A 288,358-nucleotide genomic window follows, 5' to 3' on the forward strand; every position below is an offset into this window, starting at 1 on the left:
GAAGAGAGACAGAGGTCCAGTGGCCTCCCTACCCAAGGCCATCCTCTTCAGTTCTCCAAGGGTAGGTAAGGCATGAGCTGTCCTAACTAAGCAGTCCTGTCCACATGACATCCCACTGTCACCAACCTGTAGGCTCAGGCCTGCTGGCAAAAGCGGATGACAGGGTGTACATTTTCCAGGAGACAAGTTCCTCCTCTGGCTGGCCCTGTGTCCCCTGCCTTTCCTTCTCCCAGCATGAGATTCCTGGGGATATTTCTGTTCCTTGAGCTCCATTGTTTCAATGGTCTGATAGTTCAGGGAGAGGCGCACGTATCTCTTTAAGCTGTTTTCCTTCCTGCCCATGTGGCTACATTTCCACACTAAGAAGTTTAAGAAGCATCATGAGAAGTGAATTGAAGAAGTGAGACGGAGCTGGAAATACTGCTCGGGAGCTTTGTGTTATTTCAGCCCCAGAATGAGTGAGGCATAAACCACACTGGCAGGAAATGGATGGAGGTGAGAGGTACAGAAGACCTGTGGACCGCACAGGCTTGGTAGACTAGGTGTCTGAAGGTTAGAATCAAGGTTTAAACAGGAGGTGTGATGGTGTTGTCATCTCCCTAGATGGAATCTTGTACAAGTAGCTGTTTGGTTCATGTGTTCATTTCTAGGTGCGTTTTCCATTCAAGAGGAACAGTTGGCTCTAGGCTGTGCCTTACTCTAAGTTACTCCATATTGTGTAAAACGGTGGTTTCCCAGGGTTTGTTTTGCCCTCAGAAAATCCATCTTACATATAGTTTTGAGGGGAAAAGACAACCATAGGCCTTGGGTGGATCCGCAGACCTCACCATCTGTCTGGCACTACCCATGGCACTAATAAATGACTTATTCCCAGGAGCAGAAAGGGTGAATCGAGAATGGATGGGTGAGGGAGTACTTGAGTGTATTAAAATCATATTGGGGGAATCAGGCCAGAGATCTAATCAGTCACACCAGACCAAGGAGAAGCTATGACTTCCTGTTGCCATCATAATGTGGTGGGTGCCTAGCACTGTGAGGGCCTAGTGCCACAGACCTGACACCCATACTATGTCAAGGACAGAAAGGCAGAGAGCTCTCAACTGTCCCTGTATTTCAGCTTGGTTAGGTCCTATCTGCACCTAAACCAGGTGTTTTTTACTTCACATCTGGACTCCACACTGGATCCTTTCTTTCAGCCCAGACTGTCCTTAGGCCACCACAGCAACTGGTCTCAGGATGCCATCTTAGTTGTACAAAACCCATTAACATTTACATCAACCCACTTGTGAAACCTTTTGAACTCTGCTATAGCCTCTTTAAGTCATGTTCATTTGTAAAACACATATATTGGGTATGTAAAGAGATGTGTTTACTGAGTGATGTGTGCTATAAGAGTTACTATCAGTCATCAAGATTGGAATGAAAGAACCCATTTTTGCCTCAGCCAGATTACCAACATAGGTGAGATTGTCTGGCAAATGCTGTCCTTGAAGACACTGGACCTTGTGAACTTACTGTTAGTCCATAAACTTGGTTGTGGAAAGACACAATCATGTTCATTTATGCTTCTGGGATGGTGCACTCAGGACAGGAATCATTCTAATAGGAGGGGTTGGCTCAGTGGTTAAGAGTACCTGCCGTTCTTGCAGAAGACCTGGGTTCGATTCCCAGTACCCACATGGCAGCTCATCACATTCTGACTCCTGAATCTGCCACCTTCTTCTGGTCTCCATTAGCACCAAGCACGCATGTGTGAATGGACATTGATGCAGATAAAACACCCATACACATAAAAATAAAATGAAGGAGGAGGAGAAGAAAGAATGGAAGGAAGGATGCCGGGCGGTGGCGGTGTATGTCTCTAATTCCAGCACTCGGGAGGCAGGGGTAGGAGGATCTCTGTGAGTTTGAGGCCAGCCTGGTCTATAGAGTCAGTTCCAGGATAGCCAGAGCTGTTACACAGAGACAACCTGTTTAGAAAAACAAAAACAAAGAAGGAAGGAAGGGAGTTGTTAGTTCTAATAGGGGCTGGAGAGACGGCTGGGTGTTAAGTTCATGTACTTTCTCCCTGGCTAGATGCTGCAGTGGGAATGAGAACAGTGGAAGGTGAAGCAGGTGGGGGTGGCGAGAGTACTGTGGAATTGCAGACCCGGATGGCCCTCTTTTCTCTAGGTTCCTACCTCTGACAAAAGCAGCCTGTTCTGTCCAGGAGCTTGAGCCTGGTTTCAGCTAGGCAGGAAAAGTCCCCTTTTCTGCTTGGGGCTGTCCAGCTGTGCCTGTGGGTTGTCAAATAACCTCAGGCTGCAGTCCCAAGGACGGACTGCAGTTGCACTCAAGGCTCTTCATTCTTGGCTGCAGCTGCAGAGCTCAGGGGCTGCTGTGGGGGCCTTCGGGCAGCTGCGACCAGTTGGGGAGGGTACTCTTGCCATTATCAGTTGATTAGACACAGGTATAAAATGTGTCACCTTTTGCATTTTGGTTCCAGTAGGTGGGTGACACTGATGAAGAATATAAAGATGTGGAGGAGGTAGCAACACAGTGTGGAGGTTTGCTACCCACAGTCTGAGGGTTGTGCCGGGGAAGATGGTGTCACTTCCATGTATGGAAGCATAATTCCTGCTGGTCTCTTCTCCTAGCTGGCCATTGTGCATCCAGCCCTTCAGGCACAGAGGTCACCACGCTTTCCTGACCATTATTGCCAGATTGAGTGACACTGGCTTGTCCTCTCAGACGCATCCCTCCTGAGGACCTGCGTCAGCCCACACCAGCCCATAGCTTCCTTTAGCAGCTCGTGTAAACAGCAGCAAAAAACTTTTGTTCCTGTGTTTTCTTGTAATCTTTTGACCCTTCTTTGTTTTGAAGCCAGACTGTGGGCATCTATTGACTCAAAAGAATAAACATGTGTCTCTCCGAGTCAAGTTCAAACGTATCAAACCTACAGGGAATAAAGTGTTCTCAAGCAAAGTTAATGGTTTCAGGAAACACACCATTATTCAGGGACAAGAGTTCCCACCTCAAAGGGTCAGTTGATGGATCAAGAGCCATAGGCTCTGCTGACTGTTAAAGAGGAAATCAAGAACATCAGATGCCAGTTTGTTTCGGATGAGGACAACAGAAACCCTGGTGACTAGGGTGACTGTCCTTGGTTATAGGTAGAGCCCAGGGTTTCAAGATGCCAGAAGTATCTAGAGACTATGGCTCTGGAGTCTGCCCTGATTCAGGAGGGCTGAGGCTGCCCCCAATGAGTGCCCCCTCCTGCTCGGTGTGAATGGGAGAATGTTTCCTGTGTCTTCATCAACAGCACAGAGTTTCTGAATCGCTCTGCACAGCCCCCAGCCTCACTCCAGGCCCCTGACATGCAGGCACCTGGATAGCAGGAACAGGCAATAGCCCTTCAGGAGCCCATTAGAGATGTCCATCCAATCAGCCCTTTAGGTTGCTGGACCTCCAAAGACCAGAAGAGGCAATAAATCTATTTCCCCTGCCCGGTATCTTCCTCCTTTCAAACTTAGCGCTCATATAAAGTGAGTCTCGCTGGGCATTGGTGGCGCATGCCTTTAATCCCATCACTCAGGAGGCAGAGGCAGGTGGATCTCTGTGAGTTCGAGACCAGCCTGGTCTACAGAGTGAGTGCCAGGACAGGCTTCAAACCAATACAGGGAAACCCTGTCTCGAGAAAAAAAAAAAAAAAAAAAAAAAAAAGTGAGTCTCAGAATTGTGTCTGCCACTCAGAAAGCTTAAATACGATATTGAGTGTAGATACTTTTTGCATTAATGTACCCTTGTTATTGAGAAATAAAACATGGTTTGCACAATTGAGTATATGAGTGGAGATTTGTATTATATACATGTGTGGTAGTTACCCATCCCTGCATGAACATCTGTTGTCCATTGCACATAACAAGACTCCCTTCATGATTAGGAAGCCCTATAGCATAGAGCTCATTTCCACATTAGGCCAGGGCATCCAGTCTTCAGCTCTGACTCCATTTGGAATGTGCATTGCTTCCTCAAGTATTCAATTTTCACATTAAGTGATGAAAACATTTGTTCAGTACCTGTCTGTCTTAGTCACTGCTTTATTTCTGTGACAAGACACCATAACCAAGACATCTCTTACAAAGAAAAGCATTTAATTGGAACTGGCTTACAGTTCAGAGGTTTAGTCCATTATTGTCATGGTTGGGAGCATGGTGGCATGCAGGCAGGCACTGGAGTAGTAGCTGAGAGCTACATCCTAATTGGTAGGCAGAGAAAAGGGGAGGGGGAAAGGAGGAGGGAGAGAAACCCAGCCTGGTATGGGCTTTTGAAACCTTAAAGCCCATGCCCAGTGACACACTCCTCCTAATCCTTGTAATCCTTTCAAACAGTTCTTCTCTCCAATGACCAAGCATTCATGTAAATGAGCCTGCAGAGCCCATTCTTTTTCAAACCACTACACTGTTATAGCTAAGGTCATACTTCCACATCTGTCTGGGTCCAAAGTCCATCAAGGGACTTCTTATTGAAAATAGAGACACATTGTAGCTCAGTACTTTGAACATGCATTGACTTTAAGCTCCCACATGGGGACATTGCCTCCTGATTTTAACACATATATAATCTGATTGTAGGAGTGATAAAGGTTGAGTTCAGGAAACATGCAAAATATATAGAAACAAACAAATTGCATCCAGAAACTCAAAACCTGTAAAACTAGAAATAATCCATGTTAACATTTTGGTACATAGCTCTATTTAAGCTTTGCAAAAATGTATCATGATCTTTTGGAATTTTTTATTTTAAGAAATCTATGACACAAAAGGGCTTACAAGGTCCCACTGCTCCCTGACTATTGGCACTTAGTGTTGGCTTGGCAGATGGGGGGGGGCGTGCCACTTTCTTCAGTGGCATAGCCACCTATAAGTCATACTACTGCAGCAAATAATGTCTCACCGATGATCATGCAGGCAACCCCAATTAAACTCAGTGGGAAACATACACTAACAACATGCAAAAAGGAAAGGCACTTGTTGGGAAAAAAAAAGAAGGTTTTAATGGAAGAAGGTAGTTCATGGAAGGTGATTGATCTGTATGTGTTTGCTGGAAGAGAAACTAGTCATGAAAAGCGCCACATCAAGTGTCTTTCTACCACAGTCCTTTACCAAGCCTGGGTGATTTAGCGCAAACTCTAACTGTAAAACATGCTGGGGATTGAAGCCAGGTGTCACTTGCCAGACCAGAACTTCATCACAGAGCTACATCCCCACATCCAAGCCTTCAAGTCTTCCAAGCAACATCACAGGGCTATTTCTACTTTCAACCAAAGTTAACTCCTTTTAGTGAGCAGTTTTCATGCATCAGCTTTTGCTCCAGAATTTTACATGTTATTTACATGACTTGGTGGATTAGATCCTGTTTAACAGATGAGGGAGACCTAGAGACAATGCTATGGGCTCTGGGATTTCTGAGGTTTTCTTAAGGTCCCAGAGTAAATTCGTAGACCTTCATCCTTCTGTTTAACTGCCTGGATGGGAAGTGAAGAAGGGAGACAACCATGTGTTTTCTTTCTTTTTAGTTTTGAATTCTTTTTTGCTTGTTTGTTTTTTGAGAAATGGTTTATCTTTGTAGCCCTGGCTGTCGTGGAACTCACTTTGTAGAACAGGCTGGCCTCAAACTCAGAATTCTGGGATTAAAGGCATGTGCTACCATGCCCGGTTTAGAGTAGAATTCTTTTCAAGGAATCTTTCTTTTCTCTTATAGAATAATAAGAAAGAGAGGTTCTTGCTTCTTTAATGATTTTACTCCTGCTGAGGGTTCCAAACCAGGTTGTTGGAAGAATTTTACCCTATAGAGCCTGTCCGTAGAAGCCAATGAACACCAGTCCTCTGCTGAGAGTTCCATGCCATAATTATTGATATTGAAATAGCTTTTCAATACAGTAAATTAGAATTTCAAATTATACCTTTGAAAAAATTGAAACCACCTATAAGGCCAATAAAATTGAGACAGAAAAATACTCAGAATAAAAATGAACTGACTCCATAAGAGACTATTTCATCCCAGGTGAGATCTGCACTGCAACTTTAATGTTGTTTGTCAACTGTTTGCCTGCCTTTCCTACAGGAGAAAAAGGTGTGTTTTAAAAATAGGAAAAGTTGAAGCTGGTGGTGGCACATGTGTGTAATCCCAGAACTCAGGAGGCAGAGGGGGATGGATCTCTGTGAGTTCAAGGCCAGCCTGGTCTAGTTCCAGGACAGCCAGAGCTATTACACACAGAAACTCTGTCTCAAAAAGTCAAAAAAAAAACAAAAAAAACAGATAACTGCTAATAAAAATAAGGAAAGTCATGGAATTCTATTACTCCCAGATGCCACACTTGCTCCTTTAGACCTTTGACTTGGGAAAATGTTTCATGTCCCTCCTATTTCCCAAATGTTCTAAAAGACCTGTATCAAGATGGGAAACATGTTCTGAGTCCCAGAGGTGTTCTCCTTGGCTTGGAAGAGCTAGCTGGAGCATGTGCTCCGAGGCGTCCTGAGGAGGTTGCCGTTTCTAAACATTCTATGCATACTTTCTTCTTGTGTAACAGTGTGATAGACAACACATAATCCTAGAGAGCACTGTATTTTTTTTCACATTTCCTATAAAAGATAACAAAACTCTCAGCTTCCAGAGAACAACTGCATGGTGCCCCCTGAATTTATTTCAAGGGTTTCTTAGAGTTTATTCCAAAATAGGAAGAGTGGAGGCTGCTATATTAGCTTGAGAAAAAGTGTTATTCTGCTGTGAGGAAATAAGTTACTTATAAGGAAAGGGGAAGGTCCACATCCTTGAATTATAAAATTTCTCTTATGTCTTAGTTAGTGTTTCTATTGCTGTGAAGAGACCCCATGACCACGGCAACTCTTGTAAAGAAAACATTTAATTGTGGTGGCTTGCTTACAGTTTCAGAGCTATCAGGGTGGGGAGCACGGTGGTGTGCAGGCAAATGTTGGCTGGAGCTGAGAGCCCTACATCTTGACAAAGAGGCAACAGGAAGTCGACTGACTGTCACACTAAGGAAACCTTGAGAAAAAGACCTCAATGCCCACCCCCACAGTGACACACTTCCAACAGAAGGTGTGGCCCAGATTAAAGGTGTGCCTTCCAGCCTCCAGGTCTGGATTAAAGGTGTGTATCATCCAGCCTCCTCCAACAAGACCATACTTCCTCCAACAAGGCCACACCTCCTAATGGTGCCACTCCCTATGAGCTTGTGAGGGCCAAATACATTCAAACGACCACACCTTATTCTCCCCAAGATTCTTTTTTTTTTTTTTTTTTTTCTTTTTTTTTTTTTTTTTTGGTTTTTCAAGACAGGATTTCTCTTATTGCTTTGGAGGCTGTCCTGGAACTTGCTCTGTAGACCAGGCTGGCCTCGAACTCACAGAGACCCACCTGCCTCTGCCTCCCGAGTGCTGGGACTAAAGGCGTGCACCACCAACGCCCAGCATCCCCAAGATTCTTGTACTCATATCTAAACACATCATGCAAGAATATTTTTTCTTCTACTGGGATCATCTTCTGATTTACCAATAAGAATTTGCATATAAACTATGAAGTAGACTTAAACAATTTAATCATAGAGATAGGCAGTGCCTACTCGGAAGAACTTTCTAGATTAAAACACAGAACCTTTTCATGGAAAAAGTACTTTGAAAACTCTCCTCTTTGTGGAACTTTCTGCTGAACTTGAGATTAGGATTGCTTCTGTGTTCAGCTTTTGAAGGAGAAAAGTGTCTGTATGGATGAAATAGAAGTGTGATGTATGTTGTAATTTATTTTAAAATGCCAAGAAGAAAAGTCACACCATACAACAAGGCTCACATAGGAGGTTTATTTGAAGAGGAGAGAGAAGGGGTAAGGGGGTAAAGACGGGTCTCTGGGGACAAAAGTGGTGGAAAAGAGAGACAGATGGGGGAAAGAGGGAGAGAGAAAAAGACGGGAGGTGGGCAAGGCCCACCTTTTAAAAGGGAACATAGTGAATGTGCACAGGTGGTGCTCTTCGTGGCTGCAGCTGAGGCTATATCTTGTCAGGACTCTAAGGGCAGGCCAGTACAGATGCCTGAATACTAACACTCTACTCAGAGTGGCATGCGATACCCTCATCTCATGTGCTTAGTAGGTGTTTGTTAACTGATAATGTTGGAGAATGGGGCTAGCTGTTTGGGGTCATCTAGGCTTTGTTTAGAGCCACCTGGAACACTCCAGAAACAAGTCTCATTTAATTCCATTGTACATTCGCATTTCTCCCCTTTCCCTTCTTTCAGTGAGTACTGTGCCATATTTCAGGGTCAGTATATGGGAATGCAGCTTCAAATGTCACAGTCATCAGCCCTTATGAAGATGACACTCTACAAGATGAAGAGAAAATGCAAAACCAAATGAGAGGCCAGTCAATGTCCTCTCAGAGTGAGTCCCTGAACTCTGCTTCTGGATAGAACGTGTTAGGACACATCTAATGTGAGATGCAGGGAAGAGCCTTCTGGGCGCTGATTGGCTCAACCTTTCTCAGCTGAAGACCTCAGTTTTGTTTTTTTTTGTTTAAAAAAAAAAAAAAAAAACCGGAACCAGATGAGGGCCATTGCATTGCTGTGGAGGAAAAGGCTGTCAGGATAGTAAATCAATCTCCTGTGCCTCCTGCTGGAAAATCCTCACTGAGACAGACTCGGCTTTAACTGTACTTGGCTGCATGTGCTATCCACATTATACGCTCACTTAAAGTGACTAGATTGCCTTGAGAACAGAGCTTAGGGTTGGTTCTGTAGGACAGTGATGATTATCTGGTTCTCCTTTCTTGCCTCCCTATACCCTCCCTTATCAGCAACCTGTGCAAAGTTTTGCTTCATAAAGTTGAGTTAAGGGACACCGTGTAGTATGCCTTCCAATATGTATTTCTTACCTTGTTATCTAATACCAGACATTTCCCTCTTCATTTGTGGCTCTGTGATAGGGAGTTGTGGCCTTCTGGCTTTTTGTGTTGACACAGTACTGGCTCAACACAGTCATCACTTTACATAGCAGTGATAACTTTGTTTTGGTGAATGAGGGAGGAGGTGGGAGACCAGCTCTATCTATTGTTATTGGTCCTGTTTCAGATCTGCCCTTTGAGTGTTATATATGTGAGGAAAAGTCCCAGGCCAAGGGACTATAGCCATCACACATCAGATTTTAAATATCTAGATTGCTGGATTCAAACTCACACTTAAGACTCTAATACTCTGATGTTACTGCATAGGAACTCACTTTTCAAATGTGTCCACTGGTGTTGTGCAATCCATTACCTTTCTCATTCACCACTAAGACTGGATCCTGCAGAACAAGGGCATTGCACAGAGCTAGTCATATCTCTCATGGCTCCTCTAATCAGCTGTAGATGGATGTTTCTCTCCTGCCCTCCAGTTTCCAAATAACCAACTCTGAGGCCAAATATGAATTATAAATGCTTGGTCAATAGCTCAGACTTATTACTAACTAGCTCTTACAACTTAACACATTTTTCTATTAATTCATGTACTGCCTCAAGGCTTATGGCCTTTACCTCTATCCCATTTTGTATGTCTGTAGAGGGAAATGCTGGCCACGCCCACTTGGGGGCTGGCACAGGTGATGGAGACCACACACACTTGGGCGTGGTCAGAGTGTTGTAGCAAGACTTTAAATATGAGGGTCACACACGTGCAGCTCTCTCTGTTCCCTCACCCTCCTGGTTTTACAGGACTGAGTATGTTGCATGAGTACTTTCCTAATAAACATCTGCTCATCAAACTAGGTCTTACTTCATTGTGATCCACATTAATTGCGTTTCACTTTACATGTGCAACTTGTTCTCTATCTGGCTGGTGACTCCTCTGTTTTGCCCTTTTTCATCCCATCATTGTCAGTTTGGTTTTTCCCATCTAACCAAACTGTTCAGCTATTGGCCAGTCAGCTTGTTTATTAAACCAATCACAGCGACAAATCTTCACAGTGTATAGAAGGATTTTCCACAGCAGCCAGGCCCATGCAGAGCTGGGTGACAACAGCAAAATCAAATAGCCACTGGGGAGCAACCCCAGATGGCCTCATTCCATGCTGTGCAGGAAGAATAGACATGGCTGTAAGATCTTGTACTGCAACTCTAGGCCATGTGACAGAGGTATGAAGTGACTGGAAACAGGAGCAACAGACTGCTCAGTTAGAAGGGAGGCAGCTTTTGTGGGAGGAGGGTGTCTGGGAGTCTTTGAATTAAGAATCAGATACAGTGTCAAAAGCCATGACCTAATTAAAAGAAGGCCCTGGTACAATGAATGGAAGGAGATAAGCTCTCTTCCTCATGGAGGAGTGTCCCTACAGTGTCCCATAGATGAAATGCCTAGATGGTCAGAAAAGCCTTAACCAAATCAGATTAATATTGTACCAAACATTGTAGAATATTCTTGTCTTTTAATTGAATACTCTTACATATCTTAGTTTCTAGAGTTATATATGAATTATCCATTATTACGTAAGATAGATTACCCTAACTCAAAACAACAAACTTATCCCACAGATTTTGAATATGAGTAATTAAGTAGTTTGTCTAGATGGTTCTCTCTGGAGGTCTTTGAGAAGGGAAGGCCCAGGGGCAGAGTCTGGGCCAGTCAATGTTTTCAACATTTGACTCAGTGCTTGAGATGGCTTATTTATTGGCTGCTGGCAGGAGGCTTCAGTTCCTTACCCCATCGACTGACGGTTGCACATGTTGCCCAAGTGTCTTCATGCCATGGTATCTGCCTTTCCCTAGAGCAAGTGACCCAATGGCAAGGCAGAAGCTTCAATGCTTCTTCATAGGACTCTTAAAGGCACGCCCTTTCTTCTACCAGACCCCATTCATTAGAAGGTGTGACTGAGTCAAATGTGGGTGGAAATCAGTGTTGTCTTTTGAAAGAGCTGTTGGAGAATGTGTGGACATAGTTGAAACCCTTCATATGCAGTATCTACCCAGGATGTTAGGAAATGTAGTATAGTCAAGGCTGGCTATGGAATTTGCAAAACTCCTATGCAGGCATTGTTAAACATTTCAAGATAATGACAGAATATTAAAATGAATGTTGCATGAAATCAGTGCTAGGTATAGTGACCAAGAGAGAAGCCAGACCCACCGTTTAATAACTGGTAATTCCTGGGAACAGGTTTTGGTATCTCTGAACTTTAACTTTTTCTCTAAAATGGACATGATAAGTTTCCTATCAATGGAAATGCTTCACTGTGGAGCAATAAATGAAGTCATTCCTGTGTGTGTGGTTTACTGTGGGCACTTGGTGACACTGATATCATAATGATCCCCTTTCAAAGATCTCTGGTGTTAGTGAGGAGCCCAGCACAACATGTAACCTATAGTTGGTTATTTAGCTACTGATCGTAAACACCCTGAAATAGAAATAGCATCTATGGTCTCAGCAGTACCAATATTGCTGTTCATCCAGCATGGACTCATCTATTCACAAGTATGAAACATGTGTCCTGTAAGTTACAGAAATAACAGCTAAGAAGATGTATTTCCAAAACGGCAGGTTTTAAAGTGCTCTACCAGGCAGGAGAAGGGGCTGTGATTTAGGAAAATCCCTATAGGAAGATTACGTTTTCATTGGTTGCTTTAAGGAGAGGCACTCATTAGCGCCCATAGAAATTGTTGCCACGAACTAGTTTCTATTAATAACTTAGTAGATGAGACTGAATATTAAGCAGAAACTTTCTCACAGCAATATGCTCTTTGGGCAGCTAAGAATAGTCTTGCATGAAGCCTTCATTTTAATAATTGCAAAATAATTTTATAAAACACTGTAGTGCCAAACTGATTTTTCATCTTCTTTCTTTTGTTTTTATTAAAAGAGTTTGTGTCTTTGTGTATGTATGTGCATCTGAGAAGTCCAGAAGAGGGGGTTGGATCCCCTGGAACTGGAGTTAGACAGTTTCCAGCCTTCATGTGGGTGCTGGGGATCCCAGCCCTGTGGAGCAGCATTGGACCCACCTGCCCCGCCCCCTTTCAATCTTCTTAGGCAGCTGAGCAGGGCCCTGGGAGGCAAACAAGCAAGCCAACTGAGTATGTGCAAAGCTCCAGCTACTTCTCAGGAGCTCGGTGGCTGGTGTCCCAGAGATCCAGTCTGGAGGGTCTAATTTGTGCAGAGTGGTCTTCCAAAGTGAGCCTAGGTGCTGCTCATTCTTGGAGATGGATGTCTTAATTTAGGAAGTGCTAGGAAGGCAGACTATGCTCTTTTTACAAAGGAGTCAAGGCAGGCACAGGGCAGCCAGGAGACACTACCATCAGCGTTGCCCCTTACCTGTACACCGGCTCTCCTTACTTCTAGACAGGGCTCCTGAGCAATAATCTACTTGTCAGGAAACTTCCTTCTTTATTCCTAATCCAAAATTAGCACCTTAATTTGAAACAGCTATCAACAAATATCACAGATGAAATCCCAGGACTGGGCTTTCTTCTCCACCACACACACAGACACACACAGACACACACAGACACAGACACACAGACACAGACACAGACACACACACACACACACACACACACACACACACACACACACACACACTCACACAGACACATTTTCTCCCTGCTGTTTTTTTGTTTGTTTGGTTGGTTGGTTGGTTGGTTTTTTTTGTTTGTTTGTTTGTTTTTTGTTTTTTTTTTTTTTTGCTCTCAAATTCACATTAAGTTCAATTAATTACTTCTTACATCTAAACAAACTTCAGTGACATCAAAGCACAGACTGGAGTTCTCCATGGGCTTTTGAGTCCACCTGTCATCTGATCCTTGGCCTTTCTAGTCCAGCACAGCACAGGAAGCCCTTCTTCTAGCCCACCTGGAGCCATGTCTCCTCTTTTTTTCTCCTCTTCCGGTCTGTGCCACTTCTCTCTCCTTTCCTGTCTTCTCAACTTACCCCCTTTCTCAGTGCATATGAGCAGACCCCCACAGCCTTTGCTTTCTTCCACCTCATCCTAACTTCTTAAAAGGGAGGTGGCTCGGTTTGCCTGGTTTCCTGATCTTCCAGGCTCTGTTCTCTAACTCCACAGGGGACTTCAGTTTCCCATTCCCTTGTTTTCTGGCTTTCCACAGGCTGAGCCAATGGGAGGCAAAGGAGAATGCAAGTTGGGAAAACGCAGACATGTCACTTCCTCTTTGAAGGGCCTTTCCTGCAGTCAGCAGCTGCTTTTCTCACTCCAGCTGATCTCAAACAGCACCTTCCTTGTCTCAGCATTAACCAAGAGTTCCCACACTGTGTTTCTGTTTTCTAGGCTCTGTTAACATCTTCTGTGTGGGTTTGGTGGCACAGGTCCTTAGGAAGCAGAGGCAGGGGATTGCCATTAAGTTCTAGGGTAGCCTGGGCTTCACAGCAAATACAAAGCCAGTCAAGAATACATAGAAAAAACAACCAACTGAAGAGATGGTTGAGCAGTTAAGAGCACTTGCTCCTCTTCCAGAAGACCTGGATTCAGTTCCCAGCACCCACATTAGGCAGCTCACAACTGTCTAACACTGTCTTCTGGCCTCCTCAGGTACAGTAAACAAAACCAAAACACAACTTTAAATACAAAAACAACAAGCCCAACTAACCAAACACACAAACAGGGCCTTCTTTACATCAGTTCTGGGAACTTCTTGGCTTTTCAATGTTGCCCCATCCTACTTTAGTTCTTGGTTCTGGTCCTTCATCACACATACAACAAGTTCTGGTATTCCCTCTGAAACATCTGTAATGCATCTTTTTCCTAATTGGATCCTGAATGAAATAGGGGTCCAGGTTATAACAATGATCAGAATAAATAATATCTCAGATTAAAGGCTTTCAGGAGTGGACTGTTGCCCTGCACTGCCTTATTCTATGTTTACTTTGGTTTTTATACATGTGGTAAATCAGACAAAACACAGCCCATGAAGCTTAATGTTAGTGGTAAGTCTGGGGTGTGAAATAGAAGCGGTATGATGTCTTAGAAAGAGTGCTGCTCCTGTGTTCACCTGGAGTGTCTGTTGTCCGGATCTTCCCAAGTGTGAAAAAGAGGCATCTCTGCCCTGCTCTCACTGTTCCGTGCTTTCCAATTAACTCTGAGACTGTGAGGGATTTCCTCCTTCATTCCCATCAGTACACAGTCACATCAGCTTGGCGACATTGTCTCAGAACTCCACTCTTGTAACCTTGGTTGTCACAGCTTTAGCACTCTTGACTATCAGCTAATGGCAACACATCCTGTTTAATATCGCCTAATGGCAACACCTCCTTGTTCATGAATCTGAAAGTTGTTTGCTAGCGCAGTGATTTTTAACACTTTGTGTCCAAGCCTTTAGCGATAACCCAGGCACTGGCCAGAATCCTATCAAAGGGATATGCACATGTACCATGATTTTGAGTGAGTATGGGGGGGAGGAAGGGAGAGAGGGAGAGAGAGTGGGATGCTCCCAGATATACCCTCCATATAAATCGTAGCTGGCTTGTCCACCTTCAACCAATAATTCCACATGTTCCCACTATGGCCTGTGGTCGCATATGATGTTTTCTGTTCATAACCAGGATGCCCTGGGTGATACCTACGCACGTAGCCAGGCAGTTTTGTCAGTAACTTTCTTCCCATTCATGACCTTTTAGGTGATAAGTTTAACTTCACAGAGTCTTACACTATTTGTCTGTCAGCTATTGAACTCATCCTCCCGCAGGTAGTCTTAGTTTTTTTTTTTTTTTTTTTTTTTTTTTGCTTGTGTTACAGGGTTCTTCCACTGTGACACTCAAGGCATCTGCATAGGAAGCAGCAGTTTCCTTTGACATACTTTTCTTTCTTATTGGCACCACGTGAGTTAAGGTTCTGGGCCTGGGGTGGAGATTTATGGGATATTGTTGTCACACGATGTGTATGTTACTTTCCTGTGGTGAAAGGCCCATGGCCTTGGACTTCCACTTTAGGATTGATTTGGGCCTGAGAGTAACATGGTTACTGGAATAAGTCCCAGCACACACTCCCTGTTCACCTGCACACACTAGAGCATGCAGCCAGGGTGAATAGTATTGCTCATTCATTTAGCCTTTGCCATAGCTTGTCAGGAACTGGACTTGTGCTCATTATTCTGAAAAGTGTTCAGCTGTGAAATAAATACTAAAAAGATGAAATATAACTGATCCCGTGCCTCTGGGAGCTTTTAGTCCTATGTAAGCAATAAGTAAGTATTTAGTGATCCAATAAATCTTTTTTGAGCTTGAAATTTCACTGATTAAAAGTGTGTGTGTGGTATGGGGCCTAGGCCTGGCCCAGGATGATGTGGTAGACTTTGGGGAGCCCCTTTTGAGGGCCTTACCCTGCCTGGGGAGTAGAAGGGGGATGGCTAGGGGCAGGTGGGATATTGGGAGGGGGAGGGCGGGAGAGGGAAAAGGAATTGACATCTGAAGCAAGGTTGTTCCTAATTTGAACTAATAAAAAAAAATGTGTATGTGTGTGTGTGTGTGTGTGTGTGTGTGTGTGTGTGTGTGTGTGTGTGTGTGGATTGCCTTGGGCAAGAAGACTAGGAAAATCTATTCATTGGCTCCAAAGTGAAGAGAAAAGCTATCATGGAATGTTTATAGAACATTAGTGGAAAACTGATTGGGATCATCTGAGCAGAGCTGTTTCTGCAAAATATGAGATTTTTCTATTATCAAGGTATGAGAAGGTATACCCAAAGTATAGGATTATCAATTCAAAGTTTTTTTTTAATAGTAATAATAAAAAAAAACAGGCCTTATTCTAAACATTCTAGCACTTTGTTGTGTGTTTGGTTTTGGGAATAAGATATTACACAAGAAACTCTTGGGGCTTCCTGTAAAAAGATATACTCTTTCAGGCTGTGTGATAAAAGCTACGTAGGAAGTGTGAGGGACGATCCTAGAGACACCTGACATTCACTTACTCACTCACCCATGTGTTTAGCAAGCATTATTAATTACTGTCTTGATTAGGTTTTCAGTGATGAACACCATGACCAGAAGCAACTTGGGGAGTGTCATAGAGATACCATGATCACAGCAGCTCTCGAAAGGAAAACATTTAATTGGTGTGGCTAGCTTACAGTTTCAGAGGTTCAGTCCATTATCATGAGGAGGAGCGTGTTGGTGTGCCGACAGACCCGGTGCAGGAACTGAGAGTGCTACATCTTACAGAAAGTTCACTGACAGTCACACTGGGTGGTATCCTGAGGATAGGAAGCCTCAAAGCCCGCCTCCACAGTGACACACTTCCTCCAACAAGGCCACACTTCCTAATAGCGCCACCCCCTTTGGTGCCTACTTTCTTTCAAACCACCACTGGTAGGAAAAGGTTTATTTGCTCACATTTTCAGGTAAGTCCATCACTGAAGGAAGTCAGGGCAGGGACTCAAACAGGACAGGAACCTGGAGGCAGGAGCTGATGCAAAGGCCATGGAGGGGTGCTGCTTACTGGCTTGCTCCCCATGGCTTGCTCAGCCTGCTTTCTTATATGACTCATGACCACAATATCGGGTGCCCCCACCCAAAACAGGCAGCCCTCCCCCATCAACCACTAAATTAAGAAAATGCCCTACAGGCTTGCTACTGCCCAGTTTTGTAGAGGCATTTTTCTCAGTTGAGGTTACCTCCTCTCAGATGACTTTAGCTTATGTGGAGTTGACATAAACTAGCCAGGACACCGATTATAATCCAGGAATTATGTTAGACACAGAAATTAGGAAGTGAAAAACGTGGTTTTGCCCTGGATTGTCTCAGAATTGTGAAGCTGATGATTGATTGTGTAGTATTTTTTAAATATGTTATTAGCTCTTTGATAATCTTGCAAATTTGTTTTGATTATATTCTCCCTCTCCCCAACTATTCCCATATCTGTCCCTCAACTCTATTCTCCCATCTTTGGGTCCTTTTAGTTTTCTAAATCTGTCATGACCAATTTGTTCTGCCTAAATTTTCTTGGGCATGTAGCCTTCCATTGATCATGGATGACTGACCAGGGGCTACACTTAGAGAAGAACTACCTTTCCCTCTTATAACAGCTACCATCTGCCAATAGCTCTTCAGCTATCAGTGGGACTTCCTGCCCAATTCCTCTTTCAATGCTAGGATTTTGTCTGGTTTAGGCTTACACAGGTCTATGAATGCTGTCACAAGTTCTGTGAGTGGTATGTGCCGTGCCCTGCTGTGTCCAGAGGACATTGCTTCCTCATAGTCAGTCATCCACTGTATGTGGCTCCTACACTAGCTCTACCCCTCTTCCGCCATCATCCCAGAGCCTCAGGAAGAGATAATCGACTGTGGTATGATACTCTCTGAGATAGCAGCACAGGGTGCTATTGGAACACAGAAGAAGCATTCCTTTTTTTATCTTTGGAAGTGGGAGTGTCAGGAAGTAATGTTTTCCAGAATGAAAGAGTTAGCCACAGGACAAGGGAGGGACAAGAATCTCACGCAGCAAAAATAGCACATGAAAAGGCAAGGGTAGAGAGTCCCCATCGATCAGGGAGCTGGGATAACTGAGGAAAATCCCTGGGGACTGATGAAGGGCACTTGGCACATGTGTGCATGGCCAGCAGTGGAATACCCTGAGGCTTTATAGTAAGAAAATGTAGCAATATAGAGTAGTGAGCTGGGCTGCGGCATCTGGGAAACAGAATGGCAATGGAACTCTCAGAGGGATGCGTTCAGAAGATGACTCACAGAGGGCAGAAATGACATTTGCTTCAGCTCTGATGACTGGGTTTAATGATGGTGTGGTTCATCTTGAGGAGGAGGAATGAAAGACTCAGGCTGTGGCTGTGGTTGGGCAGTGACAGTGATTTCTCTTCACATGTGTGTCTTAGATACCTGTGAGTTTCTACAGGCGATGCTGAGTTTGGGACAGAAGCTCAGTAAAAGCTTGAACACAGAGACAAAGAAATGACAGAGAGAAAGCAGTGAGGACAACAAGAGAGAGGAGAGTGGCACGCCGGTGGCAGCGAAGCAGAGGACACTGCTATATGGAAAGTGGAGTGAAATGATGCCTGGGTCCAAACTGCCTCCAAATATGGCAATTGAAAGGTCTGTGAGGACACTGGGAAGTTCATTTTTACTGTAGTCCTGGGCGCAAAGGGCTGGAGGACAGGAACTGAGGATGTAGGTAGAAACCAGAAACCAAACTTTTAAACACTTCACTGGAAGGAGAGACCTCCCTTCTCACTGAACATAAGAACTCTTTTGTTAGCCCTTTCTCCTGGAAAACCACAGCTCCAACTTCCCTAACACTTCCACTCACCCAGAAGATGTGGCTTTCTAACTTTAGTTATATTTTAAAAGCAAAGTTTCCTCCAAACATAATGATAATAATATAATATCTACTCCCCAAGATTTTGACAAGCCCTATCACTCATCTGTACAGCGTTCACCTGGACACTAGGAACCTGACAGGGATTGGGGGTGTAGTCTTTTGATTTCAAAAGCAAGGGATCATGGAAGAGCTATGAAATGGAAAACAAGCAGATGCCATCTTCACAACCACACTTAAGCTTAGAAAGCGGCTGTTTGATGCGGTCGGTGACATGGCTCAAAGTACAAATCCCTTGTTTCAAGAGCACAGTGACCCGAGTTCACTCCCTGGACCTCACATGAAAGTGAAAGGAGAGAGCTGACTCTACAAAATTGTCCATTGGCCTCCATGCGTGTGCTGCAGCACGTGTGTGCACACACATACAGACAGTAATAATATAGAGGAAAATAGAGAGCGTATGAAGATGCCATACAAATTAGTTTGGACTAAGGAGATGAAAATAATGAAGACTGGGGACTTAAACAGCTAACCCTTATTTCTTGTGGTTTTGGAGTCTGGGAAGCATGGGCAGACTCAGAGTCTGATAGGGCCTTGCCCAGCACATGGGCCTGATAACTGTATCCTCACACATGACACATGTGACACATGGGGACACGTCCTCTCTCGGTCTTCCTCTCTTATAAATGCATTAATCTCACCATTAGAGTTCCATTCTCATGACCTCATTTAAACTTAGTGACCTCTCCAAACCTTTAGTCCTTGCCACTGGGGTTAGAGTCCCAACATACTTGTCTTGTGGAACAGAGGAATGAAGGCCATAGTACTGTATGCAGACTTCATATGTAAGCGATGGGCTATCTTTGAGAAGTACACACCCCTCCACCCATCTCTACTGTTATACCCAAAATCTTGACCTGATGGGTTATTTTGCTCTAGATTCTGTCTGTCAAACTGGCCCTTGGTAAATAGTCTTGCCTTGTAATATTCCTTCACAGCCGCCCACCAGGCATGCAATAGAGACTTCACTCAGCACTCCTCACCACTCAAGCCTCTCTCCCTCTGCTCGACACAAGTGAGCACAGAGTTTCAGGAAACAAAGAACTGCACATGTTTCTATTATGCAAGCACATGCTGGCTGCACTGCACTGAAGCCCAGTAGAGAAGCTCTTGCACTCAGGCAAGAGCTCTATCCAGGTCCTCAGAGAGCCCTCGAGCACCATGAGTTGGTTTACACTGTGTTCTATCAATGAAGGTCAGGAAGAACTGGGACTTTCAGAGGACAACGGTTTAGAAAAGGACAATTCAGAAAACAGTGACAAAGACCATGCCCAGGATATATATTTTGTTGTGTTTGGAGAGTGCTTTAGTATTTTCCATGATAAAATGAATTCATGTTTATCACTATAAAACTTAAAACATTATTTGAATGAAAAAGCATTAACTCTGTCTTGACATCCCCAAGCCCATGGTGTGTGGAGGGTACCATTAAAAGATAACACAAGTGTTTGCTGGGATAGGTTACTTTACTGACTAGAAAAATGCTAAGGACAAAAAATTTGAGACCAAAAATCTTTTTGGTCAATCATTTTTCAGTATATGAAATTTTATATTTACATGTTGGGATTCTCTGTGTAGCTTTGGAGGTTGTCCTGGAACTCGCTTTGTAGATCAGATTGGCCTTTGACACCCAGACCTGCTTCTGCCTCCTGAGTGCTGGGATTAAAGGCCTGTACCACCACCACCCAGCTCTTTAAATGTTTTGGGGGAGGCTCATAAACACAACTTCCTCTCCACCCCATCCCTCACTGCTGCCATTGAAATCCTAGTCTCCCAAAGTGCATGTGTCTGGCCTAAAGTGTTTGGCACAGCATATTAGGGTTTGTGTTTGTAGGGAGAGGTCTGGAGAAACTTTGGAGAAGAATCTGCCCTCACTGGTGGAAGCTGGCAGAATAGTGCAAAGGAAGGAAGTTATACCCAAAGTTCCCAAGGTCTGAAGTGGGGCTTTCACCCTGTGGTCCTGGATCCTGACTGCCATGTTCATCATCCCAGGACCAGATAAATACAGTTGGCCCTCCATAGCTAACTGCGGGTTCTCTCATTTTTGATTAAAACAACGAGGACAGGATATATTTAGGGAAAATTGTATTTGTTCTGGAAATGTGAAGATTCTACTTCCTCATTGTTATTTGCTAAGCAAGATAGTATAGTGCTCATTTGCATACCATGGATAATTGAGTACATTGTCTGGAGATGAAGTACATAGGAAGATATGTGCACAGTTTATGTGTAAATACTATGTCACTTTTATTTTTTAATTTTTAATTTTTTTTCTCGAGACAGGGTGTCTCTGTATAGCCTTGGCTGTCCTGGAACTCACTCTGGAGAGCAAGATGGACTCTGTGTCACTTTTATATAAGGAAATTCTGGTATCTCTGGTGGGTACCTGGATTTCCTGGAACCAATCCTCCAGGATTTTGAAAGATAACCCGGCTTTGTGACGTAGTACAAATGTCATTTACTTTACTATCTTGTCCTGAGGCAATAGTGACTAGAGTGGAAGGAATCCTCAGAGTTGAGACTGATAATTTAGAACATTATGCTTCCAATCAAAGTGACACAATAGGACAAAGAACATTTTGGACACTAAGAAAATAAATTGTTTTTCCTGTTAGGCTAAGTCTGCATGGTGACAGTTGCTCTTGGCAGATAAGGACTCACAAAGAAAACTGTAATGTTATAGAATATGATTTCCAATTTAACAAAATAGACTTTTAGAGCCCAGAGGACCCCGAAGTACCCCAGGGAGTAGATAGATAAGAGTAATGAGAACACTTAGAGAGAGCAGAACCTTTGGAAGCCACCTAATATTCCAGAGTGGGAAGCACTGGAGCCTGTGAGCTGCATCTCCATGGTCATTTCAGGTCCATACTAAGGATCTTCAGATCCTTATAAGGTTCGTGCTCACTGATGTGGAAGCTGAGCCTGGCCAGAAGCCTTTGAGGAGCTAGCACACAGTTCTCTGCTCCCTTCTCTTATCTCTACTGACATTAACTGGTTTCTGGAGACTGCCTTTCGTCATGTATCTTGCGGGAAAGGAGGAAATTGGCGAAAGCCCTCCTTGTTTTGGGAGTTGGGTTTCTGGTCAGCGCTCTGGCCTTTCTGGGCTAGTTCTTCCATGGTATAAGGTGTGTTTTGCCATGTACTAATCTTCTCTAAAGTCCTCCTCCCCCAACTTTACTTCAAGCTTTAATGATCACTGCTATGAATCCGTCAGCAAAACTTGTTTTTGGTTTACCTCATTCCCTCAAGTTAAAAAAAAAAAATGATTAGAGGTCTGTCTGAAAATCTTAGGGTTGGGATTATGGAGTGTCCACTACTTAAAATAATGATAACTATGAAATTAATTCTTTATTCAGCAATACAGATTGAGTTCCTAGTATGCCCAAAGGCTCTGGATTAAGAGTGAATAGACACAAATCCCACCCTAAAACCTAAAACCTCTTGTGTAGAGATCAAGATAGAGAATGCAGCTGGACCGATTAGCAAGCTTGTTAACCCTCAACCAATGAGCAAGCTTGTTAGCCTTCGACCAATGAGCAAGCTTGTTGTTAGCCCTTAACCAATGAGCAAGCTTGCTATTAAACCTCATTTCATAGCCAGGGTAAACTTTGGCTGGCTTTTTGGTCATGGTGTTTCAATTTAGCATTAAAAACCCTAACTAAGACAGAATTTCTGGGGGTGGTGGTGAAATGTTCTTACTTCCATGGTGTTTTCATTTTTTTAAAAAAAGATTTTATTTATTTTTATTATGTATACAACATTCTTCTTCCATGTATATCTGCACACCAGAAGAGGGCACCAGATCTTGTAACGGATGGTTGTGAGCCACCATGTGGTTGCTGGGAATTGAACTCAGGACCTCTGGAAGAGCAGTCGGTGCTCTTACCCACTGAGCCATCTCTCCAGCCCCCCCCCCAATGGTGTTTTAGGAGTGATTGACTGGTTTAATATGCAAGCTGATATTACTGTTAGAGAAGTCACCATTTACATGAATGTAAGCAGATAGATTTCCTAACCTGCAGATTGCAAACGCAGCATCACGATATTCCCATGACAGACAGCAGGGTTCACCTTGGCACTGTGCTCAGAACAGATGAGTCTGAGTTTGGTCTCAAATAACAAGTAAAGTGGGTGTTAACTAAAGTTACCTGCTAGTTATAAAATACTTTGGCAGTGTCTTAGTTATGGTTTCTAGCACTGTGATAAAACACTAGGACCAAATGCAACTTGGGCGGACAGGATTTATTCAGCTTACACTTCTACATCACACACAGTCCATCACTGAAGGAAGAGCAGAAGCCTGGAGGCAGGAACCGAGGCAAAAGTAAAAATGCATTTGTAGGCATTTTTTTTATCATGCTTTAACAACTTTTGACAACCTTAAAACAATCTCATCTTTTCTTAAAAGTTCTTGGTTGATTGGCTTTTTAAAAAATACAGTCAGGAAGGCGAAGGGATTTCAAACCATGTAGAGGCTGTGGAGGGGTGCTGCTGACTGGTGCAAACCCAGTGGCTTGCTTGGCTTGCTATGTGATAGCACCTAATACCACAGCCGGGTAGTAGCACCACCCACAGTGAGCTGGACTCTCTCATGTCAATCATCAATCAAGAAAATGACCCGATAGCCTCTGTCAACCTGGTGGGGAAATTTCTCAACTGAGGTTCCCTCTTCCCAAATGACTCTAGATGTGCCAAGTTGACATAAAACTAGCCATCAGAGGCTGGGATGTGAGTCTTCCAGCCCAAATTACAAACTCAGCTCAGTCAGGAACACTGAAGAAATCTGACATCTATCCCGCTCTTGTGCTTGCTAACACCAAAATAAGACAGGAGCAGGTTTTGTGGCTCTGCCATTGTTCCTTTGTACCAACGCTGAACTCCTTAAAGAACATTTTATGCCATTTAAAAATAAATTATTCACTATTGTTATTGGGGGATGCTTGGTGTGTGTGTGTGTGTGTGGCATACTTGAGGAGGCTGGGGACAGTTTTGTGGGGTCAGCTCTGTCCTTCACTCTATACATGCTCCAGGGATCAAGCTTAGGCTACCTGGCTTGCCAGAGTGCTTTGCCCTCTGAGTCGGATGGCTCAAAATGCTTTGAAAGAGCCTAAGTAGAGACAGCTGAGACAAGAACTCCTACAGGATCGCAGCATTTCACTTCTGAGCTTGCCACAGAGGGGCAAGACTCCACTGTTAGAGTGTGAGCCTCCACACAGGTCTCCACTGTTACAGTGGGAACCTCCATACAGGTCTGGGGCTCCACTGTGAGAGTGTGAACCTCCACACAGGTCTGGGGCTCCACTGTTACATTGGGAGCCTCTGCACGGGTCTGCTGGATGAAGCCCCATCCTTTGCTCTTGCGACTTGATAATTTATGTTTTCCACCTCTAACTCTTCATATAATAGTCTTTATTTCCTCCAGAAAGACTGAGGAGAAAGTAAAAATGCCTTTGTAGTTGGCAGGTTTATCAACTTTTGACAACCATTAAAACAACTTTCATCTTTTCCTAAAAGTTCTTGGTTGATTGGCTTTTTAAAAGTACAGCCAGGAAGGCAAAGGGATTTGAAACCCTGTGGTGCATCCTCAGAAGCTCTGGGGGTTATGAAAACTAGGCTAATGGTGTTTTAAAAAATAATTGTGACATGCTCTCGGGCTGTTTTTCGCTTGGTTTTCTGATAGTTTCTTGGTTAATTTTCTCAGTGTTTATTAGATAGAGCAGCAGTTCCCAGCACTTTTTTGGAACCACTTAACAGCAGGAAGAAAGCCTCAATGTCTCCCACTATGAAAGACTGAAGGCAGAACTACACATCCTCAAGACTTCTTAGCACTCATCCAAATAATCCCACCAAGAAGTATCTTGTCCGAGACTCTACTAAAACCCGGCCAACATCTATGATCAAAAATTCTAGGTCTGGGAATGTAGCTGAGTTGGCAGAGTGCCTCACGAGCATGTATGAAGCCCTGGGTTCATCCTCCACACGGCACAAAACAAGCGGGTAGCTGAGTGTGTCTGCATGTAATCCCAGGGATCCAGGAGGTGAACACAGGGAGATCAGTCACCCTTGGCTACACAGTGGGTTTGAAGCCAATCTATGATACACAGACTCCTGTCTCTAGAAATTGTTGGCGTTTGCCTTCTGTTCAAACCATTGACTTACAGTTTGTGAACCTGTCATTGGTATTTCTGCTATTTTTAAAAAGGTAGATTGGCCAGCGGGGTTCAGAGGTTCCTTTTCGGTTGCTATAAACATATGGAACCAAAGATCAGGGGCAAATTAGAGATGTGCATATAAAACATGTTGCCAGGTGCAGGTCTGTATGTTGTTTCTCTGGAAGCTGAGAGCTGTTGTCTTTGCCATACTAGGTTGTCAAGGCCTGGGGTAGTTTTCTTGATAACCTGTCCTGGAGACCATCATATTGCCACTATGGCAAGTATGTATTGCTTTATTAACAACCATTTCAATGACAAATTCTCTTTAAGGTTTGTGTTTCTGGGGGACTGACTTAAACTTAGCTGGGCTTTCTCTCTAGGTCTTATCCCATGTGATGTATGGTGACTGTGGCTAGAGTCATCTTAAAGGCTCACTCATTCCGGTGTCGGGAGCAGCTGACACTGGCACTCTCAGCCTGGGATACCTGGCGGGGGTGGTGTGTGTGTGTGTGTGTGTGTGTGTGTGTGTGTGTGTGTGTGTGAAATGATGCATCTCCTTTATGAGCTGGGTTGGCCACATCCTTCTGCTGTATCCCATTTGTTAGAATTCAGTTGTAAGTTCAGCCTGCATTCAAGAGGGCAATCAAACAGCTGTCCTCAATGAGAGATGTACCAAAGAATTTGTGGAGGTTTCTTCACAGCTGTGCCACTTATTAGCCGGAAGGAAGATCTGTCGTTGGTTGTCCCAGTCTCTAAAACAAAACTAAGTAACTCACCTCACAGGTTTTTGTGAATAGTAAATAAAATTGTACCCAATACTAAAAATGTGTTAGCTCAGACCATTATCGTGTCCACTGAAGATCTAACTGATGCTGATGTGGCATTGAGGATGGTAGAATTCCAAGCAGTTCGTAGAGGTCCTGGTGGCATTTGATAAGTTCCAATGCTGTTTGGACAAGTGACTATATAAGGTTTGAAATCTTTGGTTCACCTCATTTTAGCGACAGTTTCCAGATATAGGTCAGTGCATTTAAACCTGGCCCCATTTATGGCAATTTATTTCATTATAGGATAAAGTAGTTAGACTCATGAGTAATAATTACTGTGTCTGCAGTGCTTTTAACACCTCAGCAAGTAATCCTCACCTCACCCCATGAGTAAGTTTGATGAACACTCTTCCCTCTTCCAGGATGAAGCCAAACCCAGGGTCATGTGGTTTGTGTGGTGAGGAGGAGCTGGGGGTCTTGATTCTCTAGCCCCTCTACCAAGTGACGGCCAGTCATTGCCCAATACCTAACGCTATATTCAATATGTATGTGAGTGACAGAGACAATAAAAGATGTTATTTTCTCTTTCAGTAAACTAGCATTTTGTGATATTCTTTGGCACCCAAACTTTGACCTAGGAGAGGAGACAATATGGAGAAGGAATGTTCTCTAGAGTGCCGGTGTTCGCGCCCAGGCTCTTTCAGCTGTCGGGCTCTGCATTTCTGGTCTGCAGTACGCAGATCTTGCAGAGACCAAGGTGAAGGGTCAGCGCGCGTCCCTTGGTGTCCCCGCCCCTCCGGGTGCTCACCGGGGGGCGCTGTGAGTCTTGCGCCTTGGTGAGCCGCGGCCAGGGAGCGAGGGGCGCGTCCGGGCGAGGTCGCCGCCCCCGCCGGGAGAGGGGAGTGGCCGCGCCGCCGCCGCGCCTGAAACCAGCGCACTCGGAGCCGGGCCGGCGGACGGGGTGTAGGTACGCGGGGCGCAAGGTCGGTTGAGCGGCGCGGGACCCTCGGCAGCAGTTGTGGCACGAGCCCCGCATCGGGTCGGACCCGCGTTCCCCAGGCGGCGGCCAGCGAGCAGCACGCGGAGGCGGAGCGGCAGAGCGGGCGCCGGGCGAGGTACGCTGCGCTCGCCCGTGCCGGGTCCCTTCCCGCCCGTGCCTTTGTGCGCGCGGCCCCGGGCTCAGCCGCAGCCTGCGATCGCGGGTCACCGGCTCCCGAGGCGCTCCTGTGGGACGCGGCAGCGCTCGAGCGTGAACCCACGCGCGCTCGAGGTCATCGAGGGTGATCGCTGCTCCGTGTGGCTGCGGGGGGCGGCAGTTGCGGGGGGCGGGGGGCTGGAAACTAAGTTGCTCTCACTCTGTGATATCCGCTTCGACCGATGGGCACTGGGGGACCCCGCTTTCCGCGGGCCCACCCGCACCCCTCTTCCATCCCTCTGGCCGGCTGGAGTTTCTTGGCCCCGGGCTCTGTGGAAGGACAAGCTATGGCTTCCTCTGGGAAGGAGAAGCGGAGGTAGAACAATGGGGCGTCAGGGGGAGTGGGGTTCAGGTGCGGTGTGCCGGGGCCGCGGCGCAGCAGGAGGGTCGCAGGACCCAGTGGATCTCCGTGCGCGTGCAGCTGCGCTCCACTCCTTTGTTCCGCCACAGCGGAGGGGGCTGCCCCGGGTCCCGTTTCCTGCCCGGGATGGGATTGATTCACAGTCCCAGAGAGGCTTGGGGAAGGGGGCGGGGCTCGAATGGAAACCAGATTGAGAACGGGAGCCCTGGAGGGTGCTGGGCAGGGTGGAGCGCTGGGGAGGGGGTGATGAGAGTGCGTTGGAGTTAATTACAAACACAACCTTCTGTCTGAAGGCCTGTGGAGTTTATTTGCGGTGCTTTGTTCATGCTACGGCCTAGCACTAATTGTTGCAACAAGTTCTGTTCTTCCTTGAAGTTGTAGGCTCTGGCTATGGGAGTTTGCTGAAAGCAGATCTGTTAGTTATAATGAATGAAGAACTTTTTTTCTTTTTTCTTTTTTTGAAAGATTTTGTAGTGAATCAGGATATTTGTGTGCATGTATATCTGTGGATTTCACTGTGGATCGAATAGTCAGACCAAAACAACAACAACAACAAAACCCAAAAACCCAAACAAAAAACTGTTTTTTTGACACATGGTTTATTCCCTGGCTGACCTGGAACTCAGAGACCCATCTGTCTTTGCCTGAGTGCTGGGACTAAAGGTGTGCACCACCACACCCGGTTAGGGCGTGTATAACATCATTTTGGCAAAATAGTTTTCTCCATGGTCATACAGTATAGTATACTTTTCCAAGAATGTTTGGGGCTTGGGAACTACCAGAAAATCAGACGTTGCTAAATAAATGAATCAGATGATGTAATACTGAGTTGAGAATTCTTTTGTCATTGGTCCCAGAAAAAAAACACCCCACACTCTTTTGGGGTTTGGGTTTTGAGACTGGAGCCATCATTTCAAGTGCTCTGTGCTTTCCCACTCCCTCTGGACCAGAAAGAGAGAGGAGAGAGAGAGAGAGAGAGAGAGGGAGAGAGAGAGAGAGAGAGAGAGAGAGAGAGAGAGAGAGAGAGAGAGAGAGAGGAGAGAGGGAGAGAGAGAAGGAGAGAGAGAGGGAGAGGGAGAGAGAGAGGGAGAGAGAGAGAGAACACTGCAGTGAGTATTTCTCTTTTTTAGGAGGGGTAGAATTGAATGTAGTATGTCAGGCATTAGTTAAAATAACCCAGTCCTAGATTACAATCAAGAATCTCAGAAAGATCGGCTGAGCTTGGGACTGGGAGTGAGCCTTGGGGATTGAGTGACAGTGCTTTTGAACAGGGCATTCCAAGCAAAACTGTTTGGGGGAGGAGGCTGACATTTCCAGGCATTGATGGTTATGCCTGTGGGACGCCTGTTGAAGAGACCCAAAGTCCAGTGCAGGTTAGAATTACTGTGGTGATAATCTAACAGCCTTCTGGCTGGGGCCAGCATTGCCTGTTGGACAAGTTGAGAGGCCACCATGAAACCACCACTTTGGCCATTGGTTGTTAAGAGGAGCTGAAGCTGAAAGCCTTTTAACCTTAGAAGGCAAATTGGGAGCTTACTCTGGGGGAAAAAATGTTTTGTGCCCACTAAGTGGTAATGGGAAAGAGCTGTGCAAAGTTCCTGCTTGTCTTTTTGGAGGGGGATGTGGTCAGGCTTTCAGGCCAGGCTGTAAAGCTGTGGAACATGTCCTCAAAAGCCATTGTGACGTGACGTTGGAGTGGGACAGTGTCCAAGTGTCAAGTTGTTTGTCATTACAGCTGACACACTGCCTGGCAAAACACCATGCCATAGACAGCTTACAGGGGGACTCTTTTTTATTATTATCCTGACATTCTAGACTTTTCATTCATGTGAGTGATTTTGTTAAGTCAGTCCATTTGGATTCCTCCCAAGTACTCTTTGGTCCATACATTAACCAAATGTAAAGCGTAAGGACATTAGTGCTGCTGGAGACATGAATGGCAGACTCCTTAAATAGCTAGTTTCTGGCCTTTGGCTGTCCCAATGGATGCAGGATTGTGTGATAAGTCTGGCAACAGGCTGCACCTCCTTCTGGGATGAATCATCACTTTGTCAAGTCTGGAGTTTAGGACTGGCTTTCCCTGGATGTTGCACAGCTATGCAAAGCAACGGGGATGGACTGACATCACTGGGGAGGAGTGTGGGCTAGGAGTGGGATGGGCATTTGTCTCAGAGGAGAACTGTAGTGTTGTCCTTGGTATCTATTGTTCATCCATGCTTGTACCACTTAACCTCCTTTTGGGTGAGGTTTGTCTCTCTTCCATCTCTCTCCCATTGTTTTCAATAGCTAGACATTTAGATTTTAATTGAATTATAGTTACCACTTAGTAGGTTTATTATGAGCAGAATTTTACAGGCATTACCACTATATTAATATTTAAAATAACTTGGCCAAAGGTCTGTCTCACTTAGCCCAGGCTGGCCTAGAATTCACTATGTAGCTCGAGGTTGGCTGTAAACTCCAGCCTCTTCTACCACCCTGAAGCTAGCTTTACAGGCACACTTTGTGTCCCAGATTGTCTTGGAAATCACTATATGACCTGTACTGGTTGTTAACTCATGGTAGTCATTTTGCTTTAGCCTCCCATGTGCTGAGATTTTAGGTGTGAGCCAAAGCTTCCTGCTTAGTGATTGACTCTTGTTCTCTTATAGTTGTGCAGGTCTCTAGTATGGGGCAGAAGTGAGGTTTGATTGCTCGATTCTAACTAAACACTATATAATTGCTGGGCATGGTGCTGTATGCCATTAATCCCAGTAATATGGAGGCAGAGGCAGACAGTGAGTTCAAGGCCAGCCTGCACAGCTGAGTCCCAGGGTATTTAGAGCTATGTGGAGAGACCCTGTCTGAAAAAACAAACAACCAAATAAGCAAAATAGTATGAATAGATATAATTTGACCATTTACTTGATTAGCTGTTTGTAGATTCCAAATCACTTTCATGTGTATTATAGTTGATCCTTCCTAAGTTCACTGTGAGATAAGTTTGGAAGGCCAGATCAGGAATATTACTAGTTTTAAAATATCATTGTTTGAAAGGTGTATATGAATGCTTAAAAAATACCTCACCCCACCAGGGTCTTATGAAGGCCAGGCTGGCCCAGAACTCACTATGTAGCTGAGGATGACCCTGGCTATCTGTTTCTCTTGCTTCCCCTCCAGAGTTCTAGATTTCAGACTTGTGCCCCCTAGCATGGGGCTTCCTGCATGCTAGTCAAGCGCCCTCCCAAGGGAACTATATCTCCAGCTCTCTTTATTGCTGTGTAGTGGTAGCTGGCCTGTAATTTGCCATCCTCACACCCCGTGAACACTGGGATTGAATGCGTGTGCCACCACACCCAGTTTACATAAACAACTTTATTTATAAAACATCGAAACGTTATTTATAATAAGGTAGTCTACTAGCATTTAAAAATAAGTTCTTTTTGAAAAAAAAAACATTTCAAACTGGCAGAGTAGAAGCTGACTTTATATAGAATTATATGTTTTTTGTTTCTTGAAATCCATTTTAGCTCCTTTTATCTTAAAGCCTTTAAGACACTGCGCTTTGCTCCTCAGCTGAGCCCCAGAAAGAATGTGATGCAGAGAGGAAGTGGACATCGGAATTGGAAACACACAAGCCGCAGGCTGAGGATTTTCCCAGCACACGCCTTCCGTCCTGGCGGGAGCCCTTTACAGAGGACATTCTTCCGTAGGGAAGTGTCAAGGGTCTTCCTTCGCTGGCTCCTCTGAGATCATCCCATTTCTGAGCTCTGTGGGAACACACATTCCACATGATTTGTGTGCTTAGTCCTTCCCCACTGGGAAGTGAACTAGTTTAGACATCAATGTAGAAGGGGAACAGAGATGACCTGTGCCCTTGGGCAGGGGCAGAGTGCTTCTGGGCAGAGACCAACCCTTGGAACAGAGTGACCACCAAGTGCAGGAGCAGGATGGAGCTTTGTATTGACACACATGAGCTGTTTATGGCGTTCTCAGAATGCTCTTGGAAAGATTAACACACTCTCTCTCTCTCTCTCTCTCTCTCTCTCTCTCTCTCTCTCTCTCTCTCTCTCTCTCTCTCTCCCTCCCTCCCACTGACTCACACACTACATACATGTATGCACACATATACTTACTATTTCCTGAGATAAGACTTTAGAGACTGTAAATTGTGCCTTTACTTGTCTGAGTATTCCAGCCAAGGATACTAGTGGGGTCTCCAGGGTCAACAGCACGGCAGTGATGTTATCTCTTCATGCCATTTACTTCTCCAAGAGAGTAAATGTCTTGCAGACTAGTACTGAGGCAGTGCTTGGGAGGGGGCGGGTGGAGGGAGAAAGGTGCTCAGCACACTTCTCTTACAGCTTTTTGTGGGCCTTGACAGTTTTGGGGGTCTTCTTTATCAGTTGGTATTATACTAAGCACCCAGTTGATGTGAGGTCCTGTATTCGACCCCCTTCAAAAGCCGTACAGGAAGCCCGTTGTGCCTCCAAGGACAGTGTGGCAGGGCGGATGGACGTGCCTAGAGAGTGGTTGTTGCTGAGATGAAGAAAATGGCTGTGACAGCTGTGGCGATCAAGGCCAAGGCAGCACACGCTGCCCAGACAAAAAGCTGAAAATAAACTGAAGCAGGAGAGAGGAAGGAAACGCAACACAGGTGCCAACTCCATCCTTGGCTTTGTTTCCTTCGATTTACGACGATGGGAGAAGATTCAGGCCCTGCGTGCACCCTGAGGTCCAAACCTGGAGAATTACGTTTCATTTTGTGTTAGAAGGAGCAAACAACACATGTATACCTGGCAAGTGCTTACTTAGCTCCAGCATCCTTTTGTCCTATATTCACTGTGACTGCAGTCACCACCTCAGGTGTATTGAGTTTTAAAGGCTGTGGTGGAGCAAGAAATGCCAAGGCTGTAAAGGAGGTCTCTTGTCTTTGTCTCTTTTCCTGTTGCTATGTTAGAATGTCTTGACAAAGGAACTTAAAGAAGAGAGAGTCCATTTTGGCTCACTCTTCAAGGTACAGTGAGTCCTGGCTGGGTAGTCATGCAACAGTCCTAGCTGGGGGGCGGTGTCATGCAGCAGTCCTGGCTGAGCAGTCATGCAGCAGGAGCTTGAAGTAGCTGGAGGTACTCTTCCCACAGTCCCTCTGCTGATGGGTCTTTTCACCCCAACACAGTCAAGGTAATCCCCATCCCTTCCAGGGGCACATCTTCCTGGCAGCTCTAGATTCGGTCAAGTTGCCACTAACCATCACCTTCCTAGTTGGCGCTATGCTGTGGGCTGCTCATGATGTCAGTGAGTACTTGATTTATTGTTGTTTTTAGTGCCTGCACATGCACGTTGTGTGGCGTAAGTCTTTTTCCTTTCATCTTGACAAGAGGTCCAGGGATCGAACTTATGTCCCAGGACTTGTGTGACAAGCACTTTTACCAGCGGAACTATATCACTGGCCTTGGGCCACTTTCAAGGAGTGCGTTTTAAGGGTTTAGGGGGAGCACCCACTTTGGAGAGAGACTCCCTCCTCCCTCGTTCATCTGGCATCAGGCTTCCTGTGTGTGCCCTTGGCTGGCCCATAGCTGGGGAAATGGGTTGGCTTCTCTCACTTCATCTTCCTTTTCTGAAGCTGGTGCTTGGCAACTCAGGCCTGCCTCTTATCTCCATGAGACTTGGGTTCTGAGAAGCCAGGCCCTGGCTGGGGATCTTTCTTGTTGGTCCCTCCAAACCTCCAAACTCACATCTCTTTCTGCAGGAGTTAGGTGCTTTTGAGGAGAGGCTGCCTGGGCTAGTCTTCAGTGTACCCTGGGGGAAGTGTGCTGTAATGGGAGTGTAAAATGGTGTGGTGACGGTGGCCTGTGGGAGGACTGGGAGAAAAGCTGGAGAGAGGGAGTTAGTAGAATTTTTAGTCTTCCAAGATAGGCAGTTTAGAAATCGGCATCCACACAAAAGAGAAAATGGACGTTCTTCCTTAGCTTACTGAGTTTCTGACAGAAAGATTGGGTGTCTGACTGTTCTACATCAGAGATGCCTAAGAGGACACCAAAGCCGTGTCTTCAAGGATGCATAGATACTGAAGAGGGCACCAAAAGCTGTGTCTTCAGGGGTGCAGAAACGCCTAAGACAACACTGAAGCTGTGTCCTCAGGGGCTCCAGGCACCCTGACATTTCGGAGATGGCTTACTTTTGCCATTAACATGAAAATACAATTCCTTTTTTAAAATTCTTAAGCTTATTTCAAAAGTGAATCTGGGTGATTAGATTTTATCCTTCAGTCTGGATGCACATATACAGCTATCCCAAAGATTTCCCATTAATATGTAGTAAAAGTATCTGGGGCTGGTGGTATAGGTAGAGTCCTTGCCTGGTATAAAGGAACTCCTCTGAGTTTAAGCTGAAGCACTGGGTGGGGAGCAAACCAAATCACTCCAGTCTCTCTCTTTTACATGAGACAGAGTCTGCCCACTGTGTAGCCCAGGCTGGTCTTGAGCTTCCTTTGGCTGTCTCCCGAGACATGGGCTTACCCAGCCTGAGAATTCAGTATCTTTAGATAACTCTTAGAAAACTGAATTAAAAAACCATGGAAGAGACTACTAGCTGTTGGTCTTATGCATATGTGTCATGGACTTATTACTCTCCTTCCCTGTTTTTTTTTTTTGGGGGGGGGGCAGCGGGTTTCAAGACAGGGTTTCTCTGTGGCTTTGGAGGCTGTCCTGGAACTAGCTCTTGTAGACCAGGCTGGTCTCCAACTCACAGAGATCTGCCTGCCTCTGCCTCCGGAGTGCTGGGATTAAAGGCGACACCACCGCCACCACTGCCTGGCCCTTCCCTGGTTTTATGAAGAATTTTCAAGCTGAGACCTAAAAAAACACATATACCACCCCCCCAGCACACGCGCGTGTGCGCGCACACACATACACACACACACACACACACACACACACACAACACACACACACACACACACGCACACACACGGGGGGGGGGGTGACTGATTACAAGATTCCTGCTGCCCCACTTACAGTCTCCAGTGTATAACCTTTCTCTTCCCTCTGCTCTTTCCCTGTAAGTTCTGTACCATTAGCCCCCGCAGAGCTGTTTGCAGTGTTCAGATAGGAAACATGCTTGCTTCCTAGCTGACCAGTTTTTTCCCCTTGAAAATGCTTCCAAAGCATTGCCAATGTTCATTCATTTTGGAGCCAGAGCCTAGCTGCCTTGAGGAATAGCTTAATTTTCATAAACATTGGGTTTATGCCAGTTTGCATTTCTAGCTGTGTTTTTCTGTCCTCATGTAATCTACTTACATTTGAAGTAGGGGAACCATAGTTTTGGATGAGCACTGACATGATGAGCCACGTAGGAAAAAGTTTTCATTTGCCTGAAATTTCCAGAGTGTGGAGGTGTATTCATAGAAGTCTGTGAACTGCTACATTGGGTTGGACTTAGGGTTTACTCCTTTAGTGGTCTGTGACATTTGGGGAAGGAAATACAGTGCAGCTTCAGACTCCATTTTTATAAGGGTCCAGGGGTGTGTTGAACATTTGTAGTATTGTAGTTTCTTAAAAATTTCTAAGACTTCTTACCTTCTTTAAAGATACAACTTGTGAGGTTGGTATTTGATTTTGAATCCCCAGGTTCTGGAATGACATGGTTGAGAGGATGCTGGGAACCTAAAGTCATGACGATCACTCCTTTACTGTACTCATCAAGTGTCATAAAAATCAAGGGCGACAGATCAAGGAACTTGACCCCAAGCCTTTGACTGGTGACTTCCTGGCTGTGGAGATGGCTCACTGTCCCCAGACCCCTCTAAATCTGTGCCTGGCTTGGCTGGTTTTGCTAAAAAGCATTCTGACTGTCCATGTCTCCATTTTCCACAACCCTTTACCCACCTATTTCATTCCTGCATTCAGCTGGCTCTCTCTGTTCAAATCCTTAAGCCCTTATTCTGGTTTAGACCTTTAAAAGCATTTGCCTAAAATAGGTTGTTCCACAAAAAAAGTAGTAGAGTGGAAAAAATAAAGCTCATAAATTAATTAAAAAGGGTTCCTGGGCTAGTGTTGGAACTGCTTCATTTGAAGTAAGTTCCTTGCAGGAAGACCTCCTGGCCCTTGTGTACAGTGAAGTCTGGAGAAGGAGCTGTGACTGTCACACATCCTCACTGATGCCTCCAGGACCCTCTTGAGCACTCTCGTTTCTACGTAGTCTGCTGGTGTCCCTTCATAATGCATCTAGATCCATGGCTCTCTGACCTGCTGGGAATGTATGTGCTGCATAAGCCGCCTTTGACTCTCTTTTTTCAACTTTATAATGATTTTCCTTTTTTCCCCCCCTTTTTAAAAAATTATTTTTTACTTTTAAACACAGGGTCTCTCTAGGTAGCCCTGGCTAGCTTTGAACTCACAGAGATCTATCAGCTATCTGCCTTTGGGATGAAAGGCCTGCGCTATGCCTAGCCCTTTTTTATTTTATTTTATTATTATTATCATCATTATTATTATTTTGCCTAGCCCTTTTTTAAAACAACAAATCACTTGTTTGTCTTTTGCAAGCCCCCATCCGCCAACCACATTTAAAAGTATCTAACTCTTTTCCCGTTTTCTTTACCAGTTTTTTTTTTTTATATTTTTTTCATGATCATGGCATTTTTCTTTTGGGTTTGCTTCCTGTTTGACAACAGAAGAGAAAATATTTGAAGCAATGATATGCAGAAAATAGCGCTGTGTATCCAGCACAGTGAATGGCTGGGATTCGCACCATTTTCCACACTTATCAGTTGGTGTGTCATACGCAGCCACCCCATTGTGTCTCCTCTGGAGTTAACTTGTGCGTGCATGTGTTCTCCTGAGTCAGTGTGAACATCCCACTCCACCTTCGCTCCACCCTCAATTCTGTGTTGCATTCGAGTAGAAATTCAGGAGAATGGACAGCTTCATCTCCATGGCTGACTGCCTCAACCCTGCTTGACCTCTGCATTTACTTAGGTTTTTACATCCCTGAAGTGAAATTTAATATGCAGTTTACGTGTGGAAGTCTTTCCCATCCTTTAGATTTTCCTGGGTGTTTATGGCTCTCAGTGTCATTGCAATGGCTGTGTCTGGTATATCAAGAAGGAATTGCTTTGTATTTGTTCATAGATGGTTCTTGGTTGAGTAATCCCACGTCTCACCTGCACTTGCTATGGGAACAGAAATCAGATGGCTTTCAGTAGAACAGGAAGTAAGTTAAGCATTATTGGAAATGTCACATTTCATTTTAATTTAAAATCTATATACTTTGAAAAGAAACTATATACTTTTAGAAGTAAGAGAAGGTGAGTCTTAGTTATTTAAATACATTCATCAGATATTTGGATGCCTGCCACAGAGTCATAACAGTGAATAGAGATGACATGGTATTCTTTTGTGGGTGAGTGAGCACAGGAGAGAGCCTGCATGAGAGATTTGGTTGTAGAGATGAACACGGGTCACTCCTACTTTCTTCCTCTTCCTCTAGTCCAGACTGACATAGAACTCATGCTCCTTCATCCCCCAGTACTGGGAGTAGCCAGTGCCACAGTCCTGGCACAGAGCCATCCATCCGTGTGAAGGAGGTATAGGTGCTCAGAAGGGTTGGAGAAGAGGCTGGTGGTGAGAAGGGAGTTAGACTGGGGTATGGAGGGGCCTGTTTGAGGAAGCGAACATTCACCGAGCTACCTGAAGGATGATTTAATATTAGGGGAGGAAAAGGATTGAATAAAGACAGTGGAAAAGAGGTGCCCGCTGGAGAGAGGGCTTGGCAGGAAGCTCACTGTTGTTCCAGAGGGTCAGTCGGTTTACAGATGCCTATAATTCAGCTTCAAGGCCCCCAATCCTTTTGCAGTCCCTCAGCAAGCAGCATCTGAGCAAAGGCTAGCTGGGCCTCTCCTTTTTCCAATAGCTGGGTTACATTCTCAAAAAGACTATGCGGTAGGAACTAATACCAAGTACTTGCTTTGGGCTGACAAAGCAAGTTGTCAGTGTGGGGGGGTGGACCCCCCACCTCCAATCCGTGCATCCTTACACATGTGGCATATACCCAGAGACACACACAAAATGAAAAGTAAAATAGAAGAACTAGTGAGACTGCTGAGCCCTGGAGTGCTGTGTTCTGCATGGGGGACCTAGGGGGACTTCAGTCATAACCAGCTAAATCGGGTTGTTAGTAATCTGTGGGACTAGTGGCTTGCAGTAAACCAAGGTGGAGGTCCTCATTTGGGGTCCCTTCTCCGCAAACAAATCTGCCTGATTAAGGAGAGGACTGCCTCTATGGTATAGCTAGACACCCCACTTCCAGGTTCCTTGCCACCAGCGCTTTGAGTTCAGAAAGGCCCCCTTGGCTTGCCTCACGGGCTGTTTGACTTTATGATGGTGTGAAAGTGATACAAATTCAGTGGAAACTGTACTTTGAATTTTGATTTTTCCCAGGCTAGCAATACATAGCTTGTTACTCTGTCCAGATGAAGTGACAGGAGGGTAGCTGTGAGTCCCCTCAGCCGCATGGACCGCAGGGTAGAGAGTTAAAACCAGAGGTAACTGCAGTGTCCTGTGTTGCTATGCTGGGAGCTTCTGGAGGCTGCGTACAGTAAATGCAGTTTCAGCTCAGAATAGTTTTAACGTCTGATGGTGTTTTGGGGACTTAACTCCATCATTAGTAGAATAACTATACTAATACCACCATTGCCACTGACTTCCCCCTCTGTTGGGCGTCTGAGATCCTGTGAAGCAGTTGTCTTTGCTTGGAGGTCAGGTCTGCTCCTTTGGGAGGCTCTCAGCAGACCCAAGGGTAGGTGGAGGGTGGAGGGTGATCTGGATTCCCCCGAGGTCCTCACACCTTGTTTACTTGGCAGGGCAGTGATGTGGCAGTGTCTAAACCAAGTGGCCCTTTATTTAATCACACCTAGAAACAGTGGGTGAAGTTGTGAGTGACACCTAAAGTCCCAAGAACACCCAGCATCTTGGAGGGTTGGACCCTGAAGGGAGGGGTGGGCAAGTGGATGCTGGACTTGGATTTTTCTCTTTGCCTATTTACTTGGGAGTGAGTCTGCATTGCCACCATTGTATGTGTGTCAGAAAATTTGAACTTTTCCATACTGGTAGAATAGAATTCTGGAAAATTACCCAGTGCATTTTCACAGAGCAACTGTGCCAGATCTGATAAGTCCTCTCAAAACCTCATCACTTTGCATTTCTTTCATGGAGCGTCCATCAAGCTTCTCAGCCTCTTGTGTTCCTCTCTTTTCTGTAATTGTGCGTGGAGAACTGCTCTTTTCTGTGAAGCTTATCTACAGGAACTGATTGTTAAGTAGTATCTCAAAGCAATCCCGTCAGGCTTCAGAGGTATGTGGGGGTGGCTGAGGAGCCTGGCATCAGGGGAAGAGTTGCTTACTTGAGAAATCTACTACTGATTTCAGGGAGATTGCAGTTGAGTTGGGTATTTAAATAAAAACAAGTAAGGTCTGCTTTTGAAACTTGGTTCTGTAATATGTTGCTTATCTGGAATTTGAATGTAACAAATATATTTGCATTAGTTCTGTGTTGGAAGTATGTTGCAACCACAGCAGGATTAATATGATCAATAGTGTGATCATAACTAGTATTTATTGCTTTTCAAGTCTTCATCATAATGGTTCTTCTCTTTCTTTGGTTTTTTGAGACAGGGTTTCTCTCTGTATTGTTTTGGAGCCTGTCCTGGAACTCGCTCTGTAGATCAGGCTGGCCTCGAACTCACAGAGATCTGCCTGCCTCTGCCTCCTGAGTGCTGGGATTAAAGGCGTGCACCACTAACTCCCGGCAATAACGGTTCTTTAAATCTGTTTGAACATGGCAACAGGTGAGGGCTGTCTGTCTGTTCTGCTTGGTGGGTTTTATCATAGAGCCACATGCAGATGGCATAGTCTTGCAGGGTGATTTCCTGAACTCTTGATTCTGTGGCATGGAGTTCAGTCTGAACATGGCAAGGCTAAGGCATGAGCCTCGATGAAATCACAGTGACATTGTGAGTTCTTCTTAATGCTTGACCTTCCTTGGCAGTTTGAAAACAAAACCCAGGTGTAGGAGAAGAGCTTGTTCCCAAACCATTCATAGAGTATGAGATTATTAGAATTCTCTTGGATATTTTATATTAGAGAATAGTTTTTTAAAGAGCATTACAAAGAGTTTGCAAAGTAGAGTTGAAAAAGATGCTTATGAGAGACTGTGACAGCACATACTGACCTGCCCAGGCTCAAGCCATACAAAATCCCAGCACTTTTGAGAGAATGAGGTGACTGAAAAGATTTCCATGAAGATCTCCATCATGGGTTGGGTGCTGCAAATGAATTCAAGGGGCAGGGGGAGTTGAAATAGTCAAACACCTGTTTCTGGCTTGAGTGATGTTAGCATAGACAAGGCTGTAGGAGAAGGGTTCGTTTTGGTGTGTGTAACTCATCCAGGAAGTGAGGGAGTTTCAGCGCAGCATTGTTGAATTGCCAGGCTGGAGCTCAGGGAGGAGTCAGGGCCTGGGGTCCAGATAAAGGACTCTTGATGTCTTGGTGTGCCTCAGGCAGTAGATAAGATTAAACCTTGGGTACGCAACCAGAGCCTGGAATGAGAAGAGAAGGTAGGCCATAGAACTCTGGGGAACATTGTTTTGTGGGTAGAGGAAGGAGTAGCTAGTAGGTCAGGGTAGTAGGCATGGTCACATGGTTGTAGGTGGCCCCTCTAACAAGGGGGTGTAGTGGTGGGCCACAGAGACATGGGAACACTTTTATTTAAGTGGTTTCAAGGCTTGTGTGGAGAGATAGTTTCTAGGAGGGTGGTGCTTGTCCAAGGTAGACAGAGACCTTAGATGTGGATAAAGAGACAGGCAGTTGCTAGAAGGGGCTGGAAGATGCTGTCAGTTTGTCAAGGCTTCCATAACTAAACACCACAGGGCCACCAAAATAACAGACCTATTCCCTCATAATCTAGAGGCTAGAAGTTCAAGACCAAAATGTCAGCAGGCTTTCCAAGATCTCTTCTAAGGCCTTTTGAATGGCTTACAGATGGCTGCCTTGCATTCCTACTAGGTTAGGTCATCCCTTGATCTGTCACCTCTTCCTTCTAAAAAATATTTTATTTTATGTGTGTGGATGTTTGTGTGCATGTATGTCTGTGTACCACCTCTGGACCTGGTGCCCCAAGAGGCCAGAAGAGGCATTGGATCCCCTGGAACTTTAGTTTCAGATGATTGTGAGTCACTCCCTAGGTTCTGGGAATCAGACTCAGGTCCTCCAGAAGAGCAGCCAGTGCTCTTAACTGTTGAGCCAATTCTCCAGTGCCCTGTTCCTTCTTATTAAGGGTCTACTTGAATCCCCCGCTTTAACATGAAAGTCCTCTCTCCAAAGACAGTCACATTTTTTGGTATTGGAACTGACGGCTTCATCTCGTGAACTTTGAGAAAGCAAATCTAGCCAACATATATGGTCTATGAGCCCAGTGACCCACCTGTCTCTCCCCTTGCCTACACCTCCATACTGGTGACTGTCTTGCTCTTCTTGGCCACGCTGGTCCTTCTGGAAGCTCTTGTTCTTGCTCATCTTTTTCCTGGTTCTGTAGATTTGCATCTTTGTTGTGGAATATTATTTTAACATGTGTTACATTTGTTTATACTGTGGAACATTTGATTATGATGCAAAGATACGCTGTATTCCTTTATGTGGCATTTGTTTAACTCTGTGAAGCTGTGATAGTTTCCCTGTCTAAAACATCTGATTGGTCTAATAAGGAGCTGAATGGCCAATAGCAAGACAGGAGAAAGAATAGGTGGGGCTGGCAGACAGAGAGAATAAATAGGAAGAGAAATCTTGGAAAGGAGATGAAGGAGCGAGAAAAGAAGGGGCGCCACCCAGCTGCACAGACAGATTTAGAATAAGAAGGGAAGAAAAGATAAACAGACATAGAGAAAGGTAAAAGCCCAGAAGCAAAAAGTAGATGGGATAATTTAAGTTAAGAAAAGCTGGCCAGGAACAAGCCAAGCCAAGGCCGGACATTTATAAGTAATAGTAAGTCTCCGTGTGTGTTTATTTGGAAGCTAGATGGCAGATCCGAAAAGAGCAAAAGAGTAAAGAGTGAAAACAACCAACTACACATCTTGGTCCTTTTCATGAACTCAAGTTCAGCTGCCTGTCTTCAACTCTTCTTTAGTCACAACTCCATCTCTTGTGGCAAAATACTCAGTGTCCTAGTAATAAAATTTACATCAGGTGAACTGTAAATTGTATTTGACGGTAGCATGGAGCATCATGGGACCCTGGGCTCATGGCTTCTCTTACTGTGTTCCTCAGTTTGTGGTTGGAAAAAAAAACACAGTGGGGATACCAGTTTAGGTCCGAGGTTCAGTAAAAATTTGCATTTTAGTTTGCCTTATATTTTACAAATTATTTTTGTCCTCCAGAGTTCAGTTTTGACTTCCTTTTCTTTTCAGGAGGTCACTTAAGTTAGGCTGATTGGGGGTGCAATCCCAGCAGAGTCTGGGGGCTGAATTATTTCACTGTGTACATTATAGCTGACACACACACTCTTTCTTTGTGGATATGCACACACAAACACACACGCAGAGACACAAATACACAGACATATACAGGCACATAGGCACACACAGAGAGAGACACACACAGACATACATAGACACATACACACAGACACACACACACACAGACACATACACAGAGACACACATACATAGACATGCACAGAAATACACACAGACACACACAGATGTACACACACAAACACACATATACAGACACATATACACAGAGACAAACATATACAGGCACATAGGCACACACAGACGTACACACAGATACATACACATACACAGACATGCACACACACACACACACACAGAGATGTACATACACAAACACACACATACAGACACATACACAGAGACACACACATAGACAGGCACATAGGCAGCACACACAGACGTACACAAACACATATACACAGATACATATACAGACACACACAGACATACGAACACAGACACACACATATACACAGAGATATAGACCTTGTGTGAGTGTGCGCGCACACACGCACGCACACATGCTCGAACACACACACACACACACACACACACACACACACACACACACACACACAGCATAAGTTGTGTAGGTATTAAGATCCTGTCTGATGCTGAGCTGGATACCCAGACATGCATATTAATAAAGGAACCAGAGTAGCCATAGGAGTAAACGCTAAGCGTTTGGTTGTTCCAGGTTTCTAATGTGTATGTGTTCTCGTAGAAATGAAGGATTTCTGATATGTGTGTGTATATGAGTCTTAGACAGTTTTCTGTTACTGTAACAGAATAGTTGAGGCTGGGTAATTTATTTAAAAAATTTACTTCAGCTCATCATTTGGGGATCTGAGAGCATGCACCAGCATCTCCTTGATTCAGGGCAGAAAGAGGAAGGTGTGTGAGCCCACATGGAGGAGAGGGGCAACAGGGGAGTGATCCTGCTGCGTAACGGCCTGCCCTTTACAGGACTAACCCATCTCGGGGAAAGCACATTGATCCCATTATTGATCTAATCGCTTCCCAGCAGCCCAGCACTTCTCAACATTGCTACATTGGGCAATGGAACCTCAATGTGTATTTTGACAGGGACAAGCCATATTCAAACTATAGCAATGAGTGTAGATGGTTTTCTTCACCTAGAAGTCTGTTGAAATATATTAATATTATTCCTACATGAAAGTCATAGCCTTTTAAAAATGTGCCTGGGTCTCATATCATCTGAACTGAGCACCCCCTCCCCCACCAAACCCACCTGAGTATTAGGAATTAAACCTAAGGCTTTCACATATGTTAGACACATGCTCTACTATGAGCTAGAGATCATATTGTTTTCAAGACATTGACTATCAGATTTGCGAGTGTGGAGAACTCATAAATGGATCTACTATTTGGCTACTTAGAGCAGGGACACCCACATTTTCCCAGGTTTCTATAAAAGACTATAGCCTAGTCTTCTGTGGCATGTGAAATTCTCTTTACGTGCAATGTTTATCTCTGTTGGCAGTTTTAAAGGTGTAAAGTTTTGAAGTATGAGACTCAAATTTGTTTTTAAATAGCAATGCATGTGTTTATTCTTTGAATCTTTTAGAGCTCTGCCGTGGCATGATATGTGACCTTGCTGTCTTGACCCCATGCTCGGCTGTGGATTTGAAGTGTTATTTTTGTGCTTAAGTGACTTGAGCACTTGTGACTATACATTTGGAACTGAGTAAATATGGAAGGATATAGTTTTGAAAGGCCAGTTCCACTTTTAGCGAATAGCATGCTGGCACTCTATTCCTTAATTGTCTAGGCCACAGGCACATGCCTGGCAGGACATGTGCCAGGCATGGTGACACAATCTGAGGCCCCAGCACTTGGAGGTTGAGGTCAGCTTGGGCTTCATAGTGGGTTTCAGGCCCAGTGGGGCCACATGAAAACCTGTCTTAGGGTGGAGACTTGGGAGGGGAGAGGAGGTCTTCCTGTGTAGGCCAGGCTTGCCCCCTCCCATCGGTAAGTTTCCTGGGTTTTAATTGTCTAATTTCTTCATTTCATCTCATTAGAACCACTCCAGTTCTCTTATTCCCAAACTGCTAGATGGAGCCCCAGCTGGAGTCCCTGCTGCTAGCTTGTGCTGTGCCTTTTTTTACGATTAGTGCCTGTTCCCCCTTGGTGTGTCTGCTCTTGTGCAGTGTGTAATCTGAACAACTACACAAAGCAGCCTGTTAGTCATTGTCCCAACAAACTCAGATTCTGAGTTAAATATTATTTTCCACTGCTTATGCTGTAGTTTAAATCTGAAATGTCTTTCTAAAGCCCATGTGTTAAAGGCTTGTTTGCCCAAATAAACCTTTCCTTCTTCTAAGTGGATTACCTTGGGTATTTTGTTACAACAACAGAAGGCTGGCTAACCTACCTCTGTTCGGAGGTGCTTAGGTGGCTCTCCATCATCTGGATGTAGGCTGGCTGACCCACCTCTGCATCTGTTCAGAGGTGCTTAGGTGAGTCTCCATCATCTGGAATAGCAGCTGTCATCATTTCATTTCCTCAGGCAGACCAGTGACTCTCTGCTTGTGGTCTTGATGAATTGTCACCAGTAACACTGAAATGTGGACACCTTAGCTGAGGCTGTGTGGTAGTCCTCTCAGCTCTCACTTGTTCCCACCACTCTGACAGCTAAAGTTCTTCAGTTGGACTCCCAGCCTAGCTTCAGGATCCCCTTTATTCTCGTCTCCATTGCCCAGAAGGGCTGTACTTGGCTGTCCTCTGCTGCCATTTTTACATAGTGTTTATTAAGTGTGTTTTACGCTTAGTGCTTTAAAGATTCTTTCTCTGTCATCCATGTCATCCTTTGTCATCCAGGTCATTGAGGTCCACTTTTACCCTGAGCCATCTTTCTGTGATCTGCTTGTGCCTTGTCAACCACTCTACTGCTAATTGGAAATGTAAATCTAATCTCCATCTTCCACATCTTGAGGTGAAGAGGTTGCGTGGCATGCACACTGTTGATTGACTGACCCGATTTGATTGCAAATGCCTGGGAAGCAGACATAAGTCTCTTGCTCTGTTGTGCTCTGAGCAGGAGTAGGCTAGGTGTTGGGTTAGAGCAGCGGGTGAAAGACAATAGACAGTCCACTGCAGTTATCATGCAGGTCCTCCCTGGGTGGATACTCTGGCCGCTGCTGCCAGCATGGTATTGACCTACTTTCCCCTTCTTATCTGTGTGCAAAGCATTTGTTGTACTTAGTGTGTTCTCCTGTCACAATGAATGTTTGTCTCTCCCTCTCATATGAACTGGGTGCTAAAGTGCTGGTTAACTCAGTGAAAAAACAGTGGAGGAGAAAAGTTGGTAAGCTGTTTAGCTTCTAAACTGGGGGACCTTATACTTATGTCATTTAAAAATGACTGTAGTCTATCCATTTGACATGTAAAAGGTAGAGTTGTACATTTTAAGGTTTTAGCCTTTTAATTTCGTGGTTCGCAATTTCATGCATTTTGAAAATGCTTTTTGATCAAGTGCTTGTAGAGGAAGTGAACTTTTTCCCATCTGGATTTTAGGGTACAGTTTGCTCTTGGGAACACAGGTTTCGTGGCTCCTTGCGTAGGCAAGCTGATTAACTTTAACAGTCGGATTTTGTATAATGTAATAGGTATGTGTGTTCAAGGAAAAAAGTGAACACGCAGCACTTTTGAGTGAATGCCTACACTCACAGGAAGTAACTGCTGTTACCTGGAGGTTGGAAGTTTAGCAGAATTGTCATTCAAATTTGGTTAACATCTGTAAGTGGATATTTTGTAAACATAGGTTTTAGGAAACATGTTTGGCATCATTTAAAAATTATTACGGCATGCTGTAACGGTTGGTTTGTTCTCTTGGTTCTTGATAAATACTGCAGAGTGCAAGAGTAAGAATCATGATAGCTTTGATTCATGAATTTTGTTACACTTCTAACATTACAAAGAAAAAAAAAGACCTGGAAATTGACGCAGAAAATGCTTCCAAATTTTTTTTTTTAAATTCTTTTTAAATTACAAAGTTGCTTTGCCTTCTGAATTTATATTACCAGGGTCTTTGGGGGGGAACATCGTAGCTATTTTTATTTGATCGCTTTTCAACTAATAAACATTCATGAAATCCTAATGTAAATGTATAAACATCTCTCCCTTTGTTTACATAGTTTATTAGACTTTATTTTGGTAGCTAAGTGCTCAGGGAGTTTCTGAATTTCTTTCCTAAGGCCTTTTCTTACCACCTCCACAGAGCCGTTGCTGAAGCGGTACTAGGAAGGAATGAACTTCCCTGCTTTTGTTACTTTGTAGATTTATTAATTTGTAATTTGATCTCATAACTAGATGGATTTCTAAAGTTGGAGGATGTCCTTTGTACAGCTGTCTTGTGGATAGCTGGGAACACCCAGAATCTGGCTGCGACCCTATGCCTGGATAGCTGTGCGTTGGACCTTCCTGTTTGTTCTGTGTGTGTCTCTCCATGCTGTCTATAGTTAGACTTTTAATACATTTTTTTTTCCACGATGAGTTCAAAATAGACAGATGCTTTCCTTTGCTTCTGAGAAAATGTCATTGAGATTTTTGTGGACTGGCATTTGCTGACTTTTTGTTTTTTTAAACATTCTTTAGAATTCCCCAAATGAAGGAACTGGAAACCAGGCTTTCCAGAACTGATGGCATCAGCATTGGTGGAAACTGGGAGACTAGAGGAGCAAACTTGGGAGACAATGTGTTACATACTTTTGAGGCTTTGTGCCTAAGGTATCCCTGTCACACTGAGTTGGATTTGCAGTTTGGATCTTTTGGGCTTGAATGATCTGATGAAGCTGTAAAGGGAACAGAGGGCTGGGATGTAGTTTGGTGGTAGAGCACTCTCCCGTCATGAGTGGTCCAGACTTTGAACAGACAGGTGGTGTAAGCAGAGGGTGAGGAGGGTGCTGGAGGACTTTGGTGGGATTTTTAGCCCATGGAACAGAACGAGCTTGGGACCTTTTGATTAATTCGTTTGGAAGGGAAGTTGGTTTCCCTGGAGGCTGCGCTCAGTTTAATAATTACTTGGTGCTTGTGGCATCTGCGGATTCATCAGGGCCAATGAGAGCTGACAGCTTGCCAGTTATATTTGAGCAGTTTTACATTCATACCGGGGTTCCAGGCTCTCAGGTTCGCCAATCTAAACATTTGACTTCTTGGAATCTTTTTATCCGCCTTGAGGGAACGGATTGAGAAGTCTATGGGTTATAATTAGCACGCTCCCCTGTACAGCTGAGTTTGTGTTTCTGGATGGAACTGTGGTTTATAGTGTTTGGCTACCTTGTCCCGCAGGGATCATAGCCCTTCAGACGTTAGCTCATTGATTCTTGTAGCGTTTCGTGTGAGTTGTATAGCATGATTACAGGTTCCCTCTTAAAACTAGCTTTCCGGACCTTCTGGGCTTGTGGAAGGTGAGGGCTGCTTCTGTGGGGTGTGGGAAAGCAAAGATGGGAGGAGGGGGGCTGGATGTTGCTGTTTGGTGAGCCTTGGAGAGATGTCCCTTGGTGATGTTACTAACATTACTCAGCAGACCTACCTTTGGGAAATGATAGGGGGAGGGGACGACAGGGGGCCAGGGGGCCCGGCAGGATGACAACAGGACTGTGGTGCTGGCTGCACTTCCTCCTGGGGTATATGTATTAGTTCATTTCCTGCTGTCACAAAATAACTGGCCAGGGCAACTTTGGGAAGGCTCACAGTCCAAGTGTGCATTCTGTCGTGGAGAAGTCATGACCTAGATGCTGGGGCATACCTCACTCACAGTCAGGAAGCCGAGAGCGATGGATGCTGGTGCTCAGCTCACTTACATCTTGAACCCCAGGTCTTGAATGGTGCCGCTCACATGTAGAGTGTGGCTCTCCATCTGATAAAACCAATCTAGAAGCTCCTCTCAGACATGTCAAGAAGTTACCCGGACATTCTTGTCCAAAGACAGGGTGGGAGAGCATGTGAAGTCTAGGAATCAAACTCGGAAAAGCATATTGGGAAGCCAGGAGCCACATCTAGTGAGTTTCATCTCTGCCAAGCTGTTGTGTTTGCCTAGCTCTCATCCTGAGTTTGGGGATCCACAATTGGAATGAATTCCCCAGTCCTCCAGGCGGAGTCTGTGATCGAAAAGCCTGGAGTAGATGCACTGTTGTGGCTCTGGGGTCCTTCTCTGTCCCAGCTGTGTCTAACCCACAGCCTGTGGGCCACCTGTGGCCCAAAACAAAATTGTAAACTCATTTAAACGTTACTTGTTTTTTATTTTTCACAATTTCTTTTTGGTAACTTAATTGTACTGTTCCCAAGCATGAACCTTGTAAATGACATCCTGTTGTAATGTCAACAGGTCATGTGCCAGGTACAAGACTTGTGTATGGCACAGTGAGACTTCTTACCTCTGGGTTGCTGTGAAGAGCTTGGCAGTTTAGGTCTTAGATCAAAGCGCCTATGCCTGAAGCAGCAAGTGCAGGATTCTAGGATCTAATGTTTTTTTCTGGTGGAAGGTTTTGCCTGGGACCCGAGGCCTGACTTCTTCCTCTTTATATGCTGAGTTTTTTGTTTTGATCAGAAGATGTGGTGGTTAGTAATCTAAAACCTTCACTGTTAGCAGCCACTTTTTTTTTAAGCCTCAAAAATCCTTCTAATTAGTCTAGATGATATGTTTGTCATATTCACTTTCCACAGCTGGAAACAGCCCTCCAGACCTCTGTCTCTTTGTGAATTGCAAAGTCTAGGTGCTGTTTTCCAGTCCTGTATATCCTGTCTGGGATTGAGTGGAAGCTTTTGTTGATAAAGCCAGTTTCCATGCTCACGTAGAAACCAACCTTGACATTGGTCTGCAGTGATTCTCCTCCCATTTCTGGCTTTGCAGAAACACTGGGGGAAAGGGTGTTAACCCTTAGGTAACCATAGTTTCACAGCCCTTACTCTTTTTTATATAAATTTTATTTAAACTAGAAACAATGTTATTTTATATATCAATCCCAGTTCCTTCTCCCTCCCATCCACCCATGCCTCCCACTGACCGCCCCCATCTCATCCCTGTCCACTCCCCAGGGAGGGTGAGGCCTTCCATGAGGTATCATTAAAATCAGTCAAGTCATTTGGAGCAGAGCCTAGGCCCTCCTCTCTGTATCTAGGCTAAGAAAGTGTCCTCCATGGGAAATGGGCTCCTGAAGTCTGTTTGTGTAGTAGGGATACATCCTGGTTCCACTGCCAAAGGCCCCATAGACTGCCCAGTGATCCTAACTGATACCCACGTTCAGGAGACCTGGTTTGGTCCTATGTTGGTTCCCCAGCTGTCAGACTGGGGTCCATGAGTTCCCACTTGCTCAGGTCAGGTGTTCTGTGGGTTTTCCCAACATGGTCTTGACCCCTTTGTTTGTCACTCCTCCCTCTCTGAAACTTGATTCCAGGAGTTTGGCTCAGTGCTTGTCACAGCCCTTACTCTTACACAGACAGGGCTTTCGGGTTGGTGGCATATGGGCTCACATTTGTAGTTATCTGTTTACTTTCATTTCTTGTTCATATCTCTTTGATCTTCACTGCCTGTTAATTTAATGTCCTTTGTGTTATCCAGAGCTAGAACACACAAGACAAACAGCTTTACTTTGTGGAAATTGCCCCAAGGCCCTGCCTGTTTCTTCCCTAGCCCAGGATTCTAACGAAAGCCCTCCAACCAGCAACCCATTAGTCTTAGCAGAAGGCTTTAGAGAAAGGCTGGGGGTGGGGACACCTTCCCATGGATTGGCGTTAACAATGAAATAAAAGACTGGAAAGTCAACTAACTGTAATTTGTGATGTAAATGCGGTGGATTCACACGACTCATATAAATTTCTCTTAGCAAGTGTGGTGGTAGGAGTGAAAATTAGCACCGTCTGAACCTTGTCTCAAATGCATGCCAGCCCACTTTCTCACACACATTGTACAACAGAAATCACCCTGCAGTGTATGGCCAACTAAACCCTGCCCTTTGGAGAACCATGCTGCCTGAGTAAATTGCCCTAAAGAATTCAGTTTCCATTCTGTTTGCCCCTTAGATGTCAAACCCTGAGCAAGTGTCATGTGTTTTGGGTACTACTTCAAGATGTTCTTGTGTATCGTTGGATGTTCTCAGGTGGTCCTTAGCCAATGTGATCTGGGCGAGGAGGGCAAGGTGATGAACGTTGTGTTTGGGGTAGAAAAATGAATGTGCTTCACCACTCTGACTTACTGTCCACACCACAACCTGTGTGCCAGTTGCCTGGCCATGTCATTGGACCTTTCTCTCTCTCTCTCTCTCTCTCTCTCTCTCTCTCTCTCTCTCTCTCTCTGTGTGTGTGTGTGTGTGTGTGTGTGTCCTTTTCTCTCAACAGGCTTTCTCTGTGTAGCCCTGGCTGTCCTGAAACTCACTCTTTAGACAGGTTAGCCTCAAACTCAAGGATCCGCCTGCCTCTGCCTCCTGAGTGCTGGAACTAAAGGTGTGTGCCACCACCACCCGGCTACTTGGACCTTTCTGCATGGAGAATGCTGTCTGCCTTCTTCAGGAGAGGAGCAGGGAAGCTCCCTAATAGCGGTGAGGGAGGAAGGTATGTTAGTGTGTCACAGTGCCTGGCCTGCTGTGATATGCTATAGAGCTATAGACACAGTGGCTTAAGCGATGGGTGTTTATTTCTTATAGCTCTGGAAGCTAGGAAGGTCAAAATTTGGTTACTGCTGAGTCTCCTTTTGCTGGCTTCTTGATGCCTCCTCACTTTATATCTCTTTCAAAGACTTGAATCCCATCATGCTCTTCCCAGTGGCTTCTAAAGCTGTTGTTTTCCAAAGGCCTCACCTCCAGTACTGCAGAGTTGGGGGACAGAGCTTCAGATGGGAGAACACAAGCTTTTTGTTCCTAACAGCTGGCTTGCTGAGAGCATGCTACCCAGGGCTACTGACTTCTCAGACCAGGTTAAATTTAAGTCAAGAAGCCCAGCTCACCTCTTGGAGCTCATAACTGGCGCTGGCACCTTAAGCTTTTCTCTCTGTCCCACGTGATCTGTCATCAGACTTCATTGTCCCTTCAGAAGTATAGCTTTTGCAAGGCTCCCCCTAAATGAAAACTTGTTCTCAGCATCTCCACAAATTTCCACCTTGTGTGTTCTGGTCCCAGGACTGTGGAAGCTGGTATTGTTTGGGCCAGTGTGTAGCATGGCCCAGTTAGCTGTGGCCTGGTTGAAGGTGTTGTTGGAGGCTGTGGCCTGGTTGGAGGTGCTGTTGGAGGCCGTTTGAAGCCTTGGCGTGTTATGTATATGTGGGGTTTGGCCTAGAGTGGAGGTTCCTCCAGAGAGTATGGAGGAAGGCAAAAGTTGTGAGGTCCTGGGTCCTCTGCCAAGAAATCTTTTCTTTTAGAAGTAAAATATATTTAAATGAAATTTATGAGTTTAGCTTTTTGTAAAAATTCTAATGAATTAAGGATTTAGGCCAAAACAAGCAGCTTTATTTGTTTTTTCTTTTTGTTCCTCTGCATTTTCTATTTTTTTTTTTCTAAGGGGGGAACACACTTCTCTTAATCATTGAAGAGGTCATTTGAAATGTCAAAAGGGATGTTTTAGGTTGGTTGGTAAGATTGCTCTGTGGGTAGGAGGAGCATTTGCCACTGAATGTGACCTGAGTTCCATTCCTGGGACCCACACGGTCGAACGAGAAAGCAGACTCCCACAAGTTATCCTCTGACCTCTGCACGTGTGCTCTGGTGTGTGTACACGAACACTAAGTAAATGTAATTACAAGCTTTAAAATGGGGTATTCTGTTGTTCCTCTTGCTGGGCCCTGTCTCCTGGTGTGACGGAAGGGTGGAGAGATACTATGATTGCTGCTGTGTCCCTAACTGATCGATCACACCATGTCAGTATCTCAGCAGGTCCCAGTCCTGGACATGTTGCTTGAACTGGACTAAAGGAGCACTTAACACACCCCCACCCCCTACATTTGGTGCTGTTGAAAAAGACCAAGAAAGGGAATTCCAGTTGTTCTCAGTGCATGGCTTTTATTAGGGTCTGAGCCATCTGAACCATGGGGCAGAGTTTTGGGTTTGTCTTTTGCCTTTGTTTTGCCATGAGGATTTGCTGAGTTATTTTGTTCATGAAATTTTGTCATGTTGGCCCACTTTCCTTACTTAAATGTGTTTTGCATGTCATTCTCAAAAGCATTGGTGACTTCATTGGCACTATGTGCTGGATTGTGTTTCCTGTCCTATTGTTGGTATTGTGTTTTTGTTTTTGGAGAAATCCTCAAAGTGGCTTGAAGCTCTTACTATTCTTCTGCCACCTAATTGTGACCGAACTTACACACTTGTGATAGTGGCAGCTGTGAGAATGCCCATTGCTGTGTGACTCAGCTGTCAATCGTCCTTTGCATTCGTGTTTTCTGTTTGTATTTTACTGAATGCCTGCCACATGAAAGGGAGAGTGCTATAGACTTTGGGGGAATACCAAGGAATGAGACATGATTGTTAGACTGAGGAGATGGTTTTCTAGAAAAGGCACTATCTGTAAACAGGACCACTGTATGTGGAGGCTAATGAGTGGAACCAGAGCCAGTTAAAGGAGTTGGTACTGTTGCAAGTCCTCCTGTAGCCCTTGCCTCTGGAGAGCACCCTTCTAATGACGCTACAACAGTCACATCTTAATGTCCTTCTCTTTCGGTTAGGGAGATAACTTCAATGTTTTCCTACTCATAACATGGTTTTGCCTTCACTTATAGTGGCTGTTTCAGATTTAAAATAATGTGACTTAATATTCTTGTCACTCATTGAGATGTCAGCTCTGATTTGTTCACGCTTTCCCAGATGCAGTCGTGTTTTGGCTTAAAGCGTTAATTGTTGCTGGTCTGTGCTGCTCTAAGAACTTCAATTCATTGTGGGGGCAGTAAGATGTGTATTATTTCTGCTTAGCCTCCATTTCTTGTTAATTGCTACTATTGATTATTAATTTGAAATAGCTTTCCCTGTCATTGTTTTGATATTGAATGGTGGAATGTGCGTGTACTTCACACGTTCTTTTGTTACCACTTATGTGTGCGGCTGACAGCCGGATGAATGGCTGTCTTCGTATTTTCAGGGTTCACAGTTACAGTGTGTCTGGTGGTAAGTAGCTTGTAGTGTAAGGTAAGCCATGGGGTAGACGAGTTTGTTGACCTCCTAGGTTACAGTGGTTGTGAGATGTTTGGGATAGTTTATGCTGCATTATCTTTCTTACTATGAACAGTTTGAAATGACGCTTTCAATGTTTTTAACTGTGTTTTGCTGGCTCAATCACCCTGAGATCCAGGGGCCCTGCTTCCTGTGGCCCCTCAGATGACTCCCCATCATTGTGTTTTACAGATGGCTTTCATCAAGTTAGGAAGGAAAGTTAGATTTCATAAGACAATACAATGCTTTGGTACTGTGCATCAGGTATGGGCAGTTGATGTCAGCTCAGGATTTGGTCTGAAGGCTACACACATTTAGAATTGCAGAGAGGTCAAGGGATTGACAAGGATGCAGTGGACAAAGAAGCAAGGACAGGCCAGAGCTGGGCCGCAGGAGCCATGCTGCAGGGGCTACATGGTCTTCATACTGCTGTGTGTGCTGAGTGTATCCCTGGCCCTGGCCATCTACTGTCCTTACTCCCAGGACAGTTAGATTGCTGTGCACAAGATGTGGTCCCACCTCCTGCTATGTTGGCATAGGAGGATGTAGATCTGCCAAACTGTAACTCCCCACAACAGTCTGTAGTTGGGAACTCCCTAAATGGTAGATCAGGGATGAATGGGAACAGACAGAATGCCCAATAGTGCCTGCAAAAGCAGTGTCTACTATGGACCTCGATTGTCCCCACACATACACTTCATTTTGGATCAGTTTTTGATTGTTGTTGAGATAGGGCCTTGCTGTGTGGTCAGACTTTAAATCGTCCTGCCTGAGTCTTGCTAGGGCAGGAAATACTCAGTTTCACATACATGTGTAGGAAAATAAAATGCTCCAGATAAAAGTATGTATCTCTGGCTAAAAAGCATGGCCACCCACTGTTTTCTGAGAAGGTTCTTTTGTGCATCTGTCTTAAACGGCCTCCTCTGGGTGAGCACTGTGGAGGAGACTTTGTGGGCCTTGCATACTTATGCAGTTCTTGTGAGTTCGAAGTCTTTGAGTTGTCACTAAGGTTCAAACAGTCACACATCACTATCAGCAAGAGTTTGGCACTATTGTTCCTTAAACATGTAGCTGTTTTTTAAGGTTGACTTGCTTCCATGAATTAGTAACACACATTGAAAATACTGCAAAGCCTTAGGAACCTGACCTGAGAATATGTCTCTTGGTCTTGGTTCCTCCCCTGCAGAGAGCTGTCAGTCTTGGTTGATGATTAGAGAGCTGTCATCTTGGTTAATGGTTAGAGAGCTGTCAGTCTTGATTGATGGTTGGAGACCTGTCAGTCTTGGTTGATGGTTGGGAAGCTGTCATCTTGGTTGATGGTTGGAGAGCTGTCAGTTTTGATTGATGGTTGGAGAGCTGTCAGTCTTGGTTGATGGTTGGAGAGCTGTCAGTCTTAGTTAATGGTTGAAGAGCTGTCAGTCTTGGTTGATGGTAGAAGAAACAGAGTGTGGTGGTACCTTCTGGATTCCACCTCTTTGCAGTGGGAGGCCATAGCCCTTTCTCAGGCACTAGAAGCCAAATAGTTAGTCTCGGCTAGACTCCTATGGGTACAATGACCCTCTGAAAATTCTTCCCTTGCTGTCCCTTCAGACAGGCCAGTGTCAATGGACACATGGCTCTGGTAGTCTGAATTTCCTGAATTCAAATTCTCTAGTGTTAGAGGTATGAGGTCTGAGTCCCAAGGGCATGCATGGCTCAGCCCTTGGTTCCTGTAATAAATATCAAATATGACCTTGCTGCTCTGAGATGTGCAGTTCCTGTGCCCTACATCTCACACTGCATGCCCTAGCTCAGCCAGGTCAAGCCTTTGCTTCTGGCACCAGTTTCTTGGATTCAATATAAGATACTTTATGGGCAAATAGAAGATTCAACTCCACGCACTTCAACTAGAAAGAGAACTAAGAGCTCACATCACAGAAACCGTGAGGAATGAGGTGCCAGGGACCTTAAGTGCAAGTTGATCCAGAGGTTTGTGGTGTCATTAGGATTCCATTGCTATTAATTTTCACTAATTTTCCTTCCTTGCCTCCTCCATTTCCTTCTGGGATTAGCCTCTTTGATGAGAGCAGGGGTTGTTGAGCTATTCCAAATGTCACAACTGCAAGTCAGTCCACCAGAGGTGGACCGAACAGCAGTGCTGATATTCCAGCCAGCATCAGATGCAGACTTGGCCTTGAATGAGTTACAGCAGCTAAGAGACTATGGACTAGTGTTGTGTTGGTTGGCTCAATGTACATATGACAGGTGCTAATACCTGGAGGTAAGGAAGAGCAATGTAGACTCCTGTGAGAGCTTTTGGGGAATTGAGAACACGCGAGCGTGCATGCATGCGCGCTCTCCGCCCCCCCTTTTTTGTTTGACATGCCCACACATATTTGTGAATCACACAAAAAGTATTCCTGGTGCCCAACATACATTCTCATTTTGCTGTATAAAACCATGGAAATTCTTTTTATGGTTTAAGGAAACATTGAGTTAGCAAATGCTTCTGAAATTTGTTTCCATGGTTAGTGATAGCTCTGTCAGAGAAGAAAAAAAAAAACAGATTTTTTTCTTGGTGGAGCAAATATACCAGATGTTTTTATTTAGATCTCAAAGTGAGCCCAACCTATGCTAGAGGTCATGGTTCTAATGTCCTCGAGTTAATACAGGAAGCAGTTCATTTGTAAGGAGGCCTGGAAGTACTCCCACCATATTCCCTGTGTCTTCTTTGTACCTTTAATGATGGACACCATCATAATGGCATTGAAAAGTTTGTACACCCGGATAAGCCTCTCCACTGATCCAGTAATCCAAATCAGACCAAATCAAACTGAATTAGAAAAAGCCCACGTTTAATGGATATAGCACTTCCGGATGGCCTTCTGGCCCCCCAGAGAGGCGAGGGGAAAGGGAGACCAGAAAACCCATGAGTCTGGTTTCTGGAGGGCAGTTTAAATAGCCTGTGGGAGTGGTCTTGAGCATCTCTGGGAGAGGGGTGATCATTTGGCGGACTTTCTGAGATGCAGCAGGGTTTGGAGAGAGATGGGGGGCCTTGGGTGGAATTTCCACCATAACATCCCAGACTTTTTGGGTATATGAATTCCAGGGACTGGGGTGAAGCTTCTGCTTTAGCAGGCATGCTCTCAAATCCCAGATGCTAAAAAGACAAACTGTGCTCATAACTAAATGAATCTTATATTGACTTTTCAGTTTGGATTCTTTTATTGGTATATTATATTTTTAAAAAAATTGTATTTTCAATGTTTGTCAGTGTTCTGAATTGATTTGTACCAGCATCAGATTATGAAGTGAGGATAGCTTGTTTAAGCTGGATGATGGAACTTCCTTGAACCATGTGGCTGTAGAGGGGTGTGGCTGGTTTAGTTATGGCACAGGTTGGCTGCCTAATTACTGTTACCTGCATCGAGCAGCCAGCGGTGTTGTCTTTCCAGCTGCTTCTATAAATAGACTCCATCCAGAAATTTACCCGAGGCAGAGTTCCCATTCAGCCACTTCCCTTGTTTAAATTGCTGGTTCGAGGTGGTTATTTTTGAAACCCTTCTCAAATCGACATCTCCCTTAGTCCCTAATCCCTCTTCTCTCATCTGCCAAATTAGATGTAATATGTTTACAAACCCAGAGTGCTTTTGGCACTACACGAGTCTGAGGACTTGAAATTTGACTTAAATGTTGATTTATTTTGACAGAGTTGGGTGCTCGCAGTTCCCCCCAATGGACTGTCTCCTGGCTGCTGTTCAATCCATAGAAGTGACAGGCACCTCATACCCATACCAGTTCTGTTCTGAAATGGAGCCTGACCTACCTCAGTGCAGGAACCATTCCTTGTTCTGTGGTTGTTGGGTTTAGGTGGTGCTTAGGACTGGTTATTCCAGGGCTGGCTGCCATGAAACTAAAGCATATGTTAGTAAAAGAAAAAGTAATTTATAAATACTTACTCAGATTCGTATGTGTTGAAGAAAGTCTTGGTTCTTTTCTTAGTCCCTTTTTTTGACTTTACAGGGCCTTCCTTCTTTCCTTCCTTCCTTCCTTCCTTCCTTCCTTCCTTCCTTCCTTCCTTCCTTCCTTCCTTCCTGTCTTTTCTGTGTCTTGACATCATTTAAACATCTGTACTGGAAACACTTAGTAGAAATGGTGCCGTGAGTTTATCTGATAAGGAAAGAGGTGACAAAACTTGTGCACGTAGATCATAGACGGTCCACACCCTTTCCTTTGTTAAGACATTTGAAAGGATTCTTGACACACAGCAGTTGGGGCCTTGGTTGACTTAGCTCTCCTCTGTGGGCGGCACCCTACATACAGGGTGTATCGTGCTGCTGGTGCAGGGTGCCTCTGTTTCCTCAGAGAAGCATACCCCTCTGAGCCAAGGAGAAGTAGTACGTGGGTCTAGTCATTGTGAGTTGAATTGGTTTGGCTAGTCAAGAAGAAAATTGAGACTATGGAGATTAGCCCTGGCTGGTTACATTGGATAGGCAGCCTCCGTTTCCTTGTCAGTTGTGCTCTTTGTGAACAAGCTCCCGGTACCTGGGACGAAACCTCTCCCCATAGCTACGGTGTCTGAGTAGCCATGGCATTCCTTTTTCGTTTGTTTGTTTATGAAACTGAGTCTCTCTATGTAGTTCTGGCTGCCTTGGAACTCATCCTATAACCCAGGCTGGTGTCAAACTCACAGAGATATGCCTGCCTCTGGGATTTCAAAGACATACACTACTTTGCTGGGCGGGCTATGGGATTCTTTACCACCACATACAAAACACTTGCAAGTAATCACAGCAAGTTGAGCTCTGATTTTTCTTCTCATTAAAAAAAACCAAAAACAAAACAACACCACATTTATCTTTGTGTATGTGTGGGTGACCTGATAAACATGTTCTGTGGTGTGGAGATTAGATGGCAACTTTTTTCTCCTTAGATCCTGGGAATTGAACTCAGATCGTCAGCCTTGGTGGCACATTCCTTTACCCACTGAGCTGTCTTGCTGGTCCAATTTCCTCATACAAATTTTTAAAATTAGTATGTTTGGGGTGGGTACATACATATCATGGTATATATGCATAGAAGTCAGAGGAGAAGTTACAAGAGTTGGTTCTGTTCTTCCACTGTGTGAGTTCTGGGGATTGAACCCAGGTCAGCAGGCTTGGAGACAAGTGCCCTTACCCACTCAATCATCTCAGCAGCCCCAGATAGCCCTATTAATGAGGAGTCTTTGTGAGGATTAAGTTCATTACTGCATGTAAGGTTCTTTGGTGTGGTGACCAGTACGTGTTTCCGGCACCATTTCAAACATAGTTTCTTGGGACAATGCATTGTAAATTCATCTTGGAGAGCCAAAGCCTGTTGTCTGAGAGGAAGCAGCAGGTTCATGTATCTGACATGTTATGCAAGGGCTGGGGCAGGGTGGCTTGCAGTTTTGGAAAGGGATTCTGCTGGAGTTGTGCAAGTGTTGGTTGGTGATAGAGATGACACAGGGCAACAGTGACTTTGGCTTGCTGTCGGCACTCTCTGTTGATGGCCTTTGCCTGGGAGGATGGGCTGGGGAGAAGGTTCATGTGGCAGCAGGTTGGCAGCAGGGCAACTTCAGCAAGTGGGAAGGCAGATGATGGCATTTTGTATAGCAAGTGGAAGTCATTTCTCCTGCTACACAGAGAACCCATCTGAAAGAGTCTTGCTCATTGACTTGACACTTTCCCTTCTTTCTTCCAGCTGGAGACCATGGCCAAAATGGAGGTGAAATCGTCACTTCTGGACAATATGATTGGTGTTGGAGATATGGTTCTTCTAGAACCTCTCAATGAGGAGACATTCATTGACAACCTCAAGAAGCGCTTTGATCACAATGAGATATATGTGAGTGTGTGGAGGCCCCTGTGGCTTTTAGATTCTGGGTTTTGTAGCAGAGCTGACTTTTCTACATCACACATTCTTTGCCTTTTGTTCCTGAGTGGTCAGAGGTATTTGTTTTATAGCCTCAGAGAGTTTTGAGTGTTTGGTAGGTTGGCGTAGGCGTCACACCGATGAATCAAGTATTTCCCAATGGCGTTTAACATCAGCTATGTGCAGGGTATTGAAGGTGAGTGTGGTGTTTTATTCCCTTCCTCTGAGGATATCTGTTCAGACAGTGTTGAGCTCCATTGGCATCTTGAATGCCTTCAGAAGATTTAAAAATTCTAATCACTTAGAAGCTGTCCACCAAAGCATGACAGTGAGTTAACTATCAGGAAAGACACAGCCTTCCTGATCCTTGTCCTAGATGACTGGATCAGCACATGTTCCCCAGAGGCTTGAATTATCATGATTGCTGTAAGTATAATGTCCTGTATGAAAATGCAGCCATCTGAGCACATCCACCTGTAGACAAACCACATGTTTTGAAGATTCCTTAAAAAGGATTTCACAGTGTTACTGTGTTAAGTTCTTCAGATGGATTTAAAACATGAGTTAAAAAATAGGTATATCCCAGAAAGACAAATATAGTATGTACTCACTCATAAGTGGGTACCAGGCATAAAGCAAAAGATATTCCAGAGAAGCTAGAACCCTCTTCCAGAAACAGATGGAAGCAGATGCAGAAATCCACAACTAACCATTGGGCCAAGCTCCTGGAGTACAATCAAAGTGAGGGAGGAGTGATAATATGAACAAAGGAGTCGAGATCATGGGGAAACTCACAGAATCAGCTCATCCGAGCTAGTGAGAGAGATCACTGAGTCAGGTCTGATAAAGGGGGAACCTGCATAAGACTGAACTAGACTCCCTTAATATAGGTGACAATGGTATGACTGGGATAATATATGAGGCCACTGGCAGTGGTTCCAAGATCTAACTCTAATGCACAAACTGACTTAGTGGAACTCATTCTATATGGAGAGATACCTTGCTCAGCCTAGACACAGGGATGTTGGGGGTGGAGAGGTGCCTTGGTCCTATCTAACTAGATGATGGGACAGACCTAGTAGATTTCCTAAGGGATGTCTTACCCTCTCCAAGGAGCAGATAGGAGGTGGGGGGTGAGGTGGAGGGAGCAGGTGGAAAGTAGAGAGAGGGGGAACTGGGATTGGAATGTAAAAAATAAATTAATAAGATATGAATTTAAAAAATCGGTTTATCTTCAGCCCATGCATACATAAAGGTATGGTGTGAATTCAACCAATGGAATGGAGTATTGATTTTCTATGCCAGGTCTGAGAAGCAAAATAGAATAGATTTCACAGAAATGGTGTTGATAGATTTTTGCCTTGCTTCTGAGCTCTTTGTTTTAAAAAATGTGATCCATGCATCAAAATGAGCCGTATTAATGGGACATGTACCATTTTGTTTATCAGTGTGGGAGAAAATAGAAATAAAAAGAGAGACATAAATGTGAGGACTAGAAAAGCTGTGACTTTCCTAGAACAAACTAAACTTTATTATTTTCTGTCACGTATAGCTTTCCTTTCTATGTAGTCAATTCTCCTAGTCCATTTGGCCCCTGTAATATATAGTATTGTGTAGATGACAGGAGTTTATTTCTCGTAACTCTAGAGAGTCCAGGAGGAAAGGGCCAGCAGAGTTCAGAACCTGCTTTCAGGTTGATTGCTGCTGCTGCTGCTGCTGCTGCATCCTTTAGGAGGAAGTGGGAAGCTCCATAGGGCCTGTGGACTAACTGCATTCTTATGGATTCAGCACAGTGGCCTGTCATCTCCCAGAGGCTCCACCTCCACACCATCTCAAGCCCTCAAACCAGAGCACTAAGTGTAGCTCAAGGGCAACACTGAGTGATTAATTTCTTCATGAAATAGTCATCATCCGGAAGGTGGATGACTTGTCTTCCTTGATTGGTGCTGTAGGAATTTGGGGGAGGTTTCACAGTAATGGGAGACTCTTGAGTCCCGCTTTTACAACTTTGATATCGCTTTGATAACTGGATGTGAATCTGAGGAGTAGTTCCAGTTCAGAGTTTACCTAAAATGGTGATCAAGATGGGAAAAGCTGCTGTAGGGCAGGGAAATGGCATTGTTTGGCTTGGTGTCACCTCCTCCCCCAGGGAGCAGGTACTGCTTTCAGGTGGAGCAGCTTGGCCATTCTAAGGCTCTAATTGGAGGTATGGTCTGATAGCAAATGAAAGATGGCCTTTAACCTGGTCCCTGAGATAGCGATAAGAGGAATCAATTATTTCCTACTAAGATTGCGGTTACTTTTCTTTTTGTCTCTAAGCAGCACAATTCACTTTTAGATGAATTGAAAACAGGAGGGCATCATGTGTATTTGAATACCTGATGTGTTATGGCCACTAAAAATAAAGCCATCCCCCTTAACAAAATGCCCAGTGTTTACATTCATGAGGCTTTAGCAGACACAATGTCTGGGTTTCAGCTCTACCTAATTTGATTTTTTAAACTATTTCTGGGATGCCCTTTCTGGTTATAAGACAAAAGTAGAAAATTGACTTTAGCTTGACTTTAGCTTGTAGATATTGACGTCAATTAATGTCTTCCGTGGTACTCGATGGCTACTCTTCTCTTGAGATGTGTGCCTTCCTGCTGCACCTTTAAACGCACATCAAGTTGGATGACAAAGCAGTCTCCACTTTCAATGGAAACTAGCAGGTTCTAGAGTAATGTGTGTAGCACATTCCTGCTGTTTAAAATGCAGTGGTTAATGAGTGTGTCTGTGTTGCATTAATATGTACATAGAGGAAGGCTTGCTCACTGAGTGCTGTGGTGGAGTACAGGGGAGAATTACTGTTAGATTTCTACTTTGTAGTGTTTAAGTTAAGCATATGTTGCTTTTGTAATAAAAAAAACACAGGGACTGCATGATAGGTGGGGTCACGACTCCCAGTCTCGAATACGAATGCCATGTATCCAACTTATTGCTGGTTCTTATTTTAATAACATTCTTGCTTTTCTTTTCTTCATGGGTTACTATAAAATTGTTTGGCCTGCACAAAGCATCATGCTCTTGTGTTTCACGCTGCTGAGTTTTCGATTCTTTGTCAGAATAGAAGATGCTGTTGAAATCTGTTGTGTCCTTGGGCAGCCATCTGGGATGATCTGTCCTGTAAGCATGCTAACATTGTATTGACAAGGGGCAGTGGCCAGAACATTGGTCTAGACTTGGAAACTCTTGGTGTGGCCATAGTGTGAACAGTTTGCTGTGTGGTCTAGTCCTTCCCCATCCTGCTGCCCCTCTCCCTTTCAACACCCCACCACCACCCCAAATAAAAAGGTAAGAGGGAGCATCTACTCTGACAGAGCTGCCTGAGAGGAGGCTTTGCTGTGCATGGGAGTCGCTCCAAAGTGGTCACCCTAGCATTCTCTGGATCTTCAGCCAGCTGACTCTACACAGCCAAACACGGGTCAGCAACTTAGCAAGAGTAAAAGAGATGGTGCTGAGAAAGCCCTAAAGGACGGAGCGGCCATGTTGATGAAGCTGCCATGTTAAGAGATGTGCCCCATGGGAGGCGTTTGTCATGAGCCTTAGGTGCCCGTGTCTCCCAAAGACCTGCTGCCCAGACTGAATGTCTGATGCCAGAAAAGGGTGAATAGATTTTTTTGGAGCATCCAGGGCAGAATTAAGTCTAATCATTCACCGACATCTTGCTTCCCAAGTAACTCACGGTTTTGTTCTGAAATGTGGGTTTATTTTGATGTAACACACTCCTTGTAACCCTTTAAGTAAAATGAATGCTCTAATAATATCCTCTGAAGAAGGGGCTTATCATGCTTGTTTAAGTAGCAACATACTGGCTCATGTCTGTGGCCCTAGTAGCATCAGTGTGTGGGACTGCTTCAGCTGTCCTTCCCAGCGATGACGGCTTTGGGCTTGTTTGATGGGAGATAGGGGAGGACCAGGTGAGGGGAGATAGAGGGAAGAAGCATGCGGGGTCAAGAGGCTGTTTGCTGTTATCCCTCCCTCTTGGCAGAGTGCAGTTCAAGCTGGGACCAGCTGCAGGCCATGCCTTTTAGTCTCTGGGGCTCAGTATGGGGTCAGTGGCTGGGAAATGCTAGTCGTGACATTCCCAAGCTCTGCTGTTCTGTGTTCTTTCTGCCCTTTGTCAGCCCTTCCGGCCTTCCCACCCCCACCATTGGGCCAGCTTGCGGCAGGGGCAGGTTTCACGTGGACTTAATTGTGATGGACGAAGAGGCAGACCTGAGGTCAGACGGCTCTGTTTTTAGGGTGACTGGTCAGGACTGTGGTTCTGTCCAGGAAGAGGGAGAGCTGCAATTTAGGTAAGAACTAGGAGGACAGATTTGGAAAGTAAAGAACCAAGGTGTCTGTCTGCTAACAGAAGTATTTCTGGTGTCCAGCAATAAATTTAGTTTGTTTCCTGTCTGAATTGTCAGGTTGGGGGTCATCTACATGTAGAGGTCTGAATTAGCCCAGTTTCAAGATCTTATGTTAAACTAATTGCACTAGTGAAAGTAACAGCCTCAAAAATTCAGCACACAAAGCCTTAATTTTCAGAAATGCTGGGGACAGGAGAATGGGATCCCATACTTTTGTAACACTCAAATATAAAGTACTAGATATTTGATTAGTTTACAAAAATACTGCAAAAATTATACTGGTTTACATTTGTGCATCTTGAAATTTCCCAAGCACTTTTCATTTATACGCAGGATGGTTTATACCATGTGGATCTATGGATCTAACTTATGTTTCTTGGGGATACTTATGTTTGCCATAAATGATTTGTCTCCCTTTGTTATAAAACAACTTAAGTTTCTCGTCGTCCCACTGTGTATGCATCAGGAGTGCTCACTGTGTGTGTATATCAGGAGTGCTCACTGTGTATCAGGAGTGCTCTGTGTGTGTGTGTGTGTGTGTATCAGGAGTGCTCACTCTGTGTGTGTGTATCAGGAGTGCTCACTCTGTGTGTATATCAGGAGTGCTCACTGTGTATCAGGAGTGCTCTCTCTCTCTCTCTCTCTCTCTCTCTCTCTCTCTGTGTGTGTGTGTGTGTATCAAGAGTGCTCACTCTGTGTGTGTGTGTGTGTATCAGGAGTGCTCACTCTGTGTGTGTATCAGGAGTGCTCACTATGTGTGTATATCAGGAGTGCTCACTGTGTGTGTATATCAGGAGTGCTCACTGTGTATCAGGAGTTCTCTCTCTCTCTCTCTCTCTCTCTGTGTGTGTGTGTGTGTGTGTGTGTATGTGTGTGTATCAGGAGTGCTCACTCTGTGTGTATATCAGGAGTGCTCACTATGTGTGTATATCAGGAGTGCTCACTGTGTGTGTATATGAGGAGTGCTCACTGTGTATCAGGAGTGCTCTCTCTCTCTCTCTCTCTCTCTCTCTCTCTCTCTCTGTGTGTGTGTGTGTGTGTGTGTGTGTGTATGTGTGTGTATCAGGAGTGCTCACTCTGTGTGTATATCAGGAGTGCTCACTGTGTGTGTATATCAGGAGTGCTCACTGTGTATCAGGAGTGCTCTGTGTGTGTGTGTGTGTATCAGGAGTGCTCACTCTGTGTGTGTGTATCAGGAGTGCTCACTCTGTGTGTGTGTATCAGGAGTGCTCACTCTGTGTGTATATCAGGAGTGCTCACTGTGTATCAGGAGTGCTCTCTCTCTCTCTCTCTCTCTCTCTCTCTCTCTGTGTGTGTGTGTGTGTATCAAGAGTGCTCACTCTGTGTGTGTGTGTGTATCAGGAGTGCTCACTCTGTGTGTGTATCAGGAGTGCTCACTATGTGTGTATATCAGGAGTGCTCACTGTGTGTGTATATCAGGAGTGCTCACTGTGTATCAGGAGTTCTCTCTCTCTCTCTCTCTGTGTGTGTGTGTGTGTGTGTGTGTGTGTGTATGTGTGTGTATCAGGAGTGCTCACTCTGTGTGTATATCAGGAGTGCTCACTATGTGTGTATATCAGGAGTGCTCACTGTGTGTGTATATGAGGAGTGCTCACTGTGTATCAGGAGTGCTCTCTCTCTCTCTCTCTCTCTCTCTCTCTCTCTGTGTGTGTGTGTGCGTGTGTGTGTGTGTGTGTGTGTGTGTGTGTGTGTGTGTGTGTGTGTGTGTGTATCAGGAGTGCTCACTCTGTGTGTATATCAGGAGTGCTCACTATGTGTGTATATCAGGAGTGCTCACTGTGTGTGTATATTAGCAGTGCTAACTATGTGTGTATATCAGGAATGCTCGCTGTGTGAGTGACTTAACTCATGGTTTTTCCAGGCTGGACTGAGTGACAATCTGAAATTTGGACCTTTCATTTATTAGCAGAGCTCAGAGCTGGCACTCAAAGTCCAGCTCAATGTTATTCTTATTACCTAACTATCCTCTTGTTTTTTATAATTTCAAAATTTCTTTTTAAAAGTCTTAAAAATTTTTTTCATAACAAAAGCAATATGCTTTTGAAAAACATTTCAAGGAGCATAGGGCTGTATAACATGAAAATGTAGTTGCCCTGTGCTGGGTTTCCAGAAGCGATGCTGGTTGCTCTGGTTCAGTCTTCCAGACTATTCGTTTTAAGGAAGGTGCTTTTTCTGTTCTAGAGTTGGAAACATGAGGTTCTCTCTCCTCAGAGATCCGAGACCCAGCAGGTTTGAGTAGGACAGGATTAGTCTTCAATGCCACTTCTACCTCTGCCTAGACCAAGCCGGTCAGGAGGAGACCCCAGATCTGGTCACATGAAATGCCTGGACTACAGTATGTGGGAGTGGCTGGCTCCTAGAAAAGGTGTCGAGCAAATGTGTGTGCTTTTGGGAGTTGGGAATGGAGACACAACATCAGAAGAGTAGATAAAGCTGTGGATGGACTGTGGTGAGGCATAGAGGAATGTTGTGTCTCATTTGTGAGGCCAGTCTGTCTCTTGCGGACTCTAGGAAGACAGTCAGTTTTGATAATAATGTGTTAGTGTTTAACTTGTGCAAACTTTCATAAAACCTTTGGTAACTGGAAAATCTCTCCCATGTAGATGCAATTTGTCTGTCCAGTCTTAGACAGTTATTTCAAGTTCCAGGTCCTATGTTGTTCTTGAAATATCTGTGTAATATTTATGATCATTTAACTTAAGTATTCCAGTCAGAGTGACACCTGGGGTTAGATTTGGAGGACATGAGGCCATCAAAAGAAAAGTCCTCTCTGTTAGAAGGAGTTTGATGGGCACCCAGGTGCAAAGACCTGAGCCTGAGGCCTGGCCCTGCTACTTTTCTCTTGAAAAAGTCCGTCAACTCCTTGAATACTTTAAGCCATTTATGTTTAGTTCATTTAGTTCTCATAGAGTCTTGTGTGCTGTAACATTTTCATAGTACATGTGAGAAAACAGGCTCAGTCTGTTCCATGGTCACACAGTGGTATGAGATGGAAATCTAATGCCACGGTTCAGGTGCTAACTTTACATGAACATCCAATGATCCTGCTGATAGGAATGCCTGTTTAGTTTGCAAAGTAGTTGCATATGATATTGAAGTTTGCATAGGTTTGAGGATTAGGTGGTGTCAAAGTGACCTAGAAAAATGGAAGTGATAATCGGTGCTCTGGCCATGTGTTGAGTGAGCACTCAATGGTACAGTGACATGAACTTATTGAACGTGGAACAGCTACATTGGGTTCTCAAGTCATAGTTTATCATGTCATGGCCCTCTTGAGCCAGAGCGAAGTGAATCAACCAAGAAGATAACCAAGTTGTCCCTGCTCCCATCGCCCCTGTAGCCAAAAAAGCAAGTATAGAAGATCTTGAGGAATGAGTGTTGTTCATCATATTAAGTGGACAGCAAGTGATTGACAGCTCCTCGAGTTCCTCCTTTATGAGCACAAGGTAGAAGAAGCCATTTGGCTCTGGGCACATGGAACCAGTTCAGTTACACACAAATCTCCTTTTTCTGCAGAGCAGATGGATTTTGATGGCATTCTGATTTTTAAGGAGAAGTTATTTTGTTTTTTGAACCCTGCCCTGAAATGGGTGGAAGGTGAGATACAACATGGCATCTTGGAAAAGATCTGGGCCTTGAACAGGCAGAACAAACTTTGAAATCTTTTTTTTCTCTGGTTGTAGCTTTGGAGCCTGTCCTGGAACTTGCTCTGTAGACCAGGCTGGCTTTGAACTCACAGAGATCCACCTGCCTCTGCCTCCCAAGTGCTGGGATTAAAGGCGTGTGCCACCACCACCTGGCACAAACTTTGAAATTTCAGCAATTCACAACCATCAGTGCCATTGTCAGAAATTGAGTTCTTTCATCCATAAAGTGTCCATTTTGGTACTTATCTGACTGAGTCTGAAGACTGACACATAGGAGGGGTGGAGTATATTGTAGGTGGTGTGGCTGTATTGAGGACTGGGAAGCCCAGCATGATTTTTCTTCAGTGTTTTACAATTGGGATTTTTTTCTTAAAAAAATAAGATTTCCATTTTCTTCTGCTGTAACTGAGTGCTGTGTTGTTGTTTTGTTTTTTGCCTTTTTTGTTTGTTTGCTGTTTTTGTTTTGACTAAGATATAGTTACCAAATGATTCTGGTGGCTGGTGGTTCAGACAGCATGGCAGTGTTGTCAGCTGAGGGGTCCTGACTCTGTCACAACAAGGTGGAGAAACAGAACAGAAAGGTGTAAAGGCAAATGCAGAATTGATCACATGGTGGGACAGGAAGGAGCAGGGACTCCAGGGCCAGGTGGCACTTTTTGTAACAACCCTTTCCAGGGAGTTGCATCCTGTGGGGGCTACATTCATCCCTTCTGAGGGTGGTATCCAACCCCTTAAATGTTTCTCAGACCTGACCTCCACATTTGGGGTGAAGCTTCCAGCATGTAGATTTGGGGAATACTCTCCAGCCAAGCAAAGTAGGCTTCTCTTTCCCACTCTGTCCTTCCTCTCACTTTTGTCTTCATTGTAGAGATTTCATTTTTGTTGTATTTCTGTTTCCAGTTAGCCACATAATATTATCTTCAGGACTTGTGGCAAGTAGGGAACCCAACAACACTGGGCCACACTGTACCCTAGCGAAGGATTTTATTGGGCTGGAGAACAGTATATATTTGGAAAATTCCTGCCTCCTTTCAGAATCTGTCTCAGCGATGATATGGCAGTGTCTCGTTGTCCTGCTCTAAATTAAAGGCAGCCTGAGGTGGTATTTTTAGCTGGTATTTAAGCGTGGCAGGGAACTCATATAGTTCTTTAATTTATAGTCTGAAATGACTGACAGCCCAGGACTGAAAGATTGTAATATGATGTTAGGATAGGAGTGTCTTAGGCTAGACCAGCAGGCCTGGATGTCATCTGCAGCCACAGTTTGCGGACCTCTGTTTATTTGTGGATGTCTGCTCTGAGGCCAGGGATTTAAAGCACTAGGCAAAATATAATCTGCAGAGATGGGTTCTGTTTTCAAATTGAGAAATAGTGGAAAAATAAAAACAACAAGCAAGATGTGGTGTGACGCTGTCATGAGAGACGGTGAGCGCCCCGTGGAAGCAGGCTTTGTGGAAGACTTTGAAGCTTACTGGCTGCTATGAGTAGAAAGAACAGCTTAGAAGAAGCAAGAATGGGTGGCGAACTGGGCACATGACCAGTCTCCTATGTCCTAATTTTCTTCTAGCATTGTAACAGGTGCTTTATGGGGCTGTGGTATACTGGGTGCGTGGGGACCGATTCATGTGTCTACCACTGATGTGAGACTTGGATACGGTATTTCAGCCTGTGCTTCCGGTTTCTTCACTTGTAAAACTAGGGTATTATTAGTGTGGTGTGTGTGTGTGTGTGTGTGTGTGTGATACCTAATGCATATAAGCAGCACACACAGACACACATATGTTTTTCTGAGAGTGGAGGTGCCAGATACATACACTGGATTGCATTTTTGTTGTAAGTACCAGAAAAGTATTGAAGTCTGTTCTTGACCTCACATTTAGAATTTTGACTTACACCATTTTATGCACTTTTGAATGGTGAAAAAAACAATCAAAACATTTGCTAGACCATGGTGTGTCTTTTAATAAAACCCCAAAGACAAAGAATCTCTTCAAGAGAATTGAGGAAGTCATACAGATGTCCATTTAATTCTAGCGTTATGCATAATAGTTTGTGTCTTGTGATAAAATTCCCAGGACCCAAGACCTAAGAGGAGAGTGGGTTTCTTGCGAAGTGAATGGCTCTTGTTCTGAGGGTTCCAAGGACTTGTTTTATGGTGTCATCTTAGTATTTGCTTCATTAGAGCTATCTCACGTGCTGTCTGCTAACTCATTTCCCGTATACAAAGGAGAGTGGGTTTCTTGCGAAGTGAATGGCTCTTGTTCTGAGGGTTCCAAGGACTTGTTTTATGGTGTCATCTTAGTATTTGCTTCATTAGAGCTATCTCACGTGCTGTCTGCACTCATTTTATACAAAGACCAGTTTTGTACAAGTCTTCACTTTGGCATTGTAGGATAGGGTGAATTTAGCTGAGGTCTAGGGAAGGGAGTCCTGGCTTGGCTGTTATGCAGTGGTCAGTAGATTCCAGTAGAGCCCAGTGGAATTTATACCATCATAAGGGGTACTGTTTATGGAATGCTTGCTGTGGGCTTAGTGCTTTGATATGTAATCTCATTTAGCACTCAGATCTTCCAGGGGAATTAGTAATCGTCCCTCTGTGTATACACATGAGGAAACTGGGGCAGGGAGAAGCTAAAAATGTGCCTAGCTTTACACAAAACTGGAGATTTACCAGAAAACTTGGAGCCACAGTTTATAGAACATTCCAAATAGATTTAAAGCACAGCCAGCAGGGTATGGTGGGGAGTCTGAGCTGAGAGCTCACACACTGCAGGTGTGGCTCCACACATAAGCACTTGCATCATCTAATCCCCTTGTCACACAGCAGCCTTGATTTCAGAGCTGCTCTTGCACTGCCTGCCTTGAACTCATGACTCTACAGTCTGGTCCTCCCTCCCCCCTTCCTCATCTCCCCACCCCTCCTCCCTTCTCCCTTTCCCATCTCTCCTCCCTACTTCTTCCCTCTTCTTGCCCTCCTCCTCCCTCCTCCCACTTTCCTCCTCCTCCATCCACACTGTTTCTCCTGCCCTCCTGTGCTAAGGCCATGAGTCTTAGTTACTGGCAGAGTAGCTTTGCTGTAGAGAAGCCCTTCTGGCTGAAGCCTCTTGTAAGATTCTAACACAATAACGAACATTGCTGGGAAAGTTGCCAAGATAAAGACTTTTTACTGTTATGTGTGTGCACATCTCAGTGTATTTAAATGCTTCCCTCAGAGGCCAGAAGACATTGTCAGGTCCTCTGCAAATTCTAACAGCTGAGCCCCCCCCCATATTCCCTCTTTTATACAGATACTTTATCTTAAAATGGCAATATATCAGTCTTTAAGACCTGAATGCATATAACTTTGGGTAGATTCTCATTGCTCTCTGGATATTTTCCAGAATCTTACAAACAAAACTATTTGTCTACAGTGGGATATCCTACAGTCCTGCGTATCCATGATCTAGACATTCATCAACAATGGAACCCTAGCAGGTGCCTCTCAGGAACCCTGTGGTCTTTGAATTCGGCTTCCTCGGCACCCTTTTAAAGACAACACCTTCAAAACACAGTAGAGCACTGTTTCTCAACCTGTGGGTCACGACCCCTTTGGAGGTTGAATGACCTTTTCACAAGGGGGCACCTAAAACCACTGAAAAACACAGATATCTACATTATGATTCATAACAGTAGCAAAATTGCAGTTATGAAGTAGTAATTTTATGGTTGGGGTCACCACAACATGAGAAACTGTATTAAAGGGTCACAGTGTTAGGAAGGTTGTGAACCACCGCACTATAGTATATCTGACTGTTGTAAAGCAGTGAAATTGAAAAGTACATATCTATGCTCTCAGGTGTCTTTCTGTCTCTGTCTCTCTGTCTCTGTCTCTGTCTCTCTCTCTTTCTCTGTCTGTCTGTCTGTCTGTCTGTCTGTCTGTCTGTCTGTCTGTCTCTCTGGTTTTTCAAGACAGGATTTCTCTATGTGCATTCCTAGCTGTCCTGGGAGTCGCTTTGTGGACCAGGCTGGCTTTGAATTCACAGACATCCATCTGCTGAGTGCTGGGGTTAAAGGTGTGCACCACCACTGCCTGACTGTCTAAGCTGTCTAACTTTCTTCTTGAGAACCTCTCTTTCTCTTCAGATCCCTTTGTCAATAGATTCTAACTCTGCTCCCTACTAGCTCATCCTGAAATTCTCTTGTGGGGTGAAGCCAAGAATCCTGGGTTTGTGTAAGTGGAGATGTCTGAAAAGAATCCCTCCAGCAGCTGCAAGGAAAAACACAGAGTTGTGCCCCTGTCCCTATTGCTACTTATCAGTTTCAATTAGTTTTTACATGTCTATGGATATCCATTAGAGTGTTGGCAAATAATGTGCACTTAAGTGCTTTTCAACTTAGCTGCCAGTGAGCCCACATGACATGGCCAGATCTTAGCATAATGGTCACAAGAATGGAGGACAGTGACATGGCCACATTAGTCAACAGAAACATATTCTGATGAGGAGCCACGAATCATCTGTCTCCCTTAGATTATACAGTCAAACAACTCTAACCCCAGGGGCTCTGGATTAAATCTTCGACCATTGTACCAGGAAGCCCTCCTCTCATGGGCAGAAGTCTCCTTCCTAGTGGGCCATCTAGGTGATGGATGCTTAAGGCTTTATATTGCCAGAAATGAACAAAAGGAAGAAAGAAAAGGGGCCTTCAAGTTACAAAAAAAAAAAATAACCTAACAACACCCCCCCAAAAAAAACCCATTTTCATCTCAACAGAAAAAAATTAACCATAGTAATCATCTCAACATCAGAGATCATCAGAGATGTATTCATCAGGAAACTGTCGATTGACAGACACAAGTTACATATCTGGTATGTTATTTAATCTACAGTGGCTTTAAAAGCTGCAGGGCAGCACTCAGGAGGCAGAGGCAGACAAATCTCTGTGAGTTCGAGGCCAGCCTGGTCTACAGAGCGAGTGCCAGGACAAGCTCCAAAACTACACAGGGAAACCCTATCTTGAAAAACCAAAAACCAATAAGAAAAAAAAAAAAGAAAAATCTGCCAAGGAGGATGTGGGAGCCCTCTGAGTACAAGTCTCCAAGCCATGTTACCTTCTGAAGCAGGAATGGTTCAAAGCTACAATGGGCCAGGACTCAAGCAAAAGCAGCCCATCACAGAACTGCATAAGCAAACTGATTTAATTGACTGTCAATAAATGAGCAACACATTTATTAAGGACCAATTTTATTTGAGACATCATATAAATATAAAACCCCACAGTCTATACATTGAGACTTTCATAATATAGCTGAGATGAGTCTTCTGTATAGAAAAACAAAGTTTCAGAGCTAACTACTCTTGTGGTACAAGCCTAAATCCAAGCCTTGGGGGGTCTAAGGCAGATTGAAAGTCATGAGTTTAAGACAAACCTGGACTGATGTGTGTGTGTATAAAGAACTGGAGTTCAAGGCTAGCTGGGCTACACAACAACGCTAACTAGACACTAAAGTAGATGACAGGATGTTATGTTACTGAGTGTGTGAGGTCTGGGTGAAGGGAAGTCCCTGTGAACTGTAGTAGGTCCAGGCAGGTCTGTGGAAGCAGAGATCACAGCAGGTCCACAAGAAGAAGTTGACTTTGGAAAAGCAGAACCAAGAAACGGCATTTGAGATTTTGGTTTTAGGTGGAAGTTACCCCTGCCCTTCTCATCAGCTAAGTTCGGGGTCCCCTAACTTCTAAAGCATACAGTGATGGGGAACACCTATTTGCACCTTGTTCACGGCAGCATTAGGCAGGGAAGTAACCCAAGAGTGCATTGACAGTAAACAGATTGTAGCACAGCCATGCAAGGGAACACTGTTCAGATTGGAGCATAAGAGACCTTTGGAGGACATGGAAGAGCATGGCTTCACCCCAGCCAAGCTACCCAACCAATAATTAAGTCAAGGATCACAACCTTAGCAGGGGAGGACAGGGAAAGGAAAAGGGAGGAGAGGAGGAAGGAGGGGGAGAAGGAGAGAGGAGGGATGGGGAAGGGAGGAGGAAAGAAGGAAGGGGAGGGGAGGAGGAAGAAGAGAGGAGGAGGGGGAGGAGGAGGGGAGAGAGGATGGAAGGGGAAGGGAGGAAAGAGAAGAGATAGGGACGGGAGGAGGGAAGGAAAATGGAGAAGGAATGGGAACAAAGGAGGGAGGAGGGAAAGGAGGAATCATGAGTTCAAGGCAGACAGAGCAAGAGCAGCTCTGAAATCAAGGCTGCTGTGTGACCAGGGGATTAGATAATGCAAGTGCTTATGTGTGGAGCCACACCTGCAGTGTGTGAGCTCTCAGCTCAGACTCCCCACCATACCCTGCTGGCTGTGCTTTAAATCTATTTGGAATGTTCTATAAACTGTGGCTCCAAGTTTTCTGGTAAATCTCCAGTTTTGTGTAAAGCTAGGCACATTTTTAGCTTCTCCCTGCCCCAGTTTCCTCATGTGTATATACAGAGGGACGATTACTAATTCCCCTGGAAGATCTGAGGATTAAATGAGATTATCCACCCAAGCACCAAGCCCACAGCAGGCACATATGCACTCTGTAGACCATATGTACTATGCTGTTGTAAATGCTGTGAAGCTCAACTGGAATCTTCTTACCACTGTATAACGGTGGCGTTAGGACTACTAGCCCCTGGACCTCAGCTGAATTCATCCATGCCTATAGAGCCAGAGTGCACCTGGGATGTCTTTAAAAGCAGTGGATGATTGGTGTCTCCTCCAGGTCACTGAGAGCGAGCTTTGACAAGACTCTCCATGGAATAGCATGCATGACCTTTCACAGGCTCTGACCACAGGGGCTCTTCTCCCAGGCTCTGAACTGGAGTCTGGAGAGGGAAGGCTGCTAGACGGACTGTCCTCCAGAAAAGAGGTCAGTTTCGCTGCAGGCACAAGAGGAACCCTCAGGTTGTGTTTGCTCTTTGCAAGGCATCTGTTTGGAGTGCCAGAAGTGCTTAAACCATGCAGCTGGAGATGGTTTTGACTTAGGAATGTTTGCACATTCTTGACTTAATGTCTGCCCTGGAGAAGCAAAAGGGGAATCTGTTAATTGAATGTGCCTTTTATACAGGGTCCAGCCTGCCCTGTCACTTTTTTTTTTTCTTGTTCCTGTCTTTCCTCTCCTCTTTTTCTTCACCTGCCCTAGATGTTGGCTGGTTGGTCACACAGGGCAGTGACAGACAGGAGAGGAGCTTTCCATTGCCTTGTTTGTGGGAGATTGACACCAATGGCTGATGGTGCCGAGGTTGGCAGGATGGGGGTGATGAGCAAGGAAATGGGAGTGGCTACTTGGTAATGAGCTTCTTTTGAGGGTTAGATGCAGTAAGAAAATGGCAGCGATAACATTTAGGTTCAGATGCTCAGTGCTATAGAAATGAACTGCCCTGTCACTCCTCTCCTCCCCGAAGAAAGCTTTATTCTGCATTTCCATGAGTACACAATGGGCAGCCTAAAACCAGAGTTGAATGCCAGTCCCACCCCACCAATCATGTTCTTCCAGGGCTACTTTCTGTGTTTCCAAAGGAGGAGGGCTGTGACTGAATATTTAATTATTCTCACTGCTACCATGGGTGTTTTTAAGTCTTTGCTTATTGAACCTTCAAGGAAGAAGCCCCATCTGCAGCAAGGACAGCTGCCCTGGTAGAAGGCAAACCTCTCAGGGGTTCAAGGCTTAGGATGCAGACAGGAAGTAAAATGGATGTAAGCAGTCGGGCAGGGATGAGGTTGTTCTAAAGAGACACATGTCAGCTTCCCTTTGACTATTAAAACAATTGTCTCCAAGAAATTGAAATTTCCCCAGGAGTTCCCTGCTGGGAGGAGAGGGCTGAAGCTTGATTTCAAAGGGAAGAACTTGTCTCCTGGAAAGAGACTTCACACTCTCCTAAGAGCCTGTCAGACAGCTCTGCAGGAGAGATGCAGCCCAAACAACGGTGTGGGCTGGGCTGCTCCCTCACCTGGGCTGTCTTCTATTTAAATAATACCCACATATCCAGACCCCTGCGTGCGGGTGCACATGGATGTGTGTACATTTGTGCGCATGTGCATGGGTGTGTACAAGTGAGGGTGTTTGTCACTGCACTTCTTTGTTCTTCCTGTAAGTCTCCTTTTCCTGCTTTTCACCAATGCTTGCTTGTTTAATTGGTCTGTTGGGGCACAGGCTTGGATCCTACCATGTCTGGTAACATGGGGAGTATGGCCACTTCAATGCTTGCTTAAATGAATGTGTCTTGTCCTGCTTGGCCCCTTTTCTGGTTTGTTCGAGAATGTTGGTGTATCGGCTATTGGTGCATTGTGGCAAACTGTTTTCAGAAATTAATGACTAAGTGACAATCTTCTTTGCACACAGCTCTCTTGGATAGAAGTTTAGTGTGACTTAAGCTTTGGTTATCTTCTGCTGACCTCACCTGGGATTACTCCAGTGACTTCAAGTATCTGGTGGTTTCAGTGGCGATGGCTCATTCATGTCCTACAGTAGAGGCTATAGGGCAGAACACACACACCCCCCATTGATAACTCAAGCTCATTATTATAAAAAATGCAGGATAGCTGGAAAGACCCGGGCACATCCCAGTCCACACATGGTTTTCAGATAGCTGCCTGGGTCACATTTGCTAATGTCTCTTTGATCAAACAAAGTCCAGATTCGGAGACTTGGAAAATAAACACTACCCTTTGAAACACTCCCCTGGCTTCACAGTGGTATGATTACAGGTGGAAGAAGTTTTTCTGGTCATATTTGTCCCACAGTAGGCAGGCAGCTGAAGAGAAAGCTATCATTTACAGCTTTGTCCACGGGCAACACATGACCTACAGGCATAATAAAATAGTCACCAAATGTAGTGAATTTGGTATTGCATGTCAACAGAAGAATAATATACAGTACCACCCACTTTGGTGCTTATTGGAGCTGGTGTGAGCCAGTCATTCAGTAAGAGATAGTTACTGAGCAACCTGAGTGGGCAGGTTCTGTTCTGCATGGTAGTGACACCGCTGGGGGCAGAATCTCAGCTAATTTAGTGTTGCTGCACGAAACTTACAAATAAGAAAAAACTCACTTGTCTTTAGCTGGGGTTTTGACGTTGAATTTGTTCTCTGTGCAAGAATGCCAGAGTGGCAGATGTTTATCACAGCTTAGCCATCGAAAAGAGCCAGCCAAGTGGTTGGTTTCTCTGCTGACAGAGTCTGTACACAACTTTTATTTTTATTTTACAAACAGAGAAAGGTACAAGTACCTCCCCCTGCAAAGAAGGCCCATCATTTACTCAGTAAATACTAAAGCCATGGCCAGTGGCCATGCTTTCACGTCGGTGGTGTAACTATAAATGTGTTAGTCAGACAGTTTTCCTTTTTCAACACCTGCCATTCACCTGTTCAGGACAGCCCTAGTGTGAGGAACATGAAAAGCTTTGGGAAAGCTTCGCCTGATTGGGACATTGGGGAACCTGTAGTCATCTTGTCAGGTCAATTTAATTGGGTTCTGACAACAGAATTTAGGAGCACAACCTGTGTGGAGGTGCAGTTTTGTCATACCACGGCAGGTTTTCCACTTTTTTTTTTTTTTTTTTTTTTTTACATTAGAGTCAATGTGGCTCATATAAAAATATTGCAGAACATTTCTTCTGTTTTTTTTTTTTAAGATTTATTTATTTATTTACCTTGTATACAGTGCGTGCCAGAAGAGGGCACATTACATTACCAGATCACATTACAGATGGTTGTGAGCCACCATGTGGTTGCTGGGAATTGAACTCAGAACCTCCGGAAGAACAGTTGGTGCTCTTAACCCCTGAGCCATCTCTCCAGCCCCTTCTCCTGTTTCTTTGCCTTCTATTTTGTTTAATTTTCATTTCCATGGGTCTCAGTGGTGGCAGTTCTGGAAAACCTTGTCCCAGAAATGCTAACTGTTGATGACGATGTTGGAAAAGTGAGCATGCTGGATGGGCCATTCCTGTACTGTCATTTTAAGCAATGTTTTTCCTTTCAATTTTTTTTCAAAATTACATTTTATTTATCTCTGTGTGTGTGTGTGTGTGTGTGTGTGTGTGTGTGTGTGTGTGTGTGTGTGTGCGCGTGCGTGCGCACGCGCGCACCCCTGTGCATACAGTGGGGAATGTGCAGAGGACAGAGGGCAACCTGTAAGAGTCAGTGTTCTTCCATGATGTATGTGGGTACCAAGGATAGAATTCAGGTCTTGAAGGCAGACCCTGGCTGGGCTTTCTCCTTGGTCCCTTTTCAAGATTTTAATCGCATATATAGTTTGTTGGCATTTTTTCTTCTGTCTTTTTGATGTTGACCAGAGCTGCCAAAATGAGCTTACCATTAAACAGCTGTTGCCTGTGGTGTTGTGCTAGGCATTGCACAAGAGGGACCAAGCCAGTCTTCCTGGAGCTGCCAGCAATGGAAGGTTGAAGCACAAAGGAAGACAGTTCTATTTTGCAGCTAGGAGTTAGTTAGCATCTGTTAAAATACAGCATCAACCCCTCAGGAAGTACATTTAAATTTACTGATAAATGTAAATTCAACATTAAATGTATGTTCTATCAGAAAGTACATGTAAATCCTACTACCGAAGTATATCGTAGTATGAAATTCTGTTATTTGTATATTTCCAAGGACTAGCTAACTGGATCTAATACTGAATTGCATGTGGTCTGTACTGGTATTCAATGGCAGGCTGTAGGGGGCGGTGCCAGAGTGAAGCCTTACCCTAGGTGTGGGCGTGGCCTGGGGAGGTGGGCTGCTGATGCTCAGGCTCACTTTGAAGCTGAAAGACAAAGGTAAGTGGAGGCACTAGTTAGCTGTAAGCTACTCCTGAGAGTGTGCTGTGTGGCTCCTGCTTACAGTGAGCAGCAGTTAGGAGAACTTAGCAAGTACGACAGGGCTCTGGAGACCTTGTGTCCAGAGTCAGAAAGCTGTGTCAAGGTTTATCCTGAGACATATTTTCAATTAGAAATTTATGCTTTCCATTTAGGAGCAAAATGAACATTCACTATCTTCAGAGAGGCACCATGCTCTTGAAGTGTGTAAGATTGTGGTGAGGCAGTAGGACAAGTGTTGGTATCAAAGGGGTGAAACCATATCACACTGAACTTTGAGATGATCAGCTGTGTCCCATGTATCGTTAGTGTATGACTTCTTTCTCCTTTTTTTTTTTTTTTTTTTACAGACATACATTGGAAGTGTGGTTATATCTATGAACCCTTACCGGTCTTTGCCCATTTATTCGCCTGAGAAAGTGGAAGATTACAGAAATAGAAACTTTTACGAACTGAGCCCTCACATGTAAGTATGGCTTGAAAACTCTTTAAGCTTGCCTTCTACTCCAGTGCATAATTGACAGATGTGTGCAGCTGTCTCCTTCAATCACAGGAAAGTGCTTCTCCCCCCTTCCGGTTTTTAGCTCACTGAAAAAAAATGTGGAAGTTAGTAGTTAATGCCTTAAAAAATAAGGCAAAATACTTAAGTGTAAAATATTTCTCCCGCAAAGTCTGTAAGCAGCAGCTGCTGATTAGTTTTGTACATGAAACAGGAGTTCACATTCTTTGTAAGAGTCCAGCAGCCAGGCATAGTGTCACACGCCTTTAATCCCAGCGCTTGTGAGGCAGGAACAGGTAGGTTTGGGTAGAAGGACCAACAGCACTGCCACCATCTAACTAAGGACATTGCTCACCGACTGACTTATTTTCCTGATTGTTGTTACCTGTTGGTTTTTCTGAAGAAGGTGGTTGGTAATGCCCATAGTCCCTCTAAAGTCTCAGTGGGACACACAGAGAGGGACTGGAATTGGTTTGCTAACGAATACCACCCCTAGAATCTTGTTTCCTAGTCTGAATGATTGATGTGACCCAACGGAAGTTTGCTGAGGTTGAATGGATTAACAGCAGACTTGCATTACTAGATTCTTAATGTCCCATGGGAAAAAATGGTCGAAGAAACAAAAATAAATAAATAAATAAATAAATAAATAAATAAATAAATAAATAATAAGGTGAATTCAGGAAAATCTTAAGCAATGCTAAAACCTCTTTATTTCTTTAGTTATGTTCTACTAACTTAAACCTGAAAGGAATCTGATCACCTTTTACATTCTCACATCCACTGTTGAGTTAAAAGGAAAAGAGAAGCATTCTGTTTGGGCCAAGTTGTGTAATGAGTCGAGAGCCTCCGGCTTCTCTAGCTTTTGCCTGAGCAGAAACATTTCCTGCCCCTCCTCATGGGTATGAGGGCTTTACCAGAATTCTTACTGTTTTCAATTGTAGTAACTCGTGATGACTTGCAAAGGGGTGTTGTTAGATGCAGCAGAATGCTTTTGTGTGATAAACCGCTGCATATGGATTGAAGTCATCTGAGAACTGTTGCTGGATGCTGGGCTAGGACTGGTGTGTGCAAAGGTGCCTGGAAAAGTGTCAAGGGCTCTGCAGGGCTGTGCCGTGATTGCTCCCTCATTACTGTTAGCCTCCTACAGCAGCCTTATCCTCTCATCAAAAACAAATGCTTTGTTGAAAACAACCCCCATGAGATGTCTGTGAGCAGAAATACCTGTGGGAAAATATTTAGAAAATGTCTTGGCCGAGGAAAAGATTAATTTGTCATTGGGATATTGTGGCGGTGGTGGCGATGGTGGTGGCAGTGGCAGCAGTGACGGTATGGCTTTTGAAATGGTTACACTAGAATCCTGTGGCTCAGATGCTCAGCGGTGTCTTCAGCCGGAGCTGGGATGGGTGATTGAGCAACTGAGGATGTCCCAAGACAGTTTTGATTATCATACTCATAGGTAGGAGGGCTCTGCTGGTCAAGATGCCCACTGTATGTCCTACAGTGGTATCACACAGCAGTCCCAGGACAACAAGACAGTAGCACTGAGGCCAAGAAGCTCAGCACTTAAGTGGAGGAACCATAGCTAAAGCCTTAGCTGTGCTCTCTGTGGTTGAGGATCAGCTATCGCTTCTTGAAAGATGAGCTCTCATAATTAAGGAATATATTATGAATATGTATGTATGTTTTTGTCTAGTGTCTACCTGACTATCTACATGTATATATTTTTATTTCTCAGTGATGTAGCTCCCAGGGACATGAGGGGCTGTTTGGAAGTAAATATTTAAATATGTGAAAATAGTTATTAAAAACTGAGCACTCTATATTTTGCCAATCAAATAGATTTTGATTATCCTGTTTTCTTCTAAAAGTCAGTTTTGCCAGTGGTTTAGTCTCGCTGTGCCTTAAGAAAAATAAAAATCTGAAATTGCTTTTTTAGAACCATCCCTCTGTTTCCCTTGCAGTGAAATGTTTTATTTGATGCCTGAATATTTATTTTAAGTCTTAGGTATTGAAGTCATGCTCAGTGTATGGTGTTTGGAGTCATTGCCAGTCTCCCATGGGCTTTATTCAGAAAACATATTTGGAAAAGGCTGACTTCAGGAGTCCCACTTCCCATGGTTGTCTGGGCTGTTCTTAGACACATTGAAATTTAGCTCACACTGTGATGGATGCGTACTTGGAAATGGTTTTCATTCCTTCTTCAACTTTGTACTGCAGAGACTGTCCTTTGCTTTAGTGGCAATGACCCCGACTATACCAGCTGGTACTTGAGATCTTCTGTGTGCTGGCACTGCCCTAAAGACTTTACCTGTATTATAACTCACTTCCTTCTCAGAATAACCCTTTGAGGTAGGAGCTGTTACTAGTGGGGAAATTGTTACATCTTGTGGTGGCAGGGCCCTGGTATCTGCCCCTCATCTGTAAATGAGTTCCACACTGTTCTCAGCGGGGCTTTTTGCTATGTGTATTTCTGCTGGGCTGCCTGTGTTTTTGTGCTCACACCCTCCATAGTAGCTATAACCATGCCTCAGCTTATACCCACTGCCTACCCCACAAAGCCATATTTCCATTTTTAGTTTTAAATCTCTACTTTGGAAATGTTTTGATGTGGTAGGGACATGCCTTGGGCTGTCTGTCCTTAGTCCTGCCTCAAACCCATTCTTGTAGGAGACAGGTCCTGCCACCCTGGTGGAGAGCAGTACCACCAGCAATAAAGAATTCCCACTGCTGAAGAAAAGCGGAACTGTTTGGTGGCCCTTGAAGGCCTGCATGCACTGCAGCATGGTGGATTTCAACAGTGAATGCATATTTGCCAGCCCTTGCCCTGCCTCTCACATCTGGCTGCCTCTCAGTCCTTACCCTCACCATGCTTATCCCATAGCTTCTCTGCAATGACAGTTCTCCCTCTGCCCCAAAGCAGCCCCAGTGCCTTCTTCAAATCTCAGCTGACAGATGACCTTAGACCTCTCACCTCTTCTCCGCCCAGGTTGGGTCTGTTGCTCTGGTCACAGTTAACGGTTTAGCTTTTGACCAGGGATTATATACCAGGTCAGGTATCCCTTATAAACTGTTAGTTGCATCTGGACTGTGGGAGGGGAACAGTGAAGAAACATTGCATAGAGCTTACATTCAAGTCTCAGCTCATTTACAGTCTGAAGCAAATTGCTAGAAGAGACTGTAACTGAGAAACAAAGTAATTTTCTCTGTTCATTGGGAAGGCATTTTTTAGCTTAGGGCTTTGTGAGGGAGCAATATCTAGTTGTTACTCGGATAATCTTGTGTCTATAGAGAGAGCTTGACATGGGCATTCCACAGCTCTGTAGGAAATGACTGTTGCTGCTACTATCAATGAGAATTAGAATACTAAGATGGGAAACATTCTTCAAACCATGTCCTGTGCTCTTTTCTAAATGCTGTCTCCTTCTCCATGGCGTCTCCCACTTCCTTTGGTGTGTGCATCTTCTTACATTATTTCTTGTCAATGTCAGGGTTTGACAGTATCTTGAAACAGGCTTGGTGCTACAACCCAGGGCAACATTATCAGATCAAAGTTTTGTGACACAGGGTGATAATAAGACTTTAGACTTGGATACACTTTAATTATAATCCTTTCAAGAATTTTGTTTGGGCCAGTGGGATGGCTTAGCATCACGCTAGTCTGAGGTCAATACCCACAATCCACATAAGATGGAAGGAGAAAATGGACTCCTTAGAGTTGTCCTCTGACCTTCACACATGAGCCCCGGCATGTATGCCTGCCCCCATCATAAACACACATATAATCTTAATAAAGTTAAAAGAGAAATGAAAACAATGAGCTCACTTATAGTCTGTAAAAGTGTTTCTTATAATTCTTGTGTTTGAAAGTCTCTCAGGTTTATCTTTTCTTTACATTTCAGTCAGCTAAAATGTTTACATTCCACATAAGTGTATGATTTACAACTAATGGAAATATATACGTAGATAAAATAGGATATTTTCTTACCTAAAGTCCTTCCACAAACAGTTTGCTGATACACTTATGGAATGTTTGGTCCCCTCAACATTCAACTCCCTCGAAGGGAAGTGCCGTCAGCACTTTGGAACCTGGGGCCCTAGGGTGACATCTTCAGGAAGATGTGGTTCCTTTCTGATACGATCTCAAAATTTTTTGATAATAGAGTTTTTAAAAGGAATCCCAAGTAGGACTTGGTACATTTCAGAGAACCACCTCAGATCACAAACATCAACAATGGGAAAGAATGAGGAAGATGAGAAGAGGGAAAGAATTGGACTTCTTGGCTCCTCCCTCTCGGCTGGAGCAGTGCTGGGATGGACCAGTGCTGGGGTGGACCGCCTACAGGGATTTAGTTACCAGACCACTGGACTTTTGTCAGTTGATGTTTGATCTTGCTACAGTTGACGCTGTTTGTCAGCCACCATCAGGAGATCTGCCATAATCAGGCCATGCTGTCTTCCCTCCAGGCAGCCTGCATGAGCTCCAGAATACCTTTTGACAGAACAGGGTCTTTGGCCTACTCTTCAAGGTTGTCTGTTGTCCTGCTTCAGCTCTCTTCTCTAATCTCAAATCCTGCTCTTCCTCATGGAACCAACCATTGAAGGCCATTCCTGTCTCTTCTCTACATCTCTACCTGTGCCCTATGTTGATTGTTAAACTCTACTTTGTGGTCAGATCCTGCCTTTGAGTTATCAGAATTGCCCACGGGACCTTACATGTGCCTTTCCTCTCTGTGGTTAATTGTGGTCAGTCTCATCCCCCCTTTTTACATTTGTTTATTTTCTTTTACATATTTGAGTCTCATCTACATGTATGTGTGTATATCATGTGCATGCCTGGTGCCCAGAGAGTTCAGAAGATTGTGTTGGATCCTCCAGTACTGGATGTAGAGACAGTTGTGAGCTGCCATGTGGTGCTGGGAATCGAGCCCAGGTCCTCTGGAAGAGAAGTCAGTGCTCGTAACTGCTGAGCCATCTCTCCAGCCCCCAGTGCCAACGTATTGAATTAGAGGGTTCTGTAAATTAGGACATTCATCCTGCTTACCTCTTTGGTTCACATTGCCCTTCCTTTAAGAGCTCAATAACTGGAAAGCAAAAGGGATTTTAAATATTTTTTTTCTTTTGTTTTATCTCATAATGTAGACATAATTGAAAACAAGTTCTCCATAAGATATTGAGGTATTTATTCAGATGTCATGTACTATGATGGAGAACTTTTCATTTTTATCAAACTATGAGGGTATGTATTTTTATAATGTCCTTTGAACCTAAGTGTTTTTAGTTGGTTCTCTTCATTCATGCTGTCAGTGGAGGGAACTCACCACTTCTGCCAGAACCCTCTTTGGTGGGCAGCCCAGGGCAGAGCAGAAACATGTCCTCCATATTTGTTTATTTGTGGCTTTGGAGCCTGTCCGGAACTCCTCTGTAGACCAGGCTGGCCTCGAACTTACAGGATCTACCTGCCTCTGCCTCCAGAGTGCTGGGATTAAAGGCATGTGCCACCACTGCCCAGCCACATGTACTTCTTGAACTGGGATAAAGTATGTTCACCCCACAGTAAGATTTATGAGCACTATTTGAAGTAAGCAATCTTTCCACTATAGTAAATGGAAATTTTGAATATTGAGAAAAGGGACTTAAGGCTTTGAAGATTTTCGTACTCTCATCTAAAAATGCAGCAGTTGGGGGAGTGTGGACTAGGCTGTTGTCAGTCATACAGACATGTCTCTGGAACCTTTGACCCCGTGTTTGCACCAAGCTGAGTTTTTAGGACTGCATGCCTGTAGAATGACGTAGGTGCCTGTGTGTCCCGAGCCCTTGGTTGACCTGTTTTTTCATTGCACTCCAGGTGAGCCAGGTAAATGTGATAAAGAACATTCTGATTTTATCTCAGACTGGAAATGCCGAAGCTGGGCACACAGAGTTTAGCTTAAGGGTCCTCTGCAGGAGATGGGGCGATGTCCCTTTTATATGGCGCAAATAATCTTTATAGTGAGAACTCTGACTGTTGGCCCTATATTCTTGTAACGGTTGGATAAGTGCGTGTGGAAACAGACATCTTTTCCTAGGGAGTGCTTGTGTGTTTGTATGGGAGGGGAAATTACTAGTTACTGCATTGCTTCTCTCATTTAGTTGCTCTAGTACTTTCTAACACTGTACGCAGGAAGATGTTTGTCCTTTCCTGTCTATCATGCTGTCTACTTACTGCTTTAGAAATGTTATTCATTCACCGAGTAAATATTTAATGAGCACTTACTGTGCTCCGGGCTCTCATTTAGGCAGTGGGATGCAGCAGTGAACAAAACACAATTCTCATTTTCATCGGGGAGATAACATTTTGACTTAATGTACTCAGAGGCTGAAATCTCATACACCATCAGTTAGGAGGAGGAAAGGGAAGAAGAAATAAGACTTTAGTGAAGGGAGAACATTTTGACTTTCAGTCGTAGTCTTACCGTATATCTGAGGAGTGGTGGTGGTCACATTCTCTTGGCTGGGGCATTGCCTCTGTTTCTGACACACGTGCATAACTTACGCAGGAAGGAAGCAGAGTGCCCACCCACCCACCCACATTTCAGACCCTTCAGATTTAAGTCTCACCATAACAATACCATCTTGAAATGGCTAAAACCATCCTTTTACATTTACACGTGACTGCCATGGGTCATAGTAAGCAGTAGGCAGACACCATGTTTGCCTTCCATCTTTGAAGATATTTGTTTGGTTTTGAACAATCAAAGAGCAGGAAAGTTCTCCTCAGAGAGACCAGTGTTATTTTTGCAGTACAGTGGCCATGGGTCATCTGCTGCCTTAACAACAGGCCGCTGTGTCTATAGCTTGTGTCCTGGCCTGTGGCATACTTCTCTTCTAAGAATGTTCCACATATTACACTCTCCTCTCTCTTGAATCTCAAACCTTTCCCCGGGTGTCTGCTACTTTCCAGAGGCTACTTATCTTTTAAAATGACAATTATTTTATTTGAGGGTGTCCATGGCGGCCAGACAACAGCTTTCGGGCAGTCAGTTCTCTCCTTCCACCATGTGGGTCCCAGGGATTGAACTTGGGTCATCAAGGTTGCTGGCAAGTGCTGCAGAGCCATATCTCTGTCCTGCCTGGAGCTGCTTTTAAAGCAGTTCCTTTCTGAGTCTGTCCTGTGGGTAGGGGGAGCTAATTATTATTCTTTTAGATTTTGAAGCTTCTTAAGCTGAAAGTGGGAAAGTAAGTGGGATGCCCGCCAAATGTTTTTGTCATAAAAATTGTGGTGATGTAAGAACATGTTTGTTGGTCACTAGGTCAGACGCCTGCCCATTTCGGCAGCCATGACAGTCTAACATGTGCTTGCCTGACCTTGCCTTGGTTACTAAGAGGTCAGATGCCTACCTTGTGTCGAGGAACCAATCAGAAGTTAGCTGATGGTGCTATGCTTTACGGCTCTGGGTGTGCTTTACAGACAAGTGCACAGCAATGACGAGCAGAGCACAGCAATTGCCCTGGGAGGGCCTATGGGCCATAACAACCAGTTGACCAATCAACACAGGGCAAGCCTGGAGGCACACCAATCCTGAGCCTGTGCGTACCCCTAGACACTCCACTTACACTGCCCTATAAGTTCTCTATGTTGTGGCTTCGAGCCGTCTTTCCTAGCCATCCGCCACAGTGGATAGATGAAAGACCCGAGCTAACATGGGGTTAGCTCATTAAACAACTACAATAAAGCCTTGTGCTGTTTGCATTAAAAAAAAAAAAAAAGAACATGTTTGTTAGTAGAAACTGTTTCTAATGTGCCAAGGAAGTCTCAGAATCCTAATCTGTACCACAAATCATAAAAGACCCAGAGACTGGATAAGAGCTAGTGGCCAGGTGCTTTGCTTATCTGACCCTTAGCTTGAACCCTGATATCGGTCTCTGGGTCTTTTATTATTCATGTTACACTAATTCTAATTGTAGACGTCCATTGAAGTTTTATTGTTTCTTGTCAAATGCTCATCTGGGATTTGAAAGACTTTATATATCTAGAAGACTATTTGTAAAGCTGAGCATACATTCAGATGGTCACACCAGCCTAGAGGTAGTTTCAGTGATACAATCTCAAAGGAAAATTTGGTTCCCAGCCAAGTCAACTATTTCCTGCCAATGTGCTGGTCTCTGATGGACTCTGTGAAGTCCTTCAACAGGCTGGGAAAAAGCTCTTCTCATTAGATGAGTGGCCCAGGCAGGGTCCGCCTTGAAAAGGGTTAGCTCAGTACTCTGTCTTTGACACCCAGGCCTTTCCTTAAAGGTGTGTGCTTAGGAGGCTGTGAGGATGGCACACCTACGCCTTTGTTTAAGAAGAATTCTTGCTGGGACTCCCGGCTGGGGCTTTGTTGGAATTTGTCAGGATGGTGGCTGGCCCATCTGTTTTGGAGAGATGAGAAAAGTGAGTTTGGGGTGTGCACTTAGGAGACTGGGGCCTAAGAATTGAAACTGGCTGAGCCTAAAAGCAACTCTCAGGGGCTTGAACCCATGTGAAGGGGAGAGGGAGCAGGTTCCAGTATGCCAGCCCAAGAATGGGGCTTGTTGCTGCTCTGAGGTTCAGAGTATGTCTCCTGCCAGTTCTAACCAGTAAGGAATCCAAAGTCATCCAGTGGAAGAACTTGAACATTCTTCTTCCAATAACCATGACTCAGCATCCCTAGTGTGTGCAAGAATCCTTCCAGTAACCATGACTCAGTATCCCTAGTATGTACAAGGTTCTGTGGATGAGTTTGTTTTGAAAGCTACACAGCATGGTGCAGGAGACTCCAACAAATCAATAATAACTTCAGAAGGCAAAGAAAGGCCACAGAAAGAGAGAGGGGCATCCAGGTTCTTACTGTTTTATTAGTGTCCTCAAATGTTTGAGTGTAACAGTAATGGCATGACCCTGTGGAGAAGATTTTAGAAGATAGGACAGAGGACTCTTGAAGAATGAGCTTGTTACATGTACACAGAATAGAGTTCCAGGGTCAGAGAGGCAGTCTCCAGCCGGAGAGAACAGGGTAGACTCTGTCGTTCAGCATGTCATTTGAATGCCTGCTAGGTACCTTGTACCATATGCAGATGGAATCTTCTAGTCCCAATCCTGGACTCCTTCAATTCATAGCCGCACAGCATTTACAGAGGTGCAGATCTACTTGTGAAAGGTCTTAAGAGATGTTAGAATCCCTTTGTGGTGTGTGGGTTTTCCATGGAGCTGTTTTATTCCTAGGCTTCACACCCCCCAGCCCCCCTGTGGTGTTTAGTTGTCATGGGTAGGAACCTGTCAGCCCTTTGGGTATTTACTGTTTAGGAAGCAAGAGGGTGGTTGTGTGCCCCCTCCCTTTCATTTAAGACTGTTGGTTAAGAAAGTACAGAGTGTGTTGTCTCGTTCTTTTATTGCACTTCACGTGCAATGTTGAGGTGGTTACTGTCATTGGTCCCAGTGAATTCCCTTATCTAACCATGGATGTAGAGTGAGTGCCATTTCTGATGCCAGAGTGTGTGATTTCCCCCAACACTATTAGGTTCTCTAATGCTGTGTGTAACGATCCAGTCAGTCTGACACTCAGCTACTTAGAAATGGCGCAGAGTTCCCCACTTCTGGTGCCATCTGGAAATGGGGTGTCCTGCTGGGTCATGCTTCTTTTTCAGTAGCCACAAATTTAGGGATTTCCACAGCTACCTTGCCCTTTCTTTTTGGAGAGTTTTTCTGGAGCCTTTCACAGAACTAAGGGAAACACAGCATTTACTGATTTACTAAAAAAGAGTGCGTGTAAGAGCACTGACGGGAAGACCACATGGGAAGTGGTGCTCTAGGTCAGAGCCTATGCCCTCCCAGCACACTGCTGTCCCTGCACCTCAGTGTCTTGCCAGCTAGAGTCCCCTCTGTGCCCCTGGACATCTCACTGTTAGGTTCTTATGACCTGATCTCTAGAACTGCCCTTTTCTTGGAGGTGGGGAGATGAACCAAAGTTCTCACTGTCAACTGCAGACTGGGTCTTTCTGCTGAACACTCCTATCCTGGAATTACTAGGGGACCCACTGTGAGTCATGTCCTAGCACCAGGTAAGGGTGAAAGAGACCCACTGTACTAGCAAAATCCCAGGTAAGGGCGAAAGAGGCCTTTATATGAATAATAAGAAACTCTCATCACTCAGGAAATTACAAAGGTTTCAGGAGGCACCTGAGACAAGGACTACATCTACACCTACATGTGTCCTTCACAAGAAGCCTGCGGAAGCTGTTCTGAATACTGGGAAGCATAGCTTCAGAGGGTCTGGAGATAGTGTTCTAGAAACTGAACGAGCAGGCTTCCTCTTTAAAGTGGTTCAACAGTTCTGTCCCCAGAAGCATTTGAGTCTCCCGGCTCCCTCCTTAGGTGGCACCTTATGTGTTCCCAGTCAAGTCCTTAGAGACTTCTCTCTAGCACCCCTCTCTCTGATGCATGACCCCCCCCACCACTGCCAGCATGGGTGTCAGACTGCTTTCGTTGGCCACACCTCCCAGTTATCACTCCATTTCTTTGCTTTTGTTTATTATAAGACTGAGAAAATTGTCCCTAGGCTTCTCTCTTATTTTGAGTGAATTCACTCTGAATTTTTTCCTGTTTATCTAAAATAGGCATTTTTTAATTTATAAAAATTATTACATGTATTTGTTTATACATGCAACACACACAGAGAGGACATGGCACACATGTAGAAGTCAGAGGACAACTTGGAAACACTCCTTGGGGACACTCCTTTCCCTCTCCTACTTAGGCAGGTTCTGAGGATTGAACTCTGGTCATCAGACTTGACAGCACTCTTCTCTACCCACTGAACCTTCTTGTCAGCACTATAGTTTTTCAAAGATCACCTGCCATCTCCATGTTGTCAGATCTAGTGACCAGTCCCCCATTGTCTTTGGCAGTGAGACCAGCTCCTTCATGCAGACCTTTTAAGTTTGGTCTTCTGGCACTCTTCTCCTGTTTTCCTACCTTCTGGCTGTCACCTTGAAGACTCCTTGGGATGTAGTATTCTTTCCAGGCTTGTCTTAGTGGACTTGGCTCTGGGACTTCTCTCAGACCACCACTTAGATAAGCCACAGGATGCCTGCCCGCTGTGCGCTCCCTGGTGCTGCTCTCTGGACTCCATGTCCAACTGGACCTCAGCTGCAGACTGCTGGACTACACTCAGCTTTTAGTGTCTCCCCAAGTCTCAAAGGCATTGCACACTTGAGCATCTTTTAGCCCAGACTTGGGATGGCCCTGCTCCCTTTCCTCTTTGGTTTTGGGTGGTGCCAGCACCACCCTTGGTTACTCACGGCACAAACCTTTCTTGTCCGTTTTCTCCCTCCACGCCCAGTTTATCATCAGGTCTTCCCAATCCATCTACCACCTCACCACCAGTTTCCTACTGGCCTTCTGCTGCAGCTCTCGTGTCTCCCCATCACCTTGTCTTTATGTGTTAGGGCAAAGGACTAGAGCAATGCATTCCAAAGGTGCTCATCAGCTGTTTCTGTTTGCTGCTGAAACCTCTGCATGGTTTCCCAGGTGCTGGCTGGCCTACTGTCTGACTGCAGTTCTTATTTCTCAGTCCCTTCTGTGTTGCACTGGCTTCCTGTTGCCATTGGATCGTGCCCTGTGTTTGTCACATTGCCCTTCCCCACTGCAGTGACTGACTTGCTCTCGTTTTAGCCAAGGCACATTTCAGGTGTCAGTCGCCTCTGCGTGTACTAGCTAAGATAGCAGTCCTCCCCCCCCCCATTCTCATTGTTCAGCAACCTCCTTTTCTTCAGTTTGTCATCCCCTGTCATGTCACTGTGTGTTCATGTGCTTGTTTCTTTACTGCTTTTCTTCTCTGCTAGGGTGCCATTTCCACAAGAGCTAGGGAGATTTGTTTCACATATCCGTGTGTCCATAGCAACTACAACAATGCCCGACATGGTTTAACTGCCCCATAAAACTTACAGCATAAATTTGTTCTTTGCTATATCCATGGGATCTTGGTTCCAGAACTCTCTGGAGATACTCAGATCTGCCAAGGCTCGGGTCCACTTTGAAAAGGACATGTAGCATAGACTCATCACCCCACCTACCTCCACTTTAAATCATCTCTTGATTATTTATAGAACAACATGAATGTGATACAAGCCATTGTTACCTTGTATGACTTAGAGAATAATGGCAAGAAAGGTTGTTCCCATTCAGTAGTTTTTCTTCCAAACCCTTTCCATTTTGATTGGTTAAATTCATACATGGGGGAACTCGTGGCCACAGACAGCCAATTGCAAGTGTTTAGAGATAAGGAATGAGCTGTGAGCCCCCAAAAGTACCGTGTTTAGAGACTCGGAAATGCTACCTGCATTCTCAAAACAGGGGCAGTTGTAGCTTAATAATTAGCTGTATGGAATGTAAATGGAAAACACCACTTTTTGGCTCTGGTACAATTAGCCAGAGTATTAGGAAAAGATACTTGGGTTGAGTTGATAGCTCTATATAGAACTAGTTTTAAGTTTTATTAAAACATTCAAAATACCAATCTGCTTGAGTCATTGGGAGAACTGAAGGGTTGTAAAGGTTACTCAAGAGTAATAGGAGTAGGGTTTGGATACTAGCAGAACTTGAAATTATAAGCTTGATACTAGCAGAACTTGAAATTATAAGCTTTTGCGTCTGGAAAGAATTGCCACCTTTCACCTCAATCCCCAACTGGAAAAAGGTTTTCAGACTTGTTGAATATGCTCAAATGTGTATGTATGTAATATTTTAATGAACAAATGACTTACTGTGGAAATAACTTCTAAGTATAAACAGATGTTAATTCATTTATGTTTTATGGCAAAACCTCTAGTTGCTATTGGTGATGGATCAAAATATCATTCAGGAAGGGCAACATTTGGTGCACATTATACCAACTGACTTCTTCAAAGATTATACCTGCTTTGCATATGAAGTCCTTCTCTTTGGATATTAGTGCCCAACACCTGGACACATGAGGCGGTCAGCTTCAAGACTAAAAAGAGCATTCTCAGCCTTACAAATGGCTTAGCCTGACTTCACAAAAATTAGCACTAGAGGACCAAAGCAGAAGATATATCCTTTTTCCTTAGCATCTCCCCACCTTAACAGTGTGGAGTAGGAAGGATCTGGAGTTGGAGGAGCCTGCTGCCCTCCAGGATGGACTTTGTTGTTGTAAGTGTAGGCCTCAACAACTGTTCTGGTGTCTCACGATGCTCTCATGTCCATGTGTCCTCGCTCACCTTTAGCCAGGTAGCGTTGCTGATGCGACAGTGTGTGCAGTTGTCTTGGCTACCAGGGTCTTTGCATATTTTGCTTATAGAAATAGATCAGTGGATAAAAACAGACATTTCAAATAGAACAGTCTCACCCAAGGCCATACAGGTTTATTAAAGAACAATAATACCAAACATTTTTATAAAGGTGGTAAAGATATAATTTGTAAGCTGAGCACATGTAGCTGTTAGAGATGACGTGATATGAGTGAGTCATGCCTCCGGTTACTCATTACCTGGAACCTTGAGTAGAAGGAAGAAGGAAGTGTGGAAATATGTGTGTGTACTTTCTGGGCATTGTTCCTAAGCCCCATAGAAAATGATATCTACTGCTTTGAACATTGCTTCCTTTTCCTAATACAGCTTTCATCTAAATAGCATTGTGTCTAAGGTGGGGAAATGCAGGTTTTGTCCTGCAGGCGTACTTGTACCCTAATCTTTACAACTTGAAGAATCTTTATTATCGTCTTCACGTAGGGACATTTTTCTTTGATGATTCCACATAGGTGGCATTGATTACGAGTATCACTTTGATAATTAAAATGTCCTAGGTAAAGAACCTGGCTTTGGAAATGGTTGTTTGATAAATGTGTGGTCTATTTCAGCACTCAGCCTCTTCATGCCTACAGTTCCTTTCACAGTGGCTCTGAGGTCTCTTTGCAAAAGTCTAACATGCTGTCTTTACTGTGCATGGTGTCATGATCTCACAGTTCTTTTTTGTACATTGTCTGATATGTCTCAGTATTTTCTGTTTATGTACTGGGCTTTTACAAAAATAAACATCTCCAAGCAAGGATAAAATGTTATCCTTCCATGTTACTTCAAGATCAGTGGTCTTAATATCTACCTGGTATATTTGCTATGAGGTCCAGTACTAGTTTCCTAATGTATTGTGTACCTTGTGAGATACACATGCAAATATAAATTCAGACTTTTAAGTCATTTTAGTGGTTTGAAAAAAAAATGGCCCCAAAGGGAGTGGTACTAGTGGGAGGTATGGCTTTGTTGGAGTAGTTGAGGACTTATTGGAGAAAGTGTGTCAGCCACACCCAATGAGACAGTTCACTTCCTGTTGCCTGCAATATATAGAACTCTCAGCTACCTCTCTAGCACCGTGTCTGCCCGTATGCTACCATGTCCCACCATGATAATGGGCTGAACCTCTGAACTGTAAGCCACCCCAGTGAAATGGTTTCCTGTGTAAGAGTTGATGTGGTCATGGTGTCTCTTCATAGCAGTAGAAACCCTAACTAAGACAGTTATGAATATTAGAAAATCTAATACTTTGTGTTGGTACTCATGTGACTCAAAGTATCCTGTGGTATACATGTGCTTTACTTTGTAGGCCTAGTAGTAGATGTGTGGTACTGTATCCAGGAAATACTTGTTTTTAATGTTCAGCTATTCTGTTCTGACTGCTGACGAATTCCTATTTTTGCAGTCAAAACTCAAGGCTATAATGTGCTTGAGACCTTGTAATGGAGTATAAGGAAGGGGTGTGCTAAAGGGTTAGGACAGAGTAGTGTTAGGCTTGGTGAATAAGGCATGCCATGACACAAGTGTGTTTTCAGATGCTGACCCAGTCTGATGCATGTCACATAGCTTTTCTCAAGCTTTCTTCTACACATTAACCCAGATATCCAGCCTGCATAGATAGATAGATGATAGATAGATAGATAGATAGATAGATAGATAGATAGATAGATGTGATAACATCTGGAGTACCTACCTGGCTTAAAAGGAGAAGAGAAGGAGGGGAGGGGAGAGAGGAGGAGGAGAGGAGAGGAGAGGAGAGGAGAGAAGAGAAGAGAAGAGAAGAGAAGAGAAGAGAAGAGAAGAGAAGAGAAGAGAGAAGAGAAAAGAGCTTGTTTGGGCCTTCCTCTTTAGCCTGTACATAGTCATGTGGGCTCACTAGCCACAGAGGAAGCTGAGAACTAATCCCTCCTTTGTGCCAGGAAGGGGAACTGGACCAGGTGGGATGTAGTGAGTACCTCATACCCTCTCCTGTATCTTGCATCACTTCAATAGAGTTGGTAGAGCTTGGAATTCAGCTCAGGAGCCATATAAGAGCTTTTGCATGGATGGAAAGCGTGAGTGGGATGGTATATTTTAGTAAGATCTGTTCTCAAATCTTTTCAAATCTTTTTTTCTTATAACTGTAATCACAGTGTATTTTCATAGTTCCATTTGAAACTTATTTGAATACATTCTTACAAAAATAAACCATTGGCTCCACTTCCATGTTTCTGCTGTGACCTTTTTTGTCTCCCTTTACTCTCCTACACAGATACTGGTAACTTTGCTTTATTATGAGCAAAGTTTTTAGCAATGTCACAGTTACTATTTGCAGAATGATTCAAAACATTATGTGATTATTTGAAGATGTGACTAAATGCTTGATACTTTACTGCAGTAGATCTGTTTTGGGCAGTTCCTGTATTGATTTTTCTTGGAACTGGTATATCCATTGGGAATTTTAGATGATTAGGTGCTGATTTCTTTTGGGATTTTGGCACAATGGTTTTAACCAGCTTTTGTGAAGCCAGTACAATGTTAATGTTTTTGGGTCCCACTCTTACCACCCACTTCTATTGGGTGGTGAATAAATAAAAATCAATTTCCTTTACACTTAGGAGTTTAAAGTTGTGTTTAAGGGCAGCGTAAATTAAATTTTCTTTTCCAAATATGGCTGTAGTCAAAGACAGATGATGGAGAAGTAAAACTGTTAGAAAGGACCACAGACGAATTTTGTTTGTTTGTTTTTTGCTCAAGAAAGACGAAAAAGAATGCTTACCCAGAAGAACCAATACTGTGATCATGAAAGTGGTTTTCCCTGGGTGAGGCTTGTCTGTCTGACTTCAGATATGCCCCCCCCTGCAGTTCCCTGAATGTGGGACTGGAAAACAAACAAAGAACAACTAACACAAGAAAAACACTGGAGATTGTAGGAAAGGTGGTGTTAAAGTGTGTGGGTGACAGATGGAAGACAAGAGAGCCCATCTCAGTAGACTTGCCTTGAGTCTTTTGGTTTTCAGGCGGCAGTCGAACAGTAGGCTCCTAAAGTTGTTTACTTAGAGATGGGCTAAATTCTGAGTTGTGGTCTTTATTTGGTAAACCTGTGTGTGCATGTGCATGTAGATGTTTGTGCTTGCCTGTGTGTGTGGGTGTGTGGGGATATGTGCGCGCGCGTGTGTGTGCGTGCACACATGAGTCTGTGTGTGAATCCATCTAGCCATCCTCCACCATCCCCCTTCACCTCTAAAGAAAACCTCTGCATGTAGACATGTAGTCCCTTTTGTTTTGACTAATTTTTCAATTATCTCATTCATAGTTGACTAAAGACAGCTTACTATTTTACAGTCGGCATAATAAGTTAAATAACCTTTAAAAGCCAGAGCAGTGGTGATGTAAAATGTAGTTGAGATCCAAGAGAAAGCTGGTGCCATGATGTCCTCTGTGGTAACTGAACTCACCTTTTTCATTTCCTGGTAGTGGAAGCAGAAAGGGAAATGTGATCAGTTGTAAAGTTAGTTTTGTATATGGGAGCAAAGTGTCTTGTTTGCTCAAGAGAATAAAAGTTTTCCTTGTAGGTTAGAATGAGATTTCTCTTAGGGGACTTAGGGCATGCAAGACGTCATCATGAATATCTCCCATAAACATAGTGTCTTAGCATAGGAACGTAACACCCAAGTTTTCACACACGATTTAGAAAAAGTGAGTCTGTAAGAAGTTTAACTGAGCTTCTTGTTTCCAGCTATCCTTTATGTAGTCCTTATAAGAGACCTCTGGGCATAAAGATGCTCTAGAGCACTTTAGACATGGCAGGACCAGAGTGCTCCAGCTGTGGCAAAGGCCTCCACTTGCACCGCATTGTGGATGGTGAAGTGTCTAAGAGGCTCATTCAGATGCCCCTGAACTGCTCAGTTGAACCACCACCGCAAATTCCACTGAATCTGTAGGGCCTAGGAGAAGGGAAGCAAAGAATAGGGCTCCAGGAGATGCTCACGTGTCCATGGATGAGTTCCAGTGGCATTCGGATGGTGTCAGTTTAAAGAATGCAAGGAGTACACAGTGCCTCCTAATCTGTGACTGTGTTCTGTTTCTGCTTATTTTCTTCTTGGGATTTAGGGAACTGCAGATCACTGGAGGGTGTCTTCTATGGTCTGTTGTCAGTAAAAGACAGCCACTTGTTTTTGTTTGTTTTCATTCATTTAGTGATGGCCCTTGCTATGTCAGTCAAGACAGGCTTCAAACTCCTGGGTTCAAGCACTCCTCCTACTCCAGTTTTCTGAGTAGCTGGGACTACAGGTGTACAACACCATAGCCAGCTTAAATCTAAGTCACACTGAATAATAGTGATATTTTATGACCGCTAATGAAGCAGATGAACACTTGCCTGAAATAGACGGCTCCTATTTTCTGTAGGGATGTAAGTCCTAAAGTATACTGTAGTTTCGCTTTCTCTAGTCAAGCTGGTAGTGAAACACTTCTGTAGGCATGCTATTCCCCGCCTCTTGGGTCCAGAGAGTTACTGGTGAGATGGAGAATTTCAGTAGTACACATCAGAACGTGTGTGGTCTTTTTATTCTTAGGGTTGTAACTGCAGATATTGAGTAGCTTCGGGAATCGAGATTCCCTGTTCACTCTTGGTAAAATGGTGGAGAAGCTTTCCTTCCGTTTGTGTTCAAAGACAGGAGGCTTTGTTCCGAATTTGTAGATTTTCTTTCCCGAGACTTGCTGTTGGTGAGGGTCCTCTGCTACCATTCTAGGACATGTCACTAAATTGATTTGACAGCAGTGTGTCATGTCTCAGTGGCAAGAAAGATGCAGGGGTGAGGAGTCAGAGTTGCCACTACAAGCCTTTCCAGGCAGTGTCGCAGGGTTCATTGTGAAGATTCGGAGTCTTTGAAGATGTATTAGTGCATTTTCCACCAAATTTTTTAGTGCCAGTTTCTGCAAAGCCCTGTGATTTTCTTAGAAAACACTGAGATTCTAGCCCTCCTTCCATGGAGGCCTTTATCTGGAGAAAGCCAGTGGAGAACTTCAATAAGCAATGTTTTAGAAGATGTGAATGACAAAGTAAGACCCTGGGACTTAAGGATCTGAGAGGTGGGGGCGTGGGACGTGGGGGTTGGGCTTGCTTCCATCTTCACATCCCCTCCCATGCTGGGTGGAGACCTGGCAGACTGTCATCACTTGATAAATGTTGGCCACAGAAGATTAGGTTATAAGTGATCATTTGTGCAAAGGGGACATTTGGGGGATATGGGGGGAGCTGAAGGCATCCTCAGCTGAGGGTTATAGGAATCCTACTACAGGATGTGCTTACCTGCTAGCCCTGAATGTGACGCTAACAGCCTTTGCCTTCGAGTTCAAGAATTAGTTAGTAATGACTTAAAATGTTAGGAGTGCAAACATGACCATACTGTGACTGCCTTTAAAAAGTAGGTTTCAGGTGACTGTTTGCCCCTAACTTCAAACAGTATTTATAGCTATTAGCGTCAGGGAGAATTGCCAAGTCCCTCTCCCCAAATTACTTTAAAGACTGATTTTGAGAGAATAAAATAAAGACCCACTTCTCTGAAGGATTCTTCTTAAGGTTTTAAGCTTAAAGTCTCTGTGTATCCCAGGCTGTCCTGGAGGTTACAGTCCTCCTGCCTCATCTCCCCAAGTCCTGTGATTACCAGGCCTGTGCTACCACACCTGAATCTTCTTCAAAAATATAAGATTCATCATTTCTTGTTTCTGAACATATGAATATGTACTTACATATGCTGACCTAAATAACATTTCTTTTGATTTCACCTTTATCCGGTCATTTTGAAGTAATAAAAATTGGCAAACAAATAGACTTTGAAAATATCACAATTAATTTCTTAGCTATCTTTTTCATGAATAAGATGAAAGAATGTGTGAGATACCATTTCAACAATTTATTCTGAACAGTGACTAATATGCTGATACTGCTGGTAAAGAACTTGGGTAAAGAAAGAGAAACTGTAAACCAGAAAGCCTCCAGACTGATGACATTGTATGCTACAGGTACAGTAGACAGACAGATGAAACTACAGTAGACAGACATACAGATGGGGGACTATAGTAGACAGACATACAGATGAAACTACAGTAGACAGACATATAGATAGGGGGCTACAGTAGACATAGAGACGGGGAATTATAGCAGACATATAAAAACAGGACTACAGTAGGCAGACATACAGATGGGACTACACTAGACAGACAGGTGGGATACAGTAGGCAGACAGAGAGGGCAATGTTAGACAGACAGATGGAATATAATAGACAGATGGGACTTTAGAGGGTTCAGTCTGGTTCAGTGGTCATGATTGATGCATATGAGGATTGCCTTAGTCTCTGCATGTTAGTTAGAAAGGGAGCTCCTTAGGTTGGGTTCTGTGTGGGATGGCTTTGCAAGTTTGACTTCTCTGGTTACACCACTGGGATCCTTTGTTCTGGTGGCATAAGCTTGCATTGAGCTTCACTCACAGGTACTGTGCCTAGCTTTCACTGTCCGCATCCCTTGAGTACCTCAAGGCTCTATGTCTGCTCTCCTCCGGGGTCTTCTGCTCCCATTGCACTGTTCTGATGGGATTACTTTCAGGACTTTTCTTTATTCTGAAATTTTGGTGTAGGTTTCTCACAGGTTGCTGGTCTTTGAGTCCCCATCTCTTCCAAGATTCTGTTTCCTTATGCAGGCATGGGATGCTCAATATGATTGTCTACTGGTTTTTTTTATTTTGGTGTTTTTTTTTTTTTTTTTTGCTTCTTGCATGTAATGCTCTGACTGAAGCTTCTATGCAGATATTCTAAAGCTGTGTGTTTGGGTTCACTTTGGAGCTGTATGCTGTGTGCAGAGCCGTACAAGAATAGTTCGAAGTGTGTAAGGAGACACTGTAACCACGCCTCCTAAGGGCTGGCTACAGGTGTGCCCATCCACGCCTGTCAGGGTGTGGTCAAGGTGATGTCAGGGTGACGTGGGAAAGTTTAAAGGGATAGAGAATGCACATGGTAGCTCTCTTTTCCCCCCCGCTGTTTTGGCTTGTTTTGCTTGCCTGCCAGTCGGCTACCTAATAAATATATATCCTGACCATCGCGGACTATGTATTAGCTATTAATTGTAATAAAATGGTCTGAGAGCATTTTCCAGTATCAGTGCTAAATCTTCCAGTGCCTGTCCTAGAACTTAAGACATGGCTGTCCTCATCATTCCTGAAGTCCTTAGCTGATGCAGGGAGGCGGGAAGCTAAGGGTCTCCAGCGGGATGTGCCCTGTTTCTTCTTTGGGCATCGCTACCTCATGGAGTAGGAAGCCTGAGGAAGCAGATTGAGTGGTCCTGTTGCATTTGGGTCTCCTTGTTTTCATATATAGTGGACTTTTTGATATGCAGACATTTTTTTTTTAAAGAACATCATCAAACAAAGCAATCAAATAATGGGCAGAAGAGACCTGGAACCTTGAATTTGTCTTGGTTTTTGTTTGAAGCTTCATTCCCATTGAGGAGGCCAGAGTCTGGAGTAATGGGAGGAAGTGATAGTCTCCGGAAGACAGGGCCACAAGGACAAGCCACTTGAGTCTGGAGCCTCATCATTTGGTTCAGTGCTGCTCTTTCCAAGTCTGAATCACAATCCTCTGACCCCGCCTCTCACCCCCATCTATTGTCTTTTTAAAATTAAGACGTGGACTTGGCTGTGTCATAAGGTAACTTATTTCTTATGTAGAGGTCTAAGTGATCTGTCCCAGATCTGCATCCTAAGCGGAATGGATGAATATAAAGCTTTGTGTGTGGGAGGGAGGGCCCCTTTGGGCTGTCCACTTCCTCTTCCGCCCAGTGTGAACCGCCCGGGAAATCCTCACATGTGCTACTCAGGCTACTTTTGATGACTGAGTGAAACACATACACACATACATTTTTGTAGAAATCCTTCTAACCATGACTTGGGGGGCAGGACTAACTGAGCCTTGTGAAGTGGCTGCTGACCTGTTCTTTCAGGTGCATCTGTGTCCTTGAGTTTCTGACACAAACCCAGACATTAGTTCCAGTTGGCTTTCCAGTCCTTCAGTAAGCACTTGCTACATTTCAGACACTGCCCAGGACATGCTGTGAACACAGCACCCTGAGGCTTAACGGTCAAACCAAGCCTCGAAGCTAATATGCTTTCACAACTGCACTTCTCTGTTGAGCACTGTTTTGTTGTTGTTCATTTTTGTTTGTTTGTTTGTTTGTTTTTGTTTGTTTGTTTGGTTTTTTTTGTTTTTTGTTTTTTGAGATAGGGTTTCCCTGTAGCTTTGGAGCCTGTCTTGGAATTCGCTCTATAGACCAGTCTGGTCTATAGACCAGAGGCAGATCCACCTGCCTCTGCTTCCTGAGTGCTGGAATTTAAAAAAAAAAAAAATGGTATGCACTTGGACTTCTAGTTCAGATGCCGTCTCTACCTCTACCCAATGTCTCTGTGATAACCGCAGTCAGAGCTCACTGTGTCTGTTCATTGTGTAGGGTCTCCCAGTTTAGTGCTGTCTGCCCTGAAGGCCTGCCTGGCTAGTGTGAAGCTATGTGAGCCTTTGTACCCTCTGGACACAGCTGCTGCACAGGGCCCTCCGAGTCTTGCAGAGCAGTTTACATTGGGATGTAGAAGCATGAAGGCTCTCTTTACAAAGCAGCCTAAACATCTGGGGTGCGGGCCTGCAATCATAATGTGTTCTTTAGTTAAAAAAGCAAAGTTTGGTTAGGAAAGGTCTTCCCGAGTGCATCTTCTGGATGAGTTCCCCAGACTCAGGTGCCCGAGGTAGTCATGGAAGCCGTCTGTGAATGAGCCGTCTTGCAGTGAGTATGGAATAAGTAATCCTTTTAAAGTTCTGGCACATTTTCACCAGAAATTCATTTAAACTGTGTTTACCTTGAGTTGGAAAGGCTATTTTTAGAGATGTGATTATTTTAATGAGAATTAGGAAATAAAAGATGACTGTTAGAATTTTCTTGTTGAAAGAGATACTAAAAATACCCACGGGCTAACTGGATTTGAATTAGGAGCCCCGGTGTATTTGTTCTTTCCTCCAAGTCATGTGTGTTTTGCTCATTTTTGGAGAGGGGAAAATAACCTCATTTCCCCTGAGCCCTCTGCTTCCTTCTGGCCTCTGGCCTTGCTTGTGGCTTGGGTTCAGATCCTGCAGCTTTTCATGCTTCGGCAGCAAAAGCCACTCTTTTTTTCTCCCTCTTCATTTTCTGCTGTCTTTGGAGGTGCATTGCCATGTTTGTTAACATTTCCTACGGCTTTTGTGGGGCTTTGAGGGCCTGTCCTGTTTTTTAAGCCCCCATCTTCCTCAGAGTCACCGGACACTGCCCTTGAATGGACGACCCTGCCCCTACCTCTGCATACTCTCGCATGTTAGTGACTAAGGGTTGAGACAGGCCTTAGCAACCACCCGTGCCCCATTCCTCGGTGAGATAACACTCTTTCTACAGTAGCGAAGGCTGTCGAAGAGGTGGAGCTGGAGTTAGTCTCCCTTTACCTCTTGCCAGGCCCAGGAAGGCTGCTGATATTTAGGGGGATAAGGGACTCTCACCCTGTGGCGGCTTCCAGGTGCCCCAGGCAGTTCTGGATACTGTTTTCTTTCAAAAACAGAGCAAGTTTTCTGAAGGAAACCCCAAGCATCACACCAGATTTAGCATTCAATTCCAAGGAACCTTCCAGGCACAAAGGCGCATGTTTCCTGGATGTGGATTTCTGAGCTGGGTCCAGTCCTTTTCCTTCCTGGGGTGGTTTGGTCTCCACAAGCCTCTTAGCTACTTCCCAATGCCTGTCTCCAGGCCCTGGCTTTTGCAGTTACCTATGAAAAGAGCCACGTGGGTCTAACCCATCTTCGGATCTCTCTGGCACAAGGACAGAGAGATGTTCATTCTGTTGGGTGAGTCCCAGGCCAATCTGTTGGGACTCAGATAACTGTAGGGTCTCCATTATGATTTTGACAATGAGTTCCAAAGATTTTGGCTTTTACCCTAAGTATTTTTGTAATAAAGTTCCTAAAATCTCAATAGACTGCTCTTATTTATTTGTCTGTTCATTCGTTCATTATTTATATATAAATATATATATATATATATATTTATTTATTTATTTTAGTGCTGGCAGTTGAACCCAGGGCCTCATGCATGCTAGGCAAGCTCTTCCACTGAGTTAACATCCTTTAGATTAGTTTCTGTAACCAGCATGTGAACTTTTTTTTTTCTTTTTTTATTAAATTATTAATATTTTCACATATACTTTCCCTCTGCATGTGAACTTTTAAGATAGAAAACACTGTTTATTAAATTTAATCGTGAATTTGAAGAGTGTGTTGTCAAGTCATATAGATATGTTTATCATGCCTTGAGATATAGCACATGTGGACTGTTGTGATTTTTTTTGCCCTCGGAGTGGTCACATCTGACTATAAAGATTACCTTTTTTTTTTTTTTTTTTTGAGTTACACGATGTCAAGAAACCCAATGGACACGGAGGTTGTCGGGCCAGCATGTGGTGGCAGGGAGGGTGTTTCTGAAAACCAGCCTAGCTCTAAAGGAAGAAGCCTAGAGCCTGTTTGTCATACCCTGCTCTGAAGCTTGACTCTTGAGCTTTTATTTCATGCTCGGCTCTTGTCAGTAGGGAACAGATGTCTTCTTCAAATGATTCACCACAGTGATATTTTGTCTGTTTGGTGGCCAGTGGAGACATGACTTTTCCAGTGAATGCAGCCCAAAGAATAATGGCCACTTCTGTTTATGTGACGAGTGTATGTGAATTTAGAAAATAAATGTGCTAGATTTTTTTTTTTTTTTTTACAAAATTACAGATCATTATAGGTCCTGTGTTTTGTACCATGGCACAGTACTTTTCTTATATTGGGATGGCAGTGTGAGCTTTCTTTGAGCTTAGAAAAATAAAGTACGATTGCCTAGGGGGAAAAAAAAAAGACCAATTGTTTAAGTGTAATCCCGGAAGGCAGCATACCTTGGCTCCTGCTTTTGTGTCCATTCTCACATACCATATGATTGGCTTAGTTTGCCATTCGTGTTTGTTTGCGATGGGGGTCTCGTATTGCTTCAGGCAATCCTTGAACATTTCAGGCACCGGGAGGTGACCTCTAACTGATCCTGCTGCCTGAAGCTGAGTGCCAGGAGTACAGACATGTGCCACCACACTGGCTTAGGAAGTGCTGCATTCTTGTTGGGCAAGCACCCCAGCTGAGACACACCCCCACCTCTCATTGATGGATTTTCTGTTTGATCTGTTTGCTTTTTATTCTTTCCTACCCCAGTGTTTTTGGTTTTGTTTTTAATAATTTTGAAAGATTCTGGTTGTGATAACTGTATGCTATTTTGGTGGTTTGGGGATTTGTAATCCACATCCTTAAGCTCTGAGAATCCACACGGACTCCGTGTTGTTGCGCCATGCCACAGTGCTGCGTTGAGGCCCATACACTATGCCTGCCCCGGGCCTACCCTTTGCGTTCTCTCCCCTTTCACCTCATCATATACACTGTGCTCTTCTCATTTCTTTTGAGAAAGGCTTACTTTTGTTCTTTACATTCTCTTGCTCTGGAGCTTCCATTGTTAGGATGCTAACCAGTGGAGCTATGAGGAGGTTAGTGACTGTATTGTGTAAACAGTTGAACTCAGCATGCTTGTGCTGCCATAGGCCAAAGTGCAGTAAAGCTGTCCAAGACAAAAGTACCAATAACTGGAAGGATGAAGTTGTCCTTTACGACGTGATCGAGTGACTGTCTAGTAGAAGGTCGTAACACTGACTTCTAACAAGGTGGTATTTTCCAGAGGGCAGACATTCTGAATTATCACTACAAGGCAGTTAAGTGTATAAGGCATTTACAAAGTATTTTACAAGGAAGGTCAACCTAGGGGCTCTCCTCATAAAACAAACCCCCTAACTTTCTCCCTCTCCTCTCTTTTGTGTCTTCTTGTGGGATGTCTTGCCTCTTGATGAGGCTCAAAATGAGGTTAGATTTGGCAGGCGGAGCTTAGGCATTTTTAAGCACATTGGGGGAGGGGGGTAACTTAGTTTAGAGCCACTTGGATGTCAGGGCTGTACTAGAGTTAGAAAGGAAAAGAGAAACAGTTGGGATTTTAGTTCTAGAAGAGAATGTTGACGCCGAGCTATTTGAAGAGGGCTGAATTGAGAAGGGGAATTCCCTAGTGTGGTTGAGCAACTCCAGGATTCAGGATGGCATGGGAGGGAATGCCATTTTGAGAGCCTTTGGAGAAAAGCGTTTGAAACAAGAGGACAGAATCAGTTATCTGAGTTCAGGAGAGTTCTCTGAGACAGATTGTGTTCTGTTAAACACTACTTAATAGAGAGGTCCAACTGAGGGTACTCAGAAGGGACTGGGCGAGCATCCAAGCCACCCATTAGGGCAGAGCCTGAGACTGAAACCAGGGGTGCTCCCGGCCATGTGTGCTTAGGCAGTGGTGCTGGTGTTTTGAGTAGCTCAGTCTTCCTTTCTGTTTTGCACTTGAGGTGAAGCAAACTTAGCAAGGAAATGGCAGGGTGGAGAGCAGGGCATATGGAGAAGGAGGCCCTGCCTTGGCCTCTGATGACCATGCAGGCAGAACCACTGTGATTAACACTCTTGAGAAGAAATAAGATGGAGGAAGAACATAAATACCAGCCTGCAACCCACTATTCTCCCTCACAGAAAATAACTGACGAGCCCCAAACCAAACTTTTGAAACCGAAACATGGTACTAGGTAGAGCTGTTTGGAAATGCATAGTGGACGTGTCTTGGTGCTCAGTGAGCAGCTGTGTGGCTGATCTGGAAGTCTTGGGAACACCTTGTCACCCTCATTCCACAGAAGAGGCAGAGAATCTTTGCTATTCACGGGGTGGGGCAGAAAGTGTGCCCCTCCCCCATGCTATAGTCGTTAAGTCATAACGGTTCATCCCTGTGTGTGGTAAATAATGCTGACATGTCACAGAATAATGAGAAGCACGTGGATCATGGCTGCTTTTAGCCAGAACTTCTCAAGATTTATTTAGGTCCTTAATTATAGAGAGGCTTGGAGGCCTGGCATATGGCTTCAGTTTATAGTTATAAATGGTGGCCTTAGGGCTGAATGTTTGTAGAGTTGCCATGGAGGAAGAGGAGTGCATCCAGAAAAGGGGTTGTATTCTTTGGGGCATTCTTTTGGTCATTAGGGGGAAAGGGAGTAGGGGAGAGCTCTGTGTCTGTAAGAGATAAGTGAGAGCATTATTCTGTCTTGAGGTAGGCGTGTCAGGGTAAGGCAGCTTTCTTCGTGCTCAAGTATTTCAGTAAAGTTTCAGGTCCCTAGAGTCTTAGAAGAACAACTGCCCCTTTTAGTTTTTATCTTATGCTAAAATTACATCTTCCGTTAGGTGAATCGGCTCCCAAAGTGGTTAAATAAGGTTGATTTTTCTGTATCTGTGGATTCGAACAGGCTTGGATCAAAACTACCAGGGAAACACATTACAGCTGCACCGAACGTGTGTAGACTTCTCCCTTCATTATTCCGCACACAGTATTGTTACAGCTATTTGTAGCACTAGCATTGCAGGAAGCATTGTAGTCACCTAGAGATGCTTTAAAATATTGTGGTAGATGTGCAGGGGTTATTTGGATACACGCATCGTCTTATAGAAGGGCTTGAACATCTACCATTTGGGTGGTCAGGGAGAGTCAGGAAGAGGAGTGACAGGTGATGCTGGGAGAAAAGTCTTCGTAGACACGGAGGGATAATTATATTTTTATGTGGCAGAAAGAAAAAAAAAGGAAGTATTCAGCTTAGGTGTGTTGTCCTGCTGAAGCACCAACAGAGGCCCGTATTCAACAGTCCATGAAGAGCTGAGTAAATCTCTGTGTGGTTGGAGAGCTTCATTTGTAGTCACTGTAGTGTGCTTTCTACTCATCAAGGTGATGATGAGTCTGACGTCTCTGTTGTCCGGAAGTTGGAGGTTTAGGCGGGAGGCAGGCTGGTGAGAAACTCTAGGCAATGCTTTTCTTCTTCCTTTCATGGAGAGAGTAGGTTTCTAGGTATTTATTATCCTTTATGGAGCTCACTCACTCCAGGACTGACATTGCCCTTGTTTGATAAATTGCATGCATGCATTCCTTCCTTCATTGGTTGTGTTACATCTTAGATTTAAAGCTGCGTGCATGACGCAAGGAGTCATTGGCTAAAAAGCCTCTACCATGCAGGAGCTTATTTTGTGGGAGGGGATAACAACTTGTGCTCGTAGCCAACTATGTCACAGAAAGCTGTTCTGGCATCTCTCCAGGGTCCGATACTGCTAAAACTGCGTGAACCTATACTGTATCTGAGCTTCCGTGTCCCAGTCTGCCTGCCTCCAGCTTGCTTTCTCCATGCTTCCTTGTCACACTGTGACCCAGCCTAGAGGCACTATACGCTGGAGTAGGATCAGTTCTGGCTCTGTCATTTCATCCTGGCAGTACGAAGGTACATCCTTGCTTGTGCCAGCCTTGTGAGATTTAAAATGAGTAAACAGAAATGGATTGTGGAAAATTCTACTACATGGAACTAACTGTTCCATTCCCATGTATAGTCCTGCACATGACTCCTAGCATATCTTTTGCTCTTAGTTTGAACCCTATGTAGCCCCCTCCCAATTCCCTTGCCTTATGGCTTCCAGCATTGTGGAACTGCTTGGACACCCTGTGTTTGCCTGCTTCTGTGGTAGTCTGGCCTTTGCTTATGCACCGAAGCTCTTTGCCTTGCAAATTCATTCTTTGGAAGTAACTCCCCACCTTTTGAAATTTCTCTACATCCAATGCCTTCCTCTCTCTTGGGGTCCCTGTCTTGCTCTGCAAGCTTTCCACATTATCACTGGGATTGAGCTGTTCCTGTGTGCCTCTTCTCTGCCTTCAGCTAAGAACTCACAAAAGAGAATGAATATTATTTTATGTCCTCAGCATGTTCTTGACATAACATACACTCAACTTTCAGTAAATGACTGGTCAACAAATGAGAAGCAGGAACTTGGCAAAAATATTTACCATATTGTCCAGAATATTTTCATTGTTTTCAATGATTAAAAAAGGGAGGACATTTACCTTATTAGTACAACTCAAGGAGGGGCAGACCAACTGGAGGACTAGCCTGGCTGTCTTAGTAGGGAAGTTCTGTCTTTGTAAGGTAGGATGAGAAACTAGGGAATCCCACAGGCGACGGGAACCAAAGTGAACTCCATGGTATCCAGCGGCCCTTAAGTTCCATCTTTCTCGTGAAGGCCATTGCGCTGTATTTAGCTTCATAGTAATAAAAACTATGTGATACTTGATAGTGTTTCTTTAATCTTTGGAAAAAGATTTCTTTTCCTTTATTATATTGAGGCTTCCATAAGATGATAATGGCTTCCTCATTATATGGAAATGCTGGAATATCGCCCTGAACAAAACAGTATCAATATTGTCCAGTTATGGACATGCAGTGTAACATTTTCTCTTTGGTTCTCTGAATTGGTTAAGTTTTGATAGAAAGACAGACAGACAGACAGGCCGACAGACACACACACACACACACACACACACACACACACACACACACACACACACGCGTGAGGGTTAAATAAAACTTAATTTTAAACTGCAATAAGTCAGTGTCATTTGTGTAGGAGAGAATGCATGGAGAAAGGTAAATAGGTCAGAGAGGATGGATATGGTGATTTGTATATTTTAAAAATCGGGAAGAAATAAGATGTGACAATTTCCTTGTCCTTTGAGGCAAATCACAGAGGCCCCTAAAGAACCCAGAGTTACCTGATAGGCACACACCAACTAGCTGAATTCTAAAGCTTTCCCCCCCACATCTTTTTTCTTGCAGCTTTGCTTTGTCGGATGAAGCGTACAGATCCCTCCGTGATCAAGATAAAGACCAGTGCATACTCATTACTGGAGAAAGTGGAGCAGGAAAAACAGGTGAGGCCACCACCTAAGGAACTGACCTTTCCCTCTGTGGAAGGCAAATGCTGCTGGATGACAGTGGTAAAGAAGGCAGGTGACCCTTGGGAGCCAGGTGGCCACAGCTGCTGTGCAGGAGCTTGATGCCCTCCGTTGGTGTTGTGTGCACAGCACATCTCTCATATGAGGGGGACAAGGCACCATCAGGGTGCCAGCCAGAGTAGGTCTTAGCACTGGATTCTGGTTCTTATTGGCACCATCTTTGGCTCCATCATTGTCTTTGTCTTACCTTGGCTGTGTGGCCCTAGGGAGTTGACCCTTCCCAATGGGATGCCAATTTATTCTAATCTGTGGCAGTTACAACCATACCTGGCCTCTGCTAGAAAGGGAGGGAAGGTAGCAGCAATGCTTGGTTTCATTCTAGAGCTTCTTCTTACCTAAAGATTTGAGATGTTGTCTGATGTCTGCAAGGTCAGGCTGTGCTTTTTTTCTTGTGCTTATGTCACTGACCTTGTCCTGAATAAGGAAATGGTTTTATACTGTTTTTTGTTTGTTTGTTTGTTTTTATAAAAACAGAAGGGCAAAAGGGGGATTTTCATGTTTCCCTGTAAAATGTACACAGATGAGAATCTCATAATTGGCTGTCATTTTGAGTATGCAGAAGTGTGGTTTTAAGTGTTTCCACCTTGCATGTTATTTCACTTTTGGGGTGATCAAGCAGAATAATTGTAGTTGGCACTGTCACTTTTTTGAGCCACATCTTTTCAAGCCAGTGTTTATTTATTTTGAGCCAGTCTCATGTACATTAGGCTACTCTTGGACAACATGCTGATGGTCCTGAACTCCAGATTTCTCCTGCCTCTGGTTCCCAAGTGCTAGGAGTGCTAGGATTGCAATGTTCAGTACCACACCTGGCTTCAAGCTAGTGTCAATGGACAAGATTACTTCAAACCTATGGGCAGAATCTTTTACTTCAAAACAAAACAAAACAATCCACATCATTTTTGTTGTTGTTTGGTTGAACCTTTTGAGGAACTGCCAGACCCTTGTTTTGCCCTCTCTTAGAATTACTGTCTTCCTTGGGTGATTGCAGCAGTAGTTATTCTATACTGAGTATTTAGGATGTGTTACCAGTTTTTATTGTGGGGAAATTGAGACACAAAATGGTTCAGCAGTTTTCCTAAATGTCTTAGTTGCATTTACTGTTGCTATGATAAAAATACCTTAACAAAACACTCAAGGGAGGAAGAGCTTATTTTAGCTGACAATTGCAGGTTATAGTTCATCATAGTGGGAAGCCCCAGCAGCTTGAGAGAACTGGTTACATTCTATCTTCAGTCAACAGCAGAGAGGAATGAATAAATGAATTCATGTCTGTGTTCAGCTCAGTTCTCCACTCATACAGTTCAGGATCCCTTGCTTAGGGAATGGTGCCACCCACAGTGGGCAGGCCTTCCTACCCCAATTAACTTAAGACAGTGCCCCAGAGAATGAATGTATATCCCACCAACCTGCTCTAGACAGTCTCTTTAACTGGGTGAGTCTACACTGTATCAAATTAACAAAACTAACCACTACACTGAATGTACACAGCAAGTTGCAGGAGGGCTAGGATTTTCAATGTGGGTGGTACAATTCTAGAGTTTTGGCTTCCATACCTTATCTTTTTTAAAACCTGAATCTTTGTGTCTTGAAGATGCTTCTTTTTGAGCACTGTACTAATACTGCCCCTTTGGTAAGTCCCCTTCACCTGGTCTCTGAAGTTTTTCTAGGGGAGGGTTTTGTTTTGTGTCTATATTAGTTAGAGGATTGATTGAATCAGAGGAACTAGCCTCATGTCTGTATTTCAGTATTTGGCCAAAGGACCAGTTCTCCTAGAAATTGCCCAGAGTAACTATTTTAGTTATTTAGAAGGTCTGTTAATTGATTGTTTTTGCTTAGTCTTTTTCTTTATCCCTCTATAATCTCTCCTTAGGTTGTTTCCAATTCTCTCTGATTATGCTAATGTCTTCTGCATTTTTATTCTCATCTAGTATTTCTTGTTTGATCTTTGAAACTAATATACCTGCCTGATCTGTGCACCTGACCATTCCCGATACATCTCAAGCTAACCACACATAGGGCAGATTTGATTTTTCTTTTCTTCTAGCAAATTAGACCAGCATTATATCATAATCTTGTTATAAAATAGCTACACCTGTTGGTAATTTTGGCTCTGTTTTCTCCTGTATCTTACACCCAGGTCCATGTCTAATCCCATAAGTTCTCTCTGGAATCTATTGGTCTTCCCTTTCTTTTTGTTTACATGGTCTAAGCCCTGCAGAGTCTTGCCCCCTTCTTGTGTACTCTCTTTTATAGACATTGGTTTTTTTCTTTCTTTCTTTCTTTCTTTTTTTTTTTTTTTTTTTTTTTTTTTTTTGGCTGTTCAGACCTCTTTTTTGACTGCTCCAAGGCACTAACTTTGTTTCATGTGAAAGAAGTTACAAGTAAAGAGTGAATCATTCCCTGAGGTGACCCTGTGGTGTTAAAGTTGTCACAGTCACCATATCCACTGGCCGTCCTGAAGAGACAGGGTGGTGGTGAGCAACACAATCTAGAGTGTTGGTGTGCTTGATTGCTTATTTTTAGCTTTAGAAGCATAAGATATTTTCATTCCACATGCTGGCTTCTTTTTTTGTTTACTGTATGGGAGGTGAGGCAGGCCTTACCTGCAGGGATCTGTGTTCTTGCTGTATTTCGTGCCTCTCCCTCACCATGGCCTTTTTGATTATGTTCAGCAGCCCACCTGTTCACTTCTTAAAGCTCCTTTTCTGCTTCCCTTGGAAGAAATCTTTTATTCCATCTCTTCGTGACTAATGGTGTGTGTGTGTGTGTGTGTGTGTGTGTGTGTGTGTGTGTGTGTGTGTATGTGTTAGGCATTCGGACTATATCAGTTTGTTCCTAAGTGAGTCATTAAAAATAGACTTCAGTCACATTGATTGGCCCTGGCCAGTTCTTCACCTCCTGTGGAGCATATGTTCCCAGAAGTCAGCAGTCGCCTATTTAGCCCCGGTAATGTAGGGCATCCTTCTCAGAACTCTAACTTTGCCACCTGTTCCCGGAGCCAGTCTGTCTCTCGGTAGGGTTGTGACTCTTTCTTACTGAGACACAAAATGGGGGCGGATGATGCCACTTCATCCATAGGTTTGGTAGTCACCCTTTCTGAGAGGTTCCTCCTTGGTTGTGTGTGGTTTTCTGATCAGCACCTGCCACCTGGTTTCATGGCCTCGATCAGCACCGGTAGTCCTTTGGTCCTTGTCTGCTCTCCTGGATGGACTCCTTCCTCAGGTGCTGGAAACAGAGTGTGTCTTTGTAGGACTGCCACGTTTGCTGCAGACAACATGGTGCTGCTCTAGCCGTAAGCTGGAGGGGCTCTCAGAGGTGAGGCAGAGGCCACACCCACCAACTGATACTAGCAAAATGAAACAAAGGCGATGTAGAAAAAATATGGACTTAATAGTTGGCATTAGCTTCAATAGAAAAAGTATCATAATTATAACTCTTAGCAATCTCCTGGCATGGACTGGGTCTGTAGACTGGCTGGCTCTTGGCAGTATTGGTACTTGGAACATCGTTTAACATTGCCCGAGGTCAATGAAGCATCTGTCCTGTCTCTGAGGTGTTGTGCTTCAGCTGTCCATTATCACCAACCTCCTGATGAGGGGAGAGGCTGCTGTACTCAAGGGCCCCTGGCTCTCCATCCCCATTCAGCTGCACTCTTGGTACCCGATAACCTCTCGGCCCCTTTTGTCATTAACAGATCTCAGTGGCATCTCCTTCCACCCAGCCCCTGTAGAGATCCCAGTTCTCACTGAATATTTCTCTTTCTCTGTGTTTGTTTCTTTTCAAAACTGGCCATAGAAAAATTGCTCCCAGTGTGACTGATTTGGAATAAAGCTAACATGGAATAAAGCCCAGAATTTGCATGTGTTTAAAAGTCTCTGTTTCATGAAATTATTTATGAGAAAATGGAATGATAGAAGTCAATGCAGAGATTGCAGCATGGTACTGTGAGGAATTTGAGGAGGGCATTTTCATCTGGGCTCCGAGGACCAAGTCTAAAACAGCACATCCTCTTATTCGCAAGTTTCATAATTTTAGTTCTTCATACATGCAGCTATTTAACTTTGTTAGTACGTACGTGAGGTGAAATAGGATTGGCATTCATAGAGGGTCTGAAAGATACAGTGAACATGACATAGAGTATTTTCATTTCCAATCTATACTTAATAGTTTAGATAGAACCACCATGCAGTATCAGAGGAATTATTTTATAAGAAGTAATTAATTTAAGTGGGTCATAAAACCCCCTTGGCAGATGATGATGTTATTGGTCGTAAACACTGGAGACAGTCTTATGCTACAGGGTTATATAATATGGGCTCTTAGGGAGAGGCGTGAACTCTCTGAGTGTGTTGGGGTGCTGTTTAATTCATCACCGCAGTACTAAATAAAAAATTCATCATGCCTTTTAAAAAATGCCCAACCATTTCTAGGCAGTGAACTTGTAGTTCACTCCTGTGAATCCAGATCCTTCATGGCCAACTGTTCAAGTCTGAGGAGAGCCAGGAGGCAGCACATGAGGAACCGCCAGATCTGCATGTCTCCAAGAACAACAGGGTACACTGTGCACCTTAAAACACCATACTGACATGGGCAAACACTCACTTTACAGTTCCATCAGTTTCTAGGAACTCATCAGCCATCTGCTAGAAGAGTTCTGGAGCCTGCCTTGCTCATTAAGACCTTTGGGTCTAAACCCCAACTGGCCTCCGTCCAGTTCATGTCTTTGATAGCTCTCTGCGTGAGCAGCGAGGCTGTGACTTACTGTGTGTGGCCTGAGCACCAAAGCGTGTTTCAGAGCACTAGAAACACATGGTGAAGCAACACAGCTAAGCAGATTCATACTGAGATGCACCCTGCTCTGTCTTGTTTCTTCCTGACACATATATGTTATATAGGAATTACCAGGGAGTCCGTGGCGGCTCTCTTCAGAAGTAGATTACAGTGGAAGTGTTACTGGGGCAGACTCCCCTTGTAGTAAAGCCTGCTTTTTTTCCCCCCATGTTTTATTTATTTGTGTGTGTGTGTGTGTGTGTGTGTGTGTGTGTGTGTGTGTGTATGACACATATGTCATACGTGTAGAGGTCAGAGGACAACTAGAGGGAATTGATTCTTTCCTTCTACCGTGTGTGTCACAAGGTTTGAACTCTGGCTGCAGGCACCTTTACCCACTAAACCATCTCTCTGTCCCTAAAACCATGTTTCTTATTGAAAAATTTTTGCCTTTTGTTTTCATTGATGTAGTTCCTGGTTGCCTGTCTGGTTGGTTTGGGTATGCTGTAGCTGGGTTGTAAAGCCCTAGGGACTCTGAAGCAGGTGTTCTTCTAAGTAACAGAAAGGTTGTTCCATTGACACAAACATGGCCTCGCTGGGGTAGGCATTCCTACTTTCTTGGGTTTGTTATTGTTGTTTATTCTTTGAGACAGGGTTTCTCTGTGGATAGCCCTGGCTGTCCTGGAACTCACTCTTTAGAGCAGGCCTCCCCTGAACTGGGATTAAAGGCGAGCGCCACCACTGCCTGGAGGACATTCTTACTCTTAATGTACCTTAAACACCAGACCTTTGTAAGTTGCATCCTTAGAAAAACTTAGGTGTCTTAACACCTAAGGAGATAGAAAGGTAGATAATACATCAGAGTCTGTCTGTCTGCCTGTGTATTCCTTGACTTGTATGTGACATATGTAATTACATGCATCTATGACCACAATTGTTACAGATGTCTATTAACTCCTGGGCAGACTTCCTAGGAGCTTAAAACAAGTTTGCAAACACTTAGAGCTCCCATCTACCCAGTGCTAGGACTGAACACAAGCAGAGGCCGCTCAGTGAACATGTAGACGTTTTAATGCCTAGGGAATCCCATGCTTCTGACTTCAAGGTCATATTCACCTGTCTTCCATTCACCTGCCACAAATGTATTATAAAATACATTTGTAATAACAATATTCAAAACCCAGTGCCATGTGCCAAAGAATACAGACAAATTACTTTTACCCTTATAGTACTTTAAAGTCTTCAGAATTACAATCTGTAATCAATAAGCCCTTTTCATTCCTCATGGGGATTTATCATGGTATAGATGTTTGGATCTAGAAGTATCTCATTAAAGGGCATTTGTGTCTGTTGATACAGAAAATACGTGTTAAACCTTACACATGGTACTGCGTTCTGTGAGAAGAGATTTTGGCCTTGAAGATCATATTTTGTCCCACTGCTGACAGAACTGAAGGTTGGGATTTGGGCAGGCATGAGTGTTCATGTACCTGGGTTAGAAATGATGCATCCGGAATTGATTCTGAGCCAAGTTTCAGCATCTGTACTTGTGGTCCTTACAGTCAGTAATTCAGAAACTAGATTTTGAGCTCTGGAGGCTGATATCCAGTTCCCCCTTACCTGAGGCAGTGTACTCATTCTTTATTACACGGAGATTTGGATTTTATGACTATATAAAAGACTTGAATGCAGATTCAAATTTATTTGGACTTTAGAGCCAAAAGGAAATGGAACTGAAAGCCTGTGTTAAACACGAGTGGTCGTGAGGGTGATCTCCTGTTCCCGGCACGGAGAGGCCTGAAAATGTCCATGCAGCACACAGCCTAGTAGCTTGTCGAGCGTCTACTCTTTTTTTTTTTTTCAACTTTTTTTTGGGGGGGGGGATTCGAAACAGGATTGATTTATATGACAATCCCAGTTCCCTTCTCCCACCCGTCCTCCCCTACCACCACCCCCCTCCAACTAAAACCCTATCTATCACATATCCTTTCTGCTCCCCTTGGATGGTGAGGCCTTCCATAGGGTGAACTACTTGAGTTGAAGATCAGATACTATGTCAGCGAGAAAAAAACATATGAGTTCTCTCCTTTAGACAGTGTGGCTTTGTTTGAGGAAATGAGCATGTATTTGTGTGGGAGGGCATGGCTGTGGAGGTCAGAGGACAACCCCAAGTACTCCTCATCTTCTACCTTGTGACTTCTTCATGGGCTCCAGGGATCCCAATCAAGGTCATCCGGCATGAACAGCAAGCATTTTTACCCACTGAGCATTCTCCTTGGCCCCTTGGAAAAATTTATTTTTAATTCCTGTTTCCAGAAATTAATTATTAAAAAGTGCTGTGTAGTAGAATTCCTGAAGGTAATTAAGGATGTGAGCATAGATACTTTCTACCAACTTAGAAATAAGTTGTTAAAACATGAGTTGTAGCCTTGAACTATACTCAAAAACTATTTGGCTTTCTTAAGTAAGTTTTAGCGCTAGTAAAAGTGCCTACATTTCTATTTAAATTAAACCATCTCTACATGCCAGTGGGTTCTGTAGGTTTATATGCATTTTAACAGCCAGGTGACGTAAGCCCAGTGGACACCCCAAGAGATCTGTTCCCAGACCCGGTTTTGGCCATCCAGGTGTCTCCAAGAGGCCACATTGGTTCTAGCACCACCAGTGGTTTCTTGTTCCATCCCATTTCCTCTTTCCCCACCAAGGCAGGGTTCATCTGGACCAAAGCAGGGTTTCCAGAGGAGGCAGTGTGGCTGAGTCTGAAGTTTGAGTCTTGGCTAAGAAAGCTCCATAGTTACCAGAATAAGCAAAACAGCCTGGGCTTTTTATGTTTTGTGTCAGTTTTCCTAACAGAAGACTTGCTCTTTTATCTGAAGCGTGATCTGTTTAAGACAGTTATTTTGCCTATAAATAGATTCATTTTGCTAGTTTTGTAAAGACTAGAAAGACCAGAAATTGAACTCTAAAAAAGGATACTGTCCCTAGTAGATGTGAGTTTACTGGTGGGGGAAAGGGGCAATGAGTGATTCTTTGAAGACAGGGAAATGAGGAAGAAGGGCCAGGGAGTGCGTGTGCGAATCGGGCTGTAAGATGTAAGATGTAGACATCATTTCTAGACGTCCTGGGTAGAGTCCAAGACCAGCAGCACAGGATGATGGCATCCAGCAGGATCTGGAAAACGGAGTTCCACTGCAGATCAAGGGTAGGTAGAGGGAAATGTGGCCACTAGACTCAAGAGAAATGGAATGCGTAGTTTGGGGACTTCATGAATAAAGGCTACTTCATGTCATCTTGCAAAGACGGAAAGATTCTCATTGCACCTTTATGGCTGTTATAGGGAGATTGCAGCAGGGATCACCACAGACTACCAGAGAAGGTGTTCGAATCCACTTAGATTACCCAGAAAGAAAACTGGAGGGAGATTTAACTCTACTCATTGAAAGGCTCGCCCATTTGTTTCTTTCCTTGTATCATAAATACTAGTGCTCCCAAAGTTGCCTTAAGACTCATGTAGATTGTTGGTGTTTTTCACATCCTCGTTAGCTGACACTTCCGTGTTGTTCAGGAGTCTACATGCACATGATGGGCAGCACATATCAAATGCTGTTCATTGTTCATCCTTTGTTTCCTCTGTGAGGAGAAGGGATGTAGTCCATCTATAAAGCTTCCTAGAGGAACAGTCGTGCTAGGGTAGCCTTATTTCATCCATTTGCAGGACCCCCTTCATGCACCCAAGGAGGCCTTCCTACTCCTACAGAGTTGCACTAAATACAGATTTGAGAAAGTGCTGGATATTAAGATTGGTTTGTTCGCCCTACCTGCCCAGACCATGCTGTTTTGTTCTGCTGACAAATTTCCTAGGTGTTGACCATGGTTCATTGGAACTAGACATATGGACAGGAAGCAGACTCCATGGCAAATAAACTTGAAGGGGATGAAGCAGTCTAGATCCTTTTTGGAGTTCTGCAATGCCCAGGAGCATAAGGAAGGCTCTGAGAAGCCCTTCATTGAGGATGCTTGCTTTACTGTTCCTCCCTCACTGTGGACCTGGCATCACCTTCTCTTTGAACACAGGCTGATGTCCTTTGGAATTAAGTGTTAGAGGGGTGGTTCTGTGTGGAAAGTTACTGAGAGAGAGGGGTCACTAAGTGGCAAGAAGGATAAAATAAGCAAACAGAACTTGTCCCTGTCCCCACAAGAGCTAAGAGTTGTCTGTTCTGTGTGGTGGGTTCCTCCTCAGCTTGACTTTCAGTTACTCACAAAGTCTACAGAAATGACTACCCTGGAAGAATGTGAATCCCACGTTAGCTGCTCACTTTTGGAACTGAAGAGTAACCAAGTCTAGCCTAATTGTGAACAACCTAATTTGACGCAGAAACTATTTTGAAGAAAAGCGGTTCTTTTAAATTTCAGAAATACATTTGGCAAAGATGCTCAGATGACTAAGTTATTTTTTGGCTTGCAGCATGTACGGAACATAGTTGTATGTGCCTGATTACTTTGACAGTGTAGTAGTGCGATGCTCCTGAGATTTCCTTTGGCCATGTAACTTAGTATTCGTTTTAACAGCTCAGAGATAAACCTCAAGGACCAGCCGGATTCTAGCTGACCTGATATGAAAATGCACAGCTGAAAGGCCCTGAAACACTGATTCCACCTTTGAAATGTTGCTAGTGAATCCTCTCCCAACAAGATGGGAGAGAATATTCTTTATAATTGAGTAACACGGCTGTTTCTCTCCACAGAGGCCAGCAAGCTTGTTATGTCCTATGTGGCAGCAGTTTGTGGAAAAGGAGCGGAAGTTAATGAAGTCAAGGAACAGCTTCTGCAGTCCAACCCTGTCCTGGAAGGTAAGGATTTTGTGTATGTTGGCTTGTTGTGATTCAAATAGCAAGCTTGTTTTCAGGGCACTGCAGCTGCCTGGTGTTCAGGGAGGGAAGAGGACACAGTGCTGGCCAAGCTTTTGAGGAAAAAAAGCCCCTTCTTAGTGATGCTTAACTTCAAGTACTTAAAAGAGGGAATAACTTACCCACGGAAAAGTTACTTTCCCACCCAAAAATTGTCTTTGCCACTCAATTTTCATTGAACTTACTTTGATTTGCTCATAAGCAGTTGACGGGTGTTTGCAGTTGATGGTGTAGTGATGTTTTGCCACTCATCATAATGCCCGTGGCTGGTTATTTTTGTTGTCAGGGAAAATCAAGGGCTGTAGAAAGCCCAAAGCTGGCTGTAGATCCATCTCCCAGGCTCTGTTCCTAGCTCTCTGGTAGCTAGCTCATATTCTTGGAAGCTAGAAGACAGAGATCAAAGCCCTGCTAAGGTAGGTTTCATTTGGAGGCCTTCTCTTGTCTCAGAGACCTTGATGCTCATGTGAACTCCTCTTTCTGTGTCTCTTGGGAACAAGGACAAAAGGGAGTTCCATGATGTCCCCATACTCCATGCTCCACACTCATGACTTCAGCTAGCCTCAAGTATTTCCCAAAGGCTGTCCCATTGAGGGTTAGAACTTTAACATGTAAATGGAGAAAAAGGACCAAAAACATTGGCCCATCAGTCAGGACTGAGCTAGAGACTGTCCTGTTCACGGGATTGGAGCATGGCATCTACCTTTAGTATAAACCATCCTTATACTAAAAATGAAATTAGAGTCTGAAAGATGGCTCAGTAATTAGAGCACTGGCTACTCTAGCAGAGGACCTGGGTTTGGTTCCTAGTACACACAAAGCATCTTTTATCTGTCTGTAACTCTAGTTCCAAACAATCTGACACCTTCTGGTTTTTGTGGATACCAGGCATGGTAGAGATGCATGCATGCATGCATGCATGCATGCATACATACATACATACATACACACACACACACACACACACACACACACACATGCAATGGGATTTCTTAGCCTAGGCACTGTTGTGTTGGACTTGTCTTTGCTTCGAACACAAGGCCTATCCTGTGCATTTATGGCATCTACTTGCCAGGTGCCCGTAGCACCCTTGTACCTGTCAGATTTGAAAATGTCTCCAAACATTAGCAGCTGTCTCCCAGAGAGGCAAAAGCATAGTTTTAGAATCTGGTCTAGAGGAATAGTTTGGCTCAATCCTTTGCTCAGAGAACAGAAGGACAAGACTGAAGATGGATGAAAGTAGCACTGGTAGGCAGCTCTTGGCACGGAGGGTCCCCTCCCTGTTGTCTTTTGTACTCCGGCTCAGCCCCTCCTCCCCTCCTAGAGATGTTCTTGACCTCTTGAGCATTCACTATGAAACAAACTTCATGTTTCAGATGGGACACCATGCCTGCTGGCCTGAGGCTGGCAAGACAGGAGACATGGAGCCCTGTAAGCCATTAAGCCATTACATTTTGATCTCTACTCTGTTCAGTACCTTAACTGGTAGGGTATATAAGAAGTGGCATCTTTTCTTTTTATTGATCTGAGATGTGGGCCTTTTGCCTCCCTGCCTTTGTGCTCTGCATGAGCTGTATTTCTGGAGGAAAGCTGTGGCGCAGCAGAATGCTGCAGCCTGCATCTTTTCTAGAATCTCTCTATTTGGTGGTATTTGAAGCTAGGCTGCAGTGCGGGAAATTGAAGAAATGCCTACTGTGGGTGTGTGTTATCTTTATGGGAATGCTTTGCTTTTTAACTGGAGCTGCTACTGTAAATGAACGTTTAGAACAACGAACTTTAAAAAAAAACAACTGTGGAATGTGTCTCGGGTGTTCTATAATAGAGCACTTGTTTCTAATTATGAGGCTCACAGTAAAAGACTTGAGTGTTTAGGGTTGTGTTTGGTAATGTGCAACTCAGACTTCTTTGATGAAAAGATGGTTTATGGCTTGCAGATGGGGCTCTGAGCAGGTCTTGTGGAGCAGTCCTTTGCTGGCCCCTGACCTTCAAGCCACAGCACGTTGATCTTTATGTGTCAGCATCTTGAGCTGGGCTTTGGGCCTGCACTAATTCATTAATTTGGCAGGCCTACATTCTAAACTGGCCACAGAAGACTAGCCCACAAAAGCATGGGGAATATCACGGTTTAATGGGGACACCAGGTCAAGTGTCCACTGTCATCAAGGTTGCATTCATGGGTGCCTTTTGGTTGGCAGTGGGTATGTGATGAGGATCGGATCCCCCACTCAACTTGCTTCCTTCTGTGAGTATTGGCAGGGTTTCCCCTCTCAGTGTACAGCAGGGTCAGCCTGTCTTCCTCTGAAGGGGAGAGTTTGGTGTCAGGAACTTATCAAACCATAATTGGCTCAAACTTCTTAACATAAGGAACGTTCTCTGTTGACTTTGTCAGCTTTGTCTTAACCCATTTTGAACCAGCTGCGTGGTGTTTAAAACAGGGTCTGGCTGGCCTGGAATTCTCTGTGTAGAGCAGGCTGACCTGGAACTCACTATGTAGACGAGGCTGGCCTTCATCTTACAGAGATCTGCCTCTGAATGTTAGGATTAAATGCTTCCACCACCACCACCACCACCACCACCACCACCCCAGTCAATTATTTGTTTTTAAGGAAAGAACATGAAACAGGATGAGTGAAATGACTCAGTAGATCAAGGTATTTGCTACTAAGCCTGATATCCCAAGTTCAGTAACCAGCACCCGTGTGGTAGAAGGAGAGAACCAACTCCTTTATCCTTTAAGTTGTCCTCTGACCACCACATGCCTAGTCACAACAAACACATAAATACATGTTTTTTGAAGATATAAAACAGTGGGCTCAACATCAGGTTTGGCCGCTGAACTGTCATTACTCTCCCTGAGAATCCTCCCACCCTCTTTCAGGGTGTTGCTTTCAGGGAAGGGCCTCCTCTGACGCCCATGTGCTCTCTGATGGTTGGTTGATGCCCTAATGCTCTCCCCCATTTAAATTGATGGAGGCATAGAGGCTTCCAGAAATGCACTATCTAGCCTCTTATTCAAGAGGTTTGTTTCATTTAACCACACCATCACGAATGCTTCCTCACTAGTTTTAAATGTGGCTCCCAGATCCCCAGGGGAACAGCTTGATGGAAATGCAGAATTTTGCATCTCTTCCAGGATTTACTGGCCCAAGTGCCCGTACAAGAGCCTTTCTCGACTTAGGTTCACCTCAGGTTTGAGGTGCACTACTGCCTTCCGCGCATCCACAGGGATATATGCATCCAGGCCACTCTGTTCTCCGTTTTCGTCATCCCAGACTGACTTGTCAGTATCTGTGCACAGGCTTGGGGAAGCAGTCTGTGTGCCGCATAGCTATGCTGTCACCTGAGTTGAACAGGGGACATGGTTAAACGTTCTGTGCCCAGGCGCAATCAGCCGGTAGTTCTCATGGGTCCTCATTTCAAAGGGGGCCCCAGGGCAGATGTGTCTCCTTGAAGCAGCGAAGACCAACATAGACTTGGGCTGTGCATCGTGGGTCATGTTAGTTTCCTGTATTTTCTAGATTTCATGTAAGTCTGCCTGTTGGGCATAAACTAATAAACTATGTGTTGTTTTTATCTTATTTTAAATGACTCATTTTTAACTCTCGGTAGATATTTCTCTTGCTGTACTGTACTTACGTAATCACATTTATATAAATAGCTTTATTTCAGAGTTAGTTTAAATTTCATATGCCTCCTGTGCTCTCTAAACCTCACCCACTTCCATCAAACCTACGGTAATAGAAGATGATTTATGAAATAACTGTACTGCTAATGTTGGCGGAGGAGTAGATGCCTTACCTGCCACCCACTCATTAGAATCCTATCCACAGGAGTGAAATGGTGTCGAATTAGGCAAGACTAAGTTTGGAGTGACACTTGAAACAGCCCCAAGAATCAGGGCTGTCACTTTTTCCATGTGTATTTCTAATAACTGAGGGAAGTTTTAGCAACTTATTAAAATTTCTGCTGGATATGAGTGTATGGCATTTGGGCAGAAATGCTGTCATTTCAAGCTGTGTTTGCCAGGGGTTATTCCTGTTTGGTACTATGGTTGCTTTATGTTTCTGCTCAGAATTATTAATTTTTTTATCAGATTTACTGATGCATCTGTTTCTTTCTCACCAGCCTTTGGAAATGCCAAGACCGTAAGGAATGACAACTCCTCTAGATTTGTAAGTATTTGTATAAGCTTAAGTGCTAACACTAATATTTAGTCCATGTGTATTTAAGCAAACAGATGTTTAATATTTCTTAATACACACATTTTTTAAGGTCAGAAGAGAGCCTTTGGAAGTCCTGTGAGAGCTCTTTGTTTGTCATTTATTTATTTTGCTTTCTGAGAGTTTTCAGTTTTTCTTGTAGTGGCAAGCTATTTTTGTCATGTTTTCTCCTCATCTTCAGTCATAAAGTTACATGGGTTTAAATAAGACTATTCAGGATCATTTCTTACTCATCTGGTGGTTGTTATTTGGAAATCATAATTAAAAATCAGAAACTTGCCAGGTGGTATGGTGCACACTGTTAGTCCCAGCACTTGGGAGGCAAAGGCAGGTGGATCTCTGTGAGTTCCAGGCCAGCCTGATCTACAGAGCAAGTTCCAGGACAGCCCCCAAAGCTATAGAGAAACCCTGTCTCAGAAAAAAAAAAAAAGAAGAAGAAGAGGAAGAAGAAGAGGAGGAGGAGGAAGAGGAGGAGGAGGGGCAGGGGGAGGGGGAAGAATCAGAAATTCAGCCAGCAGTGGTGGCACACACCTTTAATCCCAGCACATGGGAGGCAAAGGCAGGCTGATCTCTGTGAGTTCAAGACCAGCCTGGGCTACAGAGTGAGTTCCAGGACAGCCAGGCCTGTTATACAGAGAAACCCTGTCTCAGAAAAACCAATCAACCAACCAACCATACAAACAAACAAAAGGAATCAGAAATTCAGTGAAAAAGAAAGATGAAGTGAGTATCAAGTTTTGTGCTCTGTTGCCCTTGTCTCTTATTGATAACTTAAGAAAGGAGGGGATGTTCTTAAACCTTCCTGCAGGTAAAATCTCTAGGATTGGTAAGTGTGAGGGTCTGGGGAATCTGCTGAAAACTGAAGCGAATAATATCTTGTCATGATTGAGCCTGAAACACCACTTCTAGTGGAGGCTTGCCCTTGCTGCTGTTGGAGCCTTCTCCCCTGTAACTGTCCAGCACATGTCTGCAGGTTGGCACACTTGGTTTTGTCCAGCTGCCCTCAGGCCTCTGTTCTTCACAAAGATGTAGACGCTACCTCGGGAGCAAATGTGTTCAGCATCACAGAAGTGTGTTTTTGCTCTTTGCAGTGCTGGAGACTGTGTGCATGCTAAACTATACCTCTTGTACCCCTCCCATCCCGTCTCCTCCCCTCCCCTCCTTTTGGTTACTTGTTAAGTTACTCAGGCTGGCCTCGAACTCATTAGTAGCTCAGCTAAGCCTTGAGCTCTCTGGTTTCTGTTGCCACAATATCCTGAGTCGGTGAGATTAAAATCTGTACCATGTGCCCTGGCTCCATGATGGTGTTTTGAGATTTTTTTTTCTTCTGTGGTTTAACAGCAACAACACAAAATCATTTTTTTTTTCTAAGCCATCTTCTCCCTTCATTGCTTGTACCAATGGAATCATTTTTGATAATCTTTGATGCCTTCACATCAGAACGTCTCCCATGCCCCCATTTTAGACCCCTTTGGCCTTCTCCATAGACAGTTGTCCAGAGCTTAAAGAATGAAATGGTCTCAGGTGGAGGTAGTTTTTGTAGCATAGAAAGTAGAAGGCTAAATAAGTTCCTAAACCCAAGGCTGTGAATTTTCCCATGGGATTAGCCTGTTACCTTCTTATAACCAGCTTGATCCAGGCCTCTTCTTGTTTATCAACATGGATAATCTCATTGCATAGATAGAGTTTGAAATGAAGTAATTACAATGATTGTTATGTGATAGAAATTTAATTTTGTTTGCAAATTGTGTGCACATGGCACTTTTAAAGATATTTACAAATACATGTGGCCATGGCAATACAAAGGCAGAAAACTGTATTGCTTAAAAGGTCATTACAGTGGTATTTAAGATCCAGTGAATAGCTTGGCGAGCTATTTAGCTTATTAAATAGCTTCAGAAAAATCCTCTTATAACTTGGGTAGTAGAATATGAGATTAACACTTGATTATAGGCTAAATCATTTCATGCCTAGCTTCTAGCAATTTCTGTGCTTTGTGGTCTATGACTTGATTAACAAAACACCTAAATACGTGTTATAATTTTATAGTTGGACTCTATGTTACCTTGTGTAATCGTGATACCTTGACAGTGTCCCTGACTGTGTTTGGTTACTCTAGAATGAATTTGTTGATCACTTTACTGAGAAGTCTGACAGAATCCGTTATGCTGAAGTTAACACACATGAATTATAGCTGACACTTGTACCTGTGTGTTCAAGGACATACCTCACAGTGTCTCCCACATGCCCCAGTGTTTCTAGTTTGACATATGGAACTTTTTTTTTCTTTTTTTTCAGGCTCTGTTTATTAGTGCTCTTGCTTAAGCAGTGCGTGGGCATCTCCTCTGTGTAGAATGATGAGCTGGGGGGACAAGGGCAACACCTGTACTGTTGGAAAGTGTTTTTGCACAAATTCTCATCCAATAAGATTTTCTTTTTGGATGGAAAGTAATGATAACTTTCCGCCAGTAGCCCGAGCCCTGCCGCCATGCTAGGGCCCCCAAACAACACACAGAATCTTACATTAATTACAATACTGCTAGCCAATGGCTAGGATTTCTTATATGCTAGCTCTGTCTTAAGTATCAACTGTAGGGGACAGTGTAAGCCACACTTGCTAGAAGCTGGCTACAGGTGTGCCTGACCACGCCTGTCAGGGCATTGTCAAGGTGAGGTCAGGATGACTCGAAATAGGGTTTTAAGGCGCTGCAAGGCACATGGGAGGCTCTCTCTGGCCTGGCTGCCTTGCTGCCCCTGGCACGCTCTGGGTTGCGTTTGGCTGGTGTTTTTCTAGTAAAAGGATATCCTTATAGTAAGCTCCTTTTGTTCCTTAATAATCATCCATAACCATTAATCTTATCGAGGACAGCGGCCTTAGCATCCTATCTTCCTGGGACCACACGGCGACTCTGTTCTTTACTACATTTCCCAGAATCCTTTCTCCTAGTGCCGCCTATCTTGCTTATCTATTGGCCAACAGTGCTTTATTTATCAATCAATATGACAAACATATACACAGACTTCCCCCATCAGTGGAGTTTCTCTGTGTAACAGCCCTGGCTGTCCTGAAACTTGCTCTGTCAATCAGGCTGGCTTAGAATTCACAGATCCACCTGCCTCTGCCTCCAAGTGCTGGTATTAAAGGCATGTGCCACCTCACCCAACTCAATCAATAAGAATTTAAAAATGTGTGGATTTGTTTCTGTGTTTTAATATAAGCATAGGTTTCCTTACACTTCCCTTGTAGCCTGTGGCTTTTTTTTTCTTTCTTTCTTTCTAATAGTGGGAGTGATCCTTAGATGTGCTCCATCAAGTCTCTATGCCCCTTTACTCTTACAATGCAAGCTCTTTCGGTAGCGTCCAGGGCCTATCTTGCTGAAGCACTGTCTCTGCTTCTTAGACCCCCTCACCCTGCCCCAGCTTCACACACCTTTGTGACTCTCTGGCATCCCCCGAGCTCCTCAGCCTCAAGCCTTTGCTCTGTAGACCTGCACGTGCTATGTGGCATCTTGAATGATTTGTGTCTCCCTTCAAATGTTGCATTGACAATATCTTTCATACACTCTGACTTCATCTTGGTTGTATTTGCGTAAGGTATTTATTATTCTTTGGAGTTGTTGTACCAGACTACCTAATTTTCTCTTCATCGACTTGAGATCCTTGTAGGTGCCATGGGAACAAGTATTCTGGAGTCCTTGTGTATCTTTCAGACTCATAATCGGTAGAAGAGCACATGGTGCCATTGTAGACACTCAGAAAAAGTCCACGAATGCTTCTTTTTAAGAGGCTCATAGACTAATTGGGCATATCTAAAAATATGACACAGTACATATATTTTTAAGTTTTTCAGGAAGCTATGTGGGTGAAGTTTATGGACTTTTAGAGAAGATCCTAGAGTAGAAGACAGAATTAAAGGGACACAAAAAGCATAAGTGGGTCAAAATTAACTGGAGAGCAGGAAGGATTGGCCTGGCATCATGAGGAAACCCAGACCTGCATTTACCATAGTTTGTTGCTGGACCATTCGAGTGAATGGAAGGAGTTTTAAAACCAAGGCCTAGAAAATTGGGCCAGGATTCCAATTGGAGGGTGCTGAGTGTCGAGTTTGGAGTCACTACACATTCTTTGCAAGTGATAGGAAGCTTCCGGTTATTTCCAGATAGACTATTGTCATAATCAGAGCCAAGCTTAGATGAGCTCTGAGGGTGTGGCTGCCGCACAGCACCAGCCTTCAGCAAGGACATTCTCACAACTGCACATCGAGTCACTGGGGGTTGGCTTCCTGTTCCACTCTGCAGAGTTTTTACTCTTACTGTTCATTGTCCGCTAACGGCCTTAGAAAGGTCATTGTCACCATCTCCCAGGCCATCAAACTGAGTTAATTCTGTGCCCAGCGCCCTGCCTGTAATGGTGTCTTTTTTTCGTCATTTGTCCAAATACCTTACAAAGGCAACTTAGGGAGGATTATTTGGGCATATAATTAGAGGAGAAGCATCATCCTGTGTGCTGGGACAGGCCCTGACATTATGCTGTCCATCCATTGGTTGGTCCCTATGTCCCATAAATTCTCCAACGTCCCCACACAGTGCTACCAACTAGGACCAAGTGTTCAAACAGTGAGCCTGTGGGGGACTTTTCAGGAGGTAATGCCTGTGACCTTGGACAATGTCCTGTCTCTCTGATCTTTCCACCTGCTCTCCGGATCCTGTTGCCTCCTGGCCCAGGGACTCTTGTTGAAGTTATCTCCCAGAAGGTTGATCCCTGGCTCCCTGGATCTTTAGTTTTCTTCTCTCATCTCTAGCTGCTTTGCCTCCTCGTGTCCCCACTGTTCTGGAGGATCTCTGTCATGTCCAAGCCTGTCCCTGCAACTCTGTCTAGCTCTCAGCTTATGGTCATCTTTTGCCGCTCTTACTGGAAGCTCTCAACATTTCTCCTCTAATAATAAGTGCAGCCAGCTGATGTCGGATCCCTTGATACCCACGGCATCTGGCCCTGCTCCTTTCCAGTCCATTGCACACTGGTCAGATGATCTTGTAAAGTGGCGAATCTTTTCATGCCTCCTGGTTTAGGAACCTTCAGTAACAGTGGCTCATGTCAGGAGAATGTCAAAAAGTCACACTGCTCTAACTTTGGCCTCTAGCCTGAAACCCTCTCTCACTAACCTAACAGGAGCTGGTTCTTAAGTCAGCTCCTTCTGCTTCCCCGACCTCCTGTCTCCTGACTTGGCTGGCTTTGAATTTGCTATGAACTCTTCTTCCTCTTCTCCTCTTGCCTTCACTCCTCGAATAGCCATATGCATCCATATGTCTCTCCACTACAATGGCCTGTTTACAAGAGCTCCTTCTCAGCAGGGACCGTGTCTGGTTTTTCCCTGCACCTTTTCATCCTAGAAGAAATGGTGTGGAGACATTTGCTTGGTGTGTAAGTGAAGATTTAAAAGGATAGATATCAGTGGGAGAAGAGCTGGTGAGGGAGTATCTGTAAGCTAATAAAAAGTCACAAACTGCATTGTTGACTAAGTGCCATGTGGTCATGTTTTTTTCTCCCTGCTTATCACACTTTTAAAATTAATGTAATTCTGGGGGAAACTATATACAAAGCATCTGTCTAACTATGATTAAGGTAGGGCATGAAACAAAGCAAAAACAATTTACTTATTAAATAAACATATACTTTGCCAAACACGAAGCAGATGGCAAGGTTATTCTGCTGGAACTCTTCACTCAGGCAATTGGACACCGACTCTGTAGAATTCACAATATTTAACTCCGTGCGTCTTAAGGTACTGGTCATAGAGTGTGATGTGAACCTGGACTCTATATTGCTATAAAATCTAGGTCAAATGGCACTAAAAAGTATAATTAGTCCTTGATTCTGACCTTGTGACACCACATCATTGTGTTTTGATTTGAGTAGATGGGAACATGGAGTGCTACGTTTCACTCACTGCCTCATACAGAGTTTGTAACAATGGCTTAAAAGACATTTTGCCTGTAAAATAAAATAACGTATCTTTCCAATCAGTTTATCTGCCAAGACTAGTACCTTTGTTTTTAGTCTTGATTTGAGACTGTATACCCTTCAGGAATTTGAAAAATATCTGAAATGGAAAGGTTATGTGATGGAAAGGTTTCCCACGTGTGTGTGTGTGTGTGTGTGTGTGTGTGTGTGTGTGTGTGTGTGTGTGTGTGAGACAGAGAGAGAGAGAGAGGGGGGAGGGAGGGAGGGAGGGAGGGAGGGAGAGAAAGAGAGAGAGGGAGAGAGAGGGAGAGAGAGAGAAGATTTGTTCTTAAATTAGCTACAAGCTACAGGGCTCTAGGTACTGTTATGCAGTGTGAATTATTCATGGAGCCATTGTTTTGAATTATGGGTAAATGAACTGCCTTTCTTAATTACATTGAGACAAAGGATTAAAAGTGAGTTAGTATGCTATTTTCTAAAGAAAACAGTCTGTTTGGGGATGAACTTACAAAGTCTCTCTTTGACAGGGCAAATATATGGATATTGAATTTGACTTTAAAGGTGATCCACTGGGAGGAGTGATAAGTAACTGTGAGTATTTTCCTTGACTCTTTATGAACCGTTTGAGAATAATAAAAACAAGTGTTTAAATGGTGGAATATTTTAAATACTGTGATTGAAGAGATGGAAAGAGAAGCATTTACTTTTCTAAGAGTGTTTAACTGTTGCATTCAGATTGCTTTACAATATAATATAAAATATATATTTATATATACATGCATGTATATATACATATATATTGTTTGTTTTGGTTTTGGATTTTGAGTGAGAATTGTACTGTCTCATCCAAACAGGCCTCAAAACTCAGGTATCATTATGTCTGGCTAAATGTTGTGAAAGACCAATTTATTGGAAAACTATCTAGAAATCTGTGGAAGTATCTGTTACTTTATATCTGTACTTCATATTGGTCTTTAAGCCAATCTAACAAAATATATTCATGATTAAAAAATAAAACCTAAGGAATTTATTAATTAATTTTGTGGTGCTAAGATAGAACTCAGGGCCTCACACACACTGGCCAATTGCACTGAACTTTACCTCAGCTCTAAAATATAAATAGTTTATTTAAATTAATAACTTTTAAAGGAAGCTATCAGGTACAGTGAGGAATGTTAGACTTCAAATGTTATTTTGAGAAGTGTTGTGACCTCTTTTCTAGGCTATCTAAATAGTGGAAATGTAATATAGTTGTTAGTAAAATGTGGACTCATTAGCCTCCTCCAGAGTGTGACTGGGTAAGGAAATAAGCAGGCCTGGCTAAGGGCTGCCCAGTAGCTCTAGCTTCAGGATTTGTGAGCTGTCAGGAGTGAGCCACACCAGCTTCACTGGCTTTGTGTGCCTTCATTGCCTTAGAGCCAGGAGCCACGGCACTCCCCTGATGTTTCTTTCTCCTTTGATTTCAAGTTTTATTTGTTTGGAAATTACTTATAATACAGGGGTTTATGTGCCTCCAGCTCTTATCTTGCTGTCCTCTTGAGTGTTCTGGGTTTTAGGATCACAGGACCAGACCTCCTATGCCCTATCACCCCAGAGTGCTATAGGGGTTATTAGAATAAAAGTAAGTCCAGACTGGGTAAGAAAATGACAGAGCTATCTAAAGTTGTTCAAGACACCTTCATTGGTTTGCTACAGCAATGACATTTCTTTTTCTTTTTTAAAAAAGATTTAAAATTTTTTTTTAAATTCTGTATATGTGTCTGTCTATACATGGGATACAGATGCTGGTGGAGGCCAGAAGAGGGTTTTTGGATCTCCTACAGCTGGAGTTACAGGTGGCTGCATGCTGCCTGACTCGGTGCTGGGAAACTCTCTCGTGTCCTCTACAAGTGCATCAGGCATTCTTAACCACCAAGCCATCTCTTCATCGCCACTGTTCCTGAACTAAGATATAAAATGGGCGAGTGGCCGGTGATCTGGTGAAAGAGGAGATGCTGGTAGCCAAGAACCCTAGAGCCACCAGGGGTTCACGAGCTCTTCCAGATCAGCCATAGGGCCAGAAGAATGCTGTGCAGAGATTGGTGTTATGGGTTATTTGAGCATACTGTGTAACCAAAATTTGGGTGTGTGTTGTGGGGGGTGGGGGGAGACAAGGGTGAGAGAGAATGAGAACACACATATATACTTACGGATGTTCGTGAATGTGTGGAGAGATCAGTGTCAGTGTCTTCTTCATTCCCTGTCTATCCTATTTCTTGAGATGAGATCTCTCACTGAACCTGTAGCTCAGAGATCTGGCTCCACCACTGGCTAGCACATCCCAAAGTTTTTCATTTCTCTGTCTCCCCAGTTGTATTACAGACACATACCATAGAGCCCAGCTTTTTACATGAGTCATAGGGAGCTGAACTCATGTCATCATGCATGTGTGGCAAGCGTTTTATCAACTGAGCCATTTCCCATCAAAACGTAGCCATCAAAAAGTAGCTGAATTCTTCGTTAGAATTTTCATCACAGTTCACAGACAGGGCCAGCGTCTTCTCCTCTTTGAAATAACAGGAGTAAGTAGGTCAATCTGTGGTTCCTCCCACATCAGCATTTTACAGTTCTTGCATGATTTGACTTTTCATTTTGGTTTGCCTGACTATAGACTTTTGTGTGCTATTCATTGGGATTGTATATATTTGTAAGAATGTATCTGTGTGAGGGAAATGCTTCGAAGGGAAGTTCTGACATGACATAAAATTGGATAGGATACTGCAATTTAGATCACATGATTTTGTGTGCTGAAGATGGCAGAAGAAGTGCTCATGTGGCATGCGTATGCTCCAACCAGAAGCAGATGACTGTTACCCCTACTAGACTGTGTAGACAGACTCTGTAGGGCATGGCAGCTGATGAGAGCTGTCGAGGAAGAGGGTGACTCAACTTTAAGACCACCATTTTCAGGAACAATTAATTTTAATTTGACAAGCTATCCATAAACCTTTAGTACTTTTCTTTTTATAAGGCAAATTAACTCTAGTTATTGTATTATTAATGGCAGTTATTGCAGCGACTAGTTATTACATTGATGGTAGCGTTAGGTTCATCCCTTTATTACAGAACTTGCAGCTGAGCATTCTGGAATGATTTATTCAATTCGTTCTTGAGGATTCTATGAAGATAATTGGGAATTACTTCATTATTAATACAAGAAAATAACTTTGGACTTACATTTTAGTTCAAGGTTTAAACAGAAATGTCTCCCTGACATTAAGTAAGAATCAGGAGACTCTTACAGTATCCATGGAAAATAAATACTAAACACTTCGTTTCCATTAAGGTTAATACGTCTGTGCAAATGAATTTCATATGGTCTTGGTTACCATTTGTTCCCACAAGCAAATTATATTGAAATTTGTGAAGTGGGAACACCCTGGTGTTTAAGAATATCCTTTGCTTAGAGAGGAAAGGCACACATTAGTGGTGGAACAGGACATTTCACCCCATATCAATAGGGCTGACTCATGTGATCATGGGAGCTGCCAGTCTGGCTTAAATGCATGAGAAGCAATGGGTGAACCCCGGGGTTTCTCACCAGACCATGACAAGTTAGCTTCTTGCAGGCTGGAAAAGAGCACAGGCTTGCCATTTTTTTTTTTTTAATAGAAGATATCCATTGCTTCCTTTTCCAACAGCCACTAGGAAAACACAACATTGTTACTGGCTAAAGTGATTACCCTGAGAGGTACAAGGACCCTCTAGACAGCTGTATAACAGGGAAGTGGAAAACAGGCCAGCAGCTTATCTTCCTCTTCCTAAAAGCGGGTGTAATACAGTCTTAGTCTGGACCACATTTGAAAGTTCAGGTCCCTGAGGGCAGGGTCTTTAGGAAGGGTGTGTAATTAAAATGGGAGGTGGCAAATGCTCCCTTTAGTAGAGAAAATAAAACACAGAAGCATATGCAGATGTTCCACTGATCTGGTGTAGCATGTCTCCCAGTTGGTTAAGGCTTTTTGGTTACATATTGGTCAAGTGCTGTGTTTGAAGATTTTTGTGTCATAGTGCTGTGAACTGGAACCTTTGAGAGACCTGTTTTCTTCTTCTTCCTTTTGTAATACTCCCAGGCACCCTCTTAAATCTGTGGTTCTTGGAAGCAGTTTAGACTGTGGAAAAGCATGATCTAAATCTCACGGGTTTTATCTGTTCAAAGAATACCACAAAGAGGAACCTGCTCTGGAAATGGGTGCTCATTCCAAGTGAGCCATCTAATGTGTAAACTTGGGAAAGCTCTGGCTGCCCTCACCCCAGCTGGGTGTCAGGAGAAACACAGGCAGCCCTCCTTGTCCTGTTTCGTTATTTGGGCATTTGCTTCATGAGCACAGTTCTTCCTGGTTTTTCATGTGATCACTGGTGTCTATAAAAAGACAGCAAGTTACTGAAGTGCCCTGGTCCTCCATGTCTTCACCCCTGAAGTGAGAGTAATTGTGTGTCAGACTGTGCTGGGGTCAGCTCTTTATTGGGTGTGAAGTGTTTGTTGTGGTGCCAAGCACATAGTAAACTCTCAATAGGTGTTTATCTTCCACTATTAAATACAGATTTGTTTATTGTCTGTATAGCCTTTCACCAAACACATATTCTGTAAACACAGAGTCAACCTGTCTACTGCAGAATAACCAGCAACTAACTGACCTCACACATGAACATGCGTGTGCGCAATACATGCCCCACATACACATATACACACATACTATACACACAATATACACTCCCTCACATACATGCCGACACCCACATAGACACATATACCACACACATACCCCACATGCACATACATAACACACATACATACCACACACACTCCACATGTGTACACACATACCACTTGCATACACATACTATGCGCACACCCCACATACACACACACACACACACTGAATATCACATGTACTTACATGCTTTTGAAATTTTTAGGAAGTAAAACTCCAGATTTAGTGGCTAATTTTATCTGTAGAGTTGATTTTTTTAGTAAAAGTGGGGATTGGATTTCAGACCTTATGCTTATGCACTCTACCACCAAGCTAAATCCCAGTTCTTTTTTACCATCTAAATGCTCGCACACCTTGGCAGACAGCATGGGGAAGTTGTACTATGTGCATCCTGGGGATGGGACTCAAGTGTGCAGACAAGGTGGCTCGCACCTTTTCCCTCTGAGACATCTCACGGCCTGACAATTTTATTTTAACAGCCACAACTGGATAGATTTTTCAGGAATGACCACAATAAATTCCTTTGGATTGTCCCATTCTCATTGACTCGGGGCTTGGCCATGACATGAGGTTCGTTGTAGTCTGTGGAACAATTAATTATCAAGGGGAGCCTAGCCAGACTTGGAAACTGGTTTCATAGTGGAGCTTGCCTTTGCTGTTTCTGGAGTTTTTCTTCACTGCGGTGTGTATAAGCATCTGTTTGGGACAGAAGAGAGTCATGAAATGAGCTGTCCAGTATATGTCTATCAGGTGTCACTTGGAGAGCCAGAAGCAAGCCCAGGGCTGCCAGCCATGCTTGGTTCGGTAGCTTTAAGCTACTGCAATGTAGGTTGCTTTCTTACAGTCCAAAACAACCATATAGGCATTTTGGATATGGGAATCCAAGTGGAAAAGAGAAGGCTCTGTTACAGTTAAAGATGAGGTTGAAGAGAGTAGCTCTTGGCTTGTCACCTGAACACACAGGTGTGCTAGTAACCCTCTGGCAACTGAAAGTTAGGAAGCCAGTGATGGCACCAAGTGTTCATGGCTTCTCCCTGTGGCCATTGTCCCATCTGTCTCATTGGACTGAAGAGCAAAGCCATCATGTATGTGGTAGAGAACCCAGTCGGGCCCAGTCCATGTCCATGTACCTCATCCTTACACCTTACTGTGTAGATGTCCCTGTCCTGCCCTGGGGGGGGGGGGGCGGGGAGTGATGAAGGCACTGAGTGAGGCTAGGGAGTTTCTCTGGGGAACTCTGGGACCAGACATTTCTCTGGAGAGAACTGAAGGGCAGAAAATGAACTGTCTCCCACAGAAGGTAGAGGTGGAATCATGCTTTTGTTTGCTTTTCTCTTAGAATCCTTTTGAATTTTTGGTGCAGTTGTTTCATGTATTTGTGTGTTGTCTCCCTCTTGGTGTACTGTTCGACCTCTACGTGATGTATTAGTAGAGCATGAAACACGATTTTACTCTTTTTTATGTTGTGTAAGATTTATAGCTTTGTTCATATCATATCTTTGTTTATTTTATTTATTTATTTATTTTTATGTGCATTGGTATTTTGCCCACATGTATGTCTCTGTAAGAGTGTGGATCCCCTGGATCCCCTGGACCCCCTGGATCCCCTGGAACAGTAGTTATGGGCAGTTGTGAGATGCCCTGTGTGTGCTGTGAATTGAACCTGGGTCCTTTGGAAGAGCTCTTAAACTACAGAGCCATCTCTCCAGCCCCCCATATCTTTGATTATATTGATCAAAAATCATTGATTAGGAATGAAACTGCCCAATCCAATCAATTCTCAAGGAAACTGATCTAATTTGTTTCTTGAAACCACATGCATGAAGTGGATTTGGAGAACTCTGTAGGTCAGTGGTTTGCAACCATACTAACGCCGTGACCCTTTAATATAGTTCTCATGTGATGGCCCTCAACCATAAAATGATTTTTGATGTTACTTTGTAACTGTAATTTTGCTACTGTTATGAATCGCAATGTCAATATTTTTAGAGATAGAGGTTTGTGTGCCTGTGTCTCTGTGTGTGGAGACCTAGGATTTTCTAATGAAAATATTGAGTTCTACTTAGTAATTCCTGGTTATTGGGTAGTTGGAGGGGAGGTAGGTAATTATCTAAGACAGAAAGAAAAATGTTTAAAATTGTTTAATAATGCTAGTTACTTACAAACAGTCCCATGCTATTTGAATTAGCCTTTTGTTGTAATGACAAGGCATAAATCCACTAAATACAACTCTTGAGTTGTTTTCTCCCAATGTTCATCTTTGAACCACCAGAGGGAAGGTGTGGGATCATTGGGACAGTCAGCATTCTGAGTCATGGGCTTGCCGTGTTATCCTGTTGTCACTAGTAAAACTAAGACAGAGATGGTTCTTTGTAGGCCTTCATCAAGAACTTGAATTTTTTCATTAACTTCGAAACACCTGCTGGTTGGGATGGGCATCATTCATAAAACCTTCATGTTCTCCTGTTACCCATCTGGACAGGGACTGGAAGGGAGGGATGGCCATCACTTCAGTGAAGATAACCAAGGACAGTTGGAGATGAGTGAGAGGGCCACTGAGGACAGTTGGAGATGAGTGAGAGGGCCACTGAGGACAGCTGAAGATGAGGGGGCCACTGAGGACAGTTGAAGATGTGGGGACCACTGAGGACAGTTGGAGATGAGTGAGAGGGTGCCACTAAAGACAGTTGGAGATGAGTAAGAGGGCCACTGAGGACAGTTGGAGATGCAGGGACCACTGAGGACAGTTGGAGATGCGGGGACCACTGAGGACAGTTGGAAATGAGTGAGAGGGCCACTGAGGACAGTTAGAGATGAAGGGACCACTGAGGACAGTTGGAGATGAGGGGGCCACTGAGGACAGTTGGAGATGAGGGGACCACTGAGGACAGTTGGAAATGAGTGAGAGGGCCACTGAGGACAGTTGGAGATGCAGGGACCACTGAGGACAGTTGGAGATGAGGGGACCACTGAGGACAGTTTGAGGACAGTTGGAGATGAGAGGGCCACTGAGGACAGTTTGAGGACAGTTGGAGATGAGGGGGCCATCAAGGACAGTGCGCATAGCTTCTGCTTTTCCATTCAGGGCCTCTGCTTTTCCTGGGAGGGAGATTGTGTATAAAACAAAGACATTTTTTCCAGGCTATTTAATCCTTTCATTATGCCCCAGGGTAATGAGAGATTTTTTTTTTTCTTCTTCCCAGCCCTTTCATCCTTCTTACTCATTTTAATTCCTTTGCCTATTTTTAAAAGCCTTCTTCTTCTAGTGAGTGCAATCATGGATATTTTATTTCTTTCACAGGTTGCCTAGGAAGGGTGTTCTAAGTGACCATCGAGCACACGCACATCTTGTAGATTAACTGGTTCTTTTTTGTCAGTAGTCAGTTAATTGGTGATGGCCTGTTAGGTAGGAGGGCAAGTTCTGGTCCCGATGTTTCTTTGTTCTTATTGTTCCGGAATGGCTGTTTAAGTTTATTCGTTTATAATGTGATTTATGTTGAACTTTACATCTTGGGATACAGTTGTGTTGGGGTGTCTGAAGATCCTTACATGCCCTGCTGTACCCAGGATCTGGCATCTAGTCATAACGTCTCTAAATCTCCCCAGCAGAGGCCCAGCCGGTGCTGCAGAAGCCCCATAGGCAGGGAAGAACTGCGCTGGGTTCTGTTTCTACTTCCTTCGGGGCACATTTAAGCAAATTACCGTGGTCAGGTGAGAAGTCCCTACAGTGAATTGAGTTTATATTCTCTACTTTGAGTAATTATTTGATATGGCTTCATGCTGTTTGATTATGTTGGTACATGCACATTTAGCACAAAACACCACCAGGGAATGGTTTCAGGCATTAGTGAATTATTTGGGGGCAAACACTCCTCTAATTACTTTTCTACTTGGAAGCTTATGACTTACATGAAAAGTCATAAAGCACCTGAAATAGGCTCTGGGGTAATAGAGTAAGCATTGTAAGTAGTAAAACCTTCAACTGCTTTGTAATAAAAGCTTCCTCATTTTGTGAGAGAGTTGCTTAGTGAATTCTTGGATTTCATATAAAGTCCGGCATTTTCCAAACACTAAAAAGTTTTACATTCCCCTCCCCCCGAAAAATTACAGAGCCTAAGCGTGAACTCCAGTAACCAAAGCTCTGTCTGGGTTCAGACTCCTGTCAGTATGGAATGAGCCTCACTTTCTCATCTATAGAGTGGAGATAACAGGGTCAGCCTCAGGGGAGGCACTCAGGGCCGAATATGCTCACAGACAGGAAGGAAGTTGAGATTCTGCCTCTACTTCCCTTTTGTACCTTTCCTTTTAAACATTGAGTCATGCTTGAATATGGTTATCCTTACTGACCACATCAGTACATTTGTGGGTCAAGAAGTACATTCCGTCAACATTCTTTGTCACATTGCTGGTCTTTAAGTCACTGATGGTGACTGCGGTGAATTCCACAGCCATTGCCGTTTCTATATTCTCCATTGTCAGAACATTTTCAAAGGAGCCAAATGCCAGGCTAAGGAGTGTGTTGCAGGTGCACAGCAAGGCCAGTGTGCCACATGCTTTCTGAAGGTATTATTTCATGTCTTGAAGCATGAGAAGCGATTGTGTAAGTTCTGCAGAGCACATTTGTATCCATGACATGACTAAGGTGCTACTGTTACTGTTAGGTGAGGAGCCCCAGGCTTGGGAGGTGTCCAGCGATTATGGGGTGTGGCAGGGCTTTTAGGGATCTGAAAAAGCCTGGAGTTTTTAGTTACTCTGCCTCCCTCACCCTCAATTTCTCAGTCATGAACAACTTGTCGTGTGTGTGTGTGTGTGTGTGTGTGTGTGTGTGTGTGTGTGTGTGTGTGTGTGTGTGTGTGTACACAAGCACATGTACTGCGGTGCCTGTGTAGAGATCAGAAGATGTGGGGTGTTGGTCCTCTCCTTTGTTTGAGGCAGAGTATCATAGTCATTGGTGCAACACCGGGCAGCTGACTCATGACATTTGGGGATTGCCCTCACTCCTTCCATCTCACCGGAGATGGGGGCGCACAGACACGCACTGCCACGTCTTGGCTTTACTTGGATTCCGGGTATCGGAACTCTGGTCCACATACATGCTTGGTGAGTGCTCTATCCACTGAGTCATTCCCCAGCTGTCAACTTCTCCTCTCACCTGGAAAGACGCTTGTGTTGGTTTGTGTGGTGCAGTCACTGACATGGGTGATTTGTAAGCCAAGAGGAAGAAAGCCTTTGTGTTTGCTGATTCCTAGATTGTTCCTGGTGCTCAGTGGGTGGTGATTCCACTGAAGGAATTTGTGTTTGAATGGACAAAGCAGAATGTAGCCCTTGTTTGTATTTCTCATGTAGTCAGTTACTTTCTTCTTGGCGTGGGGATTTCCTTTGAGGATTAGCTTTTCTGTGAAGAATCTGCCCCTGGCTTCTTTGTTCCCAGAATTGTACAGTACTATAAGATCTTTTAGGAGCTTGACCACTTGATAAGTAAAACCATACTGTATTTTTTACATATTTACGTTTCTGCACTCATATATCTATGTTAATTGTTTGAAATTTCATTTCTTTAGAGATGATGACTATTACACACTGCTTTTACTCCTGAGTTGTGTTTTCCACTTTTTATCCTCCTCATCCCCCCCTCTTTTTCCTCCTAACTGTCAAATCTTCAGTATGGGGACATTGTATTCTTCCAAGTCCTATGACTGCTGGAGATGAATATCTGTAATACCTCATTTCTAATATTTTTGTGCTTAAATGTTTTTGTTCTCTTTCCATTTGGCTAAGTATGGGTCTTGTGTCCTAATTTTTTGTGCGTATAAAAAAAAAATGTATTTAGAACACTCTAGATCTCCCTTTCACCATGGCTACAATGTTAACTTCTTTCCACCCTGCATCCTCAAATGCTCTTATAGATGCCACAAATACAAATGAGAAACTTCAGTAAACATTCCTTGGGAGCCTTCATGGTGCTTTCTGTTTAACCTCACACCCTTGGTAGAGAGAACCGAGGGTTTAGAATGTCATCGCTACAGTGTTTATAAATGTTTTATACATTTATAAGGATACATTTTAAAATTAATTTTTCCAGCAGAGCTTGGACACTCTTTTGTGTCTCTGGTGAGGGGTTATCAGATTCTAGGCAGGAGGAGACTGCTGTCTATAGTTCTGTCTTTTGCGGTTTCTTTGTTAGTTTTTCATTTCTGGGAAAAAGCGTGAAAACTTGATGATGCCTTAAGTTTAAGAGATGAAAAAGTAGCTGGAGTCAGTGAATGTATAGTGTCAAATAACACAAAATCCTAAAACTTTGATCTGGAAAACCCACTTTGATTCTTCCAAAAGGTGAAGGACATGTGTGAGCCTCAAAGCTGCACCTTGTCAGATAGTCTGATTCAAATATCTCCCCAGATACCCCTGCCTCTGTGCTTAGCTATACAGTGATGCCTGCTAAGACAAGACAATATCCAAGAAGCTCTTCCACACAGGACCTGGCAGCTTATTTTTTAGCCTTGTAATTATTATGTGGAATCTGAATGGATGCATTTCAGTGCTTACATTTGTGACATTCAATTTTTAGGACTTTAATATGACCATTGGAAACTTAAGAGGATACTTGTTTGTTTGTTTCTTTCTTTCTTTGTTTTTCGAGACAGGGTTTCTCTGTGTAGCTTTGGAGCCTATCCTGGCACTCGATCTGGAGACCAGGCTGGCCTGGAACTCACAGAGATATGCCTGCCTCTGCCTCCCGAGTGCTGGGATTAAAAGCATGCGCCACCAATGCCCAGCAAGAGGATACTTTATCGTGAATGGATTTGTTGGAAGTAACTGCTTAAGGTGGTGGTTTTAGTTGACTTGTGCTTCTTTTTCAAAGTAGAACTTATAAAATATAACTTCTTTTATTGTTTTATTTTACTAATATAAAATTAATGAAAGGGGAAGCAGGTATGATACATTTGAAGGCAAAATGAGTTTTGTGCCATTTAATTTTCTTTTTTTTTTTTTATTTTCCTTTTAGATCTTTTAGAGAAATCTCGAGTTGTTAAGCAGCCCAGAGGTGAAAGAAACTTCCACGTGTTCTATCAGCTGCTCTCCGGAGCCTCTGAGGAGCTGCTCCGTAAGTCTGAGTTGCTCTTTGCTCTTTACTGTCACAGCATTTTCTGAAGCATCTGCTCTACAACACAGGTTCCGCTATGTTTCCCCTGTTTTCATTTTGTCTTGTGCTGTTTGCTTCTGCCACACCCCAGCATTTCTTTTGTATTTCTCTATCTCACCAGCGACCAAGTCATATGCCTAGGTGTGTTGGTGGAGCCTTACAGTGGGGGAAGGGCCTCTCTCAAAATTAAAATCAGAACAGAGGACTATATAGTACCCAAGAGAAGAAAATTGGCAATGTGTAGTAAAGGTCTATAGCTATATGCAAATTTTCTGAGTGAGGGTTTAAAAACCATGGGGAAATGGGATGGACAAGATGGCTCAGTGGGAAAAGGCAATTGACTTATTCAATAGCTATTTGTTACATCATTGAACAGTTCAAACAAGAACAACTTTGGAAAGTCAGTCACACGCAGGGAGACACAATCTTATCTTATTTTCCTGACTAAATACTTAGGGAGAGCAGGAAGGTTGCTTTGGCTCAGGGTTCGAGGGACACAGGGATGAGTCTGGTAGCAGCAGTGTTTGCACTTGTGGCTACTCACGTCTGGGCAGAGCGGCAGCACAGTGAGGTGAACACTGGTCTTGAGGTGTCACCCACATGTCCAGTGTGTCTTCTCTTTGTGAAACTCTCTCAAAACATCTAGAGGTGTCTTAGGTGATCTAAATTCATTTGACAGTGAAAATTACCTTCATCACCATGTTCTCTGGTAATCAACCAACGCACACGAAAACATGCTGAATTACCCACTAGGCATGTATTAGCAAAAGTGTGAGAAGGAAAAGCTGGGAAAATTGTTCTGATATCCAGACTTGCAATCTACTGAGCTAATGAATGCCTGTGAGTGTCAGTAGCAATCTTCCAGAAAGTCACAAGATGATCAGAGTCTGCACCCTGTCTTACTGCCTTTTGGGATATAGCACAATAATTCATATGAGTCCAAAGCCAATTTATAAGAAGGACATTTCCACTCCCTGTGTGTAGCCACCCTACATTACAATATTTCCCAGTAATAATAAATGCACGATAGTTACAAAAGTGGGTCTAGGAGAACACTATTATTGATCTGTATGCATCAGTTCTTACTGTTGATTTGATACATAATACAAAAGTCATTTTATCTGAAAGGTAAAAAGTGAAATCGGGAAGACGAATCCATTTGTTGAAATACCTTATTAATTTATATACATGACCTGACAGACAAGCTTAAGCTTGAGCGGGACTTCAGCAGATACAACTATCTGAGTCTGGACTCTGCCAAAGTGAATGGTGTGGATGATGCTGCCAACTTCAGAACTGTCAGGGTAAGAAGCGCCTCCCTTACACTTCAGAATGGGTAACCCCAAACTGCTTAGCCACACTGCTTGCAATTCATTTTTCTCTACGTTAGAATTCACGCTCCCAGCCGGGCGGTTGTGGCGCACGCCTTTAATCCCAGCACTCGGAAGGCAGAGGCAGGTGGATCTCTGTGAGTTCGAGACCAGCCTGGTCTACAAGAGCTAGTTCCAGGAGAGCCTCCAAAGCCACAGAGAAACCCTGTCTCGAAAAAAAAAAAAAAAAAGAATTCACGCTCCCCCAGGTTACACGCACCCAGGACTCCCTTATGTTTTTACTAATTCAGCTTTACACACAAGGTTTTGAAGGCCATGATTGCTAGAGCATGCTGTTTGACCATTTGTAAAAAGGCGCCTTCATCTATTGTTCTGGGATTTGACTCTGTGTGTGTGTGTGTGTGTTGAAATCCCAAGTATTTTTATAGCCAAAGTTAATTTCCAAATATGAAAACTGCCCTTGGGTCCTGTTAAGTCAAGAGTGTTTTTAGTCAGAAAACCCTGCTTTTTAAGCAGATTTAGAAAATGATGTACACATCAGAGGGATCGGAGTCCCTCGTTAATTAGCACAGAAGCCCACTTTTACATAATTCTCTGTCTTTATGTGGCATGCACTTTCAGAATTACTCCCATTAAGACATTATGGTAACTGTGATTTCCTTCCAAATGAGACAGCTGGGGCTGGGGGAGGAGCAGGGGACATCATGTTAGAGATGAAGCAAGATTGGCACCTGTTAATTGTTGAGGCTGAATGAAGAGGATGTGGGGTCCTTTGCTTGTTCTTGCTCCCCGTGTGTACGTTTGAAATTTCCCTGACAAAAAGTGTACATTACTTTCACTGCTGTGTAAACTAGTCACACACACACACACACACACACACACACAGACAGAGAGAGAGAGAGAGAGAGAGAGAGAGAGAGAGAGAGAGAGAGAGAGAGAGAATGAGAATGATGCCAGCTGTTCTCGGGAAGAAAGCATCTATCTATCAGGGTGCCATTGTGTAGAATTGTGTAAACACCCACATATGGAAGCAATAGTCTGGGCATGATTTTGCTTAAGACTTGAATCCAAGGCCAGCTCTGTAACCACTTTGCCTGGCACATAGTTGGCACTCCATGCACATTTGTGAATGAATGAGTGTCCCTTGCACCCTTCAGGGCACTTTACCTTTGCAAGCCGGTGTTTTTCTCATCTGTAAAATAAGCAAGGCTGTTTTCTGTTGCTGGAGGATGTAGAAACATCTTGTTTGGTTTTGTTTCTAGAAGCCCAGTGTGAAAAAAAAAAAAAATGACATCTATGGAAGCCAGCTGGTCCATTTGAAAGTGGGGGAGGGGGGCTGAGGCTTAGCTCCCAGCCTCCTCTTGTGTACACAACTCTTGTCATTAAGTGTGCCTGGTGCCTGGAAGACTCTTGAGTACTGTTTGGAACCACTGAGCAAGATAATTGTTTTGTCTTGTAAAATTCTTTTTTACCCCAGAAATAGATCTGTAATAGTATTCATTTGATTTCGTTATTGGTTAAAACAAGCAAACAGCAGCAACAATAACAGGTACAGAGCTCCAGAAAGCAAACAGGTGCTTCTCTCCTCCAGAATGCCATGCAGATCGTGGGCTTTATGGATCATGAAACTGAGGCTGTCCTGGAGGTAGTAGCTGCTGTGCTGAAACTGGGGAACATTGAGTTCAAGCCCGAATCACGAATGAATGGTTTGGATGAAAGCAAAATCAAAGATAAAAATGGTAAGTCCGAAGAGGGGCAGCCTGGCTTAGGGAACTTGCTTTGAACTTCTGCCCAGTTTCTAATCTAGAAAGCAAACCTTGGACTTCTCATAGAGTTGAAAAAAAACTTAACTAGCGAAACTAAACCGAAATACCATTGCAGTGACGTTTTCTTCTAATTTGTACATGTTTACATACTAAGTGTGATGTAGAAAGGGCAGCTGAGGACTTGATGGTGATTAGGAGTACCTCACTGTTTGTGCCTGTCTCCCTTTGCTCCCCAACAGAATTAAAAGAAATCTGTGAATTGACCAGCATTGACCAATTGGTTCTAGAAAGAGCGTTTAGTTTCCGAACAGTTGAAGCGAAGCAGGAGAAAGTTTCGACCACACTGAATGTGGCTCAGGTAGGTTTCTTAAATGGTCATACTTTTGTGAAATGTTATTTTGCAGACAAGTTACCTCATGGTCCACATATTGTTTTAGGCATTGGAAACGCTAAGGAAAATTAAACAGATAAGAGTTCCCGTCCTCAGCGAGCTGAAAACTAAGGTCAGGGAGTATTGGATAATAGTCAATAGATAGACACAGTAAATAATCTGTCAAGCAACAGTTGCTAAGACAATGACACGGAGAAAGTGTAGAACAGAATAAGGAAGATTGATGCCCCTAGGGGCAGGAAGGAAGGTGCTTCAGACTGAAAGTGAGCTGGGTATGATCTGCCTCATGCGTGTTCCAAAGGGTCCTTCTGGCTGGGTGTAAAAAGCAGATCCTAGGGGAAACAGACATGAAGGGCAATTAGAAGGGTAATGGCTAATCCCAAGCCAGATGGCTGCAGTGGAGCCAGGGCACGTGGCCTGTCTGGACCTGCTTTGAAAGCCGTGGCTACAGAATTGCTGGTGGTTTAATGCATGGGGTAAGAGGAGTGAAGGGTGATTGGTTCAGTGTTGTAGAAGAGAATAGGAAGGCAGGAGAAGCCCAGATGGTCAATCCTGACTCTCTTTCTTCCATATTGTACTCCTACTATGCCACTGAAGTCCTTGTAAGACGCAGGTCTGACTTACTCCCACAGAGGTGTGTGTTGTGTGAGCACACTCAGGTGTCTGAGTCGCTCCCACAGAGGTGAGGTGTGTATGGTGTGAGCACACTCAGGTGTCTGAGTCACTCCCACGGAGGTGAGGTGTGTATGGTGTGAGCACACTCAGGTGTCTGAGTATTTGCTGCAGAGGTGTGTACGGTGTGAGCACACTCAGGTGGCATCTGGAGTCCCTTGTGCTGTGAACCATTTGTTCTGTGAGTTTGATGTTTGTCTATCAGTCAGTGATGATCTGGGCTGGAATTAAGTGGCTAACTCTGCGCTTCTCACTCGGGTCTGCTTCCTTTACTCAATCTTATCCTCTTTGTCGTCCTCTTTGCAACCAGCCGCCAGCCACTGTAGGACCGCAAGGTAGAGCTCATTCCACTCTCTTGTTCCTTTCTGGCTATCCCTCTACTTTCTTTGTATTTCTGTGGCTATGGAAAGGCTTTGCCATATGGAGATTTGGATTGTAGCAGCCCTTCCCTCACTGGAACCCATGTACTCTCCTGTAAATGATTGCTTCTGCCTTTAAATCTCTGAGTCACCTGAGTCCTCAGTCAGTGAACAACTGACATCATTGAGAAGATGTGAAAGTAAGTGTAGCACAAGCCCCAGCTGACTCTTATTGGAGAAATTGAGACTAAGAAGAGCTTGTGGAGAGACGGGATTTAGATGAGAAAGAATGGGCAGACAAAAAGAAACACAGGTTTGGAGCCCGTGTGAGGATCACGGTCAGCCAGCCTTGGCTCCAACTTTACTCAGAATTCACAGCATGGCTGAGAAGGTCAAGATTGGCCTGAAGAATGTGTGCAGTGGGGTCTCAGACTTGGACACTCATCATAGTTACCTTAGTTACCTAGGTGGGTTGTTTATTGTCTTTATCTCATTCATTCATTCATTCATTCATTCATTCATTTGGCTACACCTCCCAAGAGGTGGGTTCTGTGGTCTGGCATAGGACTAAAGAATTGAGGGTTCTGATATAAGCCCCAGGGTCACATTTGAGTCACCAAATTGGGACATTTTCAACAGCCAGAGGAATTGTTCTATGAAGGCCATGGAAAAGCCTGTGTTTCAGAAGCCGTGGAGATATGTGGGTTTGGGACCTGTTTTTATGGTGTTTTCCTGTTGCTTTTTATTCATCCTCTACAGAAACCAGACCCAGGTGCTCTTATTGGTAAGGCTGTGTGAGTCATCCATATTTTTTAAACCTTTGACATAAAAGATTTGGCTTGAGCCCCTCTTGATTTTGGCAGTTCAGTGGGGGTTGGGGGTGGAGACACAACCCAGCTGCTTTTCCATGTTGGTGGTGGTGTCTGGTAGGTTTTCTGTTATAGGTAGATCATTTTGTTAGCTGTTGCTCATAGCTTCACCCTTAGGTTCCAGTAACATCTACATTGCCCTCCTGCTGCGCTTCTTCTCAGAAGCATTTAGATCTCCCTGCAGACATGCAGACTAAGATAAGGGGAATGAGACAGTCTCTCCTTAGCCTTAAGGGCTCTCTGTAATCTGACCCTATGTGACTTATCTCAGTTAGTTGCATCAGAGCTTATTTATACTTGGTGTCTTTCCTCTTGCTTGCCCATCATCCATATGTCACTGCTCAGTCCTTATGCCCATCTATGGGGTTCATGGGCTCCTAACCCCACCCCTCCCACCCCCCACCACCCCCCACCCCACCCCCGGTTTCCCGACCTCCTTCTCCTCTGTACTCTGGCTCTTACCTTCCCTCTGAGTGAGGTCTCTCTGTGTTAATGTGATCTCTGTTCTATTGCTGGCTCCCCACATCTGTGTCCCACCTTGCTTGGTTAGCACTCCCCATCCCTGGCCATGCTTGATATTAGCCATCTCAGAAGTAGATTCTAGCAGGGGTTTTCCTTTGTGAGCATCGGGCGACTGCAACAGCATAGCGTTTTCACAGTGTGCTTAAGAATCTAAGGTGGTGAATCATCCCCCTTGGTGCTTCCCCTCATTTCCATACCACAGTAGTGATCCTTCCGGTGGGAACCAGTGTTCCTGCCCCCTCCGCTTCCTAGGTCACTAGAGTAGAGAGCACGTGGCTTGATTCAGTTCCAGAAGTCCTGGCTTCCGAACAGCAAGGATGGCAGGCTGTGGCTCCAGGTACAGCTTCTGAAGCTGATTTTTATTTGAACACTGGATAGTTTGCCCTTTAACATAGACTCCGTCCTCTGGCCCTTACAGGACAACCCCCCACCCCCACCCCATTCATTTCTGTCACATCTAAAAGCATTTGAATTTGCGACTTCTGAAACAGAGCTTTTGTTTGAAAACTGCAAAGAAGGGGAATCTGGCTGTGACTTTGCCTTAACTTTAAAAACACTGCTCTGGACCGTGTTGTCACCCAGTCCCTTACCTTAAGAACTACAAAGCAGCGCTCTGGAACATGCTGTCACCCAGTTCTGTTGCATGTCACAGGCGTGCTTTGTTAGGGTCAGAGGGTGGGCAGCTGGGTGACTTTAAGAAGGATTATTTGCAGGTCAGGTATTTAGAGATGACTTGGATTCACAAGAGGAAAAGGGAAAGGATTAAGAAATGACAGTAATGGACATGAGTTATAGGAATGCATACCTCAGACGTCCTAATGCAGCTGTGTACAGACTCCCCACACTTCCGGGGCACTTGAGTCACCTATTTTAGGAGAGGGAAACCCCACAGAAAGGGTGTTAGATAAGGGAGATGGGCATCTAAATTCTCTTTTGGCTGCATACTCTGTTTTAGTGACATGGATTTCTACTGTGGAATCTCACTATGATCAATCACCCTTTTCCCCTTCTTCCTCTCCCCTCCCCTCCCCTCCCCTTCCCTTCCTTTCCCTTCCCTCCCCTTCCTTTCCCTTCCCTCCCTTTCCCTTCCTCTTCCCTTTCTTCCCCTTCTTCCCCTCCCTTTCCTCTTTCCTCCTTCTCTTCCTCCCCTTTCTTCTCTTTTCCTCCCTTCTTCCCCTATTCATTCCTTCTCCCTGCCCTCCTTCCCTCTGTCTCTCCAATTTCTAGCAGCTCTTCTAGGTTTATTCCCTCCTCCTGACTTCCATGCTCACTGAGACACGTGGGAAAGGGTTTAGCATTAACTGGAAAGTGTCTAGTGGTGTGAGGGAGGTGCTGTCTTCTCACCAGGGAATTGAGTGTGAATATTGCTACACTTTCTCTAAAAAAAGAAAAGAGAGAAAAAGAAAAGTAACAAATATCCCACAGCCTAATGAGGTGTGCTCTTTATAAAGTGAGAGTGTGCTGACTTCCATTATCAACAATGTTTGAACTTTACTAATATGAGGTGGGGAGAATGTGTGCCATGGGCCGGCACTGCAAGTGTGAGTCGGAGGATAGAGGGATGGCTCACTTACAGTGTAGAGGGATGGCCTTCTTGCTTCTCGTCCCCCATGTGGACCCTGGGGATTAAACACAGGCTGTTGGGCCTGGTGGCATAGGACTTTCTCACCCAAGCCAGCACACTGGCCCTAGTTTTTAGGGATTTTGTATGTCCATAGGTCTTTATAAAGCACCCTTCTCTTCTTTTAATCTTTTGAAATAATCTAAATATTCTCCCTAGTTATTTTATTAATTATACTTCCTTTTTTGTTTGTTTGTTTTTTCAAGACAGGGTTTCTCTGTGTAACACCCTTGGCTGTCCTGGAACTCACTCTTTAGATCAGGCTGGCCTCGAACTGAGAGATCCACCTGCCTCTTCCTCCGAAGTGCTGGGATTAAAGGCATTCACCACCACCACCCAACACTTTCCTTCCTCTTTTTATAGCTTCACTTAAAGAATTGGGTTTGTAACTGAAAAGGGAGGGGTATTGATTGCTGTATTCTGAGCTATTTTGTTTCCTGTCCTTTGTGTGTCAGGGTTGGCGGGGGGTTACTGCATTAAGGCTACAAGTTATTTAATTTCTTTCTCACAACGTAGTGTTTATTTGCTTAATTTCATAGTGTTCTTCTATAATAACGGTGTAATGCATCTCTTTTGTGAGTGTTTATTTCCCTATTCTTGGTATGCACTCCTGGTTTTTCTTTGTTCTGTAACACTGGAAAAAACTGCTGTAATATTTGGAATTAATTTCCTGGGATGCAAAAGTGTAGGCTGGTTGAAAAGTTTGCTTGATTCTCTTAAAGTTTGACCACTCATCCAGTGTATAATAAAAATTGCCCCAAAGAGAAATTTGAAAAACGTTGCTTAAATATCTTAAAAGTATTTTCATTGTTTTTATAGAAAGTAAGCATTGTGGCAGCTGTTAGTGTTAAATTGTTCTTTTTCTTCTTGATAGGCTTATTATGCCCGTGATGCCCTGGCCAAAAACCTCTACAGCAGGCTGTTTTCATGGTTGGTAAATCGCATCAATGAAAGCATTAAGGTACTGACTCTCTAAGACTCTGTTTGTAAGAAACGAATGGTATTCATAGTGTAAACATTAAATTAAAGAAGCTTAGTTCCACAGTCAAAGGGTGGTTCCTTAAGACAGTTCTATATTGCACAAGTCGGCATTTGCCAGGGTTTTGTTTCTCTTGCTTTGCTATGTGCTCTGGGTCTCACTGGTTACCAGACTAGTCTGATGGTCTTCTCAGAGCTGCCAGTGGCTTTCTGAGTAGCTGCATGCATTTTGTTGAAAAGATGCCTTTTTCTTTTTGGTACTAATAGTTCTTCATTAAAATGAGGGTATTGGCCAAGGCGACTGAAAGATTTGCTTGTCAGCCAATGATGTCTGTTTAGCAATGAAACACTGCCTTTGGTGACTGTGTCATTATTGCTAAGTTTCTGGAAGATTCCACACCAGTTCCCTTACCTAAGTTTTAACAGAACAACTGAAATAATTGTTCTGGTTCAAGACAAACGTGTAAGTCTGTGCTTCTTGGTTGTTCACAGTGTTATATTATGCCTGCATTAACTTATTAACATGAAAATTCTTTTAAAGGCACAAACCAAAGTGAGAAAGAAGGTCATGGGTGTTCTGGACATTTATGGCTTTGAAATATTTGAGGTAAGATTTTTAAAAAAAAAAGGATTAGTAGTGCCATTATTAAAGTAGAACAGTTAGTAATGAAGTCACATTGTTTGGGCAATATGTAAATAACTGTATTTTATTTATGTATAACTTGGTAACTAACTATACTTTGAATCTACAAGTAAGCTGTTTAAGTATAGTCACGTGTGTGTGTATGTGTGTGTGAGAGAGAGAGAGAGACAGAGAGAGAGAGAGAGAGAGAGAGAGAGAGAGAGAGAGAGAGAGCAGGCATGAGTTCACATGGTGTATGTGTGTAAATACAGAGACATCATTTGGAGACTCTATCAAAGTCAGTTTTGAAATTTTTGCTCAGTGGTGTGTCTGCCATATTACTTGGGCACCGATGTCTGTGGCCATCCAGCCATTTATCGGTTGTTTGAAAAATGAAGCCTAAAGATTCAGGAATGGGGAAGCCAGATGCTGTCATGGCCTAAATAGCTCTGAGTCTCGGGTCAGAGTTTCAATTAGATGCCTACTTCCGTCTGCTCCAGGCCACACCCCACTGGGATCTTACCGCAGTAAACACTGCAGCAGAAGGATGCGCTTGCTTGCTCCAAATCACACTGTTAAGTAGTATACATTTATATAGTTTCCTGCGTTTGACTTTCAGCAGCAGTTTGGAGTAGTGTTCTAGTTTGCTTTAAGGAAATGAGTTTATTCACCATCTGCATCCTTAATTCTCACCCACAGTAATGATTTGTGAACACTAATTAGCCAAGCCCTGCCTAGAATGGCCTCCCAAAGAATGGACATACTCCAAAAAATTAAGATTGCAGGATCACAGGAAAGGTGAAGATGCATTCTTGGGCACTAACCAGACAGTCCTCGGGCATTCTGATAACAGCCCTGTCTATAGTGATCCACTCTTCCTCCATTGAACTTGCCAAGGGCTAGATGAAAGCACTGTTGTGGCTGCATTGCATGTTATCAGATTTAATCTTCTGAACAGCTTCATGAAAGTAGCTGTTATTCCCATTTCACAGATGAGAAAGACCCTGAAGCTCAGGTAACTAAATAGCAGACGTAGGTCGAAATCCCTGGCTTCCTGATAGTGTCTTCATTGCTCTTCTTTCTTAGTAGAGTTACAATCAAGGTGAATTCCTTACTTTCCTCTCCAAACCCATGGGTTTCACAATATTTGGAAATGTGGGGAAACCCAGATGTTGTTAATGAGCCTCCAGTTCCCTGTTCCCTGATCTGGCCATCATTCCCAGTTTCTGGACATTCTGGGGATCCTTCCTAGGTGGAAGTGTGCGTGCTGCCCCTCCCCTTTTCTGGAATTCCAGCCGCTAGCACAGTTTTTGTTTGCTGTTTACCTTTTAGGCTAAATCTACAAAGGAAGCTGCAGGTCTCTTGGAAAAAGAAGAACTCGGGGTTTGCTTTAGGAGAATTCTTATATATTCTGAAATCACTGTATTTAAAATAATTTCACTTAATGCGATCTCAGATTACTGTCACTAAATAGGCAGATGTTAAAGGCATTCTTTACCATTGTCAGGAGGAGAGATATCTTAACTGGTATAGCGTTGATCTAAATTTAAATAGTTTCATGAATTGGCTGAGTGGTAAACCTAGATTTTAATAGAAAATTAGAAGAAAAAATATAGTTAATGATGCTCCCAAAATTAAAAGTGTGTTTACGTTAATTTTGCCAGAGAACAATTTATTGCTCATAAGACAGTAGATACGCTCTTAGTGGCATGCCACACACAGCCTTTCATGGCAATCCTCCTGCCTCTACTTCCTATGTGGTAGGATTACCAGCATATGCCACCACACCCAGTTGAAACTATTTTGACAGGATAATGGGGTTATGTTGAGACGTCCAGTTAGTTTGTCCTTTAGAATGTCCTAAGATGTAACTAGCTTCCTGTTGCTGTGATGAAATACCCTGACAAAAGCAACTAAAGAGAGAAAAGGTTTATTTGGATAACAGTTCAAGATTATAACCCATCACCATGAGAAAGTGGACAGGCCCTCCCACCTTGATTACCATGATCATGGTATCTTCCACAGACAGGACAACCTAACATAAACAAGCCCTTATTGAATGTCCCTTCCCATGTGAGTCTACACTGTGTGGAGCTGACAATCAAAACTCACCATCGCAATATAAAATCATTGAGTTCATTTTTCTTTCTCATGAAACTGATGCTTTTAAAATTAATTAACTCAAAAAAAAACTTCATACAACCAAGAGGACAGTGATATGTACAATTTTTAAAATACGGCCTTATATAAAAGACCCCTTTAATTAATAGCCATAGAGTAGATGAAGGCATTTAAACAACAGGCTGGCAAGATGGCTCAGCTGCTTGCTGCCAAGAACTGATGACCTGATTTTTATCCCTGGCTGGCCTGGAACTGGCTCTGTAGACCAGGCTAGCCTTAATTTTCAGAGTTCTACCTGCCTCTGTCTCCCAGTTGTTAGGATTATAGGTGTGTCCCACTGTGCCAATTTGCTTTGTTTTCTATTCCCATTCTTAGTTCCTTGAGAGAGGGTGAATAAGTTTACATTGTAATTAATGGTTCTCTCCATTTTCCTTTTCAGTCTAATTTCCAGCCATCTTGTTTTTAATAACTTGTTTTTTTATTTTATAAACATTCATTTGGAAGCATTTAGAATGAAATGTTGGCTGGATAATTTTAGATACTCTTTGGGGGGGGTTGGTTTTTTTTTTTTTTTTTTTTTTTCGAGACAGGGTTTCTCAGTGTAGCTTTGGAGCCTATCCTGGCACTCGCTCTGGAGACCAGGCTGGCCTCGAACTCACAGAGATCCACCTGTCTCTGCCTCCCGAGTGCTGGGATTAAAGGCATGTGCCACCATCGCCCGGCCAATTTTAGATACTTTTATCTACTTTTTTTATTCAAATTTGCAAAAGTTCTTTTTTTTTTTCTTTAAATAAATTATTCACGTATCTATCCCAGATAGTAACCTGTGCTTTCTTGGATTCTCAACAATATAACATATGGAAATGTCAGTATTGACCACAGAAAGCCCGGCTAATTAAGAATTTTTGGAGTACCACAAGCTGTAGGAGGAGGAGCCGGGTTGAATGGGGTAGTCAGAACCCAGATCCGTGCAAAGATGAGTGCTTCTATATTCTCCACACAGGTAAAAATTACGGAGTATAAATAGAACTCTGCCTTGGTTCTTCTGTTAAAGTTGACCACAGGAAATAGCATTCTGCTTTTAGAGCACTGTGGGTCTCACTTTGAAAGGAGACAGTAAGGTCCAGAACATTTGTTTCCTCAATTTTCCAGTTCTGCCCAGTGACTCCACTGCCAGTCGCCATGGGAGCGCTTTTCAGCTGAGCTGGTGGAAGCCTTTAATCTCTTTGGTTCCTCTCAAATGGAGGGGGGAAATGGGAGCATTAAGCCTTGGGATGATGACACATGGATTTGCCCACAAAGTTTGCCTTGCTGGCTACATGTCAGCTGGTGTCAGTTGGGAAAACAGGCTAAGGGAACATGGATAAAGAAAGGTAAATTACAATTCCTGGAGGAAAACATTGTAGCTCTACATCCTGGTAGAATGGGAAATCCACTTTCCAAAGGAAGGAGATGTGTCTGCAGTTTAAGTTTGGACATTGTTTTAACTGTTTCTGAGACATTTTTATAATTTGTCCATTAAGGAATAAGTGGGCTGACCAGGGAGGAGGGGGTGAATATGACCAAAATGCCTTGTACAAAATTCTCAAAGAAGTAAAATAAAGGGGGGGGGGTTGAGGTGGGCTGGGAGGGATAAGTGCTATTACTTTAAAAAATTATATTGCATTCAAAAGTAAGTTGAGCAATGTGAAATTTTCCTTAGGGCTTATCTGATAGTTATTAAAGCTGGCAGTTAGTTTACTGGGAAAGGTATTAAACATTAACACTCATGAGAACATGGAGGCAACACTGGCTGGTAATTTCACATCCTGTGCAGGGGAAATGCTCTCATCCAGGCAGAGGGCTCCCTGATCTAATTGTACATCTCCTTCCTCGATAATGTGTAGTAAAAACACAATAGGTCACGTGTAACAGTGGCTCCAGCTGATACGGGCTGACATGCTCAGGAGTTGGGCAATGTGGTGAGTGCGTCTTGTGGTTATGGTTTCTAATCAATTCTGGATGTTGCCAATACCTTCTGTGCTAGTGTCCCACCGTGCCGGAGAACCTATAATTGAGGAAGAAGATGAGTGGGTTTAAAAATGGAAAGGGTGACTGGATTATTTGTGAATATGGTGGGTTTTTAAAAAGTCCCACCATATTAGTTTTTAAAAATTACAGCTTAGTTAAAAAATCTTTAAGAAACTGAAAATAACATTGTTTACCATATTTGATATCTACCTAGGGAAAAAAAAGTTATGTATTTAAAGGGAAATTTGTTACTTAATTTTGTAAATATTTGAAGGGTGAATAGCTAGTGTTAAATGTTTTTCTCATATGTTTTGAGGAATCTTTTTCTGATGTTTACTTTAAAAATTAGTTATTGCTTTGGAGCCTGTTTATTGGCACAGTCACTTTAAAAATGATAATGGCCAAGTGCATTACCCTCTTCTGTCAATGGTGTTATAACACCATTGGGGCTTCGGGAGGCGTTCCAACAAGGATGTCATCAGTAGGATGCATTTAGAGCAATGCTGTCTCCATCCCAGAATGTCTACAATGCATGAATGCTGTGACTTTATCCATCAGTGAGCCATGTCAGTTGTTATGCCTTCACTGAATGTAAATATGAAAACCCATCTAATACATTACATCCAAATGCCAAATGTTTGGCCTCAGATGGAAAGGCAGACCTGTAAAAAACATTGACAGTTTGTATTGTATAATTGGTGGCACTTTTTGCTTGAACAAATCATGGTCTTTGTTCCAACTACCTGGTTTCCAGAACATAATGTTCACCTGCAAAATATACCATCTCCCTTCCTTAATACATAGGGTATGGGGTATTTATAGAGTGCAACTTTTTAAAAACACGTAGTGGACTTTGGAAGTGTAAGATTTCCTCCACTGCCTCTGTTTCGAGGGAGAATGTAAATAAGCATCTCTCAGAACCATGCCTGGGGAGCCATCATGGTTGGTAATTGGGCAAGCAGAAAGTAGGCCTGACACCTGCTAGGAGCATGATCATTGCGACTCAGAGTCTAGAAGATTTTTTAAGAAGCTCTAGAGCTTAAAGCATTAGTTTGTTCTACCCCTATAAACATAGTGGGTGCTTTCTGTCCCGCTGTGTCTTTGGAGCACATTGCGAAGTAGCAGGAACCCTGGCACCATCCTGTTCCCCGTGTCCCCACGGCTGTCTGTCCAGGGCAGAGTATGTTCTGAGCTTCACTGCTGGGGATCATTCAGTAAAAACCTGAATGTACTTGTTTGAATACATTCCTGAATGTTTCAACTTTATCCCCCAGATTTTATGAATAAGTGTGGGTAAAGTGGTAAAGAAAACCAGGGAGGAGGTTAAGTCATGGAGACAGCTCCTTCCCTGGAGACTTGATTCATGAGATGGGCTTGTGGGGCGCTGGCCAATCACAGTTCATGCCAGTCAAAGAGTATCTGAACACATGTCTGCTGGAGGCATTCAGAGTCTGTGACGACTTCTAGATTTACTTTGGTCATTTTATAAAGAGGAAGTCAACCCACATTTGAAAACCTTCCATTAATTTAACCTGTACAAATGGAGAAATGTGTTAGAATGGTACACATTAGAATTGCTTTCTTACCAGACCCCCTCCCTCCTCTCTTTCCTTTGTTCCTGCCCTGTGGGCTTTTACTTAAAATTTTCCAAGTTAGTTTTGATTATATCCAGGAATTTCTTCCCATATTTAACAATGTCAACAACTTAAACTTACACCACAAGATGTGTATGCACATTATTAGCCTTCAGTTTGGGTGGTAATTATTGCCCTGGCAGTGATGTGTCTTGAAGTATGTAGAATACAGTTGCAGTAGATGCTGATTTCAATGTGGGGGAGTAAGTTTATTTCTGCATTGATGGTTGGGTATTCTAGCTTTGTTGGGGGCTTGGGAGGTGATTTTTAACATTAGAATAAGAGTGAAGAGTTCAGCTTTTGTTCTTAGACCATCTCTAGGTGGACACTGTCTCCATGCCATCCTAAGTGGCTTTGAAGGAGTTCAGCATGATCCCATACAGCGCACAGAAGTGGATCACGGACAGGAGGTCCTTCTGGACCTTGAAAGGTCTCATCACTCTTGTGTGATTTTCCACATGCCTTTGTCCCTGACTGTGGATAGATGTAGACCTTGGGTATACGTGTATATTTTCTTTACGCTGATGTTAAGCTGAACTAAGCATCCCTCCTGGACTCTGAAGCCCTAGGGCTATGGGCAAGTTTTATGACTTACCAGTATTTCATCGTGAAGAGCCCTTCCTTAGCAGATGCACAGTTGGGATACAACATGAAAGTTTAGAGACTGTCCTTTAGGGTGTTGTCTTCATCCAAAGTTTTCTACCACTTAGACTTACAGCCTGTGGTGCAGGTGCCATTTAGAGCAGTGAGTAACTGAGAAAGTGCTTACTTTGAAAAGTCTATTGCTAATTCAGAACTGACTGCATTTTGTGTCTGTCCCCCTGCACCAGAATGCAGTAAGTATAAACTGTTTGCAGTGCTGGTCTGTTGCATGTGCCTGTGCTAATAGCTTCTCCAGTTTCTGTGAGTTTCGTAGCAAATGGTTGCTGACTAATTGTGTGGATATGCAGTAGAGAACTAATGCAGGAAATTGTAAAGATTGTTGGCAAATATAATGTAGTTTGAACTTAATCCACAAGCTGTATTGTCATCATGAAGCTTTGCTGTTGGCTTCTAACTTGTTTGTGTGTATTTCATAGTCTTGTTTTGAAAGTGTACCTAGCACATAGTGTATCCAAGGACACCAGTCATTTCCTTCCCCCTGCCCTCATCAGTGGACACTTGAAACTTAGCATCGTTGTGTTGAAATTGCTTCATCAGCGCAGATTCACAAACAGGAGACTTACTCTGTATGTTTGTTTTCCAGTCTGAGAGGTCTGCTTGTATTAGGTACTCAAATATTGTATTTTATCTGTGATCATAGCATTATGTAAGGACATACTTTACCAAACCACAAAAATCTGATGTTTTTCTTCATGCTGGTTACAAAAGTGAGAAGACATCTGAAGACTGACTTTAGTTTCTAATCAAAATTGTTAACTCTGAGGTTTTAAAGAATTTGTGTGAAAAGGCATCTGGGTGTGCCACTTGCACCTAAAACTACATTTGTTGAAGTATTGAAAATACATGTTTGCTTCTTTAGTGAAAACCTTCAGGACTATGGAAAACGTTGATGCTTCTGAATGTAGCATTAGTGAGACCAGTCAGCGATAGTGTAAACCTGTGTGTCATTTGTGGTTCGTAGTTAGAAGTCTATGATCACTGCTGACAAATCGGATACCAGGTAGGGATGTAGTCAGGTGCTTTGTGATGAGTTCAGGTCTGCCCAAGGGAGAACCAAAGTCAATTTAAAAATCAGTTTCCAGAAACCTCAGTGACTTTTTGCTTTTGTCATTTGTAGAGAGGTGTGAAGGCCAGTCTCTGCTTCGCCACAAGGAGTGAAGCGCCTCAGTTCTACCCATGTGTGTGGGTTCCTTGTTAGAGCAGGCTTGGCCACCTCAGTGGAGTAGAGTCAAGTTTACCAGAGGTAGAGTCGTTGTGCCCCTTTTGCCCATTGCCAGTACCTCTTGGCAAGGATGGGAGGTAGAAGTGAAGAAGACAAGTTTTGACACCACATCTGTCTGGAAGGTTCTAAGTGAAACACATATTCCTTCAACAGATAATATTTGTACCTTCAGTATGTTCATTGAGCTCTATGGATTATTCAAAAATGGCTTTTATCGTGGAGTGTCCATGAGAGAATTTATAAGAGATGATTAATATGAGGCAGAACTTCTAAAGCAGAAGCATGGGGCACCTGAGAGTATGATGTGGACTTCTGAGAAGAGAGAGATTGTCTCTGGCTAAGGCTGGTATTGACGTTTTGACTTCCATGGACTTCTGTTCAGTAGGGTTACTCTTTGTGCGTTCACTGGAGCCATATGTGTTGGGTATATTATGACAGGAGTCATAGGAAGCGAGATGATATGGTAGCCCTTCCCCGTCAGTAATGTGCAATTGGTTACATCTGTGAAACTAGTCAATACATATACACATGTGTGCACACACTCATATAACAACAGTGTGTTGAGTGTTGGAGGGAACAGGTGAGGTAGGAGGACCTGAGAATGAACATTTGGAAGTCATTGACAGCAATTATGGATCTCACTGTGTCTTTACTGAACTTGAAGGGAAATTTGAACAATGTGTGGGGTACTTCTCTACCAACTCAAAGTCCTCATCATTAAATACCGTGACATGTGTGCATATTTCGTTTGTTCAGTGACTCATAAGCCATTCCTCAAGTGCTTGCAAGGATTGTTTGTCCTAGGAGCTTGTGTGGGGCTTCAGGCGAGTCCAAAGAGTGGTGGTGTGTGCTATTTCATACGGAGTGAATTGTTGAATTTGTAGGGAGAGCTGGTGAAGTGGTTATACGTGTATTTCTTTTTTCCACATAGGAAAACAGCTTCGAGCAGTTTATTATTAATTATTGTAATGAAAAGCTTCAACAAATCTTCATCGAACTTACTCTGAAAGAAGAGCAAGAGGAATACATACGGGAGGTAAAGTTGAAATCGTCTGAGAAAGATTGTTCCATTATAACCAATAGTCTGCATTTGGAAGACTATGTACAAATGACCAGAGAGTTGTACGTTTCCTTCTGTTGTGTCTTCACACTTTGTTTGTTGTGGCAGCTGTGCTAACTGGAACTTTCTTCGGTACTGTACCACTAGTGTGCAGAACAGTACCTGGTACATAGTAGGTGGTCGGTCATTAAATAGTAGTTCTGTCTCATCAGATTCCAGTGTAATTATGTAAAACAACAGGTTAAGAAAATGGAGATAAATGGATAAGTTACTATGATAGATCCACACACTGACTACTACTCCAACATAAAAAGGAATGAGTAATTGAAACACACACACCATGAACCATATGCATTATGCTAAATACAAGAAACAAGATCCCATCTGTCTTAAAGAGTCAAAGCTGTATATAGATTGCCTGTAAAAAACCTTCATCAGTGGTTTCAATGAGGTAATTTGGGGACTGACTACATTTATGGTTATAGATTTTTAAATAAGTTGACACTACAAAAAAAAAATCAGCATCACCACAGGTAGACTGAGAATTCTTTGAGATTTTGCTCAATCTTAAAAAACATCGGTTTTAAAAATTTATAATAAATAACATGTGTTGCATGTTCACTATATTCCAGATGTTATTTAAGGTTTATCTCATTTACTGTAATTTGAAAATAACCAGAAATAATTGTTTGAAAGCCCTTTTCATATTCTCCTTAAGTGATTGTTTTCTTGTCCATATTTTTGTTTGCTTTTGATTTGCCATAATATTTTAGGAATACTATTACCTCTTTTCCTTGTTTTTTAAGCAATTGAGTTACATCTATTTACTATGTCTGTGAGTGAGGTATGGTACATACAGAAGCAGAGTACAACTTGTGAAGGTTGTCTCCTACAATGTGGGTTCCAAGGACTGTTCTCAGAATGAACCATCTCAACACACCACTATATTCCTTTTTAGAGACAGAATTAACAGTGTAGCCTAAATGAACTTCAAACTCAAGATAGTACTGTGTGAGCCTCCTAAGTGCTGGGATTGCAAGCATGATGTACCATACCTATCAGATAGGTAGATAGATAAATAGATAGATCAATCGATCGATCGATAGATAGATAGATAGATATAGATGGATAAATGATTGATAGATCAATTATAGGTAGATAGATGATAGGTAGGTAGGTAGGTAGGTGGACGATAGATAAAGCTATGTTTTCCATGAGCTCATAGTCATTTGTGTATGCTCACATACTTGTTTCTAAACAGTATCTTGCTGTGTAACCCAGGATATCCACAAACATGCACCCATATGCCTTAGTCTTCAGGGCTGGGGTATAGGCATGCACCTCCATACACTCCTGCCTGCCTGTATTTTTCTAATGGGGTGGCTAATCCCCAGTGATTTAGTAAAACAACTGATTAAACCAAATTTTTAAGACTTCTTTGTTTCAAATGCCATTTTACTTAGAAAAGTTTTGTTCTTCTCTGACCCTTTTGATAACATAAACATCCTAAAAGCAAGATTTGTTCTTGTCCTGTCTTCTCATCATACTCAGAATGCTGAGACATGAATGTGTGCATTGACTGAAACACTTCTAAGAGAATATAGGCAGATTCCTCGCTTGCTGTGGGAATTACATTTCTTCTCCTCAGAAGAAAGTTAAATGCCTATGCCTAGATGGAGATGGAGGTTAGGCAGACAGAGAATGACTGCCGTTGACCTCACAGGGTTGGGTCTGGAGCTCGTGTTGGAGGCTATGGAGTAGGTTTTCCATGATGTCTCCTATCTCTTCTCTGAACTGATTTTGCACTTGAAATAGTTAACTGACTTAGAACTCAGCTCTGATTCTAAAATTATTTTTTCTCCTTGTGATGACAAATAAAAACTCTAGGCCTTAGGTTGCTGGGATCAAGTTCTGCCTAATTTCCTTATAAACATCATAAATATACACAGAGCAATATTGACCCAAGGGCCTGTTGAGTAAATATTTGGCTTAGAGCCCATGGAGTGCATGGGAAACAGCCACAGATGGGAGCGTGGAATGGGAAGCGGTCTTGGAGCAGGTCAAGGGCGATTGCTTCTGTGGGTTTGTCAATGGCGGGCTGCTGTGTCGAGAAAGTTCTGGGAACTGGGAGATGATGCTCACAGCTCTGGTTCTATAAAGAGAGAAATTCAGAGAGAAAGTGAAATGTGGGTGAGTGGTGTGGCAGTCTGTGTTCAGATGGCAGTTCTGCATTGTCACGTGCATTTGGTTTGCTTTGTTTTTAGGACATAGAATGGACTCACATTGATTACTTCAACAATGCTGTCATTTGTGAGCTAATAGAAAACGTGAGTACTTCCGCATTAAGGGATTTTTTAGCAGTTTAATTCACCATGGTACAAACGATCTCACTGTGTTTTACACTTTCCTTTGTGGACCGGGAGCTACTTTGCTGTGAAGACATCATGATGATCCTAAGTACTAATGCTTGACTCTTGAGTGTATGCATGGACAGCTTTTGTCACCGTACTTAGCCAGGATCCCTAGGCCTGTTCTGTCGCAGCCCTTTTACACCTTCAGGTGATAGGGGCTTGCATTTACCAGCATTTGTTTGTGTGCTGATGGCTGGTGGCCAAGAACCCTGGGATTTTTCAGAAGACTCAAGTTTATACGACTGAAAAGGATTAAAGTGGGAGAAATTGCTGGACAGTTTTTAGAAAGCTGTATGATTCTAAGGTTTTTGTTCTATAGGCAGTATTGTATAGTTCATTGTAGTAAGTAGTTGTAGGAAACTGCTTTTGTGTGTGGAAACAGGAAACACCTTTGTTTACCTTAGGGTGGCTAGTACTTCTGACCTTGATGTAGTAATTTGAGACAATGTGTAAACTTACGTCTCCTGCCAACTTTTTACCTGTCCGGGACATGTGCTGTTTTTCCAGAATACCATCTGAGTGTTCAGCAAACAGTTTTCTACTTGTTTCAAGTAAGCCCTTGTGGAAATCCTGTGATTAGCCAGTGTTTGCCCACCAATATGCAAGATACTCTTGAAAACTTCATCTATGACATAGTTGAACATAGAAAACAATATTTCAAAGCACCACTCCTTCCTGATCAAAAATAAGCTCAGTTTTGAAAGCTCTGCCCAGTTTTAGGAGGGAACACTGACGTTCTACATAAAGAATTGAGAGTTCTTGCCTCAAATCCAGAAATCTTAGATTTCCTGAAAACTGTTCCTAGTAAGTTTTGTTACCTTGGGACTCCGCTGTGGCAAGTTTAACTTTACTGATGAGTGTTTTTCTCCTAAACAGCAGGCACTTAATTATTTCTCTTAAAAGAGGAAAATGTCATGCACTAAAATACACTGGCCTATCTCACACAAAGACCTATCTGTGATTGAAGAAACTCGTGTTCATGGAAGAGCCCGTGGCTCAAAGGAAGTGTTTCCTTCCACCATCACTGAACAACAATGTCTATTCTGGGGATGTTGTGAACACACTTGCAAGCCACTCTTCCCTTGGGTTTTGTGTGGAATGAATAAACGCTGGTCAGAGGATATCATAGCCTTGTGAGGACAGGGCCTTTGCCTTGCTGGAAGTGGGTGGGGTTAAGGGTCAGTGACTTGGATTGTTTCTGGAATTGTAACTCAGGAGCCTTGGGTACAGTCTGAGGAAGAGCACAGCCTTTCTTAGCAAAGTTGAAGATTCCTGGTTTCTGGCTCAGTTTAGGACTGGCTCATCTTGACATGAACATGATCACAGAGCCTGATCACACAAGTAAAACTGCATTCATAATTAATACCCATTTAGAAATTGTATATGGAACAAGATATTTATTCTAAACATGGTTTGAAAAGCACTTGATTGCAGGATCATTTCAGAACAGCATCCTGAAACACAGTCCCATCCCCTCCCCCGAGAGACCCAGCTTTACCCTGAGTCCATGAACAGTTTGGTAACATGAGACTGATTTATTTCCTAAGCTGTGAACCAGATTGAAGCCGTAGGAGACAGTAGTGGGATTTGTAGCATGTTGTGGATACCATTCTGCCATGTTGGTTTCTGACTTTAGATTTGAGGCCCCCACACATTCTCCTGCGAACTTCGTTCGTACGGAGGGTGAGATTACTCCTGCTCCTTCCTGTCTTGGGGAAGGAGACGCAAAGACAAACTCCTTTGTCCGCCCCTGCCACACCTGGGCTATGCTGGAAAGGAGCTGGCATCCGTGGCCCTGTGATTCTGTGATTGTCTGTTTTCTTCTGTAACAGCTGAAGAGAATTTTGCATATGGCTAAGTTGATTGTGTTAGATGCTGTCATTAGGGCTAATTACTTGAACAGAGCAGCAAGGAAGGAAGGAAACACCTTCATTTCTTTCCTCTCAGAACACGAATGGAATCTTGGCCATGCTGGATGAAGAGTGCCTGAGGCCTGGCACTGTCACAGATGACACCTTCCTGGAAAAGCTGAACCAAGTCTGTGCCACCCACCAGCACTTCGAGAGCAGGATGAGCAAGTGTTCCCGATTCCTCAACGACACCACCCTGCCTCACAGCTGCTTCAGAATCCAGCATTACGCTGGCAAGGTACAGGGAAGCTCCCCAGCCCACACCGCTATTCCCAGGGCTGCTACAGCTCTGGGGAGATGGGTGTGCGAACACTGTTGCCTCATGAGGCCAGCCAGAGCCACAGATGCCCATTGGCCGCTGAGCCCGCACCGTGGTGTGCTAAATCTTTTTAACGTGAGAGAACTGAAAACAGAGCCAGCGGCCTTAATAAACACTAGAAAGTGTTTTTAATGGATGTATTATTATCTTCAGCTGTTAAGCCATTCTGTCAAAAATACCCAGCAACATTGACAAACAAGATCATCTAGAAGAAAGGCCTACAGTGAGGTTTTAGAAGCACAAACCATTTAGCAAAAATAAAAAAGAATTCTTAAATGGGTATTTTGAGAGATACTGGGGGAAATACCTAGTTCAATTTTTTTCTCAGCATTTGAAGAAGTTAATCTCAATAAAACAATTTGGACAGTAGGCTAATTTTTAGAATCTCAAGAGATGTTTTGATTGGAGCTAGTACTGCCATTATAAATAAGAATGAAAACTTGATGAAGGGGAATTCCTTAGTTAAACATTTGGTGGAGACGGTAAATACCTGGATTGCCTTTTATCTCAGGATGCCCAAGCATTGGCACTTTGTTTTCCTTCATTGACCTGTGATAGTAAAAGCAACACCCCTGCTCGGTTTCTCTGATGCTAGGGATGCTGTGAAAATGTCAGTGTTATCTTTATCTTCTCTTTTCTGCTTTGAACCAGACTAGACTGGCATGTTAACAAATACATTCAGACACACACATACCAAAAAAAAATCTGAAATCCTTTGCAAATGTTATGATAACATTTTGGAGTTTATTCTTGCAAATCTTGAAGGACATTAGAATTTAATTTGATCTCTTCTGCAACCTCAACTGATGGAACTTAAAGTTGGAGGCAAACTGGCTATCAGTGTGTGAGGAATGTACTGGGGACTTTTTGATGCTGAAGGAGTCTGGGTGTCATTATTCTTGTTGTTTGATGCTGTCCTGTGCAGTGGGTCAGCACTGAGCTCCTTATGCTCTTCACAGGTGCTGTACCAGGTGGAAGGATTTGTTGACAAGAACAATGACCTCCTGTACCGAGACCTGTCCCAAGCCATGTGGAAGGCCGGCCATGCCCTCATCAAATCTCTGTTCCCTGAAGGGAACCCTGTGAAAGTCAACCTGAAAAGACCTCCTACAGCAGGGTCACAGTTCAAGGCATCCGTGGCCACTTTGATGAAAAACCTGCAGACCAAGAATCCAAACTACATCAGGTACTTCCAGGACAGGAGTTCAGATCTAAGAGTAGTTAATCAATCTTATTTCCCTATTTGTTTAAATTTAAATGTAGCAGAGAATAGCAAATACAGTGATAATCAAATAACAGTGGTGTTTGGTTGTCCTAAAAATACACAGCTGTATTTCTTTCCTAAAAATAGAGGGGGCAGGGGAGCTAAAGGAAGAAAATGTGGCATGGCATGTCAGGAGACAGGAAACGGGAGGTTGGCATGTAGACGTTCCCAACTTCCTGTTTTTATGGCTTTTTTTTTGTTTTTTTTTTTTTAATGACAAATTACAAGAACAAATGGTAAGATGTTTTCCTGGGGCTTTGCATGAAGCTCCGTCCTTGGCATGTGTTTGGATTCCAGTGATGTCAGAGCAGAGCAGCAAAGCAAGAGGCTTGGTGGTCACTCTGGTGTCCCTGAGGACCCAGGCCTTATACTTTCTTGGGAGAAATCATTCCTAAAACAACCCGAATGTCTTCAAGACAATAGAAAGACTCCCCCCCTCCCAATCCTCTAGTGTCATGGTTTTGTTTGTTTGCTTGCTTTCCAGCTTCTGGGTCATCTTAGATGTGACTTGCTCTGGATTTGGGAAGGTCCCAGTAGGGTTAGAATTTGCCGAGTGTGCTTATTCACGAAGCAGTAGATAAGCAGTAGAAGGTGTGCTGATGACAGATCGGATGTTGGCACACACCTTGCCCTTGGAATTTCAGTTAGAAAGAAACCAAAGTGAAGGACCCTTTTTTTTTTTTTTTTTTTTGTATGTTTGGTTTGTTTACTTGACATTTATATTAGTAGAAACAGAAATAGGCAAATTATCCTGCCTTGATTTACCCAAGTTAGAACATGTATTGGGGGAAAATCTCATTTCTAGAAAATAGCCAGGAATCTTTGATCATTTGTTTTTGCTATTAAGTTTTCTTGAGGTGCCGTTTACATGAAGCCGATACACACAGATTTGAGGTGTGAACAATTCAATTACTTTATAATCATGACGTTTTCCTTGGCACCATCACCTTAGGGAAGTTTTGTTCTCTAGTTTTTGTGTGTTCTGTAAGAAATTGGAATAGGCCCCAAGGCTGTGAGGCAGTCCTCATGCCCTCTGCTGGGTTCTTGGTTGGCTACCTCCAATTTCAACATAAGGCCAAACCTCTTTCCATTCATTGTCCCTGGTCCTTTATCAATCACCAACTGAATATATTGATTCTGAACTTAAGGCCTTCCTATTGATTCATCTATTGCCTTTGTTTAGTGCATAGAGTAGACATTACATGGTAAAAGGAAAAGTATACCAACATCATGACAAACCCAGATGAGATTGAATTGTCTGAAGTCCCCCCCCCCCCCGTGTGTGTGTGTGTGTGTGTGTGTGTGTGTGTGTGTGTGTGTGTGTGTGTGTGTGTGTGTGTGTGTGTGTGTGTTTTAGGGCGGTCACTTAACAGTTGTACAGCCATACCCATGGATGTTTAACAGTTGTGTTTGTCAGCACAGGGATGGCTACTGTGTGAACCAAAACTGATAATGTTCTACAAGTCTGGCATTTATTTCTTTGTAAGAACTTTTTAGTGTAGTAGAGCTAATAGGGAAATTCTTTCTGTTTTGTGGCTCTGCCATTTCCAATGTGTGTCCTTCATCTTTGTGGTCAAAGAGGGCTGCTCACTGTGTTGACACCCACAGTCAGCATTGAACTGACAAAGACCTGTTTCATGGACACAGGAACACATTAGTTCTGCTTTGATACTAAAATTTGGTCATTTGACTACACCTGCCTACTAGTAGAGGAGTCTGGGAAAGTTGTCCTTCCTAAGCAACAGAGAGCTTTGTTACAAAGAAACATGGGCCAAGGAGGCAGAACTCTGTTTTATCTTCTTATGGCCTTATCACCATTCATAACGAAGGCATGAGTCCTAATTGTACAGCTTTATTGGATTTTTCCATATATATATATTAGTTACCCCATTCAAATCAAAATATAAAAGATATTGAGGCTGAGGAGATGGCTTAGTTGCTAAAGCAAACATGAAGACCTGACTTTAAATTCCTCAGAACCCACATAAAGAAGCTGGTCATAGCAGGACCTGCCTATAATTTAGTGCTGGGGAGGCAAGTTAGGGGATGCCTGGAGTCATTGGCCTGCTGCTCCAGATGAATGGGTGAGCTCAGGGTCAGAAAGTGTACACACAAATGCAGGTTGGAAATGTGTGCATACATAGACACAGGAAGTGTGTACACACACATACATAGACATATCTCTCATCCTGATGCCTGTCACCTGTGTGGACCCTGCCTCCTTCCCCCCACCTCCCACTGCCATCTCTAAGAGGAAACGGCAATACAGACTCAGACTGGTTTTACACAAACATCTCATATAATTGTAGTTGTGCAGTGTGCACCATTTTCAAACTTCTTTCACTCAAAAAATGTCATTGATGTTCATCAGTGCCATTGATTCTTAATCATTTTTAAAATTGCAATGTATGCAATATTACATTTATTTTTAGTTTATTGTGAAATGGTTTGAAATAATTAGAAATTGTTTGGTTTTCCAAGAATAGCAAATAACTACTGTGAAATGGTTAGACACGAAACACCGGTTACGATCCACAGAGGCAGAGTTGAAAAGCTAAAATCCTTGACATGTTTTAGGTGCATCAAGCCGAATGACAAAAAGGCTGCACACATTTTCAATGAGAGTCTGGTATGCCATCAGATCAGGTACCTGGGTCTTCTGGAGAATGTCCGCGTGAGGCGTGCAGGCTACGCCTTCCGCCAGGCCTATGAACCTTGCCTGGAAAGATACAAGATGCTTTGCAAACAGACATGGCCTCACTGGAAAGGGCCAGCAAGGTAAGCAACTCTGGCTGTGCCATCATCAGCTTTTAAATTATCCAAGCAGCACTGTGTTCTTGGTTTGGTTTGAGTTTTCCCCTGTATGTAAAGCTGGCTGTGCCATCTTCCACTAGGATACCATTGTAGATAATCTTCAACTTACTGTAGAGGTGTCAATTTTCTTTGACATTGAAATGGAACATATGAAATCCATATTTGGAACTTGCATGCCTATAAATGTTTCAAACATACACATGGTGAATTCATAGGCACTTGGTAGTTGACACATGAACTTGTGTGCCAGAGAACAGCTGTTACAGGAGAGAAATCAGGCCTGGCCTGTGAGAACCTCCACTCTCACCAATCAGGATTGTCATGGTGTCTGTAGCAGTCTGAATACTGCGGTATGGGGGGAGGGGGGCACAAGCCTGCTCATGGGCGAGATGGGCACTTGTGCCAAGGTTGTATGCACATTATCAGTTGAACCCAGCCTTTTACAGGAAATTGAGTAGTAATTAGAAAGCATCCTGAGTTATAGAAGAGACAGAAATCACATATGCCGTAGTCTCTGGTGTCTAATGGGGACCATTAGACAGGGTATTGTTTCTACACACCATTAGTTTCTAGGCTACTGTGCTAAGCATGCCATAACACACAGTATTATTTATTCCCTGTCTGGCAGGCAGTCCTCAGGTTAGTGGAGCCAGGCTAGTTTTAGGAACTGATGTTGAAACTAATATCAAGGCCTTTGTTGGTCCACATGAGACCATGTTCTGTAGCATCTCATTGGCATGGCCCTTAGCTCTGTTTTGGGCTGTTCTTACCCCCTGTGGAATGAGAGTAGTGGTTAGGGCTGGAAAGATGAGCTCAGTGGTTTAAGAGCACTTGCTGCTTTTGCAGAGGACTTGGGTTTGGTTCTCAGCATCTAGCTGGCAGGTTGCAACATCTGAAGCTCACATTCCGGGGGACACTGCACCTTCTTCTGGCCTCCTCAGGACCAAGCTCATGGGGATGTGCAGACAAAACACCTGTACACAGAGTTCGTTGAGTAGGTTCAATACGTCTGAGGTTTTTGCTTTCAATCTTGGCCCCATTGACATTGACTATCTTTTTGTATTTACTAATGAAATCAAGAAGTTCCTACATTTCTTACAGCACATGGTTCTAAACCTAGATTTGCTTTAGTGGTGTTTATTAATCTGGGTTAAGTTTGTGCAAATCAATCTTGAAAATCCTTTGGGAGAAAGATGATTGCTTGAAGAGCGATCACCCTAAAGATGTAGCAGTGCTGGGCCTAGAGAGGTGGTTAAGCAGGAAAAGGAACTTGCTGCATGGCCCGACAACTTGAGTTTCATCTCTAGGGCCTACTCGGGGAAAGTAGACAATCACTTCCTGCCAGTTGTACACACACACACACACACACACACACACACGTAATGTAAATTTTTTTAATGTAGTTTTTTGTGTATTAATGAGAACCTGATATGATGTAGGGTAGAACTACTTTTGTAATTGTAGTTGGGATTTGTTCACTCTTTCAGGTCTGGTGTGGAGATTCTGTTTAATGAGCTAGAGATCCCTACAGAAGAATACTCCTTTGGTAGATCCAAGATATTCATCCGAAACCCAAGAACAGTATGTAACCTTTACACTCTGAACTAGAGTCCCATGCATGCAGGCTCATTCCATGGTACCACCATCAAGGCCATATTCGTTTGTTTGTGTGCAGTGTCCTAGAGCTGGGGCAAGTAAGGGATGGTGTATTATTTGTACAACACCAAAGCCATACGATCCATTGTAGAAAACATAAATGAATTCAAAACTATCAAACCTTGGCTCAGTCTCCCTGCCTGATTCATAGTGACTGAAAGGCAAGCCATCCATGTCTTCAGCATCTAAGTTACATTTGAGTGTTAGGAATTACAGCTTGATGGGTGTACATGAAACATGAAGGGAAAAATTTACCAAATACATGGGCCTTCTTAGAGTTCCACGGAGTCTTTGTACAAACAGATGGATGAAAAGTATGATTATTATCTCATGACTTAGTGAGATGGAAGGTTAGAGAGCTTGAGGGCACGTAGGTTGTTGAAGAGGCCACCAGCCCTGTGTTAGGAGTTGTGCATTCCCAGCTGAGCATCCTTTGCCTAAGGATCTGAACTCCAGGCTCTGGAGTTCTGAATATCATGTTGGTACACAGGACTTCAAAGCTGTTTGCATCCTGCAGTGTGGGGTGCAGGTTCCCTCTGGCTCATTTCAACCTTCTCTGAGTAACTGGATCCTTCATGAATCCATCAAAATATTTTCTTCATGCACCATCATTCAACTGGCTGACTTCAACATCTGGCGAAGTCCTTTCATGTCCGTCTATCATTTCTTATTAGTTATTCCAATTGGAAGACCTAAGGAAGCAGCGGCTAGAGGACCTGGCCACTCTCATTCAAAAAATTTATCGGGGATGGAAATGTCGTACCCATTTCCTGCTCATGAAAAAAAGCCAAGTTGTGATTGCTGCCTGGTGCAGGAGATACGCGGTGAGTCCTAAAACTACAGCCTGATGTAACCAGCTCACTTCTCACTATGACCGATGTAACCATGTCATCTTCTCATTATAACCTGATGTAACCATGTCAACTTCTCTTTACAACCTTACATAACCATGTCAACTTCTCATTCAAACACGACATAACCATGCCACCTTCTCACTACAACCCAATGTAATGATGCTAACTTCTCATTACATCCTGACGTAACCATGACAACTTCTCAACATTCTCTGTGTGCTCACTATATTTGCAACTTTTGCATAGCTAAATTTACCAACAACCTCGTGAGATGTGTGTTGTTGTTCTTTTTAGCTTGGGAAAACAAAGTACTGAGATTCTGGGAAACTGCCTATGGCTGTCTGTGTCAGAACATGGATCTGAGCCTAAGACAGTTCCAGAGCTTGAGTACTATTAATGTTCCTGGACTATTTTGCACTGATCTTGGGGAAGGATGTAGCAGGAAATTTATCTTTGATTTTGTCATTGGTTTGAGAAGATTGTGTCATTTGCTTTTCCTATGAGGGGGTCAGTTTTCTAAAATGTCTGTCTGGCTGCATATATTGTGGCAGCGTTGAAGAGAGATGGTTTTAATCCCAGGGCACTGAAACTCTGTTTTAGTGCAACTATGGTTTTGGTTAAAGAACTGGATCTTCTTTAGTCCTCAGATAGAAGGAGTCAATATTAAAGAATGTTTGCTTAGCTTATATGGAACTTCTTTTTAGAAATTTAGCACTTGGTTATAAATGCTTTGTTGGAGGCATACCAACAGGTTTGGAAGGGCCTGAAGACTTGCCTCTACCTTCACTTAAATTTAAGTTGTGTTCTTGAATTGTAGTGATAAGAAGAGCACAACTTGTGAATATTTTCATTCTGTGCAAAGTTTAAAAATGGATTAAATTTGCAATCAGGTCTCATTTAGTGCAGTCTTCCCTCTGCATCTAAAGAGACATTTTGCCACCAGATAAAATCTGTGTTGATGTACTTTCATGAAATGCATTTTAGCATCTTCACAAATTTGGGGAACCAGTAATGTTTTAAATGATAAAGCCTAAGATGCACTTGGTCTTTAAGTATGGTCTTTAATTGCTTGTTCTAATTAGGAAGATCATAGCCACCATACAAGTCTTTGAATGACACATTTGAATAGAGGATTTGTTCACCTTTCAGCTAAGATACAGTGGACTGTTGTCACTCTACCTAGTGGTTATGAATTCTCCTCTGAGCTCACCGCAGTGCTTCCTAATTCTACAGACTCATGATACTCTTTTCTGTTTCCCTGAGAAAGTGGGGGGCAAGGGGAAGGTATCAACAAACAGCCTATGGTTCGGATGTGTTTTTTAATCGTTTCTAATTTTGAGGTCATTAAGAAAATCCACCCTTGAGCAGATCCTTAATCAATCTGTCTTGAATTCTACAAAAAGCTTTAAAATACCTACTGTGCTCTGAGAGTAGCAAAGTGGACCCAGAAGCCTGGTTTCTGACTTAATAAAGTGCATGTTTAGCAAGGTAAATGGGTATCTATCTAGTTAGGGTTAGTATTGCTGTGTTGAAGCACTGTGACCAAGGGAAATGGGTAAGTTAGTTTTGCTGTTTCAACACTGTGACCAAGGGAAGTAGGTATCTATCTAGTTAGTGTTAGTATTGCTGTGATGAAACACCATGACCAAACCAACTTGGGGAGGAAAAGGGTTATTTAGCATTCCACTCCCACCTTCCATGTTCATCATTGAAGGAAGTCAGGACCGGAATTCAAGCAGGGCAGGAACCTAGAGGCAGGAGCTGATGCAGAGGCCATGGAGGAGTGCTGCTTACTGGCTTGCTCTCCAAGGCTTACTCAGCTTTTTGGAGGGATATTTCAAGCCAAACTCTGTACTGTCAATCTCCTTCCATTACCTTTGTCCAGGTGGAGCCCAGGCTCTCAGATGTCACCAGAGAACTGGAGTCAGCAGTCTCATGCTTCACAAGGAAAGGTTAATAACCCTATTTTAGTGTTTTTGAAATGCTTTGCGTTTTCATCAGAGATGCCGGTGTCCCAACATCCATTCCAAACCCAAAAGTGTAAGGACTCACTTTTCTTGGGAGACTGTTCTAGCAGCTTCGCTGTCTTAAGGAATCAACTCTACAGCAAGGTCTTTGGACAGGGGGCTTGTTGAGCTTAAATGTAGCTGTGCACTTTTCACAGCGTTGACCTTTGTCATAGTCTACCCTCATGGGTGAGGATGGAGACAGACTCACACATTGTCAGGGTTCTGTTTACACTTTGTTTCAGTTGATACTGGGCTTACTGAAAATTACCCTGACTTCCCAACTTGAGGCAGAGTTAGAATAGTAAATGTAGAAGTAACCAGAAGGCTAGAGGCAAGCTGGCCCACTATATTGCATGAAGAATGATACCAAGAAGAGAATCCTCTCAAAAAGTAGGTGCAAAGCAGTACGGGTCCACTCAGAATGTGCTGTTGACAGTGGACAGCATGGAGGCCATGCTGCCCAGCACGGTGCAGAGAACAGGTGTTGGTAACAGTGGCTACACCAGTTACAAGTTACTGTGTTTGGCACCCTTCAAGTGGATTGCAGGTTTGCTATAATAACTTTGGACTGTCTAACCTTTCAGTTTCTCTGTGTTGGTTTCCAGGAGTGTGGATGCTGCTCCTAGTGAACAGGCACCCTTTCTTTGGCCTTCAAGCTCTACCTTTTAGCTATGCAGACATGACTGTTTACTTCTTCACTTTTATCCTGCAGCAACAGAAGCGGTACCAGCAGATAAAGAGCTCAACCCTGGTAGTTCAGTCTTACATCCGGGGCTGGAAGGTGAGTTTAAGTACAGGCTTTATGTATGTGGGAACTTGGGTTTCTTCATAAAGGGAGCTGTCTTCAGGCTTCTTTATCTCCTGCACCTGTGCTGTAAACAGCAACGTGGAAAGAGTAAATATTATGGAGCCAAGCAGGGAACCCTGGTGACCATGTCTTGGCAGCTTCCTTTTAATCGCTTTATGTTATTTTTAAAGCTTTGTTGTCTAAGTAGGAAGTCCCTGAAATAATCCTGTATATAATTCCAGTATCCTTGTACCAAGAAGCCATTTCTAGAAAGCTGCCGGTCAACCACTGCTTGAGTCCTGTGGTCTCAGTCCCACATCCATGACTTTCCAGTGATCCCCTGCAGCCACTGCACAATGACTGAAGGCTGCTGGCTCTGTCTAGGGCTGTGGCAAGGAAAGTGGGTAGTCACAGTGGCTGCTCTTGTTCCAGATCCTTCCAGCTAAGGCTTGGTTCAAGGGTTAGTGAACTTTGGGCCCCAGGCAAACTTCAGCCTGTGTTCTGGTTCGTACAACCTGCAAGCCAAAATTGGTTTGTATAGTCTGAACCATTGTAAAAAAACAAAACAAAACAAAAAAAAAAAAAAAAAAAAAAAACAGAAGAGTTCCAAGTGTGTGAAAATAACCTGAAAGTGAATTTGGATATCCATACTTGAAGTTGTAGCCAGGTTCACCTATTTTAGACTCTAGGGCCATAGTCTGGTAGCTGGGGTGTATTGTGTGACTTTCAACACCACAATATTTACCATCTTATTCTTTTTAAAAAATAATAGTTTTGTTAATTCTTTAAGAATTTCATACAATGTATTTTGATGATATTTGCCCCCCTAATTCCTTGATGATCCACCACACACACACACACACACACACACACACACACACACACACACAATCTTCTCCTTTTGCTGCTGTTTTCAAAGCCTTACCATCTTGCTCTTCATAGAAAAAAGTTTACTAACCCAGGCTCTCCAGTCCTACTGTAGGCCTCTTCTGACCGCTTTCATATTAGATGTGTCATGGGATGTTCTAGATCCGGAAGGGATACTTTGAGGTTGTGTTCAGGCCCACAGCTTCTCCAGAGGCTACATACAGCCTGGGCTATAAATCTAGCTCCCTTGATTGGTAGGCCTTGGTGTAGACCTTGTTCAGATTAAGGGCTTGCCCAAGTTAATGTGGCCTGCCACATGTAGACGCTCCCTGACCATTTTTCTAGGCCCTGGGACCAGTCTATGGGCTAGAGAACCCAATGGCAGGACTGAAAGCTTTCTCCCAAGCCAGGAGCCCTCCTGACTTGAGCAGTTACTGGAAAGAAGTCACTCACTGGTTTGGATAAAAATCTATCGATTTGAAAGGATAGCTACAGTTACTTCCCAACAGAGTGAATAAAGAGATGGAATGGACTTTGGAGGAACATGGGAGAACTCTGGCAATGATCTAAGACTGGGTCTCTACCTCTCTGTGTACAGCCTGTGTTGCTGTGGCCGTTATTTCCCTGCCCTATACCAGGATGGGAGGCTGACTTCTCATGGTGAGACCACCCTGCCATGTCAGTGTCTCCGGGCTCTTACTCCTGTTCCCATGTGGTTGTCACTGGGCCATGTGTATTTGGACCCTTGCCTCTTTGAAAATGATTTCTTAGTCACTCTCAAGTTCATTTAATATATATATATATATATATATATATATATATATATATATATATATATATATATATCTGGGGATGATTTCTCTACCACAGGCTCGAAAACTCCTGCGGGAGCTGAAGCATCAGAAGCGCTGTAAGGAGGCAGCCACCACCATCGCAGCCTATTGGCATGGAACCCAGGTAGGCCAGAGGCCCTGAGGAGGGGAGGTTGGGTTGGGAGTAACCGTCGAGCCGAGGACCCTCAGACTCAGGGGCAGAAAATGACTCACTGGCTTGAGCTACTGAGCACGCATTCACCTCTTGCTCTTGGCAGCATTTTGGTGTGGGTGGTGGCACATGCTTTTGCGTTTACTGTTGGTGACTGGTGTCTCCTTTTCTGTCTCCGTTGGGAAGCAGCAGCAGCCTTTCCCGCCTTAACCCTTTCTGTAACTCCTTTTCAAACGCACCACAGGCGCGAAGGGAGCTGAGACGGCTGAAGGAGGAGGCTAGGAATAAACATGCTATTGCAGTTATTTGGGCTTTCTGGCTTGGATCGAAGGTACTTCATGCACATATCCCATGACTACGCCCAGGAACTCTGCAGTAACCAAACCCGGTCTCTTAGCATAGTAGGGATGAAGGATGCTGTTGGTAGTGACTCACCTCAGTGCATGCTCTAGCAGTCAAATTAATAAAACTGGTGATGCTAGACAGTAATATACCATGGAAGCTTTGGCATGTACAGACCAAAACGCTAACCTTACTAATAAGGCTCTAGCATAGTTCTTCTGTAAAAATCCTGTTAATTAACTTGGCATGTTTAGTGCCCACTGTTTCCCACTGTTAAATGCTGGCCTGTTTTTAGGGGTACTTGTATGCAGGGGGGCATATGGAGAATGTTAAGATTGGGGTTTGGATCAGTTTCTACCGTGTGCTGACAAAATAACGCCAGTAACGCATGTTTTTTAGAAGTAATCTTTGAATGAACTTGCATTTCAGGCTGCATGTGACCCCTATTGGTTATTGTTAAGGCAACAGTGTTGTGTTTTCAGGGAATGATCAACTGTGATTTCACAGAAAACTGTGTTCATGAGAAGCTAGCCATACTTGCCAGAGAAGAATCCCCGGAATTTCAGCATGGCTATTTGTTTTCAGGGACAAAAGCCTCCTGGAACTCTCTAATCCCAGGCAGAGTCCTGGGCTCTGGGAACATTTCATAGACCCTCCTCCCCCAAAAGAACAAGAGTTTTAGATGTTTTTCTTACTTAGAAATCAAAGGTCATCTTTGCTTAAAATATGTATTCCAGTTAGAAACAAAACTCTGCAAGCCCTGTGTTTTTGTTAAAGTTTACCTTGTCAGTATTGTAAGCCCATCTATCTTGTCAGATGAATAAGTAGTCAGCCATGTGGGCTACACAACAGGTTTGTCAGAAACTGACCAAAATTGTTCATTTGTGTTTTTTCTAAGTCTGTAAAAACCATCCTCATTCCTTAGCCAGTTAAGGGACATGTCCCAGCAGACATACTGCTGCGGTAGGGACTTCTCCAGTGAACATATTCCCTAGTCACAGTGCTGGAGTGTCTCACAAGTCAGTGCCTTGTCTTGTGAAACAGTCTCTTGTCTTTTGAAACAGCATGCCCAAGATTGATTTTCCCCAGTGTCATCTTTCCAACCTGTCACTTGTGTCATTTTTTTTTTTTTTGCCTCATTTCCGTTTTTAGTATGTTTCACTCTTTGGAATCTTAGCCAGAATTTGTTTTGGGTGATGTGGCGGACTGTTTCCAGGGCCTTCTGGATGTTAGTTTGCCCCCAATACAGTTCATTTACATATGCTGCTTCTAACTTGAACTGGGAAGGACTTCTGTGTTTTGTTAGTTTTGCTTGCACTCACATACACAGCCTTTATTTTTTTGCAAATGGTTGTTCACACAAGTTGTCTTTTGAATTCATCCAAACACAGGCTCTTGAGAGGGTCACAGCCAAAGACAGTATAGTGAGATCATTCTATAAGCGAGTTGAGCAAATGTGGAGAAGGCAGTGAGGACAAAGGAGAACAGAGAGGAATGGAACTGAGGAGGCAGTCCTCTTGGGTACCACATCATTGTCCCTTGCCCAGAAGTGGTTCTCAGTGCACTGAACTACAGGCCGCTGTGCCAGCTCCACATGGACCCTTGGGTTGAAATGAGTGTGCACTGTTTCTCCGCCATTCTGCAGTCCTGCTCAAATATTGGCTCTCCTGTTTGGATTGGGGGTACCTTTTTCTGGTCATTTGTGCTGTCTGCATTGGGCTGTCTCTTATTTACTATCTAAAACATTCTAGGCTCGAAGGGAATTGAAACGCTTGAAGGAGGAGGCTAGGCGTAAGCATGCAGTTGCTGTCATTTGGGCTTACTGGCTTGGACTGAAGGTACTTCCATCATGTCTTCCTCCTGCCCTGGGTGACTTCCATAAAGCCTCGCACCTACTAACCTGAGAAAACTGGCGGCGCTTGCTGCTGGCTGCAGTCTTAGGAAATGTCAGCTTGCCTGATTTTGTTTCTTTTTAGGGGAAACAAAATGAAAAAAGCTACTCACTAATTTTTCTTATTTTAATGTGATTTAAATTTCTTTAAATAATGAGTGTAATGCAGTATATTTTGTCCAAGACGTCAAGACATGTTGTTGTCTGGGTTTTATTTTTTATTTATTTGTTTGTTTTGCTTTTCAAGGCAGGGTTTCTGCAGCTCACTCTGTAAACCAGGCTGGCCTCCAACTCACAGAGCTCCACCAGCCTCTTCTCCCTGAGTGCTGGGACTAAAGGCAGTTGCTAACACTGCCCAGCCTTTTATAAGCTTTTAAATCATGAGGCAGAGTGTGGTCCTGGAGCTGGAAGCCAATCTTCTTCCATCAACAGTAGCCTGCAAGCGGGTGGCAGGCTTTGTTTCTCATCTGCCTGTGCTGTTTCACTGAGGGCTAGAGTGGAGCTTTCTTCCAAGTGCTCATGGCCCAGCACAAGTCAGAGTGTTTGCTCCAGTAAACTTAGAAATGTTGCTGAATGAGATGGTGGGGATTGTGAAGAGGAGGGAAATGTAGAGTTCAGACCTTGAGATTAAGGCAGGTGCTTGGTCTGGGAGGGGGAAGCACACACAAGTACATAGGAAAGTTTGACTCTGAGCATGACAGGCAAAATGAGGATTTGGTCTTCCTGTTTAGTAATTAACCAATACAGTGAGACATCCACATAGCCTTTCAAGGGCAATCACCGTCCTTTCCACACTGTTTCTCTTCAGCATTCTACTTTAGTCCAGTAACACTAACTCTTATTATAAATATTTGAAAATTAGCTGAGCAGTCATCGATTCTGCAGCTTAGCAGCCTTCAGAAACATCCCTGAATATGGCTTTGAATAATCTCCATTTCCCCAGAAAATTCCTCCTACAAACATCTAGTTAATTATCCTTTTTGATTATTCTGAGTATTCATAAGGTAATTAAGAAGTGACTTCAATATGAGTCTAACAGATGTTCTGTTTGACAAATTCTGAATAAGTCCTTTGCATGCTCTGTTTGGAAGCCAAACAAAACTAAGCGTTTCCTGTTTTTTGTTTTTGTTTTTTGAATTTGCATCGTAATTTTTATAAGAGGAAGGAAGCAGGCAGGATTGAACCCAGACTTTTGCTCCCCATACTGGGTTTCATTGCGTAGTCTTTCACATTATTTTTGCACTGGGGGTGTGGATAGCAGCACTCAGCCTACAGGTGAATGCTGTTTCTGCAGAATTCGCTGGGCTTGCTCTAACTGCAGCTCTTCCCCCTCGGATCCTAATGAGACAAAAATATCATACCCTATTCCCATTATTACTGTTATGAAATAAGATTAAACTTTTTGAAGTTTAAGATTGTAATAATCTTGTCATTTTTATCACAAAAACAAGTCATGTTGATGGGAGCAATGCTTTTGTACTTTGAAAAGATTTGATTTGCTTGTATAAATAAATACAAAATACACCGAACCCCTTTGCAATTCCTGGCGTTCAAGGAGGTCCCCGTTGTGAGAAGGGTGTGATATCACCAAGTTTTTACTGTAGGTAGCTTTATTTGAGGAGCAGCCATTTATCACATGAGATGTCAGAAGACATGCCGACAGCTGCGATACAGCGAGATTCAGCTGCATAGCACAGGACTTCCACATTGCCTAAGGATGTGCTTGCTGCACAGACCTCCCTTCAACTTGCCTGCTTTCTCCTCTGTGCCCCTTGACCCTTGGAAGCTGGAGGTCTGAAATCCTTATGAATCTAGCAATCCCTTGGCTAAAAGAGAAATGACCTCAGATGCTTAGCTGTTAGGAAGAACAGCCTGCCCTCAGACATCTAGCTGTAGTGTAGAGCAGCCTGAACAGAGGCTTAGCTGTTGTGTAGAACGGCCTGCTCTCACATGCTTGAAGAGCAGGCAGGTGGCATAGATAAGGAAGGCAGTGGGCTGATTAGGAGCAATTTGATATGTACAACTCAGAACCTGCAGATCTCTACGAAGGCTGCTGAGGTTTACCTGTCCCGTAGAAATGGGGATCACTGTTACTGCAGCTTAGAAAATGTTAAGAGAAGTCTGCAGTCTAAACTGTTATGTAGAAACATAAGGATATGTTATCCACAGACTGAGTTTGTGAGCTCATAGGTTTCTACTCCACAACACCCATTGTACAGATAGTGCACATGTATTTAAGCCCAGAAAAGTGGGAAGCAAGAGAAAAACATACAGAACACCGAGAAGCTGATGTTTTGCTAATTTCTAACTTCTATTCCTAAGTAGATGATAATAAATACTTTATATGCCACCCTCAGTGTCAGTATTTAATTGTGACACTCATTAATTCCGTAAACACCACACTTAGTTGTTAGACATTAATATATGATATAGATTATTATGTTGTAGTATGGGGAAAGTTTGTGTTTAAAATGGCATGATGTCTTCAGTGCTATGATAATAAGTGTAGCATTTGGTGTGGTTGAATGGAAGACAATGATAGCCTGAAAGCTTTTAAGAATCTTATTTTTAGCTGCTTTCGCTCTCTTCTCCACTAGTAAAGTCCTGTGTTTTTATGTAGGATTTTTGGAAGTTTTGATCTAGTTCTTCAGATAGTCTCTAAAATAACATCTGAAGGAGAAATGGCCTCATAAAATTTTTCATGAAATGTGCTCTAATCTGTGACAAGTTTGCAGCTATTCCTGTAGAGAGTTTCATGCCAAATCAGCAGCCTGTATTAAAAAAAAAAAAAAAAAAAAAAAAAAAACAGTGGGATTTAAAGTATCATTCACCGAGTTTCTTTTTCTCTGATGTAATTGCCACTGCCTGAGTATGCATCCATCAGTTCTCTCAATCTAGAAAGGACATGTGTAAATATGTATGTTCCATAAACTTTGATTTGTAAAGAGGTACATCATGATGAATGCCTGCCAGCCTGGTTCTAACTGTCAATCTGATTCCTTTGAAAGGTACGCCGGGAATACAGGAAGTTCTTTAGAGCGAATGCTGGAAAGAAAATCTATGAGTTTACACTTCAAAGAATTGTAAGTTGACACTGTATGGCTAGTCAGCATTATGAAATTAACCCCTAATAACCAACTCAATAAAATATGACTTTAAAAAATCCACAAAACCATAGGTACAAAAAGCCATTGGTAACCTTTGGTGTCTAATGCAAGTACAAATACAATGTGTCAGAACTGTTAGGGGCCTGTGATTAATATAATTGATACAATACTTACTTGGCATAGAAAACTAGGAAGGTGAAGTGAAGAAAGTCAAGCTTTTGCCCTGTTAAACTGCTATAGGCTCTGGAGAGCAAGCTTTGTAAATAGGTTGGTGGAAGCAAGACATCTGGGAGCAGAGGTGGGTGAGGCTGGATTCCGGAGTTGCCCTGCTCAAGGGTGTGTTGTGGTGAAGCTGTAAATGCTGTATCAGCTAGTACTTCTGTTTAATTATAACATGAGTAAGTAACTCCTGTGGTTCTCATTTGGTCATATGTGGTTTTTACTTTGAGTAAATGATAAGGTTTTTCCGGGGGCGGGCCCATGTTAATTAAGTGGAATGATCCTTTGACACATGGTGGAATTGTGTCCCAGTAAACCATATCATAAGTTGAGACTATCTTATGTCAAGAGTGTGTTTGCCACACCTAACCTACTGAATGTCACAGCTTAGCAACATGGTCCATATAGAAAGTCTGTTGGTTGTCAGTCCTGATTGCATGACTGGTTGAGCCCAGGAGTCACTGCCCAGCTCTTAGGAGAGCCTTGCACTGCTCCCACTGGCCTATCCAGACATCAGATTGTGAGCTCTGGTTTCTACTGAGAATGCATTGTTCTTGTACCATTGTAAAGTCAGAAATTCATGAGTTGAGCTATCCCAAGTTAGGGACCATTTTTGTTCTATAGTATAGCTTGTCCAGAACTTTCTACAACAATGAATGTGTTCTGTAACTTTAGTGGATAGCCACTATCCATGTGTAGTTATATACAGCACTTGGAAAGCACTGGTGTGACTGAGGAACTAGTCGTCTATTTAATTTTAGTTCCCTACAATGTAAGTCTAAGTTCTGTTGAGCAGAACAACTCTGCTGCGGTATTGGTGTTGGCCAGCACTGGTGGGAGTAACTAAGTCTGTAGTCATCTTTCCTGATAACTGGAAGAGCTCACATCCCCCAGTAGGTATGAAATAGTTAAATAGAATTAATAGAGAAGATACACAATCTTCCGGACTCAAACTGATCAGTTCTCTTGAACTTGACTGGTCTGGTTGATTTAGTGTGGATTTCTCTCATCTAGTATTTTCTGTCACACAGGTGCAAAAATACTTCTTGGAAATGAAAAATAAGATGCCTTCCTTGTCACCAATAGACAAAAATTGGCCATCAAGACCTTACCTGTTCTTGGACTCGACTCACAAGGAGCTGAAAAGGATCTTCCACTTGTGGAGGGTAAAATATGCAATGTTTTCTTTTTTAGAGTGTTTCCCATCTTAACTCGGCTATCACCTTGATGAGGGCTGCCTGAGGATTTTGTCATGGTGAGCCTCCTCCTGTACTTGGTGTTCTGTGAGAAATCCTGCAGGAGCCAAGGCAGTGCCTATGCCGGCTGCTCTTGATGTAGCTGGAAGGAGGACATAGTGGCTACACTTATTTTTCCCTTTAGCTTCCAGGTAGTTCACATAGTTCTTATTTGCCTGTTTCTATGAAGGAACTGGGCAGGAGATAGAAATCATTAATTCAGCCAGGTGTTGGTGGCGCATACCTTTAATCCCAGCACTGGGGAGGCAGAGGCAGGCAGATCTCTGTGAGTTTGAGGCCAGCCTGGTCTACAGAGTGAGTTCCAGGACAGCTTCCAAATCTACAGAGAAATCCTGTCTTGAAAAACCCCCCAAAAAAGAAAAAGAAAGTAAAAGAAAAAGAGATCATTAATTATGAAGATCTCCAGACAAGGTAGTTAAATCCTACTAATTAGAATGCATTTACTTTACCAGATTTATTAAATACATATACTGATATACATGTAAACATATATACTTCAGGCTAGAAAGTGAGCATGGCAGTCCCTCAAGTACAAAATTTCCTCTGTCCTAAATTAAGGGAAGCTGAAAGTCTATTTTATACTGATATATAAATATCAGTATAGATAGATAGATAAGATAGATAGTAGATAGATAGGTAGATAGGTAGATAGGTAGGTAGTCAGGTTCTTTTTTTTTTTTTAATATGCATTGGTGGTTTACCATGGATGTTGGGTTCCCTGGAACTGGAATTACAGGCAGTAGTGAGCTGCCATGTGAGTGCTGGGAATTGAACCTGGGTACTCTGGAAAATTAGTCAATGCTCTTAACCACTGAGATATCTCTCCAGCCCCTAGTGTCGGGTTCTTATGAGAACAAAGTGCCTTATGCAAGCTTTGGGGCATGTGGACCTGACTGTCCAGAGAACTCAGGTCCACATGGGAGTCAGACACCACGGTTGACCAAACCTCCTGAGGAAGTGTGAGTGTTGGTGTTGCCTCTTCTCATGGCAAGGCTTTTCTTTGAATCACTTGGTTGTTGTATGGAATATTGAATGTATGTGGTTGTTTGCTTTTATAAATTATTGTTAGAAAGGCTTGTGAATATGACTAGTGGCTATATATTCCAGGCAGTTCTCTCCTTGGTCACATGAAAGAGTGACATTATTGCTAATTACTATGATTCATGGATTCCAAGTTCTGTTCTTAACAGATTTAACAGCCTCTCAGTTCCTCATCTTCCCCTTTGAGTCTGACGTGGAAACCGTTTTCAGACCTAAGAGCAGGAGTTGCTGTATCAGGTTCTCCTCCAGCAGGTGGAAGCTGAGGAAAAGCCTGTCTACTCTTGAAGGGAGCCTTATCATGGAGAGGGGCAACTCCGATGCTCACCTTTTTTCTAGAGTCACTTCAGTGGAGGCACTAGCCCACCTGTAGACCAATTCTTTGAAAAATCTGCTCCTCTGGCCAGTCCTGTCCCCTTCACTTTATCCTCAAAGTCAAGAGTCAAGGAGTTCCCAGATCCCCCTTGCACAGTATATAGTGGTAATGGGGGACAGTTAAGCATTGTTTTTTTCAGGCTGTCCGTAACATACTTGTGGATCATGAAACCTGTTTAGTAAATAACTGCCGGCATATGTCTGTGTTGTTTGGTTTTGAGACAGGGTCCTGCTCAGGCCGACCTCAGATTTGGTGTGTGACCCAGGCAGGCCTTGAACTTACATTGCTTCTGCCTCAGCCTTCCAAGTGCTGGGGTTTGAGTGTCTCTAGACATGTCCAGCATTTTAAAGTGAAAAACAATAATCAAAAAGTAAGAGTAAACACATTGGGTAGAGAAGTATGTGTGTAAATCTGCATGGGATTGCCATACTGCACCATACAGTGTTATTTCTTGTGAGTGAATTCAGGAATGACAGCCTCAGGCCTGGAGATCCTTGGGGATTTACATTGTAGCAGAATCTAGACTCCCTGGGTATAGGCTATATTTTAAAGAAGCATTCCAAAATCTGCAACACAAATGGCTCCTAACATTTTCTTAAGACCAACTTTTGGAAACCAAAGTGGGTTTGACTTTTCAAATGAACATTGTGTGCATTTTCAGTTACTCTTAGTGTAACATGCTTAAGAACAAGAAATTGGCCACCACGTCTTTAATCCTAGCACTTGAGAGGCAGAGGCAGACGTCTTTGTGAGTTCAAGGTCAGCCATGGTGTGTATCCAGGGCTCTGCATAGAGACTCTTTCCTGTCTCAGAAAAACAAAACAAAACAAAACAAAAAAAACAAAGTGGTTCTTTGTGTATGTTCTTCTCCTGTCTCACAGTGTAAAAAATACAGGGACCAGTTCACAGACCAGCAGAAACTCATTTATGAGGAGAAGCTAGAGGCCAGTGAACTCTTCAAAGACAAGAAAGCTTTGTATCCTTCTAGGTATGTATGATTGTGCTTACTTGGAAATGCCAGAGTTTACTACTTCCTTTCTCAGACATGTCACTCCATCTTTTCTATGAGACTTACTTTTGTGAATGACTTAAGAAGCCACTGGATATAGATACACCTAGCACTGGGCAGCAGCTTCCATGGGATGCATAAGGATCACAATTGTTGGTTTTGCTCTATTGGCCTTAGCTTAAATCATTTGGTAAACAGGAGGCCATGAAAAATGGAAGTTATATGGACTCTTAGGATAAATTGTCATTGTACAACCCTGTTTTCAAGACTCTTTTTGCATTGAACTATAATCATTGTTGGGATCTTTCTGCCAATATGAAGTCCGGTCAGAGATTCATTTGTCAGGTCAGTGCCAGGGACAGACCGGTCATTACTCTTTCTTGTAACTTAAGCATGGACCCATGGTGTCCTTTGGCTGTTAAATGGCTAGTCACAACCTCAGTGGCCTGTACAAAAGTTCAGCTCGCTTGTTGTGGACACTGTGAACTCAGGAAAAGAATAAACACATTGCAGATTCAACAAGTCCAGCCCTTGACAAAGGAATTTATGTATCTGAGCATCCTGTGGATTGGATTTTTATCAGTCTCCTCACATTCCCGTTTCTGTTTCATCTGGCTTTTATAGAAACAAGTAGATTATGTAATTTCAAACCAGCATCTACAGTAACTTGTAGCTTTTCGAAAAGATCTAGAAATAAAGATCTTGGTAATACATGCCAAGTAGTCCTGTGTATTTAATGTTTCTATCTGTATATACGTTTGAAAGCTCTCCCTTTAAAAGGATTAAGTTAGCATAGTTGCCAGGCCTGTTAGGTTTTATGATTTCAAATTGTAGTGTTTCCTCCATTAGCTGCTTACTTGGATGCTTAAGATAGCCTGTACTTTTAGTCAAACACATGACTAAATCCAAAGTTATCTAACGTGACTACTGTGTGAAGACTAAGCCAACAGGAAAGCAGCATGCTTTCTTCAGCAGCTGTTTTTATTCATCCTCTTCTTTATAATTCTTAAGTTAGACAGCAGCCTTGTTAAACATTTCCCATAAAAGACTCTAAAACTGGGGGCAGGGGGGAGGGGGGCTGTAGAATGCATCACTAAGGAAACAGACGAAAATTAGGCTCTTAGCACTTTTTATTATTAAAAACACAATTAAACTATGAACACAAAGAAAGTTAACTTTGAGTCAAGTCCCTTCTGGGGAGCTGTGTCAGGTTTTGGAGAGAGTGGCACACTCTCTTCGCCCGTGGGAGATGTGGAAGAATTTGCCTCCCCGAGCTGTGAAGCAGCAGTGCCTATGGGTGTTAGCTGCTCGTGTCCTGGGAGCTGCAAAGGGCTGGCCACCTACATAGATTTTTTTTCTCCCCTGAGCCTCCGCCCACAGCACAAGCATTTCAAGCCTTCTGCACTTATTTCCAGAAATGAACTCAAAATGAAGCTATAAATCCCGTGGGCCAGCAGTCTTTTACTTGGTGCCTTTTAAACACTGCCCTGTGGGAGTCACCTGGGCAGAAGCAAAGGGCTCTGGCTGTGCCTGAGGGCCTGTCACCTCCAGGTCCATCCTTCCCCAGGTGGTTTCTGACTTTCTTACTCTCTGTGTGAAGATGACATTTGTCTTTGGAGCAGGTGATGGTGATATTGTCACCTTTATCATTGGCTTACATTGTTTACATGTGTTGGTGTGCCCTGTGTGGGCAGCTGTTAGCTTTCTGTTGCCCTTTGCTTCACACAGGGCCACATGCTTGAGTTTGGCTGTACATGGCATTTTCTCTCCTGATCATTACAAGTGAGATTTTTATCACTGTCCCACCAACTGCCTCCACTGTCCACATTGAAATATATTTGGCATGAGTTTAAGGCTTCATTTCTAACTTAAGTCTAAAACAGGTGCCTGTGCAAAGTGTAAAATAAATTGAAGTCACTTTCATGTCGTTGATTATTCCTTAAGATCACCTGGCCTGTCTCTTTCTGACAGTGACGTGTCTATTTGAAACCACTTCTAAGGTACATTTTTTTTCTCCTTTAGTGTTGGGCAACCTTTCCAAGGAGCTTACCTGGAAATCAACAAGAACCCAAAGTATAAGAAACTCAAAGACGCCATTGAAGAGAAGATCATTATCGCTGAAGTTGTGAACAAAATTAACCGTGCTAATGGGAAGGTAAAATTGCCAAGCTCTACCGGGCATTGGTGGCGCACGCCTTTAATCCCAGCACTTGGGAGGCAGAGGCAGAGGCAGGTGGATCTCTGTGAGTTCGAGGCCAGCCTGGTCTCCAGAGCGAGTGCCAGGATAGGCTCCAAAGTTACACAGAGAAACCCTGTCTCGAAAAACCAAAAAAAAAAAAAAAAAAAAAAAAAAGTGTCAAGCTCCAAGTGTAAGACACTGTGTGTGCACTGAGAGTCTCTGCTTCTGCATTAATACTCTGCAAGCATGAGGACCCGAGTTCAAATACTAAGCTCCCACATAAAAGAACCTGGCATGGTGTGCTTGCTTATAACCCCACCCTGGAGTGTGGAGATCCTGGGAGCTTGGCCAGCCAACCTTGCTAAAACAGAGGTTCCTGGTTCACTGAGGAACTGTTTCTCAAGGGAATGAGGTGGAGAAAGGTAGATGACACCCAGTATCCTCTTCTGGCCTCCACACGTGTGCACACAGCCACACAGTCATGTGCATGAACACAAACTTTCATATGCACACATACATAAAAAGTTTTCAGAATTCATAATTTGTATGTGTCTGTTTACATAAGTATGCTTGCTAAGAGACAGCAAAATAAAATACCTATTTTTTTTTTGTCTTCTCTCAGAGTACATCCCGGATTTTCCTCTTGACAAACAATAACCTTCTCCTCGCTGACCAAAAGTCCGGGCAGATCAAGTCCGAGGTGCCCCTGGTGGATGTGACCAAGGTCTCCATGAGTTCGCAAAACGATGGCTTCTTTGCAGTCCACCTCAAGGAGGTAAGTGTCACCAGGAGGCTTGACATAAAAGCTGCTCCTTGTGTTCCCTCTACTGGCTGGATAGCCCCACCTGACTAGCCCCTGCCTCCCTCCTACTGACCTAGAAAGTTTAACCATATTCACCCACATCTAAAATTTCAGGCTTCATTTTCAGTAATTGAATTACACTTTTGTTAGCTTGAGAGTAATGAAAATGTCCAAATGTTTGATACTATGTTTCTTCCATATGACAACTTAAAAATGCTGTCTTTGTTCTTGTTTGTCTTTAACTTGGTGGTTTATCAATAGCTACAACTATAGTCAAACATTTTCCATTGACTTTGACCTAAATTTATCTTGATGTTGTATGAGTTTTACCTAAGTAGAACCACTATCTTGAATGGAGAGGTTAAAGTGGAGGCACTAGATTTTTTATTTTGATGACTGGGGCCATGCTGTTTTTAACTCATCTCAACTTGAAAGTGATTGTATGTACTACATAACATTGGTAGCGAGCTTTATGAACACTGTACATAAGTGCTTAACAGAGGGAGTCACATAGTTGTCATTACCAAATAAACAAATGTCAGCATTTATCAGTCATACATAGAAAAGACCCGAAGGCTTTCCTTAGCCTGTTACCCCACCATGGATCTAAATCTAAACAGAGACATGTCAAGTCAGACAGCAACTGTTCTTGTCTCTGCTACACACAAAAACAGCTTGGAAGTTTGGAGACCTACTGCTGTCCTGGCTACATGTGTATCTAATCACAGCAGAATTCTCAGCTTGGGACCTAGCCCCAGGAGTTTGTTTGAAGTACTTTTGTTGTTGTTTTTTTTTAATTGATTGCTTTTTAATTATGTTTATAATTTTTTTGTGTGTGTGTATGTTTGTGGGAGTCAGTTTTCCCTTTCCGCTATGTCAGTCCCAGGGACCAAACCCTGGTTGTCAGACTTTGTGGCAAGCACTTTTTACCCCTGAGCCATCTCACTGGACCCTTTGTTACTTTTAAAAACCATTTCACTGTAAGGTTTTTGAACGGTGCTTTGAGAATGAGTTATAAGTTGGGTTGCTGCCTGTCAAACTTGATTGTGAAAGCCCACCACAAAGGAATCTTGTGGCTTCTCCTCCAGGGGGTCTGTAGAACATGCTGCTCAGATCCACTGACCAACCTGAAGTATCAAAATACCAGTCTTCCCCCTTACTGCTCATCTGGGAGGATGTGCCCTGGTGCCCAAGGTTTGAGGAGTCTGATAGGGTTCCTGCCTGCAAACCTTTCCCTCTTCTGTCTGACCTTGGCTTGTCTTTGCAGGGCTCAGAAGCAGCTAGTAAAGGAGACTTTCTCTTCAGCAGTGATCACCTCATTGAAATGGCCACCAAGCTTTATCGCACGACTCTCAGCCAAACCAATCAGAAGCTCAACATTGAGATCTCCGATGAGTATGTCCACGTATTGTACAGTACACTTTTCACTCTCTGCTTTTCTGTTGGGTTTGGTTCTCCAGTTTCATCGCTGAATCCAACTGCTTTAGGTCCAGTATTTGTGGCCAACCAAACCCGTCTCCTTACGTAGTGAGACAGATAATGTGAAGGGAAATTAATCAGCAGGTGACATGATTTTGGCTTGTAGAAGGAGAAAGCAAAGGGAAGGGTATTGTTTTTGACAGGGAGACTTCTTGGCTGTAAGATAAGAAGAGCTGACTAAGGGAGCTAGCCAGATGCAGACACAATGCAGGAAGATGCTGCACAGCACAAACAGGCAATAAGTGCAGAGGTCTCCAGACAGGAGCAATCTATGACAGAGTGAGACTGGGAGAAGATCCCGGAGAGAATAAGCAGAGTCCAGTTATACAGGGCTGGTTTAAGCATAGAGTGAAGCTCTTCCTGAGAATGCTAAAGACTACACAGGTGGATGGCCTTCCCTGTTTTTCAAGGATGGCTTTGGCCACAATGTGGTCAGCTCCCTCGAGTGAGAAGTGAGAATAGAGCAGAGGGACCAAGAGTCTGAGCTGTCTAGGGCAATGTGAGGAGTGAAGAGGGGTTAGTGAGGAGTAGTCCCATTCTGCATGTGATGAAAGGGGAGACAGGAGGGCGTGTGAGCAGGTTGGCTCTTAGGGCCCACCCTTGGCACTGCTTGGTGCAAGCATGCTGAGGATAGGACTTGAGGGAGCGGTCCTGAGTCAGACTTGAGGTGACCTTCATTTCATATGTTGATAACTGGAGTTACAGAAATAGCATTTCACATTGGCAGTTTGTATAGTCACAGAGAGAAGAGGTTACCCCTAAGCCCAGAACCTGAGGGGTCTACACTTTTGGTCATGTCCCTCACTGCTGTTCTAAAGCCACCGCTGTCCCAGAATATCAGTGACACTGCACTTGGGAAGATAAGAGCTCCCTGACAAAACTTGAGAATCTTTCTTAATATGGAACTTGTCTGAGCCTCCGAAATCTGGTTCTTCCCATAGACACGGAGGTTTTGAGGGGACAGTGTGTTTCTGTTTCCCAATCGTGGTCAAGAGGAGCATCCCTCCAGTGGCTGTCTCCACCCAGAAATGACCCTGCCCATCCAGACAGGCATGTGACATTCTGGATGTCACAGGCATTCAGTACATAGTTGTCTGAGCAAAGATTTACAGCGTGGCCACACGAAAGACAAATATTTGGTAGCATTATAACCCTTCTCCTGTTGTATTTCCTAATGGTTTATCGGCTAAAACTAGATCAGTGGATGGAACCTTTCATGTCCCGTGTGGGCTCTTTCCCTCAACACCACAGGAAGCCTGGAGAACAGCTTCCAGGCAGCCTCTTTCATAGTCCCTGGTCCTTCCAAACAGGCCTTAGAAATTCCCCTTATGGAACAGTTCAAATTTAAATGGACTTTTCAGTCCCTGGACTCAGAGATGGCAGGTCCTATATCTACAGCCCTAGATGGGTTGACTCCAGCCCATTGCCAGATGTGTGGAACATATGTCATAAACAGCATGCAGTTTAGTGGCTATGCCCTTCCTCAGAACCTTTTCAGAAGTGGAAGTAGTTGCTCTAACAAACTGGTTTCTGTGGTCATTGTGGATAAATTGGCTGAGTCTTCAAAAAGCTAAGTAATATAGGTGTGGACATGAGAGTTGAAATCACTAAGAGACTTGGTTGTTTCATAGTTCCTGGTCCTTAAACTCCCAAACAGACGATGCTCTGTATAGACACACTTAGAGGTAATGTGTATGAGGTGAATATTTCAAAATGAGTCTCTACTGTAACTATTCCGTGCTCCTTTATCTTGAAATTTTGGCCACCACTAACACTGTGAAATAGATAATTCCAACAGTCCACTGTTGACTGGAAAATGCTTTTCTATAGAATGGAAATAGATAATAGTGGTTAATTGCTCCCCAGGTGTCCTAAGGCTAAGTCCATGTAAATGATCAAGAGCATTGTGGTTCATGGTGTAAGATATATTTAGCTGTGGCAATTTTCCCATGAACATGAAGAACGTTTAAGACTTATAACATGTTTGGGTTTGTGTTACATTTTAAAGGGTTTGGTTTTTGTTTGTTTGTTTGTTTGTTTGTTTGTTTTTGAGGCAAACAAGTACAATTATATATGTAGCCAAACTTATATGTTGTAGCACCTTTTACTTTGGGAAGCAGAAGCAGGAAGATCTCTGAGAGTTCAAGGCCAGCCTGATACACAGTTCGTTCCAGGCCATCCCAAGCTCCATAGTGAGACCTTGTCTCAAAAAGAAAAGAATGATAAATATATACTAAGGACGTATCCTAGGTAGAAAAATGTAGAATTACAGTGTTCCATCCCTGGTGCTGTGAGTGGGAAAGAAAGAACCTGTAGGGTTCGTACAGATCTCTCCCTACAAGAACAAGTTTGAAAGTCAGTGTTGTTATCCTTTTATAACAGCAAGAGCCCAGAGACCTAGCTTAGTCGGGAAACCGCTGGCAAGGAAGAGCCCCTGACTTCAGGCCTTAGCACCCACGTGGAGCACTGGTGGGGTGGCTCCTACTTGTACTTCCAGTGCTAAGGAGGTAGATAGATCGTAGGGTTCACTGGTCAGCCAGCTTAACACATAACTGGTAAGCAGTGGATTCTAGTAAGAAACCTTTTTTCCAAGGACAAGGTAGATAGTACCCCTGAAGAACTACACCCAGAGCTGAGCTGTAACCTGTACAACAAATGCCTGTGCACTCACACAAATATGCTCATGAACACACACAAAATGAGTAAAACAGTGTGTGAATTAGAGGTCTCATTTCACCCCAGGAGATGGTGTTTGTAAAACATGGCCTTTTAACTGGGGCCAATGTATACAACAGAACCATTGACTCCTTGCTGTTGCTATTGCTGTTGTGTGTTAACCACATCCTTGCTAGATGGGTCATGTAGGAATTCCCCAGTAGTTTAGGTTGCTGTTCCCTCAGGTAAATGGGGAAAGGTCCTGAAACTGCTGATTAGGATGTGGAGTGAACAGACCACTGGTATAGGGTGTGTGTGAATAGCTTTCTATGTATCATGTGTTTGATTTGTTAAATGTTTAATTTGACCTCCTAAAAACTTACTCATGTAAAAATAAGGAAAGGTGAAGTTACAGCAGGTTAATATACAGTTACTCGATGTCCCCACTGAAGCATAATTACTGTCAGCTCAGCTTACCTTACTGGAATATGGTGAACTTCCTTTGCTAGGGGCTAGTTGATGACAAGTGAGAGTGGAATGCAGTCACTGTTGCGTTCCTCATCAGATGTACCTTGGAAATGGGTAATAAGTGCCTCCTAAGGTCAATGTCTGTTACAAAAAGGGAAAGCTGGTGTTACTGTGGTGTTACTGTTACATCCCCATCCCCATCTGCTTTGTGTGTGCCTGAGTGTTTGGTTCTCTTCCCCTAGGTTCCTGGTGCAGTTCAGACAAGACAAAGTGTGTGTGAAGTTTATTCAAGGCAACCAGAAAAACGGGAGCGTGCCAACCTGCAAACGAAAGAACAACCGGCTCCTGGAAGTTGCCGTCCCTTAAGTGACGCCTCCTCTCTGCCCTCATGGACTTGTTTCTTCATACTAGTGCAATTTGATTTTGTTTTATTTGGGGCTCGCCGTATGTTTGGGAATTGCCAAAGGCTAGCGGTTAGAGTCCTTTGGCGAAATTGAAAGTATTTGACTAATCAGTTTTAATTATTGGAGTAGTTAACCCTGACGTCCACAATCTGTCCTGCGCAGAATTCTAGAAATTAACAGTGTCTGTTTCCATGTCTTATGTGTTTTCTCCTCAGTTACCATTTTAGACTTGTGTACCGTAAACCCACATATTACCCATAAATCATTAGTACATGTAAGCATAGGAGGGGCTTACATTCATTTATCGGATATTTATTGAATGCCTACTTTTTGCTGGGCACTGTGCTGAACTTACTAAGAACCTTTTTATTTGAAAGCTGTTGCCTTCTGGCTGATTTGTGCTGGCAAAACAGAAGCTAAGAAGGTGGTAGAGATCGAGGCCAAAAGATACTACTAATGATGAGAGCCCAGTGGTGTGATGTAAACAGTGCACACATTGAGAAGCTGTGGGCTTGGGAGGTTTGGGGATAGATGACTGGGTGAAATTCCTCTACATTTTTTTTTCTTACCTATTTGAAAAAGAGAAAACTGACATTTAGACATGCACATTTATTTGCTCAGATCCCCTGTCATTATCTTCTGTTAGAAAACGGAAGTTACTCTCACTTTAGGGAAAGTGACTGAAGCAGGGTAGCACAATGCTTCGTTGCGGTTCCAGAGAAGCATGAGATGGACCCTAGATGCCCACAGTGCTTTCACCCGGAGTCAGTAGCCATCGAAATGGCAAGTAAGAAAAGGCCAAGAGCCGTTCAGAGTGGCCGATCTTCTCTTTGATGTGCAATAAAACATCCAAGGCGCCTTTGAAAGTTTTATTTATAATATACTTTTTTTTGTATGAGAGAGGTGATTGATTGGTACAGGGTGTGTATTTTAGTGAAAGATCAAAGTTAAGATAGAATTAGTTTTCAGGGCTTCTTGGGTTTTTGTTTTTGTTTTGTTTTTTGTTTTCTTTAAAATTAAGAATTTTAAAGAAATTGGAAACCACATTTTAAACTATGGAATTAAATTGTTTCTTATTTGGGAGGATAATGTATATACATTGGGATTCTGATAAATAATAAAATTGTTCTAATTTGGTGCCATTTGCTGAATCACAACTGTATTTTTGTATCTCGAGCTATTTTCATATGTTACATGTCTAATGTGTCACAGAAAGGTTTTCCATCCAGACATTACATGGTCTCTGTGTTAACGGCTTTCCACTAATCTTTTTGTACCAGTATCAGCCAATGAAAATATTCCCTGGGGATTTTCTTTTGATTTTTGTACTTAAAAAAAAAAGTTCTGATAAAGAGATTCTCGAACGTGTCTGTGTTTATTGCTCAGGTGGAGGATATCTGCTGTTTACAGTTCCTAAGGTGGTTAAGTTGATAGTCCCTGCTGAGGGCAAGTGCAAGTTTAGGACTGCTCGGTGAGTTTTTGACAGCATATACTTACAATTACTAAATATGCTCACAGCATTCAAAGCACTGGTCAATATGAAAGGCCACCAACTTTCCGTTCACTCAGCACCTGTCTGCTCAGCGGCTGCCTCCAAAAGTTAACCCTTCAGCTGCTTTTACAGTATGTGATGTCTGCTTGGAAGGAAAGTATGTATGAGTTTGTCTTCCGCTCCATCAACAGACATGTTGTTCTTGCCCTTTTCTCCTAGCAAGATGCCCCAGAGAAAAAGTTCTTTTCATGATGGCATAGTCCTTTCTCGTGAGGTATCTCATTTGTCTCTCTTACCTGCTTCTTGAGTGGAATTCAGAGTGCAAAGGGCCCACAGTATGAGTCCACTTGGTAAATTTTCCAACACACATCAAATTTAGAGATTGTTCATTGTGTTGCTTTGTACACTTGTAGCATTCAGCAAAGGTAGAGAACAGTTTCTATTTGGTCCTGAACAGCATTGTGAATGTTATATACATATAGACATACATACATGAACTTGAAGAACATATCTGCAGGAAACTTGCATATTTTTGCATATGTCTTCCACTTTGCTCTATCAAGTCCTTTGGTCATAGAATGCACTCTGTGAACTATGCCTTTACATGGTAGGAAAGTCTTGCTTCTTTATGTATGAAGGTGGAATTTCAGTCCATAGAAACCTGAATTCATGGAATTATGAAAGTAGTTGATAGGAGTAATATTTGGAGATTTTTCAAATTAGAGTATTAAACTCTTGGTCTTGGGGTTAGAATCGACTGTTCTCAGAGGAACCCAGACTCTAAGAACCACTAAGAAAAATAGTGGTGCCACCTTGTATCAGTATGTAACCAACCCCCTGTATTTTAAAACCTTCTCTCGCCAAGCATAGTCATGCACACCTTTAATTCCAGCACTTTGGAAACAGACACCACTGGATCTCTGTGAGTTTGAGGCCAACAATAAGTCCCTCTTTCAAAAATAAAAGACCTCTATTGTCTGTCCAGAGGTTGTCACTTCACTGACAGTGGGTCCTTTAGGGAACCCTGCTGGTCCCCTGCAATGGAGAGAGAAAGTACTGGTGGAACTCAAATTCTTAGGGACCCTGTCCAGACCACACAGCCCCAGCTTTTCCCCAAGCATCACTCAGAAGATTGCCCAGGCCTGAGGTGACTTTTTGGAGTTATTAGCAGATGTAGTGTCGGAAAAGCAGGTGATAGGTCCCCAAGGCCTAGTTGCCAGTGTTGGCAGTGTTCTAGTGGAATTACTCCTCACTGATGGCCATCAAGCACAGTATGAGGAAGGGACATGGAAACGGATGTGCTCTAGGAGATTGCTTCTGGCTTTGCATTTCAGACTTTAAGAATAGTCCTTTAGATCCAGAACTCAGATGTGAGGCCACCAGCTCGAGTTTGAATATCTGATTATTCTCCAGAGGTGATGGTCTATTTGTAGCCGCAGAAGCTGCCCATGTGTTCAGAGTATCAGAAGCATACCCTCAGCATTGAGGATTCACCTGAAATCTAAGACAGTGAACCATTTTTACTGTCACGCCATCTCAGTAGTGTGCTGATGACACTAAAGCCTGTAATTAAATACTCTCATAATTAGAGCATAGCTTATTAAAATATAACTATATTTTAATAAATATAGAACAAATATAATTCCTTAATGCCTTTTTAAATAATAGGTAAACTTTCGTAGCTTTGGTGAGGTTTCAAATAATAACTCTTCCTTGGTGAGGGCGTTGAGTGAGTCTCTCCTTGTGTTTCAGTTGGCTGTTAACATCAGCAGCATTCAGATTTACTAGAACAGAAACAGGTGAGTGGAAGGGAAGAGAAGGAACTAGTCATCTGGCTCTTCTGCCCTGGAGCAAAGCAACTGCAAGTTAATGAATGTGGTTCTGTGAAGACCTGTGTTGTGTGTCCTTGCCTCCTCTGCATCTCATTCCAGTCACTGTAACTCACTCTTGTGTTCGCTCCAGGGGGCCACACCTGGTGAGTCAGCACTTCTGACTACACCCCCCTGGGAGGGCTCATTATCTCCTCCCTGGTTTGAAGATCATTTCCAACTGATCTGGAATTGGTCACAATCTGGCAGCTGTCTTAGGATTTCTGTGACTGTGAAGAGACACCATGACCACTGCAACTCTTTAAAGGAAAACATTTCATTGGGGCTGGCTTACAGTTCAGAGGTTTAGTCCATTATCACCGTGGTGGGAGGTGTGGCAGTACACAGGCAGACATGGTGCTGGAGAGGGAGCTGAGAATGGAGAACGAGCTATGTCTTGGTCCTGCAGGCACTGGGAAGTGATCTGAGACACTGGGTGTGGCTTGAGCCTGTGTGAATCTCAAAGCTCACCTCTACAGTGACACACTTCCTCCAACAAGGCACTACCTGATAGTACCACTCTCTATGAGCTTATGAGGGCCGATTGCATTCAAACTGTCACAGTAGCATAACCATAGATTTCTCATTAACCTTTTCCGCTGTTGTGGTGGCCAGATTCCCTCAACCCAGTTCCATAAAATTCAGCAAAAATCTAACTTCATAACCAAGAAAGGTAGTCTCAACTTCTCAGTGTGTTGAAAAGGAAGTGGGCAATGAATTTAACTCCTGTTTACCAGGTCCCCCAGCAACCCTGAAGACACTAGATCAACTTCCTGTCCTATTATTTTATGCTCATAACTTCAGGGGTTCTTTTCCTTCCCCTTCCTTTTTGAGGTGAGAGTTCTTCAAGTAATACATCTGAAATATTAAAGTAGGATTTTGAATGTTGTACACATAGGAAGAAACACATACAGGTAACCATAACCTCTACCCTGAACTCACAACAGGTTTCTGGATACAGCACCACGGAGCTTCATCCCAGTCAAAATCCTTCACCAAAGTAAACTTTGTCTTTTAATACACATTAATCTTCCCCACTTTCAAGTGAGATCTTGTAACATGCAGGCTTCTGCCTAGCTGCTTTCTCTCAGCATGACTGTGTGTGTGTTTAGCTAACTTTCTCCTATATTCATCAGATGTATAGCCCATTTTTAACCAATAGCAGCCATTTGTACATAGGGTTGTTGGGAACGATCTCATGCAAGTCTGTGCCTAGATCCCTGCTGAATGGCTATCTCAGAACAGCTGGGTTAGACAAAATACCTGTCAGCTTTAGTTGACTCTCAAGCTGATTTCCAAAGAAATTACCCTGCACAGGACAACATTACTGCAACACCTGGTAGTGGCAGTCGTCAATTCCACTCTGGTGAGCTCAGCTTGTGTTTGTGTCTTTCTGATCACTAAGAAGCTCCGTTGCCTTGTCAGTATTTTCCAAATAGATCCTCTGGCAAAGTACCTGTTTAAGGATTTTCTCTGGTGTTTTGTTGTGTACTTTTCCTTTGTGGTTTGTATTTCTGTACATGTTTTGTTGTGGCCTTTGTGTATGTGGCATGTCTTCTCACAGTCTCTGGTTACTTTTCTGTTGCCTTATCAGGACCTTTGGGTGAGCAGAAATTCCATCTATTGTAGTCTTGGTTACCAGCTGCCTGCCCTCTGATTAAGTGCTTGATTTCCTGTTTAGGAAACACTTGCTTACCTCAGATTATCTTTTCTTCTGGAAGTTTTGCTGTGACATTTAGGCCATTAGTCTGGTTGAAATTGACTTTTTTTTTTTTATGGTGTAGAGCATCAAGACTTGCGTTTGCTTTCCTCCACATGGGTACACAGCCAATGAAACACCTTCTATTGAAAAGACCAACCTTCCCCACTCCTGTGTATCTAGACCCTTGCATCTCTTGATTTGTGCCCACACTGTCACTGTATAATATACTCTTTTAAAAGTGACATTCATAACTTTTAGCTGTCTTGAGCTTTTCTGAGAGGGAAAGGTATTAAAACTGATAAGCATGCTAATTAAATGAACAAGTCAAGGAAATAATTTCAAAAGTGGGAGTAGGAATGGTTCATCACACTTCCAAAACCATGAAAAGCCACAGGGAGTTGAGCATGGGAGTTCTCAGTGGGGTAATGCTAAGAAACTATTAATTGCTCTATGAAATAAATGAATGTCTAATGTCACATGATTTGCTTATTTACTCTGTGGCTTCCCATCAACTCAGTACGTTCTGTCCATATTATTAATTGTCCCGTTTTAAATTTTCCATAAGATCTCCCTGAAATTACTGTCTTACATAAGTGCATGTGAATACTTTGGTTTTAGATTAAACATCCCTCTCCGGCTGAGTTCCTTTGCTAGAATAATGAGAGACCTTGGAGGGTTTTTCTGCCTCTTAATGTTACCGTTGGTTTTCCTGTGTGGTGCTAATGGCTTGGAGATGAGCACAGATGGTCCCTGAAGTGAAATCCAGATCTTTCTTTCTTTGGCTTTTCTACTAGTTGCACATTTTTAAAAATTAATTTTAAAAAGTTCTAAATCATGTCTCATTAATCACCGGTCCATTCTTTGCTTCGAAGTTCTGAGCTAGCTAAATTCAGAATTGCCCTTTAAAACTAGCTTCTGTATGCTGGGCGTTTCTGAAGTTGAGACCTTCATTAACAGAGGAATAGGAGCAAAAAGAAAGATGAAATGAGTTTGTGTAATGTTTAAGTGCATCTGTGTCCTGTTTTCTTTCAGAGGGCAAATTGTTGGCAAAGGAAAACAGTGCAAACATAACAGTAACATTTAATTGCCTTAGGAAGTAACTAAGTCATATACGAAATGTTTTAACCGTGTAAACTCATTCTGAAGAGACTAGTGGAGTCATGGTGGCATTGCATAGCAGAAAACAGAGTGTCCTCCATTTTTCAGAATCCTGAAAGCAGCCCTTGATGAAATGCACTGTGGAGTTGACTCGCTTAGTGAACAAACATCATTAATATGATATGCCGTTCAGCTATATCTTGAGTCCTATCGATAATAAGATAATGCCATCCTGAAGAAGTAATGTTATGGAGATAGACTTGCTGTCCTTGGTAGAGCCCCTAAAGGTAGCTGAAAGCAGCAACTCTGAGGAGTGTAAAGCTTACAGAGGACGGCTGTGTGTAGAAAATGGGCCTCAGCATGCTTTTGGCTTATTTTTTTCCAGACACTACCTAATACTTTCTGATATGAGAAACTTAGTAATTTTCTATACAAGAAAGGAATTTACAAGCTTAAAGCAAGCACATATAACTTAAACACAAGTGAGAAAGCACCTCCTCTGAGCATTCTGTAGTATTTAGGAAGCTGTGAGAAGAAATAAGAAAGGCGATGTTCATAGGAATGTAAGTATTTGTTGGATAGTGCCTTTGTACCATTTAGCCTTTCATTCCAGTGGGGGCAGCAGTTCTCACTGTGTGTTATTATTATGGGCAGATGAATGCAGAGATCAAAAAAATTGGCAATAATCAGAATCCATTCTTTCCAATGCTTTCCTAGACTGGATGGAACAGCTGCCTTTATTTTCTACTTCAAATTAGATTTGGCCCTGAAAAGGGAGATCTGGTGACATGGCTTGCAAAGCGCTTGAGAGCTACTGCTGAAACATTAAAAGAGGAAGAAATCCACCCACCAATTTGTTCTTTCCACCAGGAACAAAACTCCACAGATGACGATGCCATGTGTGGTATCTTGAACTGTCCCCAAACCTCACCCAGACACACAGGCAGACTTGTGGTCTGATTCATAGGATGTAGACACACCATCCATGTCTAAAGACACCGTTTCTGTTGGAGCACTTACTGGCAAGTCACATTAGACATACGATTACCCCTCAGCTCCCCAAGCAAACCCGTCTTTGTATACATCTGTGAGACAACCATTTCAGGATTTCCTTATTTTCTGCTGAGACATGATACATTCTAGTAACAATGTTAGGTTGAATGTAGAAAATTAAATTCTATTTTAATGGGATTAAATAACTTATTTTCCACTTGCTCTCTTTGTGGAGTTAATGAATTGTTTTTAGAAAGCAAGTCCCTGAATGAGATATTTTGCTGTATCTTAGATTTCACTTCAACTGGTCTTGGCAAGTCTGCCAATTGGCCAGGATTGCTTGCTGATGGCTTGGCAGAAATCCTCCTCTCTGATCAATGAAGGCACACTGAGAGGAGAGCGGGTTTCCATCTTGATTCAGAATAGGAATGTGAAAAAGTCTAGTGAAAAGAAGGCAGTTTTAGTACTTAAGTAAAAAGAACAGGTATACTCTCCTCCAAGTCTGGAATATGGAAACCTCCACCTTTGAACTTTTCAAATGTGGCCATCTGCCTTCAGAAAAAGTAAGATTTTTTCCCTGAGCCAGGTGGTGGTGCACGCCTTTAATCCTAGCACTCAGGAGGCAGAGGCAGGCAGATCTCTCTGAGTTCGAGACCAGCCTGGTCTACAAGAGCTAGTTCCAGGACAGCCTCCAAAGCCATAGGGAAACCCTGTCTCGAAAAACAAAAAAACAAACAAACAAAAAAGATTTTTCCCTGTTTTTTTATTTTTTTGCTGTTGTAGGGGTTTTCTCTAAGTTAATAAGATGGTACCTTATCTAAAACAATATTTTAATATTGTATTATTCTGTATTTAAACACCCATCTCAGAAACACATCTGTGCCTCTATTTCTAGAGGATATAACAAGGATACTTCTGCTTATAGAAAAATAACAAACTATTGGGAGTAGTGTTAGACCCCCGGAAAACTCAGGTATCCAGGGTCCCAGGCCATGACCTTGGTCACCCCAATCACCAGGCGGATTCGAGAGCTTGATGCAAACTGCACGAGGCTTTATTGTAATTTAACGAGCTAACCCCATGTTAGCTCGGGTCTTTCACCCACCCGCCATGATGGATGGCTCACAAAAGACAACTCCTAGGGCCTCCCAAGAGATCTTGTAGGGCAGCGTTAAGGGGAGTGTCTAGGGCTCACTATTGGTGTGCCTCCAGCCTTGGAGGCCTTGCCCTGTGTTGATTGGTCAACTGGTTGTTATGGCCCATAGGCCCTCACAGGGTAGTTGCTATGCTCTGCATCATTGCTGTGTGCTTGTCCGTAAAGTACACCCAGGGTCGTAAAGCATAGCACCACCAGCTAACTTCTGATTGGTTCCTTGTCACGAGGCAGGCACCTAACCTCTAGTGACTAAGACAAGGTCATAGAGCAAGTGTTACTGTCATGGCTGCCGAAATGGGGAGCTGGTCCCTTCAGTAGAATACTGAAAATAATTTGCAGGAAATGATAAGCTTTCCACTAAGCTAAGTGTGGTGTTAACACATGTAGTCCCAACTGGGGGAGGTACAGACAGGAAGTACAGATAGTGGGATCAGGCAGGAAGTACAGACAGGAGGTACAAATAGAAGTATCAGCAGTTCAGTTCATCCTGCTGTAAACAAGAAATTAGAGCCATTCATGGTTGCTCACACCTTCAATCCAGCACTTGGAAGGCAGAGGTAGGTGGATCTCTGTGAGATTGAGTCCAGCCTGGTCTGTGTAGTAAGTTCCAGTACAGCTAAGGGTTATGTAAAGAGACCCTGCCTCAAAACAACAGCAAAAGAATGTTGGAGGCTACATAGTACATTGCCCAAGAAGAAAGAAAAGATGTGTTTGTATTATGTCCTGGAAGGTAGAGCCTGTTGAAGAGTACATTTGGTATGTAGCACATGTGTTCATAGGTTATTAACCTTACTTTGTTACAGAAAAATGTTAATGAGATCAGATATGACTACTACACAAAATTGGTTACCTCCTTGCAAATGCTTTTCAGAGACCAAAGTGTGGAGTGGGCAGGTGAAGGCTTCAGTACTATAAGTACGTCCATCAGCACTTGGTGTGAATGGCGGCTAACAGAGAGGCAGGTGGGCAAGCTGACACCTGAGCCCCGAATGGCTTTTGAAGTTACATGGCTTGTAGTGGGGACTCCCAGGAAAAAGACTGGCACCTACAGTTTCCTTGGTTCATTCAGAGTTAATAAGGGAGCCCTTTCCTCCACTTCTTGTGGTGTCTGGTACTCTGCTGAAGAAGCTTAACTGTAGCAACTTCCTCCTGCTGGGGACTTATTTGACCTGGTACCTGGAGCCTTGCTTGCCTTGCTAGATGAGAGGCTTTTCTTGACTTAGCAGCCTGTTCATCGCATGCTTTTAAATGACCACATGTCTTCTGTTCTTCAAAGTCTTGTCCCTGTTTCTTTAGTGGTTAAGTTAGTTTGGGAAATCAAAGTGTCCAGAATCAGAATCCTTTCTTCTGTGAATGGTGGATGCATGCATTTGTGAATGGGTATACACTAAAATAGAAAAGAGGCCCTTGATGCACATTCATAGCCTGTAGCCTTGGGAACAGGCAGATCTGAGAGACATCTAATCAGATGTACTGAAGGTGTTTGTGTAACTATGTCGCAACATGTAGCTGCCCTTTCGAATCCCTTTTAAAAAAAAAAAACAAAAAACAATAATCCTGTCCCTCTGATATCATAAAGTTACGATTTTCTTAAGTAACAGGAAAAAAAAAGTAGAAGTCCATGGTGCCAGATTGGTGTGCACACATGGCATTCATCTAGGAAAAGGCAGGAGGTCAGCCCCTTGTGGGGACTTCACTTCCTCCTGGAAAACCGGAAGCTGGAAACTTCCTCTTGTCAGGTAAGTACTGGAGGTTCTCCATGAAGCAGCATCTGTAGCTGTAGGCAGTTCTGACAAATTGACAGGAATGTAGGTGAGAGGCATCGGAGAAGGTTTGGGTTGGGAAGTGGCTGCCTTGTGTGAGCAGTGAGCAGGACTGAACATAGCCATGGGCTGGAGATGAGCAGGAGGAAGCATAGAGGCGAAGGCTGTGCCCATAGGATACCTTGACACAGTTGCTAATTAGTACACAGTCATTCCCGAATTGATTCTTCCAATTTGTTTTCTAAAACTCAATGAAAAATGATCTCATTAAATCAAAAATCATTTGTCTAAAAATCATGAAGTGTGACCCTCCCACATCATGAACCACCTGGGTATTTTCGTGAGTTTGCATTCCTCCCTCCTGATCTATCGCAGGGACACTTACAGGACAATAGTGTTCCTAATCTCCCCCTCACCTCACTAGGAGCACATCCTGTGACCTTTCCTCACTAGATCAGTCTCCCCGATAACCTTTTGTCTTACCACCTTCTCTAGAGAATTGAATTTATTCATCACATTTAGACAAACAAAATGGTGCTAATGGTGAAGGAACTGCTTTCCAGCCTTCAGCTGACTAAATGTTTACATTCACTGGTAAGCTTCCTTTAATGAGTGCCCTTTTCCCCCTGGGAGAGAGGACGACTCCTTGAAAGCAGACACCAACTTCCTCCACTTTTTTTTTTTCTGTTCCCAACTTCTCTAGTAACCACCACATGACAGCTCAATAAAAAATGTGTTAAGTTGCTTAATGCAATACATATTTATTGGGCACCTAGTATATGCCAGTTATTGTAGGGTCTGGGCAAATTGAATTATACATAGATCCAAGTATCTTCACTAAGTAAAAGATAATAGCATTTTCTTTGACAATAGACATCACAGAAAATAAACAATCAACCTCTTTAATATTTTTGGAAATAGGCAAAATATCCCATGTCTTCATAATGTTCTAGTTAAAACTCAGAAGCTTTCAAGTGGGAACACTGCTTGTTGCTGTCCCTGGACTAGGGAAAGAGCCTCATGCTGAGAAGTACTCTACCCTGGGTTCCAGCCTGAACCCTCATGTAGAAATTGAAGGGACCAGACCCTCATCTAGCCCCCTGCTTTGGCAGCCATAACAGGCTGCAGAAAAGACCCAGCAAGATGTGCTGAGTCCCCGACCTTGTCCTAGTCACTAGGAAGCCAGATAGCCTCCATGTGTCAAGAAACCAATCAGAATTTAGCTTCGGGGCACTGGAATGCAGGGTGTAGCAACCATCCTGGGAGAGCCCCCAAGCATAGCAACCTTCCTACAGCAGCAGTTGACCAGGCAAAACAGAACAGGCCGCCCAAGTCTGGAAGCCAACCAGTCCTGAGACTGGTGCGTGAAGGGACCAGTCCCCCATTTCGGCAGCCATGACAGTAACATGTGCTCGCTATGACCTTGCCTTGGTCACTAAGAGGTCAGATGCTTGCCTCGTGGCAAGGAGCCAATCAGAAATTAGCTCGTGGCGCTATGCTTTACGGCTCTGGGTGTACTTTACAGACAAGTGCACAGGCACAGGCACAGGCAGATTCGAAAACTTGCTGCAAACTGCATGAGGCTTTACTGTTTTTTTTAACGAGCTAACCCCATGTTAGCTTGGGTCTTTCACCCACCCACCATGGCGGATGGCTAGAAAAGATACCTTGAACTGGCTGCCGAGCAATCTTGTAAGGCAGCATAAGGGGAGTGTCTAGGGTTACACACAGGCTCAGGATTGGTGTGCCTCCAGGCTTGGAGGGCTTGCCCTGTGTTGATTGGCCAACTGGTTGTTATGGCCCATAGGCCCTCCCAGGGTGGTTGCTATGCCCTGCACGTCATTGCTGTGTACTTGTCCATAAAGCACACCCAGAGCCATAAAGCATAGCACTACCAGCTAACTTCTCATTGGTTCCTTGCCATAAGGCAGGCATCTGACCTCCTAGTGACCAAGGCAAGGTCAGGCAAGCACATGCTACTGTCATGGCTGCCAAAATGTGGAGATGATCCTGTTAGACCCCCGGAAAACTCAGGTATCCGGGGTCCCAGGCCACGACCTCGGTCACCCCAATCACCAGGCGGATTTGAGAGCTTGCTGCAAACTGCTTGAGGCTTTATTGTTTTTTTTTTTTTTTTTTTAACTAGCTAACCCCATGCATGTTAGCTCGGGTCTTTCACCCACCCACCATGGCGGATGGCTAGCAAAGACAGCTTGAACTGCTGCAGAGAGAAATCTTGTAGGGCAGCGTAAGGGGAGTGTCTAAGGGTACGCAGAGGCTCACGATTGGTGTGCCTCCAGGCTTGGAGGGCTTGCCCTGTGTTGATTGGCCAACTGGTTGTTATGGCCCATAGACACTCCCAGGGTTGTTGCTATGCTCTGTACGTCATTGCTGTGCGCTTGTCCGTAAAGTACACCCAGGATGGTAAAGCATAGTACCACCAGCTAACTTCTGATTGGTTCCTTGTCACGAGGCAGGCATTTGACTTTCTAGTGTCTAGGACAAGGTCAGACAAGCATGTGTGTTTGGCTGTTATGGCTGCCAAAAGGGGAGCTGGTCCCTTCAATCCCTTCAAGGTGTCTTGATGATATTGGGGTTCAGAGTTTGGGCACAACAGAAATACTCTCTACATACTGCATTGTTTTGTTTTGTTTTTTTTCCCCTCAGTGGCTCACATTACAGAAGTAGCCTCCTGCCACAACAATCATGGGGCCTGTCAGCCACACAGACTTTTACAGGTTTTTCTTGGAAAGATTTGAGGGCTCTAGCAATGCATTAAATCTCCTCCTGAAATACAGTTTATTTGTGTAGTTAGAGAGGGTTTCAGTACAAGCAAAACTCAGGGAGATATTGAATGAAGCATTGCAGTGACAACAGTTCAAGTCTTTCAAAAAAAAAAATAGAAAGAAAATGAAAGAAACAGACATTTCATCTACTCTGGTTCTTGCCCTGCCAATCCCATCAACAGCAAGAACTTTGCCATGGCCCTTCAAGCCCTGCAATGTGCTAGTGCCCCCCTCCTCCTGTTTGGAGGCTGCCTGTGCATCCTGTTCCCTCTGCTGATGTGGGATATTGTCCACCATAAAAGTGAGGACAAGCCACATGGATTCTCTAAAAAATTCAAAGGCATAATGTAAACAACTTCTCCCCAATAAAAAGACTGTATTGCGGGGGGGGGGGGCACTGGAGAATGGCTGAGAGTTTAAGAGCACTGACTGCTCTTCTAGAGGTCTGGAGTTCAGTTCCCAGCAACCACATGATGGCTCAAAACCATCAGAAATGAGATATGGTGTCCTCTCCTGGCCTACAGGCATACATGCAGGCAGAACACTGTATACATAATAAATACATAAATCTTAAAAAAAAAACAACAACAAAAACCACTGTATTTTTGCTGAGCCATTCACACCTGAAGAGACTGAGGCAGAGGAGTCTTGAGTTGGAGTCCATTCTGTGTTGCAGAGGAAGGCTCAGTCTCAAAAGTCCAAACAAATAAGCAAACTATAGAGCTTTGGGAAATACCTTGTTTCTCCCCCTCTCGGAATTGCTGTGTTCATTCACCCACCAGGTGTTCACAGGAGGGATTATTATGCAAAGTACCTAGTAGTGCCAGCACAAATGTGTGTAAGATTCTCCAGGAAAAATGTCTGCATCTTGTTCAAAATATAGATGCATGCCACATTGTCCTGTAATTAAAGACTGACAAGGAAACAATGACGGTAGTGACTCTAGGTTGGACTTTAAAGTGCTCACTGTTTTTTGTCATTTGTTTTGTACAGTTATGAGCATAGTCAAAAGACTGCTATTTAAGATGATAAATGAGAGCCAGCCACATTCACTCAGATATAGTTAATTTTTAAGTATTTTTTATTTGTGTCAATCTCTTTTTTTTTAGTTTTTATTTTTTATATATTTGAATTACAAACAAGATTGAATTACATGACGAACCCAGTTCCCTTCTCCCTCCCTTCCTCCTCTACCACCCCCCCAACTAAAATCGTACCTATCATATGTCCTTTCTTCTAATCTACACCTGACTCAAAATTTCTGCTTCCTCGTGACCTCTGCATCCTTCCTTTTCTTCCCTTCTCACTCTCATAGCTTCCTCCCCTTCTTCCCATGTTCTCAATTTGCTCAGGAGATGGTGACCCTTTCACCTTCTCCAGGGAACAAAGTTTGTCTCTTTTAGGGTCCTTCTTGTTTGCTAGTTTCTCTGGCAGTGTGGATTGTAGGCTGGTAATCCCCTACTATATGTCTAAAATCCTATTAGTGTCAATCTTTAAATTAAAAAATTCAAATACTTTGGTCAAATTAAAATGTGTTCCCTCCGAAGGCAAATAGTTTTCCTGTGCTTCTTGGTGTCATTGCTGAGAACATCAAAGCATCCTTTGTCAATGTAAAACACAGCTATTCTTCAAAGGCAACACGAAGATGGTCTGATTGGTCTTGTGCCAAAATATGAGTGGCCATGGAACCAAATATGAGTGACTAGGAATGTGGATTTAGGTCGCCCCAGATACCATGTTAAAACATAGAAACTGTTTTATCAAGTTTTTATAATTACAGAACAAAAGAAATCCATGAGTCAACTGTTTCAAATATGCTAATGGAAACCTCAGGCAGATTGCAGCAAATTGAGAGCTCTCTGCTATAGGCTTCAGATGTTATCTATGACAGTCTTTGCTTTGGGGTTGGTGGAAGCTGGTGGACTGGGAAAGTTAATATGTCCCAAAGGATTTGCCTAATAGTCACATGGTGCTGGGTCACACATGGAAGTGGGCAATGAATGGCTATTAAGGGGATTAAAGATAGCCCGAGATAATTTGGCTGTGAATGCAACATTCCATTTCTCTACACCATGAAGTCCTAATTAGTCAATCGACCTTGTAGAATCTATTAACCCACTGGCTTTTTTTCTGGAAACTTGAGTTCATGACATATAATACATCCATGTGAATCATTGTCCAGTGAGTGGGGTAATGTGTCTACAAAATTCGGATGAACCAAACTTCCAAGCACTTGCTCACTACTTTCATTTCATATGTGATTTTTTTTTTTTTTTTGGTTTTTTGAGACAGGGTTTCTCTGTGTAGCTTTAGAGCCTATCCTGGCACTCGCTCTGGAGACCAGGCTGTCCTCAAACTCATAGAGATCCTCCTGCCTCTGCCTCCCGAATGCTGGGATTAAAGGTGTGTGCCACCAATGCCTGGCTACATTTCATATGTAATTTATAGGTAGATGGATGGATGGATGGGTAGATAGATGATAGATATATTGATAGACACACATATATATACACATACATTATTTTCATGTTTATCATCTAACTTTTTAAGATGGTAAGTCTCCAGTTAGCTAAGACTGGTCTTAAACTCCTTTTGCCTCCATCTCCAAGACTGCTGGCATCACAGGTAAGTATCATCATGCCTGACTTACATAGACTCCTTTAGAGACCTACATTGTGACTAGGAAAAACATAAGAATGGCTTATACTTCTTTAAATGTTTCGTTCCTTTAGAAAAGAATTTACCATGTTTTTTTTTTTCTTTTTTCTTTTTTCTTTTTTTGTAGCCAACATTACCAGTGTGTTTTTAGGATTCAATTTTTAACTTTCCTGGAAGGCTGATATTTCTATAAGGAGAGGTGGCCCTGGGATCCCCTAGATCTCTATTTTTGCAACTTTCATCAAATGGGTGGTCTATTTGAACACGAACAGTTCCTTCTTTATTTCTCCAGCCTTCAGGGTGGATAGCGAGGCTAGCACAGCTAGCCTGCACCTCTTCAGAACCCAAGCCTCAGCTAGAAGCCTGTGCTCAGGGCAAGGACTAGGATGGGTTCGGCTGCAAAGTACTGGCTGGCTTTTCATGTCAACCCTCTAGGGACAGTGCCACACAATCATAGAGTCCCTGATAACTGTGGAACGCAGGCACATGGGTGCACACGAAAAGGCTGTATTCTGTGAAGGGAGCAGGCCCAGGACTCCTCCTTCCCAGAGCTGTAGATTTGACAACGCAGTTTCGGAGCAGAAACATCCAGGCCACCTCGGGATGTGGAAGGGGACTCTGGGCCAGATGTTGATGGTCACATGTAGGGAGTTGTTTGCGGTTGGATTCTGCTTGAAAGTGATCGCTGATGGTCTCATGAGACCGCCTGTGACAAATTGTATAATAAAAATGTTAAAAATAGCCTATTTATTCCCTGGAAAAGCTGTTCCCACAATGCAGTGAGCTGGGAAAATTGCTGAAGTTTTTGGACACCAAGTTCTGATCCTGTGTCCTTAGAGCCCACATTACCCAGAGGCCTTTTCACCTTAGGCTTTGTTCTCCTGAGCTATATAAGCTCCAGCCAACCCCTAAAAAAGAAAAAAACAAAGTAAAACACCCATCCCCAGCAAGTTAGCTTGTATTTCTAAGGGAAAATTCCAAATCCAAGTAAAATGTGCATTTAGTAGTAATTTAAGAAATTAATTATAACAAGGCAGTGACTTTTTTTTTTACTAAATTCTCTCCTAGAGGCACCATATCCAATGTAATAGAAATTACACATGTCCACAGATTTTCTCAGTAACCATATCAGAAAAAAAATGATCAAATGAGACCAATTATACTTAATACTTGATTGCTGCTATCAAAAAAATCTTAGTTTAACAAGAGATCAAATGTGAAAGTTGAAATATTTTATGCTCTTGTTCTGGTGTCAAATATTCAGACTTCATTTGTGAGCTGAGTGTGCTGGCACTTGCTGTTGGAAGGCTGAGGCAGGAGGACACTTTGAGACCAGGTGGTTGAGACCTGCCTGAGCAATGGATTGAGACACTATTTTTAAAAATGCAACTGTATTTCATACTCAAAGCCAATCTCAATTAAAGTAGACCAGTTGTCTCATGTGGATGTTATATTAGACATTATGACTATAATATAGCAGCATTTGAATAAAATTTAGAAAGACCATCTTCTACCTAAAAATCTGTAACTCTTTGGGGCTGGAGAGGTGACCCAGTGTTGTATAGTGCTTGCTGCATGAGCATGAGGACCTGTATTGAAGCCTTCTTGTCTAAAGTTAAGCATGGCCTCTGGTGAGCCTTCAGCCCCTGCACTGTGGGACATGGAGACAGGAGATGGGTGGGGCGTGTTGGCTGACAGCCTAGATGAAAATGCTCACTCTGGGTTCAAGGTGAGACTGCCTCAAAAGAGTGAGGTAGAGAGTGACAACTTACCTGAAGCCCTCCTCTGGGCTCTGCACATGTGCATAGGCATACCCACCTGTGCATCTGTGTGCAAATATGAGGGGACATTTTTAAATTAAAAATACAAACAAGTGCCCTGAAGTCATAGGATGGGGGACCTAAGGCTTGGGTGAGGACTTGGGAGGTGAAGAATAATTCAGTGACAAGCCGCACATTCCTTGTGTGGCTGGGCCTGAGAACTGTGATGGAACATGTTGGTAACCTGGTGCCTTCATAGATTTCCAATGCTTGATGTGTTGGGTGTATTCTTGGCTACAAGTAACAAAGCCTGGATCACAGAATCCTACAGGTCTCCTTAGCTATCTGTTGCTAGCTCAACATTACTTTGGTGTTTCTAAGGACCATAGATGAATGAGAGTAACTTTTAAATTGGTAGATTTCGTAAGATACATTGCCTTCCATAACATCAGTGGGCCTCATCCAATCAGCTGAAGGCATGGATAGAATACCTTTCCTAAGTAGCATGGAGCTCTGCAGCCAGCTGCAGACCACAGCTGCAACACTGGCTCCTTTCCAGGACTTCAGTCTGATTCCCACCCTCCAGTATCCAGTACCCAGAAACACGAGTTCTTCAGTTTCTTTCTAAATCCATCCTAAATGCATAACCGGTAACTGCCTCTCTGAAAAGTCCTGTTATAATAACTTAAAATATATATATTTATTTATTTTATGTATATGAGTGCTTTGTTTTCATCCATACCAGAAGAGGGCACCAGATCTCATTACAGATGGTTGTGAGCCACCATGTGGTTGCTGGGAATTGAACTCAGGACCTCTGAAAGAGCAGCTGCTAGTCAGTGCTCTTAACTGCTGAGCCATTTCTCCAGTCCCCTGTTATGATAACTTAAATCAAGGAAGGTTTCCTCCATTACCAAAGGTGTCTGGGAGTGTGTGATTGCTGACTTTGACTAAAAGATCTGCTGCTCTTGCTGAAGTCTCTGTGATGTTTGCTGCCACATGGTTACAAAGTGGACACTGCATCTCCAGACAGCACACCTGCATCCAAGACAGGAAACCGCACCACCAACCTGGCATGGTGCTGAGAAACAACCTTCTGAAACCCTCACTTGTGTCTTCAATTATCACTGGTTGTAAAAGCAACCGGGAAATCAAGTGGTTTTGTTTTCTCTAGTCTAAGACAAGAAGAAACTGAAAACTGCTAGTGGCTTAATGCAAACAATAAACGCTGTGAGTAAACTGTTAAATCCTTTTGGAAAGGAGTGTGCTGGTTAGTTTTATTCAACTTGACACAAGCTAGAGTTATCTGAAAGAAGGGAGCCTCAATTGAGAAAATGCCTCCATAAGATCTGACTGTAAGGCATTTTCTTAACAAGTGGTTGATGGGGGAGGAGGACCCAGCCCAATGTGAGTGGTACCATTTCTGGACTGGTGGTCCTGGGCTCTGTAAGAAAGCAGGCTGAGCAAGCCACGAGGAGCAAGCCAGTAAGCAACATCTGCCCATGACCTCTGCATCAGCTCCTGCCTCCAGGTTCCTGCCCTGTGGGAGTTCCTGTCCTGGCTTCCTTTGATGATGAACTGTTATATGGAACTGTGAGTTAAATAAACCCTTTCCTTCCCAAGGTGCATTTGGTCATGGTGTTTCGTCACAGCAATAGTCACCCTAACTAAGACAGGAGAACATACAACTATGTCATAAGCCACAACAATTGCAGACAGGCTATAAGTGATGAACATTGAAGTACTAGTTTCCTGGCTGTAATTTGGGGTCATATATACCATGTTGGCTGCTCCATCCACCTTCCCTATCTAGAGCAGAATATTAAAAACTTGCAAGGCAGGCCCCACCACAGAAGGCTGGGTCTTTCAGTTCTCCTGGTATCTATGCTGCAGTCGGGAAATACCCACACTGCTTAAGATGCACTAGGAATTCAGTTTTTTGAACAGTGACACAGGACTCAAAGTCCACTCGAAAGTTTTACAATTTGGGCAAAGGGCACAGCGCAAACATCTAAAGAGATACTGCCTAGTGGAGCTGTTGCTAGCACCTGCCATTGATGCCTCTAGGGATGAGTGGGCAGAGCAGATGCCACACCCTTCCTGAACAGTACCTCCTTGAACGTGTCACATGGCAACACATGGCATCACATGGCTGTCTTCTTGCATCTGCACACATACTTGCCTTCTGTCTCATCTCCAGTGACCACTGTCCTGCTAGAGTATGGAGGCCTTCTCTGGCCCCAGCCTGTGGCAGGCTGTCTCTGAGTGCAGACCCTTGAGTCTTATGCCTGGATGTTTTGGTGTGCTTGTAAGGAAGAGAAACTAGTTTATCTACTGACTAAAGTCCAAGCTGCATTACCTGGCAGCTGGGCAGCTCCAGAATATCTACATTTGACACTTGGGGACAACAACCTGATGAAGAGTCCTATCTTAGTTAGGGTTTCCATTGCTCTAGAGAGACACCATGACCATGGCAACTCTTATAAAGGAAAACACTTAATTGGGATGGCTTATAGTTCAAAGGTTTAGTCCGTTATCGTCTGTGGTGGGATATGGGGTTGTGCAGGCAAACATGGTGCTGGAGAAGGAGTTGAGAATTCTACATCTTGATGAGCAGGCAGAAGAAGGAGAGACAGTGCACTGGATGTAGCTTGAGCATATATGAGACCTCAAAGCCCACCCTATAGTGACACACTTCCTCCAACAAAACCACACCTCCTAAACAGTACCCACTCTCTATGGGACAAGCATTCAAACACATGAGTCTATGGGGGCCATAACCATTCACAACCACCACAGGCCCAGAGTTTGTCTTATTTGCTCTGTAGTTTGCATCTTGCATATCAATAAAATTAGAAATGTTAAGAACGAATCTAAAATTAGCAAACCCAAAGGTCTCCCAGTGGCCTATACGGGACAATTTGAGGAACAAAATGAGCAACAATAGAAACATCTTAACTCATGCACCTAAAACTCATTAGTTCATATTAATGCAAAGAAATAATTGAATGGAGAAATGTATGGATGAATATGGAAAACACTTTCTTAATATAGGATAAATACAGTAAAAAAATAATAAGTATACAAATAATAAACATAGAGGGTGATGCTGGCAAGCTCAGGCAGAAACCGCATCAGAAGAAAGCACCAGGGGGTGCTCAAATTAGTCGTAGGTGGACTGAGAAAGGAGAGAATATTTGCAAGATCTTATGTGATACTGGTGATTCATAAGGGAGAAATAGCCCAGCTATGTGGTGCAATAGTTTGTCCAAACCCCCTTCATGAAGGGGCTGGAAGTTACTATTGCTGATGCTGAACAAATTGGATATCCTGGGGTGATGCTGCCAGGCACATGGATAACATCCCTGTTAAACGCCAACCAAATCAGAGGTTCTCAGCTGCCATGCATGTCTTGCCACACCAAAGAATGTATGAAAACAATCTGTCTTGGCCCTGGTGGCTGGAGGAGTGCTGTTGGCCCAGGACACAGTTACAGTTGCAGTAACACAAGGCTAGGTAGGCTTCCAAACTGTTGAATATCCAGGATGCCAGAAATGCTAAAGTGGAGGAACCCTGACTTCAGTTTAACCAAGAAGAAACACCAGATAAACCCAAACAAGGAGGCAGGCTGTACAATAATGGAGCATCACTTTTCCAAAGTATGGCTAATAAGGAAAGATGGAGGTGCTGTTGGGGGACTGTTGAACAAGGTCTTTGGAGCAGATGTACAGTTACTCTGTGGCACTTCCCTGACTTGGATCCGTGTGCTGTGAATGTGATGTGGTGATAACACTTAGGAAAGCTGGAGAACTCTACCAAGATCACTGTGCTCTGTTTTCCCCCTTTTCCATGTCTGTGTGCGTGTGTGTGCGCGTGCGTGTGTGTGCTCGTGCATGCATGACGTTTGTTTGGTTCTTTGTATGTGTGTGGGTGCACTTGTGTATATGTGAATGTGGAGGACTGAGGGCGACTTAGAAATCATCCTCCATCCCTCTTCCATCCTTACTCAGTAGACAACGTCTCCCAGTCAAACCCAGAGCTCACCAACATGGGTAGTCTTGCCAGCTAGCTCATGCTGGGAATCTCCTATTTCTGCCTTCTAATGCTGACAATTTCAGAATCACAGATGGGCCTACTGCCACAGCCACCTGGCATTTATATGAGCTCTGGGGATTGAAATAGGCTACTAATGATTATTTGGTAAGCACTCTAGCCACTGAGGCATCACTAGAGCCCTCTGTGTTATCTTGGTAATTAAAAAAAATAATTTATTTAGCATTCTGAAGTTATTTCAAATGAAAATAGTTTTAAGATATAAACATTTCAAAAATGGAAAAAATATGAAGACACAAAGGTATTGAGACAATATAGTAGATACTAAAGATAATCAAAGAAGATACATTAGTGAGTAATTTAAGAAAACTGAGACAAAAAAAAAAAACAGATTTGAAAGTAATGGTGAAAAGGCATACTACTTAACCAAGAAGAAGGAAGAGGAGGATGAGGAATAAAGGGAGGAGGAAGAGAAGGAAAAGGAAGAGGAGAAAGAAGACAAGGAAAAAGGAAGAGGAGGAGGAAGAAGAAAAGGAAGAGGGAAGGAAGAGTTAGCTCCTTAACATACAGAAGGCAGGAGTGCTTGATTTTTAAGGAAATGACAACCAGATTCCTATACTCTTGTTTTCAGTGCTGGCACACACCCAGTATGGCTCTAGGGATGGAACTCACCGGGGCAGTGAAAGAATGAAGAAGCGACAGACACACAGATAGCACAGACAACATAGACACACAGACAGCATAGACACACAAACACTCAGACAAGCTAGGATCTGGTAGTCAAGGCTCTCTGATAGAGAAATGTGGCACCAAGAGGCAAAGTTTATTTATTGTTTACAACTGAACCTCACCCTGGGGATAAAGTTTTGCATTTTTCTCATGGGTCCTTGTCAAGGCTGTGTCCATGTCACAGCACACTTCACTCAGGACTCCCCACAGTTGCTGGCTCATGGTCTTAGACAAGTGCTCTACTACTGAGAACCTCATTATCTCTCTGGACACCTCAACCTCATTATCTCTCTGGACATCCCAACCTTATTATCTCTCTGGAGACTAAGACCTTACTCAAGAAAACCATGGAGTAATGTGCTTGAGGTCCTCAAGGAAACAAGTGTGAAGTGACGATGTTATGTCTAGCATCACCTCAAGCGTAATGGTCACAGATCACACGGAGAGTGCTGTTTTCACGAACTTTTCAGAGCCACCTAGGAAAAGCACTCCACACATAGAGACAGGTCTATAGATACTGACTGACAGAACCACTGGCAAGCACTAAGTATTCAGTTCTTTAGAACTGAGACTGAAGGTTGAGAGAAGGCCTGAGGCTGTGTCCTCTAACGTCATATTGCACAACCATTTGGAACAGAGAAGAGGAAAATGCTGTGTGGTGGCTCAGTCCTGTGATCCCAGTATTCAGGAGGCTGAGGCAGAAGGATCAGGAGTTCAAGTCAAGCCAAGGCAAGCATTTGTCTCAAGAAACTATGAATAAATAAGCAAGTAAAACACAGCACTACTCTTGTGTTAGCCTTCACATTGAGATGGTAGGAAATGACATCATTGTCTTGGAAAGCAATAAACAGCACTGGAGAGTCCCCCCCCTCCCACCGCCCCATCCTGTCCTTCAGGAACTCTCCCACCCTGTAATCAAGCAGCAGGTGAGGCAGTGTGTCTGCATGAAATCATTCCAAGCAACAAATGGAAAGAAGTGAAAGGATTCTGGCATCGTTGATTTGCAGCCCAAGCATCAAGGATCTCTAAATGCACTAATTAGGTGAATGGAACACGGCCTGTTCCTGTCTCTCTGGATGCAGCTTTCAACTGGCAGGAAATACCAAGACCAGAGGAGCAGGCCAGGGCAGCACTTGTGTTAGGAGGGGTGGGGTTGGGTTGGGGCACACTCAGGCACATCTGGGTAGTGAAGTACAGCTTTGCCACCTTGGAAGTTGGTCTTAAAATGCAGTACTCTGTGCATGTATTTTGAGTGGTTCTCCGTAGTAGCATTTTATTTTACTATAAATTTAAAAAGACAAAATGGGGGCGGGGCAAAGCAATCAAAACATTGAGTAACATTTTCCATAACTGCTTGGTTTGGGAAGACAGTAGTCACAGGGGTCATTTGACAAAACAAAACTCACATATCAGGGACTTTGGGTTAAGTTTCCTCCAATTTGTGGTAACCTCTCACGAGCAGTGGGCTTATTTTTAAACAGCAAGTAAACAAAACAGTGATAAACTTGATCCTTTGGCCTCACAGAACTGGTGAGAAAAGAGACTTGTGTGATTTCTCTTACAAAGATGTTGCTTAACACTGTATCAGGGCAATAAACGCCTGTGAATCAGTTAGGCAGGCTGACAGGATAGATGACTGTGTTGTTTGTACTGTCCACTAATTCCTATCAGGTGGACATGTTGAAGCTAGCACCATCAACACTTGGAGATACGGCCTTGAGCGCCGACGACTCTTAATAAAGGCTGGCTTAAAAATTGGGGTGAATATATTAGATCATATATTAGTGGGGAACACACTGCACCCCACCACAAGTGTGTGTACAGCTGAAACCAGACTGCAGGTCCACACGCGCTGTTCATGGGTGCAGAGTGTTAAGATCAAGAATGTCCCCACGTTTGTTTTCTGTTAAAGTTCCTGCATTATGGTGACTTTGAGTGAATTGATGGCTAACAAGCTTGTGTCTGCTGCCCGAGCTCCAGCTGCGTATAGTAAGGGCTTACGAAAGCTCCTCTAGCAGGGCGAACAGGCGTTCCAAATGTCTGTCCTGACTGCATTCCTCATCCCACCTCCACAGAAGTTCTCTGCCCACAGCAGTCTCAATTCAGTCTCAATGAATGGCCCCTTGTTCCTCCTGATGGCTGTGGTTCAGGTTGGGGGTCTTCCTTGATGGTTTCTGCCTTTCTCGTGCCACTGTGACCATCCTCACAGGAGTGAGGAGGATATTCTTTTTTTTAAATGTTTTTATTTAAATTAGAAACAATCTTATTTTACATACCAATCGAAAGATCCCCAGACCCCTAAGGGCCTCAGGATCCTGAGGAGCCCCCGAGACCCAGAAACCAGACCAAGAGCTGCAAAAGCAAGAGAGTTTATTGAACGAATGCACATTCAGGTGTCAGCAATATCTGGAAAGCTGCACACCCCAGCATCGGGTGCAACTCCTTATATAGGAAAAAACTGCAGATCAGCATACAACAAGGGGCACAAAGTGATTGATTACAAAGTATGATCTCATGTTAGAGTGGTCACCCAGGTGTGACCTGCTTTTCTACAAAGGAAAAACCACAGAACGTGCCCTGAAAAGTACTTGATTGTCTGTTGGCCAGGCAGGTGTGACCCAAAGAGGGTTGTCTTGGTGATTGCCCCTGTCTAAACAATAGGATGTGCCCCGGGGTTGGGGCCAACTTCCTTGTAATGGGCCAAGGCCTATGGGAAACTTTTTCTCTCTGTGAACTAAAATCTTTTAAACCTTTTTCTCTCAGCAAACTAAAATCTTTCACAATCCCAGTTCCCTCTCCCTCCCATCCTCCCATGCCCCCCACCAATTCCCCATTCCCCCATACACTCCCCAGGGAGGATGAGGCCTCCCATGGGGGGTTCATCAAAGTCTGTCACATCATTTGGGACAGGACCTAGACCCTCCCCCCGTGTATCTAGACTGAGAGAGTATCCATTCATAGGGAATGGGCTCTAGTAATAAATTCTGGTTCCACTGCCAGAGACACCATAGACTGCCCAGGCCTCCCAACTGACGTTCAGGGGGCCTGGTTCAGTCTTATGCTGGTGTTGTGCCCAAATTTGGAACCCCCAAATCACCAAGAGACTCATTCCAATGCAAAAACAAAGAGTCTTATTGTTTAACAAGTTAACTGTATTTAATTTGGCCCTTTGTCCATTCATCATGGTGGATGGAGGAAGAAGGACCCCAAGGGGCTGCGAGGTCGGGAACTTATTGGGTGTGAAAGACCCGCTCGAAATGCCCCTGAGCCCCCTGCCCCGAAGCTGCCGGGGCCTCCCAAGCCTTCAGCCCGGCAGGGCTCGCGCCCCCGGCCCGCCCCGTCTGGCACTGCGCCTCGGGGCTGGGGCCGAGCAACGAGCACCAGGTGGGCAGGCCCGAGAACGAGCACCGGGTGGGCCGGCCCGAGAATGAGCACCAGGTGGGCCAGCCCGAGAACGAGCACCGGGTGGGCCAGCACGAGGGCGAGCACCAGGTGGGTCGGCACGAGAACAAACACCGAGTGAGCCGGCCTGGAGCCCTGCCCCTGAGCCCCCGCCCCGCCCGAAGAGAAACACTCCGTCCCAAGGTCTCCGCCCCCAAGGTCAGCCATCAGGAAGGGGGGGGGAATTGAGTCTGCTGTACCAGACACCAGACCTTGAGAATATGCTGATCTGGAATGGCTCTGTGTCTCATTTGAACCATCCAATGGAAATGATTCTGTATTTCGCCTCATTTGAAAGACTCTGTGTTTCACCTCATTTGAATAACTCTGTACTTTGCCTCATTTGAATAACCCTGTATAGCGCCTCATATACATTGACCAATGGGAATAGCTCTGTATAATGCCTCATTAGAATTATCCAATAGAATCCCTGCTCCTAGCTTGCGCCTTTTTCCTATATAAGGACCCCTTTTCCCTTGGCTCGGGGCGCTTAGCCACACAAAGGCTAAGTCGCCCCGGGTACCCGCGTCTCCAATAAAGCCTCTTGTTTTTTGCATCCAGTTCGTGGCCTCGCTGATTCCTGGGTGTGTGGGTCTCCCTCTACGAAAGTATCCCTTCAGGGTCTTTCAGGTGGAATAAGGGGAATGTCTAGGTGTACTCGGCAGTTTCAGGATTGGTGCAATTCTGGCTTGGACGACTTGCCCTGTGTTGATTGGTAAGCTGGTTGTTATGGCCTACAAGCCCTCCCAGGGCTGTTGTTATGCTCTGCATGGCACTGTTACTACCACTTTTACTGTAAAGCAAGCCCAAAGCCTGCCATCTAACTTCTGATTGGTTCCTTGCCACATGGAGAGTATCTGACCTCCTAGTGACTGGGAGGAGGGGCAAGGTCAGACAAGCACATGTTGCTGACCTGCAGCTGGCTGCTAAAACAGGGGACTAGGTGAGGGTCTGGTCCCTTCACTGGTTCTCCAGCTGTCAGACTGGGGTCCATGAGCTCCCCCTTGCTCAGGTCAGCTGTTTCTGTGGGTTTCACCAGCCTGGTCTTGACCCCTTTGCTCATCACTCCTCCCTCTCTACAATTGGACTCTAGGAGTTCAGCTCAGTACTTAGCTGTGGGTGGCTGCTTCTGCTTCCATCAGCTACTGGATGAAGGCCCTAGGATGGCATATAAGGAAAACATCAATCTCATTATGGGGAAGGGCATTTAAGGTAGCCTCTCCACTATTGCTTAGATTGTTAGTTGGTGTCACCCTTGTGGATCCCGGACAGTTCCCTAGTGCCAGATTTCTCTTTAAACCTATAATGGCTCCCTCTATTAAGGTACCTCCTTTTCTTGCTCTCCTTATGAGGAGGATATTCTAAAGGGACACATGTTCCCCCCCCCCTTCTACTATCAGACTACTGGAGCAAGGCTCCCCAGTGAATTGGAATTTGTCCCTGGAATCTCATGCTGGGAAAAGAGAAAAGCCAGAAGTCAGCTAGAGAAAAGTGTACCCCAGAGAGGGAGAGAGAGAGACAGAAAGAGATCAGGAGGCCTCCACAGCTCCCGGACCACCTTGAGAGAAACCGGAGCCCACTACTGGGCAGGGCTGGTGCTGGCTGGGAATCCTTAACTATCACAACTCTTGCCTTCTACTTAAACCTAAACCTCCATGTCGGGACCCAATTATGGACTCAGTGTAGGGTGGGGGACATGGGATCTCTGTCCCTCTTCCCAACATGGCCACATTAAAGAGCTCTCCTTTTCCTACTTTTCACTATTAATTTGACTCTTTTAAACACTTTATTGAGACGGAGTGGCCATGCCTGGCTGTGACTATCAGAGCACAGGCTCTGACGGAGTAATTCTGGTGACAATGCTTCCAATCTGAAAGTAAATCCTTTTGCTACTTTCAAAATATACTCAGCAATAAACTTTCTTATGAAATACACTGTAATTACATCATTCCCCCTTTCTTCTCTTTCTTTAATCCCTGCTCTGTTTCTGCTGTTCCCTTTCAAAGTCACGATATATTTATATATCCGTGTGTGTGTGTGTGTGTGTGTGTGTGTGTGTGTGTGTGTGTGTGTGTGTGTGTGTGTGTGCTAATAGATGCATAAATGCAACCCGCTGAGCCATTATAGAATACTTTGAAAATTTATAGAGAAAATAGATAGTCCTAGATACATGACTCCGCAAAATTTAAATGAAGACTGACACATTTAGTCAGTCTTCATTTAAATCAAGGCTATACAAACAACTTAAGTTTGTTACAAGCAAAAAGATTGAGCCATAAACTTTAAAATTTCTTTACAAAAAGCTTTCTTTACAAGAAAAGCCATGATTAGCCAGACTCACTGCCAAATTCTACCAGCCCTTTAAGGACAAGCTAGTCAGCTCCCCTCAGATTGTTCCAGAGACAGAAGGGAAGGCACACTACAGACTCATTCTACAAAGCCAGTGTCTCCCATACCAAGACTGAATAAGCACACAATTAAAAATGAAGAGTGTAAACCTGTTTGTCTGAACATAAACACAAATTTCTCACCAATTGTATTCAAGATCATGCTAAGAAGATCATACAACATAATCAGTTTGGTTTCATTCCAGGGATGCAAGGTTGGTTCAACATTTGCAAAGTCACATATGTAATTGATAAACAAATAGCATTAAGGACAGAAATCATGTGGTTGAATTTATGTGGAAAAGGCCTGTGGTAAAGTTCAGGATCTCAGCTATGTCACTCTTGAATACATCAGTAAAGTAACCCAAGGTAAAACACTTCAGAGATGCTAACATCCACACTAATTGCTGTCCCATTTACAATCACCAAGAAACAGAACCAGCCTAGATATTTGTCCACAGGTAAACATAAACATATTAAAAATTGCTACACATGTACAGTGGAATTTTTATTCAGCCATAAAGAAAAATAAGCTCATAGTGTTCAGTAAAGATTGTTATGTAAAAAAAAAAAAAAAAAAAAAAAAAAAAACAGACTCAGAAAGACAAACAGTATGTATCCCTCATAGGCAGAGGCTAGATCTAAGTGTGTGTGACTGTGTATGTGTGGCTGCGTGTGTGCATGGGTGTGCAGACAAAGAAAAGAAAGAGACCATGAAGATATGAGGAGTAAGGGATCTTAAAGGAAAAGGGAATAAAGAAGAAAGGGAAAACAACAGAATACATATGACAGAGCGAGAGGTGAGCTCTCTTGCGGTTGGTAAGAGACCATCCAGCAGGGGGCAGAGAGGGGTGGCTGAGGGCAGTAGGGAGTGAGGAGAATAAGAGGAGGGTGAAAGGACACATGTGGTACTCAATTAATCATGCACTACGACCCCTTCTACATTTGATGATCATTAGAATCCTTTCTAGTTTTAACTGCCATGAAAAATTCCTTGATAAACATCCATTTGTGCTATGCGTCAGTTTCCTATCTGTTTCCTTAACTGCTTCAACTTTGCTTTTATGAGGTCTTTCACAAACACACACACACAAAATACACAAGCACATCTACACATAAACACACACACATAAACATAATATACACATACACACAATGTACACACACAAACACACAGGTAAACACATTCACACAAATGCATACACATACATGCACACATTGATACACAGGGGCACACACAAACACATATACCCAGATAGACATACACACAAATATCCACAAACACACACACATACATGGCATATTTATACATACACACATATGCAAACATGCATACACATAAGCATAAATACACACAAATGCATATACATATACACACACATTCACACACAATGACATATATAAACACACATGAACACATATACACACATATAAACAAACAGATATACACACAGCATATGTACACATATAAACATATAAACGTGCACAGATATTCATAGACACACACATATTCATATGCAAACATATACACACATAAATATACATACACATAACTACAAACACATCCATACAAATATGCATAAACACATATTCGCATAAACACACATGTACATACACATATACATACATGCACACACATGCACATACAAACACATACACACAAATACACACACATAAATGCATACACATTCACACACATACAATTTCACATACATGCACACATAAACAAACACACATATATACACATATACAATAAACTACACAATACACAAGATGTACACACATTAACACACATGTACATACACATGCATGCACACATATACACAATAATACACAAACATATAGACACATATACCATGCACACAGATACATACACAAATGCATACATACACATTCACACATGCATACACATGTATACACACAAAAAAACATACATACAGACATGCACATAATACACACAAAAGTACATACACACCTGCACATAACAATAACACATACATACACATACAAACATACATACACTTAAACACACAATACATACATATGCATGTACATATATATGCAATGCATATAAACACATACATAATACACATATATACACACATACACAATAACATGCATATACACAAATACATACACAACATTCATAATATATACATACATATACACATATGTTGATATGCATACATGCACACATATATACATACATATACACACATACACAATATGTGCATACATATAAAACATACATACATACATATGAAACATACGTACACATATTTACACACTTCCACACCCTTATATACCACATATAAACACAAGGCATACACATATAAAAGCAGACACACACAGACATTACAGATGCAAAACATAAATACATACATATTCACATACATACACACTTACACAAAGACATAATCACACACATACACATATGCATACATATATACACATATAGATACACACTCGGGTTCAGGTATACACACATTCATACACCTACGTAACTATGCATACATGCATACATATAGACACAATATGTAAAGATACACGTACAAACACACATATACACACAGATATCCATATCCATACACATATACATATGAGTAAACACACATATCTACACAAAACTACATACAGCACATAAGCACATATACACACATATGTGCACACATATGTACACAAATACATACATCCACACATATATATGTACACAAATGTACATACACACATGAGTGCTCACATAAAAATACACTAAAATACACACGTACACACATATGTTTGGGAATATATGAATCTGTATATGTATATATGCATATGTCAATGTGTGTATGTTGTGTACACATGCATTTGCGTATGTGTGTATATATGATTGTATATTTATATATGTGTATGTCAGTATGTGTGTATATGTGTACATGATTGTTTATGCATGTGCATATGTGTGTAGATGCTCGTATATATGTGTATATGTATATTTGTGTGTATGAGCTTATATGTGTGTATTTATATGTCTGATTGTGTGTGTATGTGTGTTTCTGTATGTGTGTATATATGTATATATGAATATGTATGTGTATTTGTATATGTGTATATCTATGTGTATGTGCATATTTGTGTGTATGTGTGAATATGTGTGCATGTGTATTTATGTCCATGTATGTTTGTATGTGTATATGTGTTTGTATGAGTGTATGTGTATATATTTGTATGTATGTGTGCTTGCATATGTATGTGTGTATATGTGTGTATGCATGTTTGTGTTTGTGTGCTTGTGTATTTGTTTATATATATTTATGTGCATGTGTGTGTTTATGTATGTGTATATGTGTGTACATGCACATCTGTGTATTTATGTGTACATGTTTTTTTATGCTTACATGTCTGTATGTGTGGTTTTTAAATGTGTATTTATGTTTATGTGTACATGTGTATATGTATATGTATATTTGTGTATATGTATGTAGTATATGTATGTGTTTTGTGTGTATCTATGTGTATGTGTGCATTTCTGTGCGTGTATGCATATGTATATATGTGTGTTTATGTGTATGTAGTGTGTATATTTATGTGTGTATGTGTTTGTGTGTGTATGTGTGCATGTATATAACATAAGTGTGTATGTATTTCTGTGTATGGGTGTATGTCTGTGTGTGTGTGTATTTATTTTCATGGGTGTATGTTTGTGTGTTTATGTCTGTGTGTGTATATGCATATATGTGTATGTGTATAGGTGTGTATGTGTATTATGTGAATATTTGTGTGTACATATGGCAATATTTTTGTGTGTATGTGTTTATATGATGTCCATGTGCATTTGTGTGTGCATGTGTGTTTATTTATGTCTGTGTGTGTACATTTTTGTTTTGCTGTCCATGTTTTATTTCTAATTTGCAGCAGCTTTTGTCTTTTCTGGATCCAAGTCCTTTGTCACGCAAACATACCCCAGATATCCTCATTTGCTGCCGCCTTTTCCTCTTAGAAAGAATTCACTTAACATGAAACTCAATCAGTTTTCTTTTTATGTTGAGTAGAGTCAAAGCACAGGGAAGTTTTTCTGTTTTTAGATTCTGCCTTCTCTAGAAGCTTTACAGTTTTGCTTCTTTTTTTCTCCCTGAGACAAGTTCTGGTTGTCCTGAAACTCACTCTGTAGCCCAGGGTGGCCTTGAACTCTCAGAGCTCCATCTGCCTCTACCTCCTGGCTGTTGGGAATAAAGGCATGTGCCACCACCACCCGGCTATAGTTGTATTTCTTATAGTTAGCTTTAGAATCAACCCTACATGAATTCAGTTTTTTAGTTATCATTATTACTACTGCATTCATGCATGCACATGCATGTGTACTCTAGTGGTGACACATGTGTGTGTCAGAGCACTGCAATTGCAAACATGTTCACTCCTTCCACTGTGTGTTCTGGGACCAGACTTAGGTCTTCAGGCTTTGTGTTGCAAGTGTTTTCATTTGCTGAGCCATCTTGCTGGCCCCAAATTAATTTTTTATTGGCTAAAATGTATTAATTTTCCTTTGTTCAGTCTTTGACCAACTTCGGGCCTGGGTTCCAATGGTGCAATCTCATTAAGGAATTTCCTGAACTCTAGCTAAAGCTTGGAGTTGGGGGAGTGAGGGGGGTGAGTGAAGTTCTATTTTTAAGGTTCAGGGCTTGTTCCCTAGCCACACAATGAAAAGAAAGGAAGGAAGGAAGGAAGGAAGGAAGGAAGGAAGGAAGGAAGGAAGGAAGGAAGGCTGGGTGGTGGTGGCACATATCTTTAATCCCAGCACTTGGGAGGCAGAGGCAGGGGGATCTCTCTCTGTAAGTTCCGGGCCAGCCTGGTCTACAGAGGGAGTTCCAGGAGAGCTAGGGCTACATGAAGAAATTCTGTCGCAAAACAAGCAAAGAAATAAGAGAAGAAAGAAAAGTTGTAGAGACACATGCCTATAATCTCAGAGTTGAAAAGGCCGAAGCAGAAAGATAGCCAGTACAGCATATGTCTACATGTTGTATACTGGAACCCAGTCTTTGTAAAAACTTAAAATGTGGAGGCTGGATAGAGGGCTTGGTGGCTAAGAGCACATGTTCTTGCAGAAGACCCAGGTTTGGTTCCCGTTACTCACATGGTGGCTCACAATCTGTAACTCCAGTTCCAGGAGATACAGAACCCTCTTCTGACCTCCACAGGCACCAGGCACACACATGGTACACATAGAAATAGTCAGGCAAAACATCCATACCCATAAAATAAAAGAAGCAAATCTAAAAAAAGAAAAGAAAAGAAATTGAAATGTACCTTCCTTCCCATTGCTGCCATTACTGACACCGTGGAAGCCCCAACTCCTTTTCTTGCATTAATTTTCTATTTGACACTTACCATCCCTAAGGTACTATCAGTTGACAATCACTAATAACTAATAATTTATTATCTTCCCCCTTTCAGGATTGTCTATCTTGGGAATTTCTGTGTGTTTTGTTCATTACATTTTTCTAAGTGCATGAACTTACTTGGGAGGTATTAATTAGACATTTATTCAAAGAGGACCAAATAAAATTGAGTCATCCCATGCCAGGCAGGTCTGTACCTGACCCAAGAGGCAAATTCAATAATGGAGTTGATTTCTCTTGATTAGGGGTGAGCCAATAACATGTCTCCCAGACTCACACTGTAAAATGAATCTATATCTTTTTGTCTTATAAATGGATAATAGCAAAGATATCTTCATTCTGCCACCCAGCTCTATCTGTATATGGAAAATTAATTGTCACACAGTGCAAAGGAAATGGGCTCTGGCACTTAATAAGGAGCATTCTGAACTGTATTAGCTACTGGGCTGGCTAGTTTTATGTCAACTTGACACAAGCTAGAGTCATCTGAGAGGAGGGAACCTCAATTAAGAAAATGCCTCTGTAAGATCAGGTTGTAGGCAAGTCTGTAGGGCATTTTCTTAATTAATGATTGATGTGGGACAGCCCAGGCCATTGTGGGTGGTACCATTCCTGGGCTGGTGGTCCTGGGTTCTATAAGAAAGCAGGCTGAGCAGGGCAGTGGGAGCAAGCCAGTAAGCAGCACCCCTCCAAGGCTTCTGCTGCAGCTCCTGCCTTCAGGCTCTTGCCCTATTTGAGTTCCTGTCTTGACTTCCTTCAATGATAGACTACAATGTGGCAATGTAAGCCAAATAAACCCTTTCCTCCCCAACTTCCTTGTTGTTATGGTGTTTCATAGCAGCAGTAGAAAGTCTAACTAAGACAGGTTTGTATCACCCAGGTCTCAACTTCCTCATTTGGAAGGACAACTTCTGTCATCATTATTGGAAATTTGGTAAAAATTGAGTGACAGGGAACCACAAATAATGGAAACTCAAACAAGATGGATTTATCTCCCATCTATGAGCCTAATGGTGGTCCAGAGCAGTATAACACTGGGTGCCTTTGCTTCTTGTGATTTTGTTCTCATTTCCATGGTCATTTGATCATGTCCTAGTTCAGTCACTGGTTGACTGTCCAGCAGAGGAAAAGCAGAGGTCAATAGCCTTAGAGTTTCCCAAGAAACATTTATCTCAACCAGAACTTAGATTAAAAGGCCTTAGACAAGATATTAAATGTAATGTTTATTTGCAGTGCTGTCAGCCCAGCTGAAAATGTCATTACCAGGGATAAACAGAGAAGAATAAACATTTGAGGCTAAAGCTTAGCTTCCACTGTGACTGGCTATAGAGTAAATGTACATGCACTTCGTGATGTCTAGAGATCGCTGAAAAGACCTTCTTTCCTTGTCTGCATTAAATCATGTCTTGATAATTCCCATTGAAAGAAACAAATGTCCTGTCCTTCCACCTTTCTGCTCTGCTGGTCTCATCTCCTCCAGCACCAAGACCACATCTCACCCCATGGATCCAAGCATACCATCATACATGGTGGCCTTCCTTGGGTGGGTGTATCATCAGGATTGGGGCTTCCTAGTACCAAAACCATCTTGGCAGATTGTTTTCAAGGGGTGGTCCACTGGGTCCTCTGAGACAAACAAACAATTATTTTGTATGTATTTGTCCTTGTATCTGCTGTTCTTTTCTCAGCCTTGAGTGGGAAATGATGCTCTTGGTATCACTAACACTGCCTAAAAATCAGGGTTTTTATTTTAAGCTAAGAAGTTCTTTTTTCAAATAAAATCCTATGACACATTTCTCACACACAAATAGAACAGTGTGTGGTAGGGTGTGTACAGGGAGGGGCTTTTTGCAAATGAGTGTCTAGAGCATTTCTTAACTTTGTTAAGAGTTAGCTAGGGGAGGGTCAGTATTGTGGATTAGGACAGCGGATTGGCAGGCACTTTGGTAAGAGCTTTAAGCTGAGGTCTGGTTGCCTAGCAACTCCGCCTCAGCAAAGACAGGTTCTGCCAAAGCTGTTCCAAGAATCCACAGCTAAAAGAAACATAGCTAATGATTAAACATCAGGAAACCAATCCACAGAATTATAACTAAAACAACCCAATAAACTGCCATGGAGCCAATGCTGGGAGCCCTAAGGGCAGAGTGGTCAGAATAGCCTGGACCATGAGCTCAGTGGACAGTCTATATAATTTCCCAGCATCCCCTGCCATGGCCCTGTAGACCCCTGCCTTTCACACTACACTTTCTTGCCCAGTCTTTCTTTCTCTTAGTTTCTGTTTTTAACACTTGTTCCTGCCCTTTGCCAAAAGTCCTGTTCTTATTCTCTTTGCACCTCTGTGAGTCTCCTTCTTGTTTGTCTATTATGTATTGATGAAAGTAATGTGGGCTGGGAATTTAGCTCGGTTGGTTGGATGCTTGCTGAGTATGCAGAAAGTCTTGCATTCCACTCCTAGCAGCACATAAGTTGGGTGTGGTCATGGATGCCTAGAATCTCAGGGCTTAGGATCAGACTTTCAAGGTCATCTTCAGCTGCATAGTAAATTTGAGGCCAGCTTGGGCTACTTGAGGACTAGACTCAAAAAACCCAAAACAACAATAACAACAAAAACCAATGAAACTAATGTTGACTCCCAGGGAGACACCTGCTAATGTCTAGTGATGTTTTTTCAGTGCTCCAGGTAAGGGCGGCGTTTTTGGCAGCTAATGGGTGGAAAGCCTGGATGTTCTCTCTACATAGGCTGGTATGAAGAGCCTCACTGCATGCAGGTCAGCCTCTCACAGCAAAAATCTATCTGACCCTAGATGTCAGCAGTGCCGACCTGGTCAAATAATGCATATTATAAACAAGGGCAGCAGGCTATATATGAAAAAAGTCTATGGCTCAATTCTTACATGGTAAAACCCTAGTTCTCTGATATTTTTTTGTGTGGGGGGGGTAAAAAAAGAAGTATAAAAAGGCTCTTTATATAGTGAAAAAGGCTGAGAGGAGCTGGTCTTGTGTTAGAACCCTTTGAGGGTGACGGGTTGGTTGGTTGTGTTGAGTCCTGATATGGTGCACGTGAGAATGTTGTGGGATATTGCACACTGTATGAAGTTGTATTTGGTGTGATTGCTGTAATAAAAAGCTCAACTGTCAATAGCTAGGCAGGAGGCATAGGCAGAATTTCCAGGGAAGAGAAAGGAAGAAGAGGGGGAACCTAGGTGTGCAGGAGTTGCCAGCCACATGGGGAGGAAACGGGAAGTGCAAGATGGAAGAGAGGTAATGCCACATGATAAGAACATAGATGAATATAAATGGATTAATTTAAGTTATAAGAGCTAGTTAGGAACAAGTCTAAGCTATAGGCTGATCTTTCATAGTTAATAAGAAGTCTCCATGTCATTATTTGGGAGCTAGAAAGCCAAACAGAGAAAGACTTGTTACAGAAAAAACTATTTCTTGGCCCTGCTATTGGATCCTGATTTCCACAGACCAGGAAGGCCAACTCTCCATCTACCTGGCCCCTGTTTGAGACATGACTGTATTCTTTCAAGCCCCAGACAAGTTCACAATGTTTGGAGCCAGTCAATCCTGTAATGTCACTCATCGACTTAGAAGAATTAATATACCTCTAACTGATGAGGTTTACAGTTTCCCCAAAGGCCCTAATTTATTCAGTAGTTAAACACTGTCAGGTTGGAAACAGGCAATCTTCTCAGAGGAAATCTCCATCTCTCAATTCAATAGGCTTCTTTTGACTTGCTTTTGTGTCTCTCTGATAAGGACTTAAAATCATAGTTCTTGTCTGAAAGTCAGGAGGAAGCTCGTATTCTCCCCCAGGTATTGAAAACTTCATGTTATAAGAGTTCTGATATACATGACACAACCCCAGACTCTAGACCAATAAATCCTGTTTCCTTGGACAACATTTAAAGCCTAACCTGACGGGAATCCTTTAGGATGCTAAACTTTTGTTAAGAGACCATGATAGATGATAGAATGTGTTCCATTTGGCAGGCTTTGTCTTGATATGGTTTCTTGACAGCTGGTTGGTTTTCACAGGCCTCTCCTACCTTACAACAGGGAGCCAGCTCAAGAAATAGTCTACTCCAGGAGAAGAAGCTGCAGGACTCTGCAGTGGGGGTGGGAGGTTGGGAGTGGAGCCACTGTCACACTTAGCCTGTAACAGTGGCGACAGTCAAGATGTCAAAATCGGAAAATACGTTTTCAAGGTCTAGGACAGAGTCTGGGGCCTGGTTGTTCAGCATCATCAGAGGACAATCTAGGAAAGCAGCCTCCATGATACACACAGCTGAAGAGACCACTGGGAAGAAAGGCCCTTTGCTTCCTGTGGCTCTGGGCTGCTGCCTGGGGCTTCTTGTCACAGATGTTCTGAAGGATCCAATAACTCCCCCGCTCCCTCTTAATTTTCCCTCCTTCCAGTTTCCATCCTCTTTACAGAGAAGAATAATTGGAGAGTGGCCTCATTAAAGTTGTTGCCAAAAGATACTTCAACATGGAATTACTTTCTGAATGAATTCTCATGTCTCAAAAAGTTTTATTAAGTAACTGTAGTTGTATAATAATAATAAAAAACTAAATGAGGCAGGAGTGGGAATGAGAGAAAGGCCTTTTTTATAGCTGAAATAGAAATCTTACTGGGTTTAATTCCAAAATTAGAACTCCTAGATGTAGCTGTGTGGCTATGGCTGAGCCCCCAGTCACAAGGTCCACAAAGCTAGTGGGCTTCTCACTATGTTTGCTCTACATTCATGTTAAACCTGCTATGGTATCTGACAGGAGAAGTTATTTTGGCTTTTTTGACTCCTTTGAGATCAATTCAATAGAGTTCATGTTTTTTACATTTTAGTGTCCCAGACATCAGTAGCTGTTTAATAGCACGAAGGGCATAAATTCTCTCTGTTGAACGAGGTAAGGGCCTAACAAGTCAACTGCAATGACAGAGAGCATATGTGCAGTTTTGTGGACTCCACTCTTCTCACTTCTAAAGAAAGTGCAGCCAGGCCGTGGCAGTGCACACGCCTTTAATCACAGCACTCAGAAGGCAGAGGCAGATGGATGCCTGTGAGTTCAAGGACAGGCTCATCTACAGAGTGAGTTCCAGGACAGCCAGGGCTACACAGGGCTATCTTGGAAAACCAAAACCAAACCAAACCAAAAACAAATAAACAAAATAACAAAAAAACCCAAAAGTACAACTAAAAGAAATTTAATATTTTCCAATGTTAATATGAATTGCATATAAAAATATACTCTGATCCCAAAGCTCATAGCTGTTGATAATGATGCCTTACCAGTTTTGTCATGTAAGTTTTCCCATTTGATTTTCTCAACAATTATCTAGATCTATCAAGAATTATGTAGTAAATATGGCTTTTGTACAAATTCAAGGATGAATAAATAGAACTTGTGTAGTCAAAGGGGTTAAATTCAGAGCTCCATTAGTATAGGATTTTCAGCAGTACCTCTTCTAGGTGGTAGGGCCACAGAGCACACCCAGAACAGGAACACTACACAAAGCCCACTCCTCTGGGACAGGACTTGGAGCACAATGGATCCAATCCTTACCTTAGCAACATCAGTCATCATAGCAACCTGGATACCTATCTTATCCTGGAAAGCAGGTGAGAAGATCCAAGAACACAGGTCAAGGTCAGGGTACAAATTCTGGTTGTCCACAAACATGGCCTTGGTCCTGCTTGTCATTCTTGCTTGCTGACCTGTAGGGTTTCTGCTATTTTCATACAACAATTAGGACATGCAGGTACTTTCTTACATCATGTAGTTCCTTCCACAGATACACCAGGCAGCCCTTTACCTCAGAGCTTCAGCAAAGAACTGCTCTGATAGATCTCACTTTTGTCTCTTCACCCTCACTGGATGTCTCTCTTTCTGCAAGGAACCTGCCTTTGGGCCCCTCTGTGGCAGCCCTACTATAAACCTGCTGTGAATCTTGAAAACAAAGCTGACCTCTTCCTTCAACAGAGAAAAGAAAATGAGGCTAGGAAGTAGAGAAAATTATCCTCCTACATCTATTTATACATTTATTTTCGAGGTAGGGTCTCGAGTATCAGAGAACTGACCTTGAACTCACTCTGATGACCCTGAACTTCTGCCCCCCCACCCCTGCTTCTGTCTCTTGTGGTCTGGGAAAACAGGCATGTGGTGCTGTGCCTGGCTTCTATGGTATTGGTGATCCTTCAGTGCTTGGGTGCCTAGGGCCTCATGTGTGCCACTCGAGCACTCCCCCAGCTGAGTCCGAGCCAAGATAAACTTGTGGATGGGATGAATCTCTGTCTTTTTTTTACATTACAGCATGCTAAAGAGATCCAAGAATTTAAACAACCAGAGAAAATGGACAGCCAAGCCTGCCTAGACTGGAATGGACTACCAGAGTGATTCAATAAGGAGTAAGAATGAAGTTGTTCATTTTTAATTCTTCCTGTATTGAGTTAAGGTGCTTTTCTTGGGAACAATGGAATTCAGTGAATCTGTGATTCCTACTGGGTTGTGAGGCAGTGGTGGGGACATGCTAAGAAAGGCCAAAGGCCAAGGCTGGAACGCTCACCTGGATGCACACACCTAGCTACTTCGCTGTGAAGCTTTTCCATTATGAGGAGCAGATAGAACACCTGGCATTCCCAAAATAACTCTTAAGTGTTTTCTCTTCAATTTTCAGAGACCAAGACACAGGTTTTACATTTGGATAAGGGGAGGATAATGCTGATGGGAGGGACAGGACAATGATGTTTCCAAAGAGGAAGAGTTGTCAGTAGCGAGATCTAAAAGCCAAATGGAATTATGAGATTTAATGTAAGAGGTTGAGGGGGAGGTGAAAGAAATGGCACTCAGGGCCTGCAGGTGAGCAGACATGATGGTTGGCTTGGGTTGTCGCCTTGGCTGGATGAAGAGATATTAAGGATTGGTGAAATGCACACCTGTGTGCCTGTAGAGTCATTTCCAGAGATGATTGACATGTGGGACCTGCCCTAAATGTGGGTGTCCCCTTCCAATGCACTGGCAGCCAGATGAGGAAAAGCTGGAGGAAGACAGCCTGCATCTGCTTGCAAGTCCCTGGAGGTGAGTGTGTGGCTGGCTGTGGGCCTTTCAACGTGGGCTTAGTATCTGTAGCTCTCCAGGGATGGCTCAAACCGGGTGGGATGATTTCTTGTTAGATGATCAGACGGCTGCTTGGTTCTCTGCTAGCAGATGGCCAATGTTGGATTCCCCATCCCCTAGTACATAACTGAATACAACAAACAGATTTGCATAATTCATACAAACATTTTATCTGATCCTCTCAAAAACCCCATACAACGTGGCTTGTTGATAGAATGGAGCATGCTTTGCCTTCTGGAGCACAAAGTGCAAGGACAAGGTAGGACTTCAGAGAGGGGACAAAGGACTAGAACACTAAGGTGAAGAATGCCTCTCAGGATTCACTATCTATGGCAGCCAACAAGTAGCTGTGGCTTAAACAAAATGGGCATTGGATTTTCTCATGTTTTATTGAGAGCTGGTTGTGTGGCTCAACATCAGCAAGGCCAGATCTTCTCAGCAAGTCTCCAGGACTTTCTTCATGGCTCTAAAGAGCACTTCCAGTTTTCTGAAGAGGGTAAGAGGGGCACACAGCTCAGACCTCCTTTTAAGGAGTTTCCCTGGAAGCCCAACACTTAAATCTCATCTTATTGTTCAGGATGCCATCCCAGGCATCAGGCCTCCTCCCCCAAAAGATATCTAGGGACTCACTTTGCCTAGATAATTTTGGTGCACAGGTCCACTTGTCTGGACCAATTGCTGTGTCTGCCACAAGCCAGGCCCTTGTTACTCTTGAACTACAGCCCAAATTTCTGATGTAATTTCACGCTCCCGGCCCCTGATGGAGAAACTTCAAAGTCTTTCCATTACCTACAGGCTGGCATTCAGGGCTCCTCCCCAGTGTGACTGCAATGAAACTCAACAAAGGCATATTAACTACTGGCCTCACAAGAGCAGTTTAACCACAACCACTGCCTTTCTCAAACCCTCTATTCCAGACACACTGACTAGGAAGTTCTGTGGGCAAACACAGTCAGTCATTGTTGTCCCTGTGTTTGCTTCCCACTTCCCCTCATTTTCATTCCCTTGTCTGCTCTCTGCTTCCCCTCATTTACCCTGTACCTCTTATCTTCTTGATTCTAATATGCCCTCAAGAACCTGCTCAAGCCCTCATTTTCCGAAATGCTGCCTGCACTCTAACCAAGGAGGGTATTTTCACCTTTAAAGAAGTGTGTGCGTGTGAGTGTGTGTGTATCTGTGTGTTTATGTGTGTCTCTCTCTGTGTGAGTGTGTATCTGTGTGTGTTTCTTTGTGTGTGTCTCTCTCTGTGTGTGAATGTGTCTATGTGTATGTGTTTCTCTGTGTGTGTCTATGCAAGTGTGTGTTTCTCTGTGTGTATCTCTTTCTGTGTGTGAATGCGTCTATGCATGTGTTTCTCTTTCTCTATTTCTCTATTTCTCTATTTCTCTATTTCTCTCTCTCTCTCTCTCTCTCTCCCTCTCTCTCTCTCTCTCTCTGTGTGTGTACATTTCACAGTGGGCATGTAAAAGTCAGAGGACAACTTTCAGGGATGTTTTTTCTTCCCATGTGGGTTCTGGGAATTGAACTCATGCTGTCAGACCTGCTGGCAAGCACCCTCACTCCTGAGCTATCTTCCTGGCTCTCCCCATTTGAATTCTTGATACTCATTAATCAACAGCTTTGGAAGAGCAATTGGAAATGCACTACTTTATTGCTACTTTGAAACTGAGCCCTTGTTTTACATTTCCAAACAATCATCTTACCTCATTTTTATATCCTCCAACAAAAAATAAAACCCAATCACAATTCTCATGCATGTTTAGCATGGAAGAAAGGAATCAATTAAAGGATTAAAAAAAGAAAACTAATGACAAGCAAAAGATTATAGCTTTACAGGTTTATAAAGTTTAGTTGTGGGACTGGGGAGATGGCTCAGTGGGTAAGAGTGCTTGCCATACAAGCAAGAGGACCTAAGTTCAACCCTCAAGCTCCTAGGTAGGAGGTTGGGTGTGGCCATGCACACAGCTCAACCCCAGCACTGTAAGGAGTGGGCACAAGAGGACAGCTGGAGCTCGCTACCCATCAGGCTAACTCCAGGTTCACAGAGACCCTGTCTGAAGGGAATACAGTGGAGAGTGATAGGGCCGGACCCTTGATCTGTTCTTCTGGCTTCTGTATGTGTACACAGGCCTGTGCACCCATGTGCATATACCATGCACACATTCACACAATAAAAAAAGAAAAGAAAAAAAGCTTAAGTTTTAACTTAAAATTGAGTTTTATTGAATTGAATAGCTTTCATGTCCTCAGAACGATGTACAAATGTATTTTCACTGAGATACAAAGCCAAATTATTTCTGCTTATCGATTACACTCACTTTCTTTTGTAGAGAAGAGATGGCTTTCATGGGGTACTAAATGGGCATTATCAATACAAGATGCGTGGAAGGTTAGGCTCTGTCCAAGCAAATGGAGCATATGTGATTGTTAACATTGCCCATTGAAGTAGATGACAATCAAATTCTGTTACCATTTAATTCGGATACACAGCAAGTGGGTGTTTTCAAGAAAGTAGCAATTGACTGAGTTTTAATTATACTGAAGTAGTTAAATTGCCTAGGAAAATATAGAACTCTAGGGAGTTAATTTTGAATACAGCAAAAATTCAAGTTAGAGTTCTGCTGTACAGATGTGCAGGCCAGCTTCATGGTATTATTCTCAAAATGTAAAAAGGAGGCCTTTGTTAGTAAATGTGAGTAAATGTGGCTTACCGGATTTGGGAGACAATGATTAAGCACAAGGCAGTCCTGTGAGGTTTGCTTTTGAAATGTGCCATTTGTGGAGGAATTAGAAATCTTTCCTGGGCCTGGTGGCATTGGAAAATACATGGACTCTCCCTTAAGTACAGAAAAGGCCCGTCAGGACTCATGCCTGGAAAAGTTTTTCAAAGTGAAGAATATTTAGCTTTCTTACTTCAAATAATTTGGCAAAACAAGGCTAACCCACAGGCTAGAATTCATGTCAAATTCTCTCACAATGAGAACTAATATTGGCATCTGTGTCTGCTTGTGGAATTGGGTCAAGTCACACCTTGAGGCTTTTCTTAATCTCTTGTCTCTGGAGATCAGCTTGAAGCCTGTGCCCTGCTAGCAGCATCAGGTGGGGCTGGCAGTGAGAGGCATCTACCTTCCCAAGCACCCCAGTCAGCTCACTGCTGCCTTTAGTTTGCATAACTCCTGATTCTGGACCCATCTCCCTGTTCCTCTCCTACATCTACCCAGTGCCCCTGGGAACCCCAGCCTACTGCCCAGCTAAGGTCCCTCATAATTCTCTCTAGTGTTTATTGCCAACATAAGCTGAAATCCTGGCTACTTCTAGTCTTGGGCCCCTTGGGCTCATTAAATGCATGCCTGGCTGTCGCATTTATTATTGAAACGCCCCATTGTCCACTCTCCTTCCTAGTGGATTTGGAGTATGCAACTATTAAAACCAGCCATAGAATTATTTTTACCCTGTAGGATCAGAATGGGAATTAGCAGGAAATTAAAAGGTGAACTAAAGCAAAAAAAATCACACAACTGATAGATGCACATTGTAAGTGTTTTATTTCAAATAAAGGCCTGGTGGTGATGGCACATACCTTCAATCCCAGCACTCAGGAGGCAGAGGCAGTTGAATCTCTGTGAGTTTGAGGCAGCCTGGTCTACAGAGTGAGTTCCAGGACAGCCAAGGCTATACAGAGAAACCCTGTCTCAAAAAAAAAAAATCAAATAAAAGCATTTGAATGTATATTTATTTACCAGTCTTCTGAGGAAGAGCCAGATTTTCCTTTACTGGAGGCACAAGGGTGTTTTCATGTGTTACACCTCATTTCTTTAGGTAGCACATGGCACTGCAGAGGATTTTAAATCTAAATTTTATATTTTCTTTTTTAAAAACTCATATATTTATGTGTATGAGTGTTGTCCTGCATGTATGTATTATGCATGCATGTATGTATGTATGTATGTATGTATGTATGTATGCATGCATGTATGTGCACAATGTAGAGGCAATGCCCAAGGAGGCCAGAAGAGGGCACTGGATTTCCCAGAGTTGTGAGCTGCTTGATGTGGGAGCTGAAAATTGAAGCTGGGCTCTCTCAGAGAGCAGCAAGTGCTCTTAACCACTGAGTCATCTGTCTAGCCTCATATTTCCTTTTAAAAAATGTAATTCTTTGAGGATTTCATAAATTGTATTTTGAACGTATTCACCTCCCTACCCCTACTCCTCTCTCTAAACCCACCCAGGTCTGCGCCTACCTCTCCACATGGTGTTGTCTTGCTTGTACAAATAAAGCCTGTCTGAAAATCAGAGAATGGAGCTTGCTACTAGTTAACCATAGAGGTCTAGAGGTCTACAAACAGACAGGAAGTGAGCTAGCTGGGCAGAAACAGGATATAAGCAGGGACAAACAGGAACTTGTTCTCTTATCTGCTGAGACACTAAGGAGGTAAGATGTGGCTGTGGCTTACTCTTTCTTCTCTCTTATCTCTCAGCATTTTCCTCTATATCTGACTCCAGATTTTTATTAATTAGACCAAGTAAGAACTCTCATTACATTTCTCGCTTTAAAATATTATATATATATATATATATATATATATATATATATATATATATATATATATTCTCCACTTATTGAGTCCATGTAGTATTACTCATATGTTTATTTTTAGGGCTGACCACTTGGAATTGGATAAACAATTAGGGACTCGTGCCTGGAGAACTGATTCTCCATTCTTCAAGAGTCATCAATTGACTCTAGCTCTTCATCTAGGGATGGGGCCTTTTGTGATTCCCACCCTTCCATGTTGGCATGTGAGAACTGGTGTTGTCATTGTTCAGGTCCTGCTTAGGTTATCATACTGTTGAGATTTCATGAATGCAGCTTTGGGGGGAGGGTGGTCTCTGGTCTCTGTGACCGGCCATCCAAGTGTTAGTCCAGGAGAGGTAAGAAGCAAGTCTGGTTCAACACTACTCAGTAGCTGGTGTGGCCTCAAACTTTGAGAGTCTGACACAGGGCAGTTTATTTTAGGCATATTTAAGTACAATACAACTTGGAAAAAGTTTCCTGATGATAATCAGTTTAATCACATATGCACAATAAAACTCAGCACATGGCTACATCGAAATTCATTGTAAAGTACATGTGACATCTTCCATAAAGATGGGTTCTATAGAATAAATACAAATGGACATCTTCAGGGTCTGGGGAAGGATCTGGTGTGGTTGTGGTCATACAGGTAGCACAGAGGTCACCAGGTTATTAAACACCTCCACTCCCAGCCTTCTTTGTGGAAAACATGTTATGCATCTCTCCCCTTGAAGAGACAACTCATGAGCTTAACATTCCTGGTTTCCCTGGTGCTTATCTGTTTCTCCTACACAGGTTCCTCACCCTATATAAAAAGACACAGTCTCTGTTCTTGTCCTCTGCCTCTCAGAATCTTTCTTCTCCCTCTTCTGAGATGTTCCTTGAGCCTTAGGTGTAGGGGTTGTATTGGAGATGGATCAGGTGGAGCTGGGCACACCATGGCCAGTTGTTCTCTACAATGTGATCAGTTGTAGAACTGAGCTAGTCTCCACTGTGACAGTCTATCTGACAAAGCAACTTACTGGAAAACAATCTATTCTGGCTCAAAAGTTTGAGGAGGTATGGCCCCATCAATGGCAGCAGAAATATGAGGTGTTTGGAAAGAGGCCATAGGCAGTCAGGAAACAGAGGGAGGTGGGGTTGGAAATATGTCTTGGTTGGAACTGTGTCTAGGCCATAAGATCTTTTCCTTGTAAGCCACTTCCTCCAGTGAGGCCCCACTCCCTGGAGTTCCCACAACCTCCCCAAACAGTGCTACCTACTTGGGATCATGTGTTTAAATACTTGAATCTATTGGGAGCATTTCACATCCAAAGCATAGCCAATAATCATTGTAATTCTAATAATGACTGGTTAGCAGTGACTAAGATACTGTGCCAGGCACTATTCCAAGGGTTTTATGTGCTTGCTTTTTATTATTGTAACAGATACCTGAGACAACCAACGTTTTAGGAGATAGGTTACTTGGGCTCAGTTTTGCAGGGTTCAGACGATGGTTCACTGGTCTTGTTTAGGGCTTGTGATGAAGCAGCAGATCATGGTAGGAGGAAGATTTGCATCCCACAATGTCCTGGAAGAAAAGGAGGAAGTGGCTGGGGTTCCTGCATCTCCTTCCTGGTACCCCTCCACTTTGGGCTCTACTTCCAAGAGGTTTCACTATTTTCCAGTAGTGTCATGAACTGGGGACCAGTTTTAGGGCCTTGGATAGGGGCAGACCAGGCACACACTATACAGTTCCCATGACTATTACTTTATTTGTTCTCTACAAACATTACTCTCTATTAGGCCACTCAGTGTAGTCCAGATATTTTATTGCACTTCCCTGCTGTGGAACAATCCTTCTGTACACTGTATAAATTAAATTATGTTGTGGTTGGTTTAACAAAGAAGCTGACTGGCCAATAACTGGACAGGATAAGGTTAGGCAGAAAAACCAAACTAAGGCACTGGGAAGAAGAAGGGTGGATTCAGAGGAGTCACCAGTGAGACACAGAGAGGAAGCAGGAGGTGCAAGATGAAAGAGAGTTAATGTCACGTGGCAGAATGTAGATTAATATAGATGGGTTAATTTAAGTTGTAAGAGCTAGTTAGTAATACACCTGAGCTATTTGCCAAGCATTTATAATTAATATTGAATCTCCATGTTGGCTATTTAGGAATTGGCAGGCAGGAAAGAAAAAAATCTGCCTATACCTCCCTAGTTAAATCTGATTTCCTGGTCAGTTTCTCTGACCTTGTATTTGTTATGTTTCTGTTGCTGTGATAAAATACCCTGAAAGAAGCAAGTTACAGACAAAAGTTCCCTAGGAAAATACAGTCCATCATAGCCAGGAGAGCACAGCAGTCAGGAAGCAAACTGACCACATTTCCTGTACCTATAGGAAGCAGAGATAGAGAACGGGAAGTAGGGTCAGGCTGTAAAACCCAAAAGCCTATCCCTAGTGACATACTTCCTCTAGCAAGGCTGTACCTCCTGAAGATTGCATAACTTTCCCCAACAGACCAGCAGCTGAGGAGCAAGCGTTCAGACACGTGACCCCCATGGGGGCTGTTTCATAATCAAACCACACCAGAACCTCAAACCTCTCCTCCATTCTCTCCTCTTCAGTCTCCCTAACTGTTATGAGGAAGACTTTTCCCTGCTCCTCTACAAGCCCACCTGGCGAAGACCTCTGTTCTCTTCTTACCTTTAGTCACAGAGGCAGTCAGCACCCCTCTGCTGAGATCTTGCATCTTGTCTCTTCCTCTCATATTCCTCTTCCCAGGGCATCGTCCTGTTTGCCCTTTTCCTCTCTATTTCCCTCAGCATACAGGTCTGCTGTTCTTCTCTCTGTCTCTAAAAGCACAAACAAACAACAAAAGCCTCCATTGACCCCCTACCCCATGTCACTTTTGTCCCCACCACTGGTGTTTTTGAAGAAGTTATCTGTAACTCTCCCTAGTTTCTCTCTGTTTTTGACACTGGGGACCCAACTCAGAGTCTCACAAACTCTAGGTAAGCATTCGATCCCTGAGCTATGTCCTCAGGTCTCTTTTAACCTATTTTTTTAAGGTCAAAATCTTCCTACATAGCTCTCGATGCTCTAGAATTCACTATGTAGAGGAGGCTGGTCTCTTGGCTCTCTCTGCATTTCGCACCCAAGGGCTTGGGTTAAAGGTATGTGCTACTACTCCTGGCTTCCTTTTTCATTTTTATTTTGAATTGGGGCATCACTAAATTGCATAGGCCTCTAACTTGTGATCTTCCTGTCTCAGGCTGTGGAGTAAGTGTGATGACAGATCTGGGCAGTTTCTCCCTTGAACTCTCTAATCAAGCTTTTGCTCCTATGTGCTACCCAAATTTTGTTTTCAAGGTAACTGGGGCAGTGTATTTGCTATTTTGTGTTGCTGTCATAAAGTGCTATGGCCAACAGCAACTTGTAGAAGAGTTCATTTGGCTTACAGTTCCAGAGGGGAATTCATACACATACACACACACACACACACACACACACACACACACACACACACACACACACGTATACGAGTTTACCAGAGGCATTTACCCTTTAAACCACCACAGCATACCTCCTCTGCATAGCTAAACTCAACAACTGTCAGTCTCTGTTCTCATTTTCCTCAACTTCTTATCAGTACCTAGCAAAGTTGGTCAGGACTTTCCCTGGAAACATATTCATCCCTTTGTTTCTAGAAATCCTGTTTCACAGGCCACTCTTCCTTACGCTCCTTTGTAACTGTTTCTCATCCCTCCAACTCCTAAATGTTGGGAGACTTCCCTCTAAGGGATCTCTGTAACATGTATCTGGGCCCTAAAAAATACTACCTGGAAGAATTAAAATTAGCCCAGGAGGTCCAGTGCAGGGGAAGACATGAGGCTGGAGCTCTGGCACTGGGAGGAAGAGCAGGGCTCCCTGAAGAGACGTTATGGTTCCCACTGACAGCTCACCTCACTGCAGGCAGTGCATGTGGTTTCTTGGCTTTGGTTTCATCTTGTCTGTAACATTTTTTGCTGCTACAAGGACAGGTGAAGAAAACAGGACATTTTCTCTCCTTGGGTCTGGCCAAACTGCAAATAAGTCCACTGCCCTTCACTGATTCCTATCTCCTGGTTTCTTCTGAGACAGGGAAAGTAAGGCAGTGGGTTTATGGGCCCAAGTGTCCATTTATGTCTGTATTTTTTTACTCAAACACACAGTGATTTTATAGATTTGTATGTGTTGGGAAAGTGGCTTCTTAATTTGTATCTCTAGCTTTGATAACTTTCTTGAGTTCTAGAACAATGACTGCTTGGTATTGGTCAGCATGACAAGCATTTCTGAGGTAATATTAATCAATTGTGCTTCAATAGTTTGAAATTGTGATTGTTCCAATGATTGATGAGCTAGGGAATAATTTAGACATTACCCTGAACTTCCCTTTGCTCATGACTAATTTCTCCTGTGAGAAATACCAAGCAAATGGAAAAAACTGCACCCAGCCGAGCCTCAGAGGAATACACAGGCTGCACACACACACACACACACACACACACACACACACACACACACACACACACACATTCAGCTACCACCTACTTTGGTTTACACTGGGTGTGAGCCTACAGGATGTCATGATTCTTAACCACTTTTATTCCCTCAACTGTTCCTCTCCATTGTGTTTCTCAAGACCCCCCATCACACATGTGCCTTCTGTGTGGATCCTACTGTGTCAAAGTCCACATTAAAATGTAGGGTAGAACAATTCTGCCTAGAATGTACATTGTACCATGGATATACTCTTAACGGAGTGGCAGTTCTGAGGGAGGCCCCCCTGTTACCTGGATGCTGTATCCAACTGATGCAAAGAAGCCCTTATAAACTACTTGCTTCTAGTTGCAAAATTAGCTCAAGGCTTTTTTCCCCATAAACTCCTACTTGTTACCAGAGTTTTAGAGCAAAATCTCTGGCTCTAGTAATCCCAAATACTAGGCTCAGCCACCACATATCCCACTACACTATTAAAGAGATAATAGTAGTCAGGGCAGAGAAGGGATAGCCAAAGTGGCCGTGTTGGGAAGAGGAATAGAGAAAAGAGGTTCAATGACCCCAGGTACATGAGCTTTAGTTTTAAATAGAGGAAGAGTTGGGTCAGGGGCCAAGAAATACACACAACTAAGCAGTCTTGGTCAAATCATGGTTTGATTGGTCATTGTCTTTATTCTGGTCTGCAAAGTTGTAAGAAGTCCTTGTGGCTTGAGACTTACAGCTAGTTTCTGAGAGATGAGTGTCCCTGCTGTGAAAAATGTCAGCATGGGTGATTGGTCTATGAGGCGCTGTTGGTCCTAGATCCCAGGGTACTACCAGGTTCAGGACAATGGGACAGTTTGGGTACTTTTGTGGCAGTGGTGGGGATCTGGAGCTGGACATTGCAAAAGCTGACAGTAAGTGGCACAGGCGGTCTTATCTTAGTGCCTTCAGCTTGGAAAGACGATAAGGTGGCCAGCTGTCAGACAGTCACTCATCAACCAATATCAGGCCTACGTGTAGATTAAGAAGGAGTCAGCAGGGTAGATGTAAAATGAAGGCTGGGACAGTGGGCTTATTATATCTTGTATACTTCAAGAAGTCAGTGATGCTTAGGAAAAGCAATTTCTAAATTCTTGTTATATAATTAATCTGTCCATGTATCATATTTTGTGACTTTATGAAGTTGAAGTTGATTGAACCTAAATGTAGAACTTGACATTTGTTCACATTCAATTTATTAGTATTCCCAGAAGCATCTAGTGTAGCTAGTCAATAAATATTTGCTGAATTGAATAGATTTTTCATTTTGTTTTAGGCTGTCTGGACAACTTAAAAACATTTTGAATTTTTGGTTATTTTATATTCTATAATATTTAAACCTTTCTGCTTTGAGAAGCGATTCAACATGACAGCCCTGATTCTCTCTCCTCTCCAGCTGTGTGCTTTCTGTAAATGAGACAAGTATTCTAGTTCTGAAACCGTACTTAGATAGAGCAGGGCATGTCTTGAGCTTAGTGTTGAGAATGCTTTCTCCTTTAATGAACAAGATGCAATCTTGGAGCAAACTGAAAACAAATGTGGGGCTGTCGATGTGACTGTAAACCACGGCAAATAAGAGAATCACCAGTGTGAATCCTACCTGAGGCAGGAAGTGGACAAGTCCTGATGCACTGTCCAGTGCTGATCGGCTTGGGATTCCACTGATGTCTAAACAGGGTTGAATCTCAATTTCAGTTGAGGCTATCTTGAGTTTTGGAAAGAATCTTCAAATTTATTCCAAATAGAATTGTTCAGTAGCTTTCCAAGCACACAGCATTAGCCCAGAAAGAGAAGCTCTCAGATGAGGAACCCCCCACATCTCCCTGGTACTGACTGTCTCCTCCTTCAACCTTCCAAGGGAGGGTGTGGATTACTGCCCCTCCCCCTCAGCATATGAAAAGTGTGTGTGTGTGTGTGGAGGGGTGATTGTAGTTTTCAGCATTTTTTTCTCCTTTTTATTCTGTGGAAGAATGACTATGGGTTTTAAAAAAAAGAATGACTTAGGTAACAGACTTCTTTCTCTAGGGTTTTAATGTTTCTGTCTTTTAAAAACAAGCCATTGTTTGGAGGCCAGAAGACACAAAGAAAGAACAGAAGACAATAGACATCAGCTACAGTATTCACTTAAGTGCTAAGGTCTTGAATCTGGCTACCACCGAGTGCAGATTTCATCCATTTAAGCGCCTTGTGTAGAAAAGGGCGCAAACCCCACAACGCAGAGGGTCAACCGCTAACAAACAAAACCCAAAAGCACAGGGCCGCGCACACAGAGGGACCCAAATAGCCTCAGATGCTAAAAGGCTCTTTGTCGTTTATTGATTGAGGGGTTGATTTTTTTCGGAAAGGAAACTAAATCGGGAGCCTGATGCTTGCGCTAATCTTTTTCTTCCCTCTTTTTAGCGTTGCTCAGGAAGGAAGCCATTGAGGCGACAAGCGGGCTCTTATCCAGGGTTTCTTATCACCAGCCAGAGCAGCCTGTACTGGAAATGAAATTCAGAGCCACGCCAGGAAGGGCTGCCACCTTAACTGAGTGTCTCCCTTTTGAAGTCTTTTCCTCCCCGCAGAGCCTGGGGCTGGCAGGTCCTCTGGCCACCGTCACCCCTGTGTAATCTCTCATTCACCAGAAGCAGAGCTCCACGGAGGGCCAGGCTTTTATGAAAGGCGCTTAATAAGGTTTCTCGATTTTGCACAAGCCGAGGGAGGGACATTTTTCAGAAAAGCCATTGATCAAAGACATCAAGATTCAGGCACTGGGGCTTTCTGGCAGATACACCTCAGTCAGGGGTCTGAAGCGCAGAGGTTCTAGCACCCAGGGACTTAACCATCCAGTCCTTCCCAGCAAAGCCCTACCCAGCCCTATTGATTCAGAAACACTTATCCCCAAGATCCATCAACTCCTGGGAAATCTAAGTTAAAGAAGTTTGTTTATTTATTTATTCGTGGGAAGGGACTCCTAAAAAATCAGCCAAAGACATACAGCAACCCTTTAAACTAGAGTATACGAGTCCTGTAAATAAATGTACCACGAAGCACAATAACACAATTGTCATGAAATTAACAGATGTAAAACCTGGGAAGCCCTGGCATGCATATTCTGAAAAACTCAGAAATGTGTGTTAGTGCATTACCAATCACTTCAGCTGAAGCCTGAGTTCTATTCTGAACTTCAGCCCTCAAGTAGCTCAATCTTAATAGCAGCTGATCCCAGCAATTGAGCATCGTCAGCCAATTCCCAGAAACTAGCTCACTCATATAAAAGGCAAAACATTGAGCCATAGCCAGTTAAGTATATAGTCACTTCCGTTTACTTCCAGTCAGTGTTGTGTGATCACGTTACAGCAGTGAAGATCTTTGAGCCTCTTTTGGTTCGGAGAACTCAGCTCGTCTTTCCTAGAAGTTTACTGGAAGACCCTGAGAGTCTCACCTTGGCTTGAGTTAAGTAGATGCTTTCTAGCTGATTTGACTTTCTTCTGCTCATTTTTGTTTATTGTATCTTTCCTACAATGTATTATTTTTATAAGATAGAAACATTAAAACCTTTTTGTGGATTTTAAAATAAAAACTCTTAGAAATTAATTTGTATACTTTCAAGTGAATTCTCATTTGATCCTTTACATGTGCTAGACACGACGAACAAATTGGCCAGCAATAATCATGTCTATCAACCTTATTAAAATGCTCTTAGGTCCTAGGAATCGAAGGGCTCCTTGTGGCAAGCTTTTGCTGCTTTTCTCGTTTTGTCCTTCTCCTGGTGCTCCTCACATTAAACCTGGAGCTTCAAAGATGCAGCAATGCCAGCCCTTGCCTGAGAGTCTGGGCTTTGGACCTGAGGATGAGGCTCAAGGAGTCCTTGGCCAACGTACGTATGTGAGGCCCTGTGTTTGATGGCCAGCACTGCACAAAACAGGGTGTGGTGATGCCCTCCTGTAAAGCTAGCTCCAGGGAGGTGGAAACAGGAGGGTCAGAATTTTCCAGCTGCATAGTGAGTTCAAGGCCAGTGAAGGATACATGGAAGTATCTCAAACTAAATAAAAATCTGGAACTTTGGAAATGAACGGAAATAGATTAAAATCATTGCTTTGTCATCAATAGTGTAAGAGTGGGCCAAATTATTTCACTTCGTGTCTCAGTTTCTTCCACCATGGTTAGGCTTAAATGACATTTTATATGCAAAGGAAATAACAGGAAAGTATGAGATAAATATATTACAGAAAATGGACATCGGGGAAAGAAGTGTATTTTTAAAAGATGGTTCTAGTATTTAAAAAGTACAGTAAATGAAAAAACCCACTGGAAAGCCTCAGTGGATTTGAGGTGGCAGAAGAAAGAACTAGAGAACTGGAAAATAGAGGGAACCATCTTTATGGCTCCCACATATTTATAATGGGCACTAACTCCCCACAACAAAACAAACAAACAAACAATATATGACTTCAATCAAGTTGAGGATTTCAACGTAGATCTTCAATCAAACAAATCTCATCTAACATGGACTAGATATAACTCATTAGAGACTTTCCCTGTACTGGCATTTTTTTTCACAGGGCCCCCACATGACTATCATCGTCCCATTTCAGCAGGAAGTAACCTAGAAGATGCTACGCCCCCGTTCCCCATTATTGTGTATTAGGGTAGTGTAAGTCTAGTTAAGTATAACCTTCTTATTGTTTAGAGTTGGGATTGGAAGAAGGTGTTCAAGTTAGACACTTTTTCCACATGACTTTAAGACCTAGCTAGAATAGACATAGGATGTACCATAGCAGATTATTGTATCTTCTTGTATTTCACCCTTATGATTGTTAGTTTTGGATATTTTACACTATTAAGTTTTAATCCTCTTTTAGACTAAAAGGGGAATTGTAGGGAGACACCCTAGCCCCGCCCAATAGTCTTGGGACAGGTACCAGGTGGACCCGGGACTCCCCCATAAGGGCGTGGTGAAGGAAAGCTGGGGTGACGTAAGGGAGCTTCTTAAGGGGCTGCACATGGGGACCCAGGCCCCTTTTGTTCTGGCCGTGCTTGCTGGGTTCTATAACCTAGCTCTGGCCTGTGTTTTGCCTTGGTGTCTTCTTGAATAAAGAGACTTTAATCCTACACCAGAAGATAACAGAAAAGTGAAGAAATAATTGTACACAATTAATTTCCTGGGGTCTCATTCTCCATGTTCTATTCTCATCTGGAGCCAGTGGTGTCATTATCCATGGGTGACCCTGGTGTTTAACCTCAGCTCTCACAGTGCTCATGTTCATAAACACAGACTCAGAGTCTCAGCTTCGTAGAAAGTCCTTCCTAAAACTAGGTGAAAGAGGTGGCCCATGGTCTAGTCTAGCTTTTAAGTGGTCTCTTCTGATGGGCTCCAGATCCTTCTGGTGAAAAACTTATAAGCGGTTACTGCTAGATATGGCCATCATCCTGGCCTTGGCTTGCTTTCCCTAGGATGGGACTTCTGCTCTATCACTGAGTTGGGGTGAGGGCTCAGGGTTCAAGATTTATGGCCTTTCCTACCTAGGGCTCAGCCTGTGTCCCATGAATGGTGTCCACTCAGTGGGAAGTTTATCTCTGTATAGTTAGAGAGAGTGTTGAGCAGGTAATGGTGACCCTTGACTGGAAGTTGATAGGAGAGAGAGCTTAGTCTTAGCCATACCTACCAGCCAAAGGAAAGGGATACAAGGGAGAAGGGAGGTACTCATGGTTCAGATGGTGTAGTTGTTTTAACTTTAAAATCAAATGTTGGAACATTTTCTTGAATAGACCTTCTTCACTTGCTGTGTGTTTTTAGGACAATTTCTAGACCTTGAGTATTGTTTTTAGGAGCACCTCTGAAGTCGTTCTCACTGCTGCTACTGTTGGCTTGTATAATACTGATAACAAATATTGTCTGGTGGGTGAGTGTGAGATGATCTCTTATTCTAGGACACCCAACACTAATTCGGGAAATTACCAATACAGAGCCAGGTAGAAATACAAGGGATTTTAATAGGGAAAAAGCCTTCTTACAGAGTGACCTAGCCAGCGGGTGGGCAGCAGTCTGTACAGCAAGCCAAAAAAATGAAACCAGCCACCTGAACACCCCTTACTCTATGTCACCCTGACCATGCCCTCGCAGGCGTGGTCAGGCACACCTGTAGCTAGCCCCTAAGCAGCATCCCCTACACAACACTTTCTAATATTTGCCTTCAAGTGAAACTCAAGGGCTGTTCTTATTTTCTCCCTTTTTAAAGGTTCTGTGGGAACCAGCCTTAACCTTGGTAATGAGGCTGGGGGTGGGGGGCGTAGCAGGCTACTAATGGCTGGAGGCAAAGGGAGTCAGGGTCACAGCTAATGTGTGATAGCTAATCCTGGTTGTCGACTTAATTACATCTGAGCCTATGAGGGATTTTCTCAATTGAAGTATTTGAGGTGGGGAATCTACCCTAAATCTGACCCACCTTCTGGTGGCAGCCCATCAGAAAGGACATTGAAGAAGGAAGTTTTTGCCTTTTGCCTATTTATCCTCCCTCTTGATGGAGTTACCCTATCCTCCTACCTAGGCATTCCATTACTGCTATTAGCACCTTCTTCAGGATGCCAATGTAGACAGAAGACCAGCAGCTCTCTAGGAGTCCTTGGGGTCTCCAGCACCAGGTTGGGACTGAACAACTACAGATTCTTGGGCTTTTCATCAGGAGACAGCCATGGTTAGGCCACTTGCACCATAGCCTGTAAGTCACGCTAATAAATCATATATATTCTATCTCTATCAGTTCTGTGTTTTTAGAGAACCCTGACTAATATTAAGGGAGGCTGTTTATTGTAAAACTGTAAGGCCATATAGATTTATACTTATGATTATGCCCAATGGCTACTTTATACCCCTTCCCCCAATTTATTCTTTATACTTTTCTACCTTTTCCCGTGTCACATGAAATTCTCCTGAAGGAACTGTTTTAAAGGTTGCCTCTGACTTTTAGTTAGACTCAGAAAAGAGTAGAGGGCAAAAGGAATGTCAAGAGAGAATATTTCCTATCTTAATTCTCTCCCTGCTGGATTCCATGAGTTATCCATATGCCTCTATGGAAGGTCATGGTTCTCATCAAACAGTCTTTCCCATGCTGCCACTTGCCTTTGAGTTGTGGTGACTCCGCCCTGCCCTTGAACTTAATGGGTGACAATGCTTAGTGGGTGATAATGGCTTCCAACTGTTATAAGTTCTGAGGTATTTACTTTCCATTATTTGTTTCACTAAATCTTGCCCATAACTTTGTTCACAGTCCTTTCATTAAATAGGCCTTCATTAACTGTCTTCAAATTACCCAATATGAGCACACCATCTGCTTTCTCATGGGACCCCGGCTGATAGCAGCCATGTTGCTGCAGATGGCAATCAAACATTTTGGTAACCGGGTCCTTTTGACCTTGCTCTTGAGCTTGCCTTCCTGGGGGTGAGGTAGGATGTGGTGTGGTGGTGGAGATGATTGGGGGAAGCGGTGTTAATGAAGTGGTTTTGAATGACACAAGAAGTTCAGTTAGACAGCAGAGATTCATGAACAATGTGAGGACAGTGCTCTTTGAAAAAGATTATTCTTGTTGCTTTGTGAGCAGAGAAAAGAGACAGCTTACAGAGGGAAGGCCAACTGGGAGATTCCTGCTCTATCCTGAGAGCAGTGAGACAGTACGAAAGGAATCCCAGACTAGAAATGAAAGACAAGCACAAAGCCACTCAAGTTGAGAATAGAAGGAAAGTCAAGAGCAAGAGTTACATATTACCATAGCACACATGGCTACTAAAGGGTTGAGGAAGACAAATGGAGTGGTTAATGACATCCTAGATTTACTAAATTCTTCCTGAGTTAAGACAACAGGCCCTAACAAATTTCAACTCACTCCGGTTTCTACTAACTTTGCAAAGTGCATTTCATGATCTCCATTTTACAGCTAAAGAAAAAAGCCATGTAAACATTGTTGCTTATGCAAGGGGACATGCTGAAAAAATTAACAAGTAACTGATCTGAGATTCTAACTCCAAAGCTTGAATCCTGCTGCCTCTTAGAGATGAAGGCTACACCAGTGGTTCTCAACCTTCCTAATACTGTGACCCTTTAATACATACACTTCCTTGTGTATGTGACTCCTAACCATAAAATTCTGTTGCTACTTCATAACTGTAATTTTTCTACTGTTATGAATTGTAATGTAAATATCTGTGTTTTCCAATAGCCTTAGGTGACCCTGTGAAAGGGTCATTCTACCCCAAAGGGTCGTGACTCACAGGTTGAGAACCACTGCCCTAACCTGTATGCTTTGCTCTTTACTTTCTGTAGTCCCACTCACTCCCTTAATTAATTATTGGTTATTTTCCAACTCACCAAATCCTTTCCTACTTCTGATGCAATGTCTGTATTCTTATTTCCCAGTTAATAACGACCAGCATTTGTTGAACATTAAATGCACCATTGTTTTGTGTAAATTTGACATATTATTCTTATGGTCTATGTGAGGGGCATAGTAAAGAAACCACCAAAACGGCTTCTCCAACATTGGAGGGGAGGTTTTATTGTTAATAAGAAAAAAAAGAACATTCAGGGGCTATAATAATCCAGGCAAGCCTGCCTCCACCCCTTGGGGACATGGCAAAGAGAGAGAAAGAAGCAAACTGAACATGACTAGGGCTATCTATGAGAAAAAGGAGATGAGTGGGAGACAATAGAGGGGACAATGGGTTATAAGGGGGATATAAGCAGGGAGAAACAGGAACTTGCTCTCTTGTCTGCTGAGACGCTAGGGAGGTAAGGTGTGGCAGTGACTTGCTCCTTCTTCTCTCTGATCTCTCAGCATTTTCCTCTGTATCCGACTCTGGGTTTTTATTACTTAGATCAACTAAGAATTCCATTTACAAGAAGCGACTTCTTCTGGTGAATGGGAACTGTTTCACAAGTTCCTGAGGAATGCTGGCTTTATTCAACCTCCAAAAATCCTTCTGCAGTCTAGCTTGAGCTGGGCCAGGATTGCCATTTCTGAACATAGGTACTTCCTGAGATCTAACACATGGCACCCTATGGGATGGGTGTTATTATTATTTTTGCCCACTAAAGGTATGCCGTGAGGGGTGGGAATTTCTACTTGTTTTATTCACAACATTGTTCTTCTGTTGTCATGCTCATATAGTTGCCTCAAACGTGTGAGCTTTACTGATGAGGAAGCTAACGCCTAGATAGACCCGGTAGGCACAAGTAGCAGGAAGTTGGCAGGGGCTTAGGGCCCAGGCTCTGGCTTTTTCAGCCTTTGTGCTTTCACTAACTCCTTCAATTCAGCCTTAAGTAAAGCTCAAAGTAGCCATTGGTGGTGGTGCACACCATTGGTGGTACAGCATCCTGGAGGCAGAGGCAGGTAGATAGCTGAGTGTGAGGCCAGCCTGGTCTAGAGCAAGAAACTGTATCTTGAAAAACAACAACAACCCCCCCCAAGGCCCTCCCACACACACATGAAAGGAAGGAAGAAAGGAGAAAGAAAGAAAGAAAGAAAGAAAGAAAGAAAGAAAGAAAGAAAGAAAGGAAAAGAAAAGAAGAAAAGCTCAAATGTCACCACCCTGGGGAGCTACAAGGGAAACAGATGCTCTGAAGTAAGCCTTCCCACTCCTCAGACCTTCCCTTGGGATGTTTTAGAGGAAACACTATGTCCCAGGCTTTGAGAAAGAGCTCCCATTGCACAGCATCTTGCTGCATTTTCGGACCCTCCACAGCTTGTGCCTCCTCCCTCCTTTCCTGTATTCCTGTCACTATCTTGGGTTCTCAGCATCACACCTCCACTTCTCAGCCTCACCCTTTATTTTCCTTGGCAAAAGTGTGACAGTGAAATGCTCTGCAGCCACCTCCCTCTTCCTGAGGCCACTGTGCTCCCTCTGAGGAAGATACCACTTGTGTTTCCATTTTTCTCTGACCTTTGGCCCTCTTTAAGATCCTTTTATAGTCTGCAAATTGTAGTTTATACTTCCCGTCCGACTGAAGTCAGGCAGCAGGAGCCAACCGGGGCACAGGACACTAAAACCAGGTCTGGGATCCCTGCTGAGGAAACCCACAGACACAGCTGCCCCAGAAAGTGTGAGTTTACAGACCCCAGTTAGACAGATGGGGAACCAGCATAGGACCAAACCAAGACCCCTGACTGTGGGTGTCAGTTAGGAGACCTGGGCAATTTATGGGGCCTCTGGTAGTGGATCAGTATTTATCCCTAGTGCAAGAATGGGTTTGGAAGCCCATCCTACATAGAGGGATACTCTCTCAGCCTAGACACACAGGGGATGGCCTAGGCCCTCCTCACATGATATGCAGACTTTGAAGATTTCCCATGGAAGTCCACACCCTCCCTGGGGAGCAGAAAGGGGTTGGGACAAGGGATGGGGGGGCAGGGGAGGAGGGGAGGGAGAGGGAAGTGGGATTGATATGTAAAATAAGATTGTTTCTAGGGCTGGAGAGATGGCTCAGAGGTTGAGAGTACTGACTGCTCTTCCAGGGGTCCTGAGTTCAATTCTCAGCAACCACATGGTGGCTCACAACCATCTGTAATGAGATCTGGTGCCCTCTTCTGCACATAGGGAGAACACTGTACATGGTAATGAATAAATAAATCTTTTAAAAAAGATTGTTTCTAAATTAAATAAAAAAACAAAGCAAAACCCCAGGTGTGGGATCGCCTCTCCCTGACTTCTCAGCAGCAGCAGAAAGAGTACTGTCAGTCAGTAGTCCTTGGATGACTAAGGAGCCTAGCAAGGAGCTAAAATGATCATGCTTGTGGGGTAAGACACAGCCTATCAATGTGCCTTGTTTCAAATGTCATGTTTTAAACCTATGTCTTAAAGTTGAGCAAAGGGAGTTTGCCCAAAGGACATGAAACGCTATCAGGCTGTATCAGCGTTAGGACTCTGTTCACATAGCATTTGCCGTGACTTTGGGAACCACGGATGAGACATAAATTGAAAAATACCCATTATCCAATGGGGAGGTTGGGAGTCCTCCTCCAAGCTAGGCGCTTGAGGGGAAACACCTGATAATTCATGAGCCACAAACAGGATTTTCTCTTTGGGGAAGTTACTGGCGCTTAGTAAACTGGCTAGGGAAGGCAGATTGCCTTTGTTCTGATTCCTGCCTCTGTGACTCAACCACAGAGGCTTCATCCTGAGCCCAGGCAGCAGCTGGGAGCTGGGAAAGGTTATGACAGTAGGTGACTAAGCATTGTCCCCCTGAGGTGGCAGAATGTGGTGTGGCTAATTGGAGGGAACCATGGCTGCCTTTTCTTTTCCACAGGCTGGAAGTTTTCTTTGGCAGATTTTCCTTCTCTTCATGAAATTGCTGACTTGCCACTCCAGACATCAAGCTTCCACAGAGGTCCAGTAAGGGAATCTTTGAACTAGAAAGTTTCTTGTGCAGCATCCTCTTCATTGTTTTAACTTGTAGGGGAACTGGGGCCAGGCCTCAGGTGTGTAGGGAAACATGCCAGGCAGTTTACTAGAGATGACATCATTGCTCCTCTAGGTCTGAACTGCTGTTTCTGAGCTCAGTGTCTCTGCCATGGTGGCTGTAAGGATGCATACATGGGCTATCTGCTGGTCTAGAGTAGAGCATTGGGGGACAGAACAGTCTCTTGTGAATGACAGTTCATTGACACAGTTTTGGAAATACTATGATAATCAGTGACTCTGTGCAAAGACAGTGTCCTCTGCAAAGAAATGGGGGCACAAAGGCCGGTGAGTTGTGGGCCCTTGACAGCCATGCATGGTTTGGCCATGTTGGCTGGAGGGCTTCAGGAGCCTCACACTTCAGCCTAACAGCTATCTGAACTCTGGTGGCTTGTGCTTTGTCAACTCCACTAAGCCTAGAACCTTCTTTTCCAAGTCTGCTTGCTTATGGAGTTAGGTTAGGGTTGGCACAATGTGCATAATTTGAAAGGAAAGAAAACATCCGGGGATTACTGCTTTCTGATGGCCTTTTTGGGACCCTGTGCTCTGAATCTAACTCTCCACACTGCTGGATTCACTGCTCAGCTTCAGCTTCCTGCCTGCCCCTAGGGACACCAGACCACTGACCCACAGAAGGAGCACCAAGGGCTCTGCACAGACCAGATCTTCCCATTGATCATCACTTCCTGCATGTGTGTCCTTTGTGTGACTGGATGTGACTTCTATCATCGTCCACAACTCACCCTTACGTGTGTTCACTCAGCTCCTCCCACACCTGCGGAAGATCCACTGCCTACCAGTCCTTTCTGCTGCAGCACTGAGGGCTGTGAACATGGAGTGAATCACTCTGGATCTCCAGGGCCAGTGAGCTTAGGGCCAGTGAGCTTGAGTCCAGCCATCCAATTCACAGGCCTCTTGCTGCTTCAGGAAATCCACAAAGACATGAGGGCAGCACAAGGCAGCAGGAAGTTCTCTCACCACACCACACACAAATACACATTGCCAACAGAATCCCTATGGTAGAGAGAGAGTGTTCCTGTGAAAATTAATCAAAATGAAATCACTTGTGAAAAAATAACAAAAGAAAAAAGCCAGGATCCTCAGCAGGAGGCCCTCCCATGTGCCTATGCATGAACACAAGAAAAAATACCAAGAGCTTTGAAAGGACCACAGCCTTGCACTAGATCTTTACAAGCTCGCACACAAAAATCCTTGCATAAGGACATTTATCAAGGGACTGGGTATTTGACCTCCGGCCATCCTTTCTTTATTTATATATGTAGACAAGAATTACTGTATCAAAAAAATTCTTGTAATCTTCCTCATTTCCCTTTGAAAACTTCCCCTTGCCTCTGTGCCCTTGAGTGTGAACAGTATGGTTTGTACATTCCCATTGAAGTGTTACCCTGGAACAAACTCATTCTCTTTGGAAAATCTTGATTTAAATTTAGCCTGACATTGCCAACTCTGAAGCAAAGGATGGAGGAGGCAGATGAGGAGGAAAGCTGGGCACTCTACATCATGGAGGGCTGCATCCCCAATGTCTTTGAACTTTATTCAACATACTCCTCACTGCTCCTGTCTTGGTTAGTGTTTCTGTTACTGTAAAGAGACACCGTGACCATGGCAACTCTTAAAAAGGGAAACATTCAATTGGGGCTGATTTTCAGTTTTAGAAGTTTAGTCCATTATCAGCATTTCAGGGAGCACTGAAGAGGAGCTGAGAGTTCTACATCTCGATCCAGAGGCAGCAGGAAGAGAGAGAGAGAGCCACTGGGCCTGGCTTGAGCTTCTGAAACCTCAAAGCCTGCTCCCACTGGCATGCTTCTTCCAGCAAGGACACACAACCTAATCCTCTCAAATAATGCCATTCTCTACGAGCCTGTGGTGGGATGGGGGTTTCATTCAAACCACCAAACTTACTAAAGAACTGAGCTGGGCCACAGGACTTCTGTTATCTTGGCTGTCTGACCTTCAGAGCTGATCACTGGCTTCCAATTTTGACAGTTTCTATTTCCAGACTCTTCTGGGACCAGATAAGTGGTGAAAATCAATTGCAAGAGGACCATGATTAGCTGAGCTTTCCCCAGGTCTTTGCAAATTTATAATTCATAGTTTCTCACATTATTTTCCCCTTGTCATTTGAAAGCATGAAGTGACAATAATAAGAAGTCAGAGCTTCATTTGAGTGAATTTTCTGATGTCCTAGGTGTGGATGGGAGGTGGGCCCTCCAAATCTGAAAGCTATTTAACTCATCATATTCTCACTGAATTCCGAATGGTGGAAGAAGAATGAGACTACACAGATGACATCAAGTGCCTTTTAATAATGATTTCCTTTTTCTTTTTGAGCAATACAAATTGGTTTTTATAGTTTTTAGTAGCTAAATCAGCTATTTGTGAGAACACTGATAGGAAGGCTGTGAAATAGATGTGACAGCAAGAAAGAATTTGTAGATCAAAGAAACTATGGAAACACAGGGCTACATAAAAATAGAGAGCAGCCTTGTCACAGGAGTGATGCTGAGCACTCGGCAGGTACACTTGGACCTTTCTCACATAGTGCTCAAGGTCTGCTAGAAGAACACAGCTGAGCAAGCATCCTTCTGCAAGATTCCTGAGAAAGACTGGTATGCCAATAGCAAACAGAAACGCTAGACCATGTTTTCTAAGCTACAATGGATCTCACCAAAATTCTTCTTTATCTTTCCACTTAGAGTTAAGCTTGCTATTAACCTAACAATCCTTCAACAAACGCTGCGAGAAGATGCCTTTTTTTTTTTTTTGAATGAGCTAAAGTACTGATACGTTTGTGAGCAATTGTGCAGATGGACTTGAAGATTCGCCCACCTTGCAGTTGAGCAAATGTTCAGTGATCTACTAAAGTGGAGAGAATTCACAAAGTAGAAAAGCAACAGCAGACCAACGAGTGGGGCTGTGCTTGTTCTCCTGTCTTGTGGGCTTAGCACACTTGATGGTACAGACTGGACACAGTAGAGACCCCAAGTATTGCCTATGTGCCCAGGTAGTTTTGCAGGACAGAGCATGTCCTGCAGACAGAGTGATCCCAAATCAGGCCACTCCCATGTCCCTTCACTGCACCTACCATTTGGATCCTACTCACAATCATCTCATGACACCTCCCTCACATAAGGCTGCTGCCTAGACCTCAGCTGAGGGATGACACTGATGTGGTATATCCTTCTGTACACTGGGAATATGTGCTGCTTTTATTGGTTGATGAATAAAGCTGTTTTGGCCTATTACATGGAAGAATATAGCTAGGTGGGAAATCCAAACAGAGATTCAGGGAGAAAGAAGGCAGAGTCGAAAGAAGACACCAGCAGCTGCTGAGAAAGCAAGACATGTAGAAAATGAGGTAATGCCACGACCACATGTCAATACACAGATTAATAGAAATGGGTTCATTTAAGTGCAAGAGCTAGCTAGTAATAAGTCTGAGCCATTGGCCAAACAATTATAATTAATATTAAGCCTGTGAGTGATTATTTTATAAGCGGCTGCAGGACTGGCAGGGACACATAAAAGCTCCGGCTACATGACACATCAAGGCTATGGCATTTACTTCACCCTGTCCTGAGTCTCTTCTTTGCTGTTCAGACAAAGCCATTTCTGCTGTAAGCACTGGGCTATGTGAGGATGGATAATAATTCAGGTTTTCCTCTCAGAATTCTTTAGACTTTTCATCCCAGGAATTTCTAATGTCAAAATCCCGGTTCATATCTCTGTATGCATTATGTATGTTCTCCTTTTTAAAAGAGGTCAGATACACGTTTAACATAATTCATGTGGTGGTCTGACTAAGAACGGCCCCCAGGGGCTGGTATATTTGAGTGCTTAGTCATCAGGGAGTAGAACTGCTTGAAAAGATTAGAAGGATTAAGAGGTGTAGCTTTGTTGGGGGAAATGTGTCGCTGCAAGTGGCCTTTGAGGTTTTAAAAGTCCACACCGAGTCCAGTGTCTCTTTCCCTCTCTGCCTGGGGGTCAAGATGTAGCTCTCAGCTACTGCTCCAGTGATATGAGTGATGCCTTGATCTGGTCATGCTCCCTGCTATGAGGATCATGAATTAACCCTCTGCAACTGTAAGCAAGCCCCCAGCTAACTGCTTTCTTTTATAAGAGCTGCTTTGGTCATGGTGTCTTTTCACAGCACATCGGTGGAAACATTAAGTGGGTGATTACCAACAGGCAGAGGAATCTCAACTATAGGCCTTTGGTGCTTGGTAGCATTCTTAGTCTTCCGGTGGTGAAGAATAGGGTTTTGTGAAGCTAATACATTCCAAATATTTTTAATTTTGATATCAGGTTGTTAGGTCTGATATAATAGAGGCCATGGGATGGCTCTTAGGGGGTCAAAGATAGCCCCAAAGAAATTTTAATTACGCTATCAGATCAATGGCATTGCAAACCTTTCATAGTCACTGGCGTTTTTACTAGCTGGTCAGCCTATGCAGACAGCTTCCTCCTGGAATTCTCAGTTATGCTAGTGATGGATAATCACCCCCCACTCCAATCAAGAAGCACATGTTTCAGTCAGCTCCAAATTCCACATTTACTTGCCTGATCACAGTCCTTGGCTACCTATACACTTTAATCTTTATATTTTTACCTTTGGGGAATGTTCCCCCAAATTGAGAAGGAATTCTATTGTATGTAGTTTTATTCACTGAACAGAATGCTATGGCACAGTGGTTCTTTCTTATTGCTGGACAGTATTCCATCATGTGATTAGGTTTAAAAATGTCTTGTTGAACAATATTTGAACTGTGTAGTGGTTTGAATGAGATGTTCCCCATATACTTTGACATTTAAATACTTCATCTCTAGTCGGTGCCATTATTTGGGAAGGTTTAGGAGGAATATCATTGCTGAAGGAAGTGTATCACTGGGGGAAGGGGCTGAGGTTTAAAAGCCTCCCATGACCCTAGTGCTCACTTTCTCTTGTTTGTGGTTTGAGATGTGAGCGCTCAGTTCTCAGCTACCAGCTCCAGTCACCATGCCTGCCTTCTGCCACACTTCCTTGCCATGATGGTGATGGGCTCTTACTTCTCTGGAACTGTAAGTCTCAAACTCTGTCTCCTGTAAATTACCTTGGCCATTGAAAGGTTCAGGCTTTGATGCTGATCGGCTCTACCTCCTTAAGAGACAGACCCCACCCCCTGACACAGTCGGGGCACGCACAGGAAAATTTGCTAAGTCATCGCCATGTCATCCGCCATGCATTACGGCCTGTTGAGGACTTTGGGCATGCGTGGAACCTCAGTGTGCATGCGCAGTCTTCCACTTAAAAGCTCCAACTTCTCTCTCTGCTTCCTCTCTCTTTACGCCGCTCTCTCTTTACTCTCTACTCTCTTCTCTTCTCTTCTCCCACCTATATGCTCTCTCTGCCTCTCTATGGTGACCGGCCATGGCGGTCAGCCATTATCCCTGTTCCTCTTGTCTCTTAGTCTCCCTACTCTGCCAGGCCATATAATAAACTAGTCAACATGTCTCATGTCTCAGCTTTCTCTATCTTAAAGCTTTCTCTTTTCCTCTTTTTAAATAAAAACATAACATTGGCGCCCAACTTGGTTTAGGCTCTCTCCATAAACTCTTTCACTGCTTGCTGGCAGGATAGGCTTTCTCTCTAACTTCTCCTGCCAGGGGCACAGGAAATTTCGGAGACCCTAAAATCTGAACTCATAACCCACTTTCTATCTCAGCTTTTCCTGGCACTTCCTCCTACCTGCAGCAGCCTGAGATGCCGGAACTCTGTACACTTCACCTTGCCACTTTTCAAACTAAGGATCTCTGGAACTCACTCATCTGCCTGTTCACTGCAATCGGGTAAGAAACCCATAACTTTTCCCATGGGGCAGACCCAGTACTGCATTTTGGAGTTCACTTTGGTTACATTTTTTCGGTTTCGGACTGCTGAGCCTCTTTCGGGCTTTCTGCCGGGTGCTCTCAGACAGAGCAATCTGTGCCATTTTTGGCCTTGATCACAGGAAATACATTTTATGGTATCTTTGGGTTACTGCCAGCGAGTAGGTAAATGAGCGGAGTTCTGCCTCCCAGTGGGAACTTTCTTTCACCTGGGGAATGTCCCTCATTCTTCTGTTTGTACTATCTCTGACTGTGTTTCTTCTTGGTTGGCAATGTCTGCTTGAGACTCTGAGAGTTTTTTGTTTGTTTGCTAGTTTTCATTTTTCCACACGAATGAGGTTTGACTCATGGAGAAAAACTTCCGGCAATTGAGAATGTGCTGGGGGGTGGGGGAGGAGTGCCATCTCGGCCATGTGAGCTAACCTGGGGGCTGCCATCTTGGTCATGTGCCATCCTAACCATGTGACCTAGCTTAGGCCTGCCCACTCAGTTCAGTGACTTGCACAGGCAAGCACTGCCACCAGACATCTTGCTTTTTATTTCTTCTTTCACTTGTTGGGTGCATTTTTTGCTTTTTCAGTTCAGACTGCTGGGTTCTTTTTCGGTTTCGGGACAGCTGTGTCCCCTTCAGGGCCAGGCCCCTGGCAACTCCCAAGGACAGACGTGCATCTGGAGAGGAGCTTTTTGCCGGTTTTCCACTTGCCTCACCCATGGGAAATGCATAGAGGAACCTTTCTGGTTGCAGCCAACAAGTAGGTAAACAGACAAAAAATCAGCTTATGGTCGCCACCATCTTGGCCATATGGACTGACCTGGGAGGGACGCCTCCATTTTGGTCATGTGACCTACCTGTAGGCACGCCCACTCCAGCGGCCTGTGCCAGCAAACCTGTCTGCTGGACTTTTGATTTCTGCCAGATCTTTTTGCTTTTTATTTTATTTTTTGTCTGTGATTTCTTCTTTCACTGGCTCTGTTGTTCATGGCTTGTTTACTAAATACTGTGCCTTTCCAGGGTCCTCTGTTTAAGTCTACTCTGTCCCTTTAAATCTCCTGTCTGTTTGCTATATTGTACAGATCAGAGATTGCATTCTAGTTCCCCCCTTTACTGTTATCCAGTCCTGCTTGTCTCTGTACCTGTAATTTAATTTTATACTTATCTAGCTCTATATGCAACTTAAATTAAACTGTGCTAAGTCTCATATTTCTAAATTGCTATGTATCTTTAAATGATGGTAAACATTTAAAGTCATAAAGGTCTAATTTAACTATACTTAAAATATAAGCTAAGTCTATACAACTTAAATTTAATATATCTTTAAATGATGATGAAAGTTTAAAATCATAGAGGTCTATTTTAAACTAACAAAATATTTATACCACTCTGTCCATCCTGAAAGCCATTTACAAAGGTACAGCTTTTATTACAAAAAGGGATTTTTCTCTAACTAAAGGCAAACTTTTAACTGCTGAGATACTAAACAGACAGACAGCCTTCAAATGCTCAGAGATCTAGAGAATATGATATTTAAAATGTTTTGTTAAAAAGCTTTTTATAACAGAGAGATAGGCCAGCTGCTGGAAATGGCTCCACCCCATTTCCACCAAGAAGACTGATGGGCACTGAAGAAACTTCATCTAGTCAGTGACAATGCTAGTCACTGAGCAACCGTGCCTTTCATCTCAACTGCTACAAGGTACTTCAGACCGTGGACAAGATGACAATGGAATCGACTTTTTCTGTGTTGTTTGGGCCAACGGTAGGTGAGTCTTCCTATAGTCTGTAATCCACAGGTCACATGCTATCAGCAAGAAGGCAGATGTCCTGCAGGCCGCTACTATGGATGGAGGACCTTGCAGGTGGCTGTTCATGCAGCCTACTGGCAAGTCTCTGTTATTCTTTAATCATTGATTCAGGTAAAAAATTATCCTTCTCAAGAACTCTGATGCTTTTGACAACTGGTAGTCTTGCCAGCTTAAAGTAAAACAGATTTCAGGAACAGGTATTTTAGGGTTTATCTATGTGAAGATAGGAAAGTATAAGATGTATGAAGGTCTGAGAATGTAGTTACGAAGGTCTGAGGATGGAAAGGTCTAACATGGTGGATAAATGCAAGTTATGAAGGTCTGAGAATGTAGTTACAAAGGTCTGAGAATGGAAAGGTCTAACACGGTGGATAAATGCAAGTTATGAAGGTCTGAGAATGTAGTTATGAAGGTCTGAGGATGGAAAGGTCTAACATGGTGGATAAATGCAAGTTATGAAGGTCTGAGAATGTAGTTACAAAGGTCTGAGGATGGAAAGGTCTAACACAGTGGATAAATGCAAGTTATGAAGGTCTGAGAATGGAAGGTCTAAGATGGTAAAGTGTATGAATTAAAGTTATAAAGGTCTGAGGATAAAAAGGCTTAAGTGATGATAAAGTTGAGTTGAGACATTAAAAAGAATGAAATATGTTCCTGATTTCTCTATTTCTCATGCTACTGTTCATAGTAAAGTTCTACGATACCACTATAGGATCATAACTACAAGGTCAAGATTAAGATGCTTTTCATTGTCCTAAAAAAATCTGTCAATTTTAAAATGTTAATGCTTTCAGCCAAGTTGCTTCTAACAAGAATATGCTGCTAATGTGTCTAATACTTATGTTTCCACAAACTCTAAGGATTCTTGTAAGTTCCAGGAAGCTGAATTGGATCCAAACAAACAGGTCTAAGAGGCATCAGGGAGTTCCGCACAGCCTGGACTGCAATGAAACAACCAGCTACCCTAGGACGTGGCAGCACTCCAACCTTCTCAGGTCCCCCAAAGATGGTCAACGCCCTCCACATCAGCAGGAAGCAGCCTTGAGAATTCGACTCAATTTCTTAACCTGCCACGTCTAACACCCCACCTTTTTAAATAATTAGAGGTGGGAATGAAAGGTTCAGGCTTTGATGCTGATCGGCTCTACCTCCTTAAGAGACAGACCCCGACCCCAGACACAGTCGGGGCACGCACAGGAAAACTTGCTAAGTCATCGCCATGTCATCCACCGTGCATTATGGCCTGCTGAGAACTTTGGGCATGCGTGGAACCTCAGTGTGCATGCGCAGTCTTCCATTTAAAAGCTCCAACTTCTCTCTCTGCTTCCTCTCTCTTTACGATGCTGCTCTCTCTTTACTCTCTCCTCTCTCCTCTTCTCCCACCTATATGCTCTCTCTGCCTCTCTATGGCGACCGGCCATGGCGGTCAGCCATTATCCCTGTTCCTCTTCTCTCTTAGTCTCTCTACTCTGCCAGGTCATATAATATTCTAGTCAACATGTCTCATCTTAAAGCTTTCTCTTTTCCTCTTTTTAAATAAAAACATAACAGCCATGGTGTGGAGTTCTAGCTCATGGTGTGTTTACATTGCCTTTCCCTGGTGCTGTGCGATTTCTCATGTGCTTGGACATTACCCTTCAGTCTCTTTGAATGTGAAATGTCTGCTTAGCTTTTTTTTTTAAATCTATTTTTAAAATATAAATTATGTAATTGTTTTCTTATTGTTGAATTATGAGTATTCTTTATAAAGACTCCATTAGATGTGTGTTTTGCAAATATTTTTCCCAAGAGGTACTTTATCTATTCATTGTAAGAGCAGAAGGCTTAAAGCCTCATTAATTATAATTAATCACTTTTTCAGTGTTCCTGCCTCTTCTTCCATTGACAGCCAAATTACCTGTAGTTTTGGAATGCATTGTCTTTGTGCGTGAGAGCATATGTATGTGTATATGGTGTGTGTGTGTGTGTGTGTGTGTGTGTATCTGTGTGTGTGTGTGTGTGTGTGTGTAAGAGAAAGAGTGGTGTGTGTGTGTGTGGTGGGGTGGTTCATGGCCTCCCCTAGAGTCAGAGGATCTCCAGTGGCCCCAGGGCATTTGTTTGTCCCATTCTCACAGTCTTTCTCCACATGTAAACACTGATTGGGTTTCTTCTCTTCACCAGAAGCCTGGGGCTTTCCTCTACAGGCAGAAGGGTTCAGGGTTTCTGGTCTCCCAGCATGGCAAACCTGTCTTTATCCAACACCATTTGGGACCACTTTGCGTCCGCTCTCCCATCCCCAGAATTTGTCATAGGGGGAAGGTTTGTTAGAAAGAGTGGGGGAGTAGGAGTGGGGGAGGTGTCTTGGGAAATATTTAAGGTGTATTTAAGTCTGTGAAGCTGTGTTACTGTGCCTGTCTAAAACACCTGGTGGTCCTAATAAAGAGCTGAAAGGCTAATAGTGAGGCAGGAGCAAGGATCGGCGGGGCTGTCAGTCAGAGAGAATAAACAGGAGAAATGAGAAAGAGGAGAGAAGGAGGAGAATGATGAGAGGAGGGCCAGCCACTCAGCCAGCCACTGAGTAAGAGTGAAAGTAAGATATACAGAAACAGAGAAAGATAAAAGCCCAGAGACAAAAGGTAGATGGGATAATTTAGAATAAGAAAAGCTGGCTAGAAACAAGCCAAGCTAAGGCCAGACATTCATAAGTTAAAATAAGCCTCCATGTGTGAGTTATTTCGGAGCTGGGTGGTTGGCCCCTCAAAAAGCCAAAAGAATAAAAAATAAAAAACAAACATTACATAGTGGCACACAATATGTGGCACCAATTTGTTGTTTTTCTTTTTTAATTGTAGCTGCCTCTTAAGCTATGGCTATCCTATTCAACAACAGCCATTTCGTCGCTACCAGCAGCAGCTAGGCCACAAGAGCAGAAGCCTGAGGGAATTCTGTTCCCTCAGGCACCAACTCTTTCATCAAAGCTATAAAAGCAACAACAACAACAACAACAACAAAAACCTTATTTAAATCTCTATCCCACTTAAAAAATAAAATCAAGATTAAAGGTTGAGGTAAAATCCTCTTCCCAGAGAGACTAAATAACAAACAGCTCACCTAGCTCACCTCCTCATGTCTCCCCAAAAGTCCTCAGCCTGGCTGTTGTCCCTCCTTATAAACCCTTCTCCCCCTGGCTCCTCCCTACAACTTCCTGTCAGCTACTTGCTGATCCAGCCTCCTGACCAGAGATAAATTTTATTTAATCAAACACATTTTTGCATCATTAAACAAATGTTCTTGAGCATAAACAAAAGTATCACACCTTAAATTAATATCCTACAATAGAGGTGGCTATAGGACCCCCTCTCATTTGGCACATGACAATTTACTGTTTATCTGCATCCTCATACCTATGTAGCACTCAGGGTCTCCTCCCTCTGACCTGAGTCAGTCTTATGGCCCATCTCCTTGGCAGGACCAGGATTTTTCTTAAGTCATCTGCTAACTGGTTTCTATGTGACTTCAGCTGAATTCAAGAGAATTCTGCTTCTTCTAATTTAGTCATGCACTAGAAGTCGGGCAGGGTGATGCTCTTCCCAGCCTTCTGCAGGCCAGGCAGAAGCCTGACTACCACCTCTCCATAGTGTGTATGTACCCCTCACTTTCCCCAACTTGCTTGCCTCATCCATACTCCAAAATGTAAATAGAACTGCCAAGTCCTGACTCCATCTGGCAGAAGAACTCAGCTCTTCCAGCCCCATCCTCCAATACAGGATGAGTTTAGGTTCTTTATTTTTAATCGAAAAAACTACGAAAGAGTGCATGAACCTCTTTTACATAAATTCAGAACTGTGTGCAAACTGTAGATATTCAATGGGAGGATAAACATGCCAGAGGTACAGCAACTGCACATTGAGTAAGCATGTCTCTGAATCCACCTTCCTGCGCAGGAAGGGCCCAGGCTGCCAGTGCAGAGAAGAGCCCACATTAGTGCTTGCACATGCTAAGGACTGGGGAGAAGGACAGACAGATCCTCTGTAGCCATGGAGAGCTTCCCAGAGAGGGACTCGAATCCTCCACACTCATACTGTGCATTGAGTATATATGCCCTGTATACAGGCAGCCCTGTTCCCCTCTGTTCTTCATTGTGGTTGGGGATAAATCTCATTGAGTATATTTACCACATTGTTAGGCACCTAGACTGGTTCCATAACTTAGCTACAATGCATACTGTGGCAATAAACATCGGCGAACAAATGTCCGTGTTATTTGTTGACTTGGAGTTTTGGGGCGGAGGGGGGGGGCGTAAATACCCAGGAGTGGTATTATATGGAAGTGGGTTATATGGAAGCTCTAGTTCTAATGTTTTGAGAAGCTTCCATTCTTGTTTCCACAGAGTTTGGATTTGTTTTTGTCCCCACCAGCATTTGCCCAGGTCCCCTTTCTTTGTGTCCTTGTTGGCTGGCAATCATTGTTTTCTCAATGACTGTCATTCTCGTGGAGTATGATGGAACTTCAAGGTGATTTCAATTGTCATTTCTCTGACAGCTTAGTGCAGTTGACATTTTAAAAATATATTTGGTGGTCTTTTTTTTTGGTAAACAGTTCATTTCACTAGCCCACTATTGATGGGTTGTTTTACCTATTGTTCAGGTTTTTTTCTTTTTTTGTACTTTGTACAGTATAGACATTAGTTCTCTGTAAAGATTTCTCTCCCATCCTGTAGGCTGTCTCTTGACATGTTTCAGTTTCCTTTGTTACACGGAAGCATTTAAATTTTATGAGGTTCCATTTGTCAGTTGTTATCCTTGAGAAGCAAATAAAAGTACTATAAATAAGAAAAGAGCCAAGGTATCTTTATTTGTAGATGTTATGATTTTACAGGTAGGAGGCTCTAAAGACATTATCAGAAAACTCCTAGACCTGATAAATACACAAAGAAGCAGGATACCAAAATCAGCATACAAAAATCAGTAGCCTCCCTCTATGCCAATAAAACAGAGGCTGAGCAAGAAGCCGAGAGATGATCCCATTCATAATCACAATTGTCTAGCCAAAATCCAAACAAACACTTGGAACCTAACCAAAGAAGTGAAACATCTCTATGAAAGGCCCGCTGCCTCTCTGTCTCCCCCCGCCTATGCTGATGCTGGGTGTTCTCTCTGGAGCAGGGCAGAGCCAGGATACCGCCAGGGGCTGGAGAGTGCAGCGCGGGCGAGCTGCCGCAGAGTCGCCCTGCTTCACCTTCATCCTGCTGTCCCTGCCCCCGCCGGCCTCCACTTCCCCCGGCTGCCGTTTTCCCTCCCAAGCCGGTTCACCCAGGCGGGGCTGCCCTGGCACCGCGCCGGGGCTGGGGCCGAGCAGGGAAAGGGCACCCCTCGCCCCCACGCCCCCCCCGTTGAGAAACACTCCGTCCCAAGGTCTCCGCCCCCAAGGTCAGCCACCTGGGCGCGGAGGGAGGAATCAAGTCTGTTGTACCAGACACCAGACCTTGAGAATATGCTGATCTGGAATGGCTCTGTGCCTCATTTGAACCATCAAATAGAATCCCTGCTCCTAGCTTGCGCCTTTTTCCCTATATAAGGACCCCTTTCCCTTGGCTCGGCGCGCTTGGCCTCAGAAAAGCTAAGTCGCCCCGGGTACCCGCGTCTCCAATAAAGCCTCTTGTTTTTACATCCAGTTCGTGGCCTCGCTGATTCCTGGGTGTGAGTCTCCCTCTACAAAAGTACCTCTTCGGGGGTCTTTCATTTGGGGGCTCGGTCCGGGATCGAGACCCGCCCAGGGACCACCGACCCACGTCTGGGAGGTAAATGTTGTGCGGATCCGCTGTTTTGTCTTGTCTGGTCTGAGTCTGTCTTGTGAATTGCGCTTGGGTTTGTAGTATACAGCTGTGTACATTTGTAGGCGGATCCGAGGAGGGACTGACGGGTTCGAACTCCCGACCGCGGCTCCAGGAGATGTCCTGGTAGCGTTTGAAGCCCTCGATGTGAGGGATTTGTACTTTGAACTTGGGAAGCCCTCGATGTGAGGGATTTGTACTTTGAACTTAGATCTATGACTGGACATCTTCCCAGTCTCTTTGGAGAAGGCCCTCGGCTTGAGGGATTTGCAATCTTTACTGGGGACGAAGAAGGAGGGCCCCCTTCTTCGACCCCCCCTCAATTCTTTCGACTCTCTGTCGAAACCGCGCTGCGAAAACCTGTTCTGTGTTCTATGTTGTTTGGCCTTTGTTTTGTAATTGATGTGCATAAACGCAAATGAATTACTCTTTGTTCCTCAGCTCGAGCGTATAAACTTATCTGGCCTGATCCGGACATCTAAACGGCCTTAAAGTTATTAAGAACTGTAAAAAAGACTTTGATAAAATTTTGATGTTAACTGAGAAAAAAAAATGTAGGAGACTTAAATAATAAAGAGGGAAAGGAAAAAGGAAACTGTCTAAGAATGTCTAAGAGAGTCAGAGAAATGAACTAAAAGGTTATAGAAAATTAAAGCAAGCAAGTCATAGCAGAGAAGATTGTTACAGAAAGTTATGGAGGGTCAAAGCAAGTTGTAAAAGGTCAGAGGAAAGTTGTTAAAAGTCAGAAAAAAGGTTATTATAAGTCAGAGAAAAATGTAAACTGTGCTATGGTTTCTCATGTCTAAAATTTTAACCATATTAAGCTAATTCTGTTTTATATATACTTGTTTTAAAATGTTCATATGACTTGACTGGTCGCCATTTTGCTAAAATTAAAAAAGGAATACTTAAACCGCCATCTTGACTAAAGATGACCGCATGGAAATTAGAGGTACCATCTTAGAAACAAGTTTTTCAATTGAGATTTACAATGTTAATGCTTCTATATATTACAGAAAGACCTTAAGGGAATTTAAATTTCTTTTTAAAACCAGTTTTTTTAATGTTTGTTTTTATTAATATTTATACTTAAAGAGCTTCAATTTAAAATTATTTTTGAGCAAAGCCTGACAATGTAAAGTTTTTGTTTTATGAAAGATGCTGATCTATTATAAGATATTACAGTTTATATTTTAGAAATAAGTTTAGGATGTTGATAACACACACCTTTAAGCTCAGGATGTTGGTAGCACACACCTTAAGTTTAGAACATTGGTGACACATGCCTTTTATCCCACCACTCGGGAATAAGAGGCAGATAGATCTTTATGAGTTCAAGGCCTGTCTGGTCCGGCAGATCGAATTCCAGGACAGGCTCCAAAGTCACAGAAAAACCCTGCCTAAGAAAGAAGTTAAGCTACTGTTTAAGGAATATAAGGTAGCTCTATGCAGTTTTAAGTTCAGCTGTGCTGTTTCAAACATCTTACTAAGTTAAAACCAGTTACAGTCAGACTAAAAATTATTTACAGAAATAAGACCTTACCTAGCCACCTGTATACTTAATGTATGCTTAAGGCAAGTAATTAAAACAGACAAACAGACCTCTAATGCTTCAGAGATCTTCAGAATATGGCATTTAAATTGTTATCTTTAAAGTTTATAATGTCAGACAGACTGCCAGATCCTGACAATGACCCGAAGATTACAGGCACCTCAGTTCCTGCACCTGGACCAATGAGCAGATGCTCAGATATGAAACCTGCCGCCTGCCAGAACCTGGCCGAGATTGTGGACAAAGCTGCTGGACGCTGGAAAATTGATTGTACCCCTTTGCCTAGACAAAACAAGGTCAGTCTTTTCCATGTCCCTCTTCCACAGAGAGAAAATAAAACCTCTCACAATATAGGCCTGGCGAAGATTGCTGTTCTTTGAGACACCTGCCTCCAACGATAATGGAGAAACTTGGGTTTGGCTAACTGTATATGGACTTGCTTCTGACTGGCTTCTGTCCTTTTTAGTAGATTCGGATAAAATATACCCTTCTCAGATCTCTGAAATATTACTGGTTGTCAGCTTGACAGCATCAGACAGTCAGATCCACTATAGACTAGTCAGTATGTTAGCTGATAAAATAATGACTATCTACTGTTCAGGCACAAGCTCAAGGTTTTTAAGTTTATTTTGGTTGTCATCTAAGTACAAACTTAAAGGGCTTTTCATCAGGCCAAAGGCACCTCTGTCCAATCCATACCTAGCTCTCTGGACAGAAGAAAAATGTACATGCTTATAGCCCAAATCTGTAGTTTTTGCTAGGACTCAAAGTTATAAATATGTTCTTGCTGTTTGAACAGATATCCAGATATCTGCTTTTTCTGCACTGTGGGCTTCTATAAATAAGTTTTAACCTCTGTTCCTAGTTTAAATATGTCTTAAACAGGTTTCTGCTTCTGACAGACATCTGAGTACCAGTTGCTGACTTCAGACTGTTCTAAGTAGACTGCGAACCCTAGACTTGCTATGGATGTGAACTAGTCTGCTGATATGGACACCCCCTATCTCTGCAACAGTGTCTGCTAACCAGAAGCCCCTGATGGATTCCCCGTTGCCTAAATTCCTTTTTGCTTTTGACTAGCATTTCAACCTTCTGGGGTCCCTAACTTCGTCCCAAAGTCAGCAGGAAGCAGTTTGGAAAGAAATTTCGCCGTCCATTTTCCCTGGTTAGAATGCTAAGTCAAAAGGAACTCCCTTGCATGGGGATGCTCACTGGAAGCCTTCATCCTCATGGGACAAGATTCGGGTAACCAGAGGATGGCAAAAGGGCTCCACCGGTACCACCTCTATGCCTCTCCTTATTTCCTTTACAGCATATTAGGGAAATCAACCCGATATAAGAGGGAGCCAATATCCTTTACCGTGGCCCTATTATTAGGAGGGATAACAGTGGGAGGCATAGCAGCCGGCATAGGGACCGGAACCATTGCCTTACAGGGAATTAATCATTTTAAACTTCTACAGCAAGCCATGCACACAGATATCCAGGTCCTAAAAGAGTCAGTAAGCGCACTTGAGAAATCCTTAACATCACTCTCTGAGGTAGTCCTGCAGAACAGACGAGGATTAGATTTATTATTTTTACAGGAAGGGGGGCTATGTGCTGCCCTCAAGGAAGAATGCTGCTTTTATACAGACCATACAGGAATAGTTAGAGATAGCATGGCCAAGCTTATAGAAAGACTTAACCAGAGACCTCTGAATGAAAGATTCCATTCAGTCACAAGAGAAATGGGGGAATGAAAGGCCCGCTGCCTCTCTGTCTCCCCCCGCCTATGCTGATGCTGGGTGTTCTCTCTGGAGCAGGGCAGAGCCAGGATACCGCCAGGGGCTGGAGAGTGCAGCGCGGGCGAGCTGCCGCAGAGTCGCCCTGCTTCACCTTCATCCTGCTGTCCCTGCCCCCGCCGGCCTCCACTTCCCCCGGCTGCCGTTTTCCCTCCCAAGCCGGTTCACCCAGGCGGGGCTGCCCTGGCACCGCGCCGGGGCTGGGGCCGAGCAGGGAAAGGGCACCCCTCGCCCCCACGCCCCCCCCCCGTTGAGAAACACTCCGTCCCAAGGTCTCCGCCCCCAAGGTCAGCCACCTGGGCGCGGAGGGAGGAATCAAGTCTGTTGTACCAGACACCAGACCTTGAGAATATGCTGATCTGGAATGGCTCTGTGCCTCATTTGAACCATCAAATAGAATCCCTGCTCCTAGCTTGCGCCTTTTTCCCTATATAAGGACCCCTTTCCCTTGGCTCGGGGCGCTTGGCCTCAGAAAAGCTAAGTCGCCCCGGGTACCCGCGTCTCCAATAAAGCCTCTTGTTTTTACATCCAGTTCGTGGCCTCGCTGATTCCTGGGTGTGAGTCTCCCTCTACAAAAGTACCTCTTTGGGGGTCTTTCACTCTACAATCAAAACTTTAAAACAGTCAAGAACAAAATTGAAGATAGTAGTGAAGGACAAAAAATTCAAATTAATAATAGTTTAAAAACTTAGGGAACCTCTAATGATAAAGGAAAATTTAACTCCTTAAATCAGGAGTGCCATGACTGGCGCCTGATCCCCTGCTCTCAGAAAAGGAGAGGTAACTGTCCACCACTCCTGTTAACATTCCTTTGCTAATTGGTGGTCATAAAGATCCCCCAGCTCTGGGGATAACTGACAGACCCAGTGACTCTGTAACCCTGCAAGCCCATGCCCTGTCTTATCTCAGTCAAATGTATAGTTACTAACTCTGTACTTTTTTACCTTAAGTAACCATGGAAACTCTGTAATTTATGGCCTCCAACCTTATGGTCTGCCCTTTTTAAAAGCTTCTCTTTTGGCTGGGTGGTATCTCATTTGTCCACTATGCAATGAAATCCTGAAGGACTCTAGCCTAAGATGTTTTCTTTGCAGATATGTGAGAACCTGAATTTATGACCTTAACAGGAAAGAGCCGTTAAGGTTGAAGAACTCCAGCCTAACAAATGGTTCCCAGAGATAGAGATGTAACTGCCCTGAACGATCCATGAGCCCAGAGATTACGCTCAGAGATTGTGGTTGGCCACCTGAAGGAGCCAATCAGAACTGTTACCCTCGCTCACCCAAGACCCCATCTATTTGCAGATTTTGCCTTTAAGAAGCCCCTAGACCACATCTCAGGGTCCAGCTCCTCTGCTTCTGCTTGAGTAATGTGCTGGGCTGGATGCTGAATAATAAAGACCCGAGTGGTCACCCCGTGGGTCTTTCAGTAGAAGATGGACAGTTGCCTTGTGCTGAAGAATTAATATTGTGAACATTGCTTTAAAAAGAAAAAATAAAACAAACAACCTATAGATTCAGTGTAATCTTTATCAAAAATCTTATGCCATTCTTGACAGAAATAGGGAAAATGTATTTTTTTGAGATCGGGCCTCTCTTTGTAGTCCTGGTTGTCCTAGAACACACTATGTATGCCAGACAAGCCTCAAATTCACAGAGATCCACCTACTGTTCCCTCCTGAATGCTGGGATTAAAGGCCTGTGCCTCTATGATCAGCCTAAGAAAATAATTAAAAATTCATTTGGAAAAACAAAAAGCCCAAGCCAAAGCAATTCCGGGGTGAGGGTGAAGCAACAACAGCAACAAAAATGTCAGACATATCACCACACTTAATTTCAAATTATATTATGGAGCCACAGTAATGAAAACAGTATGGACTGGCAAAAAAAAAAAAAATCAATCAGGTAGATCAATGGCACAGAATAGTTCAGATATAAATCCACAGAGCTACAGTCATCTGGTTTTTGAGAAAGCTACCAAAAAAAAAAAAAGGACGTTGAAGGACAGTCCTTTGACAAATTGTGTTAGGAAAACTGGATATCCACATGTAGAGGCATGAAATTACTACCCTTAGCCTCTGTCTGAATTGGGTATTCCTTGGCATCTTTTTCAAAGAACTGAAGAAGTAGACACAAATAGAAAAACAGTGAGGAGTTTTATTCAGAAGCAAAGCAAAAGTATAGACTAAGACAACTTGCAAGAGAGCAGCAGAGGGCTCCTGCCAGGTCTGCTGATTACTGTCCAAGAGGTTGCTAGGCAGAATGCACCGCTTTCCTGTTTTGATTGACAGGCTTGGGTTACATAAGCCTTCATTCACTGCACATGTCTTCCATGATGAATCTGATTTTAATCATATATCCATGCCCAGACATGCATTGGCATGATAAAAGTTTCCCCCTGAAAGTTCAATCAAAGGACAGTTTGCCCTGGAGCACCTTCAGATAAAACCAGCCCAGGCTAGACTGACCCACTGCCTCTAATTCTAGGATATGTCCCAGCCTGTGTTTTTCCACACAGGGTTTGACGGGGTGTTATTATCAGTTGCTTTGTGGAGTGGGGTGTGAATATGGTTGGATGCAGGTGGGCTCCAGGCGTCTTAGCTATCCTGCAAATTATTACTTGCCTCACAACTAGATCCTTATCTCTCACCCTGTACAAAACAACTCCAAGTAGGTCAAGCTCTGAAACTGTTAGAGGAAAAATAAGGAAAAGACTGGACGGTATAGGCACAGCAAAGGACTTTCTGAACAGGAAATAAGCCCAACAGTGAGGTGGTTTATTTTTGTTTTGTTTTTGTTTTTTGTTTTGTTTTGTTTTAAGAGAACCAGTCTGACTTCTGTATTGCAAAGAGATAGTGGAAGCCTTTGGTAAGGACATAAGCCTGAGGACCCACTAAGAAGACAAAGACAAGACAAAAGCCATGGAAGTTGACGGACACAGTGAAGATCAGATCTGTGTCTTTAAATCAGGGCCAGCATGCTCTGCTGAGTAGGAATGTGCTCTGGACTGATGACTCTAGGGTTTTCTGTTGGGCAATGGGAAGGATGGAGCTGCATCCTATGGGGCTGGGGAGGCTGTGCTGACTGGGCTTGGGAGAGGTGGAGAGTTAGAACTCTACATTGCAGGAGTGAGTCTCCGATGGTTTTGATGCATCAAGAAAGGCTGCAACATGAAGCTTCGAGAAGTAGGGACAGCAGATGAAAGTGAGCAGGAAGCAACAACAGCTGGCCACAGCTTTTGTTTTTAATAGGATTATTTTTTCCTGATACAAGGGCTCTAAATGAATGCTTTTGATGCTTTCCAAATGCAAAAGTGACTTTCAGCATTGAAAGATGCTTGCATTTGCTTGAGGTGAAGACAGGGTAGCTAAGTTACAATAACGAGCTGGTCAAAGCAGCAGCGGTCCTTAGTCTGTTTTCTACTGTTCTCCTGTCTTCTGTCTGAGTTTGGAGGAAAAGCAGTATGTTGTAGGAATGGTGGGAATCGGGTATGTGACTGGTCAGGATTGCTTTCAGGTCCCTCCCGTTCTTAACTGTGTGTCCTGGGACAAAATGTTTGACCTTCATAAACTTTAATGTCAGGAGTAATTATGGCATTTACTGTTACAGTTTTAAAGATTTTTCCATAGGTCCTCTCAGATGGCTTGAAATTCCTTCATTCCTTTAGCAGATACTTAGCTACCGTTAGGTACACGACACTGTGCTAGGAAATGAATGGCACTCGCTGCCTGTGTGTTCTGGGAAGGAAGTAGAATCCCAGGAACCTCGTGACCGTCAGCCCAGTCTTGCCACCTGAGGATGAACACTTACCTCTTAGAAGGAGCAGTGGAGCGATAACAGCAAAGTTTGCTGAGGGGAGGATGGGATCAGGAGCTTTTCGGTGAAGGGGGAGCCAGAATTGGATCCGAGCATGCAATGCAGAGGAACAGGAGTCCCCATTGCTTGGAAGTTCCACTTTATGACTATATAGCTGAGACACTCCTGCATCTCTGGCATATGTACTCAAGGGTCACGGGCATCATTCTCACTACAGCACTAGCACTGACAGAAAAAAACTTTTTCAGCAGCCAGAAGGACCCAGCAATGTGGTACTCAAACAATGGGGTAAGATTCTGGGGTTAAAAAAATGAATGGGCTACATAGGTGAATGTGAGAAAAACGTTGGGTTAACAAAAAAGAAATTATAAAAGATTAATGTATCTTTTGTCTAATGTAAGCACCCATGGTACTAGCATGTGTTATTATACAGTAAAAAGCTAACGTGCCTATAGGAAGAAGGAAGACAATGAATGACATGGGAGGAGGAGGGAACAGCTAGCTTCATCTTGCTGTTATCTCATAAAAAAATAAAAGAAAACATGGCAAAATATTGGCAACCTATTTGCTGTATTGTCCAGTGTGCTTGATATATTTAACAATCAGTGCTTATTATATTACTGTAGTTGTTACATATAAAAACGTTATTATTTTAATCATGTAAGCATTTATCTTTCAGTGATATCAAGAATATTCCCATCATTGTGCCACCATCGCTACTACCCATCATCAGAATGCTTTTTATTTACCCAGGCTGGAACTTTCTCCAGCACTCTAGGTTTTCCCTGGCCAGACCCCAGTACTCATCATAAACTTTCTGACTCTAAAATGTGATCACTCTAGGTACCTTCTGGAAGTGGGTCATAGTTGTCCTGCTCTTAATTGCCTTATTCACTTAGCACCATGTGTCTAGGTCCATCAGCTGTAGCATATGTCAGGCTTCCTTCCTTCTTAAGACCAAATAATATCTAATTGGACATAAATATCACACCTTGTTTATCCATTCATTGCCCAGTGGGTACCTTGGTTTGCTTATACCTTTTGGCTATTGGGACATTATAATATTTTACACTACAATTTGGTATATAACATGGAAGTTACAAATAGAAAAAAGCAAATATAAAAAACATTATTTAGCAAGATTAGGGAAAACTTGAGGTTGGGAGATGGTTCCACATCTCCTGAGTTTGGTACTAAGAAATGTACCAAACTTTTTTGTACAAAAAGCATGGTTGTGTACAATTGTAATCTTAGTAGTGGGGAGACAGAAACAGGTGGATCCCTGGGGCTCACTGGGAGCTGGCCTAGTTGAAGGGATGACCTTGTATCAAAAGATTAAATGGATGGTGTCCTGAGGTTGACTTATGGCCTTCATATGCATGGACACTTGTGCATGTACACCTGAATACATACACACACACACACACACACACACACACACACACACACACACACGCTCGCACACACGCACGGAATAGAGGAAATTTCCATCATATACTAATTAGCTTTTTCTAGATCCACTCATAGGAATACACGCCACGTGTGAATTTCAATTGTCCTTTGTTATGCACAGGGCACAGCAGCCTGAGCCATTCCCACCATCCTGCCATTGGCAGGAGTGCCTGTGGGTGGCAGCTGCCCTCTGTCTTTCCTTTTGCTGCTGCTGCCACTCAGCACAGTGTTCTGGCTCAAGTCTAACAGTTTCCTTCTGGTGGAAGCTGACAGAAGCCAAGATAGAAAACAGTCTTGGGCAATTGGCAAGGAGTTAAGTACTGGAGGGTTTTGAGCCCTGTGCCAGGGGGTTGACTGCCTCAGCCCCACCCAGTTCCTGCTTGCAGACCTCTTGTCTTCTGGGCACCATGCCTCACCACTACTGCTTGTCTGAGTGTTTCCAGATGCCCCATGCCAGGGCTTCTCAGACAGTCCAAGGGGGTCTGGCCTCCCCACCCTACCCATATTACACAGATTCATGTTATATTGATAATGCAAATGAAAGTGATCTCTGCCGTCTGGTTAAATGGTGAGGATAAAGCTGGGGAGCCGAACCCCAGAGTGGCACTGTGGAAGCCCAGTTGGAAACTGGCTGCACCCAGTTAGAAATTAGGAACCCAGTTCTAAAGAGCATTGACAGATGGGTGAGTATGAAAGGAGAGAAAGATTCTTATCCAGAAAGGGTCAAGTGGGATGGTGTGTGTGTGTGTGTGTGTGTGTGTGTGTGTGTGTGTGTGTATAAAGGTAGAAGTAACTCATTACTGGCTCCTCCTTCATTGCTGGAATGGTGTCTTAGCTACGTCTTGTAGACTCTCAAGGCTCCTAAGGCACAATCAGAAAATTCCTAATACATCTAATCTCATTCAATTCTTACGAAACTCTTTAAACTGTTAGTATCTCTCTATAAGGGTTGGATAGAATACTTGCCAGGCATGCATGAAGTCCTGAGTTCAATCCACAGAAATACATGCCTGTAACCTCAGTGTATGGTGAATTCCAAGCTAACATCCACAGAAAGGAAGTTACTGAGTGTGGAAGGTTTCTGGGGACAGGACCATAATGACTGTCTAGTGTGGTTTCCACTGCAGCAGCACAAAAGGCAAAGCCTCATGGTAACTGCAGACTAACTTTGATGTTGTGGAGGCCGTTAGCATGCAGAAACAGCATATGCCACTGTAGTTGGAGAAGTTGGTAAAAACAGGCTAAACTCAACTGCTTCTACTGCTGTCTTCCTGGGGATGCTCCTCATGTCTCCCTCACTGCCTGAGGGGATCAGGATCTCCTCACCAGCCAGAAGTCCCAAACACTGCTAGGAGTCCAGCAGACAGCACAGCTGGCCAGGCCGCCTGGGCTCTGGTTGTCTTTGAAGAAAAGATCTGGTGAACTAGCCACAAAGGGGAAAACAGGGACTGAGTGGCCAACAGAGAAAGGAGTCGGAGGAGCAGGGACAAAATGGAGGAGCAGAGGCTTCCCTGGGAGATGGGTGTGGGAAACAGGTTTGAATATATTAAAAACAGGGTTGTAAAGGGACTCCTTTATTTTAAAAGACCAAACCTAAAATGTCTTTGGGAATTTCAAGAAGTTTTTGAGCAGAATCTTGTTTTATGCCTTTTTGGCTTCCCAAAGGAAATTGAGCATAAGCCTGACTCCCCCTTGTGGAGTAAATTTCATTGCTTGGTACCATAGTCCATGGAGGAGAAGGGAAGCTCACGAGGCCTGCATGGTGTGTGTTACTCCATCATCTTTCTTGGCCCAAGAAAGGAAGTACTGGCTACCCAAGAAAATGCTTCACTTTTTTGAATTGTACAAGTACTTTGAATTAACCTTTTATCCCAGCACTTTGTAAAACTAAATTTCTGCCTGTCAAACTACATGCTTAAATACTTGGGATCATTTTAAGATGATGGAACTCTTCATATTAGAGTCATTTCCATCTGTTTTATGGTTAAGGAAAGACTATGGTATATGTGCCTCTGTGGCCATGTTCTCTATAGTTCATGTTTGTTGATCTTCCTCTTGCCAAGCAGTGGGCCAATCATTTCCCCTGCATTGCCTTTCTAACTCTTGACAATGGTATTATCTGTGTAGGTTTATTGGGTTATTGAGGCTTAAAGAGCTTAGGTAATGGCTTAAGGTTACACAACCAGTTGCTGAGGCTTAAATGGAATGAATAAATGGAATTCAAAATGGGGACTTACAAGAGACGATAACAGAACACATTAACATGATTTCCCAAATTTTGGCCTCTGGTAGATCTTCTGTAAGGATTTTAAAGGATAGTCAGCATTGTGTAGAAATTTCCTCAAACATTTCTTCCTGAGGCAAGACTCCTAAAGACCCAGGAAGTAAAAGAAATTGACAAGGTCCCAGGAAGCTTCTGAAATTTACAAGATTAAGGCTCTGTCGCCTGCCCTCCCTCCTCAACAAGGTTACATAAGCAGGAATGATGACAAGGGACAGGTGAGAAGCAGCTTTGACTGTCACTAGTGTTGGGGGGGTGGTGAGGGGTGGGGGTGGGTTGGTGACAAAAGCAGCTGCCTTTTGTCATCTCTCTATACTTCTATAGTAATCCCTCACTCACACTCATGCAAGAATCCCAATAAACTCACTTGCTCACTAAGCCAGACTTGGGTGAAATTGTTTCTTTGGTCTGTTATTGGTATCCTTCCTGGGGTGAATAGATTTAATCATTTCTCTCCATGAAAAGTCACACAGCAATCAGCTTGTAAAAAAACATGGATGGATCATGCTTTATAATTATTTGAAAACAAAAGTTTCATACCTGGAGTATTTTTTTGGTTAATGATAAAAGGACATCACTCATGCTAGAAGAGGGAGAGATGTCAGAAGGTGGAGAGGGTTGCCTCATGTCACCATGTGTCTATTGCCTCTATTGCCACTCCAGTCTCACTAATTTCCAGTTGCAAGCGGGACCTGTCAATCACAGCACAAATGTGACATGACAGCGCTGCACTGCTAAGCTGCAATCCTCTAGAGCTGGACAGTAAGAAAAGAGTAGGAAATGGAAGTCACTTCCAAAACCAGTCAGTCCTTTGTGTACTCACTAATGCATCCTATCAATGCCCTTTAAATCTGTTGGACTGGATTTAGGTCTACATAAAAGAGACAGAATATATGGAAACAAGCTCGTGACTTCTGGCAATTGTGGTCTCTTTATTATCTTGGTGATTCTCTCCCTCTCGGGAATGAAGAGGAGCCATCCCTGGGATTACACCACTTGTCACCCATAGCACCTTTGTCCTCAAACTGGCTGGCACAGTGAAGGAAAACCCATAGAGGTCAGTACTGGTTTTGCCAAGCAAAATTGTTGTTAGTTGCCAGGAAGGGACGATGAACATGAAGCTATGGTAGTGTAGCTGTTGGTGGGTCACGGCACCTGCCTCAAATAAAAATGACAGTCCTGGAAAAATTGGCTCATACTGACTTAAAATAAATAATACTCTCATAGGGGTTCAGGTTTGGTCATTGAACTTACATATAACATTCCCGGACGCTTCTGACATAAGAAACCCTAACTCCAAAACTACAGTCTCAAGATGTTTGCCACATCTCATTAGGTACAAACATGAAGACATCAGGAGAGGAAAAGGTTTTTCCTCCCCCCACCCTTTAAGAATGAAGAGAAAGAGAACTAGAAAGAGAAGGATGCCTGTTGCTAAATAGTGTCATCTAGATATTACAGGGAAGCTTGTACCTATGAAGCTCAGTGGTTGCCTAAACATGACCTGAACAATGACGACCAGTTGACCTGCAAATGTGGAGAGGGGAAATTTCACAATGCCCCAACCTCAGATGGAAGATCTACGTCAGTGGCTGTTAAGAAAGAGAGATTCAGTTTTCTCCAGGAACAAGCCCCTGATAGGTTGTATAACCCCAAGTGATTGGTCATAAACACTCGTATATATGGGCAACACTACATAGATCCAGGAAGCTATATATGTGTGTGCAGAGGACCGTGGGACTGTACAGTAGATCCTCTGCATGTGTGTGTATACATATGTATACACGTATATGTAAAAATAATAATTAAAGAAGAAGCAATGAATTTGAGGAGTAGTGTTGGGACATGAGAAGAGTTGGAAGGGAGAGAGGTGGAAAAGATCTAAATGCAGTACGTCTACATAAAAATTTGCAAACAAAATTTTAAAACGGATGAGAGATCCAAACCCTCCTTCTTTCAGTAGATATTTGCTCACCGTGTATTGTTTAGAACTATGTCGTGGACTCATGTTGACACAGCTCTGTTTAGGATCTGACACAGCTGGTGTAGAACAATCAGGATTTATCCTTAAGTCCTATGGAAGAGGCATAGCCTCTAGGCATGAATCATAGGCTCTGCCTTACCTAAAAACTTAAGAGGTGGAGGACAGTGATGCTGCTGCTCATGGTTTAAGTGTGTGGGTGCCTGTGTTTCTTTCTGAAAGCCACTTCTTTAAGGGTGCTATTTCTTTTTTTCTTTTTCTTTTCTTCTTCTTTTTTTTGTTTGTTTTTTCGAGACAGGGTTTCTCTGTGTAGCTTTGCAGCCTATCCTGGCACTCGCTCTGGAGACCAGGCTGGCCTCAAACTCACAGAGATCCGCATACCTCTGCCTCTGTCTCCCGAGTGCTGGGATTAAAGACGTGCGCCACCAACTTCCGGCTAGGGTGCTATTTCTATCCCAGAGCCAATCTCAACCATTTGGAAGGTAACTTGGTGGAAATAACCACACCCAACACCTATAAGAACTTTGAGTGAAACATGTCTTACTAAGTGGGAAGGGAAAGAAGTCATCTAGCCACTTCTCTGAACACTGGCAGACTGTGAAGAAAACCATTTGGGGATTATTGCCATCTCATAGTCAGTATGACAGTGATCACTTCCCCAGCCCCTTTGTCAGCAGTTTCATGTCAAAGAAAGTTTTAAATAATGCTCTCTTAAATAAAACTGAGCTCACTGAGTGATGGCAGGTCTAGTATGATCAATCACGGATCAGGAGGGGGATCCTGGGGGCTCCTTCTTCTGAACTATTGGCTATGGATGGATTCTGAGAGAGGCAGAATCGTTTTCTTCAATTGGGTACCTAATGCTGAGCCTGCCAGGCTCCAGAAAACAGTATCAAACTTCTGGTCACACAAATGACTTCGGTTAAACTCAGTGGGTCACAAAACAACAAATAGTTATGGACACAGAAAGATATTTGTATGGGAATAGTAGACAGTGGAAGTAGAGAGAGGGAAAGAGCGGGGGGTCTGAGTGTGGTTAGTATACATTACATAGACGTGTGAAATTGTTATAGTACAAATTTAATTACTAATTTATATTTTGGAAGTGTGAATGAATGTGTGTGCATGGTCATGTGTGTGTATGTGTGAGACACAGAGAAAAAGTGGGGTGGGAGAATGAAATTGCAGCTGTAGGGGAAGTGCTTTCTATATCTCTTGGACACAGACAGCAAGCTCCAGAGCACAGAGATGGTGACTTGCCCTCCACCTGGAACCAGCAGCACCACAACTTTGAAAAGAGAGCAGAGGGCAGGAAAGAGAGAAAACGGAAATGACCAAAGTGCATGACAGGGAGCAAATGTCTGAAGTGAATCTGGGAAATTTCTTACCTAAACACAGCCAAAGGAATTTCAAAAATACCTTCATTTCAATTAGGGTAGTGGATACATGTTCCTCTTTTCTCATCCCTGGTTGCTGGTGTCTTGTCCCATACTCTAATGTTTGAGAAATAAAACTGGCTGAATTCCTTGTCTGTCTCTGTGGGGAAGAGGAAGCATGGGTTGTGACATTTGCATCACGTTGAAGAAACCTAGCTCTGCAAGCTACTGTCACAGAGTTTACCCAAGATGCAAAACTGTACTTGAATAAGACTGTTAAGGGAGGATGCAGCCGTTGATATTGATGCACAGTACAATGAAAAAGAAACCAATGATGCCGAGCCTAACGTGTGCTTTTACGTGTATCTACCATTAGCATTTTCATATTTTGAAAATTATACTCTATCTAAAAAGCTAATTTCTTTTTTAAAAAAACTTTGTTATTATATGAGAGGAAATGGGAGTAATGGGGAAAGAGATTTAAGTGGGGAGAGGAAGGAGAGAGTAGGCAGAGGGGAGGGGAGGAGGGATAGCTACCACTAAGGATATTCGACAAAGCTGTATGGAAACCTACTATTTTATAAGATATATATGTATATATGTATATGTCTATATGTATATATACTCATATAAAGAGTTTCATTGGTGCATAACCAACTAACCTACACAGGAGTTTATGCTCCTTCCAGAAGCCATAAGTTGCTAAATAAAAAAAGGCCAGTACCAGGTGTGTGATACCTCTCTTTGAGTTGTTAGTCAGAGGTTGTCCTTGGAGACCCCTAAAACAATACAGGCCATTGCTACTGCTCTTGTCCACTAGGACTTGATGGTAAGACCCTATTGCTGAAGATAACATGGTCACAGCACAGGAAAAACTAAATTGGTACTAGCCAAGAAGCTTCCTTCCTGCTGGCTAGTTTTCACAGGACTGGATGGTGCTATTCAGGTTGCTGGAGGGAAGTCTCAATCAGCTGTCAACCATGCAAGCTGCAATAACAACCAGCATGACAAGACATGCAGTAGTGATGTGGCCGTGGTGGGGGTAGGTAATCAGTTGCTTTCTAGTGTATTTTTGTTTGATTCTATAAATCTGGCCAAGAACCCCTGGCTAGGGAGTTCATAGGCCTCAGGAGCGAACCTACTACTATTAATCTACTAAATGGACATGGCATCAAAAGAATCTCTTTATCCATAGGTCAATGTGGCTATCAGACCTCACCAAAGAAGTCTCTTGGGGCAGTGGATGGTGGTTAACACAGAAGCTCACAAAGTGCAGAGAAAAATATCAGTGGATTTGCCGGCCACAAATGAAACATCTGTATTGCCCCTCAGTCCCAAGTCTCAGGGACCACCCCAGAAGAGATCTGGAAAGACTATAAGAGGCAGAGGTTGGGAGAGACAGGTGGGAAGTAGAGTCTTCTAGATATAACAGGTGGCTGCACTCATGAACTCAAATCATCGGCAGTTGTCTGCATTGGACCTGAGGGAGCCTCAGCCAGTCAATATTCTAGCATGGAGTGGGAAAGGGCTCATGAGTTTCTACCCCTAATGAGGAGCTGTGGGTTCTAGGGGAGGGAATCTTTAAGTTTATGAACCTGTTAGCTGGACCAGAGTCCGAAGCACGCTTCCATACCCAAGAGCATATGGACAGCACAAACTGGAATCAGTGACTTTTTTTTTTTTTAGTAAAAGGAGGGGGGGAAGGAGGACTTGGAGCTGGGGGAGGGGAGGGGAGGGGCTTGGGAAGTAGGGGTGGGTTTGGGGGAAGTTAAGAGGGAAATGTAGTGAATATGGTTAAAATACAGTGTGTGAGCTTCTCAAAGAATTGGTAAAATATTTTTAAAAACTTTATTATGAGGGACTGAAGGTGACTTGGTGGTTAACAGTACTGGTCAGCACCCACATGGCAACTCACAACTAACTGTAATGCTAGTCCTAGGGGATTTGACATGTTCTCTGGCCTCTGCAAGCACCAGTATGGATGTGGTGCAGATATAAATACACATACACATAAAATAAATAAAACACAGAAAACACTGAGTTATATCCCTTTACAATAAACAAAAAATAATAAGGCGGTCAAGGGTTGCACATGCCTTTAATTCCAGCACTCAGGAGATAGGCAGGCAGATCTTTGTTAGTTCAAGGCCAGCCTGGTCTACAGAGCAAGTTCCAGGACAGGATTCAAAATTACACAGAGAAAACCTGACTGGGAAAAAACAAAAAGAAAACAAAAAACACCACATAATAAAATTTTATAGTCCTGAAATTACAGATCATACTGGAAGACATTTGTCTGACTTATATATTCATTTGGTATGGGCATGTATTATATTTTTGTCATGTATCTACATATAACTAAATATAGAAATTACCAAAGCCTCTTAGCTTTTAGAATTTTAAATATTAACCTGTGAAAACTGGGTTAAAACCTCCAAGCATGTGTACTGAGCTGAGAATAATTAGTGAAGACAATTTTAAAAGATTTGTATAGTTTTTATTCCTCAAAACTCTTATTTCTAACAGGCATGGTGGTGCGTGTGTTATTTCAGAACTTGAGAGACTGAGCCATAAGCTTTTAGCCCCTGTCCTCAAAGTCTCACACATATCTCTATTAAAATATAGTCCGACTTTAAGAGTCCCCACACTCTTTAAAATTTCTAACACTTTAAAAGTCTGGAGAGTCTTAACTGTGAGATCCCTTGAAATAAATAAATTAAAACAAAAAACAAGTCATATCCTTCCAATATACAATGGCGCAGAACAAACATTCTCATTTCAAAAATTAAGAGTTCAGTCATAAAAAGTAATTATTACATCAAAACATAACCCAAATTCAACTTCTGTAGCTGTGTCCATCATCTAGAGATTATAATGAAATGAACTAGGCTCCAATGGGCTCAGGTAGACTCAAGCCACCTGAAGGTTTCTCTGTGACGCTTAGGTAAGTTGCACTCCACAACTGTAGCTCACCTTGGTTTACATCCCATGGTCCTGGCATCTCCAGTATCCTGGGTTGTCTGTTGCAGTGAGGCATCACCTTCACGGCATCACACACTGGTCTGTCAGGGCATCTCCTTGGAGATTCCAGCCTTGCCACACTGCCCCTGGCTTGAGCTGCCCTCTAAACTCTCCCCAATATTGTTTCCTCCATGACTTCACATGGATGGTGCTTACAACACTGTCAAGTTCTGCTGCCCCCTCTGACCATGGCTAAATCAGCTTCTCTGTGCTGGCCTTGGGGAAACACTTAGCTAAGTGGTTTGTTTTGAGGAGCAGAGAACACCTTTATCTCAGGCTCTTTTCCTTTAAATGAGTATGGCCCTTCACTAGGTAGAGCCTCCTCTTAGGGATAGAGCTTTGCCTTCAGGATACTTTTTTAAATTTTATTTCTAAGTGTAGGAAGTTTCTCTACAATGTTACTGATCCTTTTATTGCTGACAGTTGCCTCTTCAGAAGCCTTAAAAATTTCCTCTCCCAAACAAACCAGTCTATCACCTTCAGATTTAACCCCATTCAAGCTGTCAGGACAGGTGGAAAAGTGCCAGATTCTTGGCTAATATAGTACATGAGTGGCTCCTATCCCAGTTCCCTACAGAGTACTTATCCCCTTCTAAAACCTCAGGGGCAGCCCTGTCATTGTCAACATTAACTTCAGCGTCCTTCTATTCTATACTTCCATTAGGATGGCCCATTAAGCTCTTACAGCATCCAATGCTTCCTAGCTCCACCAATAAAATGGTTCCAAATGCTTAAAAGCCGTGGTCAGCAACACATAAGAGGAAACTTGTCTTTCTGGGGATGACTTATTCCCTTTCATAGGACAAGCTCCAGGATTGTCCATTTTTCTCGCTGCAAACAACATTTTCTTAAATGTTAGATAAAACATGTACAGATCACTGGGAATACGCCAATGCCTGTATAAACAGAGGGCCAAGACCGCTGTGGCTTTAAATCTGAGGAGATGTTAGTGTGTTAGCATCTACCTCTGTACCTATATATAGAATGTCTTTTTTAGACTAGTGCTACAACCAATCTTTCTCACCTGTGGGCTGAGGGCCTCTGACCCCACTCAGCACTCCTTCTGCTCTCTCGTCCTGTATAGTGTAGTAACTTGTGAAATATGCTTAACACAAATTCATTGTAAAGCATGGGAAAATTCTTTATCCTAGAAATCAATACAAATAAAATTTTCTGATCATTTCTTTTTATGTCTAGAAAAGTTGAATAAATACCCAAAGACCCCAAAAACTCTAAAAGCATACTCTAGGGAACTGGTTAAATTAGGGATAGATTATATAAGTGAGATACTAGATAGTCATTTAAAAAATGAGTGTCAGATAGTGAGAAATGAGAAAAATATATTACTAGGATATTATTGTATAGGAAAGTCAGGTTATAAACTGATTTTGAATATATGTAATGACAAATACTCAACAGATATACATCATATGGAATCACTTTTAGAATATTATTATTTATTTCTGGGTAATAGAATTAAATATCTTCTTTTTCACTTTCTAAAAGCTCCCTTACTCCGTTATAAGACAAAAATTTAAATATATCCTAAGGGTCTTCTTGTTAAAAAGTTTTACCCTGTAAGTAAACCTGTGTTCGTGACCTTTGGCTTTTCAACCCACCAAGAAGGCTGAGGTTGTTAATATTTTGGATGTGTGAGACAATATGGCTCAGCAGTTGCTGGAAGGCCTCTCTCTCACCCCATCATCTGTGGTATCCTGCTAATGATGTGTCTTGATGGCTTGTCACCTTACCCTGGGGAGGAAGCCCAGCTGGGCACTTCTTTCTCAGGAATAGAGGAGCTTTCCTTAATTTGCCATTTGAAGACGTGGAGTCACCTAAAAGGGATGTGAAATTATAAAAATCCTCCTTTAGCTCTAAGCAAAAATGGGTCCATGGATGGGTGTGTATAGGGAAAATGTATATGGTGTCTTTCAATGGGAGAGTGTTGTAATTAGAGCCATGTGTGGCGCTGGGCTAGAGTGAGCCATTACTGTCCCTTTTTCTGAGCTCACAGATGGACAAAATTATGTTGCCTTAATAAGGAGACTCTTAAGTGCCAGCTGTCACCCAGCACTGCAGCCCTCCATGCTAACAAAGCCTCATTAAATGGTGTGCTTGGGATAATTTGCCTCTGTTCCTTTCCTTTCTGGCAACTGACAAGCTGGTCCCTCCTCTCCTCCCTGAACACCTTTAATCACCCACTGAGAAGTCTGTATCACGTGATGGGATGCTAATTCTTTAATCCTACATGTCTTCATATTATTATTTTTATGCCCTCTTTCAAAAGTTTTTAAATGAGGTTGGTAGCTAACATCCTGAGCTATCATTCATTCAGTGGTAAAATAATAATTGTTAATTTTCTTCTTCAGAGAACCGGCGCTTTATCTGGAATAACATTATGCAAATGACTATGCAAATGTCAACCAGTGGTGTCTCTGGGAAGAAAGTTCAGAGAAAACCTTCAGAACATATCCAAAGTTGGCTGAAAAAAGAAAGAAAAAACCCAGCATTTTGAACCAGAAGGTCACCATGGTAGCAAAGGCAATTTATGACTAATAAGAATTTTTACAAGAAAGCTATATGTTCTTAACAATATAAAAAGGTAGGGCATACATCGGTATTTATTGTAGTTCGGTTTATTTTTGATGCTATGGGTTGTCCTTGGCAATGGTCAGATCCCTTTGGGCTGAGTTTCTTCAGCGGTGTGTAAAAATTCAAGGTGCTTAACATTCCACCTTTAGCCTTGTGAATTCAATCCTTATTTGCTTCACGTTGTATTATTCTGATCACTGAGATTTTTGTCATTTTCATGTCGAAAATTATTGGAAAAAAGTTCACTGGCTGATGAAAGATCCTAGATTCTTTCTAAATTTAACTTTTCTGGCATTGGTAAAGAAACAGTGTCTGTAAACAGTCTGTTACCGTCAGGACTGTCCTTTGAAGCTCCCAGGAAAGAGGCTTGATGTCAGTCACCTACACACCTTGCCGAGTTCTGACATGGATCCTTTTATCTGTGTGATACAGAGTATATTTAAGAGAGAGAGAGAGAGAGAGAGAGAGAGAGAGAGAGAGAGAGAGAGAGAGAGAGAGAATGAGAGACAGAGACAGAGAGAATTGAAATTCAGTAAATATCAGGCACTAAATGTTAGGTTTTATCCTGTTCTGTGTTTTATTTTGCAGACCAAATCTTTTATAACACGAGGAGAATGTTCAATAGAGTATGCCCAGACGTCACACAGAAGCCGGAGAAGCAACAGAGATCTTTCAGCTTAGAGGTGTCTGTCTCTCTGCCCTGAAATTTCCCCCAGGAAATCACTCTCTGATGAGCTCTGTGGAGAGAGTTCTGGGATGCTCGATTAGGAAGCTGCTGCCCTCATCTGGCGCACTGGAAATCCCCCACCCACCACAGTCTCCTTGCCCAGGTGCCCAGACCAGACTGTATGAGCATGCTGGGCAGGTACTACCTCCCTGAGCCAAGCCTGCCTCTATGCCCAAACACTGCCGATGAAAAGACACCTGACCCAGAGACAACAATGAGAAAAGGCGGCAAAGTCAGTCGCCTGAACCAATAGGACCTTGGGAGGGGGTATAAAGGCAGGCCTAACTTCCTTAATACATGTCTGCAGCACTCTCTGCTACTCACTGACTCCCAGTACCTGAGTTGTTTGTTGGTACTGCATCTTCTCCCTCACGGGGTGTCTACACTACAGATTCCTAGGCATTTTGTATCAACCCCTTAAGTAGCTATGGAACGGGTTAGGGATGAAACGCTTCCAGGGCTGCCTAGCACATAATACATACAACCAATGCCTACTACCTGTCATCACTATTTCATAAGTCAAGCAGCTTGTGCCTGTGGACTTACTAAGTGACAGCTATTATTAGCAATCATAGTCATTCCTGGTTTAAGACCGCCCAAAGCTCTATTGCCAAAGCCCACTTACACAACCCTGGCTGGGCCTTCAGGAGGCCTTGTTCCTTAATAGTCCCATTGAGGTTATTTGAGGCAACATCTGCTTGAGAGATTTACTGTGCAGTGGTTCACGCACATGTCATTGAGCAGAGAGATATCCGAATGTTTTATGAAGGTGTGTGGGTGGCAGGGCTGACTGCCTGAGGTAAGCTTCAGAGGGCCTTTGGTGAGAACACTTCAGCTGTGTCAACAGTAAAGCCAGGGGAGCAGGGAAGGTAATGGACACATGTGTGAAAGGAAAGATTGGAAGATCCAAAAAGTGTATTTACTTGATCAAAAGCCTAGCACATTCCCTGAGGGAACTGGGCCTGCTTGTCCTCCTGTGTTGAGCTAGCCTCATAATTACCACAGAAGCCACAGGCTTTTTCAAGGCTTGTGACAATTGTAATCTTTCTTCCTCTAGTGGATACTGTTTTTTAATCTCTTCCTCTCAAAATTCAGAAATCTGGATTCTGAGTTCAGTGCATTAGTCTTTCGTGCCACACAAGCCCTGTAATCTTGTAGAAAAATAAAGAATATGAGAGCACTGTGTGGCCTTTGCTTCCTGCTTTACATTGCTGGGAGTTACGTGAAAACTGAAGTGCAGACAGGAAGATGTTCATGGATGACTGGGCGGAGAGGGTGGAGTGGAGTGACAAGGTGGACAGACAGACAACCTTCCATGTGAGTTGCTGATTGACATATAGATTGAAGGGACCAGCTCCCTATTTTGGCAGCCATAACAGCCGAACACGTGCTTGTCTGACCTTGCCTTGGTCACTAAGAGGTCAGATGCCTGCCTCATGGCAAGGAACCAATCAGAAGTTAGTTGGTGGCGCTATGCTTTACAGCTCTGGGTGTGCTTTACGGACAAGTGCACAGCAATGACGTAGAGAGCATAGCAACCACCCTGGGAGGACCTATGGGCTATCACCCAGTTGGCCAATCAACACAGGGCAAGCCCTCCAAGCCTGGAGGTACACCAATCCTGAGTCTGTGCATACCCCTAGACACTCCCCTTATGCTGCCCTATAAGATCTCTATGCAGCAGGTTTGAACTGTCTTTCCTAGCCATCGCCATGGTGGATGGATGAAAGGCCTGAGCTAACATGGGGTTAGCTTGTTAAACAACAATAAAGCCTCATGCCTGTTTGCATCAAGCTTTGACTCCGAATGGTGATTGGGGTGGCCGAGGTCCTGGGCTAAGATCCTGGAGGCCTGAGCTTTCCAGGGGTCTTACAAGATGAGAACTCTCTGGTGCAAACACTGCAAGCTTGGATGCTGTGGATCTACCTACAGAAGTAAAATGACAGGACAGTGACTAATTTATCTGTGCCTTTTAATTTAGGGTTTTTTGTTTTGTTTTGTTTGTTTTGTTTTTCGAGACAGGATTTCTCTGTGTAGCTTTGGAGCCTGTCCTGAAACTCGCTCTGTAGACTAGGCTGGCCTCGAACTCATATCAGTCCACCTGTCTCTGCCTTTTGAGGGCTGGGATTAAAGGCATGTGTCACCAGTGCCCTGGAACTTAGGCTTCCATGGATGTTAAGGAAGTCTTGGTTCATGCAGTTCTTGCAGTGGATAGAGCACAATGGCTGCAGGCTAACAAGCACAGGTGGCCTCTGTTGCCTAATCATGGGCGAATGGGCCTTAGGGTGTAGCAGAGGCCTACTTGCCCTAAACTGGGATAATGGGCTTTAGGGTGTGGTAGATGTCTACTTGCCCCAAGCTGAGGTAATGGGCCTTAGGGTGTGGTAGAGGTCTGCTTGCCCCAAGCTGGGGTAATGTGCCTTAGGGTGTGGTAGAGGTCTGCTTGCCCCAAGCTGGGGTAATGGGCTTTAGGTTGTGGCTCCTTGGTTTTTTTAGGGTGGTTCTTTATTTTTTTCAGATTTTTTTTATTTGAATTAGAAACAAGACTGTTTTACATGTCAATCCCAGTGCCCTGTCCCTCCCTTCTTCCCCTACCATCCCCCCCAACTAAAACCCTACCTTTCACATATCCTTTCTGCTCCTTGTGGAGGGAGAGACCTGCTCAGGAACACCTGACCGCAGGGATCTGCTCACCAGATCAAAAATCGACGGCAGAATCCAACACATTCAGAAACTACCAAGATCCCGGTGGCTCTTTATTTTTATTTTTATTTTTTTACTAAAACAGTCTACACGTCATTCAGTATGTGACAAAAAGCAAATGTGAAAACGCACAGCATAACTAGAAGAAACAGAGCAGGGTATGAGATGAGAGCTACTTTGAAAAAGGTTAAGAAGGCTCACCCTGTCCACGTAAATACTCTGGAACAGTTAATCTTCAGATAAGCTTAAAACTGAGGTCATTACTAAGGTTCCAGATAACTTATACTGGAGTTTAACAAATATGTATGTATCCCTGCTGTGTTTTGACACTGTGCTATGTCTTGGGTACAAAGCACTGAAAAAGGACACAGAGGTTGGGTTCAAAGTCCCTATGTTCTAGTGGGAAAGAAGGAAACCAAATAGCTCTGCATATGTAGGACCTACATCCTGCAAAAAGGACATGGCCTTCAACTGTCTCACTTTGTAGGCTATGCACTAGGAGTTATAGAGGATCTTTGAATATGATTGGATTTTAAAGGAAGCTTAATTCTTCAACAGAGAAACTTTTGGGTAGATTGGCTCAGCCTCACTATGTATCACAGAAATGAGATGCCAGTTGGGGTAAGGTTTGAGAGCTGGGACTTTTTTTTCTGCAGATTTTTTTTTCTATTTGAATTAGAAACAAGATTGTTTTACATGACAATCCCAGTTCCCTCTCCCTCCTGTGCTCCCCTACCACCCCCCCAACTAAAACCCTACCTATCACATATTCTTTCTGCTCCCCCTGGATGGTGAGGCCTTCCATAGGGTGTCATCAGTCTATCATATCTTTTGGGATAGGGCCTAG

At 43.4% G+C, this 288,358-nt stretch overlaps 1 protein-coding gene across 4 annotated transcripts; it reads left to right on the forward strand.

Annotated features, from left to right (window-relative positions):
* Positions 1-26,226: 26,226 nt before the first annotated feature.
* Positions 26,227-191,156, forward strand: Myo1b (myosin IB). 4 transcript variants are annotated; one of them, XM_027396859.2, is made up of 31 exons: positions 26,227-26,382; positions 58,224-58,367; positions 77,633-77,748; positions 106,920-107,014; positions 116,617-116,721; positions 120,901-120,947; positions 127,484-127,547; positions 138,714-138,812; positions 140,052-140,155; positions 141,774-141,921; positions 142,188-142,306; positions 147,257-147,343; positions 147,902-147,967; positions 156,564-156,668; positions 158,957-159,019; positions 161,051-161,251; positions 162,292-162,518; positions 165,174-165,374; positions 166,898-166,991; positions 167,741-167,890; positions 170,642-170,710; positions 172,454-172,540; positions 172,812-172,898; positions 174,661-174,747; positions 177,809-177,883; positions 179,158-179,292; positions 181,678-181,784; positions 183,828-183,960; positions 184,607-184,759; positions 186,054-186,181; positions 189,631-191,156. In XM_027396859.2, the coding sequence occupies exons 2-31, from the start codon at positions 58,233-58,235 to the stop codon at positions 189,752-189,754; spliced, it is 3,411 nt and encodes a 1,136-aa protein (XP_027252660.1). In that variant the 5' UTR covers positions 26,227-26,382; positions 58,224-58,232; the 3' UTR covers positions 189,755-191,156. The 4 variants fall into 4 exon arrangements, with proteins under 4 accessions (XP_027252660.1, XP_027252661.1, XP_027252662.1 ...); XM_027396860.2 differs by lacking the exon at positions 172,812-172,898 and having other exon boundaries at positions 26,229-26,382; XM_027396861.2 differs by lacking the exons at positions 172,812-172,898; positions 174,661-174,747 and having other exon boundaries at positions 26,229-26,382.
* Positions 191,157-288,358: the final 97,202 nt, after the last annotated feature.

Source organism: Cricetulus griseus, chromosome 2, assembly GCF_003668045.3.
Source record: "Cricetulus griseus strain 17A/GY chromosome 2, alternate assembly CriGri-PICRH-1.0, whole genome shotgun sequence".
Lineage (NCBI taxonomy): Eukaryota > Metazoa > Chordata > Mammalia > Rodentia > Cricetidae > Cricetulus > Cricetulus griseus.

Bases quoted from the DNA above. Each gene is read 5' to 3' on its own strand.
- Myo1b (XM_027396859.2), top strand. From the start codon at position 58,233: ATGGCCAAAATGGAGGTGAAATCGTCACTTCTGGACAATATGATTGGT. The intron at 138,813-140,051 runs GTAAGTCTGAGT...ATGACCTGACAG, and splicing joins AGCCTCTGAGGAGCTGCTCC to ACAAGCTTAAGCTTGAGCGG. The intron at 147,344-147,901 runs GTACTGACTCTC...ATTCTTTTAAAG, and splicing joins GCATCAATGAAAGCATTAAG to GCACAAACCAAAGTGAGAAA.